The sequence below is a fragment of the Cryptomeria japonica genome, chromosome 10 (assembly GCF_030272615.1).
Source record: "Cryptomeria japonica chromosome 10, Sugi_1.0, whole genome shotgun sequence".
Taxonomy (NCBI): Eukaryota; Viridiplantae; Streptophyta; class Pinopsida; order Cupressales; family Cupressaceae; genus Cryptomeria; species Cryptomeria japonica.
The window spans coordinates 689,088,537-689,376,894 of NC_081414.1; the positions used below are offsets into that span (position 1 = coordinate 689,088,537).

General features: G+C 37.2%; 2 protein-coding genes across 7 annotated transcripts; one reads left to right on the forward strand and one right to left on the reverse strand.

Annotated features, from left to right (window-relative positions):
- Positions 1-3,450: 3,450 nt before the first annotated feature.
- LOC131076576 (uncharacterized) lies at positions 3,451-197,184 on the reverse strand. 6 transcript variants are annotated; one of them, XM_058013813.2, is made up of 27 exons: positions 197,055-197,184; positions 196,869-196,927; positions 194,872-195,645; positions 194,524-194,648; positions 194,320-194,414; positions 193,778-194,020; positions 171,114-171,210; positions 156,889-156,940; positions 138,747-138,812; positions 136,865-137,016; positions 133,155-133,225; positions 132,701-132,895; positions 132,509-132,547; positions 83,341-83,448; positions 76,972-77,061; positions 75,485-75,560; positions 29,136-29,235; positions 28,942-29,011; positions 28,653-28,829; positions 28,187-28,309; positions 21,401-21,484; positions 20,810-20,994; positions 20,530-20,668; positions 20,384-20,443; positions 17,192-17,266; positions 4,212-4,333; positions 3,451-4,041 (listed from the first exon to the last, which is right to left on the reverse strand). In XM_058013813.2, exons 3-26 carry the CDS (start codon positions 195,564-195,566, stop codon positions 4,220-4,222), a joined length of 3,231 nt encoding a protein of 1,076 aa, XP_057869796.1. In that variant the 5' UTR covers positions 195,567-195,645; positions 196,869-196,927; positions 197,055-197,184; the 3' UTR covers positions 3,451-4,041; positions 4,212-4,219. The 6 variants fall into 6 exon arrangements, with proteins under 6 accessions (XP_057869796.1, XP_057869798.1, XP_057869799.1 ...); XM_058013815.2 differs by having other exon boundaries at positions 194,872-195,655; XM_058013816.2 differs by lacking the exon at positions 197,055-197,184 and having other exon boundaries at positions 193,787-194,020; positions 196,869-197,026.
- On the forward strand, positions 196,795-204,060 carry LOC131076551 (uncharacterized). Its single transcript, XM_058013789.2, has 3 exons — positions 196,795-196,860; positions 202,832-203,111; positions 203,243-204,060. Exons 1-3 carry the CDS (start codon positions 196,795-196,797, stop codon positions 204,058-204,060), a joined length of 1,164 nt encoding a protein of 387 aa, XP_057869772.2.
- Positions 204,061-288,358: the final 84,298 nt, after the last annotated feature.

Below are 288,358 nucleotides of genomic sequence, written 5' to 3' on the forward strand. Positions count from 1 at the left end.
CAAGAGGCGGAACTCTATCCCAAACTCCTTCAGGTCGGGCCATGTGCTGACTTTGGCCTTGTCCATATCTGAGTACCAGTCTATGGCCACTCCTCTCAAGGTTGTTGGGAATTGTGTTACCCATTCGTCTTGGTCGGTAACACTGTTCACTGACCATATGGTTTCGCACGTTCGACAATGGCGGACGGGATCTTCCTTCCTGTCGCCATTGAACTTCGGCAGTTTTTGTTTACTCCCCATCGATGGGGGTCGTCTTCCTGGAGGTGGTTGTGGCTATGTCTGTGCCCCTGCGTCGCTCCCTCTGCTCCCTCTGGTGCCGCTAGTGTGTCCTGTGTGGGTGACTGGAGGTACAGTGTTTTGCCTGCCGAGTGTGGCACCTACCGTACGGTTATCCTCCCCTTCGTTGTCACCCGCGCCCACTCTTGGCTCCCTTTGGTGATCCCCACTTTGTGGTGTAAGGGATAAGTTTTTGAACCGATCCCGAGTCTCTTCGACTAGATCTCTCCTTAACCTTGTTTCCTCCAGAAACTCTTCGTGGCTCCGCACCCTACGGTGTTCTAGCGACGCGTAGAAATTTCCGTCGGCTTCTACACCCTCTGTGACACCTCCTTGGTTCCCCTCCAGCCACCCTTCGGCAGATCGTCCTTCGGCAAGTTGCCTCAGCCTCCGTCTACATTCTACTTGTTGCTCTAGAATCAAGGCCCTCTACGCGACCTCCCACTCGTTCGTTTCTGCTTTTTTATTTCTATCTTTATTTAATATATTGGGCATAAATCACTTCCGTACATAGCAAGCACACACCATGTACACAAAAAAAACTTTTAATTATTTTTCCTTTCGGCCACAATTTATCTCAACATTATGTCGGGATTATTACAAGGTTCAATTTCCCCTTCGCATCTTGCCATCACACTCTGCGTCCGACGATGATTGTTCCGTTTGCACGTCGTCGACCTCTAGGTTAATCTCACCGACGAGTAGGCCCATCGTGTCTGTGCGCCATCTGCGTTTTCCGTTCCCGAGTACGTCTAGGCAGCGGCGCCAAATGTTTACCCTCTTGGGTGAATAACTTAAAGCACACAGATAACGCAAATAATAAATGCCATAGATATCAGATGCAATATATGAGATGTTATTTCATTCCTAATTGTTCCCCCTGTCACAAGTTACATTCGAAAGTATATAAAGATACCGAAGGGGTGTGAGCACCAACCGTCGCACCGCAACTGCCACCCCTCGGTTGCCAACTAACCAAGACAATTACAACTTAATTAACTAGTTTTATTTTCATGTACAATATTCCTGCCAACAATATCATTAAAAGATAACTCAAATTTACAAAACTTCCAAACATTCATTTTACTCTTGTTAGACGATGAAACTGTTTAAATCTCAAAATTTAGATGTCCATTGTATAGTACCTTGATGAAACTAAAATTGGTGCATCTTCAAGACCAAAATGCATTAAAAGAATATACTTTAAAAATCAATTTGACCTCCCTCCTTGTATCCTTTAATATAGCTTTCCATTACTAACTCCGTAAGATCAACAACTTTTCTCATAACTAATTATCAATTATAAAGCTAATTATTAGAGTTGATAGTTGGAGCAATAGCCTTTTATCTGAATCAATAGGAATTGAATCTCCTATTTGGATGACTCTTTAGTTAACGTATCAACAAGAGGATCCATTTAATATCAAAATCATGACAAAGAAATTCAAAATACGACCATGCAATTCTCCCTTGCTGTATCTTTATTAGGTCTTTTTTTCTAAAATTTCTCATGACTTGGTTGTTTGTTCTTACAATAAAAATGTGAAACTCTTATTATTCCCTCTCCTTGAATTTTTACGCGGGTTGAATTTCCAATAAGTTCACAAAAAATTTGAATTTTTCAATACGTTTCTTGACAGCAAGACTCGTTTTCATAGATGTAGTATCGAGTTTCAATTCTGTAAAAGTTCCAAATCTTTATGCACGTGTTTCCTTTCATCCGTCCAAGTATTCCTGCATCAAAATAGCTGATCAAATTGTGTTAAAATTATCTATAAATAGCACCATAGGAATTCCTTATTTTAGAATTTGAAGACTACGCAAATTTTAACATTTTTGTTTAATCGGTTACATTGTTGTTGCTCTGTGATCCCACACAGAACCCTTTTTTCTTTTGCCAAATCACAATAGAATGGTGAAACATAATTCAAGCATTGTTGTTGCTTTGCGATCCCACACAGAACCCTTTTTTTCAGTTTTCCCTGAATCTTTTTCTCATCTTTTGCCAAATCACAATAGAATAGTGAAACATAATTCAAGCATCACAAAAACCTTAGAATTTAATATTTCATTATTATTAATATTAATAGATTGAGTCTTGAAGTCATCATACACGTCACTTGATTATAGAGTTATCGTTCTACGCATTTTCAAACAAGGATGTTTTCTCAAGGGGGAGGTGTGCACTAAGGAACAGGATAGGCATTTTCATGCTCAAGTGCCAATAGGCTATACTATCTTGTTCAATATTTTCTTATAGTAAATTGATTATATTTGCATTCCATCACAGAAACTAAAATAATTTAAAAGCCAAAAACGAGAACCAGTATCATAATGAATGGCATTTTAGTTGAAATGGGGTTTGATTTCATGGGCTGGTATTAAAAACTATTAAGTCGATAAATTGAGGCCCCGCACACTATTTTAAGCTATAACTTGCATAATCTTGTTTAATTAAAATAGCTTTGCTGAGCTGTGCAATGGCATTCAAAATCTATCTTAATCTTTGCTAAGAAGTTTGAATTACTTTGCAGAGGTGTGCCATGACATCTAAAAATTATCATAATCTTGTTAGGAAGTTTAAATTGATTTGCAGATATATGCCATGACATTTAAAAATTCTCTTTTCAATCCTCCACCATTTAAAACAAGTATATGAAGAAAAAATTTCTTGGAGGAGGTCAAATATTGGCCAACGTGCAAGCACTCAATAGCTCTGCTAGCACTAGCAGTGACTAAAGCTGAGATATTTATATGAAGCAACACTTAAAGGGGGACTCTATGTAGTTCCATCCACGTTTCGCAGCTTGCATGGGAATGTTTACAATGCAGCATAAGACTTTTTACTTCGTATTTTTTAAGGCAAACCTAAACTCTGTTAACAGGCTAATTTTAAAGTTAACCCAAATTATTAAATGCAAAGCTTTCCTTTCTCGGTAGTAATCAGTACATATCATGTATAAAACGTGTATTTTAAATTACTTGTTATTATGGCCTTCCTGATTCACATTGTTTGCTGACCAATATAACTCGTGACAAGAATCTCCTTTTTGCACTGCCCTTGGAATGCATCATAAAAGGAATACATTACAATTCACTTATAGCGATCCATGCCCTAAAACATACACACCATATTAGGTGACAAACCAAATACCAGTCGCTATGTAAATGATAAAATGCAAAACTCTGTATATGCTTTCCTTATTCAAGTCTCATTTGTTACTTGAAAGTTTGAAACTAAACAAAATTCAGCTAAATATTGGTTCCTTTTTTGCATGGCAAGTCACTGGCTTGAAATAGCATTTACAGCTATTTTCAAGCATAATACATTCAGGAGAAGGATAATTAAATGTATGTAAGAATCAAGATGATGCACTGATTGACAAACCAGATTCTATTAGATAAAATAAAAACTTATTTTCCATTGATTACAACATTACAATGTCATGCAATCACTGTTGAACAAAGGGGCTTGTGAAAAATATTGCTTCGCTTATTTGCATGACCTATCATCATAACCTGGTTAGCATATATAATCATGCTCTCCCGAAATCACAATTCTCACAAAGATGAGAATCATCTAGGTACTCGAAGGATCAATAAACTAATAACTTATAAAACAAGTTCCATTGAATAAAATGAATTCCCAAAAATTTGCAATGCTGCACTGTCATGCACCCAGGCATCGACCAAATAGACTCTGAACTGACTTTCGAGCTCGTGTGATTGAGCTGCCTTTAAATAAAGTTTACGCCTTAATGCATCCTGGTAAAGAAACAACAGCCAATTAGTTTTGATTCACTAGTGAAAATTGCCATCCTCAAATCAACAGACATTAGATTATATTACAATACACTTCAAAAATATTATGTCAATAGCTCCAAATGTTAAAAATGGAACTAAACTTATAGATCCATAGCCTACTTTTAGTTCACCTTATTGTTTAGTTGACAAAACCAAATGGTGACCTCTTCCTGCTACCCCCTTCACCATATTGTTCATTCCATTTTCTAAGTTCATTCATGCTCACAGCATCATAAGAAACAGATGCACCAACCTGGTTAAGAAAATGAACATAAAATCAGAATGAATTTTCTTACAAATTTGTAAAATAAACGCAAACAGACAGATTGTCCACTTGTTCAATTTTGCTTTTACAGTTCATATGCAATAATGACATAAAAATGGACTCTTCTTCTATGCATTAGACAGTTGATACTCATTACAATTATTGGAACAATCCAGAAAATTTTGAGGTAAATATCATCTATAGAGTCTACACAATGAAGCACCAAAAGGAACGCTCAATAAGGCCAATAAAAGGTACTAAAATAAGGGGAAGAAATATGTCATAAAACATAGAACTAGTGAAAAAATTAATCGAATAATTTAAAAAGGGTTTTATCATTTAGACAATATTTAGGACATTATCGTGGGATATTTGCATTTCATAACCAACAAATGTTTGGAAGCAAGCAACAAATCATTCACATCAATCAAAGTCCGAAGCACCAAATCAAATGAAGGACATCCTTGTATTTTACTCGGACACAATGTCTAAATGCTACATGCTCCAGCACAAGTTGGCCCTGTAACTCGCCAACTAAATATGTCAATAAAATCTCTGATGATATTATGACAACCCCTCTCCATTGTCTTCTCCCTTCAACATGATTCAACTGTAACGTCAATATCATGGCTTACAACAGATAAGTAACTTATCAAACCAACTCACCTTGTATTGGCAATGAACAAATTTCAACTGGTCAATTTCAGATTTAAAAATATGAAAGGTCAAAACAATCTCCTAGATCATGGATTTCCTAACCATTACGACATCTAAAGCGATGCAAGTTTTAATTAAGTTAAAACACAGGACGGGCTCAGGCCCATTACATAGCAGCCATAAAGGAAACAGCACAAGTCTCACAAGGAGTGAGGCCAAGGCCGAGACAACATCACTAAACAAAAGAGAAGTGAAACAGCAAGTACCTGCTCAAAACAACAGAAACACCAGAAGACCATGACTGCAAACAGTCACAAAGCAGCAGGCCCCAAGCCAGCAAAGAACAAAACCACCACCTTTGTGGTTTAAAGCCAAAAAGCTTCAAAGAGCTTTGTTTTGATTTAACTTTACAATGCTTTTCAGAATCAAACCCCAAATGGATGGGATTAGAAAAGTCACCTCAACAAAACAAGGATAAATCATTTTCCTTGCCAGAGGGCATGGAGCCAAAAGAAGGAACAAAAAGCGTAGCCTCAATAGCGCCATCACAATTCTCTTTCAAAGAGGTCATTCTTGTCCACAACAGGACAATCTCCAATACCCATCCCCAAACTGGGGGTGGAAGGAACCCACAAATTCTTAGATTGTTTATGTTCACCCAAGAAAAAGCTACACAGCAATAGCATGTCCTGCCATGTGATAATTATGTCACATCATAAGGGACCCCTCATAATCAATCTGCTGAACCTATTCACCAAACTTTGAGGAAAGAGTGATCAAAGAAGGGAGTTGCTTGTCAGTCGCAATGTTGATGCAAAATCTAGCATACAAAAAATACTTTCTAGATCTGGTCACCCCATAAACCATTATGGGATCACCCAAAAAGCAAGCTATGGCTGTCCACACATCTTCATCCCAGTACTCCAATGGTAGGCTTGGAAGTCTGGCCTACATAAGGACTTTTTTAAAGCCAAGTCTATTGAATCAACATTGTTCAACATATCAGTAAGTTTCGCTCCCTATTGAATCAATTAACTAGGATAGATGCTAAAGTAGCCAATGATGATTCAAAGGCTATTTTGTTCAATAGCATGCCTCCGAGTTATGGCAACATTGTTTTCACATTAAACAAAGTAGATGCTACACTGGAAGAAATAATATCCACTCTGATTGGTGAATGAACTAAGAAAATTGAATCAACTATAGAGGAAACTACAATGTATGGAAAAAATAAGCCTAACCATTCCTACAAATCTAGTTCTTCTACATCAAAGGAAAATTGTTTCTTCAAGAACAGAATTTTGTGCTACTATTGCAAAAAGTAGGGACACATTGTTATGAATTACACTCAGCGAACCAAGGATCTCTTTGATGGAATGCTAAATACAGTAAGGAATTGGCTATAGATGATGATGAAGAGTGGCTTCATAGGGTGGCTACTGAAGACCCTCCACACAAAGATAGTGAGGAGGAATATGTTCTCTAAATCAATTCAACTGGAGGTGGGAGGCACAGGAGGCTGGAGGGCATTCAGCGGCCTTTCGTCAGTCACTAACAATGGGGTCGTGAAATTGCATTAGTGACAAAACTATTTGTGCCAAAATGACTAAAGCCAAGATTAGTTTCCAAGTGGCAGCGGAAATTGTCTCATATCATTAATGTTCTATAATGGTGGCTACATATGCAACATTGAGGACTTGGTTCTCAAAGATTGTATTTGTGATTGGATGTGTATGTCCCAAACCACATTTCTTGGTTGTATGTGAATGGATGTGTTTGTCCCCATTCACAAGATGGTGTAAGTGATTAGAAGTGTTTGTCCCCAATCACATAAGTTGGTGATTATGATTGGATGTGTGTGTCCCCAATCGTAATTGTTGTGAGCAGATGTGTGTGTCCCTGTTCATAACCTTGATGTTGGATAGATGTGTCTGTCCCTATCCAAACTTGATGTAAGACCTTGGATAGATGTGTTAGTCCCTATCCTTGGTTCCATGGGTAGATATGTTTGTCCCTATCCTTGGATAAAAGTACATAAGCATGGTGAGGCTAGTTCTACCATTGCTTGTCATGAGTAGGATGTGTATGTCCCTACTCATATCTTATGATGAACTACGTAATGTGGTCATTGAGTATTGTGTTGTACTTTCTCCCCATGTTCACACTAAGGGGTGGGTGTTGGGAATTAGTGTTTGAATAGGTGTTAGAAATTAAAGTTTATGTTTTAAATTAGTGTTATAAATAAGTGTCATAATATTAAGTTGTTGAGAAACAACTGAAGATTACTATTAGTCACATGGTTTGTTAAATAGGTTAGTATAATGGTTATACGAAATTGTTTGTAGGAAGTTAACTTGTTAGAAAAACTCATATATTTAGGAGTTGTTATAGAGTTGTTTCCTATGAAATTGGATTTGAATCCTATAAATATGTAATATGTATTGAATGAAAAAGAGGAAGAAGCTGGTATTTCCTGTTTTTCAATTATTGCAGCTTCTGTATATCTCTGCTATAATTTCTTATAAACACACTTCACACAACACATTCTTATCCACAAAGCAAGGAGAGAGGAGGAAGCCTCTCTTAAGGCCCTGACCAGAGGAGGCAAAAGAGTATAGAAAATCGTCCTCTAGAACCTAAGTCACCAGGTTCGAATTCGAATTCGAAGTTCGACAGCTTTGAAATTCGAATGAAGTTCAATGAGGAAAAAATTCGAAATGTATAAAATTCGAATTAAATTCGCCATATGTAATTTTTTAAATTTTTTAATAAATATATGTAATATATCTATAATATTATATTAAATTTAAAATTAATATAAATATTTTACAATATAAATTAAAATTATTGGAAATAAAAATATATTATGAATTTATAACACATTATCTTTATACATTACTACATTAAAAATACATCTATCATAATTTTAATACATTATCTTTAGGGTGGGGGGCTCACCACAACTATAGCATATCGAGCCTTTAATCATTATCTTTATATATTAATAAATATGTTTAACAAATACGATAAACTCCTCTTTGAAAGCGATTTTTCGCAGTGGGACGGCCAGAGCAATATTTCATCAAATCTATGGTTTTCACCCATTCCTCCCGCCACTGAAGAGTAATCTCCTTTCCACGATTCGTTGCAACTGATCAAGCATGGAAGAATCGAATCGGCACGAGTCTTAGTCTCCCCCCATCCTTCATCTGATCTGCAAAAAAGTCATTCGATCCAAAGAGTCTCCTACACTTGTCAGCTTAGATTAAGAAAGTCGGGCCTGTCTCAATCCCAGTGTGATCCTGCGCAACGCCTTTCACGTTTGTGGGCAAAAAACCCTTGCTCCAGCACAGCATAAGGAGTATACATTTAACCATGTTTGGATTCGCGACAACAGAATATATTTCGATTTTAAAAGCCCTAGTTCTGCTCCGTACGAATTTTGGGCCGAATTTAAACGAATTTTTAATGTTTTATTGAAATTCGCCGAATTTCGAATGCGGTGACTTAGTCTAGAACCACCGATGAATCAAGCCAGCATGCAAATTTTTAAGAGGAAGCAGCAGAATCAATGTTTATGCAAGCGTTCAACAAGAGGTCTGGCAATTTAATGTCCTCAATAGCTGGAGGATTACCCCAGCCATCAAAAACAAAGTCTTCACCATCGCCATCTTCATCACCCCCTCCTAAGCACTCACTCTTGCTCAACACCCATTCAAATGTGTCACTCTTCCAACTTTTCCAGCTCTGCATCATCCCAGTATTGTGCTTTACCAATTCTATAACCACCATGTTTTATGAGGTTTCTTTAAGGATAATCAAAGGTTTGCAAATTTCCAGCCATTCACCACTTTCCACTCCTCAATTTCTCCTTCCCAAAAAAGAGTTGTTCTACATTATAGAGAAAAAATGCATTTTATGCTGTCTTATATTTCTCACATGTTGCATGGGACTGCCTGGAGCAAAAAGGTTGCTGTAGTAGCACACTAAATTGGACCCTTGCTAAGGAGAAGTGAAACAGAACCACTCCCTTTGTGGCCTTAATGTAGAGGGAAATGGTTGCACACGTCCTCATCTAAATTGATGCAAGTTGAACTATATAAATTCTATTGATTGAAAAAGTCCAAGTACCAATCAATTCTAATCATTAAGAATTTGACACACTTGATCTTTAATAAAAAAGATCAACACTACAACCTTTTTTCTTACTATGCTGCTAGTTTACAAACCTCTAAAATCAGTATACACATACAATATCGCTGGTTTCTTAATATGACCAGAGATTCATTATCTACTGGCCATGGCATTTAATTGCAGACACTAATCACACATTATATAACCAGCAAACAAGTTTAATGTCATATTTCTCTCTCTTAACATACAAGTGTACCAATGGTGAAGATGTTTTGAAGTACCTTATAATGGTGAAAGAAAGTAGGCATCATCAACAGTTAACCTGTGGTTAGAGTGATAAAGTTAAGTTCGTCTGTTCACTCGCACATACCCATACTAGTTCACAAACCCAGTTTGGTCTGTATATGAGCATGCCCTAGATATGCCTCAGGCTCTGAAACAAGATGCTGCCTGTGTACATCCTGGGTTAAAGAATATTTGTGCCTTTGCACAAAGAAATGCCACCAAAATATCTGGCAATATCAAAATTGAATGCAAAGTGCATTCCATCAACTGAATTTTAGGAGGACTACTATAGTTAAATAAATTGGTTCTGCAAGCTATTTTAGTTTGTATAGCTTATAAGCCATTTGCTATGGATTCAATCAGGCCTGCACCTCATCAATAGAACTTTTTTGCCTTTTCAATAAGTATCGACAATGAAATATCTGGCAAAATCAAATATGAATACTGGTAAAGGCCATGTTGTGGCAAAGTTCATTCCTTCAACTAAACTTTGGAGGGACTAATACAGTAAAACAAATTCGTTCTGCAAGCTACTCTAGATTGTATAGCTTATAGACCATTCACTACAGCCCCAATCGGGTCTACACCACATCAGTTGTGTCTCAAACTCATTGAAGTACAGATAATCAAGTGTCCTTCCCAGAACCTATAGTGACATCATTTAGGAATGTATAATAAAATAACATAGAGATATTAACATCATACAACCATAAATTTGAAACAAATTTACTGCTTACAGTGGTCAATATGAAGACTTTGTGTATCATATTCCTTAGTCAAAAATTACTTATTAATATACTTGATATTCATTAGTAGAATTTCTTTTATTAATATTCTCTCCTAGCTAAGTCTGTATCCTAGGACATTGACTACTCCCCCATGGTACTCATTTTTGGACTTGTCAGTGGAAACCCAAATTCACTTCTAATTGGTTGTCCCAAAGTTTTAAAACTCAGACTCGCCACGGACTCGGCAAACCAAAAACTCGGACTCGTGAAAGACTCAGCAAGGACTCGACAAAAAAAAAATCGTAGTTTTACCAAAAAAAACATAAAGAAATTAATGCATTTAGAGAACATAAGAGCCATAATTGAAACATAACACATGTCATATGATCTACAAACACGCAATATTTGAAATTTCATCATTCATACTCATAGTTTCAACTCTAAAATGTATAATAGCAGCATAAGTTTATGAATGTTTACAAAATTACATATAATGATATGTCCAACTCCAAATGTGAAAAACAACAATGAACAAACTAAAGAGAAGACTACATCTTCCTCTTTGTATTTCTCCTAATATAGCTCAATTTTTCTGATTTTATCTTCTTTCCTCTCCTCCTTCAAACCCTACAAACCTGTTATAACCAAGCAAAAATGCCAAATGAGGGGAAAAAATTAAAAAAAACTGAGTTTTATTGCTTGAATGGTGTGTTTTCTGGGCTACGCAAGTCCATATGAAAGACTCACAAATCTTGCATATGGACTCGCCTCATGAGTCCTTGGCGAGTCGACTCGTGGCTCCCATGGACTCGCAAGTCTATGGCGAGTCCATGGTGACTCCACGAATCTTAAAACTATGGGTTGTCCAACAAACATTATAATTCCCTCCCCTTGATTTTTTACATGTGGGTTGCATCTCCAATATAAGCCATAGCTTGGCAGCCACGGCTATGTACCCACCCCTATCAATGATACACTAACTCCTCAATGTGTCGTATCATCCATTAGTCTTTTCCCTCCTTTTCACAAGGGTGGGTGGGCTTCTTCAATCCTACACTATAACATGTACCAGAGAAGAAGAGGGGGTAATATGACTATTTTGTAGGCTACCGTAATCAATGAGTGATATTGTCACTGGTTTGCTCTGATATCATTCTTCAAATTCTCTGTCTACTGAAGAAAAAAGCTTGCATTTAATTTTTTGACCCAATAATTCCTTCTCAATTCATAGGTCTGATTTTATTTTTTCATACTCCTTAACTTCCAACAAAAGCAGAATGGATCGTTTCAAACTCACCCATTTGCCAAAGTTGCAGCCCCTTGCCAAGTAACTTCTATCTTCAGGAAAATCATCTAAGTGCATTTCTCCTTGTTGCCATACACTCCAATCCCTCTCCATCTATGGATATTTCTCCTTGTCATGTGCCTTGTTGCCATGCTTCCTTTTCATCTCTATGAAAATTTTCTTCTAGCACACTCACTATATGATCCAAATTGCAAACTCTGGCGTATAACCCCCAATATCAATGGCCGTACCATCTCTTGTATATCATATGACCTAGTGTTTATCCATTACTCTATCATACATCCTTCGTATCATTTGCAAATTTTGTTCTACCTTTTGCCCCATCCACCATACACCTTGTGCTACTTATAAAACCTCTTTGTCATACAGTTGATTCTCAGTTTTAGTTCCTTCATCGTACAATTGATTACCAGTTGCAATTCCTTTGTTGTATGCTTCATTCTCAAACAGTTCACTTCCAACATTGTGCATAGTCGAGCACAAACAAAAGACGCCCCTATTGCATTACTATCTAGGTTCAATGATTGATTGGGTACAACATTCTCAACTCTCTATGTGCAATCAAATGGGGTCCCTTGTTTGGTCTAAAGCATTATTTACCTACTAGCATAAGTTTGTTAAAGAATCCAAAAGCTCTATTTTTGGCTTTACAAGCATTTTTTTTCCTTTTAAAAAATCATGAAATAATGTGTGCCCTAAAGGTTTGAGGTTTTGTACGTCTCTATTTGGGCTTGGTGGTGGGGGCTCCACTTCCACACCCTAGTAAGGGTCATTGGCCCCAAACCACCACCACACACATGATTTGTCAAGTACTCTCCAAGTCTAAGTTTGTGAGCTCTACTTCCAAATTTGCCTAAAAGTCTTAGTCTACAATATCATCATCAAATTGGACAATCTTCCCTAATGTTACCTTGATGCTTACTTGTTTTCCTTGTCATCTAGAAGACAACTTTTTCTTTTGGGGGAGATGATGTAGTTGGTGTATGATGCCTATTACTATGTTTTGATAATATGGTTTATCTATGTATTAATTGGTGTTGACTTTACGTAATTATAAATGTCAGTTGGTCAATAGTTGTGTTCCTCTTGAAAATCGTTGAGTTATTTAAATATATTTTGTATCAAGAAAAGTAGTATGATCTAGTCAAATTGACTCTAATCTTTGGCTAACCATCTTTGGTCTACTTTTGTAAAAACTGTGTAAATTAGGAAATACTTTAACTCCTCTACTTGTTATTGTTATTAATTATATTCATCATTTCAAGTATTCATCTTATCACATAGGAGAGTGAATATCGTTGTGCATGTCTAGGCTCCAATAATTCACTACCACTACCAAAACATCCTTCTAAGAGCAAGTGTTCCATGAGAAAGTTGGAGGTTTCGAAAATGTTGGAATGGACCTACAAAGGAACGCTACATATATCACAACCTTATTTAGCCCATAATCAACTGTGGTAGGAGAAACTAAACACCCCTTGCACGTGACCACATATGAAATGAATCACAAATGATTTGTAAAGAGACATTGGATTTTTTGTCACAAAAGTTTGCACCCTTGCTGAGCTATCAACTCAGCAACCTTGTGAAACATGGAAACAACCCCGAAGTGCGGGACCTTGCGCAAGGGGATTGAATCTCCGAAGAAGGCCGGCTTCCTTCTCAATCCAAGTCCAAGTGTTGAACCAACTCAATGCTCCAAATCCTACTTCTAAACCTATCTTAACAGCTTGTAGAGGAAAAGGGGAGAAGGAAATGCTTAAATGAAAGGAGGTGATGCACCAAGATAAGAGATGTTTCTCTCCCCACCCAGAAATGACACAAAGAATCGATCCAAATACCCCGAAAATGCACAAACTTCAATTGCATGAATGACCCCAAACGCATGTATGGAGATTAGAATTTGTTGATGTCAGAAGGGAAGAAGGTTTCTCACAAATCACACCCAAAAATAGGTTAACACAGCATATACATGAGAGAAAGCCACAAAACATACACTTACAATGAAGGTAAGAAAACGTACACAACATACATAAGTTGAAGGAAGGCAAGAATGATAATTTCAATTCATTCTCAGGCCAATGGCCAAACATATAGTTGCAGAAATGTAAGAAAATATACAAATCTTCAAGAGAAGTGAAAGAGAAAAGACTAGCTCAAGCTTGCAGGGAGAGAACCCTTTACGATAAGGCTTAACAGCCTATATAAAGCAAACTAGTCGCAGAGGAGAGGCCACTAGTCAAGGAGGAGAAGCCTTGACCCTAGCGTGCACAAAGGAATGTCAATCAGGGAAGGCAGGGAGGTGCACAAACCTAACATGGTGTGCATGCAAGCAACCTGGCCATACCCTGACAAGGCAATCCCAAGAAGAAAAGTACTCCTAGAAGGTGGATTGACTGACATTCCAAAGTCAAAGCATGCAAGCCTAACATGAAGGCCATCAAGTAACCATAAATAAGCATGGCCTTGGACTCCACTTGATGGCAACCCTACAAAACATTAAATGCATCCTTGTAGCTCCATGAATGAAAGTAGACAAATCGTAGGAGTTGGTGGAGCATTAAGAGCCTTGAGTATTGATCACGCCATCTAGAAGTGTTGATGTCACTGGAGGTCGGACGTCAAGCCCAACCACAAGGGGAGAGGAAACGAGAACCTCAGAATTTCGGGATTCCGAGGTTTCGGGTTTCAAAAGGCTTAAGAACTTGGAATTTCGGGATTTCAAGTTTCAAAAAGCTCAAGAACTTGGAATTTTGAGATTCCGGGGTTCCAAATTTGAAAAGGTTTGGGAACTTGGAATTTCAGGATTCCAGGGTTCCGAGTTTCAAAAGACTTGGAAACTTGGAATTTCGAGATTCTCGGGTTTCGAGTTTCAAAAGGCTTGGGAACTTGGAATTTCAAGATTCTGTGGTTTTGAGTTTCAAAAGGCTTGGGAAATAGGAATTTCGGGATTCCGGGTTCTAGGTTTGAAACGGCTTGGGAACCTGGAATTTTAGGATTTCGGGGTTCCGGGTTTCAAAAGTTTTGGAAACTTCGAATTTTGGGATTTTGGGGTTTTGGGTTCAAGGAAGGAAAAGGGCTCGAGAACTTTCGCCTCTTGAGAACTTGCGCATCGTGACAAGACAACACTTAACATTTCATGATTCCATTGGTTTTGTCCTTGATCAACTGGGGCAGCGCTGGTCCATGGAGCATATATTTGATCGGTTCTCATTGATGGACCAAGGATGTCATAAAATGACAACAAGATTGTTAGTCCAATTGATGACAAGGTTAAAAGAGCACCAAGAAGGCCCTCAAGAAAAGGTATAGTGGGAGAGATGTTACAATAATTAGAGTCAGTGAATCAATTTCCTTGAACTCAGTCTACAACAGTTTGACTTAGATACAAAACAAATTATGATGCCCAAAATTCCAATTTGCTAGCAGTAGTTATATGGGCCTTTGTCATTGCTATAAACACTTGATATTCAATTCCTTTCACAAGTTTCTTATTCCCTGGCAACTAGAAAATTAAATTAGCCTCTATGAAGGCAGCGAAACTCATTACCATACATAGTGCCATGTGTTCCACAGTCATCCTCTATTAAGGCAGAGAAACCCATAATCATATATTGTAATGTCCCCACCTTTTTAGCATCTCAGTGGAGTTCTTAGCCTTTACATTCTCCGAAGGCTAAGTGGAGAAATAAGGAGAAATTGATTAAATTAATTTCTTATTAAGTCATTAAATAAAATAAAATAAAAAAAGGTGACTTTATATTTAATTAATTTAATTAAAAGTGACTTAAGTGATTTATTTAAATATTTTAATGTTATTATAAAGTTACTTTATAAAGTTATAAAGTAACTTTATAATAATAAAGTCACTTTAATATTATAATGTGTGAATATGTCTTTAATCCCACATTGGCCAAGAAAGTGTTCGAGCTCTCATAAGAAAGAATAAAAAGGGACTTAAGAGCTCATTTTATAGCATCCATCGAGAGAATTGATATTTGTTTGTTATGAACTTGGGAGAAGAAGCCAAAGGTTTCTGATTCAGTCAGCCATTGGAGAGCGACAATTCTTCAGTGTTGCAACCATTTGAGGTGGTGAAATATCCACTGAATTTGGCATTTCAGGAGAGCTTCATTCTGGAGTTCTATTTGGGCTTTAAAAAGAAGGGAAGACATCTAGGGTATGCAGATTTTCGAATATATATCAATTGCAGACCTACAGTTTCATTTGGCAGCCATTAAAAATCAGAATTGAAGCAATCATTTCAAGATACAATTGCTGCTACAGTACCCGCGCTACAGTAGACGCTACAGTACTCGCGCTACAGTAATCCGTGAATAGTGAAACACTACAGTGGCATGAATAGTGACGTGCTACAGTACTAAGAAATCAGGCATTTAATTGGCAAATTATTTGTAGCTACAGCAGGAACGTGTTTAATTGGCAGTCCATTGAAGAGTGGAGACCATCATTTGCAGCAAGCATTTTACATATCAGGTTCTCTAATTTTGCTGTCATAAGTTTTGGAAATTACATGTTATACCTTTGTAACTATTTGGTGTGAGAATAACAAATAAAAACTTCATTATGCTACTGCCACATAATTTCTAGTTTGCATGCCAAGTGTTTGATGATTTGTCAAGCAGCTGTAGTTGTTATTTTTAGTTACTTATATGCATCAAAATCAATTGGCATATCATTTCTATGACTTTGTTAGTCAATCTTTCATGGTTAGAGGCATTCAAAACATTAATTGCAGTGTACAAGACCCAAACAATACAAACAGAAAACTCATAACAGCAAGTACAGACTTTGCAAGACAAGTGTTTGACAAAATTCCCAAAAGTAGAAATCAATGATTTAAAGGCAAAGTTAGTAAGGGTTCTTACATATATAGTGCCATCTGTTTCACTGAACACAAGACATACAAGTCTAAGAAGATTTAGGCAACAAAGTGGGATAAAAATTCATTGTTGGAGTCCCACTTGAGAAGCTAGATGAGTCCCAGCATTTATACGTGAGAAGTAATTTAATAAAAATTTCATCTGATGATGGCTACAATTGTTTTTCTTGCTGCTCAATGCACCTATGCATTTTCATTGTGACGTTTTATTTTATTTTTCAATTAGTGACTTCATATTGTAGATGATCAGATCATTGGATTGCGATTGTAAATTCAGCCATCTCTAGTGAATACAAATCATTTGATGTCAATGATTAAGTGACAGTGTCATTCAACGTTGTTCCATTGATCATAGATCAATGTTATTTAATAAAAATCTATAGCTTAATGATATTTTTAGTTTGTTTACACTGTTCCCTATCACCTTTTATAGTTTAATTTTTAAAAATTAAGTATTAGTTTTGTTGGTGCATAAAATTTATACACATTATTCTAATCATACATTAGATTATTTAATCATACAAATAATTAATTTATAATAGTGATACATAATATCAACCTCATGTTGTAGAATTAGATATTAGTCTAGTTAGCATCATAGTCGGTTCTCTAGTTCATTAGCAAAAAGATTAAACCAAAGAGATGAAAATCCCGTGCAGGATTCCTTTAGAAAGTAATTCTGAATTCTTGTGGCATTACACCACTTCCATCGCTAGTGCTCATTTTTAGCAAAATACAGTTTCAAATTCTGGAATTCTCGAATTTAAAAAGCATATGATACTCAACTTCAGGGTATATTTCATCACAAAGTTCGAAAAGCACTATCATTTTACCTTCTTCTTTGCCTCAATAAAATCATCTACAGTGAGCATCCGTAGAGAAGTTGACGGATTTATTTGCCTTCCAACCTGAAAAGAAACAATAACAGGTTACAAATTGCAAATCCACGAGATAAATTTTCACCTGTGCGACTGCTACCAGGCAGATCCAGAATTCCATGATTATAAGTATATAATTGAACTAAGTTTATGTTACAAAGCTGATGTCAAAGTTCTAGATTATGTTATCTACCTAGAATTTACATGGCAATCACAAATGCATCAAGATGAGACACTTCTTAATTTAGCATCCTGTTCAACTCCCAAAGTATTATCACATCGTATACAAAAAATACTGCCCATACAAAATCAAACCATTTGCAATTCATCCGCAGCATACTTTGCAGTCTTTACAAAAATACTGCTCATAAAAATCATACAATTTTCAATACATCTAAGGCATAATTTGCAGTCTTTTACCAGATGGAATATTCTAAATCATGCATCCCAATAATGAGTTCAGGATAATCATCAAGGAAAAGGCTAGTGCTACTACAGTGTTTAATCTTTCTGGGTCCAAAAGTGAAAGGTCAAATTTGCATTGCAACACATTCTTGCTAACATAAACACCAAAAGGAATGCCTATCATGCATACAAGTAACTATCTGTCACTCTCACCATCATAAGAAAAATGAGTTGATGCCTCATGTTGACAACAAGCTGGCCAATATAAAAGGTTGTAACCAAGATAAGTTATTGTTTACCTTTCAGCAATTTGAGAAATTGTAAAAAAGAGCAATGCAAGAAAAAGGAGGAAGACAAGAGGTTGACAAATTGTCGAGAGATAAATTGCAAGCTAAGTGAGGAAGTGTAGATTGGAAGGATAGATAAATTGATTACTTGTCAAAAGAGGATGAGAATGTTGGAAATATTGTTTGAACCTTTTGATGCCATGGATTTCATATTCCATAATTTTTGTACACATTTGACAATATTTATATATCTAACAGTGTTACTTCCTTTAGCTAGAATTTGCATTTATACTTGTGTGATCAATGTATACTTGTGTATGTGATCAAATTAGCTCCTATTTGATGATGTTATTGTGTCTTTAAGGTTTATTAAAAAAAGGGTGCATGAAATAAGTTTTAAATCCTTTTCACTTTGCCGAGTTTTTGCAATTTTTTTCTGCCGAGTCCAAGTCTGAGTCCAAAATCAGCTTGCCAAGTCTGAGGCGAGTCATGTAGTGCCCCTCCCTGATTCATCTTTTCTTTTATGCATCAATAGACTTGTGAATTATGCTTAGACTCTTTTATGGTGCTTTGATAGATGTACATGGATCTATTTATGATTCGGATGCTAGACATATTATATTGACAGTTGACATTATGGTTTTATATGGATGATTATACATTTGGTACTATTACGATGATGGACTCATTATTTGGTGATTTTTGTGCACTCATTATTCATGTGAGGTATATATTTGCTTATGATGATATGATGGTATTTTGCTAAGCTCAATTTGTGCCTATATCGGATGATGATGATGATGATGATGCTATTTCGTCATGATTGTTCTGCTACTGCGTTGTGAAAGAGACGATGTCATCCACTCATTGAGAGCATGATATCGCATTGCGATTCTCTTTCACCTGTCTGATATATATTGTCAAGGGTCATAATGTTACAAGGTTTCAGATTTCAACATATCAAGGTTTGCAAGTTTGCAAAGAGAACAAAGGATGATAGGGTTTTACAATTCAAGTCACTAAGTTTGTTTGATGGGTTGTAAATTTCAACTTTCTTCAAAGTACTTACCATGCTCAAGGCAAGAAACCAATAATCAAACTAGCTATTTTCATCTTGTGTTACTTTTAGCCACAACTATTTTTAGCTGTTGCTATTTTGGGGAGACAGCTATGCTATTCTATGATGACCTTTTAGAAGATCTATTTGGAGATATTCTATTTTAAGATTTATTATTTTATATGATGTATTTGGAAACAATTTTGTACTTCAAGCTTGCTTTGATTGCAAGAGAAATATCCTCGACATAGGAACTTCAGCATGCTTTTTATTTATTTATCATGCAAAATATTGTAAAATAGTTATCAAAAAGCGTTTTTGGAACATAGATTGAATGGAATAGTAATTTTATGCCGCCTGCTTGCTGCTAAAATTATTATTGAAGCTTTAAGTGATCTTGTGCATGTGTTATTTAGGTTTATTGAATTGTTTTCATTGAATATTGTGGGCTTTGTATTGCTAATTTCAAGTAAATGTGGTTGTTGTCGCTTTGTATGAAATTCCCTTCATTTGATTTACATAATCTTATGTGTAATTGAATTCTAAATCTTTTATTGTATTCCCACTTTTTTGTCTCTCCTTTTAGCTAAAGAGCATGAGAGTTTGTTAGCTATTGAAGATATTAATTGTCAAGAGATGATATAAAAACCTGTCAGAAGATGTGCTGGTTAGCCTTGTGGCCTTGCCCAAAAACTAAAAAGATAAGAATTTTCTTTACATTGTTTGCAACGCATGCCCGAAACCTAGATTTTTAATTTGTAAATATAGTAGAATGCCAAATGTCATTTCCCTAGGTTCAAGGGCTTAATTTTGTCCTAAGTTACAAGAGAGCTTCCCTTCTCATTTACAGAAAGGTTTTATCTTTACAACACTATTCCATCTGTGTTGTCCTAAAAGGGGCAAATTAAAATGCTAACAAATTTGAAGACCATCATTAGGAGGATTATTTCTAATAATGATTCAAAAAAGACCTAGAAAAGCTTTGGTAATGATGTGGCAGTAGCGATTGATAGAGTACAGTGCCTAACTAGAAGCCTTTTAACAGTGTGATTCAACATCTGTAAGGGATGCATTAGAAATAGCAAGAAATAGGACAGTATCAATTCATTGGCTGTACCAATTCTTAGTGTGTGATATTTATATGCATTACAGAGAATACGATATAATTTATCATTAAAGATTATACTAGAATTAAAGAAAAATTGTGATTTTTGAAAGCTTGTATTGATGACATTCATGCTTAACCAGGATTTGAATAGTGTCTTGCCATTATTTTCCTTTGAATTAAATGACAAATATTTATAATTTAATTAAATCAAATAAAAAAAGGTTTTAGAAAGTTCAGTCCATCTATAACGATAAAATGAGCACATAATTAAATTCACTGTGAAATATTACCTTTTTCTCTTCTTCCAGAAGTTCTTGGATAGGCCTGTATGCTGCTGCAATGCATAGGTTCTACAGGCAAACAATCACAAGTTCGTTCCACAAATCATATGCTTAAAAGAATAGTAAATGAGAAAACCAGACAATTTTCTCGCTACCTTCAAATCACTGCCAGAATAACCTTCTGTAGCATGAGCTAAATCATTAAAATCAAAACCACTATCCAATCTCTCTTGAGCAAGAATAACCCGCAAAATTTTCGCTCGATTGTTAGCATCTGGTAAATCGACATATATTCTAAAAATGAAAAGTGAGAAAAGTTATTATGATTACAAGCATTAACCCCCTTGAAAATGATATTACAGAATGTCAGATATCAGAGTACATATTATAGCTAAACAAAGTTATAGAATGCATAATCCAAAAATTCTCTCAAACCTTCTAGGCAACCGTCGGATGACCGCATCGTCAAGATCAAATGGTCGATTGGTAGCAGCAAGTATTAGTATTCTCTGATTTTCTTTAGACCGCAGCCCATCCCAAGCCGCCATAAATTCGTTACGCATTCTTCTTGTTGCTTCATGTTCAGAAGCACCACCACGTGCTCCAAGAAGGCTGTCTACCTTATAAACAAATAATGTAGAATTCACAAATTCAGTACTGGATATTAAGAAAATTATATGTTACCTATAAAGCTGTGCAAATGATGATAAGATGAGATCAACCTATAGAATTTTCATCACACATAATTATAGATAAAGGCATCAAGCTCTTATAGTGGAGATTTATATGCATGCGAAGCTCACGCTATTTTAAGCTTTCTTAAATACAACAAGCTGCAAACCTCACACTATTTTAAGGTAGCTTTCTTGAATACAAGCAATTTTTTTACATGGAAAAATAACAGAGTAGGATATTACAAAATGAACATCCAACAAATGTTACAACCAGTCATTAATTAAGTCAGCTTAAAAGACAAGTATTTAAAAACATCTTCGATGCATGAAGAAGAGAAATAATTAAACCGACTTCATCAACAAATATGATGACCGGCGCAAGTTTGCTTGCAAATGAGAAAAGGGCCTTTGTCAGCTTTTCGGCATCCCCAAACCACTGCGTCAAACAAAATAGCATCAATATCCAAACAATATTATTGTTATAATGATATAAACTGTAATTCATGATGAAGAGAATCAAATCTTGAACAATGAAAGGAATACTATGGCAAAATCTATATTATTGTAGAACAAAATATTTGTTTATAAGAATAAAGCAAGAATAAGGAGTCTAAAAGCAGTATAGTGGCACTTCCTCTCTCCAACAACTAAAAATAAGTATCTAAACTAAAAAGACAAAAGAACTTAAAAATAAAGATTCAACCAAAAAAGTGAACACCAGAAATATCAATTTAGGCAAAAGATATATGTTACAAGTAAATGATGAAAGGAAATTCTTCTACCAAATAGAAATGCAGATCAAAAGCATGACTTTCCATTTTACATTGGGCCAAAAGAAAACCCAGTATCCTCGTCAATCACCACAAAAGGTCTTATACAAAATTTGATAATATCCTTATAGGAATAGTGGATTCATAGGGTCTGACTGGACCATCCTAGGGGGAAGCTGCATACTGCTCCCAAACCCTCTTCTTATGCGGTCTTAATTCTGCAGATCTGGAGAGAAATTTAGTAATGTGTATGTTATCCCTATAGCGGGGACCTATGTAACATAGTTCACTGAATATTCTATTCTTTACTCCTATTCGTAATTAGTAATGGTTTAATTTAGTAATGTGTATCTTATCCCTGTAGCGGGGACCTATGTAACATAGTTCACTGAATATTCTATTCTTTACTCCTATTAGTAATTAGTAATGGTTTACTATACCATTAGTCTCCCTAATGGGAGCCACGGCAGCCACACAGCAAACTTTCCTCAAGCCTAGGGTCCAGGTGGAACTAAGGTGGAGACTAAAGGAGACCCTATATCATCTCATATTGATTAAGAAATTTCCTATTTTGGATCATAATCTTATGTATGTTATAGTTTCCTCTTGGGTGTAGGCCCCTATAGAACCCACACTAATCTATCAAAAACAAAGACTGGAGAGTCATAGCAAGTATTGTATACTGAATGAACTATATGGATCAAATATAACATATGGAATCTCCTAGAAACAATCGAGCACAAATTGATCTAGAATTTATTTAAATTATGTATTGCTTTTCATAAGAAAATAACTATGTTACCACGCATTTTGGGGATAGAATAGAGAGGGGACAGCGTGGCGCATTTCAAGGACAAGGTTCAGGAGGGAGCTATTTTTTGGTGGTGGCAGGGGACGGCTATTACAAAAATAGGGGAAAATTAAAAAATATAGAAAATTCCAGATATTCATATGATAGCATTCATAAAACAATCATCATATACATCATAGAACGTTAACAGATAATCTTTTCCTTGCATTCCATGACGAAAGTCACAATGACAACACAATAAAAATGACATGAGATATATAGAAATTTTAATTATGCAGCTGTCCCTCATCAGCCTCCCCTAATACTGCATTAAAATCGAAGCCTGAATCACTACCACTATGAGAGGTCTCATCCAATGGAATCCCAACCAATGCATCCACACGTGTCTCATACTCATCAAACTATTCACTATCTTCAGGATCAGCATCCCAACATCCAATTGGAGTCTAAAAATACTCAAATGTAAAACCATCGTCTAGAGGTAAGCCTATTCCTCTTGACTGATTGGATAAACCTATAAGTAGACCAGTTCCTCTTTGCAATAGAGGACCTAGCAAACTGTGAAAGAAGACGAGCAAACATCAACTCTAGAATATCCATGCCATGCCATGTACACCATCCAATGGGGTTGGATTAAGCTAATGTAGCTCTGTCCACTCTCACCTCTGCTCTACTGAATGTTGGGCCATGAAGACTCACCAAGTCTAACCACAGTGTTCGAAATTTGCTAGACTCCTCCTTGATATACATTTTCACAAGGACCCTCATCAAGCCTTCTTTCACCTCTTCATCATCAGATGGAGGCACTCTCCCAGGTCTACTTGCCTACAATTTGGGATTTAGAGTGTAGAAAGCCATATGAAGTGGGGTGGTGTTCATAGTGTCCCACCTACGTGTCACAATGGGCCTAATGTGCTCCTCATAAAATTCCAAAGTAGAGTCCATGCTGTGAATTGCTTGTCCCATTTGTCCAAGCATGCTATCCAATGTTTCATAAATCTCTACAAGGCTAAGAGAGTCTGCAGCAGCATATCTTATGACCCACACAACAAGTAAGACAATGCAGCAGACATATCTACAAAGGATGAAAATAATTTAGTAAATTTACAACTTATAAACTAAGAAACAAAATCAGCAATATATTAGTTAACAATAAAATCAAAAAATTAATACAAAAAATCAGCATTGCTTAAAATAATTTTTAAAAAAATATCTTACTCCATTGTGGACCACCAATCATCACTGAGGATTTTTTGTTTGACATCTTTTCCTTCAATTGTGTTTGGCTTTGGCCATCCATCCACCCCACTCTGAATTAACTTACATTGATTGCAGTAGCTCTTGCAGCTTAATCATCATCTCCAACAAAATAAAGTAGTCGGCATATCTGGTATCCACAAGCTTGAAGAATTCCTTCCTCAAAAAATTCCTAAACAAAGAAACTGGTGTATAATGATTGCAAATAAACATATGAATGGCTATAGCTTCTAACACCACCTCCCTCACCCAATTTATTTTTCCAATGTCTTTCAATGCATTGTCCAAACTTCAACTCAACGCATAGTTTGAAGACTCGGCTAGGACTCACGAGACTTGCGAGTCCATTTGGCTCGCCAAGTCGACTCACCATGGACTCACGAGCTGCATCTCGCCGAGTTGCCCAAAAACGCCTCAGTTTTTGCAGAGGACTCGTGCGAGTCCTAGGCTCAGACTCGCAAGTTTCGACCTTGGACTCTTGCGCCTACCTATAAACACCCAACTAGCTAAAAAAGACATTTTTTGGATTTTTTTTTCATTTCATTCTATTGTTTGGTGCCCAAAACAAGTTTGCATGTGTCCGTTTCTTTATATTTTGGTTTTTCTCATATCTAACACCTTGTGCAACTTATCATTGCTGCCCCTCAAACCCGTTAGGGTCTCCATTCCCAAAACCCCACTAGTTATTGAGTATGAATTATGAAATTTCAAATATTAAGTGTTTAAAGATCATATGACATGTGTAATGTTTGAGTTATGACAAATTGATAGTCAAATTAGGCTTTTATATTCTCTAAATGCATTAATTTGTTTTTGTTTTTGTAAAACTATGATTATTTTTTTGCCAAGTCCGTGTTTAGACCCAAGTTCGAGTCCTATTTTGTGTTGTTGAGTCTGCCCCGAGTCTAAGTTTTCAAAAATTGTTTCAACGCATGAACACAACAAGGGGTCCAAAAAAAGTGCTTGTAAGCACCCTCTACCATTAAGCCAGCTAACTTGCATACATGGGTTGAATCTGTCACTACTTGCACAACATTGGAGGGTCCAACCTCTTCAATGTCATCCTTCAAAATCTGAAATTGGAAGGCTACATCCTTCCTTTTCCCCAAACAATCAATGGCTCTAAGAAAATAAGAGCTTGTTGAACATGTGACAATAACACTGATGAATAGCCAATGTCTACTATCGGTCCACCCATCCATAACGATAGAGCATCCATCCCTTAAGCACACTTGTCTTATCTCCTCCATCATCATATTGACCTTAGAATACTCCTTATCAAGGAGGGAGGTGCGTAGCTTATGATCTCTAGAGGGAACATAAGAAGGACCAACTGGAAATGCATCTTTGAACATTTGTTTAAAATATGGAGACCGTGCCACATGAAATGGTATGGCATTAGCATAAAAAAATTTGGCAATAGACGTATCAACTACATCTCATAATTGCATATTAAACATTTCTGCAGAACCACTATACCTTTTTTTTCCTCTAAGACTCTCACACACAATTGTAGATTGAGTTGTACTAGCACTAGCACTAGACAATGCCTGCACTAAATCCTTTGACATTGAAACCTAGTCACCTTGGACTTCTCAACAAATGTGATGGTTTTGCATATTTTTACCCCTTGATGAGTTACTGACTACGAGATGGGAGTAAACACTTGTGTAGTTGCCCCTATATTCCTCCTTGAAAATGTGAAACGGCCAAACTCTAGTCCCCCCTGATTTTTTTTGCTTGGTGTCTATGGCTGTTGCATATTGTAAAAGTGTTTTTATTGGGTTAAAGGGGCCCTGAGCATATTTTTCCAAAGTTTCAAAAGGACATTTAAATGAATTTTGTGCACCTTGTGTTTCTGAAACACCCACAACTCTTGAAGAACTGCAATGAAATTTTTGTTCAATTCCGATCCCTTGACCATCACTACTCGCACTACTGTCAGAGCTCATAGTTCTTTTCTTTTTGGGGGGGTTGAAATGTAAATGACAACTGCAAATGAAATCATAGAATTCAAACAAACCAAAATAAACCATCTAAACCATCCAAGTGTTTGAAATTTTGACAAAAACAAAAAAAAAAATGTTAACGAATTTGTAAAAACAAACAAACAAATGAAATTACCTCAAACGATGCAGATCTAGGCTTGTTTTATCCTTTTCTCACCCCTCTTTCCTCATTTCACTTGGTTTTCCTTCAAATATGCTCTTCTTCTTTCTGCTGTTCAAACTTTACTACGGACACAAATGAGTTTTTTATTTTTTTTTAAATTGTTTTGTTCTTGTTTTTAGGTTTAGAGTTTTGCAAAGGGATGGGTGGGACCCACATTTTAATTTTTTGAGATCTTTAAAAAAGAAAAAATCATGCTTTGCTATTGGGGACGACTAGGCATCCCTGAGATAGTCGGGGGATGCCTAAGCATTCCCTACCTGCTTCGAGGATGCCTAGCCGTCCAAGAACGTTTGTGGGAGTTTCCGAAATGTCCTAGAAATATCCCCCTTCTTTTGAAAAATTGGGGATGGTTGGGGACGTTTCCAAGGTGTCCCCACATCCCACGAACATTTCCACTCCGAGACGATTGGCTTTAAGTTGGGTACATGTCCCCAAGTTTCACAAGAAAATAATCATAGAACTTTTATGGATGCATTCCCCTTGGGTAGCAATTTCTTAATAGTGGAGGTAGGAATCCGAATTTATCTAAACCAAAAATTCTTGGGGTGGTGACCATGAATTTTTCATGCTAAAAGTCTATCATTGACTATAAAAATAAATTAATAAATGGGGAAAACATAACAAGTGAATGGAAAATGCATTTATTCATATAAGTAAAAAGCCAATTGTAATGTCCGCTTTTGGGATATACCAGATTTTTACCCAAAATAATAGATCCAATAATAGCAATTGAATTTAGGATAATAATCAATTAACATCAAACAAAGTGAGAATGAAGAATCATATTAAACATGCACACTATAGCTTATTCTCCAGAACCAACCATATTAGAAACTTAAGGGGAAAGCACAGTAGGACATAAGGAGATTGTTCTCCACAACTAAGCCCAAGAGCACTGAACAACCAACCAAGTCAATCCAACCCCTTGGCCCACAAGGAATCCAACTCAATGGGTGCTCTACTTAATTGAAGGAACCCGTACTCCTGCATCTCCCTATTATGTTTCCTTGCCAATTCCTAATTATAGAAATCAAATTAATAATCACTAATCCTAAGATCCTTGATGGATTGGCAAGTTAATTAAATAAACAACTTAAAGCTTCCTAACTGATTCATAAACAAGTTAATATGACCCGATTGCATAACAATCACTTTTATAAATATTATAGATGGCTGTATTTCCTCTATATTATATTCAGAATCAGACTTGATGATTCCTTATTCCCTAATCTCATATTTCACCAATGAACTTACTAATTCCAGGCTGATGATAATAAATCAGATTTCTGCTATGATTTAATTATTTTCTGCTCTCTACTAAGTTCTGAACTTAATTCATTTCACACTTATCTGCTAGCTCATTTTATCTTGATCCTTCATGGATGTCTTTCTTAAAATAAATTGTTCTTCCTTTTATATCTCCCATTTGAAGGGAGTCACGCCATTGAATGTGGGGAAGTCACATCCTTTCTTTTGCAAGGGATACATCCCTTCACAGATGGGTCGCTGCTTCTTATTCTCTATTTATTTACTGCTAATAATAACTTTTAACTAAACGCAATCAGCCCACTTAAATACTTTTCTATTTTATCCTTCTAATTGTGATCTGCCTTATTAAGTGCTTGTTCTTAATCTTTCATTGAATTGTTATCTTCCTAGATCAGCTCCTTATCTTAAATTTAGTAATTATATTTATGTTTCACTGGTCAGCCTTACTATCATTTCCTTGATGAGGTCAGCCTCCCTTAATTTATAATTCCCTAGTTTTAGTATAAATAGAAACTGTGATTGGTTATATTTGTTATCTCTGTTTTCTTACGATAGCAGGCATGACACCAATATATATAATTCATTTTTTTCCTGAAATAAATGATTTCCTGCCTCCTTGAAGCCCAACATTTAAAACATGAAGTGTCAAATATGTTATCATGTAGAATAACCAGAAAAATGTATAAGTAAAATCACCATTATGAGCAATTCCTGAATAAAATATCAACCTAGAAAGCATAAATACTACCTAAATCTGTATGAATACACAGCTATACTTCATTGTCAAAGCCAAACATTCAAACTTTTCAAAAGAAAAATTCACAACGTGCTATAGATTAATATAACTTTCAGCATTTACCTTTGAAGTAAGCGTTGAACCTGTGATACTTATAAAATTTGCACCAGCTTCAGTAGCAAGTGCTTTTGCTAGCAGGGTCTTCCCAGTTCCAGGAGGACCAAACAACAGCACTCCTTTACATGGCTGCAAAAAGACACAGATATTCCATGTCACCAGCTCTATGTTACACTAACTATTACTTAAAACATCTTAACAGAAACACATATATAAAACATACAAACAGAGAAAAGAGTATCAAAAGGGAACAAAAGCTCGAGGCATAAGCACCCAACAATAGTGTTACAACATCATGTTTCAGATGACAAATGCACCTTTATGAAACAATCAGTATCAGTTTTCCTCACAATGAACACATACAGATAACTATATGCATGGTGAATGATATATCCCAAGTATATCATTACCAAGCATTTCAGCCAATGGTAATTTTTATTTGATGAAATAATTTTCAAGGATTCAAGCCTACCCTCAAAAGGTTTCCATCACGGAAAAGCTCTGGCCTCCGCATGGGAAGTGTAACCAGTTCTTGCAATGTATTTTTCACATCTTCAAGTGCCCCAATATCATCAAATTTTACACCGACTTCATTTGGAGGAACAACAGCGGAGAGAAAATTGCTCTCATACTCATCCCGTGCTAATTTCTGTAAAATTACTTCTTAGACAGAGCTTTGAAATGTTTATATATTTAACTGAAATTATAATCTAAAAAATCTGCTATTAAAAAAGTGCTCAGAGTTACTAACTACTGTTTACCTTAAGATCTTGAGTTGGCTTTTTATTATAACTCTCCTCCTCTTTCAACCTTGAGAGAGCAATTTCTAGACTGAAAAAGACAAACTTTTAGGAACCAAACAATAAAACGCCATGATAGAAGTTTATAAAACCTCCATCATTTCACTAATAAAACCATACTATACACATAAGAAAACATTACTAAAGTAACTTACCTCTCCCGAGGAAGACAAAGACGTTCACCACTTACTGCAGGTGATGTGCCACAAATGGATAGATAATGATTCCGAGCCCAGCCAATCACTTTCTCGGCATCTGGAAGAAATGAGAAGCAAAAATATGTTAGATCCAAGACTTAAAACTGGACGAAGAACAAACAAGATGCTTAGGTCCACGTTTAATTCAAAGTGCCCATCAATTGATTTTTGTCAGAGTCAACACCCCCTAAATGTTCACAAACTTCTAACTAAAAAGTAATAATAACTATAATAACTAAGGATGACCAAACATATATTCAAAAACCCTCATTTTATGTTCATGTATGAGACAAATGAAAGCTTATTTCTAAACTTAATAAATTTATCAGGTTCATAAATTTCTCTCAAGTTATCAGCTGTTTTCTCCAGTCAATAATATTTTAATTCAACCTCTCTATTGGTATAAAGTTCTCTGGATTGTGCCAGTAACTTATTTGTTGTTTTACTAAAAACCCAGCAGAAAGAATAAAGATAACTATATCATCATCTAATAAATAAATAAGTTTTAACCAACTCAACATAAGGTGTTTCTTACTTGTGAACCTCTGCATTTGTCATGTACTCTTCATCCTCCAAATTTCCACTAAGCAATCCAGTATTCACATCCATCTAAAACAATTTTCAGCCAAGTTTGATGCACTACAACCAACCCAATAGCCACCATACTCCTAATTGAGGCAAAGGTATACAGTCTTGTTGGGCAAATCCATCCCTATCAACCCCACCTTGTTCTTCACCAAAGATTTGTTAGCCTGGTAGTCCACCTTCTATACATATTTACACCCAATGGCTTCTTACATGATGTTATTTCACTAAGAACACAGGATTCATTTTTCATGAAAGGTTTCATATTTCATGAGCATTGTCTTACATTATCTCGTTTAACACAGAGTTAAAAGGAAACAAATATGGTACAGTTATAACTTATATATACCGCAGATAAAGACCAACTAATACAGTCATACAATCACACACATAAAGACCTACTAATACATGAGTGTGTAGATATATACGTGTCTGTGCGTATATTTGTGTGTAAAATGTATGTGTGTGTGTATATGTATGTATGTATGTGAATATATATATGCATACATATATATACATACATACATACATATATATATATATATATATATATATATATATATATCTGTGTGTGTGTATGAATGTATACATACATATACACATACAAACATATATATGTATTATATGTGTGTGAGAGAGAGATATATATATGTATTACATGCATATATACACACACACATACGTATATATACATACATAGATACAAACATATATGTGTGTTATATATGTGTGTGTGAGAAAGAAAGTATCTATACATATATATGTGTTTCTAATTATACATATCTGTGTGAGTATATATGCATACATATATGTATAGATGTGTGTATATATATAAACATATTCTTGTGCAAGTATATATACATGTGTGTGAATATACATACATGCATATATATGTTTGTGTGTGTGTGTGTATGAATACCCCACACACACATATATACGTATACGTATACGTATATGTATGCATATACATACATACATATATGTATATGTATGTATACGTATATATAAATGTATGTATACATATATGTATGTATACGTCTATATATGAGGCGATTTGTCATTAGCCCGTTTTGCCATAGTCCCGAGGGCTAACCAGGACTTCACAGGGATCAGTGAAGGATTTGGCCTAGGCAATTTCAGTTTCAGGCCAATCGGAGTTGTTTTGACAGGGTTTCTAGATACTTACTATTTATAGTAAGTCAGTTGCGGCTCAATGTCTGATAATTTTTGATGCAATTTTGGTTGCCAATATTTTGGTGCATTTAATTCCTCCCCTCGATTGCAAATTTTATGGGTCGTTAATTAATTGGGCAATAAATCAAAAGCTCTTGAGTTAAATTTAAATACTTGGCTTAAGTGACTAATTAATGTTGAGTCTAATGTTAAAGAGGAAAAATTAAAAGTACCCTTTCTTTGTGGAGACATAAGGGGATAATAACTTTTTATTATATCATTCATTTATACCAGATTCGCAGTGTTTTGGGAAACGAGCCCAATTAGAGTTATAAATGAAAGCATTTAATGCAGATTGAATTATCTTGGTAATTGTGTAATCTTGGAAATTGTATTTATTGGAGTTTGTGTTTCTGGAGAAATCTGGAAAAATCCATGGCTTTAGGGGGTGTACACCCTCATTGGCAACATTTCCCACGTTTGTTCAAGACCAAATCTGGGAAATCCTTTCAAATTAAACAGCAGAGATTGAGGTTCATTAATTGTAGGTTGAGGCTTTTCTGGAAGAAGTCACAGACCCCTACGAATAGGCTGAAGTCTGTAGTTCGGCATTGTTGAAGATTCATATAGCTGGGCTGAACTGTGTTTTGGTGTTTGGGTTGAAACTGAAGCAAAGGTTTGTACATACTGAACAGGAGTGCCTGAAGTCAGCCTACTCCCATATCCACGACGTACTAGCTGGAAACTTTGTTATTCGTTGTAGCTGCTTACCACAGTTTAATGTCCACGAGCCATTAGTAGATGGGAAGCACGAGTTTGAAGAACTTGGCGGCTGGTACAGTGAGGGAGATTGCATGGTCTAGGCTGACTTAGTCACAGTAAAATACAACTAAGGGGAAGGAACTCAGGCATCGTCTGCATAATAGTAAAGGGGTTGAACTTTCTTTGTTGTTAACCACAACTTAATTCCTAACTTGGGTGTAACTCCAGCATTTGCTGTGTGAAAATCTGCATGTAAGGAGTGTTACGGAGCGGTTGTGTGGGCTGTGTGAAGACGTCCAGCCTGGGCGTGATCAAGGATACCCTTGAACGGGTAGCTTGGTACCAAGTTATTGCACCGGTTGCCAAACATGGAGCTTGTTGTTGGGTCGTCAAACCAATTCCCATTATGAAGCGAACTTCCAGTCAGGTTCTTTAATTACATACTTGGTCATTGTATATGGTTTTGCTCGTCTCAAAGAAGTGAATAATATATTTCTCTGAAAAAATAATATTAGGATTGTGAATTTGTTGGATGTTTTTTGGCTCTATTGTTACTGTCCATTTGGTTACCCAAATCCGAGTTTTAGTTACAGCAGCAATTTAATGTGAATGCAACAATTTTTTGAATATTGGGAATCTATTTGTCACATTGTACATGAATATGTAAATGAATGAATGCATGAAAACAATAAAAAGCAACAGGGACAACTAAACAACAGAATACTATAGAAAGGAAGAAAAAACCAGACCTTCAATGATTGACTGCCAATTGTTTGTATAAATAACAACAATAGGGTTGTCAAGGGAATTAACAGCAAACAGGGCAGTCTATTACAGTGGTATCAGAGCAAAAGCTTCTACGAACCTAAGGGTCTAAAACTCATGCATCATCAGTATTAATTGAGGAGAAACAGATCCAACAGTAGCCTCAACAATCAAGTCAGAGCAAGGCAAGAAGATCCACCTACAATTGAAGAAATAGGTGATCCTTTTCCAACTAGAAATACGGGTGAGAGAAGAAACCCGAGTGAGGAAAGGTTTTTACAGTTATTAGACACGCTGGTACAAGGGCAGCAGTTAGTAGAACAAAGAGCACAGCAACAGAATCAGCGGTTGGACTTGTTGACACAAATGATAGCACGTCAGATGGGTATTTATGTGAATAACTTAGGTGGTGGTAATGCTGGTAACAATCAACAAGGGGGTAATAATAACCAACAAGGGGATAACAATGGACAGAATGGAGGCAACAATGGTGGGCACAACGGAAATGGAGGAGGACAGGTGGCAGATAATTTTGGTCATGCAGCACAACCCACTAGGACAACGAGTTCTAGACCTCTCATACCCACTTTTCCACCTAGAGTTCCAGTTCAGCCAGCTATTGAGCCACAGATCGTGGATTTACAGGATCAGTTTCGGAGAGATTGGGAGAGTGGAGGACAAGATTTTCAGGCTGCTATAACTCTCTGGGACTACATTGACGTGAGGATGCGACACATGCCTTGTGCAGGAGACAAGAATCAAAACTATGAGTTAAGGAAGAACATAAGGAAGTTGTCTCTACCATATTTTGATGCTTCTGGAAAAACTACAGCACGAGCTTGGGTCCAAAAGCTGGATACTTGCCTTCAACTAAATCCTATGCCTGAAGAAGAAGCCATTAAATATGCTGCTATACACCTTGATGTAGTTGCTCATGAGTGGTGGCACCATGGCATGGTGACCACGGGACATGGACAGATTACTTCCTATGTTGAGTTTACAGAACGATTGATTGAGAGGTTTGACACCAAGGATCCTGAGTTGCATTTCAAGGAGCTAGCACAACATAGACAGTGGGGATCAGTAGATGCATATATTGCAGAATTCCAGAGGATTGCAGTGTTAGTGATTGATATCTCAAAGAGGAGGCTGCTTGTTTTATTCATGGATGGTCTTTTAGATCCATTACGTGTATGGGTCAAGGGACATTATCCTTTGACATTACAGGAGGCCATTAAAAAGGCTAAGGACTTGGCACCATCATCCTACAAGAGTAAATTTCAATCTAAGGACTCCCATTCCAGGAAGGACAAAGATAAGAAAACATTCCAAAAGGATTCGCATCAACCACGTGAGGGTACTAAGAAATTGGATAATGACCAGTTGAATGAACTTAGGAGAAAGAAACTGTGTTTTCCCTATAGGGAGCCATGGGACCCATCTCTTAAAATGTCCTCTTAAAGCTAAGGCCAAGCAGATTGAGTACTTTTCAGCTGAGGAGACAACCTCCGAGAGTTCAGAAAATTCATCTACTTCTGGGGACAGCGATGGTAAATCAGCAGTTGGAGGGGACAGTAGTGATGACAAGGTGTTAGCACGATTGACAAGTACCCAGAAATCAATTACCTTTAAGGTGCATGGTGTGATACAAGGGCAGCGAGTGATATCATTGATTGACACTGGCGCTACTCACAATTTCATTGATGCTCAGATAGTGGCAAAACGGGGATTGCAGATAGAGGAGCATGAGGGATTCAGAGTTATGGTGGCTAGTGGTCACAAAATCCTATGTACACAAAAAATTACTAATTTGCATATGAGGATTGGTGATTATGAATTGGTTGATGATTTCTATGTAGTTGATGTAATGTCCCCTTTTTAGCACAACATGATATGGGGTGTCGTTAGCCTATTCTGACATGGTCCCGAAGGCTAACAAGGACATTGGTGGGATCCTGAAGTGTTTTGGCCTAGGTGTTTTCAGTTTCAGGCCAATCGGTGCTGCTCTGACAGGGTTTCTAGACACTTACTATTTATAGTAAGTTAGTCCCCAAACAGTGACTTGAAATTTTTAGTGTTTCCCTAGTTGGCATAATTATCAGTAAAAATGTTTTAAGGCGACAATGATTTAAAGAGATTATCAACAATGTTTTAATATTTAACGATAAAGTGTAAAGTTAAATTAAATATTTAACTTTATCGTTATATTATAAGGTTGGGAATATAAAGTAATGTTTAAAATATTAAAAGTTCCCTTTAATGTGTACATTATGGGAAATAATATTTTATTCTAAAATGTATTATCCCACATTTAGGAAATGAAGTGTTTTGCATCCAGGAAGAAAATATAAATGAAAGTTGAGAGCTCTCTTTTGGGGTATGCTGGGATGAGATTAATGTTATGCTGTTGGATTTCGTAGAGATCTAATTATTGGGCTTGGAGGACGGAATCCCTCTTTGCTAGCATTCTCTTCGCTGTTGAAAGACACAGTCAGGAGGATTAATGGTGTTTTCATTCAGGAAACACATTGGGCTTCATCTGGTGCTCTCGCATGAAGTTTTTACAGGGGTTTGAAAGTGCAGATTTGAAGATAGTGATTTTGCTACAGTACCGCGTGAATAGTGTTTTTGCTACAGTACCACGTGAATAGTGTTTTGCTACAGTGCCACGTGAATAGTAAAAATGCTACAGTGCCGTGAATAGTGCAGCTACAGTGTGTGAACAGTGTTTCAGCAGGTTCTATACTTGTGGAGTTCAAGTTTGAATTTGTTTATTATCATATGGTCTGTAATGTTCTTCAGATCTGATTTGTATGCTTGAAGTTGGAATTAAATAAATACCATCAGCATTAATCTTCTTGTTTTTGGTATTTGATATGTCTGGTTGTTTTTAGATTGAATAAACTTTGAAAGCTTTACAATAATATATCAGTTTATCCAATTTATCCTATTGCAAATCAAGAACCAAAAAAATCCAATAGTCAACTTGCAAGCCAACTGTTTGACAAAATTACACTAAGTAAAAAGGACATAAATTTAGTGCCGAACAGGGGGTGCCCATTACAGTTGACATGGGAGATTATGATGTCATACTAGGCATGACTTGGATGACTTCTCTTGTAGAGCTAACATTTAAGTTGGAGAAGCTGGAAATGAGATTTGAGCATCAGGACAAGAAAGTGGTACTACGTGGTTTATTAGATGGTGGACTTCGGGTGGTATCACTTAGGCAGATGGAAAGGTTGATCCATCATGACCAAGTGCAGTGGGTTGTTGAGATTTTAGTGATGTCAGAGGTGTCAGGACAGCAGAAGCAGGAGTATCCTTCACAGGTTCAGACATTGTTGACCAAACACTCCAAAGTGTTTGGTGATATTCCACCAGGTAGACCTCCTGACAAGGGATTTGAGCATGTGATAGAATTAGAGGAGGGAGCTAAACTTGTCATTACTACACCTTCCAAGCATTTGAAAAGGTATAAGGATGAGATCGAGAAGGCTATCAAAGAGCTTCTTGAGATGGGGCACGTCAGGCCTAGTAAGAGTCTGTTTGCTTCTTCAGTTGTGTTGGTTAAAAAGGACGGGACTTTCAGGATGTGCATTGATTACAGGGAGTTGAACAAGAAAATGATTAAGAACAGATATCCGATACCCCGTATTGATGAGCTCATAGATGAATTACACAATGCTTGTTATTTCTCCAAGATAGACTTGAGATCCGGTTACCATCAGATTCAGGTTAGGGAGGATGATGACGAGAAGGCAGCTTTCAGGTGTCATTATGGACACTTCGAGTTTTTAGTCATGCCCTTTGGCTTGACTAATGCACCAGCTACCTTCCAATCATGTATGAACAAGACATTCAAGGATTAGTTCAGGAGATTTCCGTTGATATTTTTTGATGACATACTGATTTACAATAAGACTTGGGAGGAGCATTTGAAACACATAGACATTTTGTTGAAGTGAATACCTATACGCAAAGATGTCTAAATGTGCTTTTGGGATGACAGAGTTGTTGTATTTGGGTCACATCATCAGTGTTGAGGGTGTTCGTGTGGATTCGGAGAAGATCAAGGCTATTATGGATTGGCTACCTCCGAAGAATATTTCTCAATTGAAGGGATTCCTTGGTTTGTGTGGATTCTACCGCCGCTTTGTGAGGGGTTTTCCTAGACTGTTGCACCCCTTACAGATTTGACTCAGAAAGATGCATTTGAATGGTCAAACGGAGCTCAAAAGTGTTTTGACATATTTCAGTTTTGGCCATTTTCGAGTTGCATTGTGATGCTTCGGGCGAAGGCCTTGGTGCGGTATTGATGCAGGATAGACAACCCATTGCATTTGAGAGCAAGAAGTTGAGGGGTGTTGAGAGGAGCTACAATATATATAACAAGGAGATGTTGACGATAATGCACGCCTTGGCTAAATTCAGACAGTATCTGGTTGGCCGTAAGTTTACAGTAAAGATGGATCATAACAGTTTGAGACATTTCCTTGGGCAGAAGGATCTAAATGATAGGCAGCAGAAGTGTGTCAACAAACTGCAGGCTTATGATTTTGACATAGTTTTTGTCAAGGGCAATAAAAACATAGTTGTTGACACTTTATCCAGGAAACCTCACTTGTGTGCTTTGGGAGTGTTGGAGGTTGACTGGAGGGAGTTGATTTTAGTAGAGTATGTGAAGGACAAGTGGGCTACGGGGATTATTGATGGCACTATCCAAGATAACAGGCACACAGTGGTAAATGACTTGATCATGTAAAAGGAGAGGAGCTTATTAGTGTCAGGATCTGCTATGAAGCAGAAGATCTTGAGAGATTTCCATGACTCACTGTTAGCAAGACATCTAGGGTATTTCAAAACTTACAGGCAAGTGAGAGAGCGCTTTACTTGGAAAGGGCTCAAGTCAGAGGAATTACAATACATGAGGGACTACCCTGGGTGTCAACAGAATAAGCATGAGCACTCTTTCCCAGGTGGATTATTGCAGCCCCTACTCATTCCCGAGAGATAGTGGGACAGTGTGTCGATGGATTTTATTACGGGCCTAAAAAAGGCCCAAGGCAGGGATTGCATATATGTTGTGGTGGATCGGTTGACTAAGTTTGCACATTTCTTCGCTATTTCATCCACCTATACAATGGTTCAAACAGAAGAGTTATTTTTCAGAGAGGTATTCAGGTTGCACGAGTTGCCACGGAGCATTGTCAGTGATAAGGACAGCAAGTTCATGAGCAATTTTTGGCAAGAGTTTTTTAGGTTGTGTAGGACAGAGCTTACACCAAGCACTAGCTATCACCCACAGACGGATGGGCAATCTGAGATTGTGAACAAGCAGGTGGAAAGATACCTCCGTAATTATATTCCAGGGCAGCAGAAGGCATGGGTGAAGTGGTTGCATTTAGGAGAGTACTGTTATAACACCACTTATCATATGTCTATCCAGATGTCACCTTTTATGGCTCTCTATGGCTATGAGGCTCCGAGCTTTTTAGATTTGTTGTTTGGTGATAGTCAGGTACTTAAGGCTAAGGATCTCTTACAGGAGAGTCAAATTATAATGAGATCTTTGAAGGGAAAAGCTCAAAATCAGCAAAAGCAGTATGCAGACCAGCACATAGTGGAAAGATCTTTTGAGATCGGTGACATGGTTTACCTTATGCTGCAGCCTTACCGACATACCACTCTCAAAAGGAGTGGTGCAAAGAAGTTGAAGCCACGCTAATATGGGCCTTTTAGAGTTATCGAAAGGGTTGGTGAGGTGGCTTATGAGCATGAGTTGTCGGCAGACAATAAGGTGCATAATGTGTTTCATGTATCTCCCCTCAAAAAGGCGTTGGGTCATAATGTGGTACCTTCAGCAAATTTACCTCCTTTGGATGATGAGGCAAAACTTACTCTAGTTCCTGAAGCCATTCTTGATACTAGGGAGCGCACTTTACAGAGACGAGTCATTAAGGAATACTTGGTGAAGTGGAAGAACTTGTCGGTAGAGGACGCTACTTGGGAGGGCGAGCATGTTTTGCAGCATCCGGAGTTGAGATTGCTTGAGGACAAATTATTTCAAGGGGGGCGGACTGTAATGTCCCTTTTTTAACAATCATGAGGAGATTTGTCGTTAGCCCGTTTTGCCATGGTCCCGAGGACTAACCAAGACTTTACAGGGATCATTGAAGGATTTGGCCTAGGCAATTTCAATTTCAGGCCAATCGGAGTTGTTTTGACAAGGTTTCTAAATACTTACTATTTATAAAAAGTTAGCTACAGCTCAATCTCTGGTATTTTTTTAAGCAACTTTAGTTGTCAGTTTTTGGTGCATTTAATTCCTCCCCTGGATTGCAAATTTTATGGGTCGTTAATTAATTGTGCAATAAATCAAAAGTTCCTAAGTTAAATTTAAATATTTAACTTAAGTGACTAATTAATGCTCACTCTAATGTTAAAGGGGAAAAATTAAAAGTACCCTTTCTTTGTGGAGACATATGGGGATAATAATTTTTTATTATATCATTCATTTATCCTACATTCGCGGTGTTTCAAGAAACGAGCCCAATTAGAGTTATAAATGAAAGCATTTAATGCAGATTGATTCATCTTGGTAATTGTGTAATCTTGGAAATTGTGTTTATTGGAGTTTATGTTTCTGGAGAAATCTGGAAAAATCCATGGCTTTTGGGGACGTACACCCTCATTGGCAACATTTCCCATGTTTATGAAAGACCAAATCTGTGAAATCCTTTCAAATTAAATAGCAGAGATTGAGGTTGAGGTTCATTAATTTCAGGTTGAGGCTTTTCTGGAAGAAGTCACAGACCCCTGCGAATAAGCTAAAGTCTGTAGTTCGGCATTGTTGAAGATTCATCTAGCTGGGTCGAACTGTGTTTTGGTGTTTGGGTTGAAACTGAAGCAAAGCTTTGTACGTACTGAACAGGAGTGCCTGAAGTCAACCCACTGCCATATTGTAATGTCCCTGCTAGTTAGAGATTTCTGGCCTACAAAACAGATTGTTAGAATACAAAATATAAATATGTAATTCATCTTTAACTTTGCAATTAATTAGCACGATCATAATTTTCATCTAATAAAAAGGATACGAATGCCATACGAAAGTATGTCCTTAGGCGGCCATGAAGCTCGCCTTCTTGGAACCCCTTGGTTCCAAGCCCTTCAGGAAATCGAAGTTGAGTTTGAATCCTGTCTTGGGTGTAACCTCTTACACCAAAGCCCTTCAAGGAAGACCCTTGTCCATTCCTTGCCTTGGGTGATGCCTTCATCATCCAAGTCCTCAGAGGGGACCGGCCAGATGCGTCTCTTCTTGGTTGAGTTTAATCAACCAAGCCATACATATGCATATCAATTTTCAGTACATGTATTGCCCTAGGGATTATCACAATCCCTCCCTTAGACTACGGGAGTTTCCTCCCTATAGCCTCCAATATGTGATTTCCCTTATAATACATTGATAATTTAATACTACTTCATTTTGTACTTCACACATATATTCCTAATGTGTTCCTTATATATATATTCAATATACCTTACCATCATTAACCTATGTATCACATTCTTATTAATTTTCATTTACCACATCTATCTTTACATATTCATACCTTAGGGTGTGGATTAATACATTAATTCCTTGTATTCATTAATATATATAAAATGAACAACATCTACCTATCAATTACCTATGTTCCATTATATACGTATATCCTAGTGAGCATTGACCTATTCATTAATTATATTTATTATAAAATAAATAACATTGTCTTACCTCTTATCACCCGCAGAAGTTTTGCTTCGTTCTTACCTCTGCGCCCTCCTTCCTTTTTCCTCCTTGGACCTCTGCATTTACTGGGTTAAATACCTGTGGAGAGGAGTAGATGTGTCCCTCCACAAGCACCCTCTCGTGGGAAAGGTGGTGACGGCTCGCAGCCTAAGCTGCGGCTAGCGTCACACCATTTCTCTTCTGAAGGAAGGGGTGTGGCGGTAGACGCAGCCTGGGCTGCATTTCCCGTCCCACCGCTTCTCGCAGGGGGGGTGGCTCTTAATAAAATGAACACTTTATTAAAATGTATGATCTCCCTTTTTAATATTTTGATAATCATTTTATTTATTAAGTGAATTAATCCTATTTAATATTAAAAATCACTTATGCGATGAGGTATATGCAAAAATCATAGATGCACAACAATAAACACAAAAGAAAAAAAATGCAAATGAATGCGAACGGCAGAAGCTTTTCTGCAAACCCTTTGAAACTCCCCCGGAGGCAGGGGAGGTTTCACGGGATATGGCAGACTGGTTTTTCTCCTCAGGGGGTCCATAAAAATGCATTAAGCACCTCAAATAGATTCGATGCCTTGAATCCGTCTTGTTCATATGCTACAAGAGCAAATTCAACGATTTTAAAGCTCAATGAGATTAACAAACTGGTTGTGGGGGCTCCAAAGGGCCTACTTCTTGACCTAGGGCAAACAAGAGGTCCCTCTTCTTCTACGACAAAGCCGTCTCAATGATCTACGAGGATACCCTGTAAAAATCAAGCAAATTCTTCTTCTCAAAAAAAAGGGGTTTTCAACAATAATTCACAGGGTTTACCGAAAAATTGGCTTCCGAACAGAGGATGGTCTTCCATGTTTCATCTCTCTCAAGCAGAGACTTTTTCTCAAGAACATGGTGTTGTGGCCTCTGGGGCAAATAGAACAAAACTTGGGGTAAGAAAACCCTTCTCAATTGGTTCAAATTCTCCCACCCGAAGAAGGGAGGGTCTCTACCCTAAACAATGCCCTACATACATCCAAAAGCCATCATACTTCAACACAAATAACATTATGATAATAAGCGGCAAACATACAGATGAATTGTGGGAATGTTACAATGATCGAGGGCTCTTTGGCAAATGGTTTGGTTTTGGAGCATCTACCTCTGAGGTCCTTCAGTGGTTGAAGTCCATCACGGGAAATCAGATAAGTATCACTCGCTTAGATAATGATTTTTTGTTTATCAAATGCAATTCTGGTGCTCTCAAAAATAATTTACTTAGAAACAATCATAGATCCTTTAAAGGTTATTGTTTCAAATTTTTTAACTGGAAACCCAATCTCTCCCCCACAGACTTTGAAAAACTTAAGGTACCAAAATGGTTTCGATTTCCCCATCTGCCGGTAAAATTAATCCATAGCCAAGTCCTTAAAAAATTAGGGGATTTTTTAGGAGGGTTTGAGGGTTTGGAGGATAATTACATGGAATCCTCTGATATCATAATTCTGGCCAACGTTGAGATAGAAAAATTAACATTCGAACCCATCAAAATTATCACAAACTACTCAATATATGAAATTCAACTGGAGATCCTCATGGATGGCTTCTCATCCAGGTCTGTAACCCCCCCTTTTCAGAATACAAAGAAAGAATGCTCGAAGGCTAAGACTGCTATGGATTTAAACATAATATTCAACCCTATGGGTGGTTTTATGTTTAATAAACAAAATCCCTGGGCTAAGAGGTCAGAAAACATTCATGAAAAGGTAGTAGACGAAAAAGAAAAAATTAAAAGTGAAAACCCACTTAAGGAACCAGTGAGGGAACAACGACGGATAGATATAGTGAATAAAGTAAGTGATTTGCAAAATGCTACACCAATAGCAGACATGGTATCCATAGAAATAAGCGATGAAGGTCAAGTTAATAGCCCCCTAAGGTCAGAGGCCAACCCTACTAACCAGGAGGCTTCATCAGATTACAACGAAAATTCGGAGAAGGTTGAAGCACTAAACAACCTTGTTCCGAATGAAGAAGATATGGTTAAAGGTTTTAAAAAAAGAAAAATAATAAGAACAAAAAAGGAAAAGGAAAAAACAAAAAAAAAAAAAAAAAAGAAAAAAAAAAAAAAAAACATAAATAACAGCAATAAGGATATGAATGAGGATGCAAGGAGGGAAATTGAAGATAAATGCATACTTGTATGTGGGCAACTCAGTTACAAATGACCTCATTGAACTATTTATTGATGAAATAGCTGATGAGGAAGAACTAGCATTACAAAAAACACTGCTAGCTCGTGAGTTATGCAAACTTAACATAATTGTGGATATGGCACAAAACCCCATTGATGAGGTCACATTAGATAAGTTGGATAGCCTGGGGATAGCTAAAACCGTGGAGAACTGCTCCCCCCTGGATTATGCCTCTGACCTAAAAAAGCGTGGGAGAAAATCAATTTCTGAATTACTTACCAGAGCTGGAAGCGCTGTGGGTCAGACTAAAATCACAAACCTTTTTGAGGCCGGGAAGGGGAAGAACCTTCCCACAGGGTTATGAAACTCCTTACTTGGAATGTTAGGGGTATGAATGCCCCTAACAAGCAATGTATCTTTAAGCGATGCATTGCTAAATACAATCCAGAATTATTCTTAATATAGGAAACCAAATTAAATAATAGCGAACTAACAAACCTAAACAAAAAATTAGGTATTAGAGAACTTTAAGGACAAACTGCCTCCGGAGCATCTGGTGGATTGGCCATAATATGGGACCCTAGGCAAAAATATCCTTCAAACTTATTTACAAAAACCCTAATTGGATGTGTGGCAGAGTTATAAGCACCAAAAGTAACTTAAACTTTATTATAATTAATGTCAATGGCCCTATCCAAACACATGCAAAAAGACAAGTCTGGGATGAAATTAAGAATTTCATTCTAAGTGACACTGAACAAACATACTTAATTGGTGGGGATTTCAATACAATTTTGGACCCCAAGGAAAAATGGGGAGGTATTAATAAAATGACTCAATCATGTCTGGATTTTAAGGACTGGACCTATAAATGTAATCTGTTGGAATTAAAAACCAGAAATGAAGCTTTCACTTGGAATAATAGAAGACAAGGTTTCTGCAACATTGCAGAAAAACTTGATAGATTTTTCCTTTGTGGAAATCTGACACAGTCTTTTGAATCCTCTGTCCTCCCGTTCTCAGGATCAGATAATTTCCCGGTCCAATTAATTATATCAGAAGAACTAAAGCCAACCAAAACCCCCTTTCGCTTTGAAAAAATGTGGCTCAGGGATGAAAATCTATTACAACTAATTGAAAAGTGGTGGAATGAAATTGAAGTCATAGGCTCTAAGACTTTCAACGTAGTAACCAAACTTAAAAAGATAAAGCAGCAATTAACAATCTGGAATAAAGAACACTTTGGTAATATCTTCACACAGAAAATAGAGATTGAGAAAGAAACGGAGAAAACTAATGCGGAAATAATCAGGGATGGGATGAATAATACTCTATATCAAAAGGAAAAAATCAATCTAACTCGGTATGAACAAGTTTTAACCCGAGAAGAAATATATTGGAAACAGAAATCTAGGGATCATTGGCTAGAGGTTGGGGATAGAAATACAAGCTTCTTTCATAATAGTACAAAACAACACAGAGCTATCAACAGAATCAAAAAGATTAAACTGGTATCAGGGGACTTCAATGAAGATCCTGAGCTGATAGCCAAGGCAACAATTGAGTATTTTGAGAATATCCTTAACAACAGTGAAGGCTCTAAATGGACTAAGGAGAGCGAATTCTTAAAACACATCCCGAAATTAATATCCAAAGAACACAACCTGATGCTCAATAAAAAACTAACTTTGGAAGAAGTAGAATTAGCTTTATTTCAAATGGGTCCGGATAAGGCCCCTGGCCCTGACGGGTTCCCAGCACACTTTTTCCAAAAATGTTGGAGCTTCATGGGTAAGGAAATCACAGAGGCCCTTGAAGGGATGAGAAACTCAAGGAAAATTCTTACAGAATTCAACAACACATTCATAGCTTTAATCCCATAAAAGGAGATAGTGGATTGTTTTGAGGATTTCCGTCCAATTGCATTATGTAATACCCTTTATAAATTACTCACAAAACCAATGGCAAATAGACTACATAACCTTCTCCCCATAATTATCAGTGAGGAACAAACAGGTTTTGTGTCTAACAGATCCATTTATGATGGTATAATCATTGCTCAGGTAGCTATCCATTCAGTACAAAACAATAAGGTACCAAGCATGATGATCAAACTGGATATTAAAAAAGCATATGATAAAGTTGACTGGCACTTTCTCTGCAAATGTCTTGAATCTTTCGGGTTTAATAAGCAGTAGATTAATCTGGTCTTTGAATGCATTGCTACACCTAGGGTTTCAATCCTAGTCAATGGGGCCTCAGAAGGATTCTTTGAAATCTCTAGAGGTCTCAGACAGGGGGATCCCCTCTCCCCCTTTCTTTTCATCATCATGGCAGAATCACTGGGGAGAATGCTCTATTGGGCTAGAGAAATAGAACAGCTAATAGGAATTAAGATTACCTCTGACATGGAACCTATTACCCATCAACAATTTGTCGATGATACCATGTTGTTTGGTTTAAGCAATCCTATAGAAGCAAAAGTAATTAAAAAAATCCTAAACAACTACACCACCATCTCTGGACAAGAAATTAACACTTTAAAGTCCAACATAACCTTTTTTAACACAAATAAAGAACTCCAAAGGAAAATCCTTAATATCCTTAAATACAAAATAGGAAAATTACCGTGTAAATACTTGGGACTCCCCTTAGACAAGGGCATTAGATCATCCAAACTATGGGATCAGGTTGTTGCCAAAATCACAAATAGGATATCCTCATGGAAAGGAAAATGGTTATCCTCTGCCGGTAAGGCCACTATGATCAAGGCGGTTCTCTCAGCTATGCCAATTTACCAACTATCATGCATGGACCTTCCCGCATCTAAGAGAAAGGAAATCACAAAACACATAAGGACCTTTTTTTGGCAAGGCTCTGAAGACAAATTCAGACTTCCATTGATCGCTTGGGATAAGATATGCTTGCCTAAGGAGATGGGGGGTTTGGGCATCAAAGATCTAAAAATCCAAAGCAAAGCTTTGGGTGCTAAGCTAGTTTGGCGAATGTATACTAACCCCAAAGTCAAATGGGCTCATATCCTTTATAATAAATACCTGCATAACCAAGATCCTATAAGCATCTTCAGGACAGCCCACCCTCATAAAGGTTCTAGAATCTGGAACTTTATGCTGGAATGCAGAAATATCATAACAGACAAGCTAACATGGAACATCGGTAATGGGCAGGATGCCCTTATTTGGAGAGATTCCTGGGGGGCTCATCCTCCCTTAAATACTCTTCATAACTTCAATAAGAGCATACCCACCCTTGAAGAACTCTGGGGTGTGCATGTAAAAGATTATGTGGAAGAATTCAGTATTGGGCGCCTTAAAACATGGAGATGGAAATCAATGAATTATCTAAACATTCCGGCTCAGGATAGATCCCACTTATCTCGGATCCTAGCCTCAAGAAGTGTTGCTTTAAACTCTGAAATAGATAAACTGATATGGGCTGGATCCAATAAGGGGAAATACGAAACTAAGGAGGGTTATAAACAACTACTGAATAAAGATAATATCCCTTGTTCCAACCTACCCCAAACTCTTTGTTGGGATAAAAGGTGCCTTCCAAAAGCAGGCCAGTTTGCATAGATGGCTATTCAGAATCGACTCCTCACCAATGAAACCTTTAGGAAACTAGGATATGAAGATCCTAGCAGATGTCCATTATGTGAAAAGGAAGAAGAAAATTTTAACCATCTTCTGGTAACCTGCGCTTATGCTCATAATTGTTGGGGATGGTTAAAAAATAAGTTGATTTGGTATACCCCTATCCCTAATAATATCTCTGATCTATTCCAAGCTTGGCCAATCCGGAACATTGTCTGCATGTTTGAAAATTTATGGATCATTGCCCCCTCCATTATGATTAGGGAAATCTGGAAGCAAAGAAATAGGAGGATTTTCAAAGATAGTAAAATGCAATGGTACCAATTTACCAACAAAATTGAAGCCACCATAGTTGAAATAATAAATAACTAGACCTCCAATTACCAGAGAGATGTCAATATGTCCTATTCGGATGAAAAAATGAAACTAAGATGGAAAGGTCTAAAGATACCCCCCTTCATTGGTAAAGGCCCACCATCCAACTTTATATTACGTAAGGAATGCAAGTGGCTTCCCCATATTGTTGGATGGTTTAAACTTAACTTTGATGGCGCTTCTAGGGGCAACTCGGGGAGTGTTGGTCTTGGCTGTAACCTTCATAATTCAAATGGGGATGAGGTGGCATATATGGCCCTTCCCTCTGGTAAATGCACAAACAATGTAGCAAAAATACAAGCACTGGCTGTAGGAATAAACCTATGCATTATACTCAATCTTAAGAGGATCGTCATTGAAGGGGATTCGGCCATTATCATCAATGCCCTTAGGAAAGGGGCGATGCCTGATTGGAAGCTAAATGCCTCTCTGGCTAAGATAAAGATAAACATCAAAACATTTGATGGGGTCATCTTTAATCATATCTACAGGGAAGGCAACAAAAGAGTTGATTCCCTCGCTAACATGGGGGCTGACGGTAAGACAATAATCTACATAGGTCCTAACATTTATCCTTAAAATAGCATTTAACAACAAATAACAATAACATTATTCATACCATTTGATAGCAGTCACAAAATCAGCCGGAACCTAGACATATAGGAGAAAAAGAGAAAACCTATCCTCCAAATCCCATATTAATTTACTAACATACTCGATAATTTTCTCAAACCTTCTTATACACAGAAATAGACAAATATATAAACCATAACCAGACAAATATACACGCATATATATATATATATATATATATTGGAGGATCTATAAATTATATCAGAGGATATATAGATATATATATTACACATATATATTATATATATATATAGACATATATATATATATATAGTCACATATATATTCATAGATAAATATATATATATATATACCCACACATTTAGAAATTTATTTATATTTATAATCCAAAACTAATAATTAAAATATTTATATAATGAACATATCAGAATTAATATATAGATATCATAATCAGATAAATATACACACACATAAATACACACACACACACACACACACACACACACACACACACATATATATATACATATACATATATATATATAAATAATCCGAAACCAATAATTTTATATTTATATAACGAACATAACAATTAATATATATTATCATATTTATATCTACACATACAAAAATATACCTTTAGAACATTTCATATAGATAAATCTTCAACTTGGATTTATCAATTTACAAACTTTTCAAAGATTTTATGATTATACATTAGGGCTCATTCATAAACACTTGTCAAAAGGTTTAAACTTTTCATCTTTCGAAGCAGAGGTCAATTATTAGCTTAGTAGGTGGGGGCACTCATGTCTAAAAACAAATTATATAATAATAAACCCCCAATTAAGAGCGCCTAATCATCATAGCAAGTATGATCCCCAAGAAATCCTAGCCATTATGACAGGTCAGGGCTGCAGTGTAAGGCATACTTGTTGGCTTTTTGTATCAGCAACTCGTTTGATCTTCTACCAAAATTAAATTTGGCTTCTCAAAATGATTTTCCCACGAGCGGCTCATCATTTGAGGACATGGCATTACTACTAAACCAATAAGAAACACCCAAAGTGGGCTTAAGGCTCGCATGATTTTAGAATGGCTGAAAAAACTCAGACTTTCACATAATTAACCTACATGGCTTTTAAACCAAGCCTTCAGAATAAAATTCAGAAGCTCCCTAATCCAACACGACCTGAGAGTGAAGAATAGCAGGTGATGGATACCCCGATCAAATTATGCAACTCTAAGACGCAAATGGCGTTTGAGGGCGCTATTACCAGGGACCGCCTCAAGCGGATCATACGCCTTCCCCATACCTTAGTTATCAATGCGGTTGAGACTATCCTTGGTCTAGACTTTCTCACAAATTCAAACAGAACCAGAGCTAACTCGGATGTGGCCGCCATGTTTCTTGTTGTGACGGTTACCTCCACCAAAAATCGAGAGGACACAGGTGCTCTATGTAAGGAGGTCTTCATTGCCTCGATGTTAGGTGATATGGAGCGGGTTTTAGTCAACATTGACAACGAAGGGACAATCCCAAGGCCGAAAGACTATGACATCCTCATTCGGAAAAATAGGCCAGTTCCTAGACTTCCTATTATCTCTATGGATGGTGCGACCTTCACCAGGGAGAGGAATGATGCAATTAACAGGAATGTAAACTTCTTGCTGTATTTATTTCATGTGAAACACCCTCCAAACCCTACTTGGTTTGAGGACTTCCTCAAGGCAGAGGGCCTGGTTTTGGACGATGAGGAAGCTACTACCACGTCTTTTGGGTCGGAGTAAGTAGACTTTGGCCCTTGGTGAGTACATGGGACAATTTTTTTGGGATAATTTTGATACTATACGTTTGGCCTATACTGGCGATTAAGCATTCCCTGTAAAACAGTGTTAATTTTGTAACTAACTGAGACCTCAGAGAAGATATTAACATTGTTGTATCCTAAAAACAAACTTAAGCGACCTACAAGACATTAAAATAGTCTGCTTTAACTATTAATTTTAAAGGTACTAAGATAAAATAGGCCTAATGGAATGATTGTTTATATAGACACGCAAATGAAAAATAGGACCATTATATTAGCATTCTGTTTTGGACACTCAGTAATATGAATATATACTATAGATATTTACAAGCATCTGGATGCATTCATTTATTGGTATTTATTCACATTGGTGGTAGTCCTATCAGGATGGGAAATAATGGCTTCAATTTTTTCATGTGTTCGGCCTATTTTAAACAATAAACACTAGCTGCAACGTTAAGTGCCATTTGTTGATGATTTCTCTATTTTGGGGTGACCTTCTGACAAATCTCTGACTGTGGCTTATATGTGGCATACATGCAAAATATTCGGGGTATGGATAGAGGTTATATACAGCCTTGAATAATCATATACCCCGTTACCCTCTCTGGTATTGATTTACAGGGGAGGGAGAGTAAGCAGATTCCTGGCATGACAGAATCTCATCTACCTACTCTTGTTGTTGTAGCCTGGATTTTATCCATTACTAAGGATAGCATCCAGGAGCACAAACAAGAGATGGTAAAATGGTGATTCATTTTAAGAATGGGTCAAAATTCGACCAAGAGAGGGTCATTTTCTTCAAACCTCAACTTATGTCTGAAACACCGTCTACAAATTGGGATAATGAGGAATATCCAACTATGCTTAAAGTTTTGTTTATATCTCTTTGTATAGACCTTATAGGATATTTGGTTGTGGTATTTTTCTAGCTCGATAGTTAAAATTTCATTTGAAATAATAGACTAAAATGCACTAACAATTTTGTCAAGTGTTTGAGAAACTAACCATGCAGGACAAACAGGGATATCTTTGGGCAATTTACGGATACTATAGGCAATCAGAGATCAACTTCAGAGCCATGCCTCATTAAGTCAGGGGATAAATGATAAATGAAATTTGTAATCAAGGGCTTGTAAGGGAGGGGAAAAAACAGAAATACCCTCCCACTTGCTTACCCTAGCCCGGGGTGATGATGTGTTATTAAGATCTGAAACTATTGTATATTGATGTAAGATTATCTGGAGTACGGTCCCGGGCAAGGCCGGAGGTTTTCTTGCCTCCACTCTTTCCTACCGGTGCCCGCATGAGTGGAGTAATATAAATTTTCAAAATGATTAATAAAATTCTTGGCTTCGGCCTCTTATCGATCAAAAAAAAAAAAATTAATAATCACTTAATTTATTAAATGAATTAATCCTATTTAATATATTTAATAAAATTAATTACTTAATTTATTAAATGAATTAATCCTATTTAGTATATTTAATAATCACCTTGATTATCATTAAATATCAGTATACTTTAAACCTATTAATTATATTAAATTAATTGAATATCAATGTTAACAATCAATTCTCTTCTAATGATTTGTTAATATTGTTTCCTCAATGGTGTTTAACATTATTACCTTATTTAATAATTGATTTTGTCTTTTATTTAAGAAAAAAGGCCTTACATTATGTGGTGCGGTGGGGATATCACAGTCCCTCCGTCTCAACTTTGCTTGTCCTCAAGCATCTTTAGGTCCTCCTCTTTTTCCCAAGTGGCGTCCTCGTTTGGAAGATTCCTCCATTTTATCAAATGTTCGGTGATGGTTTGGTTCCTGAGCTCTCTTTTCCGTGTGTCCAGAATGATCTCTGGGTATAGTGTGAGTTTCCCTTCATCATCCAGGGGAGGTAGTTCGCTGCAAGGAACCAAGTGTTGCCCGAGAACCTTCTTAAGTCGGGAAACATGGAACACATTATGTATTTTGCTGCTTTTGGGAAGTTCAATCTCATAAGCTACTTCCCCAATCCTTCGAATGACTTTGTAGGGCCCATAAAATCGAGGTTTCAGTTTTTTCGTTCCATTCTTCTTGAGGGATGATTGCTTATATGGTTGTAACCTTAGGAATACTAGATCTCCGGCCTCATATGTCCGTTCTACACACTTCTTGTCGGCATAGATCTTTTGTTGATTTTGAGCTTGTTGTAAGTTTTCTTTCAAGGTCTTCAGGATGTCTCTACTCTGTTGCACAAAATCTTGTGCTCTAGGCACTTTGCTTTCTTGGTTTGTTAGTTCCCCAAAGCTTGTGGCCTCATAGCCGTATAAGGCTCGGAAAGGACTCATCCCTATTGACATGTGGTGAGTCATGTTGTAACAGTGTTCTCCTAAGTGTAACCACTTAATCCAAGTAGTCTGTTGCCATGTAAAATAAATTCCTTAGATAGCCCTCTATCCATTTGTTCACTATTTATGTTTGCCCATCAGTTTGAGGATGTTAATTGGTAGTAGGGGTTAAATCTGTTCCTGCCATTCTAAAGAGTTCCTGCCAAAACTGGCTAATAAGCTTGCTATCTCTATCACTGACAATATTCAGAGGGAGCCCGTGGAGTCTGAAATTTTCCTTGAAGAATAGATCTGCTATCTGGTGGGCTTTGTATTTGGTGGAGACTGCAAGGAAGTGGGCATACTTTGTGAGTCTGTCTACCACCACGAAAATGCTATCCTTCCCTTGCGTCCTTGGCAACCCCGTTATGAAATCCATAGAAATACTCTCCCACTTTTGATTAGGAATAGGTAATGGTTGAAGCAATCCAACTAGGTGGGTGAGTTCCGTTTTATTGCGTTGACATGTTAAGCATTCTTGAACATATTTTTGGATATCCCCTTTTTCGTTCCTCCATGCATATCGTTCCCTAATATGCTTATAAGTTTTGTAGTACCCTGGGTGTCCTGCAAGGGGGTTATCATGAAATTCTTTGAGAACTTTGCTTTTGAACTTGGTCTGAGGGGTCAAGTATATCCTCCCTTTATACAAAATGAGGTTTCCTTTAATTCTGAAATCTTCGTTGGGTAGATTTCCGCCCAAAATTTCCTTTGCCTGGGGATCTTGGTCAAATTCATTAAGGATCTCTTCCTTCCAGTCTTTTGAGATACTGGTAATGGTATTGAGATGAGCTCTCTGGAATAGTGCATCTGCTGCCCCGTTGTTCACCCCTTTCACATATTCTATATCAAAGTCGTAGGCTTGTATTTTGCTCACCCATTTTTGTTGCCTATCATTTAGATCCTTTTGGCTCAAAAAGAAGCATAGACTGTTATGATCAGTCTTTACACCAAACCTACCACAGACCAGGTATTGGCAAAATTCGGCCAATGCGTGCATTATGGCTAGCATCTCTTTGTCATAGACAGAGTAGTGTCTTTCCGCGTCAGTGAGTTTACAGCTCTCAAAAGCTATGGGATGTTTCTTTTGCATGAGTACGGCCCCAATTCCTTCCCCTGATGCATCACACTGCAGTTCAAAAGGAATAGAGAAATCGGGAATGGCCAACACTGGGCAAGAGCTCATGGTTATCTTAAGTTGTTCAAAGGCCCGTTGGGCTTGGTCATTCCATGCGAAAGCCCCTTTCTTAGTTAGGTCGGTGAGGGGTGCTGCAATCTTGGAGAACCCTTTTACAAAGCGTCTATAGTAGCTGCATAGCCCCACAAATCCACTTAATTGGGTTAAGCTTCTAGGAGTGGGCCATTCCTTGATGGCTTTGATCTTTTCTTCGTCCACACTTACTCCTGCCTCACTAATTTTGTGTCCTAGGTAGATGATTTTTTTCATCCCAAATTCACACTTGGAGGCTTTAGCGTACAATGATTTTGACTCAAGAATATTCAATACCTCTTCGATGTGCAGGAGATGCTCTTCCCATGTTTTGTTGTAAATGAGTATATCATCAAAGAATATTAGAAGAGACTTCTTCAATTGTTGTCTGAATGTATGATTCATGCATGACTGAAAAGTGGCCGGGGCGTTAGTGAGACCAAATGGCATAACCAGGAACTCAAAATGTCCATAGTGACATCTGAATGTTGTTTTGGGAATATCCTCTTCCCTCATTCTGATCTGATGATATCCTGACCTTAGATCGATTTTAGAGAAGTATTTTGCTCCATGGAGTTCATCCATTAGTTCATCGATCCTCGGGATTGGGTATCTGTTTTTTATAGTCTTTTTATTCAAGGCCCGGTAATCTATGCACATTCTCATAGTCCCGTCTTTCTTCTTGACCAATACTACTGATGAAGCAAAAGGGTTGTTGCTAGGTTGGATGTGTCCCATTTCTAATAACTCTTTTATGGTTTTTTCAATCTCCTCTTTGAACTTGTGGGGGTGGCGGTAAGGAGTGGTAATGACAGGTTTTGCTCCTTCCTCTAATTCAATGGAATGCTCAAATCCCCTTTTTGGGGGTAAACCACGGGGAATGTCCTCAAAGACCTTTTTGTGTCTTCTCATGATAGGTTGTATATCATTTTGAATGATTTGGCCTTCAGTTGGAGATTTATCCAAGACCATGCATTGGGCGACCCACTCTCCTTGATCATGTCTAAGGATTTTCTCCATTTTATTGCATGATACTATTTTTGGAGAGCCATCGGGAATTCCCTTTAATATTATTTCTCTCCCTTCATGTTGGAAGCATATCTCCCGATTTGGACTATCCATGGTGAATCGTCACAACGAGTTTATCCATGGCATCCCCAAAATGGCATCATTCTCTAGGTTTACCACAAAGAAGTTTTTTGTAATGGTATGTCCTCCCAGGGTGACTTCCAATTGGGGTATAACTTTAGTGCACCTGTCTATGACTGCATTGCCCATGATCACTTCAAATCCGACAAATTCTTGGCTTTTTAGTCTTCTCTTTGCTGCTAAATGTTTGCTAATGAAATCATGTGAAGCTCCTGTGTCCACTAATGTGATTACTTTCTGTCCCTTGATAATCCCTTTGAGTTTGAAACATCTATTCTCACTTCCTTGAGTGATGACTGCCAAGGCATTGAGTATATTGTTTTCAAACCTGGTTCTTTTATAAGGTCTTTCTTCATCCTGTACTTCCTCGGTGTTATTCAACTGTCCTCTTTTACAATCATGGCCTCTCACCCATGGGGTCTTGCATTTGAAACATAACCCTTTCTCCCCGAGTTCATCTCTTTCCTTGCATTGGTGATTAAAACTCCATGGTTTTTTGCACATGTGACAAGGCTTTTCCCAGTGGTCCCTCTGGGGTCCCTCATTCCTATGCGGAGTTTTGGTTGAGGTATTCTTGGGGGCACTAAATTCGACCATCCTAGTTTTCTTAATGGCTTCTCCTAAGTTTTGTGGTTCCAGGGGTTTAACAAAATTCTTAATGGGGTCCCTCAGGCCTTCTAAGAACATGTAGGTAAGTCTTTCTGCGATAGGTCGGGGATCATTACTGACAAGTTTTGGAATTGATCTATATAATCTTCAATGGTCCTTGCTTGCTTAAGGTGTGTTAGCTCTTAGAAGTAACATTCGGAGTCTTTTTGGTCGAATCGGCTGATGAGCCTTTGGGTAAACTCATTGTAGGTGGAGACATTTTTGTGTCCTAGGGTGATGAGACCATTATGCCACCAATTATGGGCAGTTCCGGTTAAATGTAGTATGGCAAATTTTATAGCATCTCCTTCGGTCATGGGACTGTATGAAAGGTAGGTATCTAGTTTTTGTACCCAAGCTTGGGCAACATTCTTCCCTGACCCATCAAAACAGGGTAGGGACATTTTGTTGACTTTAGCTCTGAGGTCTTTACCCATAGGTTTCCTTTTCCTACTCTCATTAGTCTTGGACTCATAGAAGTCCCTGAAGGACACCACCCTCTGAACTTTTGGTTCCAATCTAGCATAAATTTGGGCGATTTCTTCCACCCCAAGTGTGGCTAGTTCCTCCTCCTCCCTCACATGTTCTTCCCTAGGAAGAAATTCGGGAATTGTTTGCCTAGAACTCTGAGGTGATCGTTCGTTATCCGCGTGATTAGAGTGTGTTTCTCTTCTAGGGTTTGTCATATCTCTATTGTTGTTGTTGGTACTTTGGAGGATTAACTGGCTCATTCTTTCAAATTTCTCATTGGTTTGTTCCATGAAAGTCTAGAACTGTTTGGCCAATTGATCAGCCATTGCTTTTTCTCATTTCTTCCTCTGATAGGTGATCATAAACTAAGAACCTTTCCCACAGGATGGCAGGATTATGCTCTGATACCACTGTAATGTCCCTGCTAGTTAGAGATTTTTGGCCTGCAAAACAGATCGTTAGAATACAAAATATATATATGTAATTCATCTTTAACTTTGCAATTAATTAGCACGATCATAATTTTCATCTAACAAAAAGGATACAAATGCCATACGAAAGTATGTCCTTAGGCAACCATGAAGCTCGCCTTCTTGGAACCCCTTGGTTCCAAGCCCTTCAGGAAATCGAAGTTGAGTTCGAATCCTGTCTTGGGTGTAACCTCTTACACCCAAGCCCTTCAAGGAAGACCCTTGTCTATTCCTTGCCTTGGGTGATGCCTTCATCATCCAAGTCCTCAGAGGGGACCGACCAGATCCGTCTCTTCTTGGTTGAGTTTAATCAACCAAGCCATACATATGCATATCAATTTTCAGTACATGTACTGCCCTAGGGATTATCACAATCCCTCCCTTAGACTACGGAAGTTTCCTCCCTATAGCCTCCAATATGTGATTTCCCTTATAATACATTGATAATTTAATACTTCTTCATTTTGCACTTCACACATATATTCCTAATGTGTTCCTTATATATATATTCAATATACCTTACCATCATTAACCTATGTATCACATTCTTATTAATTTTCATTTACCACATCTATCTTTACATATTCATACCTTAGGGTGTGGATTAATACATTAATTCCTTGTATTTATTAATATATATAAAATGAACAACATCTACCTATCAATTACCTATGTTCCATCATATACGTATATCCTAGTGAGCATTGACCTATTCATTAATTATATTTATTATAAAATAAATAACATTGTCTTACCTCTTATCACCCGCAGAAGTTCTGCTCCGTTCTTACCTCTGCGCCCTCCTTCTTTTTTCCTCCTTGGACCTCTGCATTTACTGGGTTAAATACCCGTGGAGAGGAGTAGACGTGTCCCTCCACGGGCACCCTCCCGTGGGGAAGGTGGTGACCGTCACACCATTTCCCTTCCGAAGGAAGGGGTGTGGCGGTAGACGCAGCCTAGGCTGCGTTTCCCGTCCCACCGCTTCCCTCAGGGGGGGTGGCTCTTAATAAAATAAACACTTTATTAAAATGCATGATCTCCCTTTTTAATATTTTGATAATCATTTTATTTATTAAGTGAATTAATCCTATTTAATATTAATAATCACTTAATTTATTAAATGAATTAATCCTATTTAATATATTTAATAATTACTTAATTTATTAAATGAATTAATCCTATTTAGTATATTTAATAATCACCTTGTGTATTATTAAATATCAGTATACTTTAAACCTATTAATTATATTAAATTAATTGAATATCAATGTTAACAATCAATTCTCTTCTAATGATTTGTTAATATTGTTTCCTCAATGGTGTTTAACATTATTACCTTATTTAATAATTGATTTTGTCTTTTATTTAAGAAAAAAGGCCTTACATCATGTGGTGCGGTGGGGATATCACACATATCCACGACTTACTGGCTGGAAACTTTGTTATTCGCTGTAGCTGCTTAACACAGTTTAATGTTCACGAGCCATCAGTAGACTGGAAACACGAGTTTGAAGAACTTGGCGGCTGGTACAGTCAGGGAGATTTCATGGTCTAGGCGGACTTAGTCACAGTAAAATACGACTAAGTGGAAGGAACTCAGGCATCGTTTAAGTCTGCATAATAGTAAGGGGGTCGAACTTCCTTTGGTGTTAACCACGACTTGCTTCTTAGCTTGGGCATAACTCCAGCATTTGCTGTGTGAAAATCTGGGTGTAAGGAGTGTTAACAAGCGGTTGTGTGGGCTGTGTGAAGACGTCCAGCCTGGGTGTGATCAAGGATACCCTTGAACAGGCAGCTTAGTACCAAATTATTGCAGCGGTTCCCAAAATATGGAGCTTGTTGCTAGGTCGTTAAACCAAATCCCATTATGAAACGAACTTCCAGTCAGGTTCTCTAATTACATACTTGGTTATTGTATATGGTTTTACTTGTCTCGAAGAAGTGAATAATATATTTCTCTGAAAAAATAATATTAGGACTGTGAATTTGTTGGAGGTTTTTTGGCTCTATTGCTACTGTCCATTTGGTTACCCAAATCTGAGTTTTAGTTACAGCAGCAATTTAATGTGAATGCAACAATTTTTTGAATATTGGGAATCTGTTTGTCACATTGTACATGAATATGTGAATGAATCAATGCATGGAAACAATAAAACGCAACAGGGACAACTAAACAACAGAATTCTACAGAAAGGAAGAAAAAACCAGACCTTCAATGATTGACTGCCATATTTTTGTATAAATAACAACAGTAGGGTTCTCAAGGGAATTAACAGCAAACAGGAGAGTCTATTACATTGGATAATGCAAAAAGATCTCAGGAATCAATATCGACTGCACACAATATTGGGGAACACACTGGGTATGAATAAAGAACTGAAAAGGCCAATTAGCAGTAGAATATGGATCTATTTCTGCACAATTTGACACTTCAGGAGCACGCGTTTAAGACATTTCAAACCTATTTCTTGGGTGCAAACTAATGCATTTCAAGAATGGTGAGATCCTTTGCGCCTTCCACTTTGAAGGAAGATGATTTCATTTCCATACCTGAGTGCAAATGTGACTACAATCAGAGAGTGGTGGACGATCAGTTGTAGGAAGTACTCGTGATTAAGGGAGATGTAGAGGACAATGTGATAAACTGGATAATAGCCGAGAAGATTGTGACTCAAACCCACAATGTTGAGCTGCTAGAACGGTTTGTCTACAACATAGCACAGACCTTTGGCAACTTCAACTGGGTCGAACCTTCTATCAACCAACTAATAAACCCTGATATGAGGGATCCAGTGATTGAAGAACTTATATATTTCAAGTAGTCATCAAGGGGATTGATCGGAGATGTGATTGGCATTGTGTCAATGCAGGAACACAAGAAAACGATCGAGATTGTTGCAATGATGCAGGGTGGTCTATCCTGCAACAATATGGAAACATGTGCATATCTGGTTAGATTTCATAAAAATTTATTAACACCCGCAGAAATTGACTGATCCCAGGTTATCATTGAGGCCATTAGTATCCTGGTCTTTACAATTTGTAGCTAAAGCAAAGTATTTTTTTCTGATATTAATGCAAAGGGTGCTACCCCCTCTAGTAGCAATTCGCCCTACATATATATATATATATATATATATATATATATATATATATATATATATATATATATATATATATATATATATATATATATATATATATATATATATATGTATGTATGTATGTATATATACATACATATATATACTTATATATACAATATATATAGATATGTATGTACATACATATATATGTATGTTAAATACATAAATCCATACATATGTATATATAATAGATGTATTCATATGTTGGATATAGTGTTGTCATTGATGTCAAGATAATTACTTCTATCATGACATGTCAAGAGCATTTTAGAACAATGAAGGATAGAGTCAAGTATTGTTGGATAGATCTCTTATTGATATCATCATGCACTGGTATCAGTTGTTCCTAATCGTCTAGCATATTTGTGGAGGTCTGGAAATGTCTGTAGTATGTTCCTAATCTGGAGGGGTGCGATTGAGTAGGAGGTGTGCAATTAACAATCAGTTGTTCCTTCAATCTATTTATCTTGCACACCTCCTACTCAATCGCAATTAACAATCTCTTTTATAGATTCATCAAGAAAGACGACTTGATGGAGAGTCAACCTTTCAAAAGGTTGTCTTTTTAGATAATCAATTTTTTTCTTTATTAAAAACAGATCGCACCCTTTGCAAATTATTCTTCTTATTGCCTTTGCTAATTGCTGCGCTACATAATTCCAACTTTAATATAACCAATGTCTTCTTAATTTACAATCAAATGAATCCTCTTTTGTGATAGCCGCTTAGCATTTATTGTTTATAATTAATATAAACAATTCCAATCGCTGCTTAGTGTTTATGGTTTATAACTAAAACAAACATATATCTATAATATTGCCTCAGTTAATCATATAATCGCTGTCCATATTTGGGTTTGGTTTTCTGTTGATCACTGTCATAGCTGTGTATTACATGGGCAAGCAAGGAAGTCGGCAACCCTGGAGAATCAACCATACAAGGAAGTCGAACAGCATAGTATGCATCAATCTTATTTTCTCCTCAAACAATAATTAATCTTGACAATAATAATGATGCCATCAATCTTATCCATATTCTTTTGACATCAATGACAAATTGTCCAACAACATATATATTGTATCTAAACCTATTATATTTTGGTAATTGAATATCAATTTGTAGGGAAAAACAAAAACAATTATATACTATATTAGTAAATTGTTTATTAAATTATATAGTAAAATTATAAATAAAAATAATATAATTTTAAAAATTATAAATTAAAAACTTCTAAAACTTACACAACATTATTAAATAAAAATATATTTATTTTTTATTTATAAAAAAAAAAATTTTAACTTTTAATATATATATATACCCAAACAGGCCAATCCTATCCATTCCCCCAAAAAATTTGCCATACTAGCATACTGTACCCACATACCTGATTCTGCTTCTAACTAGGACTCACCAACTTCGATATTAGGTAATGTTTTCCAAAACCTTGTCATGCCAATGTAGAGAAAGAAAGGCCTTCAAACTTATGCTTCCCTCATTTAGCTAGAACAACCAAATCATAACCCAAGGATTCCACAATGAAATCTCGATGAAAATCCACAAAATGTCGAGTCTAAGGCACTACCAACTTTAAATCTACATAGGTTTCCTTAGAAGTAAAAATAAAAAGGAAATTTATGAAGTACACACCGATTAACCTTGCATCTAGACGGCAATGTCATACAAAGAATTTACCTATCATTGGCCATACAACTGAATGAATTCCAATGGAGAACCAAACAAACAAACAGCCAAATCTGAATGTTCACATGCCTCCCAAAAGGCTTTGATAAGCAGAATATTGTACCCAAATAGTACTTGTGGCACTTCAGATTTGTCTCCATCATGAAAACCTTGTTCAGTTTTCCCATAGGCCATGGATGTGCCCACTCCCAACCACTAGCTTGTTGGAAAGACAATATAGTGAGATTTCTGGATTCTGATTATGTAACATTTTTTTGCATCAACATTTCAGATCATACTCCATGATCCATCATCAAAATGACTTAGAGCCAGAGGAGAAAGAATGGAAGGATAGTAGCAAACCAAGATAGGTAAATAGATGTGGTGAGGTGGGACACCAATCCAAAAGTTAGAAAGGTAAGGAAAGAGACCGGTTCAACAAATTGGCCCTAAGGGAAGACACACACACAGAGAATCGGAAGGACACACAAACAGACACATACTTATATTAATATATATATTTATTATATGATTAAGTCCATGGCTTAATAGTTTCAGCTTGCCAGCAGAGAATGGTTTGTTTGGCATTCCCAATTCCACAAATTTATTTGCTGATGATTAAGCCCTCTCTGACTGTTTCCTGTAATCACTCTAGTACTATTCTTTTGCATTTGATTATGTCATAGAAAGAGGCATATATTAGGAATTCCTAGGCTCCTCATATTCTAGGAAAGTATCTGCATGACATTGACTGGTGAGATTGTATGTGTAGATAACATCTCCCATTTCCCTCATTGGGTCCTTTTTCTAAGCCCAATGGGCAATTGACTCTTGGCAATTACGGGCTCACTGAGGTCCATCGATGACTTTCTTTCTTTGACAGATGTTTTAACCTACAGAATTAACATATTTGTAGTTGTGCAGCTGTCTGGATAATTCTATTTCACCGGGGTCCCCTGATGTCTTTTTTCTTTTGATCAAGGTTTTTGCTTGCAGAATTAGCTGGTTGCAGCTGGCCTGCTGTATGTTTTTCCCTTGTTGATTTTCCTTCTTACTGCATATTTCAAGATTTCAGGTATGGTTGTAAACTGCAGCTGACCTTTTATCATATTCTAACCTTTGGCATCCTAATTTAGGTTTTCACCAGACAGATTTGAGGCAACAAATACTCAGAGGTAGGCTGCAAGTTGAGGTTTTATCCACCACAAATCCTTCCATGTCCTCCACCTCCTCACATAAAATTCCATTGAAACAACTATTAGTGTTCATTTTATTACTTTACTAACTTCTTGCCATTAAGCTCTTTGAATGTTGTCTTAACTCTTACACCAGTCATATTTGAGAGGTCGAAAGAGCCAAAACAATGTCAAACTGTTGAGAATAGTCTTTGACATTTGTCTCTTTTAAAGCTAGCATCTGTCATTTTGCTTTGTTGTTTGAGTTTCTTAATCGTTAGTCATGGAGTTTTGTTCTTGGGGTTCCCACGAGAGGCAAACTCTGACAAATTGGTCAAGTTCATGGCATATCTGACAGCAAAAGGGAATATTTTCGTAGTCTGCTAGCTGCTACCATTCATTTAAATCAAAAAAATAAATAGAATTATTTTTTATTTTTTTTTGTATAATCTTTGCTCTTAACATTCCACAATGCCAATACCAATAAATGCTGCAGCATATTATAGCCATACATTTCCAATAAAATCAAAAAATAAGGCCAAAAACAAAAAATTGAGAAAGTAAGATGAAAGTGAAAGTTGACAGCACATGCACAACTAGAATTGTACTTCATCCACAAATGCAAACCTGAAGGGAGGTAATTTACTCTTCAACCAAGAATAATGATAACTGCATCTTTTGTGATAATGAAATGGATTGATAACACAAAACTAGGAAGATAAGACATATTTATAACCATTTTATAATGCACTCCACAAGCTACTAATCCAATGAATTTATAACCCTGCGTTGCCGATTCGGGTACAGGTGCAGCACGGGTACAGGATATGAAATCGGATACACACACAATGAAAATTCAAACTACAATCCATATTAAATATCCATATTCATCTTCATCAGAAGCATTAAGGTCAACATTTCAGTCAACTTCATTTTAACCACAATCCATTAGATTGCCACTCCCACTAGCTACATCTGTGTCAAGTGCAAGAGTTGCCTCATCTATAGGGACTTGGGCAAGCTGTGCAACCGTAGCATCTAAAAAAGAACACTCAAGGGCTAGATCCCAATTCCTTATCACACCCTCATTGTATTCAGGTTTCTTATGTGACAAATAGACAAAGGTTGGAGTGTATGTAGACCAAATCCTATGCTTCTTTTGCACCCAAACGATTGTGCTTGACCAAGTGGATGAAGGAGTATGTACTCCAATTCCCCTCGACTGAAGAACTTGCAGCCTGTTGAGTTTGCATACAACATTGTAAGCTAGTTAATTAGTAAATAAGGCTTCTGTAATGCTTTAAAAGAAAACAATAGTATTAAGTTATATCTACGGGTAGTTAGTTGCCTGACGGTTGATGGCCTAACCAACCACGAACTCTTTATATTGTAAACTTGTAGCACATTTGGGACACATTGGATTGGAGAGGAATATGATAGAAATCTGTGTTACATGAATATATCGTGGTATACTGTATTGTGTGTTATTGATTCCATGCTAATGTGTTACTATGCTCTGGTGTTATAAGTTGGATATTGATGTTCTGTATACTACAACCTAACCCACTTAGGCTACTAACATTTTGGCGCCGTTGCCTAAGTCAAATCCGAAGGTCTCTGAAGGGAAGGCTGGCGGGATGGAAGCATAATGGGTCGTCCATTCAACCAAAGCATACGAGTAAGAGACAGTGACATAGAGGATAACACCGAAGTAACTAGGGAGGATCAGTTGACACAAGACTTGATTCACGTGTGGGACATTTCCGTGGACCGGTACGTACTGCGAGAAGCGGAACTAAGCGCGGTCTCGGTTGATACGGTACGGGCGGAACTCAACGTGAACCAGGCCGTACATGATCTACTGGGTAGTCTTCCCCGGTTATTGGCACGTGTACTCGTGGAACGTGAAGAGGAATGAGAGAACATACAGAGGGAGCAGCGTAGGCAGCAAGTGCTTCAACAATACAGAGAAAGGAATAGAAGGGAAAAAGAACAGCGGAGAAACCACCGTAGCCCCAATAGTTAATGCCAAATACACTCAACAAAGATCGAAGCCGACAACCCCTGGAGGAAGAAGAGGGGAGCCACGAAGACATAGTGAGGAGATCCATGCGCATCCAAGAGCAACTCGAGAGGTGCCTCAAACTCTACTGGATAGTTGAAGAGAGAGGAAGCCTAGCGGAAGGTTCTCGGCAACATACACAAGAGTGGGACAGGAGCCACCACAGGCCACAGGCAATAGAAAGTAGCGAGAATTGGGAGCAAACAACCACCCCAACCGAGTCACTCAACAATTCCAAGAGTAAACAGGAGAGCACGAGAAAGATGGCACATAACCCCGAAAAACAGAAACTTCCCAGATTCAATGGACTAGGATCAGAGGATCCCGTGTGCCACTGTAAAACTTGTGTCACCATATGGCAGGCCAATGGCGAGGATGATGAGGATAACTGGTTGAAAGCATTTCCGGCCACCCTCCGTGGGATTGCCATTGACTGGTACACAGACCTACCCACCACTTCAAAGGATACCTAGAAAAACCTGGCTAAAGCATTCGAGGAGGAGTTTCGGCTACTCCGGGACGATGACGAGATTGTTGCAGAAATATACAACACCAAACAGGGCAAGACGGAGACAGTAAGGTCCTACTACCGCAGACTAAAAGAGTTGATTGGAAAAATGGACAATAAGCCAGCCGATGGGTTGAAGAAGCGATGGTTCATTGAGGGATTGCAACCATCCCTGTGGAAGAAGATGACGGTAGTACCTCCATCTACGGTCACGGACGCATACAATAGAGCCATGGACATTGAAAGCGAGAGCAAGACATCGAAGGCCAAGAGGCGTACAAGTGATGAAGATAGTAGCGATCAGGAAAGCGAGGAGTCATGCACGATACAAGCGCTCCGGAAGGATATGAGACGGATGATGCGGGAAATGCAGACGCAGAAGGAAGAAAGTAGGGAGGGTAGGGACCTCTGGTGCACAGAGTGCAAACTAGAGGGTCACACAAAAACCAATTGTGCAAAGAAAACTTTTTGTGACATCTGCCAAGTGTTGGGGCATTCCATTAAGGAATGCCCCTACAACTTGAAGGCAAGGAGTGCCCAAGTACTATATACTCAAGAACAACCAACACCACCAACTACACCCTCCAAGAACACAAACTCAGACGCATCACCAGGTGGCTATAGGAACAGCCGGAGGGGGAGTAACAACAACAGCAATAATAATACCCCACGAGGATGCATCCAATATGATGCAAAAGGCAAACCGATGATACAATGTCGACGATGTAACGAATGGGGCCATTTTGCACGTGACTGCCAGAGTGGTGTTGGACAAGGAGGAGGGCTCCTCTGCAAATGGTGTGGGTCGAGCAACCACGAAGATGTGGAATGTCCAAGACAGAAAGGCGTGAACATGCTAGAGGTAGTATGGTCGGAACCAGAGGTATTGACCATTACCCGATCTCATACAAGGAAACTAACTTACCCTGAACCAGGTATAGAAAAGGAAAGACTAAAGGAGGCACAAAAGGAAGTAGAAAGGGAAATGAGTGAGGGACGGCGGAAGACAATACCCCACAAAACCATCAGCACCATACGAGCCGACTCCGAAGCTACCATAATGAACTAGCTGCTACAAACCACTGTGCCAGTCCGTGTAGCGGATCTGTTGCAGACACTACCACAACTACGGATAGCTATAAACCAAGTGGAGGAGACCACAAAGGAGGAAAAGACGTTGGGCCACAGAGAGGAAATGGAAGGAAGGAACCACTCAAAGGAGACCGCTGACCCTATGCTGATGGCAGTAGGGGTAGGCAGGACACCAGCCATAGTAGAAATGGAGATTCTTGGTTAGAGACTTACTAACACAATTGTAGATGGTGGGTGCGCGGTAAACGTACTACCCGAGGAGACATGGAAAACCTTGGGGAAGCCGACACTCTGGCCACCTGCCTTCCACCTCGTAGGAGCAGATCAACATGGCATAAAACCACTGGGCACACTTATGGGCCAAAAGGTAACCATTGGAACCCAACAATTCTTTCTGGATTTTATGGTTATATCCTTAGCAAGGAAAGGATACGATGCACTCTTGGGAAGAGAATGGCTCATCATGGCCAAAGCGGATCCCAATTGGAAGAAAAACACTCTCTCAATCGAAAGTGAAGGGAAGAAATATATCATGGATCTAGGAAACCAAGTAGTGAGTCAAGAAGTGGCTTTAGATTCCGAGTCTGAGAAAGGCGCACCAGGGGAGGATGCTGAGATGGAACCTGATGAAGAAGGAGTCCTCCGCCTGGGGAATTGCTCAGAGGACGAAACAAGTTCTATCAATGGGTTATTCCACTGGCAGATAGAAGATTATGAAATCTTCCACCCGTGCAACATGTTGGAGATACTGGAGATCGAGGAAGGCAATACTTACCCACCACAATTTGCTGAATACCAGGAAGGGGAGGCTCGGGTAGATGGGACCCCGGCCCACCAATTCGGAGAAAATGAGATCGTACAATATGTGGAACCCAAGGTACAACAAACCAACCTTGGTGAAGAAAAGGACCCAAAAGTAATATAGTAGGGGACGATTGGGACCCCATACTAAAAGCAGCAGCATTTAAAATATTTCTCAAGTACAAAGATGTGTTCACATGGACATATAAGGATTTGAAAGGAGTGCCTCCAGAACTATGCGTACATCGCATACCATTAATACCAGGGGCTAGGCCAGTAAGGAAACGCCCTTACCGCATGAACAAAAATTACGCGGCAAAGGTACAAGAGGAAATAGAAAAAATGTTAGAAGCCGGAATCATATTCCAGGTGCAAACCAATGAATGGGTCTCGCCTACTGTCATTTCGCTCAAAAAAGAGGGGAATCAGATCCGCATCTGTGTAGACTTCAGATGTTTAAATGCTGTGACAGTGAAAGATCCCTTTCCCATACCGTTTACTGATAGTATACTGGAAGAAGTGTCGGGGCACGAAATCTATTCCTTCATGGATGGCTTTTCGGGCTACAACCAGATCAGCATAGCCGAAGAGGATAGGCTGAAAACCACCTTTATTGTGGAGGATGGAGTTTACGCGTATAACCGGATGCCATTCGGATTATGCAACGCCCCAGCCACATTCTAGAGGATCATACTGCATATTTTCGACAAAATGGCAACTGGAAATTTAAAGCATTTATGGACGATTGGTCAGTGTACAACGAGAGGAAAAATCACTTGCAAATACTAGGGGAGTGCATGGAAAGGTGTCGTCGAGCACGATTCGCCCTCAATCCAAAGAAATGTCGGTTGCTCGTCCTCCAAGGAAGATTGCTTGGCCATATAGTCTGCAAAGCAGGGTTGAAGACTGACCCTGATAAGATAAGAGTCATCATGGAAATGGAAAACCCAACGGATGTTACAAGAGTAAAATCCTTCCTAGGCCATGGAGGATACTATCGACGGTTTATCAAAGGATATGCTGAGGTCTCCCTCCCACTAGAAAAACTCACAAGGAATGGGGAGCCATTCGTATGGCACCAAGAGCAAGAAGAGGCCTTTAGGGAACTCAAATCCAGACTTGTAAGTGCACCCATCTGATATACCAAATTGGGATAATAAATTTCATGTCCATGTGGATGCCTCCAACTTTGCCATTGGCGCCACCCTAGCACAGGCAGGAGCCATAGGCTTGGATCACCCTATATGCTTTGCCAGTCGCCTATTGTCGAGAGCAGAAAGAGACTATAGTACCGCAGAACGAGAAGCCTTGGGGATGGTGTACGCAGTGCAAAAATTTCGTCATTACCTCCTGGCTACGCCCTTTACCTGCTTTGTAGATCACCAAGCACTCTTGTATCTGGTCAACAAACCGGTCATCCAAGGGAGAGTAAGTCGATGGCTGATCTTACAACAGGAATTTACTTTCAACATTGTGGTGCGACCAGGAAAGAGCCATGTAATGGTTGATCATCTGTCAAGAATAAAATCAGGGGAACGTGCAGAAGGGGGAGTACACGAGGATTTTCCAGATGGCCACTTGTTGCAAATAGCAGTCTTACCATCTTGGTATGAAAAGCTCAGACAATACCTCGCCAGCGCAACGTTCCCAAAGGAGATGCCCCCAAGTGAAAGAAGGAAGCTGGCACTAAAAAGCACAACGTTCCAACTGATCCACGACCTTTTGTATAAAATGGGCCCTAATGGGGTACTACGAAGGTGTGTCTTAGAGGAAGAAGTTCTAGGGGTTCTTAGGGAATCACATGAAGGGCTAGCCGGAGGGCATATGGGCCCGAATGCGACCGCAAGAAAAATATTACTAGCAGGGTTATGGTGGCCTACACTTTATGCAGATGCGCAGGAATGGGTGTCAAGTTATTTGAGAGATGGGGGTTAGATTTCGTGGGGCCACTCAGGATAAGCAAAGCACACAGCGGCCAATACATAATCGTGGCTACAGAATACCTTACAAAATGGGCCGAGGCTAGAGCCCTCCTAGACAATACGGCACTCAGTACGGCCAAGTTCCTATATGAACAGATCGTAACTCGGTTTGGAATACCCATACAGGTCACCAGTGATAGAGGTGTACATTTTGTGAACCAGGTGATACGCACTATGACAATAGAATTCAGAATTTTTCACACACTATCAAGTCCATACTACCCAAGGGCGAATGGACAAGCAGAGTCAACAAACAAAGTATTGGTGTCCATTCTATACAAGAGTTGTGGAGTAGAACGAGAAGACTGGGAGGAAAGGTTGGGCGCAGTGTTGTGGGCCTATCGTACTTCTTACAAAGCCACTACTGGACATACCCCATTCCAACTCATGTATGGACAGGAAGCGGTGATGCCAGTAGAGTACACTGTACCGAGTTTGAGAATAGAGGTCCAAAACCGGTTGGGGGATGAGGAGAGCTTAAGGGAGCGGTTGAATACATTACTTCAGATGGAGGAATGTAGAACAGTAGCACAATGGGCCACAGAAGTAGCCCAAAGAAGAAGGAAGTTTTGGCATGACAAACACTTGAGACAGATGAAATTCTCACCAGGATAGTTGGTGCTCAAATACGACGGCCGAAATGAACTCCGACCTTGGAAGTTTAGGGTACGATGGTTAGGACCCTATAAAATAGAGGCAGTAGGGGCAAACGGAGCTATAAAATTATCTACCCTAGATGGAATTCCGATCAAAACCCCAATAAATGGCTCAAAACTCAAAATCTACAAGGAGAGAGAAACTGTTGCAACCAATATATTGGGGTATGCCTTGATAGAATGTGGGACCAAGGAAGACGAGAAGGGGTCCAAGTCAGGAAAGTTAAGAACATGGGTCCAGAACAAGGGAAAATTAAATATAGAGAGAACCAGAATAAAAATATTTCACATGAAAAAAAGAGACCATAGAAAAATAAAGACCAACGAAAATATAAGAAGTCTAATATGGGGCCAGCAAAATAAAGGAGGGAGTGGTTCACAAAAAAAATTAAATGGAGGATAAAAAGCACCCAGCATAAAAGGGGGAAAGTGGCACAAAGGCACATAGATTTTTGCGAAGACAACGGAGAAGTGTGGAGGAGCGTCCAGGGCGTACGCACAGAGCAGTTGGCACGAAGGCACAAAAACCCCCGCGAAGGCGCTACGCAGCACGTACGCACTACACAGCCCGTACGCACTACACAGCACGTACGCGCGGCCAAAGGAGGACACGCCACGCGTGGGGAAGGGTGGAGCGTACGCGGAGCCGCGGCGTATGCGAAAGGCACAAGGGGGGAGGTGGTATGAAGAGGGAAGGCGTAGGCACACCCAAGCGCGGTGGCACGAAGGGGACGCAGGGAGGCGAAGGCGGAAGTCATGAAGGGAGCGCAAGGAGTGTACGCAATACCATAGGCACACACAGCACACGCAGCGCCCAAGGCACACGTAGCACACACAGCACCGTAGGCGGACGCAGAGCAAGGCATACACACCAACCGACCGTAGCGTACGCAGTTTCCAACTGTGGCGTACGCCTTAGCCACAGCAAGCGCAGGGACTACAACATACATAGCCACAGTACAAGTAGTGACGAGGTAAATCGACCACATCAGCCCCGCAGTATAAGAACTCAAAGCCACCAAAGGGGCCATCACTACAGTTGCACAGCGAGGGAGAAGCGTACGCCAGCAAGACACAAGATGGTGAAAAGGAGTCACGGCAACCCTAGAACGGGTAGTTATGACATAAATTACAAGGCCAATACCTCTAACAAGCAACCAATGGCCATGCCAGGAACCAACAAGAAAAGCCAGGACAGGGCAGCAAAACAAGTAAACGTGGAGAATATTACGTTTGAAGGAGTTCTTGGAAGTGAGTGCAGGAGGTGGTGGGAAAGCAATGAGGAGGACCACCCTCTAAAGACTTCATTGAAGAAAGCAGAGGTTGATAAAATCATTTTTATGCCCATCTTCAATCTAAAAGAATTTCAGCCTATATTGTGCGCCATGGTCCATGGATATGAGCAGGACAAGCATAGATCAGTAATTGATTATTTGGGGTGGTCATCTCTTATGCACCCAAGGAATTCAGCAAGGTTTTCGGAATTCCAAGTAGCGGCGATTCAGCTATGAAACCCTCAGCAAGAATGTCTACAGAAGAAAAGAAGCAGTTGCTAGAACACATCTGCGGTAATACCCTCACAGAAGAGCAATGGGACAATTTATGGTAGAATAGCAATAGAAGGGGACTAAAAAAATCTTACCTCACCTCACCAGAGTGGAGATGCGTCATGGATATCCTAAAGAGTAAGCTAACAGCAACAAGCCGAGCAAACGATGTTGCAATATGGATGCTACGCCTCATGTACGGACTGAGCAATGGCAAAATATACAACTGGGGTCGAGTCCTTTCCAGCCGGGTAAAGCAAGCCATGCTCCTTAAACATAAAACCCTCTACGTACCCCATCACCTCATCGCCCTCTTCTTGGAAGCATTGAGAACCCAAGTGGCACTGGAAAATAGAGGAGGTTTTGTGGCCTCAAGTCGGGTGGAGCCCTACAAGCCAGCCATGTATTATTGGCTACACCTGGACACTTTTACAGTAGTAGCCACAGAGACGACACCGAGAAGGAAAGGAAGGCAAGAACTGGCAGGGAGCATGGAAGATGGAGGAGAGGAAGAAAACAACTCTGACGAAGAGGTAGAGACGAGGGAAGAGGAAACATATATATCATCTTCATTGGAGGAAGACAAAGGGGAATTCCGTATGGAGCAAAGCCACACTATGCATGGACCAAAAGGTGATAAGGAGGATAGGACAGGGCCATTGGAACCAATGGGCATGGAACAGGAAGAAGGGCACAGAGGAGGTCTGCGGCAGGTAGAGACAGAATGCCGTATGGGGGGCATACCAGTCGTACCAAGGTGGGGAGCAAGGAAAAAGGTATTGTTCAAACCGGCACAGATTCCCACCACGGCACATTTGGTACCTAGGGTCGCAGGGACCCCATCCCAGTTAACAGACTTGAGGAGACATAGTGCAGGGACCCACACTCTCCATATAAACACACCTAGGGGCGTGGAAGCCGCTAGGGTTGTCGCATTAGTAGTAGCACCGATAACCGACCCTCTGGCAAGCGTGGAGGTAGGGAATACAGAAGAAGAAATGAACCTGGAAGAGCCAGCAGGAGACAAAGGGAAGGGGACCGAGGAAACAGACATGGAGACCGAAACAGACAGCCTACTCGCTAGATTCCAAATGGACATAGAGGTTCCACCTCCTTCACCATCGTTGGGCCTTGACCAGCAGGAGGAGAGCCTGAGGATTGAAGAAACTGGGAAGAGGCACAGTACGTCCTCACCAGCAGAGGGGGTCCGAGAGTGGGAACCAGCTGCGCAGCATTTTCTTTCGGAGTTGGAAGTAATGAGGACAGCCACGGAGAGGATGATAGATCATTCTCGAGGATCTGATGTGCCTGCTATAGTAAGAGCAACGGAAGCACTACTGGCGTTTATGACAGAAGGCTACGAGAGGGAGTTCTCAGAGAAAATTACGAACCAAGGTTGGCCCGACATGGAAACTCCAGAGATAGTAGCAGAATGGGGAGTACCACAGATCCTTACTAGGCATACAGGAGGTAATCAGGAAGTAATGGGAGCCCTCACTTCCATGGAACAGATTTTCCGTACTACATTCTTACAGCTCCAGGAGATGACCTGTAAAGCGAGCAAAATGGAAGGAGACCACACCTTAGCCCTACAGCGAGAGAGTGAGCTAAAAGAAAGGATCAAGGCTCTAGAGAAAGAAATGGTTCAAAAGAGAACCACGCGACTGGAAAAGGAACGGGAGTTGGCTGCCTCTGAGAAAGACCAAATGGATGCACTCAGGCTTCTGAAAGCAACTTGAGAGAAACAACTCATTGCTGAAAGGGATCTAAAGATCCTCCAAGAGCGGACTCCTACGGGAACAGGGACGTCCTCTTGTCCCTCTACGTAGATAGTTTTTGTTATTTTGCTCTAGTGTTCGTCTGGAAGACGAACAAGTTTTTGGGGGGGATGATGTAAGCCGGTTAATTAGTAAATAAGGCTTTTGTAATGCTTTAAAAGAAAACAATAGTATTAAGTTATATCTACGGGTAGTTAGTTGCCTGACGGTTGATGGCCTAACCAACCACGAACTCTTTATATTGTAAACTCGTAGCACATTTGGGACACATTGGATTGGAGAGGAATATGATAGAAATCTGTGTTACATGAATATATCATGGTATACTGTATTGTGTGTTATTGATTCCATGCTAATGTGTTACTATGCTCTGGTGTTATAAGTTGGATATATATGTTCTGTATACTACAACCTAACCCACTTAGGCTACTAACAAACATTTTGTATTTAATTTTATAATTCAAGAATAAAAACTTAATAAATTTAAAAGAAAATCTATATAGTATGATAACATCAAATGAAAAATGATAAACATAAAAATAAAAAAAGTACATACTTGGGAGAGAAATTTAATTGCAATAGACTACAACAAAATGGAGCCTTGACCATGTACATACCACCACTCATCGGCACTCATTCTATATTTGGCATGACGAGCGACAATATCATGATTTTTTGAAGGTATGAATTGGCCAAACTCTCTCAAGACAACATTTTGAACTTCATCATCTGAAAATGTCTTTCTACATGCACCCTTATAGCCAAAAGCAGCCCCCCCCATCTCTATATGTTGCCATCCTCCTTGGCAATGCAAGTACCTCTTTGCTATAATGTTTTGGCAACTAAGCAAATGCTAAGAGGTGTAAGGGGGTGGTCATCTTGTTGCAACAATCAACAATAATTTGTTGCAAAATTTTGAAAAATGTTTTTGTTGCATCATGTTCCTTGGCCTCTATTATTGCTCTTATTCTCTCCACCATGGAGTCCATGCCATCATGAATTTCAACCACCAGTGGGCGATCAATCAATATCAACTTACCTAATTATGCTCATTATGGGCTCAATGAAACTCAAAACATATTCCACACAATCCCACCACTCATCGTCAAGGATCCATGCTCTTACTTTATGGGCTCTTTCTGTGTTTGACTACCTCCATACAAACCACAAGGTGTTAATGACCATAGAAATCAAGGCCTCTTGCACCTTCACAAGTCATCTTAAGACGATTGTGTTAGATGCAATTGATGTTTCGACAACCTAACATGGCATTAAAAAATACACATCATATCAACTATAAAAAAAATTAAAAATTAAAAAATTAAAAGATAAAAATTTAAATTACCTTCAACAACTCCAACTTGGAGAAGGTTCTAAATATGGCTTGTGACATGTGATGATTAGTCATGAACATTTGAATCTCCACAGGCCTCCATGTAGACTTGTGTGACCCAGTCAATTTGTGTGCCAATCTTTTACAAGATTAAATTGAGTTGAATACACACGGTGTCCTAAAATTGTGTCTATATGTATCCTCCACTATAGACCCGACTGCCCTACAATTTTTAGCATTGTTCGTTATGACTTGGACAACATTTTCAAGCCCCACCATATCAGTGGATTCTATGAGGATATTGGCAATGAAACTTGCATCTTTTACTTGCCCCTCATAATCCACTGCCTTCAAAGACATCGACCCTTTAGGGGACATAGCTATAACATTGATTAATGGTCTATTTTTGCAATCGTTCCATCCATCAGATATGATGGACGCGCCTATTTCCAGCCATGTATCTTTGATGGCTCTCAATTATGTCTCTACTGAAGCTTTCTCCTTCGCCAATAAGGTGGTGCTCACCTTCTCATACCTGAGACTAACATAATCAGGAGATGTATTTGAAAGGATATTTACCATCTCCCACCAATAAGGTGATCTACCAATATTGAAAGGAAGCCCATTGCCATAAATGCAACAAGAAATGCTCTGATTGGCAACCTCTCTGATTTCATATTTGAAGGCCCTGTTCAATGGGCCTCTTTTTTGTGTAACTGAAACATTTTCTATTTAGAAGGTTGTGGCATTGGCATGAAAGGATGTGGAGCAACTAGCTGTGTCAAGCCACAAGGAGGTCTCTTCAAGCTTTACTTGACAATAGGATGATCATTAGTCTCCGATTTGCTACTTCCCATTTGGCATCCAATTATTCTTTACTAAAATCCATTATTAGATCTTATGGCAGCCCTTTGTCATTTGGCCCCTGACAAGCTTTTATTTTGTGTCCAAGTATGGTGCATAAGTGAGCTTTCACTCGATAATATGAGCTTGTATGCTCTTTGTTGCAATGGTTACACCACCAAAAATTTGTTTTATCATTGTTTATTAAAGCCAAAATGGCGAAGCTGCATCAATTCTAAAAGCAGTCTTCATTTTGACCAGAGCGATTGAACTAGAACATCCAATTCCAGCCATTATATATGAATCATGAACCTAAAATGGAAAACATTATTGAAAAAAAATTAATTAAATTGACATTATAACCCATTATTATGCATAAAAAAAAATTAAAAATATTCAAAACTTCTTTTTAAAATAAATAAATAATTTCAAAAATCTTGAAAAAATTATTGAAAACTCGAAACAAAAATAGATTAACTCACCATTGATGGCTAAATCTTCCTTCTCCAACGATTCCTAAGCCTTTGGTGTGCATCTTAATCCTATGTATTTCACTTTCAAAAAAAATGCAGCGACCTTCAAAACTAGCTTGGAGGGAAAAATGGTGAAAATGGTGTTTTGTGTTGAGAAAATGAGTTGAAATAGCAAAAATAGGGAAAGCTAGGGCGAAATTACATGTGGGGGGGTTGTTTTTTATTTTTAATTGTGGGGCCATTTTTTGGATGCCCGCAGTGGCACGTATGCCTAGTCCGCTGGAGTACAGCCCATGTGCCCGGACGGTACCTTGGGCGAACCCAGGGCCGCCAATACTGGACCTAGACCCAATTCATACCTGGACCCAATTCCGACATGAAACTGCCAAACCCAGTAACATAGCTTAAACCCAGTAACATAGCTTGAACCCAGTATCCACTAAAACAGGCATTCCCATCACATGAAATGATTTAGATAATTACAAAATAAAATTCTAACCACAATACAAATATGAGCTTTAGAAAATTTAGACCTTATAAATAGTCACAACTTTCATTTAAGTACACATCCTAATAAATATTAGTCTCAGGAAAATAAACCCCCAGATGTCATGTTAGACACTTATACCAAACTCGTATATCTTAATATTTAAAAAACTCATGTACCATGTTTGTACCCATCCCTATTTTTCTATTTTCTTCTAACTATGGAAGCAACTCCAAAGTTGGAATATCAACTATAGAAAGCAAATCAAAATGTAAAAAAGGGGAAAAACCTTTGCAAATGAGCGATGACAAAGGAGCTAAAGAACAATCCTCCAATTTGCATAAAACAGACATACAAGGACACATCCTTATAGGTCATGACAAAAGGGCCTATAGATTGTTTACCAATGTCCTTAATAAAAAGAATTTCTTAGTGATGCTATAATAGACAGACAGATAAGTATCTCTTCTTCTTAAATTTAAATTGTGGAAGCATATCATCAGTCTCCACATCCAAAAGAATCAATGATCCCAGTTGTTCCTAAAATTCCAGCCATAAAATCTCCCAATTGTAGAAAGCAAATACCCTGACTTGTTTACTTGTGATGCTTGACTTAGTTTTGTTCTTTCTCTCTAATTTCATTCTTATATATCCTTACTTGTAATCAAGATCAATATAGCATGCCTCTAATCCATTTTGATGATTAATAGAGATAACTAGCAAATTCAATTTCAATTTCTAATAAGCCACAAGAAGAATGATAAAACCATACGTGAGTAACTTACTTTGACTCGTTAGTATCACACCATCAGTGTGGATATGTAATAGATCGTGGCAAAACAGTTTATGCTCCTCAAGAACCTACAACATCAGATTCCCGTGTCAAATCACATAATAAATACATGTGATTTAATAAAGTACCACAAAGTTTTAATCAGCAGGCAACATTAATAATTGTCTTTATTTCACTCAGCAAGAAATAATTACTGTAAATGAAGCAAGTAATGTGTAGTTCATTAACATAATAGAAAGAACAAATAAGAACAAGGGCCATCAATGAGAACCTTTGTTTGTGCTGCGTTCTCACATGTAGAAAGAGAATATTTTAAGGTCTAATACACAATATTCAATATATTAAGCCAACTATTTCTCAACCATGCAATTCCAAGAGAGGAAGCAAACTGCTTCTCACTCCAAAATAGATTTGAAGAAACAAAATTACCTAACAAATATATATCCACAAATACTAAACCAGGTCAATAAAACTCAAAACATAAAATCAGTTTTAAAAGATGAGTACTAGCGTAAAAACATAGTAGGAGAGGAAAAGTTAACAAAAATTGCAACTAATGGTGAATATATCAAGAGTTAGAAATAAACCTCAAGTGGTTAAATCCCTAGCCATAACACAGTAAAAGTATAGAAATCCCACTGAGGGAAGAACCAGTGGACAAACATGCAAAGGACGCAGAAAACTAAGTACAAAGTTGTGAAAGGCGTCAAACTTTGTCACATCTGTACTGCAAATGGGGCATTGAAACAATCAACATCTGCCACAGTGAAAACACCCAAGCCAGTTCTACGGATGCTCATTAAAGAATTTGCTACATTTACAGCACCATGCTGGTAAATCCTACAAGGAGTAAAATAATTCCTCTAGGGTCTCTTCTAACACCCAACACTGAAGAGCCTCTGATGGCTGATAAACAATTGGTAATATGCATCTATCTTCATTACTCAAGTTTCTAAAAAGATAAATTTCTCTATTTGATTGATTTCCTTGCTTATTATCACTACATAGAACAACTTCTTTATCTCAAGCACTTCCAACTCATATTTACAGCCAATTATGAGCATATTACTTGTTTCTAACAACAGACAAAAAACTTTCAATCTAAGAAAATTTAAACAATCAGCATACTAGTCATTCCCCTATTGATCTTATGGAAAAAAAGGAGTATCACGTTTTCAGTAATGCAGGAGTATGAAATATGATACACAATGAATGTGAGCATGACACAAATGCATAATTATAATGGATATACGACATATATGGGAACAACAGAATTGTAGTAACTTCCTTTTGCAACCTTAAATTGTTAAGGGGGCATAGAAGTTTATAACAGCACATAAGCAAAAGTAAATCCATGTTGGTGAATTGTGCATCAGAATATCTTGGCCAGTTATAGTTCAAACACAATTCCAGTAAAAGCATAATCTCATATGTTTTATTCATAAAAAGAACAAAATAAATGGTTCACAAAGTACTGACTTTATGTAGCTCACTTAGATTGCTTCGAGAAATTATAATTCTTCTGTCCTCCTCTAGCTGTTTATTGAATGTCTTAAGTATCTCCTCATCCTGTAAGAAAACATGAGTCTCTTCTTAGCCATTGCTTATGGCATGCACAACAAATTAAATGAGCTACACATATTCAAATATAAAATAAAAATTACAGACAAAAAAGTATCTACAATATAATGCACACAACATTAAACATGGCAAGAATCATTGGATAAGCCGGTATGTATCTCTAACATTCAATTGGGAAAATAACAATACTTTATCAAGACCAGTAGCCTTGGCCCAGAAGTCCAGAAAACAATAGCCAACAATGGTCATCTCTAATGAGAAAATAAAGGGGGAAAGCTATACTTATCAGCAGCTTTCTTAGATAAATAGAGAGATTTACCTACCATAGAAACCTCATAGAATATTAGATTAGACAAATCCGAGGTGGTACAATTTGTCAAAAAAAAAATATAGGTTTATGTAGTTAGAATTTAAAGAACTGTGAAAATCTCCGTTGGCCTCAACTAGGATTTATTAGTTAATAAAAAGCATAAAATATGGAACGTCTCTGTTGGCCTCAACTAGGATTTATTAGTTAATAAAAAGCATGAAATATGGAACGTCTCTGTTGGCATCAACTAGGATTTATTAGTTAAGAAAAACATAAAATATAGACTTCTACTTATCTCAAATCGAAATGCAAGAACAAATACATAATGTTAAAAGTAAAAAACAACAATGCATACCAAATATATGTATAAGGTAATAGCAATAGCCTAAAATAGAAGAACACAAGTCTTTCAGGGTAAACATGGGCTAGATATTGTTAGACAAAACAAATTTGTCATTGATATCAAAAGTAAAGATGTGGAGATTCCTACAGAAAGAGATGCAGAAATTCCTATAGAAAGAGATACAGAAAAAGCAGATTTAAAGATATGGTGATGCAGAGATTCCTATAGAAAGAGATCCAAAAAAAGCAGATTTGAAGATACGGTGGTTGCTTCAAAGAGTGTTGTAGTCACAGTTTAAAGATCGTAACTTGGTAGCATACCTCTCTGGTAAACTCTGGTAAATTGATTGAACCAAACTTTCTTTCTTGGACTTATTGGAACTTTGTTTGACCAAACTTTTCTGATAATACAAGCCTGTGTGTAATACTTGTATCACAATGGGGATACTTATGTTATATCTCAAGACGGAAATACATTATCTGAATGGACATTGTCTTGAAATTTTTGTTAACAATCAGGCTGTTTGAAGATGATGTTTTTGAAGATCGCTGATACAATGATGATGCTTATCGAGGTGTACGAAGTCAATGAAAACTTGTTCGATGATCACTGCGTATGATTTGTTCTTCCAGAAGTTCACTCCGATTATCTTCCAATCGATCTTGGCATATATGTAATACCCCCACTTTGAAATATAATTTAATAATAAATAATGATAATAATATTAAAATATAAAAGAATAAAAATATAATTTAATTAAAATATAAAATAATATAGTTAAATATAATTAAAATTTAATTAAGTTAATGAATGGTCAAAAGACATGAAATGAAAAGTTGTGACTCCCTCAAACATGAGATATAAAAGGGAGAAGATAACCTCATTTGAGGGGGATAATTTGGGAATCAAAAAGTACAGATATGGTTTAAATAAGAAGAGCAGAACGGATTGTGAAAGGTTGTGTCCCTTCCAAAGGACAGAAATAATAAAGAGTCACACTCTTTTAAAGGGTGCTAAGGGTGAAGGGTGTGTCTCTTGCCAAAGGGCATACATGATGAAGAGGTGTGACTCTCCCTCACATTGGAGGATATAAAGTGGAGAAGTTTTCATTTGAGAAGTAGGGATCCATGGAATAGAAAAAAAATATATGAAGCATTAGAAGCAGATTTTATAAGCAAACCTAAGTCAGAATTATAAGAAAATCTGAAAGAATGATATGAACACTTATCAAAGAGATCAGAACACATATACAAATCTGCGAATAGTAATAAAGCAGGCATTGAAGGAAAAGAAGAGGAAATATTAAATCAATAACCAGAGAGTCAGACTTGATGGAATAGAAAGGATTTTCACACACACACACACATATATCTGAGTATAAGCAGCAGATCAGATTGATATAAACAACATACCTGTGCATTTAAAGAGGGAAACAACATCAAACTAAATCTATCCAAATTAGCACAATAGACTGAAAATAGACAACCTGCAATAATTCTCTACAAGTATATTGGGCAAAATTTAGTGTCCTCCCAAAAGGGGACATTACAAGTGGGATCAGAGCATGTTCCTGTCAACCTAGAAAGGGCCCTAGTTAATGCAATTGAGTCAGCGAGCCGTAAGAGCTTTAGAAAGAGAGAAAAAGAAAACCTCTTTAGCCGTGGAACAGGAATTTAGAAACTTTATGGAAAAAACTGCCCAAGCACTCCAAAACATAACATCAACTATAAATGATCTCAAATCAAATCACAAAAATAGAAGGGACAAGTCACCAAGCCCATCAGAAGGAAATGACAGAGCTACCCAAGAATCTACCCGACGAACCAATATGAACTCTTTTTTTGATTGGAGAAGAAACCCCTGGAGATGATGGAGGAACGCATATCCCTAGGTTAAGGGAGCTTGCCGTAGAATATGCAAGATTGGACCCTGAAATCAGGAGGAGCATTCCCTTTTCTGAATATTGTAGAGCAGATTCTAGTAGGGGTCATAAAGAGAGGAAAGCCCAACCTAACCATGAGATACAAAGCAAAGTAGGAAAGCTAACCATTCCCAACTTTGATGGAACCGGGAAAGTTACAGCCCGGTCATGGCTTCAAAAATTGGAGACCTGCCTTTCTCTTTGCCCTATGAAGGAGAAGGATGCCATAACATTTGCTATATTACACTTGGAGGGTACAGCCCATGAATGGTGGCATAATGGTCTCATCACACAAGACCACAAAAATATCAAAACATATGACACTTTTAAAGAGAGGCTCATTGAAATGTTTGACCACACTCATCCCCAAAAGCACTTCAAAAATCTTATGAGGATTAGACAAAAAGGGACCCTTGAGGAGTACATTTCAGAATTCCAGAGGCTAGCTGTTATGGTCCCCAGAATATCCGAAGACATACTTATATACCTATTCATATAAGGATTGAATGATGCAACCCAAGGGCTAGTAAGCGCCTTTGAACCTCCTACTCTCCAAAAGGCAATTCTTAAGGCCACAAGACTCGACTCTGCCCAAAAAAGTCACCACAAGAGAGTACCACCAAAAGATAGTCATTTTGAAGAAGAAGATGAATGCAAGAAACCATATCTTTCTTACAATGACCGTGAAGAAAAAGGACCTTTGCTTTGATTGCAAAGAGAAGTGGAAAGAAGGTCACACCTGCAGCCGAGATCCAAGGAAGGACAATATAAGGAGAAAATGTTATGTATGCCATGAACAATGGAATACCGAGCATCAATGCCAAGCCAGAGATGAATTAAAGAAGAAGAGTCTATGTTTCAAATGCAAAGAACCACGGAACTATAACCATCAATGCAAAAGAGGACACATAAATATGATAGAAGAAGACTGTGATGGAGAAACATCCAGCAAGAAAACAAGGCATTCTTAGTGAATGTCAGGGGCACTCTTAGTGAGTGCTAGGAACATTCTCGAATCTCGATGAATGTTTGGGGCACTCTTACCAAGTGCCAGAAGCATTCTTAGTGAGTGCTAATGACGTTCTTAGTGAATTTAGAGGATACTCTTAGTGAGTGTCAAGAATCTAACAATATGTGTTTTCGTGTGTATGCTCCGTGTTTGCATATGTTTGCTCTATGTTTTGTGTATATTCTTTGTGTGTTTCATATCTGATGTATTTTTAGCATTTTTATTCCACGTGTATTTTCAAAGCCATTTCATATTAAGAATCATTTTGAGCACTACATGGGGGAGACTGTAATGCCCCCACTTTGAAATATAATTTAATAATAAATAATGATAATAATATTAAAATATAAAAGAATAAAAATATAATTTAATTAAAATATAAAATAATATAGTTAAATATAATTAAAATTTAATTAAGTTAATGAATGGTCAAAAGACATGAAATGAAAAGTTGTGACTCCTTCAAACATGAGATATAAAAGGGAGAAGATAACCTCATTTGAGGGGGATAATTTGGGAATCAAAAAGTACAGATATGGTTTAAATAAGAAGAGCAGAACGGATTGTGAAAGGTTGTGTCCCTTCCAAAGGACAGAAATAATAAAGAGTCACACTCTTTTAAAGGGTGCTAAGGGTGAAGGGTGTGTCTCTTGCCAAAGGGCATACATGATGAAGAGGTGTGACTCTCCCTCACATTGGAGGATATAAAGTGGAGAAGTTTTCATTTGAGAAGTAGGGATCCATGGAATAGAAAAAATATATATGAAGCATTAGAAGCAGATTTTATAAGCAAACCTAAGTCAGAATTATAAGAAAATCTGAAAGAATGATATGAACATTTATCAAGGAGATCAGAACACAAATACAAATCTGCGAATAGTAATAAAGCAGGCATTGAAGGAAAAGAAGAGGAAATATTAAATCAATAACTAGAGAATCAGACTTGATGGAATAGAAAGGATTTTCACACACATACACACACATATATCTGAGTATAGGCAGCAGATCAGATTGATATGAACAAAATACCTGTGCATTTAAAGAGGGAAACAACATCAAACTAAATCTGTCCAAATTAGCACAAGAGACTGAAAATAGACAACCTGCAATAATTCTACAAGTATATTGGGCAAAATTTAGTGTCCTCCCAAGAGGGGACATTACAATATATCGTGATTCTTCAGATATTTAATTGTGTAAGGTTTCGGTTTGTATTAACTTCTGTTATAACTGCATAAGCGGTTGAAACTGTCTTCAATTGTACATCTGCTAGTTTTTCTATATAATAAGTATGAGAACATTTTTAAAGCGGTGATGCTGAGACACGGGAAAAAGCCAAATGAAAAACCAGATGGTTCTAAATAATGTTTGATGCATTATATCATTGTTTGTGTGTGAAGACTCGATGAAAAGAATGAGTAGGAATGAGATGTGTTGAGCAAAAATATTTCATACAAGGATTGTTGAAGCAGATCATATGCCAATGAAGGAGGGACATTGCTGAGCAGAGGAATGCTGTTTAGAAAATATAGAATATTCTGAAAAAGACATAGATATTGAAGTCTGAAGTTTGATATATTTCTACAGAAGAAAGATAATTTTTAAAGGTGATTGGCAGGTATAACAGTGTTAGTTTTTTTCTCACAACTGCTTAATAGTGATCTAATTTTGGATATCTATGTTAACAATAAAAGTCTGATGTTATTTTATCAAGTGATCATATTCTGAAATTTCAGACAAGTAATTCATATAACACAGAGAATTTTTGAAGGTTATTTTCAGATTACATTCAGTTTGCTGAGATATTTAATTTGATGTATCAGAATGTAAATGTTTAATCACGTAATTTGTAATCAGTTGTATCTATTGTAATACATCTTAGAGTTGGTGCTCTGAAAAGTCTGAGTTGGTGCTCAGATAATTGAATTGTACTTTTGGTTGGTGTCATAAGGATTCTGAGTTGGTGCTCAGATTGATAAGGTTGTGGCTGTGAGAGTTGGTGCTCTCAAGCAGAGATTTTGGTGGGTTGGTGCCCTTCAAAAAGTTATAAACAAGAATATTTGTGAGGCTGGATTAGGAGAGTACATCCTAGCAGTGATTCTCACCATGGTTTTTTCCCATCTTGGGTTTCCATGTAAAATCTGGTGCATTGTCTTTATTGTGTGATTACATATCTTTCTTGTATAAGTTTCAATTCCTTTCAATCATCAGTTTAAAGTTTCATTTAAATTGTTTAAGTTGTTCACCCCAACTCTCACTAGAAGACTTGTGTTCTACAGATATCAGGATGGATCTAGACTCTATATATATCACCAAGAAGGACGCCATGAAACATTGAATCCTTGTGAATCTAACAGCAACGTGACAGTAGGCTAAGAAAAGAAAAAATAACAAATCATTTTTCATCAAGTGATCAAGAAATCTAAACCATCAAATCATCAAAACAACAAAACAATATGAGTTAAAGATCTTCAAATTCTATAAACATGATTGAATGATAGGTAAAATAAGTCTATCAAGCTAGCAAATCAATAACATGATTAAAAGAAAATACAAAACAACTAATTATACTGAGATCTTGTCTCTGAAATAAATTCATATGCTTTCTGTATTTAACAGTCAAACATGAGTAAGATAGACAATAACAGCATCAAAAAATGTATCTGTCTATGTGTCTGAGTTACCTTTGGAGGATGGATGCTAAGAACATTGGAAAAAAGTTTACTCAAGTTATCAATTTTTGATGCTTTTCCAGCTTTCAATCCTTCAGTGAGATGTTTCAGGGGTATTGGCTGCATAAATAAACAGTCAACTTTAATAAGATAAAATAATCATGAAAGTATTTATAGCAATAATGAAAGAACTTTAAGAATGCATACAATCCCCAGAAGGAACTCCATCAAAAACTTAAAAACATACTTTAGGCTTTGCATAACCTGTTATATAAGTGAATTTATCACCACAGAAAGGAAAAACCAATATATAGATACTAAAAAAATAAGATATACAATAAAGTGACCTAATTGATGGCATTAACAAGATTAAGAAGAGTAAGAAGTCTAAACATTATGGTTCCCACGCTTGTTTCTGTAAAAGTCAAAATGGTAATATAAAAGGGTACAAACTTTACATAGACCCGAAGCTAGAGAATATATAAACCATGGGTCTCATAAATCTGAAAGGTTAATCCCATCCTTGCATGATCATTTGTCATCTGCCGGACTATATCAAAAGAACCATAAAAGGAGCATGAGTATAAATACACTCACTAAAGATAGATGTCAAAATATAAAGCAAAAAGAATGATTAACACTGGAGAGAAATGAACAACAAAAATTTGATGGGTCTTTCAAATCCTCTACCTTCCTTTTGCATTTTCTCAAGCACAAATGCCTTTATGATGAAATTCAAAACCTTATACATACATGCAAGTCCTGGCCAGTTGCTTCTTGAATGTTGTTAGTATACTTCAGAGTCCAGATATTGCTTCAGACTGTATGGGAAGAGAAAAAGAGACTGTCGTCATTGTGATCTATAATGCATGAAAATCAATGAAAGGGATAGACAAAAGAGATCGAAGACCTTTGAGAGGGTTGGTTAGATAGATGCAGCCACATCTCACAGAGCAGGGTTGGAACATGAAGAAAGCGTGTAAAAAGAGGAGGTACAAAAAAAGCAAGAAGCATCGAAAGGTATGAGAAACATGGGTGAAAGGGGGTAAAAAAGAGGTGCTGGTGCTAGGAGGAAAAACATGAAACAGAGAATGAAATAAGAATATGGAAAGAGATAAGTATTTATGAGAGGATAAGAAGATAATTAGTGGGGTGTTGACTACGACAGGGCAATGGAAGATAAAATGAGGAAAGGGGAACCATTTTAAGGCAGTAAAAGGGAATAGTGAGAAGCTTAAGGCACAACATAAGTTGTTAGCAGATCCTCTTGGGACAATTATCCAAAGCATGCAATTTATATCCATACCTGTGACAATTAATGATGACCAATAGATCAAAATCCACCTGATATCCAGCTTTCTCCAAAAGAGAGTATATATTAGTCCAAGTGACAAACACTCTTGATTATCTTCCAAATTGAACAACGTTTTAGCCAGTAAGTCTGCCATCTTATGGTATTTTCCAGTCTTATCCTTTAGTAGTCCCATTGATCTCATTACTCTTACACACAAATTTGACTCTGTTGAGTATGAGAAGAGAGTCATCTTGTAGGTGTGTTACTCAAAGATTCAGGAAAATTTGAAGACCGGTATTCAGAGATATCTCCTTGTCAAAGTTTGTTTTCATTCCAAAGTGCACACAATATCATGGGAGTGCACTACTGGCCCAAGTGATAACCTCGGTTTGATTATCTTCTAAAACGAAAAAATTTATTAATCTATAAATCCACCACCTTCTTGCATTTGTGGAGCTTATGCTAGATATGAACAATAGAGAATTTGTTGACCATTGGAGTGATTTGTCTGTAGATCAGATCCAGATTCTACTTTTTATTAGTCCCATTAATCTTGTTATTCTCAAGCATTTCTTTAACTCTATAAGTTTGACAAGATAATCATCTTGTACAAGGAGCTGTGTGAATAGGAAATTGAAGTAGAATTCAAGATAGTTGTTTGTTTTTATTCCTACATGGTCATACAAGGTCGCAACAAATTTACCTTCATGGTCCTTATTAGTACCTCTAATTCCCACCTTTCCTGAGCTTTTCCCAAAAGTCCCATCAAAGTTAAGTATTAAGTAACACAAAAGAATTGACTTCTGAAAGAAAGATATGTCTACAGCAAAAGGAAACCTTCCAGAATTTTACCCAAGGAATGACAGTCACTTGGACTACTGGAGGGATACAAAATCCTTGGGCATCACTTTGTGCATAAATGAGTCCAGTTCCTCTAATTTTAACTTTTGTTATGTGAGACAATCTGTGACCATCTATCTCAGTGTTCTCAAAGACAATGGTTGCAGTCTTTCCATATTTACCATATAATAAAACCTGGGCCAAGCTGGTACGTTGATTTGACAAAAGCCATATTCAACTCCAGTTTGTTCTATCTAAAGAAAAGACAGGAATTTCTAGCTAATTCAGAAATTTTTACTAATAAAGATTTTATTCTACATGCATAACGACTCAGAACATTTTATGTTTGGTTCAGATTTTTGGTGCCATAGTTGCTCCTAATTTTTGCCTAGAGGTATGAGAACATCTTTCTAGGATGTGGCACACAAAGTTAACACCGGCTTCAGCAGTTTAAGTACAGAGCAAAATTATTTTATTTTCCTCTGTGGGGACAATAAACTTCAAAGAATTCAACTACCAAAGAAGTTTAACTGTTTGCTCAAGCAAATGGCCAACCATATAGAGGGATTCTTAGCATCTCCAGGTCACTACTATATTACAAAATTCAGCCACATAATCATGGACATGGTGCATATCATGAGCATTAAATGTATTTTAAAGTTTTGGTAGCTTACAAGGTTCAGGAGAGAAGCCCATTGTTTCCAGCTATATCTAATAAATTAAATACATTAAGTAATAATAAAGATGACAATGCATACCAGATACAGGAGTAAAATATATCTTTATTCGCACATGAAATTATTACAAAGAAGACCAGAGATGGTCAGCCAAGGATTACAGTTGATCCTCCTACATCACACTATCTTCCTTGACGATACGCAACATATTAAAAGAACCCAACGGTTGCCACGAGGAACACAACTGTCAACCAACCAATGCTTATGACTACCCAAGAGTGACAAACAACTTAATACAAACAATTAATACATTGTCGGATAACCAATATTATCGAACATAACAATAGACATTGTATGCTGACTAAATCATCCCCCCCAAAAGAAGTTGTCTTCTGGACGACAAGTAAAAATCAAGTAACAAGAACGTAGACAACGATGTGTACTGTATAAACTCAAAGTTGTAGTGTATTTGAAAAATCAACTGGGGGTCTAGGGGCAACACCCCTAGCGGGGTAAAGTGGCAGCACCCCTTGTGAAGGTCTGGGGGCAGTGCATCATTTTTATGATTTTTTAAGATGCCAAAAGCGATGTTGATGGCTAGAAAATAGAGATTTTGCAATGTTTAACTAGCATATGATGTCAAAATTTTGATCAAGTTGTACTCTCCACTTCATAATTGATGGCCATACTAGAAGTTGTCATACGGAGCTTATATAAGATTGCCATACCAATCCTACCACCTACTATCGCCATACAAAATAAATGAGAAGCCATACAATGCAAATGAGATTATGTACAAACTACTTTTGAAGACACCATATAGTATGCCACGAACCAAGTACCCATATGTTGCCAAACCACAAAGCAAGAAGATGTATCGTATGTCGTACGACATGCCACGAACCAGGAAAATGTACCCGTACGATGTGGAGGGGCTTTTCTGTCAGACATACCCATATGGTATGGAGGGAATTATGTTGTCTTCTTGCGAGCCATTGTACGGTGCAAGATGTAAGACATAAAGCTTTGCTTGTGCATCAAGCCATACAATGAAGTGTAAAAGTTGTACGAAGGTTTCCAGCTCAGAAACTTAGGTCTTCCGTACAGTATTGCTTGACCATACAGCAACTCTACTCCACTGTACCGATCACTCACACTCCAAGACTGGTACGAATTTCATTTGGCATAGTGGTACGACGTCTGCACTTGATTTTGTACAACTTACTCCCACCTAGGTACGAAAACAAGTACGGTTCTTTGACAAAGTCGTACAATGGTCTTCTTTGGTTTTGGCACGGCCTCACAGCTTCAAAATGCCTCATTCCTTGCTAAGGCAATTTCTGGCATCACCAATACGGTGCCATCTTGGTATTGTTGGTGTACATTTTATCATATAACGAACATTAGAATATAATACCCAAGGATACTCTATCCTCTCTTCAAAAACCACCACTTATGCTAAGGTTGCAAGAAGACTATATGGCGATTCCAAGGTTTCTTTGGTCAGGTCTTGAGGTGTGGCTAAGCTCAATGGGCGTTGTGATATGCTAGTAATACACAAAGGGACTTACGCTTGGCTCGTTCAATTCACAATGGAGGTTTATCGTTTGTGGGCTTTGGATTGTGGACTTCAAGAAAACTGAAAAGGAGATATGGTTTAGAAATTCTAATCTATTCCTAAGAATTCAGGAGACGGTAAAGACTAGGTGAAACTAATAACACTACTTTGTTTCGCCACACTTAGGACAACTACGCAAAGCATGTGCAATCTTCTAAGGCTGTGCTCAAGATTTTCACACTTACGAATAACACCAACAATTGAAGAATATTACCCAAAGTAGAAGATAAGCATCCACATCAAAAGCTCAGGCTAACTTTACATATCGAATGAAAATCATCCATCCAACAAAAGTATGAGCAAAAAGTTTCACCAATCTAAACTATCAAATCCTTCATGAAATAAAATCTAAACTATGATGAGGGATAAGAACCATGCCAACTCCAAATTAAAAGAGGTAATCACCATCAATTCGAACAATGCATTACTTATTACTTTGGCAATTGTATGCAACAATTGCTTATCTCAACATGTTTTGCAACATGCTCCCATGATTTACAAATGAGGGGTGAGTTCAATTTATAGGCTCCCCAATTACAATTAAATGGTCAGGATTGATTTCTAATGAACGGCCGAGATTAAAACAACCTAACCCTAATTAGGGTTTCACAAAATAGATCAAATATCCATCAAATGAGAGACAAGTGGCACAAGATGCTATCTTTTAGGATTGCACCCCCTTCTTCTGCTGAGAGGTAGTGTGTTCAATGAGCCTAGACATGTTGACTTGAATTCCCCAATTTGTGTCGAAAAATTTGCCTAAGTATGGAAATTTGTCTGGAATACTATTCTTGCTACCAATTTATGTTGCACATGGGAGCTTGTCTTTGACTCTTCAAAAATGAAATCCTTCAAGAAATCTGGAATTTCTTTCCATACTTTCGTCGAATCTAAAGACTTTCCTTTCTTGATGGCCGGAGACTCTTTCAGGTGCCTTGAATTTGGAGAAGTATTTGATTCATCTCCTCTTTATTTTCTTCTTTGTTCTTCTTCTTTCTTCCTGTTTCCTCTCCAACATTTAGTCAAATTTTGATTCTTTTGGTTGTGAAAAATTCCACACTTAGCCATTTTTCATGTATCAAACCTTTATCCACCCGTTCGTTTGATTGACCCTTGATTTCATGTGCTTGTCAAATTTATTTTCCTGCTCGATTGTTGGTCTGATTTCATTTGAATTTGTCAAAATTAGTCTTTCCTCTAGCGTGTCGGCTTGATGGTCTTCTCGTCTAATGGATCAAATTTGAGGTCCCTGATCCGACATCTTTACATATTTCCTACAAAACCCGGGGACGCGTCCCCTACCTGATGCTATCTTTTAGGATTGCACCCCCTTCTTCTACTGAAAGGTAGTGTGTTCAATGAGCCTAGACATGTTGACTTGAATTCCCCAATTTATGTCGAAAAATTTGCCTAAGTATGGAAATTTGTCTGGAATACTCTTCTTGCCGCCAATTTATGTTGCACGTGGGAGCTTGTCTTTGACTCTTCAAAAATGAAATCCTTCAAGAAATCTGGAATTTCTTTCCATACTTTCGCCAAGTCTGAAGACTTTTCTTTCTTGATGCCTGGAGACTCTTTCAGGTGCCTTGAATTTGAAGAAGTATTTGATTCATCTCCTCTTTATTTTCTTCTTTGTTCTTCTTCTTTCTTCCTATTTCCTCTCCAATATTTAGTCAAATTTTGATTCTTTTGGTTGTGGAAAATTCCACACTTAGCCATTTTTCATGTATCAAACCTTTATCCCACCCATTCGTTTGATTGACCCTTGATTTCATGTGCTTGTCAAATTTATTTTCCTGCTCGATTGTTGGTCTGATTTCATGTGAATTTGTCAAAATTAGTCTTTCCTCTAGCGCATCGGCTTGATGGTCTTCTCGTCTAATGGATCAAATTTGAGGTCCCTGATCCGACATCTTTACATATTTCCTACGAAACCCGGGGACGCGTCCCCTACCTGAAAACCCCCGTCCCAGTCCCGAGGACGTTTCGGGGACTTGGGGATGGCCAGGGGACGTCCCCAAAATAGGGGGACGTCTGTACGTCCCAGGGACGGCTGGGGACGGATTGTGGACGTCCCAGCCGTCTCGGGGATGGCTAGACGTCCCCCACATCTAGGGCTAGGGAAAAATATTTTTAAAAAAAAGTCGTATTTTCAATTTTTTTTAATTTTTCTAACATGGGCCCTCTATTTGAAAAATTTTAAAAAACGACTATCAATTTTTTTATTATTGAATTTGAATAGTTATGAAATCAAAATACGACTATCTATATTTTATTATTTTTCTAACATGGGCCCTCTATCAAAAATTAAAAGGCAACATTAAATTTATTAATTCATATCAAATATTTATAATTTTAAATTAATTCGTATTATAAATTTTAAAATTTATAAATAGAAAATAAATTAAATAATAAAATATTAAATAATAAATATTATACTTTGCTTTTTAGTATTTACTTAGTACTATTTTGATTTCCATATCGCAATTGACAATGAAGCAATATGGCAGCAGTGTGGCCTTTGGGCATTTTGTATGTTATTTCTTTAATATCTATTATGATATGCATATTGACAAAGTGAATGAATTGAAATTCTGAATTATGAGTGCATATTGAGTATTGAGTCTATTTATAATGTTGTATGTTCGATGTTTGCATTCTAAAATGTTTTAATAGTATCATACACATGCTATATCCATGTTTTCATATGAATATAATGTATAGATGCATGCTTTTTCCATGTTTTCATATGAACATTTAGAATTTTCCTATATATTTTAAATTTTCCCTATATTTTATATAGTCGTCCCCTTTGCCGATTTGTGTCAGTCTTTATGTCTTGGCATGCTTCATGTCAATTGGCTTGTCCTCGGACTTGGAATATTCTTGGACAATCATCCTTCAGTTTTGATGGATCGGAAAAGTTCGGACAGTCACATGTCCTCTTGTCTTTGGTACATTTCAGAAATAAAATCAGACAATTTGTCTTGCTCTTTGTCATGTCATCTTGGCAGGCTTCGGAAGTATGATCGGACAAATTGTCTTCCAATCTGTCAGGCCATCTTGTTCTTGGAAAGAAAAATTTCATGCTTTGGATTGTTTGGCATGCTCGAAGGCTTTCCTCTTGGCAAGGCGAAGTTCACATATCCTTGGACAATTTTTTATTTGCTCAAATTTTGTTCTTAGTTTCTTTGGACAAAATCTTTGGACATGTCTTATTCCTCAACAAATTTTGGATGACTTTCTTCCTTGGATATGAAAGGGCGGACTTTCCACATCTTTGGACAGATTTTGGTTGATGCTTCACTTCAAACTTGGAAGGTTATCACATGTATATCGGATATAAACAATCTTCCTCTTCCAAGGAGGGTTTAGAAATGATTAAAACTTCCTTGCTGACCATGATAGCAGTAGTTTGACAATGTGAATTTAGATTACTCTCTTTTTCTGAAAGGGCAGAATTTATTCTTCCTTGGGCAAGTCCACTTTCAATTTACTGTCTTGGACGATCTTGCATGAATTTTATTTTTTGGCAGATTTGAAAGATTTCTGAGAAATCTATGTGCAGATTTGAATTCTTTTCCCAATGTAGATCCAAGGATGATCAATGGTGAACTCAGAATTTTATCAGCAAAACTTGGTGATGGCGAACTTGAACCTTTTGAATGTCCTTTTCAAACCCTTGGACCTGATTTATTCTTCCTTTTGGAGATGTTAAAGGTAGAATTTTCTCCTTCAAACTGTTATCAATGGCAAATTTAAGGAGAATATTAAACTTATTTTATCCAAACCCTTGATTTTGCTTTATTTCTCATCCAAATTCTTCTGAAAATTTGATAATCTAGTTGGATTTTGGGAGCTGCTTCCCCTGAAGAATTTGAATTTTTTTTTCTTCAAACCCTTGAATTTAACATACTTCTGCAAAGGTAATCTGATAATATGATCAGATTTTGGCATGAATCTAATAATCTTTACGCTTGAGAGCTGTTCACTTTGATTTCCAAACCTGTAGACATGGCAGATTTTGAAGTTGGATAATCTGATCATACATTGAAGCTACTAGCTTCTCTCAACTTTGGCGAATTTTGCCAGAGTTTTGATGCTTCCTTCTTTGCTATACAAACTTCTTCTTGGCAAACAAAGTATTAATGAATGGGCATCATGTCTTTATAGCTTCTTAGCAATTTCTAGAAGCTTTGTGTTTTATTCTATCTTTAAAAAATTGAAACCCTTTGCCTTCTTCTAGAAGGAAGCTTGGAAGATTCTCAAAAATTAGAAAGTTTTATTGTTTTATCCTCCCTCTAAGCAGTTGGAATTTATCTTTAGAAGCTTCCATCATGTTTTAGAAAGTTTTATTTGTTTTAAATCTCCTTCTAGAAATTCGAATTTGAGGAAGGTGTGCCACAATTTTTATTTTTATTTTTATTTTTTTAATATATTAATTGCCAAGTCATCATCTTACTTGCCAACTAGGAATTTTTTTTTTTTTTATTCTATGGCATCTTCAAGTGGGCCCTACTTTCTTTGTCAATCTTTGGCGAATTTTGCACATCTTCCTTATGCCATGTTTTTTAAGTGGACTTGGAAAGAATTTCTAGCTTGTGCCATGTTTTTAAAGTGGACTTGGAAAGAATTTCTAGCTTGGACATGAGGTGCACTTTAAAAATTGTCAGACATTTTTGGTGCATGAATAAGCTTAACCTTAGGCAGAAGTTAAGTAACCCTTGCCATGAGTTAGTTAACCCTCGGTAGGAGTTTAATATTTGTCGAACAATTTTTCTTGGACAATTTTTAAATTGATCCCGCTCAAATTTCTTCCACATTTTAACTGATCATCTGCCATTCTACCCTTGAACCTTGTTGAACTTGTTTGCCATTTTTATTTCTTCAACCTGGACGAAATTTTTGATGTGCCATTCCACTTGCCTTCTTTTGACTTGGTCAACAGTGTTCATGCCATGTTCATACCTTGCTGATTCATCTGGACAAAAACCCTAATCTGGATTTCCATTTTGCCCTTTGCACTTGGAGACCTCATTTTTGAAATCTAAGAACATGGGTAGGAATAATTCGGAATGGGGATCAAAAACCTAATCTCAGAAAAAAGCAAAATTTTCAAACCCTTGCTTTTTACACTTAGAAGCAAAAAATTTCAAATCTGAAGACAAGGGTAGGATCAAAATAACCTAAAGAACAAAACCCTAATCTCAGAAAAAAAACAAATTTTCGAAGCCCTGCTTTTTGTATCTAGAGGCGAGATTTTCAAATTCCAACAAAATGGGTAGTAATAAAATAGCTCAAAGAACAAAACCCAAATGCCAATTTTAAAAAAAGCAGAAAAAGCTAGAAGAAAGCAAAAATTTCTAAAAATAGCAGGTTGTCAGAAATGGCTCAAAGCAATTGCGATTTTCGTCCTTCAAACCTTCTAAACACTTTAGCAACATTCAAATTCAATTCTGAGCATAAATTCTCAATCTAGCCCGGATGACATCAAAACTCTTAACTCATTGTAAAAAGACTGGTGATTAGCAGATGTGATGCCAAAACAAAACCCTAAAAAGCAAAAAAAATAGGGGGTCCCCATTTGCAATGGGGCGATGTGTGAAATAGGTCACAACAGGTATGAAACACATAGCGAAAGTGAGCTTTCGCAATCCAAGACAATTGAGAAGCAGAAGCAGTTATTATAACGACCTGCAAAATTATAAAGAAGTCGCAACCGAAGGTCATTATCCAATATCAACACCAACATCAACTATGGCGACTAGTAATAGCAAAGGTAAGAGGGTTAATGTGATGTCCCCTTTTTGTTGACATCATATATTCAATGGGATTAGCCTATTACTGACCCTCGTAGGCTAATAAGATTGAATAGAGGGTCCTTTGAGGGATGCAGCTTCTTACAGGGGTATCAGAGCGGTTTCCTGCCAACATGTTGGGTAGATTGTTTCAGCTAGTTAATCATGGTTACTTCAAGTACCCAGAATCAGTGGGACCAAAATATGAAGCAAGTGTATTCCTCATTGGAAAAGTTAAAACAATACAAGAAGAAGCTGGGTGAATTGATTTCACACCCTGCAAAACTTGATAGAATTGCTCGGTATATGACATCTACTTTTAAGGGGAAGGAGAAACAAGAGGACTTTACAGGGGAAGTATCTAGAAACCTTTGTAATGAATTTCTAGCAACTTGTGACCAGCATACAGCTGAACCTATGGCGAGCAAAAATCAGACTTACATGGAGGAAGATGTTGGGCACAAGACACTTCATGATGACTCCAAGAGTGAGGAGGCACATGTGCAGGAAGTGAGGGTCAGATTTGAAGTGAATGTTGACACTGATAGCACTTTAGAAGTCGTTATCAGTCATGATAACAATTCTGATTTTTGCAACAGCAGTCATATTTCATTGCCTAATCGTGAGTTAGCAGCCATCTCAGGTGAGATTGACGGTTGTTTGGAGGCACCTAATGCAGACACTCAAGTTACGGGTGATGTTGAGGCCATAGGTATTGTGGTTTCAAACCACAAGTCTGATTTTTCCAATCAGACCATGGAAAACAAATCAGAAAATTTGCCTAATGGTGATGGTTTCAAGGATTGTTTGACCAATGTGCACACATCTATATGGATACGGGACGTGAGCATTGATATTGGCAGTTCAGCAGTCTCTAACATGTTATTCAAGCCATCCCAAGAGGTACATGACAGCGGTACACTTGTTGAGGATGTGTGCGAAGTAGATAGCACACATGATGATGCTTACCACTCAGTGAGCGATGATGACTCCGCCTCTTACCAAAGTGTAGATTTCAAACCAGGAAATTTCAATGGAAGTGAGAAGTTCCAGGGTTCTCACCATTCAGTAGGGCAACTGAAGGTGAACGAAAGTATGATAACTTCAGCCTTAGAACACTTCAATATTGTGCAGCAATTGGTGGCACATTGTTGTTGGACTCCTGGTATATGTGAGCACTTGGATGGTAGGCTTACCCTTGTAGAGTTTCAGTCGCTCAGAGATGCCGTTGGGGTAATGCGGAATCATTACCTATAGATATTATCAGATAGAAATCACCTACTTGAATTGGGTGTTATATATTCTGATGCATTGAGGACAAAGGAAGAAGAAGTAGACTCACTTACTAATGAGCTCAGGAATACTAAGGAAACCCTAGAGGCTACCTTAGTGGCACTTCGGCTAGCTGAAAATCAGATTGTTGAGCTTAATCAAAAATCAAATTTGTCACACTCTACTTCAGGTCAACAATCAAATGTAACAATTGAGGAGGACCAACAAGTAACCGAAGTTGATGAACTCCGGGTGGATGAGATGGTACAGGAAGGTTTCGTGAACAACAAAGAGATAGATGCATATGAGCATGATACTGATTGTAAATCAGCTGTCTCACATTACAATACAAATAGTACCTTTGAAGTTAAGACTTTAACATGGAGTGCAAATCAGTGTCATCGGGTTGAACCTCTTGCTGTAGTCTATGAAAATGTGTATCCAGAGGTGGAGGCGGTAACACAAGCCATGGGCCAAGTTGATAGGATTGCCACACTTGTTGATTATCCCATACAACATTGGTCTCAAGATGGAGTTTCCATGACAAGCTTACAAACCATTAGGCATGCATTAGGAAGGATTAAAGCAGATATCTCGATGTTACTTCCTGATAACGATCATGCCTCTTCATGTGATGAACAAGATGAATCATACTATATTCTAACATGATTCTGAGAGTGCAATATCCAGTGGTGCCAGTAATTCTACTATCACTGAGGTTGCCATTGATGATAGCACGTGGGTTGGTCGGAATGAGTATGATTCATCTACATTCGGTAGGCCAATTGTGTTTAGTGATGAGCCATTAACAGAGGTTGGTGCCTTTTATCGCAACTATACAATGAGGAACACTCATCGTTTTTCTTTTGATCCACACGTGGATGACCTGATGATGCATAGGTGTGGATTGGCTCAGGGATTATATCATCCCTTGTGGGATGGAGGGTCACCATCTACAGAAGATGGGACTAGAGGCTGCAAGTACTTGATTCAAATGGTTGTAGGAAATTATTTGCAGGGACACCAGTCAGTTTTCCATTATACTGATGTGTATCCAACAGGGTTGGTCACTCTTATCTCACCGAGATTTCGTATGGATACATGGTTACAAGGTGATTATGGTGTCAGTAGCTGCAAGCTGGATTACTTGTTGAGTCAGCACATCTGTGGGAGTCTAGCCGAGGTGAGAGATAGTTGTGGAGTTGCAAATACCTTCAGGAATTTATATCTCTTTATCAAAGATGGATGTGAGTCCAGTTTGATTTGGGACCCGAGTGATGACAGAGTTAACATTGTAGTTTGGGTGGGTTCCATTGGTTGGCTTCACCACTTTTGGCATGGTGAAGATGAGATCAAAGTTGAGCTGCAAGAGTTTGAGGATCTACATTGCATGCTTCTATTCGAGGTTTGGGATCTTTTGGGTGCATCGAGATTTCAAACAAAGCTTGCAAAGCAATTTATGGGTGTGCACATGATGTCAAACATGTACATTTTCACATTTGACCCTCATGTACGTGATTTGTTTTAGATGCACAGTTCAATGGCACATGTGATGGACAGTTTGTATGACAGCGTACCTTGTGCCAAGTTTGGTAGCAACCAAGATCAGTGTTATGAGTTGCCTCCACTCGAGACTCTTACTCCAGTTACACCAGATGGCGGGGATGAGTTGATTCAGCAGGTTCAGCTTGATGTGTCAGGGTTATAGGAGTCATTTGTTGATAGCTGGGACATTGTGCAGGTCTTCACTTGGGATCCAGGTGGAGGAGTCTATTTGCCGACGAGATTGCTTGGGGACAAGCAATTTCAGGAGGAGCGGGCTGTTATGTCCCCTTTTTGTTGACATCAGATATTCAATGGGATTAGCCTATTACTGACCCTCGTAGGCTAATAAGATTGAATAGAGGGTCCTTTGAGGTATGCAACTTCTTACAGTTAAGCCTCGAATCCACTCGGGGAACTTAGTCGACGATGACATAATCACTGCAAATACTCTCACATGGGAGAGTTTGAGTGGAAGCAAATGCTACACCTGGAGGCAAGAAGCCGACAAGACGCACCCCATTAAAGATGGCTCTCATTCATATGCAAGTTGACAAAGTTGTGCAAGCACCTATGGCAAGTTTGAACCATATATGAAGGCAATGGTGGTTCGTTATGATAGGCATTCACACAAGTCGATCATTTCTTAAAGGGGGTGTGAGGTCACTATTTCCTTCTTGCTAGTACAGTTCACTACGGTATTTGGTATACCCTCACAAGGAACCGCAATTGCCAAACCTAGTGGCAAGATGTCTTGGCAAAAGGACATTCTCCTCAAGCATGTGTGTCGCACCGACTTAACCAAAGAGTTAAACAACATTTGGAATAATAGCAGCAATCGGGGATTGAGGAAAAACTTTATTGCCACAGCGAAATGGAGGTGTATCTTGGATTTGATCAAAAGTCGTCTCACGAGGGCAAGTTGAGCCTCAAACATTGCAATATGGGTAATTGCTTTGATGATCGGGTTAAGTCTAGGGAAGGTATATAATTGGGCATCTGTACTCTCGGAGCAAATTCAAGAGTTCCTGAGCTTGCAACATAAGGCCTTTTACATGCTGTCCATGCCATTGGCCTATTCATAGATGTCATTCGTACTCAAGTGTTAGTGGACAAGTGGGGTCGCCTTGCCGGCTAGCCATGTTGAGCCTTTGTGGCCAACTATATTTTATTGCACTCACCTAGATGTGCAGACATGAGGAGGTGAGGGCTATCCATCCAGAAGTGTGTTTACCTTTGCTGCCTATTTGCTAGATGAGGTTTTCATTGAGATCCTTGATCCCTTGTGTTGAGACATGGACCAGCTAGGACTCGAACCTAGGACCCTCCATACGCTGCTGGAGTGCTCTACCACTGAGCTACTGGCCCCTCTTGGACCAGTCCATCGTCGATCCGGATGTGGCTTATTTCCAACACCAACACCAACACCCCCCCTTAAGCCACACCTCTCGTGTGCTTCGGGCTCCTAGCCTGGACCTGGCTCTGATACCATGTTGAGACATGGACCAGCTAGGACTCGAACCTAGGACCTTCCATACGCTGCTGGAGTGCTCTACCACTGAGCTACTGGCCCCTCTTAGACTAGTTCATCATCAATCCGGGTGTGGCTTATTTCCAACACCAACACCGACACCTTGGTGGATGAAGTTGGCATTTCCTAAGAGGAATGCATTTATTTTGATGCCCTTTGTTTAGTAAGAGATGTTATGTTTGGTTAGAATCTATGTTTACCAGTTCGACCCTCTAAAACTATAGGTTTTGGTCCAATCCGGCCGTATACGAGTTCAGTTTGCAAGGGGATCCATCCAGGGTACTTCAAAATCACTATGGGTTCATCTAGAATGAACCGATGCGAACTTATCACAAATATTCCAATAATATTTTGATTTTTTTTTCTGTTGCTGAAATGAATTACCTCTGCAAATCATAACAATCGCATAGGAAGACAAAATGAAACAATTTGTATGTTTTTATCACCTCTATATATGGCAATGAGACCATAAAAAAGGCAGATCTAGGTATAGATCGAGACCGAAATTCATGCAACTCTTTAGATTATGGTGAGTGATCCAGTAGTTTACCCAGCAATAGTTCCAAGGCCAATCATGTATCAAGATGCTTAACAAATAGCAGAAGTGGAAACGAGATGTGTGAAAATACGTAGAGTTTATATTCTCTAATTTTAAAGGTTTCAACAACCATTGGTTCTCATTTTTATGTTTTTTGTTTTATGTTTTACGGTAGGATCTTAATTTAGGTTTAATTTTTAAATATGAATAAATAATTATGTTTTAAAATTTAATTTCAATTAGGATTAAAATTACAAGGTTTACATTATAATTATTTTATTATTATAACAATTTTTATTTCAAATAATAATTTAATTGTAAATCTAATTTTTTATTATATTATTTTATTAAAATTATGCTTATAAATTTAAATTTAATATTAATAATATAACTTTAAAATAGTAATAATAATTAATAAAAAAATATGGTCCAAGGGGTTGAGGTTAACTGGTTAAAACACTGAGTTCTCACTGTGGAGACCCAAGTTCAATTCCCAATAGGGACATCTAAAGTGGAATTCTAAGGTGTGACTCTTGGCCTTCCATTATAGGGAAGGTCTTGGGTCAATCTAATCAAACATAATAATAATAATAATTCAAAATATTGCGGCTATGGCCTATTACCTATCAAAAAAAAAAAAAATTAATAAAAAAATATGAAAAAAATTAATTCGGTTACCATTATTACTATTAATAATAAAAAATATATAGTTATATAAATTAATTTCTAAAATTAGTAATACATATTAATATTTATTCATATTAAATATTAATATTAACTTTCTTTATAATTTTATTAGTTATTATTATATTATAATAATATATATGAACTTAATTAATATTGTATAAGATTTATAAATATCATTATATATTAAAAATATGATAAAATTTCTGATTTTATATGTTTTTATATGGACGAACCCAAACCCAATTTTTCTACCAAACCGGCGAACCTGAACCACTACAACGACCAGTAATTTAAGTTACAATAGCATTGCAGGTAAAAGTGTTATAAACATAGAAGTTAGAACCATAACACATTTTCTAGGCAAGTTTAATACTGAAAGCTATTGAGTGATGAAACCAGATTTCATTTCACAAGTAGAAACTTAAAGATTTGATTGGTGCCTCTCCAAAGAAATGTTTTGAATAATGGTAATTTGTACTCCCACATGGATGGGATCCTCAAGAGAGAGGTCTTCCAGACAAATTGCAGAATGGTTTATAAAAGTTGTAGCTATCCTACCAGAGACAACTATCTATTAGTCCAATATCCAGCTTCATTTGAATTTTATAAGAGACCAGATCCCATAACTCCTTTGAATGACTCTCATGAAGAAGGAAGCCAATATGTTGTTGGAAATACTGTTGTCATTGATGTCAAAGGAGAGAAGTGCAAATTGCTACTGTCAAAGATAGAATTCATATGCTTAATTATATATGTAAAGGCCAATGGCCATTAATCTCACCTTCCATTGCAGTCATTATGATCAAAATCTAGATTTGGCCAACCCTCATCTAATCTTGGTGTCCAATGCAATCACTAAATGCTGGAGTTATCATTTTTAGTGGGCTGACCCACGACGCATTTAATTATAATTTAATCTAGGTGCAAAAGCTGGCCAACCCCCTTGGTGAAATCAAATTAAAATTATTATTTTCAAAGCTGGCCAACCCGTCTTGGAGAAGTTGCCCCTCTTGGGTGAAGAGGCATAATAGACATATAAATAGAAGATGAAGTGGGGGCAAAGCAAGCAAGCTATAAACGCAATATCACTGCAATACAAGTAGATTTCTTAAGGAGAGGAATAACTGTTTGATTAGCAGATTTTATGGCGCAAAAAAAAGTAATATCATTCTAATATAAGCAGATTTTTTAAGGCAAGTGTATGTGTAAAAAAGCATCGCATCGTTTACAAGCTGATTTTATTAAGAAGATCTAAATGATCATCATTCAAGAAGGCAAATACTTTGTTAATTTGCAGGTACAGTGTCCCTTCAGGTTTGGTGCCTCCTAATAGAAGAGATTGGTGTCTCTTGCTAAGTTGATGCTTAGTAGCAGGGATTGGTGTCTCCAATGGGTTGGTTCGTACAAAAGATTTGAAAGAGAAATTCATTTTTGTGGCTAGATTTGGACAATAGATACAAGCAGTCCTTTGGGGTTTTCTCCTGAAAGGTTTTCCACATAAATCTTCTGTTTCCTAGTTGTTAAATATTGCGTTGGCTCTATTGTGGTTGTTGAATTTAATAAGTAAAAGATTGTCATATTCACCACCAACACTCCCCACCCCTCTCTCAATATAAGTGTGCAATTACAACAATTAACAAAGATATTTCACCCCTTAATGTAATGTCCCCACTTTGAAATAGAATTTAATAATAAATAATAATAAAATTAAAATATTAAATATTAAATAAAAATATAAAAGACTATAATTAAATATAATTATTTAAAATTTAATTAAGTTAACGAATGGTCAAAAGACACGGAAGGAAAAGTTGTGACTCCCTCAACAATGAGATATAAAAGGGAGAAGAGAACCTCATTTGAGAGGGGGATAATTTGGAATCAGAAGTGCACATCTGATTTAAATAATGAAGAGTTGCAGTCTTTCAAAAGGTGCTAATGGTGAAAAGGTGTGTCTCTTGCCAAAGGGAATGAATGATGAAGAGGTGTGACCTCTCCCTCACATTGAGAGATATAAAGGAAAGGAATCAAAGCATCCAGCAACATCAGCATGGATTCGATCAGATCAGAACTGTTATTAAGTTACAGGCAGTAGCATCTTTGTTCTTGGTGGTATGCATGGGGATGTGCTGAATATGTATGCTTAATATATGAAGCCTGATAATGTTGTTATGCAGAATTTAGTAGTAATATTAATATAGACTGCAATATGCATGACAGTCATACTTAATTTCATATATATTCATAATACATGAGAAGTTAGTATACTTATAGTCTGAATCATGTTATTACTGTCAGTATTTAAGAAGATGGGATTGAGTTGTTTCCAAGAGGGGCAGTCTAAATCCAGCCAATAGGATGATTCCCAAGATAGGGTAGGGATCGGTGTCTCGTAAACCTTGAGGTCATAGTCCCAAAATAGGGTAAGGGCTTGGATCTGTAAACTTTGAGGGAGCCTATTGAGTTTGGTATCTAAGCGCTTGGCAATAGTCATCTCCTCCTTCCTTAAAACTGGAGTAGTAAAAAGGATTGAACTTTGCATTAAGAATTATGGATGATACAATTAATTATCTAATAATAGAATTAATTGCCTAGTATAGTGGATTGACAATTTATTACTGAATAATTGATAAATTATTTAAAACTATGGAATATCACAGATTTGATTTATGTTAAGGAAGGAGTTAAAAATAGAGTTGTCTCTTAATCAATTTAGTTTAAGTCATAAGTATATTGAAATAAATTAATTACTGTTATAACAAACCAAAACTTAGTAGGGGACATTACACTTAAACTGAAAAATTTGTATTGATGCCTCCCTGAAATGTCCCCTACCTGATTAGCATAATTAATCTAGTTCAATACACTTATGACTTAAAACTGAATTGATTAGGAGACAAATCTGTTTGCACATGAATCAAATCTGTGCTATCCATAGTTCAATTAATTGATTATTAATAAGTGAATTGTTCATCAACCATATTAGATAATTAAGTTTGTCTTCCATAACTCTTAATGCAAGTACCAATCCTTGTTACTACTTCAGCTTTAAGGAAGGAGGGGGATATGTATGTTACCAAAGCGCTTAGAGACCAACTGCAAAAGGTTCCCTCAAAGTTTACAGATCCAAGCCCTTACCTCTCTCTTGGGTCTATACCCTCAAGGCTTACGGGTCGCTGATCCCCACCCTATTTTGGGACTTGACCTATTGCTTGGATTTAGATTGCCCCTCTTTGGAACATCTCATCACCATGTCCTTAAATACTAATAATAGCAACAGAGGAATGGTGTATAAATATATTTATATATATTGTTTTGTTTATTCATTTTCCTTAATTCATCATATTTTATTATTATTCTTTCTACTAATAAATTAAGATATGAATTCCTTATTACTATATTTATTTCTGCTGTTAATGTTAATAGATAATTATTTATATTATTTATTTCTATTAGCTTTTTACTGTTTAAGACATTGTATATAGAATATATATATATCATAGTTACAAGACTCGCCTCGGACTCAGACTCGGACTCGGTGCCTAGACTCGGTCGGGACTCGGCGCCTAGACTCGGTCAAGACTCGGCCGAGACTTGGGCAATTGAAAAACCCAAGAAATTCGAAGATTTTTAATGACTTTAACTTCTTTAATGCATTTTTTTAATAAATAAACATTAAAGACACAATAATCTCATCAAATAGAAGCACATACACAAGTTTACATTGATCACATAAGTATAAATGCAAATTTTAGGCTTGCATTGAACGAAATAAGCTAAACTAAATAACACATTAGAAATATAGATAGTGTCAAATGTCTACAATATTCATGGAATATGAAATCCATGTCATCAAAGTTCAAAACATATATCAAGTTCAACATAAAAGCTAAAGCCTAGAAGTCTAAGGCTCAGAGGAGCCAATATTAGTGATCATTGATCACTCGACCCCGCAACCGTCCTACATGTGCGCCTAAGATAGGTCCTGGAACATTTTGCAGCCATGATATCTGCCTGTGTCTCAGGCTCAGCCTCAGTGGCATCAACATCCTTATCCATTGTTGTTATAAGGAGCCTAATCAGACTCGAAGGTTAAATTTTCTCCACTTTTATCGGCGCAATTTCCCCCCAAATTATTTAACAGGGATTTGGGGGCAGCGCCCCCAAGACAGGGTCAAGGGGCAGCACCCCTAGAGCGATTCCTATCACGGTACAAGCCGGGGTCGAGGGGCAGCGCCCCCGCGGGGGTTTTCGAAGCTCAAACGATTTTTATTTCATTCCTCTGTTTAATCTTTATCTACATTTAATTGATATTTTCTACATGCAATTCCTAAAATCCACATCATCCTTGGACAAATTCACCGTTTATTCCACTTAAAACCAAGACTTTTTAAATTTTTTGGCTTTTTTTATGTTGCCTGGGCGGTAGAGTCCAAGCCTTGGGACTAGGCGAGTATGCCAAGACCCGGCCAGACTCGGCCGAGTCCAAGTCCAGAGGCGCCTGGCCTCGGCAAGGGCGACCCACCTCAGGACTCGGCGAGTCTTGCCAAGACTCGCAGAGTCTTGTAACTATGATATATCTATATATATTCTTTAAATTATATTTCAGATATTATACCATTCAGCAGAATGTTACAGAATGAAATAATAATAATGCAACAGTAATTGCCCAACATACCATTGGCAGCCTGATACAATTTGCTGACTCCCCTTGACTCAGCATTTTTGTCTTTTTGTTTTCCTTCGATGCCTCCTCCCCACAAGGATTCCTGTCTTATAAACTTTTCCATTGGTCTTGTGTGCAAGGACGTGGCTTTTGGTCAACACCCCTTCTGTACATCATAATTTTAATAAGCTGTTGCTATGAATAATGTAATCGTGTCCTTAAACAGCACTTCAATACTCGGGATTAATTTATTATATTATTTAATATTAATTATTATTGATTGTAAATTAATATTAAATATTCAACATTATTTAATAAACATTAAATAAAACATTAATTTATTATTAATTGTAAATCAATATTAAATATTAAACACTGTTTATAAATTAATATTTAGATATTGATTATATAAGAATATAAAATAGAAATTGGTTATATAAGAAATTAATAAGATGAGAAATAAGACAGTCAATTATATTTATGTAGGGATATTACACTCCCCCAAGCAAGCAAGTTGACCAACATGACACCAGATTTATAGGGATTTATGATTTGCCTCAAATCTCACTGGTATATATCCTCAATTTTTCTTTTTTCTCTTTCTAAATTCCCTTAAAACAAAGAAGAGAATAAGAGAGTATCATCATCCTTTATCACTCGTAGGAAGGCCATACGTATTCCCTTTTATTTTGCAACCATAATGAAAAACAAATAGGGGCTGAGCAGATTTCCTTGCTTGAGTCTCCCAGTGGAATGGAAGCCTACTCCCTGTCTGAAATTAAAAAGAGACTAAGAAAAAGGTAATAATCCATTCTATCATCTACCCACTAAATAAAAGGTTTTGAAATGTGCTAGATGAGGTTCCAGTGGCACCTATCAAAAACATTTCAAATAGCCAATTTAATCACATATAGCCTATTTTGGGTTTCAGGGTAATCAAGGATTTCTTTGATGCCTGTGATTCTGTTCATCACTTCCCCTCCTAGAACAAAAACATTTTGTTAATTAGTAATATTTTTAGACAGTAGTGATTTAAGTCTGAGCCAAGATTAACCATATTACAGAGGAAGATTGTCCTGTACTAGTCATATTCCTCAGTTTTGCTGAGTTTAGAGACAAGGGTTAAGGTTGTGGTATTTAAGGCGTTGAACTTTTTCATATTATGTTGAGTTTCAATCACCGATTCCAACAAATTCTTTTGGATGTCCCAAAATTCTTTATAGAATAAGTACAGCCCTTTAAAATAGATTTGTGGAAAAATTTTCTGCTAAAGTCACCTTATTTTAGTTTTTAACCATTTCCCAAAATTTTGCTGTCCCCAAAAGCAATAACTACTGAAGAAGAAAACAAAAAATTAGTGTTCAGCATTGGAAACTGGTTTTTGTTAGTAGGCTATTCCTATCAACTTGGAAGTGACCTTGATGAGCTTGGATTGAGCCTTGCACAATGTGTTGTTGAGTGGCTCCTCAATTGGGAGGTCAGAAAAGTACTAGGTGCCATGCTATCATGTATCATTCTGTTTATATTTTGTAACAAATCAGTGTAGTTTCCAACCTGAAACTGAAGTTCTTTCACTGCCTGTTCAATAGATTTGTGGAAAAACATTCTGCTAGTCACCCTATTTTAGTTTTTAACCATTTCCCAAAATTTTGCTGTCCCCAAAAGCAAGCTTCCTTATTTCATGCCATACTAAGTCTGTTTGTTACTTTATTTATTTATTTTTACTTTTGTTCTTCCCCTTGGTGGAGCCTTTCTATGTTTCTCTTCCTAGAACTTTCTATTGTAAACTGCTGTTCTCTTGAGTCCCACTGAACTACTTTTGGTCATCCATGGGCATTAATACAATTTCTTTCTTTCTTTCTTTCTCCAAGTTGCTAATGTATTCTTTTTGTTCCCAAAAATCTGTTTATTTCAATTCTCTCATTTTTGTATGAGGTATTTCATCTTTTAAAGAAATCCAGATGTAGCATAATCTTTGATGCTATCAGTTTCTTTCCACCATTGTTTAATGTTTGAGTGAAACCACGGGTGTAGCAGCCACAAACTTAAATGCTTATGGCTGAATTTCAGATAAAATGGCTACCGATTTGAAAGGGGTTTTCTCACCAACACAGGATTGATAATAGATTTTCCATTAATCCAACCTTGTGATTAATTAACCCAATCTTGTGTTGAATTAATCCAATCTTGCCAGTAATAGAACTAACCCAATAATAGATTTGCAGTATATTTTGTACCTTTCCTCTTTAGTTGCATCAAATAGAAGAGCCTTGGTTGTGGCCCGAATCATCCAGTTGTGAATTTGTGAGGAAGTCCATAAACGCATAATTATTCTTTTGTTTAACATATTTCCTCCTTTTTCTCTATGCCCATTTTAGTTAAGCTGAAGATGCCAATGAGAACCAATTTAATTTGATTTAAGCTTCATTTCCACTAGCTGGTTTGTTGCAAGAACATATTCTATTGTTTCTGTAGGAAGCGATGTATATGTTTGCTATTGTTAATTATTCTTCAAATTCAATGAATGTTTTAGAGTTGTTGCAGCTGCAATCTCTTAAGAGGCTCAAACAACTATGTAATGGATGCTTCTTTTGGGGTTAGTTTCACAAGATATTCTGGAAGAGTATCAAACCAATCATGTTTCATTTAACTATATTTATTACAAAGAGGCATTTATTAGAAGCACCCAAACCCCTTAAAGTTATATTCAAGGTTACCAGGAGACTTTGAAGACTTTGGAGGCCGGTACCGGTACCAATACGTCTATTTTTGAAAAATAGTATACCACTTGAAGACGCCATAATAAAAAAATAAAATAATATAAAACTAACGTTAAAAATATACAAAATAATGTTTACTATATATATAAAACATAATAAAAGTAATATTAAAAATATGTAAAATAATGTTTAGTATATATAAATCATAATAAAAGCGATATTAAAAACATGTAAAATAATGTTATAATATATATAACAACATAATAAAAATAATATTAAAAATATCATATAGTAAATCTAAGTTATCGGGTTCTTCCTTAGGAACCCTTGGATCCCGGTCCAGTGGCTCCCCCTAGGTTCGGACAAGGTCTGCCCCAAACACTGTGGGTTCATCCCTGCCGAACCCAAAAGAACCGAGGAGGAATTTCAGAGTATTTCACGGAAACCGTCGAGAATTTGGCAGAAAAGTTTGTTTTGCTGACTTTTTTTAATTGTTTTTTATGCCAAAAAAGCAAATCCAAGCCCCTAACCCTAATTTGACCTCTTAAAACACTAAAAAAGGTAAAACCTACTTCATTTTTGCACAATAGAATGAAAAACATAACGTCTTTGCTCCATTGTTGAACTTCACTTTTTGTTTACCGTTTCTCAAGGAGAGTTGAAGATTAATTGTTGCTTGTTCCTAGCTGGTTCTTGTGCTACTCCTACGCGGTTGCAAGTGTAGATTCCTTCTCAAAGACATTGAAGGGGAAGATTTCAACAAAAGAGGTAGGGTTTTGTTGTTCTTTGTTTGTTTGTTTTTATTTTTCCTTGCCCTTTTTTTACAAATTCAAATGAACTCTCTAGTTTTGTTTTATTTTTTCAATTTAGTTTGTAGAATGGCAAGTGCTTCTAGTGTTGGGAATGAACCCTATTTTAAAATGGACCCAAACTCTCCCATTTGGAAATATGTGGAAATGGTAGAGCAACTTCCAGGGGGAGGAGGTTATTTTGGATTTGTTCTCATTGCAAAGAACCATATAAGAGCTCATACAGTTGAGTTAAAGCACATTTGTGCTTTATCCCTCAAAAAGGCATCACATTTTGTGCGGGAAAGCCAAAAGGTAAAGGGGTTCTTGCAGAGGCACAAGTATTGGAATATACAGAACAGCAAAAAAAAGAAGATGAAGCAATTGAGAAAGAATCTTCTCATCCTTTGGTCAAGAATTAGAGTAAGAGTAAGAAAGGATCAATAGCCTCTCCATCACATCTCAATCTTGACCATACGAAGGGCCATCCATTCTTGTCTATGCTTCAAGAACAACCTATTATGTCACATAAGAGAGCAAAGGGTCCGCTGGAAACATCATTTCACAATGAGGGTAGACAAATTGCAAGACATAGCTAGATGCACATATGCTAATGGATTGGCATTTAATGTTGTTTGCTCACCTTATTGGCAAAAAATGGTGAGATCAATTAATGAGGCTCCAAAGGGATTCAAGGGCTCAAGTTATGAGAAGGTGTGTACTTCCTTATTGGAGAAAGAGGCAAAACATATAGAGGACTTCTTAAAGCCCATCAAGGATTCATGGATTGAAACAGGGGTGTCCATCGTATCTGATGGATGGAAAGATGCAAGAAATCGCACATTGATCAACATTGTTGCAGTGTCCCCTAAAGGGGCAATGTTTTTTAGAGCAATGGATCGTTAAGTGCAAGTGAAGGATGGTCCATTCAGTGCTAATATTCTTTTCCAAGCCAGTGAGGAAGTTGCCCCTTGAAATGTTGTTCAAGTGGTAAAAGACAATGCCAAAAATTGTAGGGCAGCTGGGTTATTGTTGGCATTATGTGAACCTGTATGAGGACATGATGACATTGTATGTTGTCATTGATGTCAAGATGCTGAAGAAGAGAGAACCGGTATGTTACTCAGGAACCGGTATAACATTGTAAACCGGTATATGTGCCAAAGTGAAGCGGTGTGTTTGTTTAAGGTGAACCGGCATGTGGTTATCGGAACCGGTACATGGAAGCTTTGTATGACTACCGGTTGGTAGTCTCATCTTCAGGGTTTCCAGTTGAAGTGCTTCAAGCCTGTGTGACTCAATCGGTGACTTTGTGTGATGAGTTAGCATTATAACGAAGAACAGATCGTGTTGCCATGTCAACCTTGTGCGCGTGAAGAATCTTGCATGAAGGAGAGTGTTCCTATCTGCCTCGGGAATGTGCGAAGTCTATAAACGGTGAAAACGCATGATAGGCTATCAGCCGCCATGAAAGCGGTGGAAAACGAATGATGGAGAACGTCTTGAGATCGGTTCAAGACTGTTGCATTTAATGCAATATGCTCAACAGTCAGGATTGAACCGTTTGAATTGCTTAACCTAACAGGTTTAGGGTTTAGGGTTTATGCTACCGACCTATCTGTTTTCTATAAGGTCGATGTTGTGTTTCTTTCTGAGGTGGTTGGCAAAAGTTGTGTGTGTGTGTCCAAGTGAAGTGATACCTGTAGAGTGTAAGTGCAGAAGGTGAAGAGGAGCTAAAGCGGATCTGCATTGGCATTGAGTGTTGTTACCAGATCATTGTAATACCTGTTGATCTCTAACCACTTCAACAGTTGGAAAATCCCTTAACAGGGTAGCTTTAACCGGCTTACTCTAAATCCTTTAACAGGGTGACTCAAAACCATTGAGTTCTTGAAATCCTCTAACAAGGTAACCTTTAACAGGGTTTAACCCTTAACCGGGTATTCTAGCCATCCCTTAAACGAGTGATCCCTAACAGGATCGGTTCCTAACAGAACCTATTGTATCAGTCTTTAACCGGACAAGGCTCCTAACAGAGCGGACTTCTAAAGAGTTCAAAAACAGCTTGTGGGTATTCATCCCCACCGTGGTTTTTCCCAGTTGGGTTTCCACGTGAAAAATTTGTGTGTCATGTATGGTGTTATTCATGTGATGGTTTAAGTGATGTGTGTCTGAAGGTAAATCATGTTGATCTAGCTGTTTATATATCTTTGATGATAGATTACATGTTCATGCACTAGGGTGAAATGGAAATGAAGTATTAGATTGTATAAAAAGATAAGTGTTAACCGGTTTATGCCTGTCTCGGTTATTCTGGGTTTTGTCAGTTGTACTCTGTTTAAGACCGGTGTTACTGTTAGTCTGCCAAAGTACAGTGTCTACTGACAAACCGGTTTAGGATTGTGTTTTTGTCTGTACTAATTCACCCCCCCCCCCTCAGTACCGGTTTGGTACCATCCGTTCATCATTGAGTTATTAGTTGCCCCTTGAAATGTTGTTCAAGTGGTAACAGACAATGCCAAAAATTGTAGGGCAGTTGGGTTATTGGTCGAGAAGAGATATCAGCACATTTTTTGGACACCTTGTTCAGTCCACTCACTCAACCTAATGCTGCAAAAATATGCAACAAAGTTGATTGGATCAAAGAGGTGTATGTTGAGGCTGAAGAGATCAAAATGTTTATCACTAACCACCATATGTCGCAAGGCATATTTAGACAATTCTCAAGATTGAAGCTGTAGAAGGTAAGTTAATTTTGAATTTAGTTAAATAATAGAAATGTTTAGTAAACTTTTTAATTTTACTTTTTTTCTTATTTTGTTTTTGGAATAGGTTGCTGAGACCTATTTTGCTTCCAACACACTTGTGTTGAGACGACTTTTGAATGTTCGTCTGCCGCTAGTTAGCATGGTAATCATGTTAATTCTTTTGCAGCGTTCTACAGAAACGCGTTTCCCCCTCCCCAGGCCCAAGTCCCCCCGTCTCCAAAACCCGTCCCTGCAACTTTTTCCCTTTGTCCCCCCGTCCCCAAAGCCCATCCCCGCGTCCCTCTGTCTCCCCGTCCCCAACGGCTGTGGAACACTGTTTTTTTGTCATTGATGTCAAAGGATTGTTGTAAAAAGAATCAGGTTGAAATACTAGTCAAGCTGCTGATTTTTCATCAGCTACTTGGCTACCTGGTTGAGCTACTTGGCTACCTTCTTGAGCTACTTGGTTGTGTGCTTGAGCTACTTGGTTGTCTGCTTGAGCTGCTTGGGTGTCAGCTTGAGGTGGCTACTTGTCCACTTCACCTGCTTGCCTAGTTAGAATTATCTGCCACGTCAGTTTTGAAGGATGACTCTTCATATCAGCTGATAAAAAGAAGAACATTTACCTCTTTAATGTGCTGCATTTGTTTTAAATATGGCGGATATTCTTTCTTATGCGTCAGAATCTATATTTGGTGTTTTTAATCAAAGCGATTCCTCTGTGCGACGGCTCCTGTAGCATGATAGTGGGGGGGCTTAACCCCATTTTTGTGAAAGGTAGTTCAGGTGCTTGTAACCGTTTTGCTTTTATGACTGGGTCAGATATTTCTTTTGGAGACATCATGGGTGACCCTGTTGAATTGTCTTTTTGTTGTTAAGTCAAGATTTTTGACCGTCGCATTTTCCTTTATCGTGGTGATTATCTGTTTTATTCATATCCATCGCCCTTTTGTGTGTTGATTTTATCTGATGCAATACCATTGAATTAAAAAATACCTTAGCCATTTTTTGGTGTGGGAGATGATAAGAAAGTCATGGCTTAATTTCTGAGCCATCACTTCTATGGTAGCAAAACAGCACTTTGACCTGGTGATTTTCTTCTTATTTGGTGTAATATGATATCAAGACTTATATCTGCCTTGTGTGAAGGTGCTTGTATTCACTAGAGTCGTATTGCTGGTAAGTCTTCTCACCTTCTGCTCATGGATTTTTCCTGAAGCAGCTGCATATACTTGATGGTGAAGTGAATGATTACTAGGCATTGTGAGAGCTTAGTGGCTGCAAACAGTGTGTGGATAGAGATCTCTGTTTGTATTTGATGGGATATTGCTAAGTAATAAAGGATCTTCCTTTATAGTGTGAGAACATTCGAGTGGTTGTGGAGATATTTTCAATTAAGAGGCTAAGATATATCAAAAGAGGATGTGTACCAGAATTTCGAGATGAGAGTTTGAGTAAAAAAATGTTTTTAGTGCTTGAACAATGCCTTTGAAAGCATGTGTTTTGAATCAAGAAGTTTATGATACTGAAGTTGGTGCTTCAGCAGTTTGGAGTTGGTGCTCACTTATGTAATCGGGGTTGGTGCCTATTGTTGTGAATGAAAGCACAGTTTTGCCGTGGTTTTTTACTCGAAAGGGTTTTCCATGTGAAATTTGGAGTTTTTAATATTTCATGGTTGCTCTTACCTTTTTTTACTTCTGAAAATCATGTTTTATATTTATAAGTTTAAAATACTTATTCACCCCCCCCCCCCCTCTCAGTATTTTTTGTGTGCACTTCAAATCAGCTCTAATTGGAGCATATGGAGGCAATCTACCATTACAAGGGCAGCAAACATTAAGATAATGATACCATATGACTCTTGGTGGGATCGTGCTCAGTACCTTCTGAAGTTCACTAAGCGTATATTGAGCATGATCTGCTACACTGACATGGATAGGCCTTGTTTGGGTTGAAAATTTGATTGAACCAAAAAATCGGATCAATTAATCAACGATATACACACATACATATAGATTTTACAAGAGGATGTTCTATAAAAAGAACTAATCATTTAAAGTGAACTACTAAAAAGCTAAACGCTACAAAAACCTTAAAAGCTAATTAAATAAAAAGCTAAATAACTATTAAACAAGGAACTAAATATAGGTGACTAAAATATAATTAAATATTCTAATACCCTCCCTTAATGGTCATTCTATCTACTAACTACCCTACAGAAGACACTACGGGTCATTTGATCACAAACGGAAAGAACACTCTGCTACGGCGGAGACCCTCCCTAGATCTGCAACGTGTTAATGACCAAGAATACCAAAATCCATCCAACCTAATGTTGGGTAACCAAACTGAAACCTAAAACCATGATTTTAAGGAAAAATCGGCAAATCCTTCAAAACTAAAGATAGAAATCATCATTTTTGAGGAAAAAATGGTAAACAAAAACCTGAAACGATTTTTGAGGAAAAAATTGAACAAAACCCTGAAACTTTGCATGGCAAGACCCAAAACATCACGTGGTAAGACACCAAACATCACATGGTAAAACATCAGACATCACACAGGAAAACACCAGACAACATCATGAGGTAAAATACTAGACATCACGTGGTAAAACCATAATTATTGAGAAAGAAATCGAGCAAAACCCTCCAATGATTTGTTATGGCGAAAAATTAGAAAACTCATCCGATGACAAAATCAAAAAGCATAGAAATCTGACTCCTTCTCTTCAAAACACTCTGCAACATGAGCCTGCACCTACTCGTCAGACCCTCCTTGGTTGGACTTTTGATCAGCCAACCTCTTTCTGCAAAACTTCTGGATATGCCCAGGTCCACCACAATAGTGACATGTGAAACTCTGCGTGAACCCCTCCTCAAAGTTGCGCTGCCCTTTCTGCTGAGTGTACTCGCCTTTGCCCTTATCCTTGATAGTAAACGCTTGCTCTACACTGACACTGTTACTACCAAATTGCTGCTTCCATCTATGTTGTTGTAGAAGCTTGGTGCAAAGATCAGGAAACTTTAGATCAACACTAGTAGAAGAGATATTAAGCGTGTCAATGAAATGCTTGTAAGAGTGGGGAAGACTTTTCAGCGTGATCACTAACATATCCTCTTCCACCATGGTTCAACCAATAGCTTCCAACTGGTCACAGATTTCCTTGATCTTCGTAAGATGTGCCTGGATAGATGTCTTGTCATCCATCATGATAGAAAACAGCATATTCTTGAGAAAGAAAGCTTGACTCTTGTCAAATGTTTCATGAAGATCCTTCAAGAGATCCCAGATCTCTTTAGCTATTTTACCTTAAGGCACCTGAGGGAGTTGATCATCTATGACAGAGAGTTTGATAAGCATGACAGCCTCTCAATTTTTCCCATCATGTTTGTCCTGGTCTTGACCTATCGCTGCAAGATGAGAGGCCTTGCCTAGAACAATCTGATCGAGGCAACGATACTCAAAAATTGAGAGCATCCTCTGCTTCCAAATATTATCGCTCTGGTCATTGAACTTTTGACTGCTCTCCAACATGATGTTGGTCAAAGATGCCATTTGGGAAACAAAGGTCAACTCTGGTCAAGCCTATGAAGGCATGGAAATAGAGAAAAACTGCAAATTTAAAAAAACAGATTTTTCTATCAAAAATTAGGAAAAAAAAAACTATAGCAACTGCTAGTACAAATTCCGAAAAATCTGGAAAATAGAAGAAAAGCCCTGACACAGAACCCGAGGCATTGAAAGGTTGGCACAAAATCCAAGGCATAAATCAAGGCACGGAACCCAAGACTCAGAATTTTGGAAAACCCAGAAAAGAAATTTCTTGTAGAAAAAAAAATATGATTTTGCTTAAAAAATAATATAAAACGGGAAATAATACATTTTTTTTTTTAAATCATTACTAATGTGCTAGCTGCCAAATTTATTTTTTTATTAGATTCCTGCTGAACAGGTCCTTGACCAAGAAAAAAATCGCAAAATTCATTGCAATTATCCTGCCGAAAATCAGAAAAAAATCGTGTCGAAGCCAGGAAAAATTCGTGGGTCGCCAACCAAACCCACAATTTTTTGAAAATCGCGAAAATTCAGACGTGGGTCAAAGAATAAAACCCTAGGTCGCGGAAAAGAAAATCCTGCTGAAAATAAAACACTTCGAAAGTAGAAAAAACCCGCCAAAAATTGTGTCATCGAAAAAATCCTTGCCAGAAAATTGCCCACAGAAAAACACACGAGGGCACAAATCCGCGAAAAACCTAGATGAAATGGAAAAATCAAGCCGCCTTGGAAAAAAAATTGCGCTCCGAAATACCCTAACCAAGTCGCATCACTACTGGGAATAAAACATGATTTTCTTAGAAACAAAAAACCCGCAGGAAAAAAAAAGGTCGTCGTTGGAAGTCTGCAGGACGGATCGCAAAAAAAAATCGCATGGAAAATCGCGGTTGGCCTTGCAAATAAACCTAGCTGAGAATAAAAAAACTGAACCCTGCTCTGCAAAAATAACCTATTCAAACAAACACAAAAATCCTGCACAAAAATCGTCGCTGAAAATTTCAAACCCTACCCAAAAAAAAACGCCTAGAATCGATGCCAAAAAACTTTCAAATTAGAATTTTTTTCATAAAAAAATCTCTAATAAAAAATTTTGGAAATTAAATCCAGGTAGAAGGGCACAAAAATTTATGATTGCTCGAAACTGTTAATTTTAGATCAGGTTTATAATAGACAAGTATTTTTAAAAAATTTAGTTTTGATCACAATAGAATATAAATAGACTCCAGTTTGATTTATATATATTTGATCTACTGTTGAGCGTGAAGAACTATCTAAATCAATCTACTTTGTATGATGTGTTATTGATCTGCACATGATATGCTAAATCCACTGTATGTTGTGTGATTTCAATTTATCACATTCAGTCTGATATTGTTTCTATTGTCTATATATAGTCAGAAACTATATATATATATACGGACTGCAGTATTTGACTTCCCACGATCTATATGTATATATTCACGTATACAGTATATTATCGACCTGTTGATATCTTATTCTTGTTGCCTTTCAAAGGAGATATATCATACTTATATATGAAACTCAAAGTCTTCCTAAGAGGTCGTGACTCTTTACTAAAAGACCGATGGCTATTGAAGACAAACCAATTCACAAATGTAATCAGGATAATAACCAAACCGATACAGATATAATCGGTTATGTATAATTAATAACAAACAACCATAAAAGATATTAACCAATACACTAATAGATGGAATCAGTTATGTAAAACCAATCGTAACCAAAACAAAAGGTTGATAATGTGATGCAATATGATAATGCATATACACGTGATAGTAATTATGCAATATGATCAATCAGTAATCGCAGGTAGTCTAACTGATCTGAACATAATAATACGAACAGGAACAAGTTGATTACACACAAATGTCCAAGGCCAATAGGCCAATTAGACATTTGGATTAGCTAGGTTGGTCAAAGGAATCCGACCGTAGCTATAACATCTTCAACACTCCCTCTTAGCTAGGGAGGACTCCTTAACCTTTAATAAGTTACATCACTTCTTGTGATGATTGTCCACAATGGTTACATCCATATGTGGAAAGGAAAGATATCACCTCACTATGATATCAAGCATTATGACTTATCCACGGATATCACCTCACGTGATATCCACCATAGATGTCTCCTCGTGTAATATCCACCATTATGGCTTATACATAGATATCACCTCACATGATATCCACCATTAGGGCATATCCATAGATATCACGTCATGAGATATCAATCATTATGGCATATCCATAGATATCACTTCACGTGATATCCACCATAATGATATATACAACCATTATTGTGAGATTGTCACCCTACAATAATGGTGAGATGTACAAGTATTTATCATTGTGAGATCGTCACCTCACAATGATATTCATTATGGCTCATCCAAAGGGTAAACACACAAGTACAAGAAAATCACCAGGGACTTTCTCACGTGGTGTTGTCGTGGCGTCACACACATGACATCCACCATGAACCATATTAGAGGGTGGAGATAAGGGCTTACACCTCAAGTCTCTCTCAAGGAGAAATGCATTAACAAGAGTTTACACTTTAAACATCTTTTGAAGATAACAATACATTAGTATATATATAAACAAATCAATGAAGTTGAGACTCAATCTCAGCTAGGGCTTCATTCTCCACCATACCAAGCTTACCTCGAAAGTACACAAACTTTATTCTAGAGAGGGGCTTGGTGAGAATGTATGTTGTTTGCTCATCAATACTAATGTATCTCAACCGAATAGCATTCCTTTCCACCATGTCTCTAACATAGTGATACTTGATCTCCACATGTCATAGTGATATTGATCACCAGAGAAACCATCTTGACATGGTCCACTCCCTCTGAACCAATATGACCAAGATCCTCGGATATCAATCAAAGCACATCCTCTTAGCTGCTCCTTTTGTCATGGAAGCATCCCTTACTCACATGGTCCCAATCATGGAAGATATCTTGCTTCAGGAGACTCTCATCATCTAGTATGATCCTCATACAGCTGGAAGTGCTAGATCCAAAGCCACCATGGATCTACTGTCATAAGATCGAGCCTTAGGCAAGAATGTGACCAGGCTGAGATTTAGAACAAAATCTCCTTGCAGTACGCTCCCTCTCACTGGAAGAGCCTTCGTGTCTCCACTTGCTTCATAACCCTAGATGCTATCATCACCTGCACAAATGCCTCTATGGATTTTACAAGTGAACTGTTGCACTTTTGTAGGTAAATATTTGTTTTATAAAAAATTTGGAAATGCAAAATCTCAAAATCTCCACTAGAGTCCTCTGCATATTCTTCCTGAATTTCAAGCTCTTCATCACAAATAGAACTTCAAAACTTTGTAACCTGAAAAGCAACAGGCTGTGATTCTAAAGATGTCCTGTATGTAAGGGACAAGTTTCTCATAATAAATTGAAGAAATTTAAAAAACAAGATATCCAAATGCAGCTTGTTGTAAGCGGACATCTGTTGACAATGTTGTTTCACAAATAACACGCATAATGTAATTGCGTGAATTAATAACTACATATGAAATTCATGAACATTATTCAACCATAGAACTTATCTCTTTCAAATCAAGAATATGAATCCATCTGAATCCTTTTGTGGAAGAGTCTCACCAACATCCGCAATGGAAGCTTGAGGCATAGTCCTGGTTGGACATTTCATTGCGTAGTGATCATATTTGTCACATCTAATGCATTGGATTTCTGAAATATCCTTCCTTCTTTTAAAGTGTCCTTTCTTACCTTTCTTCTTTGAGGAGTGAGAGGCAAGAACATGAATATCTTCATTTGTAGAACTTTGACCAATGCCTCTTGTGACCAATCTTGACTCTTCTTGAATGCAGTCTATCTTCAATCGATCAAACTTAGGAAGTTTTGATCATGTGCCTATCCTTTGAATAAATGACTCCCAAGATGAAGGGAGACCATTAAGTGACAACATGGTTAACATTTTGCCCTCTATAGTGTGTCCAATGGTAGAGAGTTGATCTCTCAATTCAGTAATCCTCATGAAGTATGAGGTGATGGATTCTTCTTTCGTTATTTTGATGTGGTGAAGTTGTTGCTTTAATGCAAGAGCTCGGCTTGTGTTGTTTATCTCATACATCTCTAGTGCTTTGAACATGCCATATGTTGTCTCCAACTTGGAGATAATTGGCACAATGTGATCTTTAACCAAGTCAACCAACATCTTCATTGCCTTATGGTTCTTTCTCTTCCATTGAAGCTTCTCATCCTCTTCGGTTGGTTCCGGTATAGCTTTCTTCACGAATTCGTCTAATTCGTTTTCCCCCAAGGCAAGCATAATTCTAAACTTCAAAGATACCAAGTTTGATGCTCCCTAAAGTCTGTCTTCAACTCTAATTCCGTTCACCATCTTGACGTTGGGTAGAAGTAGTCGAACTTGAAGACAATAATGGAGGGTAACCTTGCTCTTATAAATCTGATCTGATCTTTCCTTAAGCCTGCTCTGATACCATGTTAACTTTAGATCAGGTTTATAATAGACAGATATTTTTAAAAAATTTAGTTTTGATCACAACAGAATATGAATACACTCCAGTCTGATTTATATATATTTGATGTACTGCTGAGTATGAAGAACTATCTGAATCAATGTACTTTGTATCAGATTGAATAGACTCCAGACTGATTTATATATATTTTGATCTGCAGATGATATGCTAAATCCACCGTATGCTGTGCGATTCCAATTTATCACATTCAATCTGATATTGTTTCTGCTGTCTCTATATAGTCACGAACTATATATATATATGGACTGCAGTATTTGACTTCCCACGATCTATATGTATATATTCACGTATACAGTATATTATCGACCTGTTGATATCTTATTCTTGTTGCCTTTCAAAGGAGATATATCATACTTATATATGAAACTCGAAGTCTTCCTAAGCGGAAGTGACTCTTTACTAAAAGACCGATGGCTATTGAAGACAAACTGATTCACAAATGTAATCGGGATAATAACCCAACCGATACAGATATAATCGGTTATGTATAATTAATAACAAACAACCATAAACGATATTAACCAATACACTAATAGATGGAGTCGGTTATGTAAAACCGATCATAACCAAAAAAAAGGTTGATAATGTGATGCAATACGATAATGGATATACACATGATAGCAATTATGTAATATGATCAATCAGTAATCACGGGTAGTCTAACTCATCTGAACATAATAATACGAACAGGAACAAGTAAGTTGATTACACACAAATGTCTAAGGCGGATAGGCCAATTAGACATTTGGATTAGCTAGGTTGGTCTGAGGAATCCGACCATAGCTATAACATCTTCAACAGTTACCTGCTCTGATATCATGAAAAATTGATTGAACAAAATAATCGGATCAATTAATCAATGATATACACACATATATAGAGAGTTTACAAGACGACGTTCTATAAAAAGAACTAATCATTTAAAGTGAACTACTAAAAAGCTAAACACTAAAAAAAGCTTAAAAGCTAATTAAATAAAAAGCTAAATGACCATTCAACAAGGAACTAAATATAGGTGACTAAAATATAATTAAATATTGTAATATGGGTGAGGCATATGATGGCATCGACTCAATGATTGAGCAATGATTGAAAAGATTAAAGTTTTCATAAATGCTAAAGAGAAAGATCCAGAAGAAAAATTCTTCAAACAAATACAACAAATCAATGTGGAGAGATGGATCAAAATGACCACTCCATTGCGTCCGAAGTATTATAGTCAAGATGTCCTTACTAAGAGTGAAATAAGAGTTGCCCCATATAGAGATCCCGAAGTTGCTCAAGGGTACAAGGCAGCCATTCATAGACTCTTTCCCCAAGACCTTTTGGCCCAAGGTGACGGCTGAATTAATAAGTTTTTCAAGCACAAATGATTATGGTCTTGAAGCTCCTGGGGACAAGGATAAGGTTCCTGCTCATAGTTGGTGGTACTTCCATGGAGAAGCATACCAATGCCTACAACCTCTTGCCATCAAAGTTTCATCGCAAGTAAGTTCTAAGTTATTAAACAAACTCTTCTATCTTGCTTATATTTTAAATTTTAATTTTATTTATAACTCTTAAACTCTCTAATTTCAAAATCTTGATAGGTTGCTAGTTCATCTTCATCCTAGAGGAATTGAAGCACATATTCCTTCATCCATTCAATAAAGTGCAATAGACTATACTCCAAAAGGCAAAAGACTTGGTCTTTCTACATTTAAACTTGCGGCTCATCACACACAAAGAAAATGCCTACAACGAAGAGGAGACAAAGCAATGGGATATTGATCCAGAGAATGCTGAGTTGGATAATTCAATTGCCCGCTTTGCTACACTTGGAGTTGATGATAACCATGAGCTACCTAGTGATCATGACAATGACTATGCTAGTACCGCTGCCAATGCTAGTGCCAGTGCCACTCCATATGGCACCGCCTGTGGTTGTTCTAATTTACCACGGCATATGGAGGATTATGATGATATTTTTGATCACCCATAAGCTATTTGATCAGTGATGGCTGATTTTTGTAGCTTGACATTATTATTTTTGAACTAAAACATTAATATGGTGGTGTATTTACTATTTTGCTATGTTATTCGAACTAAAACTTTCATATATGATGGTGTATTTTGCTATGTTATTTGACTATTAGCATAGTGGTGTATTTTCGACTTATCTATTGCTGCATATATGTATATATTTTTTATTTTTATATGCTTTTGTACTAACAAACCCAAAACCCCAAAACAAATTTTAGCCGAACCCGCAAACCCAAACCCGACACCAAACCGGAACCAGCAACTTAGTAGTAAATGAATATTTATTTCGATCAGCTCCAAACTAAGTATTATAATTTATTTTATTTTCCTTCTTTTCACATCTGCAAGAAACCGGGTAAATCTTTCTGAGTCATACTTGAGGAAGAGCTTTTCGTAGTTCTTCATTGCCGCGAAGGCCACTCCGTTGTATGGTAATTGGCTCCACAAATTCACACTCATATACACCCCCAGTAACTACATGGCTTCTCGCAGCAGAACTAACATTTGTTTCCTGGGACTGTCGCGAACCTTGTAGGCGTAATGTCACTCATCTACCTCGTCAAGGTACTTTTCACACAGGAAAACCCTTTTCACACTGTTCTCACTGACCTTGCACAGCTGTTAAATGCATCAGCTCCAAACACACCTCTTTTCCTGACCTCGTTTTTGCACATTTTTTACAGTTTATTCTTTAAGGTTTTCATTTTTTCACATTTTTTCAGTTTATGTTTTACGGAGACTAAAGGAGATGGAGGCATAACGTCTCCTGCAACCAGGGACATCTCCAATGCAAGAGACGCATTCCGGCCCCCAAGACATTCCTAGGGGGTTAGAGACACATCTCCCTGCAACCTAGGTTATACTCCATAAGAATATCCATATTATTTCAGTGGGGTGTCATACAAATCTCTTCATTATATTGTTCCTTGTGGATAGTCCTGCTTGGTCAAGATTTTGATAACATTCAGATTTCTCCAAATTTGATATTGTGCAAAGTTACAATCTGATATGCCTACATTGATCTACTGATGGTTGCCTTTTTCTTATTGTTAATTTTATAATTAAAACGTGAAGATATTTGATATTAGAGTAGCATTCAATATGAACACACCTTTGTTTTGTCTATTTTTCCTGCCTGTTTTTTTCCACTCACTGTTTTTAAGTATCTGCAAGGGGCATCAATCAGGACTGTGATGCTGACCTTTTGCATTATTTGCCTGTGTTTTTTTATCTAGGCTGTCATTTTTCATCTTTTTTGCCCATAGCTTCATCCTCTACATTGGCTCATTTTGGATAGCAACGGTAACACAATATTTGCTCATTTTGAATAGCAATGGTATCACAATATTTTAAGTGTGAAGCATTCATGGGGGGGTTTACCTTTCCTTTGATAAGCACTTTGGTATCTCAAATTGTTTTTCTCTAATATTTTGGTCGTCATATGTGTGCAACAAATCATAGTGAAAGTTAATACCTCTTTGTCCATTGCATCTCTTTGTTTCATGTTTTCATAGAAGGCTTTCAGGGACTTAAACTGGTCCAGAGGAAGAGGGAGATTAGGACAAAACCTAGTAAAGTGACCATATGCACGGGAGGATTTGCATCTGATCATAATCATTTCTCAATCTGCAGGTTGTTCCCATTCAACCACTCCTACTTCAGCAAGTTACTGTTGACATGTAGCTAGGTCGGATCCCTAGCGAGGGCCAACCCAGTCTTGGAATTGCTAATTGGCCTTTCGGCCTTAGCAATTCTCCATAAAATGTGCAGCTTATATGTTTAACACAAAGGTATTGGTCTGGCCCTAAATAAGTAACTTGTAATTAAATAGGACTGACCCTATTCTTGGCGTCAAATCAGTAAAGCCGACTTGAGGTCTTTTAGGTAGCCTTACCTCATATATATTCAATTGTCTTGTAGTCTTTCATACACAATGAACATATGCAATTCTCAGTAAGCGAACTTGTGCTTGGGGGTGACGATAAGACCTTATCGTCTATGGTTGGGAAGGCAACAATCTGATGTTTGCCTACGGTGAACAAGCACAGCCCGGAAAGTAAACATGGTATCAGAGCTACGGCTTTCCTAAATTACAGATTTAGTCGGATGCGGCCTGAGCGAGTTGCAGTCGCAGTGTGACAATCTCAATGTCCGCTTGGCAATCACCATATAGTCAAGGGTAAATCGCATTTCGAGTTTAGTGATCACAGTCGCAAGGTACTCACAGTCGTTGTGGATTGCATTTGCATTATCCGCATGGTGGTCGTGGCTTCGCAGCCCCGTGTTCGTTGCAAAGTATTCACGGAGTATTCACAATGGACATTGGGGTATATCCAAATCATCACGGGATCATCGCAGTGACCATGTTAGTGATGTTCGCGGTGTATTCACATTTGCATCCGCAGTGTGTTCATATTATCGCATAATCATGATCGCATTTCAAGTTTTGTATTCGTCGTGTTCGAAATGAATCACAAAAGTGTATCCATTGTTTGCGACCATTGGCAACCACATTCGCAGGGTGACTGCCAGACATTGCAGTCGCCCTATTCACCTGGAGGCGTAAATGCAGGGAGGAAGCCGCTATTCCTCACCGCTTGGTATATTCGCCTTGTGTTGCACGATCATGGTGCTCAAGATATTCGCAGGCAGCCGTGTTCACAATGTGAGCCATGGAAGGTTATAGTCGCGCAGCAGGGAGGTGTCCACGGACATGTTTAGAATCCGCACCGTGATCACCATGAGAATATTCGCATTTTTATCACCGAGCTGATCATTTAATCGCGGCAAGGTGGAAGCTCGAACCAGATTTGGGTCGTGATGGAGTTATCGTGTTTGCTAGGAGTCGTGGAGGCATCAAGGTCGCAGTGGTGATCGTAGCAGGCATATTCACACATGGAGGCTGCATCTACCATAAGGTGATATCAATAATCACAGTGCATCAAGGGGGCGTATGGAGACTCATCTCGATATACGGAGATCGCAGAAGGTGGTGATCGCAGGTTACGGTGATCTCATTGATCGTATGGTGTATCCTTGTATGATCACAGGGGTATGTCCGCAATATTTGCCTCGTCATAGTCATTCAAAATTGGAAGGATGGTTGCTGCAGCAGTGCTCGCCGAGAGCCATATTCACAGTGTTTGTATGCGCAATAGCCCCGAAAGGAGTTCGTTGTATTCGCATTTGAATGGGTAGCAATATAAGAAATTGGCAATCGCAAAATACGATCACAATGCGTGGTCGACATTCTTGATCGTTTGTCGATTACAGTGAAAGCGTTTGGTGGCTTGGCATGTTGACGCCACCAAGATGGAGATAGACGATGAGCAATGGTGAGGGCTGAAGGCCACGCAGCCATCTTCGCTAGATACTTCAGTATGGCTGGAAGGTCCAATACTGAGCCAGAACGTTGGTAGAAGACCAACCTAGAAAGAGATAAGTATTCATATGGTTGAATAAATTTTGTTAAATCATGTATGATTTCAGTTTGACATTTCAGCTTCATGTTTTGAGGTAATTCTCAGGGTCAAGGGGTGTAGGCTATTCAAAAAGTTCACCGTCATGCACATTGTTTGACCATCAACAACTTTGGTTGTTATGCCAACATTCTGAGCATCGTCACTAAGCTGAAGGTAGATGGCAAGAGTCAAAGGCCACTCAGCCACCAGAGATCCATGAAACAACTTAAGGACGCGGGTAAAAGAGATAAGTTTTATATATGCTTGTATCATGTTCATGCTATTATTAATCATGTTTGATTCTAATAGTGATGTCAATAAGTCTTAAACTATTATGCTTCAGAGGGAGCTTGGAATAGGCATGAGAGCCTATACAAGTTTTCAGCTCATTTCCTTACTTAAAGAGATGACTGACGATATGTCATTATGCTATGGATCCCTTCGTAGAAAGTAAAAGTAAAGGAAAAGGAAATTTAGCATTCTTCTGATTTATGAAAATCCTATGATTGTTTTCCCTAATAGGATTCTTATATTATGTATCTCATTTCAAGGATTAAGAGGGAGTCCTATGTTCCCTACAATCCTCAGTAAATTCTAGATGGAAGAATTGACAATATTCGGTAAGCTTGGGATTTTGTAAGAATTAGCATTAGAATTTGAAATGAAGGAACTAGGTCTAATGCATTTCCTTCTAGGATTAGAAGTATGACAAAAATCTAACTAAATCAATTAATGTTTTGAAAAGATTTAGAATGATGGATTGCAAACCTATGTCTACTCCTATGGAAACTAACTTGAAAGGTTGAGTATGTTTGCGGCTAACTCTGATTTTGCAGATCCATTTGAGTACAGACAGTTGATTGGATCCTTGATGTATCTAGTTAACACCAAACCTGACACCTGTTATCCAGTGAGTGCTCTCAGCCAATGTCCATTCTTCGCTTGTGTGCAAGAATGGAAGGTTCCATTCTATGCTTGTGTGCTAAATGGAAAATTGTAATTATGTAAAGACCCACTTGTGTATTACACTTTCTATGCTTGTGTGCTAGAACCATCCTATGCTTGTGTGCTAGGTGGAAGATGTAATTCTATGCTTTTGTGCTAGATGGAACTCTAAAGGTTCTAATTATGTATTCACTTTCTTCCCTAGTTAAGAGGGAGTGTTGTTTGTAACTAGGCTAAGAAAAAGGGGGATTTGGATTGCCTAAGGCAACATCCGAATCCCTAAAGGGCTAGGCCCTTTTGCCAAAGGGTAACGTGTAGAGCTGGACCCTTCACGCCAAAGAAGATAGCGTGTTCCTAAATAGGGCCAGCCCTATAATGAACACGCCACACTCAAATCAAATTGGCGCCAAAATATATATTTAAATAAGCCGACTTAAAAGGGTATATGAACCATATAAATAAAGGCTATTTGGCAAATTTAAACACAATCATTCATTCATGCTCTTAGCGAAATTTATCTGCCTCTTGGTGTGTGAAAATAATCAGGTAACTTGGCAAATTCATCCAAGGAAGATATTGCTAATTTTGGTGCTCCTTATTGCTATTAGATGGTGCATTAAAGTGCAGACCTGAGAGACTCATTCTTGCAGACCTGAAGCAAACTTGAAAGTGCAGATTCAGTTGTAATGAAAGAGCAGACCTGGTGAATATAGAAGTGCAGACCTGGTGTATTAAAAGGGGCAGATCTGATTCATTCGAGTGTGCAGTTTTGCAGGTTTTCCCAGGGTAATTGAGTTGGTCTCTTGTGCACTTGTTTTCTTTCCTTCGTTTACTTGCTTATCATTTACTTAATGTTAATATGAAATTAAATACTGAAAGTCTGATTGCTGGTCTGAGACACAAAAATTTATTCCAACCTGAGAGACATTTGCAAGGCACAGTTGGTTATGGGCTGAAGTATTCACTCAATACTGTCATCACCTTGGAAGGTTACTCTAATTTGGATTGGGTAGGAAGTGTCACAGTCAGGAAGAGCACTTCAGGCATTTTGTTTCAGTTTGGGATCCACAGTGATCTCTTGGGCCTGCAGAAAACAATCCCCAGTTGCACTGAGTACTGCTGAAGCTGAGTATATTGCAGCAAGTGTTGCCACTAGAGAAGCAGTGTGGCTTCATAAACTTCTTGCTGATTTGTTTGGACAACCTTGGGAACCCACAGCCATTCATTGTGACAATCAGAGTTGTATGAAGATGTCTGTCAATCCAATGTTTCATGACAGGTCAAAGCATGTAGAGACTCATTCAAGATATGGTACAAAGAGGTGCCATACAGTTGAAATACATCAGCACAGATGAACAGGCCTCTTGCTAGAGTGAAGTTTGAATATTTCAAAGATACTCTTGGTGTTGTGGAAAACACAGCTTTGGTTGACAGGGTGTATCAACCCCAGTGATACCTTTAGTTGTATCTTCCATCCTTTGCGAGCAATGCAAGGTGGTGTTGTATTCTTCTCTAAAGAGAAGATTGAGATGAAAATCCTCTTCCACCCTCTGTGGGCAATGCAAGAGGGAGCCATCCTCTGCGGGCAATGCAAGATGGTAGGTATCCTTCTCAGGGAGAAGGTTGAAAGATCTCTTCCACCCTCTGCGGGCAATGCAAGGTGGATCCATCCTCTGCGGGCAATGCAAGATGGATATCATGGAAGAAGTCCATGATGTGTATTTATATATTTGTATGTATACTCACTTTTTGCAGGTGTGCATAGTAAGATTTTCAATCCATCCTCTGCGGGCAGTGCAAGATGGATAGCATGGAAGAAGTCCATGACGTATTTTTCTGATTCAGGTATGCTTGATGAATATCATAGATGTGGATTACATGATGCATATCATTTCATGATGTAGAATGTCATTTGGTTTTCATGGGAGCAGCCATGATGTGACTTGCTTATTTGGAAGTATCCTCCCTAGTTGAGAGGGAGTGTTGACATGTAGCTAGGTCAAATCCCTAGCGAGGGCCGACCCAGTCTTGGAATTGCTTATTGGCCTTTCGGCCTTAGCAATTCTCCATAAAATGCACAGCTTATATGTTTAATACAAAGGTATTGGTCTGGCCCTAAATAAGTAACTTGTAATTAAATAGGACTGACCCTATTCTTGGCGTCAAATCAGTAAGGCCGACTTGAGGTCTTTTAGGTAGCCTTACCTCATATATATTCAATTGTCTTATAGTCTTTCATACACAATGAACATATGTAATTCTCAGTAAGTGAACTTGTGCTTGGGGGTGACGATAAGACCTTATCGTCTATGGTTGGGAAGGCAACAATCTGATGTTTGCCTCCGATGAACAAGCACAGCCCGGAAAGTCAACAGTTACAAGATGCTATCTCGGAGAGATTTTTCCAAATCTATATGCATATAAACTTTGGTATACTTAAGGACTCATCACCTTGTTCTAAACTCTGAAGTAGTTATATATTCTCCACTGGCAACCAGTCTACCACAATAATGTTCAACAATTATTCATGCCAGCTAAGTCACCGCATTCGCCGAATGTCAGCCATGAAGCTTGAAATTTGGCTGATTTCAAAACATTAAAAAAAATCGGTGAAATTTGCCATAGATTCGTACAGTAAAGGACAAAACTTGTTCTGATAAAACATGTTTTAAAAAACATCGGGACTATGGAAAGCTTCGCCAGTCATCGTCGAGAGTTTAGCGGCATCCATTCTACAACGGAGTGAGCTTCCACAAGTCTTCTCACGCAGAGTATGTCCATCGGTTCCAAATGCCTCTGTCGTTTCCCCCACCCGACTGATAATATGTAAAAGAGGCACTGATATTATTAAGATTCATAGTATTGAAATGTTTGGATATGAGTCTTTATATATTTACATAGTTCGTAGATTGATATGTTTGGATATGAGTCTATATATAATTTTTTTTTATATGTTTGGATATATATGAGTCTATTTATGTATATATATGTTGGTTTTATTAAGATCATAGTATTGAAGTTATATGTTATTAAGATCGTAGTATTGAAGTTTGTTTTTTTTTATGTTTGAAGTATCACTTTATGTTATTTTTACTTTTAATGTTTGTTATTTATACTTTATGGTTTACATCACGTCCATTTGTTATTATTATTATATAATTTTGTTTATTTTTCAATATATAAAAACTTAATATTTTAAAATATTTAAATTAAACTTATTATTATAATTATCATTTAATATATAAATTTAATATATTTTTATATATTAATAATATTTTAAATTAAATTTTTAAACATTATTTATTATTATTTATTTTCTTTTATGTTTAACTTTATTAGTATATTTAAATATATTAGCATACTATATTATTTTATTACTCATTTTCAATTTATTACTTATATTTTATTTTTTTTAAATTATATAAGGCGAATTTAATGTCGAATTTTTCGCCCTTGCCAAACTTCATCCGAATTTTATGGTTGCCCAATTCGAATTCAAATTCAAACGCGGTGACTTAGCATGCCAGTATTCACTTAGTAGGAGAGGGAATCTAACCCAAACAGGGTGAGTGCATGGAAGGTCCTCTGTGGGGTTGAAAGCAGCAAACCATGATTCATGAAAAAACCAACCTTCTTTGAAACCTAAAGCCCTCCCTGGAAAACCAGGTATTTTCCAGTTAGGAGGAGAAGATAGCTATAAAGTAAACTTTGGTTGTAGTGAGAAGTTCCACAAGTCTCATTGGTTTCAAATTTTCCTATACCAAAGCCTCAAAGTTTTTGGTCCAACAAAGGCACCAATAAATCTGCAGATTTGTGCTTTCTCTTTGAGTAATCAGAGTCAGCTATCCATTTCTTCCATGGAAAACTTGATTCTTGATAGATCTAACATGGATAAATAGTCAGCAGTTTCTTATCTTGATGGGAAGAAGGATTTAGTAATGCTTCTCTATGCATGATGCTGAAAAGAGCTTCAAATCGTCCCTAAAAAGGTGACTAGAATCAAGGGAGATTGCAGCTCAAAAAGATGCCAAATAAGAATGTGTATGAATGTGAGAGAAGGCTATGCCTTCTTCACTAAAGAGCTTGTAGAGATTCTCAGTCTGTGGTGGACAAGGAGAAAAAATGCAGATTTGGTTAGTGCAAAGGAGGAAGCATAGGAGCCACCTAATGCACAGCAATAAGTGATAGAAAAGGTCCTAATTCTATATATGAAATTCTAATTTAAAGATGCAGTATCATACAGCGTACATTGAAAATAATTCTAAAGACCATTGTCAGAATCCATTTTTCATGCACAATTGACGCAAAAGGTGTCATTATCAGCACTGCCATGATTTAAGTACAATTATAATTTACAACCTACAATATAATGTTTTGCATATATGCTTGGACATAGTTTCATGAGAAGATTCTTACATAAGCTTGTCAAATTAACCTTTTCTTCAATAAGCTTGTCAGGATACGATTCTTACACAACATAGTTTCATGAGAAGAGCTTTTTTGATCCCCAGAAAACATGTTCTTTCTGAAAGGGACTATGAATCAATCTTTCATCTTTTGATGAATTGTCCCTTTGCCTAGAATATCTTCATGGGAATCCTAAGAAAATTTGAGATTTTCTGGTCTCAACCCAGATCATTTTTAGATCAAGTAGTTCAATTGTCCCCTCCCTTCCTCAACCCCCATTCGAAAATTCTTTGGAAACTAGCTCTTCTCACATTTGTTAGAATCTTTGGTTTAACATAAATCAAAGAAATAACAAAGCAAGCCTTTGAAGTATGGGATCTAAAAAGTTTCATTGAAATTCAAAAACATTTCTTGGTGACAAAAAAGTAAGAGAAGAGAAAACAAGAAGAAATTTTGGGATTTGTCCAAGATTGCCGAAAATTGGGGACTGGTATACAACTCAGAAATAAGGAAAGCAAGAAAGTTGATAGAAATCTCATCAAAAGGGCTAATCCAGCTCTTCATGGCTCAAGCTATACTTGACAGGGCCTCTAAAGGAAATCCAGTTAAGGTTGGTGGAGGAGGGATAATAAGGGACAGTAAAGAGTGTTAGTCACTGCTTACATGCGTAATATCAGAAATCAAACTAACCACTACAGGGAAGCCAAAGCCACCTTCTGGAGAATACAGCTAGCAAAACAATTGAAGATTTATCATCCATCCATTGACGGGTAACCTATTAACATAATCAAATGTGTTAAAAATAAGTGTCCCGCAATTGAACCATCAAACATATTATGGATGATGTTGTTGATTCTATGAAAGCCTTTAGTGAAGTTACTGTTTGCAACATATGTAGGAGAAAACAAGGCAGTTGATAGGCTTGCAAATAAAGGTGTTTCAAGACAAAGTTTCAAAAAATGGTTCAAGGAAAACTCTTTGCCTAGTGACATTGTTTGATGTTTAAAAAATGAGGCTGCAAGGCTTTAGATTGGAGCTAGGGGAGGTTCTTTCATGGTTATATACAGGGTTTCAAAACATCAGGTGGTTCCTATTGTAGGGTGTATTAGATTCCAGTGATCTAGTGCATTCAAAGGTGTCATGGAGGAGGAGACAAACTGAGGATTGAACCTCCTCCATGTAAAAGAACTAGACAGGAATCCACATTGTGGCATATCCTTTGAAGAGGGGGCTTAACCCAGTTCTTGGAAAGAATTAAGAGACATGATCCCATTCTCTTGGTGGAGTTTGCCAGGTCTTGGAAGGCAAGAAAGGTCACTGTGAAAGGGCTAAATTTTGAAGTGTCTTAGGAGAATACTCTTGAGGCTAAAAGAATGACAATAGATGGCTTGAAAGTTATAAGCCTAAGAGCACTAATAAGGAAGAAACCAATGCTTTCCTAAGGGGGAGGGACAAATTAACCAAATTTCAGGCATGGAAACTAAAGGATTCCCTTCCAGACCTGTGGAACAACGTGAGCACTCAAATCATCAAATATATTACTCTAGAGGACAGATATAAATGCATCTTCTCATAGTACTCTTCTCTACTGAATCATTTCAGCAATAAAAAACTAAGTGAGTCTTCCTTTTTACTTATTAATGCCCTTGGAAAGCTCTGTTGTAGATGTTTAGATGAACAAGACGGAGATACCAGTCGACCAAGCCCTGATTATTTGTTGTATCAAGTGACAAAGCCAAAGTTGTTTCTTTGCCTACCTCAATGGTGTATGTGGTTGACTAAGAACAGCCCATTGTCGGCCAGACTGACCCTTCCAAGGATAGCCTAGGTAAGGGAATCCATTTTCCTAATTCTGTTACCATCAAATGGTTTTGGATACCAATGTGGACAAGGAGAGAGTGACCCTTATGGGGTATGATAAAGCCAAGCATGCTTCTATTGGGGCTAAGGAAAAGGGGCCTAAAGTTGATAGTGTTGATATGCTTCCAAGTGGAAAATAAAGTACTCAGAAGGGAGAAGAGTTTAAGCAGCAAAAGAAGACCAAAGAGATTAAGGAGATTAATTTTCAAAATGATGTAAAGACAACATGGTTTTGGATACCAATGTGGACAAAAGGGGTGCAACTCTGATGGAATATGATAAAGCTAACCATGCTGCTATTGGGGCTACGGAAAAGGAGGCTAAAGTTGATAGTGTTAAGAAGCTTCAAAGTGGAGAAAAGAGTATTCAGAAGGGAGAACAGGTTAGGCAGCAAAAGAAGACCAAAAAGATTAAGACTGATTTTCAAAATAATGTAATTTAGAAATCTAAGGAGAACAAAGTGGAAGTGCATGCAACATACAAGGAGAAAGAAAACTTAATTGGATTGGTACTCTTAAAAAAGACTATTACCTCCAACAAAGTATCTTGAAATGGTTCATGACAGATAATGGTAGAATTAAAATAAAAATGGACCCTTTGCAATAGCAAGTCATTGAAGAACAGCCCCAAGCCAAAGTAGTGTCTGTTCAATGAGGACCAATAGAACCTTTTAGGAAATGTATGTGAAATCAGAGAGGAATTAAATGACTTGAAAAGCAAAATCCTTCAGATGGAAAGAAACCAAGAAGCCCTAAAATATTGATCTGACAAAGGTTATTCATCGCAGTAGGATCACCATTAAGAACTTTACTGCAAGCATTGCCATGCTCTAAGAAAGTCTGCTGAAAAAGAAAGAGTCTTCATGCAGCAGGGCCTAGCAAAAGAACTAGACGCCAAATGAGAAAGAAAGAGAAACTGTTAGTAGACCTGGACAAGCATTTGGTTGATGACCACTTAGATTTCCTTAGAGAGGAATGAAAAGCTGCTGACACTTTGAATGAGCTCTCTTCATCTCAGCAATGAGCTTTCCAGTGATCCACTCACTGTCTTTATACTGTTAGTTTAGTGTCTCTTACTCTTGGTTGAAAGCCTCGTTTCAAGCACTTTTGTGTGTTCTTGGATTTTTTTCTTTGTAGTTTGGTGAGCTTCACTGCTACATCTGAAATGTTTTTCTTGTACATGGGTTTGGGCCCTTTCAACAACCCACCATTAAAATCCAATCAAAAAAAGAATATTTGCATCAAAGCCATAGTAGTGAAATTCTTCAACTGAAATAGGCTTTCTGAAATATAAACTATTGGTTGTACATGTGAGACGAAAAGAGGCAGTACAATTTATCTGCATTGAAATTCCTGACATGTATTGTAAAACCTTAATCTAAAATCTTGCATATGTCAAGTAATACATCACCTTCCCTAACCAGTCTATAAATTCTCTTCATCCATCAATGGCTCATTCTCTACCATTTAACACTTAACAAACCACTATAATGCCTTGTTGAATATAGCTTCATATATTGTGTAATCATTTTCCATAAAACTGAACACTGAACACCTGAATATAAACACTCATCTAATAACTATTATACATATTAACATGATCATATTAAAGTTGAAAGTATATGGCAATGGGTACAATACCAGCCGGGTAAGTCGTCCAATATGGGGCAATACCATTGTCTGCCAACAAAATAATAAATATTACTAATCAGAACAAGACAGACAAACTGAATAAACCAAGATTTTATGCATGATCCCAAAGAAACAAATGTAGTTTTCATTACTCCGTAAGCTAATTATACATTATGCTTTAAAAAATTGAAAAATACTTACAAATTTATCTCTATCTTTTGTCTCTGCTTCTGCCTTATTTTGTCCACAGATCATAACCACTGGTCCAGATATTTGATCAAGCATTTCCCCTACCTTTTTTATTAACTCTTTTCGTCTCGACTTTGGAACAGCCCTCGCTAACCATTGTGAAAAATCGGGAAAATATACAATAACTGGTCCCAGTGACATGATTGTCTGCCACATATGTAACTTATCTCAATAGAAAGCCTTCCAGACCATAGCAGATCACAAAGAACAATCAATCATAACATTATTAAAAAACATGTGATCAGCTACTTATTTCATGCAACTGAAATCATTTCACAAAGAATTGAGTGATGAACATAGAACAAATGACAATGAGCATTGCCAAAGGAAATCCACGTCGTTAAAGTACTTCATTCCAATAGGAATAATAACTAAAATACACTACATGCACTTATTCAACTTTTACCTCATGAAGGGCTTCCACAGCAATAAAGCACTCTTCTGTCTCTGCGTCTGAATCATGCTCAATGTCTTGAACTATCAAATCCAGACAACAACAATATATTTCAGGAATCTACTTGTTAAGTATGAAAAAAAAAGTTTGCAAATGGTTATACAAAGTTGATTAAATATCAATCCTCAAAATATCAGAATGCATATGTACATAGAAGCATTCCATATACATGCCATTGACATGGCATGGCAAAAGTGTAAATAGAATTCAATTACTAGGGCTCTGACAGGCCAATCTCACCAAAAACTCAGGAAATATAAAAACAAATATTATATTTGTAACAATAGAGAAAAAAATTATTTTGTTATTTCATTACAAATATAGTGCACATAGAGATTAGAAATAAACATGATACTTTAGAGAATTCCAAGTATTAAAAAATAAAGAGAAGAATTTTAAAAGCAATTATTTTACATATATCTAAGAGGGTTTGCGTAAAAAATTCCTAATAATCAGTGAACCGTGAGGACACGTTCCCCCCCCCCAAACCCCTGCATCTCCAAGACGGGGACATCTTCGAGACTAGGGGACAGGGACGGGGCGTCCTCCACCGCCCCACCACTGCCACCGGGACATCCGGAGACACGGGGACATCCAGATGTCTCTAGGATGTCTTGGGGACTCCTAGGAGTCTCCTGGACGTCTTGGGGACGCCTAGGAATCTCCCAAAGCCTCAACTTAGAAATTTGAACCTAAGCTAAAATGGTGGAAAATTTGTGAAAATGGCGGTCGTTGTCTTCAAGCCAGTCTCATTCTCTTCATCAGATATACATATGAAATATAACATTTAAGTATAAGTTTCTTATACTTTAAGTTATATTTCATGTATATATATTGGCAGGATGTTTGAGAGTGGTTTCAGATCTCTAGCAGTTATAATGCAGATTCTAGGTTTTAACAGATTTAAAAATTTTAAGACATAGTCAAATTTCAATAATCAGCAACCTCCTATCAATATTCTTTCACTCTCTCTATCTCACTCTCTTTGTCTCCCTTCAACTCTAGGCCTATCTCTTTACCTCTCTCTATCTCACTCTCTTCTCTTTCCCCCAAGATCTGGACCTATCTCTACATCTCTCTCTCTTACCCAGACCCCTGCCAGGGGTGCTACCCTCAACCTCGTTTTGGTGTTGTCCCCAAACCCCCATCAACCAATAATTCTAAGCAAGTAATAACTGATAAGCCAATGATAAATCATGATCACAAATCATATTTTAGATATAATAGAAATCTCCAATTTGACAATTTCATTTGTCAAATTTTATTTAGTATTCAAGAAATCTTAGCATCTAGTATTTGTAATTTTGCTATTTTACTAATTTACCATAGTTTCATTTGAAATATAATTCTTATACATCTTTTCATTACTAATTTTTCAAGTCCTATATGTATATCAGCAACGCCCCCTGCAACCCCCCCACCATCGTCTCCAAACTTAGGCCCTTTGTACCCCCTTCCCTGAAACCCGTCCTCACGTCCCCTGGTCCCCAAGGGCCATGGAACACTGCTAATAATGGAATCGTGTATGAGGTTTATACTCTCAACAAGGTTTATACATGTCAAAAGATTTATACTAACTCTACAATTCAAAACAATCAACTACTTCATGGTTCACAAACCAAACAACAAAAACCAGCACACTAGCTAGGAGAAATAACATATTACCAACTTCTATTATGCTAACCAACCAAATCCAAGCCTTGCTGAATGAAGGCAAGGTAATGTCAATCAAGAGCTGTCCCAAGAGATGGTGGCCTATCTAAAGCTAGGCCCCTGACCACCTTTCTTAACATGGGCACAGTACTTTAACCTTAATAGAGGTAATTTTTTCATTTCTTGGACTATGTATCATTTGAACCAAATCTGTGGGGATCACAATTACATTCTCCAAATCCATCATCAAAACCTTCAAAGCTAGTCTACTACCTTGGAGCTGGAGAAACAAAGAGCAAACTCAAATTATTGCTTGCTGCTAATGCCATCCTTTTAAATAGATGTGCAAGCTTCTCATATGATTGTTTTCTGCAAAGACCTCTGCTTTTGGTTCAAGAGAGCATTTCATTGGAGAAGAGGGGGCAGCAAAGTTATCTAAACAATGGTCTAGAGTAAACTGGAGGCTAGAATCTAACGATTCTGACCCTTTCCACAAAGTAGCATGTTTCATGGACTTGATCCTTTTAGCCTCTGAGAAGTATTTTGATCAATGTTTTGCCAAATGCCCTGCCATAAAACACAATATACACCGAAAGACAAATCCTTCATAATCCTATTGTTGTTTCTGAGAATGATTACCCACCATAGGATTGATATGAGAATTACTTGAATATGTGCTCAGCCATATTATAAATAGGGTGTATCCCAGGAAGGTATGTGAGTTGAAAAACAGCTCCCAACCACCACTAGTAACAGACACAACTACTAAATCCAAACTTCCAACCAACCAACCAAAAGTTAACATACATTGTCATACAAGCTCATAGTCAAAACACATATAATAATCATTCTTTATTCTAAATGGCGTATACAAAACATTTGCACTATCAAGTATGTCAAGTACATAACATATAGAACTATACACTAAAAAACACCAGAAACTGTCCCCAAAGAATCCAGCCTCAGTTCATTCTCTTTAGTCTTCACCATCGGAAGCCACATGAGTATTTGCATAAACCAGTACCACTTCCCTGGAGGATGCCACATACCGAGATGTTGAGGACGGCAAATGCATACTAGAGAGAATGGTAGGGACATCTTTAGGCATCCATTAGGAGTCGTATCCAGATGATCCTCGCAATGGCAAAGCTTTGTAGTACATACAAAGCAGAAGACAGAAAAGGCTAAATATGTCTTGTGTAGATATGACAGTGTACCAACCCTAAGGATGTTACCAAAGTAGATGAAGTGAACAGTGGTGACATTCAACAAAGATTGGTAACAGTGCCTTTGAGCATCTTTTAGGAGCCAAATCTCAAGCATTGTGAAAGTTATGATGCACATATCTACCCCATTCATGATGCTAGAGCACTCTTGAAGTGCACGGAAGCAAAAGAATCAAGCACGAGCTAAATAAATATTGGACAGTCTTTAGATTGTGCATTAAAATTTTGTGTCCTTTGAATTTTTAATATGAAACTCATATCCGAACAAACCAAGCCTGAAGAAGCAAGAACTCATATATTGAACATGCAATTTGGAAAGAAGCACTAAGATTCTGCAACAGAAATCCATACGTATTCACTAAAGGGCAACATCAAAACATAATCTTCCTTAGCTAATGATTAAAATGCATGGTTGAAACATATAAATAAGAGCAAATTCACAGCAAAATGTCCCTTTGACTACCTAAAGAGAACATAGGAAAATAATGCAGTAAACCCACCCGAAAGGCAATTCAAAGAACACCTTGTATAAGAAATCAATAATAAATGTGAAACATAACTCACATACAAAGAGTGAATTTGAAGGACAATTGAGATCATGTAATCTTTAATTCACGGAGAAAAATTTAACAATATGAAATATTCAATAATTGAGAAACATAAGAAATACAAAACTATTAGAATCCTGACCATCTTAAGCCTAGAAAGAGAAGATTAAACCATCCCAGCCCACAAACCAGAATGTTAAGGATAGATGGATAGTTCACACTATTAACTACTTACTGTCAACTAAGTACAAGGAAGGTCTTTCAGCTTGCCCAGAACTCTTCTCTTCCTTTGAAGCATCCCATTTTGGGATTTCACTGTCAACTAGAATGGCAACTTTATTGCCATTTACTTCATAAACCTCCCCACGTTGGCCTGTACCCAAAGGCCTGTAATAACAGTACAAAAAGAGTATATAAACAACTGAGTACCATTTTCAGTATCTACAAACTATTCAATTATTTAACCATAACAAAGAATATATAATAGTTGGAACCCTTTCATATGCTGCTCTGGAATTGTCAAATGATCGTATACTGAATTGACCTTTAAACTTGACCCATTAGAAGTTTATATAAGCAGCTCAACATAAATAATATAAAGGCAAGTCTAGGCATCACATTTAAATTCCACCACCTTCACTCACCAAAGAATTTCTCATGCCATTCAATAAATTAAACTAAATACAAATACATACATAATAATATGAGCCATAATAAACATTGTCGTCATAAAGTCAATTAGTCTATGCAGTTTCTGCTCATTCTTATGGACAATGTTTATTGATTTGTCAGTGTTGTTTACCCATGTGTGTTAATATTATGACTGACTGAGTAGATGCATTATAATTATTGTGCAATGACGGAATAGTTCCCTGTTTCACCTAATACAACCTCTGCATATTATGCCGAGCAAAGCAATAGAGATGCTTCACTACAGTGTTTCTAAGACATCGTTGACCTGAGTACTTCTGTTTATAACTTTATATATGTTAAAAAAATCAGTGATACAAATCCTTCATTTCATGTTGTATTTCTATGTTGCTTATTAGTAAGATAAACGCAGGCTGGAGTACTGAACTTTCTTGTTATTTCACATTCAAAAACCTTGGTGTAGTAATTTTAAAATGAAGTCTAATAAGGTGCTCATATTAGACAGCTAAAAGTTGTGAGTTTCTTCCTCGTTGACAATGAAACATAGTGCAGGTCAGTAATGCATATATGTACACATTGCCACTGCCTATTTATTTATTTCATTACAAGTTCTATCTCTGGAGCATTCCATCTAGATCAAGTAAACTTTAGTTCTACAGAGCAGCAATGAAATGTGCCTATCCACAGAAGAAACTATCCCAGCAGGTAGGAATCATAACATAAGACATTCCAGCACATTTGGCTGAGAGGCTAGAATCACACTGCACAAACTAAAATCAATTCTTTGGCTTCTACTCTGCCAACTTGTATGTCTCCACACAGATAAGTAGGCAGAAAACCATACTTAGGAACTATCATTCGGAACAATATTATTACAAACATATCATTCAGTGAAATCTTTTATTATTAGCTTAGTAAATACCTTTATCAACTTCATACAGAACTTACCAAACAATCATTTACTAGCAAAGCACACATGCTACACTGCATTCTACTATTTTAGACAAACTTTTCATTTGGACAGTGTGAAATTTATGATCACCAGCATACAAATCTGGTTTTATGCATCATTAATAGCACACAAATCTTCTGTTAACCTCTTTTCCACACGCCACTGCATCCGGAAAGAATGCCTACTAGTTCTTTCATGGAAAAGCATCAGGTGCATACCCATTATTAGTCTGAATCTGCATAAGGATTCCTACAGAATTTCTAATCTTTCGTTAATAAATCAGAACTTTGGCCAGATAAGATAACATTACTTTGTAATTGTACATTTTGTATTTATGTCCTATAAAAGGTCATGTATAGCCTTAAGCAGCCATTTTGAAACTAGAGCAATAAAAATCAAAAATAAAATAAGCAATTATTAGATTATGAGTTTAAAAAATGAAGATAAAATAGCATATAATATCTAGCCCCCAAGACTTGTCCTCCATCCATATGGGAGAAACTTACCAACCCACCTTCCATTGATGTATGTGTAAGCATTGATTGGGCCAAGGCATGTAGTTATCTTCCCCAAAGCAACCCTGCCATGAAAGCGGGATTCTAAACATCAGGTGCATATTCTGAAGTATTAATAGTTGATGTTGAGCTTGTCAGTCAAATTTGTAATTGACTGACTGGTGATTACAATTCAAATGTCAATTGTCAACATCAACAGTAACCTTCCAGTTTAAATTTGGTTTGTTACATGCTCTGAAAATTCAGTAGTCTTAGCTAAACCGTATCCAGAAGTTGATTAACAGCAATCCATTGTACAAAAGCCACAAAAGTTCAGAAACAAATCCCTTTTCCTTGCCTCGGAAAACATAATGAACTGTTTATTCCTTCTGTACTCCATGAAATGGTAACAAAAGCAGTTGTCAATCCTATTCACGGATAGAGAATTTACAGGGATTAAGGCGGCAATAATGATTGAAAGTTGCCTTCATCCTTTCAGAATTCAATGCATAATTTGTTGACAAGAAATTCGAAATCCCATTTGAAGAAGAATCAGATGTTCACCAAATATCTTATGTCAAAAATAAATGAAAACTCGAAAATTTATGCATAATTCAATATAATACCTACCAGTATGTTTTTCATAGTGCAATCAAGTATAAAAATAGAGTACAGCATCTCATTAAGCAGCTAGAATATCTGATATTACAGGACAATGTGATAACTATAAAAGATAGATATCTGTACAAATTCTTTTGAAAGCATCAAATGGGGAATTGTGCATGCTGCAAAAGATATTATGCTTCCAAAAATATCCACTAACCTATTGGATCTCACCTGGAAAGAAAAAATGTTTTAAAAATTCATTGAAACAAGATTTGCATACTGCATTTGATCGATATTCATAAAATTTGAATTGTGTGGGAATTCAAGCTAGGCAAAAGCTAAAACAGATAAAAAAAATAACCTTATCAGAATAAGATTTATATTGTCTAAGAAAAACCACTGCAACGTACTAGCAAGAAGTTCAAATCCAAAGAGAAAAGAGTATTTGTTAGAAATACCATTCAGTGGTCAATGTGACAAGGAGCATCAACAAATGCATTATGAAAGTAAATATTCTAAAATGATACAGAGAACAAAACATTAACAGCAAAACCTTAGTTCTATCTCAAGTTTAAAACACCTATCTAAATAAACTCATAAAATCAGAAGATATGTTAGATTACAGAAGTAGAAAATACTTTTAAGTTCAAATACAAATTCAACTAATCTATTTACAGAGACTAGTTAGAATATGAATATATACTAAAACACAAGATTGAAGAGGATATACTGATAAGAGAGGATGTGAGGATTCCTAAAAGAGGCCGCATGATGCCCTTCAAAGAGCTTCTTTACATATTGGGATATTGTCTCAAAACTTCTGATGAAGTCTTCTATCCATCTTTAACAGGATGCATTATTCATGTATGCAGGCACACATGTACATACATTTCTATGGATATTATACGTGAGCACACGCAGCAGCATGTCCATATACATATCTATGGATATTATACGTGAGCACACACAGCAGCATTTCCATATCTATAGGTATTATATGAGTGTTATATGTTTGCTCATATATACATTCTGAATTATCAAACGAGAGATGGATTAATTGATCAACTAATGCATTATGAAAATAAATATCTTAAAAAGCTAGATAGGACAAAAGATTAATGCCAAAACGCTATTTCTAACTTAAGTTTAAAACATTAACAAAATCTAATCCTAAAAGAAAATTTAAAAAAAAAACTAAAAAAAAGAAAATATTTTAGATTACAGATGTACAAGACACTTTTGAATTGGAATACAAATTCCACAAAAATGTTGGCATAGCCTAGTCAGAATATGAATATATACCAAAGCAAACGTGTAAATGTGTGCCTAGAAGCATGTACCCATGCACATGCATGTATGCACACAAGAGGGAGTATACGTGTGTCTTGTTAGAAGATAAAGTTATTAGGGGTCATAACCTTATAACATTTATATATTGTTCTAATATAAGATTATAGAACCTTATGTTATAAAGCATATACCACTTAATAATTAATAATCTAATAGATGTTAGATTATTAATTAATAATGAATGGTTACTTTGAATAGGTGTGACTAATACCGCTTAAGGTATTTTGCCACCCTTTCTCTTCTATTTAAGAAGATTCTCTCTCATTTGAAAAAGAATGAATTTGGAGATTTATAGTAAATAAATTACCATGCACAGCAAGTACTATTGGCCATGTGGAAGTATGTAGAGGAGTGTCCCCAAGTTCAGTCTATTTTTAATAGAATACTATTTGTAACTTGTAAGTGATTAAACTAAAATGATGCTTTATGGGTATTTTCACCCAAAAGGGTTTTCCCATGTATATCTTGAGTAATGTGTAAAATCTATACTTGTATGATTTTCATTTTATTTATTTATAATTCTTGTATAATAATTAGTATCCTAAGATCCTAATTTCTAACATGGTATCACATTCGGGCCAGGCTAGCAGCCCCAAGCACCTAATGTGGTTTAAAAAAGAGTGTTGGTAATAAGCCAAACCCGGACCAACGATGGGCTGGTCCTATAGGGGCCAGTAATGTTGTGATGTTTTCACACATCACCCCATTGCAAATAGGGACCCCCTTTTTTGGCTGAATAAACCAAGTCTTTTGTAGTCCGTGTCGTCTCCCGACACTAAGGAATGAGTTATAAGGTCTTGTTGGTTTGTATTTTGATCTCTAAAAGTAATGAAATGACTAAGTATGGATGGATTCTTTAGGAATATACAGCCTACACAGGATGCAGTCTTAATATTGTCATCAAGTCGAGAATTAGGATTTTGATGTATTGAGAAATGCATTGTGCTTATTGCTTTATCCTTCGAACTTTGCATTTTGCTAACTATGAACTTGATTGATACTTGTACTTCACAACGTTTCCTTGTCTTTTTCAAGTACATTGTGGGGAGTAGGACTTTGCATGCTGAGAGGAGGACATTGTTGAGTGGATGATATCATCATCCAAGGAAGAGATTGCAGTGATAGAACAAAGAATGCACGCACAAAGGAATGGAATGATGGATATTTGGCTAAGTGTCGGGATAACCCTAAGAATTGATATGAAGAAATGAAAGAGAAACAGCCAAATTTTGGCCAAGTCTACAAGTGTTTTGGAGAAATTTGGCCAAGTCCGAAAGGATGTATTTTCTATTTTAGGATTTTTATCCTTCAAATTTAGAAATGAGGTTTGTAGCTTAGGGCATTGTGAAATCTGCGTGAAGCATTAAAAAGACAACCCTTCAAGGAAGCTACCAGTGAAATTTGAGCGAATTCTCAGAACTTTCTATTTTTAGTAAGTTTCACTATGGCCCGGATTGGCCTGATTTTGCGTTTAAACAAACTTACTATTTTTAGCAATGACTATTTTTTAGTAAGTGTCACTGTGTCCTGGTTCACCCTAATTTGATGTTTGGAAGAACTTACTAATTACTATTTTTAGTAAGTCTATTTTTGGAAAGTCTATCTCTGGCAACTGGCAAGACACTGACAACAAAACATTCCTAAATATCCAAGTTCCAAATCCAGAAAAGTTGAAAAGAAGGCAGATGATCAAAATTTTGGCTAAGTTTGGAATCTTTTCCCAAAATGACAAAGGCATGGAAGAATTCATCCTTCACTAAAATTCCTCCACTACCCCTAAAGTGCGCCCAACCCAGACATTAGAGCACAAAAGTCATGTGATGGAGGAATTTTCCAAAGCCTCCATATTCCTCCACTACACCTCGGAAGCGCTCAAGGACAAGAGGAGAGTGCATTTCCTTGGTCAAGGAGGATTTTTCCTCCCCACCAAAATTCCTCCTCCACCTCAAATTTGCGCCCTAGACAAGGAAGGGAGCGCATTTCACTAGAAGTGAAGGATTTTTCAAAAAATGCCAAAATTCTTCCTTCCATGCAAAAATGCGCCCAAGTATGCAAAATTCCAAGAAAGTGAAAGATTGACTAAGTATCGAAAATCCTCCTCCTCCTCCGAACTCTAGGCTTGAGGAAGATCCTGAAATCAGAATCTTTGAACATGGCTATGGAGAAGCAACTTGAGATGGCTCTTGAGAATTATGATGCTGAAAGAATGAAGAACTTGAAATTGCAAGAAGAATTGAATTTTGCAAATGAATTCATTCTTATCCTGCAAGAAAGGTTATCATCTGCTCAAGCCAAGAGAAAAGAACTTTTGCAAAAACCAGATGATGAGGAGAAGAATGCTCTTAAGGAACAATGTCAGAAACTAAGTCAAGCAAACATGCTCATGAAGAATGAAATGCAAGATCTAACTATGAGGTTATCAAAAGATATTGAGGATAGAAAGAAGAAGGAAGATAATCTTGTCATATCTCTAAAGAACAAATTTGATGAATGTGGCAGATTGACTCATGAGAATAATTTGTTGAGAACTGATTTGGCGCACTCCCGGAACAATGAACAAGAACTTGAAAGACAAATAACTACTCTGAGAGATGACCTGACTACTGCAAGTGAGTATAAAGAAAAGTTTAGGATCAGTGTTGCACAGTTAGATGACTTATTGAAAAGACAAAGACAGCTTGATGATTCTAGAGGACTTGGATTTGTACAAGGTGAAAGCTCTGGTACTGCAAATGAAGATCAGACAACCGATATGCAGAACTCATCATAACAGAGGAAACCGGTAAGGCAATCTAATGCTTATAAATTCAATGGTAGATGTTTTGTTTGCAATAAATTTGGGCATATGGCTAAACAATGCAAAAATAAGGCAAATCAAAACTGCAATTCTATTCCTGGTCAATGCACAAATTGCAAGAAATATGGTCATAGATATGATGATTGCAGAATGAATGTTAAATGTCATGCATGTGGAAAGTTTGGACATTTTGCCAATCATTGTAGGTCAAGAAATGGTACCGGATATGTCAAAGCAATTCAAAAGAACAATGCTACATGTTATGCATGCAACAAAATAGGTCATATTGCTAAGTATTGCAGAAGCAAGACTCAACCGGTCAATAATGATAAAGATAATGAGAAAGGAAAGCAAAAGGTAGATGAAATACAACAAGATCACACCAAGAGATGGGTTAGAAAATCCGAAGAACCAAGTGGAGATGGATCTACACCGGTAACTCCACAGGTAGAACAGGGTATTCCTCCACCGGTAGGAAATTCCACCGGTAACTGAGGCATAAGCCTTAGGGGTTGGCAAAGTCATTGCTAAATTTTGCATATTACCCCGGAAGAGATCTAAGGAGATCTGGAAGAGATCTGAAGGGTTGTGTTCATCATCGATGAAGGTTCACCCGACACATGACTGTGAAATCGGCATCCGTAGGGTTGTTGGCGAAGCATTTATTACAAAGAAAGATTAGGGTTTTATTTGCTGATAAAAGTGGGTAAGTGAAATCATTTTCACTCACCAAGCATTCAAGCATTCAAAGCGAAGAAAAGGTGAGTTAAGGGCGAGCAAAAGCATTGTGAAAGGATTTCGAGCAGTTATCTGAAGCACTCAATCTTCCACCGACATTCACTTTCAGGTATTTTTCGAAATGGCATCTGGATCTTCAGCTCCTACATTCATTGCAAATCCCACCATTGTCGAAGTCAAGGATAGGTTAAGGCCACTATTTAAGGAGGTTCCCAAAATTGCTAAAACGGAAGACTCTGCGGGAGCATTTTCTAGGGTTCCTAACGGTGTAATGTATGTTGAAGATGTGAGGGCATACATTCACTACACCCTAGAGGATTTGGGCACAGAGGACATCAAAAGCATGTATCGATCCGTGATACTAGGAGACTCCGAAACCATCAAACTGGAATACAAAGCTATTGAGGATCTAGGGTTAACCGGAATTCAAAGATGAGGTTATCAGATGCGTTCTGAGCAGGGTTCACAATGAATTTATTTGGCTAGATAGGCCTTACATGATCACGAAGGAGGTTATTCAAGCAGTCACTGACTTACCCAAAGTCGGACAAGAACCAGGAAAGAAAATTTCCAACACAGAGGTCGAGAAACTCACCGGTGCAACGTATGATAGCAGATCAATCAGGATCAGCACAATAACCGACACTAATGTAACGTTTGCAAACATGATAATAGGTTACAAGGTAACTCAATCCAACCAATTGAATTTTGTTGCTAGTTCATGCATTCATGTTGCATATCAAATGCTAAGGAACAATGTTAAGTATAATTTATGTGAATGGATGAGGAGTGAATTGATGTTGAACCTTGGTGAGATCAAAGGAATCAAGAAAGGCACTTTTAGATATGGAAATTTGATTGTTTGTTTAAAGCTTTACTTCCTGAATGAGCTACCCGGTCTAGGGAAGAAACATTGGGCTCATGACATACCCGCAGGTATGCAAACCAAGGAAGCAATCACCGGTCTTGGTACCGGCAGAGATGAGAAGCTTTGGGGGTATTTCAAGACATTCCAAGAAAACATGAGGCAAAGGGAGAGAATATCAAAGAACATTGTGGAGAAGTATTCCACTGATATCTGTTTCATGGTAAAAACTGATGAAACTCTTATCGAAGCAATTGAACCTAGGAAAATCTGGATTATTGAGCTTGGATATGAAGTGGATGATAGCATTTTTGAGCTCTATGCAAAAATGTTATTAGATGCCCCATTAGATGATAAAACAGAGCATTTTGGTACAACTGGAGAGAAGGCTCTTGCAGTGAAAACCAGTTTTAATAGAAAGAGAAGAGAGAAGAAAATAGAAAAGATGTCTGCATATGTACATGATGTAATTTATAAAATAGACACTCAACTGGGTTCAGGATCCAAACAGGCAACTAAACCAACAAAGGTTGGTACTACATAAGTGAAGAAGCCACAAGTTTGCATTTCCCCTATCACTTCTGATTCTGATTTTGAGGATAATGAGCCTTTGGCTTTCAGAAGGGTACAAAGGAAGAATGTGGTAAAACCACCAGTAGAGCAGAAGAAGGCAGAGTCTAGGAGGAGACTTGTTAGAAAGGCAACTAAGCCTACTGCACCTCCACCACCGGCAAGGAAGCCTATGCAAAAGAGGAAACCAGTCACACCGGCAACCACAAGCAAAAAGAAGAAGGGTGATTTTACTGAAACCGGTAAGACCACAATGAGCTGTGCTGAGCTTATTGATGAAATTACAAAAGATGGAATATTGAAAAATATATCAAAGTATTAAGAAGATTAAGAAGATTTAGAAGAGAATGAGCAAAATGAATTAGAAGAGGCTATTTTATTATATATAGACATTTATAAGCAAGCCTAGTTGAAATTTTGAAGGAGATACCTTTATCCTTGTATAATAAACTTGAGGCTAGAAGACTTGACGCTGTCAAGAGAGATAGGGAGATCAAGGAAGTAGCACTTTTGGAATTATGTGGTGCTGTAAATAATGAAGAAATGAAAAGATGCATAGATACTGCAAATAGGACAGTTTTCAGTAGTAAACTGGCAAATGAGCCTTATGATGGGGAGAGTGAATGAGGTGATAAATGAGACTAGTAAGGGATGGACCAAATTCTTTCAAAAAAACCCGGACTTTCTCACATCTCAAGAAGAATTTGCAAGGGCAACATCCTCCACCATTCCTAACAAATCAAAAGGGAAAGGTATTTTGGGCAATTCAACTCCAATTTTGACACAACCGACAATAACTATAGATACTCAAACTCAACCGGTAGTGAAGGAGAGTGTACAGTCTGTAGCGACACAAACAATTTTTTAGCAAGGAAATGTACAAGACACTATAAATACTGTGGATAATACTCCACCGATAGTAACTGACACTGCACCAAGTGGCGAAGCCACCGGTGCAAAAGAGGTTGAGATGGGCAAGGTAAAAGCAATTGAGTCCATACCGGCAAGTAAAATCGATTCCCCGGCAAAGGTATTGGCAATTGACACTTCTCGGGTTGAAAAGAAATCAGTCTCTGAGTTGAGTCCAACTGAATTAATGATGATGGCTACTCTAAAGGAAGGAACTACAGATAAAGGAATAATTGATCAGTCGGTCACAGTGTTGCACATACTGATACCTGACTATCAGATTGAAGATGGAGCAAGCCCTTCCGGCAAGCTCAAGACTCTAAAAGAGCATATCTCTAACAATTTTCAATCTCTGGGGCAGATTGCAGACCGACAGGCTTTGGATAAATTCACAGCAGCTAAAAGAATAGCTTTTGATCAGATTATAGAAACAGAGAAGAAAATTGAGGACAAACTTATTTCTATTGAGGTTGTTTAAAACAATGTACAAATATCTACAAAGTGTGTTGTAACATAGAAATTCTTATGGCTAATGTAGATAGAAGATTAAAGGAGTTATATGATAAGATAGCTAAAATTGTTAACTCTTTTAATGGACTAACTGCACTAACCACATCTGTTGATGGACAAATTTTGACCTTGGAGAACCAAATTTTTGCTTTTGAGAAGGAGAGAGATAAAATCATGCTAAGAGCGAGAAGTCTAAGAGAACTGGTAAGTCCTAGATTAGATTCATTGTGTGTTCATAAGAGAGAGTGCAAGGATATGATAGCTAAACCCACACCGGCAGATGTCCAAAAGAAGGAAACACATGCCCACTTACTAAGTGGACTAGCATCCATTTCAGATACTTTCAGAACCGGTTGGGATACATATCTTAAGTTATTGCAAAAGGCATACCCAGAAATCTTGAAGATGATTAAACTCCAGTGAAACTAACAATATTCATTTATTCTTTTGTTATGGAATTCTTTCGATTCTTCCATCGGTCTTTGGCATTAATGTCAAAGGGGGAGTATGCATATATGTGAAAAACATCAAAGAATACCAGATAAAAACACATGCGAAGGATATCAGGTTATCAACTGGAATGTATTGCTCAGGGGGAGCATACAAGCAGGGAATCCATTTTTCACATGAGTGTTGCCATCAATGCCAAAGGGGGAGATTGTTGGCAATTGACACTCATTGGATTCTTTTTGTTGTCATTGATGGCAACAAGATCAGATGAAGTCATATACCGGCACTAGGAGGCATATACCGGCAGATACCGCCTTTAGAGCATTCAGGGCTACACCGGCACCGTCATCAATACTTCATTGGAAGCCGACATCAAGGAGGATTTACTTAATAAATCATTTTGTAATTATTGTCAAGGCCGACATTGAATATCTTTTGTAAATGTATCGTAAGCATCGTAAGCCGACATAAGGCATATTATTTGTAATAGGTATATAGGTCAGTTTGCTAAGTTATTTTGATATTGATGAAGTGTCTGGATATAGGAAAATATAGCAGAATTGTATAATGCGAAATATGTATAAAGATCATTTTGTATGCGAATATCCTACAATGATCTGTAGATAGCTTGGAAAGCATCCTTGGAGGAGAAGAGATACCGGTAGAAGTTCAAGGTTTATGAACCAGTACAGAGTAGAGACAGAACTTGGAACTCTATTTGGCATAGCAGATGCATTCTTGAGTTCATTTTCAGTAATTACCTTTAGCAGAAAGCTTGTAGTCAGTGAGGCTCTTTAGTGATGAGCAGTATGCTCTAGGCAGTGTGCCTTCTTGCATGTGCAGGCCCCTATTATATTTAATATCTTTTCATATGGCCAGTGAATTGATATTGTGGGTCACAAATCCCACCGTGGTTTTTCCTCTTTGAGGTTTTCCACATATAAATTATGTGTTATAGTGTTCATTTATGTGGATGGTTTATTTGCTTCTTGTTATATGTTTATTTGTTTACCGGTTTATGTGTATGGTATAAAAGGATAATAACTGTTCATACCGGCAGAACACTGAGTCACCACCCCCTCTCAGTGTTCTTGGATCCCAACAGTTATCGGGTCCACATGGCGTCCAACATGTTGCGGTGGCACCCTGTCATCTTCTCTAGCCAATCACGTGTTTCCAAACCGTCATGATCAAATTCAATGCATTTGCCATCAAGGAGAGGGATAATGGGCGTGCTATTTTGGGTGAGAATCTATTAAATGCTTGATGGAGTGGTTGTTCATTTAATGCATAGTGGTCGCCTTACTTGGAATGATGGGTCATTTAATCCAAAGTAGGCGTGATGCCTTATTTATTACCAAACCCACTACTTGGTGCCACAAAGGGTTCATTTTTGGTCAAACCCTAATTAGGGTTTTGCATCTTGCAATCTTGGTCGTTCATTTGTAGGAGTATCTCTATAAAAGGCCCTACCTTCTCAATTGTAATTCATTAGATAATTAGCTCATTAGAAGCAGAGAGCTCTTCCTTCTTAGAGTACAAGTAGAGTAGGAGAAGAGAAGGCATTAATGTAAAACTTAGAGAAATAAAATTTGATTTCATCGAAGACATGGTGGATTCATGTTTATTTCAACTTGTTGCATGGTATTTTGTTCTTCCAATTTCTTAATCGTTAGATGAAGTACTTTGGTTTTAATGGAGAATGTGACAATGTTTGATGAATTTCAATGGTTCATACTTTTTGCACTTAGATGATTTCTATTTGCAGTGTAAAGTTAGCCTGAGCCTTTTTTTATATGGATGCTTAACTTCGATCATTAAATGTACATTGTTCATTATGATGGTGTTCATTACGATATGAAAATTCTTTGCATAACCCTTGGAAGATTGCACCGGCCCTGTGGAATTGTTGTTGAGCTTGGCGAAGCAAAACTTGGTTAATGTGGAATTCGTCCATTGGAGCAATATCCATTGATATCATTGTCCTTAGGAATAGAGTAGATTCTCTAACCCTTTCCCCTTTTTACTTTCAGTATATTTCCGGTTCGTTCAAAAAAGTATCACAAGATTGCAATATCCGATGAAGAAGTTCCAACCACAGCAAAGAAGTGAAAGAATGACCCAAACGTAAGTCCCTTTGTGGTACCAGCATATCACATCGGGCCAAACAAGTTCATATCCAACATAAAGTCGCATGTTCACAGTAGGACCCTTGGAGTCACCTCTATGATCTTCGCAATCTTAGCATACAAGGGATCTTTGCTCAAGAGAGGATAGAGTGTCCTTTGGAAACTTTATTCTGCGTTGGTGTGGTCACAAAACACCCATCAACAAGTAGCTCAATAGTTAGAGCACTCTAGCAGCAACTAGAAGCTCCTATGTTTGAGTCATGGCTGGTCCATTAAAGTACAACATTGTATCAAAGTAGATGAGACTACACTAATCATTTTTACAGGTTATACTAGAAGATATGTAGAGGTTGATGGGAAACCTTTCTATGTTCAATCAACATGTGTGATACACACAGTATTTTCATAACAATCATTTTCATAAACATACTCATGAAGTTACCTCCGTTGGCTTCATTCTCTTGTTACAAGATTTTGCTAAAAGAGAATCCTTATATTTAACTACCAGTAAACTATAGTGACTTTGAAGATAGATAAATACAAAAATAAAAGGAATTAACTAAACATAGAAACTAGGTTCACTTTGTGATTTAGGTTGCAATGTAAGGCTTACATTCATTTGGCCTTTATTTTTCGCTCAATTGAGATAATAATATTTTTACTAAATTAAATTATTTATATTTATTTTTCTTCTCGATGATTTGATATCTAAATTACCAGATCCTCATCCTTTTACGCTATAATTCACTCAAATGCTAATAATCTTGATATTCGCTTAACTTTTGAACTCACTTACATTGAGATGAAAGATGACTACATTAAATTCATTGTTAATGACACCATATTTAACTCTTTTTTTCATGTGGTGAAGGTTGCACCTCTTCAAAACACACACCCACAATGCATCTCTTAGTTGCACTGCCATTTACAAAGGATAACTTTAGTTAACTAGTTAATTCATCCTATCTTTGCCACACCTGTTCAAGTTAGTTCCTTCCATGACAAGACTAATTGATGTAAAATAACATTTTGTCTCCCGAAGAGCAAAAATTGATTTCAAACATGGTGTTAACAATACTGGGGCCATCTATGGGTGAATCATTAGGTCAAAACATCTTAATTTACTCTTCCTTTGCAATGACGGCCATTGATGCAAGTGGGATCAGGCGATGCTCTATAGTTTTTCAGAGCAAATCAATTCAGCTACACATGCAAAAAAGGAAAGAGAAGCATCCGGAGCTTCTTCAACTTGTACTATTTTTCCTATACCATAGTGGAGATGATATCTATCACTATCATTGTGTATGTTCAGGAAGTATACACTGGACTTGGGGGATGGGTATTCTCTTTGCTCTAATGTTTTTTTCTGTGACCAATGCTCTTCTAGTGATGTATTCTAAAAGTGTATGAATGGAGTTGCATGCCCAATATTTGACATTATGCTACAAGCCAGACCTCCATGATTGCAGGCTATAGATAAATACAAAGTTTGAGAGAGTAAGGGACTTACTTTGAGGAATATTGAAAGTGGATGTCATGGATACACCAAATTGTGACCCTGGCAAACAAATACCCATGGTTCATTGTATCCATCATGGTGAATGCTCATAAGATAACTTCCCCATTGTGCTAAATATGTGTGTAATTTTTAACAAACAACCTCATCGTGCTTTAGCTGTATGTGAATAATGAGAATATTGATTGTGCAGTGTATAAGTGCAATTGAAAAGAGTAGAGAAAATCAAAAGATGGATAGGGGGACATATTTGAAGGTGGAATATGGATAGAAGTGTGTCACCATTTTTGTAATGGCTGTAGGGAGAATAGTTAAGGCCCTATGAAACCACTGCTCACTGTCCACTAAGGCCAGCATATTTGTTGGTGGTGTTCTAATGCCCATGCTCATGATAAATGAACTCTCATCACTGCACACAAGAAAAACTATACCTACCATAGGTTTTTTTCTTGATTGTATAGCTTTAATCAAGATTTTCATTCTTTATTCCTAGAAAAAGTATATTTACCTCTGAATGGTGGTGTCCATCTATCAAATCTGACCCCAAGAGATTTGCACAAAACCTATAAAGGCAAGAGATAATCACATTCACAACCAATAGAGAAACCACATTATTATGTCGTTTCGCACCATCAAAATCTCAACTTAGTATATTAGTTAGTGGAGACCATTATTTGTAATTGTAATTTACTTGGGGGGTGAGCCTTTCCCTTTATTATTTGATCATTGTTATGTTTGGTAAATAATGTTTGGATAGAGGTACTGCCATTTGGCACAAGCATTTTGACGTAAGAAAGTCTACATGTTTGGGTAGCTACTAGTAACAATAGATCTAGGTATTTTGTGATCATGATTCCTACAAATTCATTGATAGAACATCTAATGCAAAAGTATGCTTGCAATCTTGCTCAAAAACCAGAGAAGGAATAGAAGGCATAGAAATGTCTAACTCTTCCTTCTTAACAAATATTCCTTTTCCAAGTCTTCTGGATGGGTGTAATCTTAACTAATCTTATTTTTAACCCATGGCATCGGTTCCATCAAACCCGACAAAATGACATTAATCCTTTTTATTGGTAACTCATGTGCACAATTTTTTTTTTTGACACATTAGAAGTGTAAGTATTTCTTGAACAGAAAACGATGTGTTTAGTGAAGCTATTAAAGCACATTTACTAAAGAGTATCAATGAATAAATAATTCAATTTAGTCTAAATATCAATTGGCTTAGAATTGCATTCACCCTAAACTATGTTGCCGGGAATAATCATTATGTTATGTTGTCATATTATGTTTATGTTGTTGTTGGTAATAATGAGTTACAGTGGTCAGTTAGTTAGCCGACGGGTAGGTAGTTGGAGTCGCGACTGTTGTGTCGTACCCCTTCGGGTATTATATATTGTGTACCTTTTCTTCGAAGTAGGATCATGATAGCCGTGTCAAATGTAATGTTATAAGCACTTGATGTACATGGACTGTTGAATTAACATAGAGACTGGTTATTTAATGTATTTCCATTATGTTCTATGCATTTACTTTCTGCATTTAACCGTTTACCCGAGAGGGCAAACAAACTAGGTCTAGTCATACAATCATTATATCCTTCTAGAGAATATCCTTCTAGAGAAATCTAATTTAGGCTATAGCATATTGTAGCCTAGTGTTGACCTAAAGGGTTGCTTTAGATATGGCATTTGTCTAAAATTTGGATGTTTCCAATTCTTGCACATTTTGCTCTATCACTTTTTTAGACTGCAGGAATCAGGTAGCCCCCCCTATAAACTACAGTGCATCGGGTAAACTTTTTAACATGACCGGTGACGTTGACGCAACACGCCCTCCATACACATGGACTGAGGGGAGACTAGGCCTTGTGCTTACCACAGGAAGCTCTTGCCAATCGAGCTAGGCCCCCAGCCCCATTTTGCCCTAGCTTTTATTTATATTGGATAAAATCAAAAATCTAAATGGTTTTTTGTAGTGGTTCGATGCTCTATGTTACCAACCTCCTGTTTAGGTTCACATTGCAGAATCACATTTTGATGTGGTATTCACTCTGTTGATATGTAACTAGGTTAGGAAAACAAAAAGATTCAGATTGCCTTAAGGCAACATCCGAATCCCTATAGGGTTGGGCCCAAATGCATTTAAGCTCACCAAACGTAGGGACACACCCCCTCATGTAACGTGTGGCCCTAAATAGGTGCGCTTCCCCTTGCAATATAACTTAATCATTATTAAGACGCCAAAATAGGGCAAGACTTAAGGTAACATGTAAGCCTTATAATTGCAATTAAATCTTGGCACAAAACTTAAGGTAAAGCCGACTTGAATGGTCTCCATGCCGACTTGAATGGTCTCCATGCCACATACAAATAGAGATTCATTTGTATGCATTCATCATTCAGTTTTTCATCATCATCAATGTGAAGTTAGCCCTGCAAGATCTAGAGGTTAGCGAATATTCATTGAAGGCAAGCGAACCACCTCTGAAGGTCAGCGAATTACTTCTGCCATCAGCATTTGCCATACATGCGATCTTGGACAGTGAATACATTGAAGACGATAGTGAGTTCCTCTTGAAGGTCCACAAACATTATTAGGTCTGCAATCTTCAGTGAAGAACTACGAAGAGCTGGAAGTTGTATGCTGATGATATTCTTATATAAGAAAGAGATAAGTCTGCTATCTTCTGCTGTTACATTGTGCCCTAGCTGGGTTACGATTGTAACTCTAATTCTGCCCTAGGTTGACAGTTATATCAATTAAGTAATCTGATCCTTATTGCCATTGTATTCTACAATTAATAAAAGGATCTAGATCTGATTTGTTGCCGGGTTTTTCCTCCAAGAGGGAGGTTTTCCCAGGGTATGTGTTGTGTCTTGTTTCTTGTTTTGTGCATCATTACTTTTTTGTTCATTTTGTTAATTTGATCGCAAAAACTAACACACTCTATTTGATATTGCTTCAGCATTTCAAGAAATATACGAAGGTTTGTTGTAGAAAAGTCTTGACTAGGTTTCTACTTTCGAAGAATCACCTTACGAGTCACAATTCTCAATTAAATTTAACTAGCGATCCCACTAATATTTACTAGCTTTGTTTACTCTCAACCTTGCCTGACTTGAGAGATGTTTGACAGATACTAATTATACAATTAACTAGATAATGTCTATATAGTAATAAGATAAGATGAGTACAAAACGATTTAATCCCATGTACACCATCATTCAAAAAACCTCTGGCATTATTATACACTTGCATTCAAAATGTCAACCTAGTAACAAGAATTCCAATAGTATGAAGACTCTATTAGAATATTTAATTATATTTTAGTCACCTATATTTAGTTCCTTGTTTAATGGTCATTTAGCTTTTTAGTTAATTAGCTTTTAAGCTTTATTTAACTTTTTCTTTTTAGTTAATTAGCTGTTAAGCTTTATTTAGCATTTAGCTTTTTCTTTTTAGTTAATTAGCTTTTAAGCTTAATTTAGCTTTTAGCTCTTTAGTCTTTTACTTTAACGTTATGTTCTAATTATAGAACATCGTCTTGTAACCTCTATATATACGTGTGTATATCATTCAATGTAATTATCCGATTATTGAATCATTCATTCAATTTATTTTTCATGGTATCAGAGCATGGAAATTAAAAATTTCGAAAATTTTTATTATTAAAATTTTTCGAAGTTTTTTTTTGAAGAGATTTTTATAAAACTGTTTTTTTTTTTAAAAAGAAGATTTTTTTCTCTTCCTGGGCAGTTTTTTTTTGTAGGTTGAAAATTTTCCTAGGGTTTCTGCAATTTTCAACTAGGGTTTTGACCCTTCTGTTCAAGTAGAAATTTTATTTTAGTTGCAGATTCTTGGTGGGTTTTTTGAGACCTCAACTGGGTTGTCGTCATATTTTTTTGGGTGCATCATTTTCCGTGCCTCGATTTTTGAGCCATCGAATCTACATTTTGATTTCAGATTCTTGGTGGGTTTTTCGAGAGCTTTTCTAGGTTGGTCCCATATTTTTTGAGGCGCCTCGTTTTCCGTGCCTCGATTTTTGTGCCAACGAATTTGCCTTTGGAATTTAAAAACAATCCATGATTTCTGCTAATTTTGTGGACGTCGAAAATTTGGGTGTCTTCTGGGCACCGTTTATGTTGTACATCCGACCTAGGGTTTCTGCCCCTATTTTTTTTGCGTTTTTTTTGGAAAAAAAATTGTCACAATTTTTCTGATTTTTTTTAACAAAAAAGTCGGAGGTATTTTTTTATTAACTGCAAATTATTATATTTTTCTGATTATTTTCAAGAAAAATTTCAGGTTTTAAGATTGCAGAAAATTTTAATTTCTAGGTTCCAAACCTCAAAATTTGCACCTTGGAATTCGTGCCAGAATTCTCCTCCAAAGGTTTCAGATTTTTTGTGCAGCTACTTCTATTCTGATTTTTTGAATCAGATTCTTCTGTCTCATGCTTTCACTAGGTTGACCTCGTTCGACCTCCATTTTCGTGATCGCATCTTTGACCAGCATCATGTTGGAACACAGACAAAAGTTCAACAACTGCCACAACACTTGGAAACAGTGCATGTTCACGATATCTGAATATCGTTGCCTTGATCAGATTGATTTAGGCCAGACCTCGCCCTACAGGTCTCAAGGTTTTCAAGTTTTTTTCCTGAAAAATTGTCTATCAGTTTTCTGATTTTTTCCACAAAAAATCATGGGAGGGTTTTCACGATTTTTTTCTCAAAAATTGTTTGCAGGGTTTTTAATTTTCCCTTAAAAATTATCTCATCTGTAATCCATGATATTCGCGTAAGATTTTAATCATCTAGGTTTTACCCTTTTTTTCCACAAAAACGATGATTTGTAACCCTCAAATTTCTTGGTTTTTCGATTTTCTCCTCAAAATCGTAAATTCTCTTTTCGAGGGTTCCTATTTCAGGGTTTTACGGTTTTTTCCTCAAAATCGTGCTTTGTTGCAGTTAGTTTGGGTCACACCTGCCAGGGCGAACATATGCAACCATGGTAACTTGCAATCAATTTTGGAGTTGATACTCTTCTGCAAAAAGGTTTGCCGATTTTCCTCAAAATCATGGTTTCAAGTTTCAATTTGGTTACCCAACGTCAGGTTGGATGGATTTTGGTATTTCTTGCCCATTAACACTTTTCAGATCCAGGGAGGGTCTCCACCGCAGCAGAGTGTTCTTTTCATTTGTGATCAAAAGACCTGCAATGTCTTCAATAGGGTAGTTAGTAGATAGAATGACCATTAAGGGAGGGTATTAGAATATTTAATTATATTTTAGTCACCTATATTTAGTTCCTTGTTTAATGGTCATTTAGCTTCTTAGTTAATTAGCTTTTAAGCTTTATTTAGCTTTTTCTTTTAGTTAATTAGCTGTTAAGCTTTATTTAGCATTTAGCTTTTTCTTTTTAGTTAATTAGCTTTTAAGCTTAATTTAGCTTTTAGCTCTTTAATCTTTTACTTTAACGTTATGTTCTAATTATAGAACATCGTCTGTAACCTCTATATATACGTGTGTATATTGTTCAATGTAATTATCCGATTATTGAATCATTCATTCAATTTATTTTTCAGACTCAAGGGGAATACAAATATTATTACCATCCACTGTACTGCTGCATGGTAATAGACCCCAGCATTACAGACAATGTAAAGTTACTAGTCTGCAAAATGAGCAATAACATAAGCAATGATGCAATATACCTGTTTTTTCCTGCACCGCCTTCATGCACTCCAATATATTTTATACGATCTCCTGTATAAAAAAATAAAGTTAGAAGCATCCCCCAAGAATTTTGTAAATAGAACATAAGGCAGATGCAATACCTAAATCCAAAGTGTTTTTGCTATCAACTGACACTATCATCTGTTTTCAACGATAGAAATAACTTTATGACAGAAGTGGCTTAACTATTTTCATGGTTTATTGGGCAGAGACATTTGTTGACTGTGACATTTTGATAGCAGGGATGCACTCAACATCTCATGTTAAGATCTTCAATTACAAAGACAATTGTAGCCCACTGCTAGCAGCAGAATCAACATTGTATCTTTCTATTAAGACATATACAGAGACAGAAAGTAACAAGAAATTTAGAAAATTCTGATTTTGGGGATTAAACAAGATTTGGAAGGTTTCTTAGACTATGCTTTCTGACCCAAACATGGCACGTTGCATTTCAAGTCTAGGCAATACCATCAAGGCCATGCTAATGCCTACAAATACAGCCTGCCCACATGTCACAGTATACAAAGGTGACCTAACTTGGCTTCACAAGTCACCAAAGCATTTCAAAAATACAAGATCATTCACACACCAAATGTCTTTGACACATCAAAGCTGTTACATGTTCCACACACTATGCATAAATTATGGCCACCTAATAAGCAAAAAGTTGCCTTTGAACCCTATGGACCAAAAAAACATCAAAATATGTCTACCGCATACTCTGAAATGCAGTAATCTTTCAATTAAACCATTAAAAGAGCTTATTGGAAATGAAATCTTGCATTGAAAAATTTGTATTTTATATTCTGCGAAGGGAACATCTTAATAAACTATTGGTTGAAATCCACGTTCAGCCTGATGATTTTAAAATAATGACAGATCAACATTTTGATCAAATCAGGAAAAAGATGCAGAGTCTGCATCCCCAATTTGTAGACATGTTTAGATGGTTAACCTGAAAGCAGAAGGAAAACTTTGCAAGATAAATTTTGGCATAACCCCTTATTGAAACTGGTGCAAATTCGTTCACAAAAATCAACATTGAGATTTTCCTTGCTTGTGAAAGTGATTCAAACCAAAGCTAATAGGTGCCCTACGAAACATGGGCTTCTTGCCATTTGTGTCCTAAACAAAAGGATTTGCTCTACCCAATTCAATTCAATGTATATGATATACAACAATCTACCTAGTGATAATTTCATATTATAAGCTTTTCAAATGGCAGAATTTTGGAACAAACAGTTTTTCCAAAATTGTGGCAAACATTTGGTTGAAGTGTCTTAAAGATTAAATTTAATAACAGAATATAACATTTAGCCTTGAAACTTCTTCATTTAAATGTACCAGTCTTGAAACCTCTCATGCTTAAAAGTTGAAACCTGTGGAATGATCCAGTTCCAATATTTATAGCCCGATTTAGTTGTTTTATGAGATTGCAAACATCAAACTCAAGAAAGCATAATAACATTGACCAAAAAAAGGGATGACTACATGTTTGGTTACGGGTAGATTGAACTGCCTCCAAAATTTGGCTTTAAGATTTGCTTAATATCTTTATTTCATAGCCAAAAAACAAATTATTGTAGCAAGTGCCACTGTACTTGGCATTTAGGTAGAAATTTCATTAGAGCTGTGGTATTTCTCAACGATGCAAGACTCACAATAAACTCACTATTTATTTGCCAAAAAACTCACCAAGTTTTTGGCCATTTTTTCCCAAAAACTCTGTGAGTCCATGAAAAAAAACTCACTGATGTGAAAACATAGAGCCCAGGGATGTCAAAAAAGAAATTCCATTTCATGATTTTTCATTTTGTGCACTCCTCCAGATAGGGAAAATCCTTGGGATGTGTTTGCAGCCAATTTGCAACGATTTTTCACCAAAGATTGAAGATTTGAAGAGGTTTTTGGGTGAATTTTAACAAAAATTTGGATTTCCAGGTAGGTTTTCTGATTTTCTTTTTCTTTTTTTATTTGAAACATTATGCATTGATTTGCTGCTTCTAGGTTTTAAAAAAAAAAAAAACCATCAATGCCACTAGCTAAGTAGTCTAAATCAGATTTAGATTGAAAAGAACAAGATTTTTCACCATTTTTTGACAATTTTTTTTCTGATATTTTTATTGTTTTCACAGTTTTTTCAAACCCTACCAATTTTTTTTAATTTCAGTCCTTTTTTTTTTTGAAGAAAATGTTTAGAATCTTAAGATTAAATGAAATTTTTACAGATTTCAACTAATCTATAATCCTTTATATTAATTTAGTTTGTTTGTTAACTTTTTTATTAAAATATTAACAACTTGTGCTTTCACTTTGTATGTGTAGGTGAACATATAATGGCAAATAGAGAAGGTTTTGCATCTAGTTCAGCTTCAGGGTCTACCCATCAAGGTCGGTACCTCCATTATTTGTAGGTACTCGTCTTAAAGGAGCTAGAGACCTTGCTTGGAAGTATGCTTGGCAAGAACCGAAACCAAGTTCAGTTATTTGCATTAAATGTGAAAAATTATTTCATGGAGGCATAAACCGCCTCAAATACCACCTTGCAAACATCAGTAAGCATGATAACATGGGTTGTCCTCGAACCAAGGAGAAAACAAAAAGATAAATGAACGTCATACTCACAACCACGGAAGAGAAAAAATTGCTAAGGGATAGGTCCAAGCTAGCCATGCAAGCATCCATAGCTGGTTCTCGAGGTGCTCCAATCAACCTTGAAGCAGATGAAGAAGCACCTCAGAGCATAGTGGGCTCTCTGTGGCCCACGTATCTACAAATCCACTACCACCATGAGCACCACTTCAGCTTATTCTGGTAGAGCATCAGCACTAGTACCACCATCAGTGCCCTCTCCTATACATTATTATTTTGTGCCCAAACACACCTAGAGCACAACCATCACTGAAGGCAACTAGGTGGAACATGGAGGCACATGAGCATGCAAACAATGCATGTGCTGTTTTTTGGTACTTTATTAACATCCCTTTCAATGTGGCAGATAATCCTTATTGGCATAATTTGGTTACCGCTTTGACAATTGCAAAAAAAGGCTAGAAGGCGCCTTCTCGCACAAACTTGAGTGGGACGTTAGTTCAGTTGATTTAACTTTTTTCATAACTTATGTTGAGTTTTAAAATTTAGACTAAATTTATGTTAGTTTATTTATAGTAATTTATGTTGAATTTAAGTTATTTTTTCATTAAAAATTAGAACTGTGTACTTAAAAGTTAATTTCACTTCGTACTTGTAGGTTGCTCATGAGTGCAATTGAAAGGGAAAGAGAAGTGGTCGAAAAGAAAAGAAATAATTGGAAAAAATATGACTGCACTGTTCTTTCTAGTGGGCGGACACATGGCTAGACTCAACTTATTCAAAGAAGCCTAAAGGAGAAAGTGTTGCATGCATAGTCTTCGACAACCTTTTTGCAAAAAGAGATACAGCGATTGTATATTTAAAAAGTTCGAAAGTTCAAATTTCAATTCAAATTGAATATTTAATTTTTTTAATCCAAGTCTTCCAATATAAATGTTTAACTTTAATCTTTTTGTATTTTTAAATTCTACGTGTCAGCACCCTTGGTTAGAGTTCTCTACTTGGTAGATGGGGAAAAAACACGAATGGGGTATCTTTATGAAGCCATGGATAGGGCCAAAGGGTCTATCAAAAATTATTACAATGGGGAATGTTGTGACCATTTCACAACATCACCCCATCAAAATGGGGACCCCCTCCTTTCTCCAAGTCCTAGAATCTTTTAGCATGATATCTCTCTTGTAAGTTTGAGTGAGTGGGGTAAGAGTTGTCATCAACCAGACTGATCAAAGCCTATGGTGGCAAAACGTTGCATAGGAGAGGTCAAGTTGAGCATGGATAGAGGAGAGTATGATGGAGGAGTCTCTTAGATCAGGCCTAGTCGACTATGTAAGGTCTCCTTCGTCATCCAAGTGATCTGATCGTACTTCATCGAGAGGCAAGTTGCAGGAGCAAAATTTGACTAAGTGTGCAAAAATTTCCTTTGCTCCTCTTTAGGAGAGAAATCCTCTTCCTTTGCTCCATTCTTGGAGCGGATTTTGCTTCCTTTGCTCCTTCTCAAGAGCTAGATTCCTCTCCAAGCCTTCTCAGACATATGAAACTCCGTATAGTCATCATATGATGTCTTGGTTTGAGCAATGAAGTCAATCCTCAATCAGAAACCTAAAATTTGGCTAAGTACAAGGTCAATTCCACTGCTCCCCTTCAAGAGCGAAATTGACTTCCATTGCTACTTCTCAGGAGCAAAATCCTCTTCCATTGCCCTCATCTTGGAGTGATGTGGACTTCCTTTGCATATTTGAGGGCAATGAACAAGTCTAGTGCCTTTAACATCATTGAAAGAGGTAAATGCATCATGATTTCGACAAAGGAAAGAATGGAGATGGCAAATTTGGAGTGAATTCCTTTGCTCCCCTCCACGAGCGAAATTGACTTCCATTGCTCCCCTTTAGGAGCGAATTGCTCTTCCTTTGCTCATTCATAGGAGCGAAGTCATCTCCAAGGCATTCATTGAGGGTAATTTGATGACTTTTGGGCATGAAAACTAAAAACCTAAGACATGAGTTGATGAAACCAAGCTGGAAGGGCTAATTTGAGGTCACTTCCATTGCCCAAGTCTTGGAGCGAAAAACACTTCCATTGCTCCTCATCTAGAGCGAATCACTCTTCCTTTACTCTTTCATGAGAGGGAATTTGCTTCTAAGACCTCACATGAAGGTAATTTGATGCATATGAGTTGATGAATGGAGAGTAAGTGGATGAAAACTGAGCTAAGTGTCTAAATTGCAATGACTTCCTTTGCTCCCCTTTCGGAGCGAAATGTGCTTCCATTGCTCCTTCTCAGGAGTGAAATCTCCTTCCTTTGCTCTTTCATGAGAGCGAAATTCTTTCCTAAGCATTTTTAATGATGATTTGATGACTTTTGCACAAGGAGGATAAAAAATTAAGGTATGAATGGGTGATAGGAGATAAGATGCTTAGAAAGTGAGCTAAATTTAATATGATTTCCATTGCTCATGATTTGAAGCGATTTTCACTTCCTTTGCCTATGTCTAGGAGCGAATTTCCTTTGCTCTTAGTTAAGAGCGAATTTCTCTTCCATTGCTCCCCTCTTGGAGCGAAATCCACTTCCTATGCCCAAACCTTGGAACGAATTTCCTTTTGCCCATTGAAAATGCATAAAATTGAATTCAAAAAGAAAATGTTTAAGTGACAAGTCGGCCACCTTGAGGAGACCATTTAAATTTTATTTGCTTAAAGACAAGTCGGCCTTCACCCCTAAGAGACACGTCTTTTTCTTAAGCACTTATATAAGGGGATTCAAAATGTTCATTAGATCATCATTTCAAAGAAAATTTCTTCTCTACAAGAGCAGAGCAGCGAATCAGATCAGCATCAGCAGCAAACTTCAATCAACAAGGACAGCGAATTCAAGCAGCAAGGAGCAAATTTAATCACAAAAGGAGTGAATTTCATCATAAGAACAGCGAATTTGCTCAGAGGTGCAGCGAATTTAATCATAAGGGGGGCAAATTTGTTCATATACCTTCAGCATCATCGAGCTTCATAAACATTATCAGTCACATCCTTTGATTAGGGGCATCAATTCAAAGTTAGAAATCGTTAAAAATCAGAGGTATGTGTAAAATGTATTAGGTGCAGGTGATTTAGGTTAAATCTTGATCATTTTGATAAATTAGACCTCTTTCATGCTGCAAATTCATTAGAAAGTTTAGATGAGCATACTGAAAATAGGTAATTAGTGATGTTCAATCTTTCATTTTCAGATTTGCTTAGGTCTAAGTTAATGTTCAAGGCGTTAATCATCATTTCTAGGCTTTGAATCAATAATTTGAATGCCCTTCACCATAACCCTAACTTAGACAACTTTCTTAGGTGAAGAATGGCAGCACCAAAGAAAAGTAGGGCCGGCACACGTCAAGCACTTATCAAGGAAGATCAAAAGAGCGAAGTGTTGGAGACTAAGATCACCTCTCATTGGGGCAACACAGGAGATACCAACCTTGGAAAGTTTGATCTCAAGAAATTCCGAAGCTCGTTATACACGAGCCCACTGCGACAGCAAAGAAGATGATGGATAGTGGAATCGTCAAGGCAGTTGGCTTCCCTCCGCCGTTCAATGCTATGAATTGATGGTCAAGTGTGCCAAACACAATGATTCCCACACGAGGACAATAGTGGTGAAAGATGGGAGAGTGTTTGCCTACCTTTCAGAGGCTATTATCAATTAAGCCTTCCACCTACCTAAGCTGAGAGACATGACCTATAAAAGTGTAGAAGGAGCGAAGGCAGTTTATGAAGATGATTCGGAAGCATGTTTGGAAATTATCAACAAGTATTGGCTATTGAAGAGTAGACCTGGCAAGAGCAAGATACCTAGCAAGCCACATAGAATTGATTTCAAGGATAAGTTAAGGGATTTCATCACTCTACTCAATCGATTTGTAGGTGCATCTCAAGCATTCTACTTTGAGAATTGTATGTTCTTCTTCATAGAGACAGTCACTCATGGCAAGGATACAATCAATTGGGCAAGACTTATTAGCAATAGCCTAGATGTTCAATTGAGGAGACTCGTCTGCACTAGGACATTCTATATGAGCTTCTATGTCATATAATCTCTTGCTAGGAATTATGAGTATGCTGGATTGATGTATAGAGGCGTAGTTGGAAGAGGACCAAGAGAAATAAGAGCTTGTGAGTCATATACATAGCTACACCATCCAACTAGGCAACATTATAGAAGAGTCAATGATGCCTTCACCATGCATATCACAAGGATTCTACAAGGTGGGATTCATCAACGGTTGTCTTCGGGAGCACAAGCATTGATCAAACAATTTGGTGCATGGTTCATTCAATTCCCAAAGTCCACCTACATAAGGATTCAAGGATGCCCTTCTCCTTACATGTCGCCACGCCATCTGACAGATAGGGTAGTGTTACTTGAGGTGGTAAGACAGTTGGCGGCATATGCCAAGGCACTACGGCATAAACATGGGTCTAGCATTCCTTTTCCCATTTCACTTGGAGATTCTATAGAAGTTTGCCCCTCCCTTCAAGCAGCTGAAAACGTCGAAGATTTATCTCTATATTCACTTACACCATTTACTCCTAGAGATAAGTTTGATCCTTATGATAACGTCAGGGGAGTTGCCGGAAAGAAGTATAAGCATATATGGCAGTTAGAAGACTTTTGGATGAATGCTCAAAATGATTTTGAAGTGAAAAGAAAGATGCACTCCAGACTACCTCTTGACTTCATTCAGAAGTGCAAAGTCTTTAGTGTTGCCGAACAAGCACAAGATAGCGGCAAGTGTCTTCAACCAACCTATGAGAAAGAAGACAAGGAGATAAAGATCAATTGGGTTGAGATGGAAGTCACAAATTGGAAAGAATTAATGAAACAAGTCTTAGCCTACACACGACAATGCGTAGAGGTCCAGCATCAGAAATTGAAGGAACAAAACATGACTACAAAATTTAACTTAGAAACAAGAGAGGCTGATGAAGAAGATAAAAGTGCAAGTGGAAGCGCTTCTGAATCAACTCATTCTAGAGGTTCGAAGAGAAAGGACGATCATGGAGAAAAAAAATAATCAAGAAAGAAACATAAGTCAAATTTCGGTCATCCTTATAGCACATCCTCCAGGCATGAAGAGAAGATGAATCAAAACGAAGGCTATGAGAACCAAAGACTTGATAAGGAGTTGAGTCATGGGGTGAACGAATCGATGGAATCAACAGTTCAAAATGATAGAGGTAAAGAAAAGTTATTACAAGATCAAGAAGACCTCGCTCCTCATATTCAAGTTAATGATTAAGATAAAGGAGAAGATGGTGATGAGACAACTTCCCCTCCTAGAGATGAGCAGTTGCCCGAAGAGACACAAGTGGGAGAAGGAAGATCGTCTATCCCTGCATGGCTTAAAGAGTGGCTTGCCAGAGAAGTGATATCAGTTGATGAAGAACTAGCAGGTGACTTGGATAGCCTCCTAAGTCGCACTCAAGGAATCAGCGAAAAGAAGAAAGCCACAAAGATGTCCAAGGTAATAATAGATGATACAGGTTCTCGAAAGATGCAAATCGCTACTCCAATGGTTGACAAATTTGAAGATAAGATCACAGCGAAGGAGTATGACATGGAAACTATTGATTTGGGTCCACTTACTACCGAGCAAGCCTTGGGTGATATGAATGATTCAGTGAAAACAATTCATGACATGCTTAGGATGGAAGTAGAAAAGAACAAGAAGTTGGAGAGAGAAATAAATGCATGGAGAAACTACTTCCAACAATTCAAAGAACCGCTGAGGCAACATGATCCATCAATTACACCACCACCATTGCTTCCTTCAGAATCAATGGATCATATGGAGAAGATGAGAAATTCGGCACAGCTAATGGATGCATGGATAGATAAATCCTTCACGATGGCTAGCAAGTTCATAAGAGATTTGATGAAGACACTTGATAGAGTTATAAAGGTTCTTGGGAGAACTCATGCTCTCATGGAAGCCTTTGATACGTTTGTCTACACTAGAGATATCACTATCCTTGTCTTGCAAGAAATGAGGAAGACATCTAGAGAAGTTTTGGTGAGAGAAAGGATAATGAAGGATGGACCAGCACTGAGCTTTCTACATTGGAGAAGTTTGCTTCGCATGAAGAAGATCATCTTTGAAGATATCAGTAACAGGTGCAATCAAGTTGAAGAAACCATTCACCTCATTCATGATAAGATTGTAGAAGTAGCACAAATCGTTCTTGAGAGGAAGATAGATCCTGCAACGCACATAGACACCAACGAGTTAGAAGAAAGAATAAAGGTCATATTCCATGGAACAGATGGCTTGATCACGGAGAAGCAATTAGATGATGTGCATACACTGATGGTACTAGTTAGCAAGACGAGAGATCTTGAGCCTGGATGGGATATTGCCATCATCACAGTCTTGAAGAAGGCATTCACCTAGAAGAGCAATTGAAGAACCTGTCAGCAGTTCCAACAACTGAATTAAATGTAAGACAACCAGGTTCACTGAATACGCCAAAAAGGAAAAGGAAAAAGGGAACCAAATTCTAGATGACAGCTTGATATGATCCTACGTGGCAACTCATTTTCTTATTGGAGGATACTTCCTCATTATTCGTGCCAATTGATGTCATTTTCTTATTGGAGGATACTTCCTTGTTATTCGTGCCAATTGATGTCATTTTCTCATTGGTTGATATTTTGATGATCTTTATCTAGATCGGTTTTTTACTGTATCAAACCCTAATTAGGGTTTAGGTGGCAAAATCTTAGCCCTTGATCTTCATTCGATCTCGGCCATTCATTGTATTTGGGAGTGTTATATAAACCCCACTCATTTCATTTGCATCTATTAGATATACGAGAGATAATAGAAATATAGAGAACAAGAGAGATAAGAGAAGGACTTCAAGAATTATTGCTATTTTGCTATTGGATTAATAAAGACATTGAATTTGCGATGTTTCTATTCAATCCTTGAAGCTTCTCGCATGGTTATTCATCTTCTCAAATCAATCTTTGGAATTAGTTTAAGTGTTTAAATTGAATGATGGCATGTTGTGTTGATTCATGGTGAAACTACTAATCCATACCACTAGCAATTTGTTGATTGCAAATTAGCCTTGTGTGGTCAACTAGAATTCTTGAAAACGCTTTAGTTCAATTGTTACTCAATCATTGATAAGCATTTGATTGATGGTATCTATGTTTGGTAATGATTTGAAAATCATCTAATACCCTTGGAAGATCGCATTAGCCTTGGTGGAGTTGTTCTTGTAAGGCAATACTAAGACTAGTTGACTTTCACTTAAGTCATCCTTCATTCTTGCATTCTTAGGCATAGCTTAGTTTCTCTCAACCCTCAGCTTTTGCACTTTTTTATCAAACCATTAGAAGTAGAAGTAGTAAATAGGAAAGAGCTTCATTGTATATCATTTGTAAGACATTCCTCTAAGTCAAGCATCCATCCCTTAAGAAGTACATAAGGCCCCTTGGAGTAACAGCCATCACAACGACCAACAAAGCTTATCCACACATCGTGACCCGAAATATTAGGAACCTTGGAGCTGTCTCAAGTGATCCTTATGCGAATCTTCTGCATTTGAGAGACTTTGATCAAGAGAAGATAAGATACTTTTGGGTATTTTATTCTGTGTTAGATTGTGTCTAAAAAACACATCAACAGGGACCACATCAAATTTGATCCCATATGGGAAATTATTGATAGGAGGTGGAACAATCAACTCCACCAACCCATCCATGCAGCAGGATACTTCCTCAACCCTCGTTTTTCCTACTCAGATTCCTTCTCAAATCCTAGAGGAGAGGTTATAGAGGGCCTCAATGCATGCATTCAGAGGCTGACACCCGATGTTGAGGTGAGAGACCTCATTGTGGCTGAATTGGATGATTATATGTTAAAAAAGGGTAAGCTCTTCTCTTAAGATCTAGCTAATAGAGTAAGAACCATGCAAACACCAGGTATTGAGAAGCACACAGGAAATACTGAGAGAGGAGGCGGGTGAATCAGTATTTCAGTATTTTAAACAATTTTTAGAATGAAACCAAATGCAACATAAAGAATGACCAATAAGACAAGAAAACGAGATTTCTCGTGGAAAACCCTTTCGAGTAAAAAACTACGGCATTAAAAATCTCTTATTAATCTCAAACAAATGGGCACCAACCCAATGATACAAAAAGTGAGCTTCAACTCAAAAAGGGCACCAACCCTTTCAAAGCACCAACTTCATACACAACATGCACGAACTTCATATGCCAGAAGCACCAATCTCAATCTTTCAAAAAAACACTCTTAATTCTAGTTGATTGATACTGCTCACTCTACTGCAACCTGAAAAAAATTTCTTTAATGACCAATCTGAAACAATTTGAACCAGTCCTCTTGATGCAACAGAACACTCCACCCAGGCATATCAATAAGACATTGGTATTTGAAAAACAAATCATTTACAGCCTGGCTTGGATTTCTTTTTAACCCACTCTGCAACATAGGCATATTTTTCATATCCTCCAACTGTCCCCGTGTATGTCAGTAATTTTTGAATTTTATGTAATTCACCTGTGTGATATCAGTCAATCCTCCACACACTCTTTTCGCATTGAAGAATTTTTCAAAAAAAGGTTTTTGGCAACGCCCTTAGCCACACTAAAAATCGATGTATCATACCCATACCTTAAACAGCGCACGATAAATCTTAGCGTTACTAATGATTGCTCTCCATATCTCACACCATGTTCATATCAACGAACTCTTTATTTTTTCTTCGATGTCCATTAGCTCACCATATATACTTTTTGGCACTTCCATACTCTTTTTTTGTGATTCCTTCCTACCCCATACAGTACCCACGCTCTGTATACTATTTTTATTATTGGCAACTTAAAAACTTTCTAGGGTGAGTGACAAAAAAATTTTGCAAGGCACAACCTTCAGATTTCTTTTCAGAAGTTAAAAAAAAAAGAATCATGCTTCTCTAGTGCAGGAAATAGCATACACAACCTATTCAGGTTCCCAAAAAAAAACTTTGTTCTATGTAAACGTAATGACGATGCCAAAGGTCTGGACATGGTGTGAAGGATACAGCACAGAGGGTAGTGCGATATTATTGCTTTACACATGGCATCGGCATAACACTAAAACTTGATTAAGCATGACCATCACTCCACTCCATTTCAAATACAAAGTAACTTCTAAACAATGGTATTACTTATGCTGGCCCAGCAATAACATACACGCAACACATCCTCACTCCTATGTGCGTTACAAGATTAATTTCTCTTTGCACAGAGCCAAATATAGAAGAGATGCAATGGCACAAATTGAAGGCGTGTTACTAGGAAATATTCCTAGATAACCACAAAACATAAAAAATCATTGTAAGCAATGAAAATCACTTCTAACGCAATATATCTCCACTTCTCGGCAATGGAAAGAATTAAAGAATACAAGATATTATTTCATATTAAAACTATCATTGCCAGAAATACACATCATACACCAATTGATTGCTTGATGTGGCACTCAAACTGACTTAGCGACTGATAGCTGACAAGTAGACACTCAAGATGCTGATGCAGACACTCACCCTGCTCAAACAAACAGCCAAGCAGCTCCAACAAGCATACAAGCACCTCAAGTAGGTAACCAAGCAGCTCAAACTGCTCAACCAGGTAGGCAAGTAGCACAACCAACCAAACAAGTAGTGGAAGCAGGCAAGTAAGAAGCTCAAGCAGCTCAACCAAGTAAGTAGACAGCACAACCAAGAAGGCAAACAACTCAATTAGACAGTAATGAATAATCGGCAACTTGACAAGCTCAATTAAACCTTTGACATCAATGACAAAAATTCCAACAGGTATAATATTTGGACTTTGGAGTCTTTCACATGCATCTTACAAGCTACAAATTTCAAATTTACAAGTTTACAACTATTGATAATTTGATAAAATATGTTTTGACTTTGCTTTCTAACTCTTCAATATTCTATTTTGTAGAGTCTTTTTTTGAGAAAGTGGAGTACAAATACCCCAAATCTGCAAAGATTTGCCCTTTGTGTCTTATGCGAACCTTGTAATGCATCCAGCTGTGAGCGCAATTGTAGCTTGTTCAAGGCCATCCACAAGAAAATGAGGAATAAATTAGCTCAGTAATGCCTCAATGACCTTGTCTTTGTGCAATATAATCTTTTGTTGCGCATAAAGAAGGTAGAGGAAACATCAGCCTCAAGTGGTCCAATTGATTCGGATGATATATATCCTTACAATGATTGGACACCACAAGAGCAGCCTCCATTGTTTACCGATGATGAGATCTATGATTCGGAGAGGCAAGCAATGGAGGAGGGGGGTGGATTTGGATTCACATTGGATGACATTGAGGAGGATGAGGAAGTTGACAATGATGAGGAGTCATTGCCAGTGCCAGCAACATCTACATCTAGGACGGAGATCGAGCCACAGCCTGTCATGCCAAGCAAGGCAGCATAGCCATAGCGGACTCCTAGGACTAGAGCAACCTCTCCCCTAGTTTTTACTAGAGCTGGGAAGAGGAAGATGTAAAATGTTTTTATGTAGTGTTTACTTTTAGTTTTACAAAGACAAGTTGCTATTTTCATTTTGTTTCAGACTATCAGACATCAACATTCCACATGAGGATGCCATTTTGTACCCAATATGTATTTAAATCAATCAAAAATAACTAGACTCGGCTTGTTTCTTTTATTTACTCATTTATTGACTCATTGGATGCATCTTCTCATTGAATTAAAGGAAAAAAAAATGCGTTTCTAGTGAAATTTAAGCAGTTTTTTAAGTTGTCAAGTTTTTGACGAGTTTTTGCCAAGTCCAATTTTTTCAGCTATGGTATTTCTAACAGTAGTTCACATCATTTATGTAAATGGTAAAAAGAATAGATGATCCCACCACTATTGAGTTCTTTAATGTGTGCATGTGGCATTTATGCATTTGTGCATGCACACATATATAACAAGATCCCAAAAAATTGTAGTTTTGTCAACATCGAGAGAAAGATTTTCATAACTATAATGCATTGAAAGAAATTTCACATGACAAAGCTCACATGCAGGAGTTCTCATTTTCATCTACCTTCCATGAAATATTTATCTTGTAATCAACATTTAAACCTATGTAAACATTAGCAGTCTAGCTTGATTAAAAATTGCCCAAATTTGTTATGCCTGTTTCATAAAATGCTGAAAGGAAACAAAAGCAACATGAAAAAAATATAATCATGTCACAAAAAGAAAAATGAAAAGGACCCCATGTTGAGTTAGGGAGGATTCTCTTCTCCCCCCATACACCATGATGCATGACATTCACTAAAATTATTTCACCCAGGGTAAAGCCTTCATGGAAGCAACCAAAATTTCTAGTAGCATTTGGGATGAAGCTCCATTGGTGTATTGGTATTTCTAGCAGTAATCAAAATCATAGGCTGAACAAAACCTTTACCCAGTGCAGTAGATGTAGTTCAAAATTTGCAGAAACGTGAAAAATTTAAATTTCCACCAGTTATTTAAAATATAATCTGGTAATGAAAATGACAAGAAATTAGGTTCACATATATACCTTTCTTGTAAACATTTTCTGATTTCTGTGATGATTCGGAGTCATCAGATTCTTTTGAAGAATGTTTTGTATCTTCACAGTCTTCCCCAGAAACTCTCTGCAATGAAAAAAAAAAACATTACAACTCCAGACAACTATGAGCAAAGACCTTCCACCAAATCCCTGAATTCTAGCAGGAATAGAGCATAGCAAAAATGGTTAAAATTTATTGATACAAATGTTAAATTAGAAAATTATAATGCCATAGTATTTATAGCCTATAGAAAATTTGATAAATTTGCAAAAATGATTATATGCTAAGAAGAGCCAGATCTAAAAAAATTTGAATCTGGAATCCAAAATAATAGCATTCCTTGGTGAACAGTTCATCATTATAGCAAATAAAATAAAAATGTCAGACAATACCAGAATGTGGAGGGAAGGATAAAAAATAAGGCATTAAAGATTGACAAAAGAATATACCAAGTAATTGTAAGTAGTAAAGCTTCCAAGTTTTTGCAAATATGCCATGACCATAAAAATAACAACACGTGAAAAAACACAACATATTTCAAATTTAGGATAGAATGTGCATATTAAGGAGCCAAAATCAAAATGTTATCAATCTAGGGCAAACTTTGGACCATACACAAATTAATAAAAAATTGGGGATATAGTAATAACCAAACCTACTCAAATAATAAATGATAGCTGTTACAGAAGCCTGCTCTGATACTAATGTATAAAAGCATTGCATCTTAAACAATGATTTGCCAATTGACTGCTTATAGAGTAAATATCTGTAGATTTCCACAATCCATATGTATGTCAATGTGAGCTTCCGGATTAGATTGTGTGAGCTTTTTTGTATCAACGTTTCGGATCACACTCTGTAATCCATCATCGGGATGAAAGCATAGAGAGAGCACAAGGAGAAAATGGATCCTCTATACTTTCATCCCGATGATGGATCACAGAGTGTGATCCGAAACGTTGATACAAAAAAGCTCACACAATCTAATCCAGAAGGATCCATTTTCTCCTTGTGCTCTCTCTGTGCTTTCATCCTGATGATGGATCACAGAGTGTGATCCGAAACGTTGATACAAAAAAGCTCACACAATCTAATCCAGAAGCTCACATTGACATGCTTATAGAGTGTTATTGCTGCAATGTTTAGATGAATATTCCAAATGGTATCTGATTAATTATTGCTCCAGAAATGATGTTTGCTCGAATTTGAAGCCTTCGTATAACCATGTTTTAACATTACTTAGTCACGCACATTGAATCAAATTGTATAAACAATCATGAAATTATTAAGATCTAGGCCAGATAAAAACAAGTATTTATACTATTTACCTCAGAAAACTCAATGTGGGAAAATCACACAAGTGAATCTATAATTACTCATATCCACTATTGCTTCCAATTTCCAAGAAGCCAATGCTTAATTTGAACCTTCACATGCATTGTTGATTTTGCTAGCATCTCTACAATACACTTCTTGCTTGCATTTCTGTAGATTACTTTCTTATGCAGCATGCTATGACTGGTATCCTCATTTATTCTTAGTTGTGCAGTCATCTTCTAGCCCAAGAACTCCCTTAACAACTGAATGCTCTTTGATGCATTTCAATTTTCTCCAATGATTTTTCTTGAACCACATAGGCTATGTTTATGCCTCAGGATGAGTAAATGAGTCACACATTGGATTCTAAAGCCTCCCATATGAAGAGACAGAAAAACATGCAGTTTTTCTAATTAGTCCCTTATGGAAACTGTCTCATACCCACCCACACCTGCCTTGGTAACCCTATCCAGAATGTGTTGCTTTATCCCCATTCAAAACTGTTGCAATGTTTTCTCCCTAGGCAAAATTGTTAATTTAGACCTTAGTTTAATTAGTGTGGTCCCAAGAAGCACAATTTTTCCCTGCTCTACACATCTACCTTTCAATTTTAACATACTAAGTTAAAAGCATGTCCTAAGATATTCTTTAGTCTCATGAGCTATGAAGTTCAACTCATTAAATCATCAACTAGATTAAGAAGATTTTCAGCATCCATTTCAAATGATGCCTCCCCATCCTTAAGGCTTTTGGTCCGAACAAAGATCGATGAATGAAAACATAAGGATTTTACTTTCTACCTTTTCAAATGGCGTCCCTATCTTCAAAACATATCACGCAGTCCAAATATTTGCTCTTTGGAGTCTACAACTTGCTGCTTAGCAAACTCAGATGTGTTTCAGTAATGTAAAAGGAAATATGAACTAAATCTTACTTAATCCTATGAGAAGAGTATTACAAGTTATTCCAATCTAAGTAAGGTTCAGCAGAGTTTCAATATGGTACCAATACTTGGAAATACAATCAGAATAGAATCAAAACACAAGGTGACATCACATATACCCTGGATAAACCTTCATAAGCACAAAAAACCCATCCTCCAAGGCAACCAAGAGTTAAAATACCAGAGCAGTTTTTGTGCTTTGCAGGAGATCTACACATTTAACTCAGTGGAATCCTGACAACATAAAACTGAACATTCAATCTCCATCTTAAGCCCTTAATAGATAAGCCAAATAGACCTCAAAACCATTAATGGTTCACCAAGACCATGAGCCAAAATCGAGTCCATGTGGTCCATATTGTAATGTCTCCTATTTGTGAATACCCTAATTTTGCCCTAAATCACAATTTCCAAGTGAAACAAGAGTAGGGTTAGAGATATCATTCACCTAATTGAGACCCTGCAAACAGGTTAGAAACCATTTATACCAATAATCCATAAAATAGTTCTTAATTAGGAATCATTAAAAACATACTTCAAATATAAATTTACATAAGATATCTTTAATCTATTTGGGGGAAACTCAACCATAGGGAAGCTAGGGTAAGGTGACTTGATAGGGTGCCCTAGAGATCCTCTACCCTAGGCCCAAGAGCGGATATACCATCCCTCTTGGCCTCATGTGGCCTGTGCAATCCACATGAGGTGGTGTACCTAGTGAGGTGTCCTATAATCGTTCCCCTTCATCATGCCATCCATCTCCCACTTCCTATGAATGGGCTCCTTAGTGTATTGATCCACCATGATAGAGGCTTGAGGTGTATTCACGATAGGGTGCCCCGGAAGTCAATCCCTTCTAAGCCCAAAGGCAGTACCCCTTGTACCCCCTTGGCCTCATGGGACTTCCCGGTCTACTACCATGAGGTGGTGTACCTAGAAGAGGACCCCAATGCCATTTCCCCTCCTTGTTATCCCTCATTGCCCCTATCATGGCTGATTATAATAATCAAGCAGAACATATAATGAATCCTATGTTATGACATGTGTTCTGTACATGTATATTTTAAATAGTCATAAACAACAACATATTAGATATAAACAATATTCATCATGCTATGTATAAAGAACTGATACCAAAACCACGAGTATGTTCAAACTGCTGTATATTTAATTATTAATATTCAATCTGATCTGTCTTCCTTTGATGGCATGTTCTGGAATGCTGGAATGGTCCTTTATATCCTTCAATTGATACTGAATGGTCATGATCTTTCCAACGGTTGCACTGTTTGCAGGAGAGGTGTCTCTTCCTTGTTCAACCACTAACTTTCCCATAGTTAATTACTGGCTTTTAATTACTTTGATTAGTCTTAATGAATTGTTCTTTAATAATATTCCTTATGTTAACCAAACTACCTCTTAAAGATATTTCTTATGCTTAACAAGTCACTCGTCACTAAGTGTGAAATCGCTGGCATTTGGAGAGTGGAAATGATTCATTATTCACATAACATCTTCCATTCTCCACAGCCTGTTGCAGTTGTGCGGATTGTTTGTATGATTACGATTTCTTGAAGTTGTTGAGTCTTACAATTTGTAAGACAATTTCATATGATTGATTTATCATTTATTTAATGTCAGATTGGGGGGCATGACACATATTCAACCCATGCACCCAACTCCAAATGTAACTCCCAATTGACCAGATTGGCCACTATGATCAAGGGGTCCAAGTGTAACTCCTACAGGCTCCAACATGAGGCAATAATTACACTTACACACCTTTTACACATGGCTATAAATAGTCAGTCAAATATGCTAATAGTGGTTGTATGTAATGTCCCCCTCTTAGTAGGAGGTAATCAGTGGTCCATTAGCCTATTCTGGAAACCCGTAGGCTGACTGGAATGAGGAATTAGGGTTTCCTATTTTCTAGGAGGATTCCTCGCAGTTTTCAAGGATGTTTTGGTTGGAGTTTGGTAGAAAGAGTAGAGGTTTCCTTCTGGGTTTTCTGTAAGCCTCGCAGTGGTATGATATGCAATCAGTTCAGGGGAGTTTGCAGAACTTACTATTTTTAGTAAGTTGATGTCGGGTGACTGGATTTTAGGGTTTTTCCGGGTTTTCCGAGCTCTCTCACAAGGTTCAACGAGCATGTCTTTCGAAGATGTTTTCATGACTTACTATTTTTAGTAAGTATCAATTCAGGCAGAGCTATTTGGGGCAGTCTTGAGCAAAATTCCAATCCAGTCCAGAATTAGTATTTTCTACGCTCCAATTCATATGGTTGATTTGGCAGTGATCAGTGGGCGATTTATGATTGATTAATTAAATATTATCACTTTATTCTAAAGTTTAATATTTAATTATTTCACTGATTGTTTTTGGAGGAACGACTTAGGAAGGAAATATAATATCATTTATCCTAAGTTATGTTTTATTTCCCAAGTCAGAAAAGGGTGTCCAAATTGAATATATTTCATGTATCTAATATTCTAATGTTGCAAGTGTAGACCTTGGGAAATAGGCGACTAGGCTTACCTGGGGAAGTGGATGCCATGTTTGAAAGGGACATGAAAATGAAATGAAGTGAATTTCAAATGAGTTTGGGTACCATTTGCATTTGAATTTCAGATGGAGAAATCTATAAATACAAGGGATGGGCTCCTCATTTGATCATCTTGAAGAAATCATATCATCATGCTGCCAGAATGGTGAGTGAACTTGAGCTTCGGAGTTGTGGCTCCCTAGTTTTAGCAGTTTCGTACTTGAGACATAGTACCTAGCTGAGTGGAGGAATGTTGGTGAAGTTTTCAGTGTGCATTTTTCCGATTTTCAGTGTGTGGGGTGGTTTTTCAGTGTTGATGGTTTGGTGTGGCTGAAGCGAAGATTTGATCATATCTTCCTGCCTGTGCGACCCATCATTCAGGGTATTGGCTCATTGGAAGCGTATCAGGAAGACAATCATTCTCCTATTTTGGCATGTGTTTTGGTGTTCAATCTGATTTTTGGTTGCAAGTCGATTTTTAGCATTGGGTATATCTCTTGTCTTGGCCGTCTTGGTATCCTCTCTCATTCGCCTATGTCTGTGGGTCATTCGGAGCTGTTTCGTGGTGTTTATGAGCTTTTCAATGTTGCTGGTCTTCTGTTGGAGTGCTGGTATTTTCATATCAGAATTGTTTATTTTGTGCTAGCTTGTTTTTCTTTGAGTTTTCAGTGTTATGTTCATAAGTACTGCCCTATATTCTCATTGTAATCATTGGTTAGTAGTACTAACCTCTTTTGTGCCTGAAGTACTTTGTAATTTCCCACTGCACAAGTGGAAGAGGCTGGCTAGGCCACCTTCAGTGTTGTAATTCAGTTTGCAGTTCAAGTCCTCCCGCTGCATAAGCGGTCGAGTGATCCTTGTTTGTATTTGTCCTCCCACTGCATAAGCGGTCAAGTGATCCTTGTTTGTATTTGTCCTCCCGCTGCATAAGCGGTTGAGTGATTTCTGTTTGTAATTGTCCTCCCGCTGCATAAGCGATCGAGTTGAGTTCGTTTAGTGATAAGTCCTCCCGCTGAAATATCGCGGTACAGTGATTTGTGCTTGATTGTGTTCTTGTTTCCTTGGCTGGTTTACCGCCAAGTTTCTTATTTCCATCTCGCTGAAAAGTGGAAGGGGTTGGCTTGCTGCCCAATATTGTAATAAGCATTTTCAGAAGTTTGCAGCTAACGATCCCCTGCCCTCATATGCTCTCACCTTCCTAGCTTGGGCTCTCGGTGATCAAAAGGTGTAGGGTTCGTTTCAGCTGGTTTAGATTTCATTATTCTAAACCTAACGGGTGTTGGTGTGCTTGTAAAACTGTTAAAAATCAAAAAAAAAAAAAAAATGTTGGGGATATTACATTGTAATGTCCCCTATTTGAAATTAAACCTAGACCAAAAACCTCCAAATCGATGATTCCTATTTGAGGATTACAATTGTGCTTCATCAAATTTCCAGTATTGCTCAAGCATCGTGATCTCCATAATTATTAATAATTGACCTGTTGTTGTTGATGGATATGATTTCAAGGCCCCGTCATATGAGTTTTTTGAGTTGATATGCTAGAAGGTGTGGAGCACGAAGTTAGTGACGCATTTGTTGAGTATCATAAGGAGTGGCTAAAGCCAAGTTGCACTATAATGTCAAACACATGGATTGAAAAATGGAATCGTACACCAACCAACTTTCTTGTGGCATTTGAGAGTGGCATAGTTTTCCTTGAATGATAAATCCATAGATGCATTTGATAAAGTGAAATCAACCCACTTTCCTTTTTACCTATTTGATGAGCTAGTAATGGAGGTTAAGCCACAATATGTGGTGCAATTTATCCCGAGTAGTGTAGCAATTTGTGTGTCAATGGTCAAACTTCTAAAGTAAAAGCTGTTAGAATAATATTATTCTATTATTATTTAATGGTCAATAATGTATTTTAGGTGTAAATTAGCTTAATTAGATTGTTTCTAATTTTGCGCTCTGTGAACGATTGTTACATTAAGAAACATCATCTTTGTAATTGCTTATATATGTGCATTCAATTCTTTCAATAAATTATGCAAATACCATATTTTCATGGTACCAAAGCGGGTTAATTTTTTATTTTTTTTTTAAATCTTTAAAAAAAAATTCTAAGAAATCTTTTTGTGAAAATTTTTGTAGGCTTTTGAATCGCTATAATTTGAAATTTTTTAAGATTTTTGTGAGTTTTTGTTATCAAAAAAATCGAGAAGATTTCTTTTCTGAAAATCGCGAGCCTCTTCCACGTGATCGCGTTCATTTTTCCGTCAGTGACGGCACGCGTTCATTCTATGTCCCACATTCTGCCTACATGAAGATCATGTGTATCAAATTTCACTTAACAGCACATGCAGATCTCTGTGTTTTGCGCCTTGGGCGAGCTTATTCCCGCGTTTTCATTTCGCATGAATCTTATTTTCACGATTTTGTCTCTCCTTGCGACATATCTTATCCTAATGAGATTTGACCTTGTTTTGGTTCGCAGACTCTGCAACCTCCTCATGGCCTCGGTCTTTTCCCGCGCGCGAGGGCTTTTGCTAAACATTTTTTGCTCAGATTTTAGACGTTTTTCACAGTTCGATAATTCTCTGTCAAATATCTACAACTCAGCTAGGGTTTCGATGATTAATATTTGTGGCAAATTTGTTATTTGCTACTAAATTTTTCTAGGTCCTCATAAATCTATACATTCAGATTTGTGCTTGTATTTTGCCTTTGTTTTCAAAGCATTGAGTTTCGTGCCTCGAGTTTGTGGAATCAATTTTTTGCCTCTTCAATTTACCTTGTTTTCCATGCCTCAAAAAGCATGAAAGATGGAGTCTTTGACCAACATTATGTTGGAAGGTAGTCAGAAGTTCAATGGTAAGAATTACACCTCCTGGAAGCAGCGGATGTTGACAATCTTCAAATATCGCTACCTTGATCAAATGGTTCTAGGTAAATTCTCACGTCCTCCGGCAACCGGTCTCGATCAAGATAAATTTGATGAGTAGAATCGTGAAGCTATCATGCTCATCAAACTATTGGTCACCGATGAACAGCTCCTACAGGTTTCGTCTAACAAGGCAGCTGCCAAGATTTGGGAGCATCTAAAGTCGTTGCATGAGACTTTTGATAAAAGTCAAGCGTTCTTTCTCAAGAACATGCTTTTCACTATCGTCATGGATGAACAGAAATCTCTTCAGAAGCATCTAACCAAAATCAAGGACATCTCTAATTAGTTGGAAGCAATCGAGCGAAAGATGGAGGAAGAGGACATGGTTAATTAATTTTTGATTCTTCAAGACTGTTAATTATTTTTGGCTTTACTTGCCCCTTGAATTCATAATTCTTGTCTGAATTTTTTCTTAAGTTTCTCAATCTCTCTATAGGAACAATGGAGTTCTTCCTCAAGATTCACTTCCTCTTCATCTTCACCATGCACTTCCTTTGAATCTTTTTTTTTTCTTTTTGTCTCTATCATCCTATGTTTCCAATGCCATGAAGAGGATTTCTTCTCTGTCACTGTTTGAAATTTCTTTGTCACTTTCCTCCAATGAGCTATTATCTTTTCTTGAAAAAAGAATCTTTTTATACTTACGAAAAATTCTCCTTTTGATATTGACCTTGTTTGTAACCCTTCTTTTGTTGATGTTTTCTTCCTTTCTTTATGTAGTGAACTCTTTCATCCTTGTTGCTTTCACTCTTACCTTGTGGGTAGTTATAAGCAAAATGACATATTCTACCAAAACTAAAATATTGGAGTTTCTCAATCTCTCTATAGGAACAATGGAGTTCTTCCTCAAGGTCCACTTCCTCTTCGTCTTCACTATGCACTTCCTTTAAATCTTTTTCTTTCTTTTTGTCTCTATCATCCTATGTTTCCAAATCCATGAAGAGTATTTCTTCTCTATCCCTGTTTGAAATTTCTTTGTCTCTTTCCTCCGATGAGCTATTATCTTTTCTTCAAAAAAAGACTCTTTTTGTACTTACGAAAAATTCTTCTTCTTCTTTTGATGTTAACCATGTTTGTAACCCTTCTTTTGTTGATGTTTTCTTCCTTTCTTTATGTAGTGATCTCTTTCATCCTTGTTGCTTTCACTCTTACATTGTGGGCAATTATAAGCAAAATGACATATTCTACCAAAACTAAAACATTTGAATGGTGATTTACCTTGATACTTCTCAAATCCTTTCTTTAGCTTTAACTTGAAGTGATCTTCTTCTTCATCTGTTTCATTGCTTGAGCTATCACTTGGTTCATATACTTTATTCTTTTCCTTCCTCGATGCTTTGAAGCCCGCCTCCCTTTTTGATGGCTTGTCTTCAATCCTCATTTCATAGCCAATAAGAATGCCATGCAACTCGTTTTTTGTCAATTTGTCTAGATTTCTCATTTCTTCGATCGCCGAAACTTTGGAATCAAATCTTAAAGGCAAGGACTTTAATACCTTTCGTACAATCACAGCTTCAAACTCTTCACCAAGACCTCTTATTGTGTTCACTATCTTATCAACATGAAGCAAATAGGAGGCTATTTGTTAAATTATTATTTACTCTTTGCTTAAGTTAATTAGGTATCATTATTTCCTAGGTTACATTAATATTTGTGTTGGGTAGTTGGATATTATCTACTCCCTACCTACCCTTGCATCTCATTGAGCCACATATCATTATTGTGTGCTCTCATCTCTCTCGCTCTTGATTTTATAAGCAAAGCTCATTATACATTTTATTCATCTCAATACAATCATCTATTCCTAGGGAAATATTTTTCTCTTCTCGTGATAGTTATATTGTTGTTTGTGGTCTTGGCAGTGGAGTCTTCTCTCCAACATGGTATCAAAGACGGCATCCAATGTCTCCTTCTGCAGCTGAGAAGCATTCATCAGTCAATTTTGAGGTCATATATTATTTTTCCAGCTAGGTCATATGTTTGGCGATTGTTGTGCCATTTCCATTTGTCACAAATCGGAATCACTTTATTACTGGTGTCAAGTCATTACAGGTGCTAGAGCGGCAATTTCATTATATTGGATAATTGTTTTCATCATTTGGCAATCTGTGGTATAGTGATTGGCATTTCCAAGGGTTTCTCAATTGGTTTGGTTTATCCACTTTGCAAACCATGTATTTGATCAACCTATCGCTGCACATTGGATAGTTGTGTCTGTTTTGCAAGTTTGTCGTGTCTTGTCTAGCACAAATTGGTGTTCCCATATCCGTCAGTTAATGCATTCAAAGGCATGTGGGTTCATTCTTTGTTGTAGGCGGTTTGAAGTGCTTCTCGTAGGCACAGTGGTATCATTGCAGGTTATGCCAACCAGATGTACTATACTTCAAATAATCGAGTTTTGTTTCTACCAATCAGCTCGTTCATTGTGTGATCCATGTATTTGTATTTTGCAAGCATTATTTTTGTGAAAGGTTACATATGGCAGCAGGTGATTTCTTTGAAATAGTCGCTTATTTGCATTCATATTGAGGCGGCTCTTTCCAAGGCCGAACTCTATTTGATTTTTGTGTAGACTTTATTATATTATAAAGTCTCTACCAATTATTATCGTATTAGGGTTTAATTTATGCACAAACATTGCAGACTAGTGGGCTCGGTATGTGAAAAACATTCATACCTTCATCATTTTGTTTATCTCACATTGCTTGCATTTTTGGCTTGCTTAGCACTTTATGATCTGCGTGGTGTGGAACTACATCAAACTGGTGTGGAGCATGTATCTTGTGGCTTGAAATCATACTATGTGAATATAGATGGTGTGGTGAATACTAGGTGGCACGGCTAGCTCGCCACTACATCATACATGGCCCCTTCGTGCACAGAGGTTCTATTTCACTCCCATAGTCCGAAACAATCACATGGGCAACCTTCATTGAACCCCCGATACCTAGTCTTGCTCCGAAGTCCCTATTTATAGGCCTTTTTTACAAACTTGCACAACTTTTGCAACTGGAATCCATTTTTGCCAAGCCATATATCATTGGAAAGCTCTTTTTGCCAACTTTGCCATGGTTGAGATATTTTTCCAATATTTTGCAATTTGCTAGTCCATTTAGTCTATTGAAGTTGCATGTTGGTTTTGCTCTCTTTCTTGTGAACAAAGGAGTTATTTTGTGAGGGAAATTTGCTACCTTCTCTTGGTTGATCATGGATTTATCCAAAGGCGTATCTCTAACTCCATATAATTATCATGAGTGGAAATCACAAATGGGGCTATTGTTGCGAAAATTGAAGTTGCATTAGAATCACATTTGGTGAAGATCTTGAATCCATAGCTGCTACAGAAAATAGGAGATTGTTTGATCGAAGAGATAAAGTTCTCAATACTCTCATCTTTTGTCCATTTCTCCTCATCTTTGATCTCATGTTGCATCTTGTCCACATCCCAATGACATTTGGACTACCTTGGGGAATCTCTTTGGTAAGCAAGATAAAATGAGGAAATTTCATTTGGGGAACGAACTAATGAGCCTTGATCCTAGACATTTTGATCATATCCATGACTTCTTCACCAAGCTCAATTCTCTTTGAAAGTAGTTGTCTGGATGTGGGGTCACAAAAGATAAGCAAATGATACTTTCTATTCTCTCTAAGCTAGGTCCTCATTATTCTATATTTGTTTCTGCATTTTTTGCTACTATGGACGCTCTAAGTAGTGCACACAAAATGCCTTCTCTTGATACTTTAGTTGCACAGCTCACAAGGGAACAAGCAAAGTTGGCACAAAATGGGCACATTGATGCCTCCAAGGTCTCAAGCACTTCTTGCAAAGGACCCAAATCCAAAGGCTTCTAGTGACAGTGACAAGAAACAGAATAAGGATTCTAAGTCCAATGAGAGAGCTAAGGATCATCCTTCATAGCCTACTCCTGCATCCAAGACCTCTTCTCAAAAAGAAACATCCAAAAAGAAGAAGATTAAAAGTGCTTATTGCAAGAAACAAGGACATGATGAGCATAAGTGTTATACTAAGAAGACTGATGAGCTTTCACGACTTCTTCAGAAGCACCATATCCCACTACTCTCATCAATGTCTTCATCTTCTTCTTCGGATTCTCAATCAGTAGCTTCTCCATCTTCATACACAGTCAGGAACTTCATATTTTGAGAAAGGTAAAGCAATCTTGGCTTCCACTATTCCTGAGAATGGTAGATGGATTCTTGATTCAGATGCATCACATCATATGTCATCTTCTATGGATATGTTTTCTTCTTTTGATCCTTGTAGTTCACCTAACATTTTGATGGGTAACGATCCATACATGAAGGATTGTGGGAAAGGTTCTATTGATATGGGTGAGGAATCATTTAATGATGATCTTTGTGTACCCTCCTTTACCACTAATCTCCTTTTAGTTTATCAAATTACCCATGGTGCACAAGGTAAGATAGTGGTGTTCACTCCTAATCATGTATACATTAGAGATATGGAGACTAAAGAGCTCATTGCTACAAGTGTGGTGGATCATGCATCTCGATTGTATTCCTTTTCTCATTTTGTTCCTAATGATGATGTTCCTTTGGATGATGGTCATACCCTTCCACCAAGGGCAAGTCATGTTTGTGAGGGGCAATTTGGTCATTTGAACCTTGTTGTTCTTGAGACTAGTGTTGAGCTTTCTCCTGTTGGAGTATTGACTCCACCCAAGACCACAAACAACTATAAACCTTCACAATAGAGAATATGATATTTCACCAATAGATGAATGATATTTAGATGTCAAACAATGTACATGAGCTCTCCTTATAAAGACAAGAGTGAGGATGCGAGCGAGAGTAGGTAGGGTAAGTATAACTACCCAACAACTAATATGCCCAAATATTTATGCAACCTACGAAATGATAAATGCCGACTAGCCTAAGGCACGACTTAAGCATAATGAGTAAATAATTAATTTACTCCAACATCCCCCCTTAAATGCAACTTAGGGAAAAGATTATTATGCAATATGAATCCCTGCTACAAAACCATTTTAGGTATCCATGTACAATGCAAATGCAATGCAATAAAAATCTCTCGCAAAGCAGAGAAAAGGAGAAAACTCCTCTCCAAAAGAGAGAAAAAAAACAAGATGCATGGATGGAGGAAAATCACACCCCCCAAGAACTACATACATCATGTATATACAAGCAAATATCCCCCCATAGGAAGGAATGAAGGAGACTATGTAGTCCCCCCATAATGGATAATGTCCTACAAAAATGGTGAGTGCTTAGAGACAAAACATGGTCCAATGCCTAGAAACAATGTTTCTCCCATTGGGAAGAAGATAAACCAAGTACAAAGACGAAGATGAAGTGACGATAGTTTTACCACAACTATCATCAAATAGGAGAGATGCCTCTGAAAACTAAATAGAAGTCTCCAAGCACAAATATGCCTCCACATACTCATGATCAAACTCAACCAAGGAATGTGACAAAGCAAATGAATGAGGAAACTCATCAATATCAATCTACAAAGATGAATCATCAAAGAGGAGATAAATCCCCTCAAGTATCTCTCCCAAATCTGAAATGTGAGACTCTACAAACAATGCGCCAATGTCTCGCATATAGGAATCCCAATCAAGAAGACACATAGATACTTGTTGCAACAACTCACTAGAATCACCAACAAAAGATGAATGTGTGATCTCAACTAGAGAAGTAGGAGCTACAGGTGGAGTCACTCAATCATCATAACTCTCAAATGCTGCATCATATTCCATCTCCTCTAAGGTATCATCATCAAAGGAGATATTGTCAACATCATCAAGTGGAATCATTTGGGAATGAAGGAACATGTTGATCTCCATATATCTCCCAAATAATGGTCCAAATTGTGTGTGGGCACTAAATACCTTTGAACTTGGTGGGGTAGATATCAAGAAAGAAGCTTTGACTGATGCTAAAACCAATCAAACCTATGATATGATCATTCTTATTACCCCAAAATGATTGGTTCCATTGTGCCTTTGGCTCAGGAATGTGTCCATAAAGATGAGGCAAGAGATTAAGCCATCAACAATGTGTGATGATTCCTTTTGCACATGACTCATAATTGTCCTTAGTCAAAGTGCTAATAGAAGGATGTATTGCATAACCCATCACGACATCAATGATACACTTCTCACACCATATAGAGATCAACAAAAAAAAAAATTGAGCAAAACCAAGATTCAAACTTCAACGAACAAAATTCAGCAGCAAACAGCAAAATATCTGAAAAACACCTTGTCCACTACAAAATTGACAAAAAAAGCTTTTTGTCTATATCTTGTTTGCCAAATTTTGCCTCTGTTTGCCCAAATTATGAGCAAAACAACACCCCCCCCCCTTAGAGGCATAAAGGGGGTCAACTAGAACCCAATTGCACGAAATTGAAAAAAAAAATAACATGAGGCACTTTGGGCACTATGGGCCACTTCCAAAGTGCCAACTCACACAAAAATATAACACCTCCAAATATGGAACACCCCACATGCAATCCACAAAGTGCAAGCTAGAAATGGGTCCCACACGTCACTAGTGCCAACTTCAAACTCCAAACCCACAAACTGACATTATATAAAGAGTAAGATAGCAAATAGCACAAACAATGTGGGATTTATGTCAACAGGAGAAAACGCTCGTAAGACTTGCCAAAAATTTGACCGCACACATTTAGCACAGTATGGATCGAGCCTTTAAGCCACAATGAGTACCCGAATGGCTTTTGTTTGTTGATGAGCTCAAATCTGTCAATAGACAGTTATCTCTTCTCTATTTCCATACATGTGGATTAAATAGCAAGAAAAAGAGAGCTAACGCAAACAGAGAGCCCAAATTCATGAGAATGAAACACTTACCAAGGAGTAAGCCCTCCGCAACACAAAGGATGCGCACTGAAAGATGAGGTGAGCTGAGCATTACACAACCCAAATAAATGATGCGCCACCTGCAATTATAGTACTCGTCGATGAATACACACTCCACAAACACTGACTGCATGTCTACAGAAAAGATATGTGATCAGGAAATGACTCACAGCTAAAATGCAAATCGGATTCTCCACAGTCAATACAAATGCCAATGACTATGGATTGGAGCAATAACCATGGAAAACAAATAGAACCCCTGCCAATAAGCAATAACACTTGCGCAAAGTTGATGATGGGCCGCCACAAAGGGAAAATGTGCTTGCAAACAGTGATCACAACCATAAGAAATGAAACAGCCTCATAATTAAACCACCAATGTTGGAAGCGCTTACAACACATAAGCTGCCTAGAAAATAAGGGAGACAACCAATCTAAACAAAAGAACAAATTTGCAATATGCCACAACCTACCAAAGGGAAGATTACAGCAAGCAAATAGCAGTCTGTTGATAGAAGCTGCACAGAAAACTTACAAAAAACGTAGTCCAGAAACAAATAAATCAGGCTACAAGCCCCTCAGCAAGCCGATCAAAAAATAAGATCCGCTAATACTAGAATCGGACCTATGAATCGCCAATAATAACATAATGCAAATCAAGCCAAAGTAGTTATGCCAACCACAAACGAATACCATTGATCTGCAAACAATAATTTGGCTCCAACAAGATATCGAAATCCACTATACCTAGCTGAAATATAAAAATTTCTAAAAAAAATTCAAACACTGGTAAACGAAAAAATTGTCAAAATAAAGTATTAGATATATAATTAATTCGGGGCGTACATGCCTCAACTACAGATCCACTTTCCTAAGATCTGACCTCGAAACCTCATGATGAAAATTGTCAAAAGCGAAAGGAGTTGTTGGAAGACAGCTCTAATACCATGTTAGAGTATTGACTCCACCCAAGACCACAAACAGCTATAAACCTTCACAATAGAGAATATGATATTTCACCAATAGATGAACGATATTGAGATGTCAAACAATGTACATGAGCTCTCCTTATATAATCAAGAGTGAGGATGTGAGCACCAATGAGGTGCGAGAGTAGGTAGGGTAAGTATAACTACCCGACAACTAATATGCACAAATATTTATGCAACCTAGGAAATGATAAATGCTGACTAACCTAAGGTTGGACTTAAGCATAATGAGTAAATAATTAAATTACTCCAACACCTCCTCCACCACTACCTACTTCTTCAGATTTGGAGATTGCTTCTATTCAACAGGTTGATCATAATGTCCTAGATCTTGCTATGTGGGATGAGTATTTGGCACATATTTTAGATTTGTTTGTGGAATCTCATCTTGCACATTTGAGGGGACTTCTCTCCTCTTTGATGACAGTTTGAGCAATATTGTTGATTCATCAACATTGTCTTTGGAGATTGGCATTGATGAGTTTCCTCCTTCACTTGTTTTGTCACATTTCTTGGTTGAGTTTGATCATGAGTATGTGGTGGCTTATTTGAGTTTAAAGACTCTTCACATTTCCAACTTCTATTTGGAGACTGACTTCCTCCATTTTTCAGTTGGACATGGCATGGCTTCTACATCATTTGATGGACATGTTTCTTCCTAAGGGGAGATGTGTTGGTTGTAGGCATTGGGTCATCTTTTGTTTCCAAGCATACTTCATCGACATTGGAGCTTCTTCATTATAGGGGGCGCTATGTAGTCTCCTTTCTTCCTTCCGATGGGGGGGATCATTGATATACACGATGTATGTATTCCTTGAGGGGTGTAATTGAGTCCTCCATCCATGAATCTTGTTTCTTTTCTCTCTTTTGGAGAGTTTTGTCCCATGTGGTTTTCTACTTTTCTCCATTTGTGAGAGATTTTATTTTCATTTTTCATTGCATTGCATTTGCATTGTACATGGGTACCTAAAATCATTTTGTAGTCAAGACCCATCTTGCATCTTGCTCATATTGCAATATAATCTTCTTCCTAAGTTGCACTTAAGGGGATGTGTTCGAAAAAATTATTATTTAATCTATGCTTAAGTTAACTTAGGTATCATTATTTCCTAGGTTACATTAATATTTGTGTTGGATAGTTGGATATTATCTACTCCCTACCTACCCTTTCATCTCATTAAGCCACATGTCATTGTGTGCTCTCATCTATCTCACTCTTTCCTTTATAAGCAGAGCTCATTGTACATTTTATTCATCTCAATACAATCATCTATTCCTGGTAAAATACGTTTCTCTTTCCATGAAGGTTATATTGTTGTTTGTGAACCTAGCAGTGGAGTCTTCTCTCCATCACTATGTTCTCTTCTTTCATCTTAAGGCTTTCAAATTGTCTTTGGTGGGTTTGATGCTATGCCTTCTTCACTTTATCATCTCCTTGATAAAAAATCTTCAACTTATCCCACATGTCCTTAGCTGATTTGCAATGCATAACTTTTACAAACTCCAATTGGAATAATCCACACAATATTGCATCTTGGCTTTCGCATTGATTTCACTTTCCTTCTTTCCTACCTAGTATGTTGGGGATGTTGCAGGGGCTATGTAGCCATTTAAAACCAATTGCCAAATATCATACCCTAAGCATTCAAATAGGTTTCCATCCTTATGTTCCAAAAGATATAATTTGTTCCATCAAAAACTGGTGTCTTGTTTGATGAGAACCCATATCCTTCTTGCTTGGCCATATGTACTCTTTTAGATCTTCCTTCAAGCAACTAGGCTATATCTAAAGGAACCCACTTAATACCACTTATTGGGAGTTCAACTGGTCGTTTTTCCCAAAAGGTGCACCAGTTCAAGAAACTGCTACCATCCCCATTAAAGATCTCACAGGAGGTTGTTAAACCATATCACAAATCTTGAGGGGGGTGTTGGATGCGTTCCAGCCAAAGTTGGAAAACTAAGACTCGCCACGGACTCGGCAGCCCAAAAATTGGGCTCGTACTCGGACTCGAACTCGCGAAAGGACTCGGCAAATTAAAAAACCCATAGTTTTACAAAAAAAACAAAAAATAAATTAATGCATTTAGAGAACATAAGAGCCATAATTGAAACATTACACATGTCATATGATCTCCAAACACTCAATATTTGAAATTTCATCATTCATACTCATAGTTTCAAACTTTAAAATGTATAACAGCAGCATAAGTTTATAAATGTTTACAAAATTACATATAATGATATGTCCAAATGTGAAAAACAACAATGAACCAAACTAAAGAGGACTACATCTTTCTGTTCCCAGCTCTAGTGAAAACCAAGGGAGAGATAGAACTAGAGGGTCTATAACTAGGAGTCTAATGTGGCTTCTCCAACTCGCCAAAATTAGGTTGAGGGTAGCACCACTTGCTGGGGTTTGAGGGTGAGAGAGAGAGGGTTAGAAAGATAGGTCTAGATCTTGGGGGCGAGAAGAGAGTGGTAGAGAGAGGGGATACAGGAAGAGTGATAGGGATATAGATAGGTCTCAAATTCGAGGTAGATAAAGTGAGTGAGATAGAGAGAGAGAGAGAGAGAGAGAGAGAGAGAGAGAGAGAGAATGCTAATAGGAGCCTACTGATTACTGAAATTTGACTGTGTCTGAAAATTTAAAAGATCTTCTAAAACCTAGAATTTGCATTATAACTCCTGGAGATCTGAAACCACTCTCAAACATCTTGCCAATATATACATGAAATATAACTTAAAGTAAATGTTATATTTCATGTATATAGTCAGATCAATAGCCAGATTCAAAGTTTAGAGATCGAGATTGGCAAAAAAACAAGAGAGAGTTCTGATGAAAAGAATGATACTGACTTGAAAAAAAAATAGATAATTTTTTGACATGTTCTTACCTCTTTTGCTGGGCGTGTTTCTGTGCGTCATGAGTCTTTAAGTCGGACTCGCACAAGTCCCGACTTAGGAATCATGTGAGTCCTTGTGAAAAACTCATGTGTCTTTTGTTAAGACTTGCTAGGACTCGGCTCGCAAGTCCTTAGCGAATCGACTTGGCCCACTAAGAGTCCATGGCGAGTCCCACAAATCTTCCATTTATGGTTCCAACAAAGACAAGTACATCAGATTGACCATAAGGAATACTGTAAAGTGCTGGAAAAGTTGCAGCAGAGCAGAGTACTCCACTGCTGTTAAACAAAGACAAAGAATAGGACATTTCTAGAAGGAATTTTTGGGAGTATATATGGAAGAATGGATTTACATGCAGGAACATTCATCTAGGGTGAACATACGCTCCCAAAATTGGCTGACAGGGAGGATATCATTCACAATTGAATGTTTTGAGTTAACCTGATAATAAATCAACAAAGCATTTGATAAAGGATGGTCTTTCATTGTTGAAAAGTTCCTTCTTAAAGTTGAAGACAACATTATGCAACAAAGGAGGTTGTGTCACAGAGAGCAAGAGGGCAGAGGATGTGAGTGCATTGAGCCACAGTGATCTATTGATCCACTGGAAAGACATATTTCTGTTATTTGAATTCTACATGAGGAATCACTGAAGGAAACAATAGCAAAAAGCCTTTTTCATGCTGGAGGATTCCCAGATTGGGCATTTGAGGTCATTTGCATTTCTGTGGTTGGCATAGCTGATTTCCTTTCATATGCTAGAGCTCTAGTTAATTAAAGCGATGATTATAGTAATTTACACTACATTATGCATAGTTTATTAGCATAAAACCATTAGACACCAGAACTAACATTGAATATTGAAATGTCTGTGTTGGAAAATTTAACCTTTAACAAGAATGTTGTTATGCCCCCAATCTGATATACAATAATCAGCGAACCTAAGTGTGAAATTGTCTTACAAAGTAAGACTTCACAATTTCACAAGATCAGACACTATGCCCCAATCACTGATCTTATGTACGGAGGCTTGCTAGATATTAAACAACATCAGTCTTAAGGATCGATCCTTCCTCCCCTATGGTGCAACGATCATTATGGAGAGGCACTGACAGCAAAGCATAAACATTAATATAAATATTAACTTAGTTCACTGCCATCAGGGAAAAAGAACAAACCATAAATAGAAGCAATCTCATTAATTACTTATAGTGTTTACTAATGATATTGACAAGTAGTCCGGTTCTTCACAAGGTTCCAATGGTTATGAAAAGTCAACATATGAAGGGACATCTTTTAAGGCTGTGACTTTATGAAAGGACACAACTTCTCATCCCAATGGAGAGATATTTGTACAATAAACTGTCCACTCCCAGAAGGCATCGAAGGGATTGAGACTGATGATATATGAGATATTAATACTCAGCACAATCGATCAGATCAGATCAGATCAGAACTGCTATTAAGTTACAGGCAGTAACATCTTTGTCCTTGGTTGTATGCATGGGATGTGCTTAATATGTATGCTTAATATATGAAGCCTGATAATGTTCCTATGCAGAATTTAGTAATAATATTAATAGAGACTGCAATATGTATGACAGTCATACTTAATTTCATAAATATTCATAATAATTGAAAGACAAATATATTAACAGTCTCAGTACTTAATCAGTTCTAATTCTATTCCCCAAGGGAGACAGGTGCTATTAGGGAGAGGCAGAGTAAACCCACTCCAAGATGAAACAGCCCCAAGGATGAAAGGACTGATATTCCTAACGTCTGGGCTGAATTAGGGAGGTGGTGTCATAGCACCCTAAACAAGCCAATGCCCTCTTCTGGGATTAAGAATGAGAAGGGATTAGGAATTAGGACTGGAGTAATGACAATATTAGGTTGAATTATGGACAACTTTAATTATCTACTCTGAATTAATGTAATATACTAGGTAGTAATATATGTTGCTATTTGGGAATTGACAGCCTCCTAATAGAGGACATTACAATTGGTATCAAAGACTTGATCGTGCCATCCTGCAGGGTGTAAGGCTAAAATAATGAATGCATTCTAGCCAATAAGAAGGGTCTAACAATGCGTATATTCATGTGTATACTCCATGTATGCTCTGTGTCTTCATATATCCATGTGTATGCTTCGTGTTTTCAAGTGTATGCTCCGTGTTTGGCTCTATATTTTTAGTTAACCTAGAATATGAGAATAACAAGAGTGAACCAAAGGGGATATGAAGGTCATAGATGTCTGTCATGCTTCTTGCCTTTGTTTGTCTCAAGGAAGCAACTAAACACAGTTCTTAAAATTACAATTGATGAGAGAAAACTTGTCTTAAGATTACAAATCAGATAGGGTTAGTTAGGAACCCTTGAATTAAGAAAATTTAGTGAACGATAATTGCTTGAATACAAGCAATTTTGGAAAGGGCGGACTGCCATGCCCCTGATCTGATATCCAATAATCAACGAACCTAAGTGAAATTGTCTTACAAAGTAAGACTTCACAATTTCACAACATCAGACACTATGCCTCAATCGCTTATCTTATGTACGGAGGCTTGCTAGATATTAAACAACATCAGTCTTAAGGACCGATCCTTCCTCCCCTATGGTGCAGCGATCATTATGGAGAGGCACTGACAGTGAGCCATAGACATTAATATAAATATTAACTTAGTTCACTGCAATCAGGGGAAAAGAACAAAACATGAATGGAAGCAATCTCATTAATTATTTATAGTGTTTACTAATGATATTGACAAGTGTTGTTATTAATCCCTGAAGGGGTGCGGTTCCTCACAAGGTTCCAATGGTTATGAAAAGTCAACATACAAAGGGGACGTATTTAAAGGCTGACTTTATGAAAGGACACGACTTCTCATCCCAATGGAGAGACATTAATACAATAAACTGACTACTCCCAGAAGGCATTGAGGGGATTGAGACTGATAATACATGAGATATTAATACTCAGCAAGATCGATCAGATCAGATCAGAACTGTTATTAAGTTGCAGGCAGTAACATCTTTGTTCTTGGTGATATGCATGGGATGTGCTTAATATGTATGCTTAATATATGAAGCCTCATAATGTTCCTATGCAGAATCTAGTAGTAATATTAATAATATTAATACAGACTGCAATATGTATGAAAGTCATACTTAATTTCATATATATTCATAATAATTGAAAGACAAATATATTCACAGTCTAAGTACTTAATCAATACTAATTCTATTCCCCAAGGGAGACTTGCAGAATCTAGTAGTAATATTAATAATATTAATATAGACTGCAATATGTATGAGAGTCATACTTAATTTCATATATATTCATAATAATTGAAAGACAAATATATTCACAGTCTAAGTACTTAATCAATACTAATTCTATTCCCCAAGGGAGACGGGTGCTGTTAGGGAGAGGCAGAGTAAATCCACTCCAAGATGAAAGAGCCCCAAGGATGAAAGAACTGATGTTCCTGACGTCTGGGCTGAATTAGGGAGGTGGTGTCATAGCGCCATAGACAAGCCAATGCCCTCTTCTTCAATTAAGAATGAGAAGGGATTAGGAATTAGGACTGGAGTAATAACAATATTAAGTTGAATTACGGACAACTTAATTATCTACTCTGAATTAATGTAATATACTAGGTAGTAATATATGTTGCTCTTTGGGAATTGACAGCCTCCTAATAGGGGACATTACAAATGTCTTGTGCAAATAAAGGTCACCACTTCCGGAGAAAAACAACCAGCTGAGGAAGAAATGTATACCAGTCACAAACATTTAGAATTACAAGGATTCTTCACATTGATATTGCAAATATTTGCTGACACATAGCATGATTATGACCCTATATCGAACAGATTTATTATCCTATAAACAGTAAAGTAGTGTCACGGGATAGTCCCAGGATGGCTATTCCTTTCCAAGTGTCCTTTGGAAGCATAAAAATCACTTCCTTATGCTACAAGTCCTATTAGACTGTATAATATATGAGAAAATTGTTTACGAAAAAGAAACCATCAATGGCAATTCAATGGGAAAAAACACTTAGAATCTTTTAGTTCTCAGAAAGACAGTACATGTATCCAAATTTCATACCGTTATCACCTTTTCTAAGTCCTCAAGCCCATTGGAAAGATTTTTAAGAGTTGTTGCCAAAGCGGATTGGCGTTCCTCTTCATCACTAGCATCATATTTTCCTTCACTACTTGTCCACTCTTCTTCATGACTTCCATCATTCTCATCATCTACATCCGACCCTGACGAACATTCTTCCCCAGTTTCTCCGTGTTCAGTTTCATCATCAGTCTCTACTTCTGATGCACTTTCTTCACTAAAATCCTGCATATAATAAAAGAAAAATTAAAATAAAATTCAGAAGCAAATTTCAAATATTTATAAACTATATAAACAAAAAGAGAAACAAGACCCCTTGCCAAACACATAAGAATTTCACGCATAAAAAAATAAACAGTGTTAGTTACAATCCATAAAATTGTCTATCACTATACATACAATATCCACATTGTCACAAATGACATAAGGGCATAGAATTGAAAGAAAAAAGCTGTTAGCAATTATCTTGATGAAAGCAAAGACAATGCAACAGACAAAACATTTATAGGTTGCAACATACATACATGAGGAGCAAGAACACTACTGTCAAGAGTTAACAGTGGCACTTGTAAATGATGAGCGAGGGATTTCACTAATCGCTCTCTATATAGCTCTGTTCCTGGAAGCAAAGGAATTTCCATTTCTTAGCAATCTTATGCACATTACTCATAAAAGCCAGAGAAAAACATATAGGTATGCACTATGCAGTCCAAATACAAGAAAAAAACCTGGCATGCTCTGTAATAAAATCCTGCAACTTGAGGAACTCAAATTTTTGCCATATATTGATGCAAATTTGTGACATTTCAAGTGAGCAGTTGCACATTCCAATAAAATATCTTTAGTATGTAGCCTGGGCAATGGGGGAAATTGAAAACCACATTAATATTTAATATAATTACCATAAAACCCATCTAAAAATTATAGTTTTATTCATTTAATTCAGGCTCACATTTCATGGTTTTCTCAATAATAACATATAACAAGCTACAAATTAGAGAATAATTGCTTGCATCTTGAAACTAGTACCAATTAAAACAAGAATACAAAATCATAAAGTTAAGAGAGAAGATTACTCCACAAAGTATGGAAATGTTTCCCAGGACACACTGTTCGCCTCCCAAGGCACCAATCTTCGCATATAATCATACCGAAACTTTGTTTTTGTAGATACTAATACTGTTTCTAGCTTCCTGTTTTCAGAAATTATCCTTTGAAATTCAAGCCACTCTTTCTGTTCTTGTTCACCCAAACGAGCATGATCCTTAGACTCTGAAATTGGAGGTTTGTATTCCTTAATTTCTGGTTTTCCAAGAGATTCATCAGCAACCTCCTTGGTTTTATCATGATCCCCACCATCCTTTACCGGGACATGTTTCTCCTCACTACTACTTGGTCCATCACCTTTTGAACTAGAAAACCTCACTGAAAAACTTGACTGAAAAGGCTTTCCAATCTCCTGGGGTGAAACAAACCCAATCCTTGATCCACTGATTTGAGCATGACCACTAGAAATCAGATTCCTTCTATAGCTTAAACTTGGATTGCAGAGACTTGGAACACTGGATGGGTCACTTTTCTGTAATCCCCTTAAAGGTAATAAATATTTTAGAGGGAGACCTTTTTGAGTTCCCCACCTATTAGTATGATAATCAAATGCATAGAATTGTCTGCATCCACTTCTATAGAAGACATCCTTACAGCAATTTTGGACTCCATGAAATCTTTGCCATGCATTCTGTCGTTTACATCTGAATCTTCTGGCATACATTGCAGAATCCCTAGATACTTATATTGATGTGCTAGTATTTAACATCCACTGATTTTGTCCACAGACATACAGTTAAGACCTGCAAGTCACTAAAAAAGGGTATATAAATGGAGATAAATGATTATTAGGGTCTGTACTTTGTATGCATCGCATACACCTGCAAATTCATTAAGTTCAACTTGATTCACATCATATCTTGCACTATGAAAACTGAAGAAAAAAATACAATCGACCGATATACTCGAAAAAAGCACAAATATTAGTGTGTTCAAAATAGAAAAAAGCAATGTCATTGACATTCGATGGATTATACTTCGCAAAGTAACCATGGACATTCAGCACAATGTTACAGTTGTTGAAATCCCCTGTTTACGACCTCTAACCCGAGTGGACAATTGGCAAGGTTGTAACTAAGTGTTTATGTGATACATTCAAGCGTAACCCAGCTTTAATGAGGTGCATTCTAACATGAGCACAGCTTAAATTGTAAGAATATAACCCAAGCTTACCCTACACGAGAAGACTAAGTTTTAAGTTACCTCACACTGCCTGCAAGGAAACCCATATCCTTCAACAAGATTTTCCAAGAAAAAAGTCTAAAAAGCATATGACCCGCATGACACATGATAGATTCAGCTCTTTAACTGGTCACAAACTTGGGCTTCTGTTGACTAGTTAGTAACTTAGCCATATGCTAATTGTGCCCTAGTTATAACAATTTCTTTGCAAATGCTGTGGTTGCTAAGAAATTCGTTCCTAAAGCCGTAAACAACTAAACACAAAAGTAAAGGCCATGCAGATTAGGCGTATGCTAATTTTGACCCCGTAATAACAATTTCTCTGCAAATGCTGTGTTTGCTAAGAAATTAATTCCTAAAGACGTAAACAACTAATGAAAAAAGTCGTTAAGGGTCGTGCAGACATCAAGCTAGAAGTTTATAAGGAGAGTTCTAAAGGTATCTAATACAGTACTTCCACGGATTTATGAACAATACATTTAGTGAAAATACTTGTAATTTTTTCCGTTTCCTGGTTAAATTGGGGAGCCATAAAACCCTATCAGCAGGTAGCAAAAAGTTACATACATGTCAAGTAAAATGACGTGAAGATAAAACTTATCTAAGATAGTTTGCCTGTAAGACGTATCCATGTTTTTTCTTTTCCAAAATGAGTATCAGGGGAAGCAGCCACAGAGCTGGCTAATGGTCTATTATAAAACTGAGAAGAAATGCCATGGCCCAAAGAGAAGATGCAAAACAGTAACATCAAAACTGGAAGAGAAAAGGAAAACATGGTAGGTACCTTAGAGAGATCCGTTTGTGTTGAAGAGGACTCCTCGAATCTTCCTGGCCATTTGGCCCCTTGGATGAATTAAGAGAAAAAACTATAAGTTGCCAATCAGTATAGAATAGATTAATAAGAAATCTCGCGAAACCAAAATTTGAATGTTAAACTAGATTTTTTCTCTACAAAATTTACCCCTCAAACCTGTAGGGCTTGTTGAACCTTTTGGTTTTACCCTCGAAGATTATTCTAGGAGGTCTTCTTGTCTTTGAAGGGCTTGTCTTGGACTAATTTTGATTGTTTCACTAGGTCTTCATCAAATCGCATGAGGTTGAGATTAAAACTTATAGTTAAATATTTTATATTGTTTGAAAATATCTTGTATACATATATATATATGAAGAGATAAAACACTCTAAAAATATAATTATGGTTAATATGTGTAATAAATAAATTATAAAATTAATTTAGATAAATGAGTTAAGTTTAGATGTAAAATTAAATTCTGACTTAAGATAGAAATACATTTATGAAATTTAGAATTGTGTTAAGATTCAAATCAAATTTGTAGGGATGTTCTTCGTCTTTATGATACTAGTCTTGTATCTAAATAGGCAACCTAAATTTTTTGTGTATCCCTAGCCTCTTGAAAAGTGGGGCTTTGATGTTTGCAAAAGTTGTTTGCCAACGTCTACACTTGCAAATGGAAAACTTCGTAGTTTTAAGAAGCAAATATTATAACATGTTATCGCAATGAAGAATCTTTGAGACTTATTCAATTGTAGTTAAGTCGCATTGATCAATTCAATGATTTTATAGTAAATTAGAAGACACGTTAAGCAACATATCTAATAAATGCATAAGTAGTTGGCAACGATGTTGTCAAACGATAATGAGTGTTTAAGATCTAATTAGTTCATGAATTGTAATGAATGTTGGAGTAATAAATTGAGTGTAAGAATTGAGGTTTTGACATTTGTTAATGTAAAAGTTAATGTAAGTGAGATTATTAATGAAAACAAAAGGGTGTGATTGAGTTATAATGAATGAGTGTCCATTTTCTTGGGTGACAATGGTTAGTGATGGATTTTATGGATCAAAATAAATTATCTAAATAGCCTAGGAGTGATTTCATTTTATACAAGTATTAGGAATACAATTTCAACTTCCTGGCACATGAGTTGACAAGTAACAATAACATTACGATGAATTAATTTGAAGCTATAATTAAATTTGGACTTTGTTTGAGAAGGTTAAGGTCACACATACAACCTTAACTTGGGTCAAGCTCACTTGTGTGGTCTTACTTGGGCAAACGAAATATTGATCTAAAATTGTCTAATCAAAGATAAATGGTATTTATGATTGTGAGACTAAGTCTATTGTTAGTGAATGTGTCAAGTAAAATAAAATCATGTATTATGGTTATGTACATGGGACATCCATGCAAAGGGGCAAATTGAGAATGAAAAGTATAAGGGATGCAGTTCTCACCTCTACACTAATATTGTCAAAGAATTGTAGTGTCATAAAATTGTGCCTCCTACAATTTTAACCACATTTGAGGTCCTCACCTTGGCGACGACATCCTCCTTCTAAACCAAGACCTCTTTCTGCATTTTCATCCCTTGGCCCCTTCCTATTTGAGCCCTGAGGTAGCCTCAGGACCCTGTTTGGGCCCCAAGATAGGGCAGGACAGTGGCGAGGCACCCCTGTCCCACCCTCTTAGGGTGGCCCCAAGATAGGTTCCCCCGACCTTATTTGCACTTCGGGATCCTAAATCTCCCAGATGTCAACCTTTTATGAGATGAATTAATCTTCAAGAGGCATGTATAAAAGGGAGTTGGTTTTCTCATTTGCATAAGGAGGAATGGGAGGTGAATTTCAAACAAACGGATGATAAGCAAGCATAGGCGAAGATATACGTCATCAAGCATTCAAGCATTCAAGTCTTCTTCATTAATCCATTCGAGCAATATTTCAACATTCATTTGCAAGCATGTAAGTGTGTTAGGGTTTTGTCATACTACATGACATTCCATGCAACACTTGTGATTACATTCAAGAAGCAAAGCGATCATCATCAACAAGTTGCAAATCTACAAGGTATACATTTCTATTTTTTACATTCAAGCATTTGCAATTACTTTCTTTCAAGGTTGATTCCTCAATTGGGGTTTGACTGAGGCAAACCCCTATCCACAATCCCTTTTCCTCTCTTTTATGTGTGTAGGTTGCAGGTGCGTAGCTATAATTGCAGGTTTGGGCTTCATTTGCAGAGACGAAAGAACCCTTTTCATTTTGCGGATTTTGTGGAGGACCATGCACACTCCCACCATGGTCATGATGAATTTTCTCCAAATTTGCAGGGCAGATCCGTATCAGTCTAATTAGCTCAAATCCGAAGTTACAGCGCGATCTCGAACTGGTAACTCCTCATTTCACTCAATTTCTCTCTCTTTTCCACATAGTCAACTTGCTCATTTACAAAAGAGGGTAAATCACACTTCAACCCTTGCAATCCACTTGGAATTCATATCCTTGTTTCCCTTGGATTTGGATCTAGTGGATTCAAGCCCCTCTTTTGAATGTAAAGTTCCTCCAAGTGTCACTAGGATCCAATTTTTCACTTTACAAGAATAATAAGAGTGGTTGTGTGTTTGGTTTATTGTTTTTATTTTTAAATAAGAATAGCTATGTAGATAATGCATTAATAATTTGTAGGAATTTTGAGTCGATGATTCATGTAGGATATTATTGTTGCTTCTATTATATATTTCAAGTGGTCCCACATAACTCGTTTTATTAAAAATTATACATTATAGAATCATTTCTTAATTTTTTGGAGCAACAACTCATTAAGAAAAGCATATTTTAACCATAACTATTGAGGCTAAAAGTTGGAAACATAAGCTATAAAATTATAGGATTTTGTTTTGCCAAGTAGAAACTACACATTAGTTAAGCTTATTTGTTAAGTTTTCTATAAAAGTAAAACCATCGCCATTTAAAAACCTTTTAAAATATTACACAAAATAAATGTTATACACCACCTCAATTTAATTAGAATTTTCTCCTAGAAAATAGGTGTTATTGTTTAAGATGGATTGTTTTGTATAGTGCGGAAAGTGAACCACTCTAACAGCCGAATATCAACCTCTTGAGGACTCATTAATCAACCACTCCACTCAAGATGGCACAAAACATAGAGTTGTTAGGTGCCCCAATGGACAACACGGGATAGGTCGCAAAGATCTTCTAAGGACATCTATTATCTCTCTACCCAAAGACGCACGCGCAAGTCGTGGACGACAACATGACACACCAACGTCCTATACAAATAGAGTATAGAGTTTCGTACAGAAAATACAATGTGATATATGTGTATTCTAGATGAGGTAAAACTAAATAAACATACGATAGAAAGTAGAAAATGACTATAGATATTAATGAGAAGAAATAAAACAAGGAAAGGAAGTAATCTCACAACCGGTCCACAAATGAAGCTTCCAGCAAAGAAACTCTTCTCCAGTCAAAACCTGCACACAAACCAAAAGGAAAAATGTTGGGGTTGTGTTTAGAGATCTGCCACAATCAAACCCCCATTTCGATGTTTCCACCTGGACATGGACATCCAGATAAATAGATATAGAAAGTAGATGCAATAAGAAATATGTTAATGGAGATAAAAAAGAAAAGATAAGAACTCCCCTTCTACACCCAAAGTGAAGAGCTTGCTAGATGAAGAAGATGAAGCATAGTACTTCTCAAAGCATGACAATGGTGGTGAGAGTCTCAAGCATGAAGAAGAGTCAAGGGTGTTGGAAAGTGTGACTAGAGAGCTTCAATGGAGTCCATAGAGAACATTTAGAGTGATCTTGGGTTTAGAGATGCTTGAATGAGTTTCTAGACAACCTAAATGAAGCAAGAAAGGGAATATAAACATGTTGGGGATGAAACCAATGTTGGTGGTCACGGAAAGAGGCGTTATGAGCTCTCCCAATCATAGGAATAACACTCAAGCAACCAATTTATGGATTATAGATTTGTGCAAATTTAGCGCAATGCATAGAGGTCCCTGCAGCGTGCAAGTGTCCACAAGTCATATAATCAATGAGGTTGAAGAAAGGACAAGATAGTGGGTGACGAAGCAAACCATGCGATCAAAAGGACAAAAAGGCGAAAGAGTTCTCCAATTAGCTTAAAGTGAAGGCGCTTACATAGCATGGAATTACACAAGGTGCAATTTATGACACTACATTTTGCCCCCACTTTAGCAAGCATATCATTGTTACGATATGCGAACCTAAAGTAGAGATAAAAATTTAAAATAATTTTATCGAGATGTGAAGGGGAATCAAAATCCTCTAATTATGTGGAGTTCCCCCAAGGAAGAGACCTAAGCCTTTTCAAGATTCTGCTAAGTTGTTTCATCACAAACATGTTAACTGCAGACAAACACGTTAGATGAAAAAGTGAAAATTTTGATAAAACAATAATTGATACGAGCAGACACTGAAATAACAAGATAGTGATCATCGAGATAAAAATATTTCACTCATAAGGGTAGCAAGTTGTGTTATGTTGGATATTCATGCAATAAGGTGGTCGTAGATTGATCTAATAGATAGTGGTTTGGCCCCCACAAAAGGCAAAAGATAATAAGATCAAGTGGATTAGCCCCCATAAAGGCAAAAGATCGAGTGATTTGGCTCCCACAAAGGAAAAAGATCATGAGGTCATTAGATAAATAAATGTTGAGATATACAAGATGCAAATGCAGTTATGCAGAAATGCAAAGATATGATAGCCCCCCACTCCCCTCATAATGGTATGCGTGAAATGCAATTCATTCTAAGGATAAGAGATGTTGTATTACTTCAACATAACGAGAGGTCTCTCTGGAATGCCACCTTGCAACAAATGACACATAATAACCATAACATCAACAAAAATACAAAGAGACAAGGGGGATCTAATAATTTAGCGTCAGAAGAACCGACAACAGTAAAAGTAAATAATGGGTATGGTTACATATGATTTACTCATCATAGTCTCGAAGTGTACAAATATGAAGAAGACGCATGAAAACAAAAGTAAAATAAAAATTCAAGTCAACATGGAAGAAAGCCTAAATTCCCCCAACGCGTTGCATCGTCCCTAGATTTTAAAATCAAGATACAACAAATAGAAGAAGAGCGATTAAAAAATAGAAGAAAGTCAAAACAGATAATTCCTTATTTCCAAGCACATATAGAGTAACTCGGGTCCTTTAGGGGAGCATAAAACACATAAAGACAGACATCACCCCCTTGTTTTCAAGTATTGATGAAGTAACTTGGGTCCTTCAAAGGGGCACAAAACACATAAAACAAGCACGGGAAAATATAAACAGGCACATTGTTTGGTCCTAAATGTATGGTTGGTGAATGAACAAATAACACAGTATTTTCCACACGTACCAATTATTCATGTAACAGAACAATCTTACATCACAACATAAATGACAATGATACTAGTTAGACCAGAAGAGTTGTATCTTTATTCCAGTGTCCAGAATGTCCATGCATAATCTCCCTGTTGAGGTTCCAACCAAACAATATAAAGACCCGACGGTTGGTCAAGTTGCCAACCGTCACCAACTCCCAACTACCCGATGGGAACCTCTCGGCGACAAACATAAACATAACATAACACACTTATAAATATTATTCTTACTAACATGCGTTATTTTACCCCTAACATTAGCCCCCCAAAAAACGTAGTCATCTTCCAGATGACTCAGACAAGAGAAACTGAATTATATAAAACATAGCTAAGACTGAGAAGAGGGAGCAGGCATCCCTGTAGTGGTCGTAGGAGGAGGTTGTTGTCCAGCCTAAAGTTTCAGGTTCTTTTCGGCCAGTAGCTATCGTTCCCGTGCTTTCTTTACCATGTGAGTAGCTTCCAGTAGCTTTTTATCTTTCTGTTCCAACTGTAAGGTGAGCTTTGCCACTTGGGCTGCTAATGCCTCCAAGTCAGCTATACCAGTTTCTGCTGGTACTGTACCAGTTTCTGCCTCCAAGTCATCTGTACTAGTTTATGTCGTTATCGTACCAGTTTGTGTTGGTACTATACCAATTTTTGCTGGTACCGTACTTGTTTCTACTGGTACCGTACCAATTTCTGCCTCCAAGTCATCCGTACTAGTTTTTGCTAGTACCATACCGGTTTGTGCTACTACCATACCAGTTTATGCTGGCATCGTACTAGTTTATGTTGGTATCGTACCGGTTTCTACTGGCACAACACTAGTTCCTGTTGGCACCATACCAGTTCTTGTTGGCACCATACCAATTTCTGTCGTACAAGTACATGTTGGCACTGTACCAGTACCAGTTGGATCGTATCAGTTCTTGTTGGCACTGTACCAGTTTCTGTTGTATCAGTACCTGTTGGCACTGTACCAATTCTTATTGGCATCATACCAGTTCTTGTTGGCACTGTATCAGTTCTTGTTGGCATCGTACCAATTTATGTCGTACCAGTACATGTTGGCACAATACCAGTACCTGTTGGCACCGTACCAGTTCTTGCTGGCACCATACCAGTTCATGTTGGCACAGTACCAATTCCTATTGGAATCATACCAGTTCTTGTTGTACCAGTTCTTGTTGGTCCTGTACCAGTACTTGCTGGAGCCATACCAGTACCTATTGGAGTCACACCAGTACTTGCTAGTACCTTACCAATTCTTGTTGTACTTGTTCATACAAGCACCGTACAAGTACCAGTTAGAGTCGTACTAGTACTTGTTGGAATAGTACCAATACCTATTGACACTGTACAAGTACATGTTGATGTTGTACAAGTACCTACTGGTATCACACCAATGTCTTCCGTACAAGAACTTGGATATGTCGTACCAATTCCTTGCTCGACCATTCTATCTTTTCCTGGTATGGCCTCCCCTGCCACTGTCTGGTCTATCGTACTAGTACCCTTCGTGGTTTCTGATGCTAGTACTGGTTTTTGTGGTAATGATACCCGTCGTTGCGCTGGTGGTTCCCCTTCATTGATTTTTTGGAACAACACCCCTACTGGTCGTACGTCCCTCACAGGGTTGGCCACTGTAAGTGCTTCTTGTGGTACCAAGTGTGTCGAAGGTAATTTGGAAGGTGTGAACTTTACCCTTGTACTCTTCCATTATGTTTGTAACCTTCTGTGTTGATCCTCCTCTTCATCCTCTTCTTATTGTTGCGACTCTACTTCCCCTTCATCCTTCGCAACTGTGTGAGGTGCCATATGAAACCCCTCATCACCAATTTCATGCTCTTCAGTCTCTTCTTCCTCCTCAAAACCCTCTGCGCTGTTGGCATCTTCGACCTCTACGGACGTGTACAACTTTCTTCTCCTTTTGGCTGGTTGTGCGGTGTCACCTAATGTGTTCAGGTGAGTATAGTAGTACATGGTAGGTTTATTCGGTTCCACCCATCTGCGCAGTTTGAGGGTTCCTCACATTTCTGGTGGTACTTGTAGGCGTATGGCATCCAGGAATAGGCTAATAACATGATGGCACATGTATAATGTCTTGTGTTCCAACTTGAAAAAAACATGAATTCGTTCTGCCAAAAGTTGTCCTTCCGACCTAGTACCAGTGACCGTCATACCATAACCTGTCGTACTAGCACCTGGCGTACCAGTACATGCTAGTATCGTACCAGTTCTTGCTGGAAACATACCAATTCCTATTGGAACCGTACCAATACCTGCTGGTACTATATTAGTGCTCGTCGTACCAATACCTAAACATGTCGTACTAGTACCAATTACCTGTACGACGACCTCGTTTTTCCCTAGTGTGACCTCCTCTACCATTGTCTAGTTTGCCATACTGGTACGGACCATTGGACCAACTGCCGCCTCTACACCGTACGGGTTAACTTGTGCACTTCTACTCCCTGGTCATACAACCTCTTCAACCTGTGCCAACTCTTCACTCAACTCCACATGGATGGCACAAATCTCTGCACAGATACCCTCAACCTTTTCATACAATTGCTCCCTGCGTGTACGAACGCCGCGAAGGAGGGGATTGTACAGATCTTGCACGTACGCTATGTCTATTTTCTGACCATACAGTCTTTCTCCTTTATCCATTGCTAATCGTACAAGATCGTATGACTTAGTTTCTTGTGGGTGCAATTTTCCGTCGTACGGTATTCTTCCCCTTGCAGGTCGTACACCGTGCGGGCTATGCTAGTCTCCCCTCTTTGTCGACCGTACACCGTACAGATAACTCAAACACTACCAGTCTCCCTTCTTTGTTGATCATACGCTGTACAAATAACTCAAACACTCCCTCGACTGGCGTATGTTGTACGAGTGATCTAGTACGGGGTTCTAGTCATCCCCTACGAGTATCACCTATGGGTCCTCGTCCTTGCTTAGATTGATTTTTTTCACATCCCTTTCCTCGTACTTGATGGGTTTATCCTATTCAAACTGGTGGGTTGGCGTGTCGTCCATCTATGCCATTCCCTCTTGGTATCTACCTCACTCTAGGGGAAAGGGTTGTTCTTCCATCCCGCCGCTTGATTCTCCTATCTCACATATTTTAAGCATGTGACACTCTGAGTGGAAGACCTCATAGTCCTCCATTTGCCAATGAAAATGTCCCGCCAGTGAATTGGTTCCATCCTCGGAACATCCATCCAATTCCAACACTCCTTCCTTGTCAAGTTCTTTCCCTCCTCTGTCTCCTTCAAAACCCCACTCCCATCTATTTGAATCTTCTGAGTCGGAGTCCGATGACGCGATCTCTTCACTAACAAACTAGTTCATTAGATCAATTACATACTTATGACCATCACTCTCGATTGAGAGCGTATTCCTTTTCCAGTTATGATTAGCTTTGCTCGTGATCAACCACCCCCTTCCTAGAAGAGCATCGTACACTTTCCTTTCCAGCAGAATGACTACGAAATCTAAAAGGAATTGTTGCATCCCAATTACCACATTTTGTGCCATGAGGGTACCGAGGGGTTTGATACCGTGTTGATCCGCACTGACCAGGTGGAAGGTTGGTGGCCAGAGTGTAGGCTTGCCGAGGCTTCGCCAAGTTTCCTCTGGTAGTACATTGACTCTGGACCCACCATCAACAATGGTGTTTGTAAGCTTTTGTTCCATTATATCCATCTCCACTACTGTCGGTTTCTGTCTGATGCCCACTGCGAGTAGCATAGGTTTCATGGCATCCATACCAAATTCCTTCACCGGGTCTGTACTACATGGTTCTGCCACCGTTTGGTGTTCTTGACCGAGGGTAGTGTCCCCGGTTACATTTGTCAGAGCCATCCTTAACTATGGCATGGTCTGCAGAAGGTCAGACACCCATACGGGTATTGTGGTTTGTAACATCTGCTTAATGATAGTTTTCTTTGGTTCTGATCGGGCTAGTGTACCGGCAGCCTGGTGCGAAGCCCTTTCGCTCTCTAGCCATCGCCTGCTCGATATCCCCCCTTACCTCCTCGAGCCTTTCTTTTCTGTGCGGGGGTCAGGATACATGGTTTTCTTGTTTTGCAACCTTGTGATTGCTAGTACTTCTTCTCTTGATCCTTCTACGTCCAACATGTTCACCCCTTTTTGCTTTAGACAATCTATGTCCTCGTGATTTCCTGGACCGCACCATCTGCACAACAAACTTCCTGCATCACCTCTGTTTTGGCATTTTGGGGCAAAGTGACACCATTCGTTGCACTTCCTACATTGAATCATGGGTCACCCCTTCCCCTAGTATTGAATTTTTCTCCTTGGTGTGTTATTATTGGATCTATTGTTACCCTGCCGATTGTACCCTCCAGGGGTGGCGTCAAAGTTTGTTGTTAGCTTTGGAGGTGTCACCGGCGATGTGGCTTGGTCGGGTTGGGCGTAGAGCACTTGTGTGCTCCGTGTTGTCAAGTTGTCTGAACATTACTTAGTGGAATTCCCCATTACTTGGCAGATGTCACATAAAACTGTGCGGGGACAACTTCCTTTAGTGTGTCCTTCAGTCTTGCAGTCAATACACCGTAGTTCTTTTCCTTCCCTACCACTTTCCTTGTCACCTTTTAACTCCATCATCCTCATCATATCCTTCTGGAGTGCTTGCATGGTTTTGGATCCCCCATCGCTATCTTCGTCCGTGTTGTCACCATCGCTCGCTCGTCATTTCCCCCAAGATGTCTTGTTTTCACTTTCAATATCCATGGCGTAGTTGTATGCTTCATCGTACAATGGCGGAGGGACCAATTTCATTGTCCTTCTCAGGGATGGTACCAATCCTTCCACGAACCACTACTTCTTGAGGCCATCTACCGGTTGGTTCTCCATTTTGTTAAGTAGTTCCCTCATCCTTCTGTTATATGCGTGCACACTTTCATTTTTTCCTTGTTTGGTGTTGTAAATTTATGCCACAATTTTGTTGTCATCCCGTAGGAGTTTGAATTCTTCCTTGAAGGCCTTCTTCAGATTGCTCTAGGACGTTTTATGTTGAACATCAAGGTCTATATACCAGTCAATAGCTATTCCTCATAGAGTGGCCGAGAATGCCTTCACCCAGCAGTCCCAGTTGTCCTGGTCATTTCCTTCCCAGATGGTGATGCATGTCTTGCAATGTCATACAGGGTCCTTTGACCTGTCGCTCATGAATTTTGGGAGATTTTGCTTCTCTAGAGTGTGTGCCATTTTCTATATGGTTTTATCCAGTGCCTAGAAATGGCTATATGTCGGGAAGGTACTATGTGTTCGGGAGGTACCGTACGCTCTTGGTTTGGTCGAGCCCCTATCAACCGGGCTTTGGTCACCTTCGCTTCTATAGTCCCTCCTTCCCGGGGTTTCCAGATCTAACCTTCCTATTTTGATGCCTTCTGACAAGGACAAATTTTTAATGCCACAACGTTGCTTCAAAAATAGTGGCGATTTCCTTATGCAGGTCTCGTGCCGCCTCCTCTCCTTGTTCGGAAAATTCCGATTGGGTGCTTTGTGATTCGGCTCTAGAGTCTTCTTCACTTGACGTTGAGTGTGGGGCCTGGTCAGTGAGATCTTCCTCCGCTATGTCTGGAAGTGGCAGGTTCCTGGCGACTTCGGCCAACTCCTTCCACGTACACGATTTTTGCCTCTCCTGACTATGACTTCGACTTCTGTTGTGTTTCTTCAGACTCCTCGAGTCGGCAACCTCCCTTAGTCGTTGTCTCCTGTTGGCCTGTTCTTTTATGTGGAGAGATCTCCATACAATTCCCTCATTTACTCCTTCAGTAGTAGTGATATGTCTGTCTTTGTTTGGTCGTAGGGGCATCAAGTGCCAGAGGTATGACATCGACTAGCCTCCCTCTCCTCTTCCTCCCTATGACTTCGTTCCTCGTACCGTCGGAGAACTTGTTGTCACTGAAGTTCCTTTGTCGTTTCCTCCCTTTGGTATTGGAGTGCAATCAAATTTCTAGCTAGTAACCTTGGAATACTCCCGAGTAGGTCAAAGACGGGGGTGTTGACGGTGAATTCACCACGTACCGTGTCTTCTAAAATGACTCTCTCCTGAGCCTCTCACTACATGTACTACATGACCGACACATCCCACAACTCCACCAAGTTTGTCATCAATAGATCCTCTCGTTCCTCTTCCACGGTACTCTCTTCGTGCGTGTCGCTCGTTGTCCACGATAATTAATTGTTGGTTAAACGGTCGGCCCATTAATTGCTTCCGCCTGCCACCATAGTTATCTCCAGGTTCGTTCAGGCAACAATGCCAAAATGTTTGGTCCTAAATGTATGGTTGGTGAATGAACAGACAACACAGTGTTTTCCACACGTACCAATTATTCATGTAACAAAACAATCATACATCACAGCATAAATGACAATGATACTAGTTAGACTAGAAGAGTTATATCTTTGTTCCAGTGTCCAGAATGTCCATGCATAATCTCCCTATCGAGGTTCCAACCAAACAATATAAAGACCCGATGGTTGGTCAAGTTGCCAACTGTCACCAACTCCCAACTACCCGATGAGAACCCCTCAGCGACAAACATAAACATAACATAACACACTTATAAATATTATTCTTACTAACATACGTTATTTTACCCCTAACACACACCCTAATTTATAAGATAAAGAAAAGAGGTGTTGTCCTATAGGTTTTTCACCATCAAGTTTTGGTCCTCCCAATCTTGATCATATAGGAAGGTAGGTCGAGATTGAAGAGGGATGACCGCAAAGGTATCACTAGGTGTTTCACCAGCAGTAAGGGCTAGGGATGATCCAACTTCCACATCTACATCCTAGAGCTCTTGAGAAATGAAATGCAATGATTGTGTGAACATTGTAGACAATGTCAAGATATCCTCTAAATAGTCAAACAAATGCCACTTAATGGAAGAGGTGGGTAACTCAACTTGAGGTGGTGAAATAAGAGTCTAGTCGCCAACCTTTGGAAGAGGAGAAGAGACAAATTCTAGAGAAGGTGGACCCTTCTCAATAAGATAGACAAATGTAGATAACAAAACAAGCATCAAAATAGACAAAGAAATAAAAATAGAGGTTGTTGAAGTTGACTTCAGATGACGAAATCAGGTATGGGGCCTTGCTTAAACTTCTGCCTAGATTTCTATGAAGGTGAAGGCCTTTGATCAACTATAGCAGGTTTAAGGGCCCCAGGAAAATTCTTATACAGAAGAGGTTGCAAAGCAAGTAAGGTAGACAATATTGCACTGGACACAACCTGTGTATGCAACATATCAATGAGTTGGGAGAACGAAGGAACGTCAAGCAAGGTGGTGATAATGGGTGGCTCTAAGGAGGAAGTGATAAAGACTTGCACCCTTACGGGGTGTGGCTCATCAGTAGTCCTTGGAGTTGTTGGTAGCAGGATAGAAGATAGAGCAGGTGTAGAGGTAGTAGGAGCAACGAGAGTGGGAGAAGGCATGGAAACAATAGGAGCAGTGACTGACACCAATTACTCACCTGAAGCATTAAAGGTGGTCTCACACTCTCGGGCTATCATTAGTTGACAATTCTTACACTCACACACAAGTCGATTCCAACATAAATAGGGACTAGGTACAAAATTTGAGAAGTCTTAGTGACATCGTGATCCATGGGAGCAGCCTCCAAAGCCATTGCTAGCAAAGGAGAAGGCCCAACTGATGGAGCAAGAGGTGTTACTGAAATAAATCACCTAGACACGATCATGAGCACCCTTCCTCATTTTTCTCTAGGAGTAATAAGAGGAACATGAAGTACCCTTGGAGATTGTGATGTAGGAGACAAAGGTGGTGATCGATCTTGAGGTGAACGCCTACCCTTATTGTATTGAAAAGGATGACGGATATTAGTCATGATCAAAAGCTCAAAGGGAGAGCAAATTATGGACTTGGACAATGTGGATGTCTTTCCTTTGCCTGCACTAGGTATAGTCATAGGAATAGAAGACACCATCGAAGGTTGCATAGTCCTAAGTAGGAAAGGAGGTCTACCATGAGGAATAGGTCTATCCTTAGCACCCAACAAAGAAGGGGCAAAAGATACAACCTGCTTGAACATAGTAGTAGAGAAGGAATCAGGAGCATAAACTAATGCATAAAGAGATAATGAAATCATAGGTTGAACTGATGTAGAGGCCAACTCCCCCATTTTATACTTATAATAAGATTTGTATAATAAATCCCCATAGGGAAGTATAGGCCCAATTGGAGCATGCTAGAAGTGATTAAATGTAAAGACCCCATGGGAAATCAATGACTAAAATATAGTATCCTAGGCAACTTGCACTATGCCCTCATGAGGGAACTTCAAACACTCGTGCATAATCGAAGGAACTGCTTCTATGGCAACCAGTTTGGGGATACCCAACTTGACCTAAAACAAGTCTGATTCAGGAATAACAACAAAGGTATTTGACACTGCCTTGTGTCCCATGAGGACCGTCAAAGTGATGTTACCTAAAGAAAGATCGAAGAACCCATCATGTGTGCAAACAAAGGCATGAAACTCATCACATCTTGCCCAATGCAAACAATTGATGAATAAGGCCTCCACCGTGATAACATCCACTTGGCACGTGGGATCTACCATCACATTTATAACAGTGTGACTATTTATCTTAGTCAGGATGTACAATAGGGCAAGCTCTATGCTATAAGGAGCATCTAGAGGTGTGAAAGATATATCATTGTTTTTTGGCCACTAGCTAGGGGGTGAGATCTGAGTGGTGGTGATCATATTAACAAACAAGCCACCACTCAGCTCAAGGTTTGATGAGATAAAGATGAAATTTGATGAGTGAGCTAAGAAAGGATCGGTGTAGATTTGAAGCTCGTTGTTGGTTTTATCAACAAACTTGTTATATTTCTATTTACGCTCACAAACTCAGATGACATTGTTGTCTATGTGATCTTGGATTAAATGTCTAAGACAAATACAAGACTCAAAATCATGTCTAGGCACACAGTGATACTGATAGAATTTGGAACCATCATACCATCAAGGGTATGGTATGTTGTCAGGTAGTGATATGATCTCGGGAAGGGTTATGATATTGTTGAATCAGATAACTTTATAAAAACCCAATTTCATTGTATTAGATAACTTTGTAAAGACCTGATTTTGTTATGGATCCTACAATAACCTCTCAGTAACCCGATAGATAGTAATAACATTTGCCTCGACATTTTTCTTTTTAGACCCTCCCATGGAGGATGCACGTCCAAATGCATCAACGCAAGAGATTGAAGAAGATTCCCCAAACTAAGTCACAATGTGTTGATAGTTAGTGAGTGTTGAACATAGATTGGTGAATTTTGAGTAACAATTAAGAGCCAATTTCTTCCTTGGTGTTGGTTGCAGATTTTCAATGAACATTCTTTGTAAATCACTATCTAGTAGGGCAAAAGGAATCTTCGTGGAGATCAATTGGTGATGAAATATGTACTATGTAATCCTCTCATTGGGTTTTTTCTTGCAATGAATAAGGTCTTCTATAGCGACCTTGCTTCCAATGTTTGGCTAATACCATACACAAAAGGCATCCATAAGTTGATCAAATAACTTCATAGAGTAATCAAGCAATGAGCTATACCATTCTAGTGTGGTTCCTTTAAGGCACTGAGAGAATATCTTTAGCAACACAAAGTCCAAGTTATGATAGTCACTACAAATAATAGTGAAATAATTGATATGAATGTTAGGATCTCCTTCTCCATTATATTGGTCAAACTTTAACAAATTTTCCCCTTATGGGGTGATCATGTTCAAGATGGTTAGATCAACAAGATTGTGATGATAATAAGCAAGTAATGAGGACTGATTAGCAACAGATGCAAGGGTAATAAGTTATTTTTGTAACTATCCCAAATTCTACAGAATTTGTATTCAACATTGGATTGTTAGGCGAGGGCAATGGAGGCAGAGCGATAGAGCCGTGAGGGTCGATACCACCTCTAGCACAGATACCAACATTGAGAGAGGCAATAGAGGTCGTGGAAGTAGTAGCCATACCAGTATGCCCTAAGGATATATATGAAACATTAACACCAAGTATAACACTACTAGCATACAAATCAACAATAGGCTCAATATTGATCATGTGGACTGATGCCCCAAGAAAATCGATACTAATCTATGGGCCAGTAGTGCTAGATCGATTAACCTAGGCAAGGATCTCAATAAGCAGTACATGACTCATAACGATCATAGATATAGATCTTAACACCTCTAGGCCTTTCTTGTTTGAGATAAGCATATCTCTTAAATTATGAATAATAAAACCAACCTAAGGGAGAACATTTTCTTGGTCGAGAAAACCCTCGAGTTCTTTCAGGTTATCCTCTAAGGATTAAATATGATCTAATGGAACCTCAAGAATAGATTCATGATCGACGATAGGAGGAGACCCCAGGGGACTATTCATCAGAGTATGATTTTGAGAATCATTTTGCGAATTGTATGTAGAAGAGCCCCCGATAGTAATACCTTTAAGGGGACCAGAGGCAAAGGGATCACTTGGATTTGACATACCTATAAACATTAGGCCCAGTCGAGTAGGACTATAGCAATTTAGAGAAATACTCGATTTAGAAGTTCTCCTTGGAATAATTCTAGAGGTAGTATGTGTCATGAAGCTAATAAACAAGCCTTCTAACACTTCGATAATCCCAAAAGAAGGTGTGAAGAAGGAACCCAACACAAATAATTAGAATAATTGTTTAAGAAAAAGTACATAAAGGGTGTTTACAACAAACAAAACAAACATGAGATAAAAGCATTTCACTTTGGGTTCACCAAAATGTAAATTGGAAAAAGTGAACCATTATAATAGGTAGATATCAACCTATCGAATACTCACTAATCGGCCTCTCCACTCAAGATTTGCAAAAAGCATGTATTTGTCAAGTGCCCATAGATAACATGAGATATGTCATAGAGATCTTTTGAGAATCTCTATTAGCTATATGCCTAAAGATGCACACACAAGTTGTGGATGATAGTGCGACGAGATGGCATCTTATATGAACAGAGTAGGAAGTTTCGTACATAAAATACAACATGACATATGTATGTTCTAGATGAGGTAAAATGAAATAAATGTATGATATAAAGTAGAAAATGACTATATACATTAAAGAGAATAAATAAAACAATGGAAGTAATCTCTCAGTTGGTCCACAAATGAAGCTTCCAGCAAAGCAACTCTTCTCCAATAAAAACTTACACACAAACCAAAAAGGAAAAATGTCGGGTCTATATTTTGAGGTCTACCATAGTCAATCCCATGTTTTAGTGTTTCCACCTCCATGGACAGCTAGATAGATAGAAAGATTAAACTAATAACAAGATAGAAAGTAGATGCAATAAGAAATATGCTAATGGAGACAACAAAGAGAAGAGAATAACTTCCCCTCCATACCCAAAGTGAATAGCTTATCGGATGAAGAAGACGAAGCACAATTATTCTCAAAGTGTAACAACAGTGGTGAGAGTCTCAACCATGAAGAAGAGCCAAGAGTGTTGTAAAGTGTGACTAGAGAGCTTCAATGTAGTCCATAGAGAGCATCAAGAGTGATCTTGATGTTAGGGATGTTTGAATGAGTTGCTAGACAACCAAAATGAAGCAAGAAAGGTAAAATAAGAATGATAGGGATGAAATTGGCGTCAATAGCCACGAGAAGAGGAGTTAACGAGCATTGTTAGTCATAGGCATAATGCAGATAAAATGATGAAAATGGTAGGAGGGTTCTCCAATCTATTAAAGTGAAGGTGCTTACATGGTGTGGAATTACACGAGGTGAAGTTTACGACACTACAAATTTTACCCATTGAAAGTGTTAGTGTAAATAGTAACTCCATCAAACTATTTTGGTATTAGCCCACTTAGAGAGATTCCTATTTACATTTCTTAAGTATCCACTTAGGGACTTTTAGTCTGTTGTGTCACTTCATCTAGTTGAGAAATGTGTCAGACACTTATTGTACGTACATTAGATACTTGCACACACACTTGTCAAGTGTCCTCACAAGTGTCCCATATTTGGAGGGTTAGTCGGTTGTTGTATCCAACTTGTCTACCTCATATAGCTTGTCTATATATGCGAGTCTCTATGTACTTGAAAAACCCAACATGGTATCAAAGAAATGTTTTCAAAACCCTTCCCAAAATCCCACTCCTAACATAATCAATAGTTCCTTATAGAGGCATTCAACAATCATTTTCTAGTTTGTTATTTTTGTATGAGTTATCCCTACCCATTTCACAAAATTTGATAAATTTGGGTGTAATTTTTAGTTTGTGGCATATTTGTTGTTCAAAAATATTATTTGCAAGGTTTTCTGTATTTGAGAAAAACCCATCGTCCTTACCCATTTGAAGAGGTATTCTAATTTATGTGTAGTATTTGTTCATTGGCAAACATCATCTTTATTATGATCGAGCTATTTGCATGTTATCTGGCATTTTTGGAGGATATTTCTATAATCATTGTAGGTTTTCATGGCTTCTTGTGTCACCATTCTCACTACCTTCTATGTGTGACCTGCAATATACTTGGAAGTGGCAACTTGCATTGTACAAAAGACATAAAAGAGACAAGACGAGTTTGGTTGTTTGTTGTAGAAAAGGTCAAACAACATATTTTCCATCATTGGTACATGTTGAGATTAAGGTGTTTCAACCTTTGCAAGTCAGAACATTGGTATTTGGTTTTATTTATTTGATATTTGGTTAAGTTTTTAGCCTACAAGGACATTTTTGTTTGCACATGCTATTTAGTAATCTAGTGGGAGTTGGCATGTTGACTTGTCATGTTACTAGGAAGGTGACATGGCTTATTTTGTCTTGACATGGAGGTAGGCATCTTATATAGAGGATATTGGACTTTTGTGGTGGTGGGTGACAAGTGTCATATAATGACAAATTTATGACACACCTACCTATGACAACTTATGATAGCTTTATGACATAGCAACTGTATACGGTGAAAATGGAAACAACAATATTGAAAGACTAAATGAATTCAACCACAAAACCCTAGCCTAACAACAACAAAGATCCACCGTAACATATGAAGATTACCTAAGACAATGCAAATCAAATGAAATCACAAAGATTATACCATCACATGTCCAATAGGGTTTGAATCTCCATTCTTCCTATCTCCATTGATCTTGCTTGATATATTTGCTCTCAGATTTTATATGTGCACAAGAGCTCAACAAAGAACGGAAATGTGGTTGCAAGTAGGATCGCATATGAAAGTTCAAAAGTGTAGTGTAGTCAATTGATCAATTCGGGGTGCATTGGGTTGATAATGAAGGAAGCATCTCCTTATATAGAAGACACCATAAGAAATGGAGGGATAAGATTAAGAGTTGTAAAAGATAAATGGTCGGCTATGATTTGAGGGTAGGTAGAGGAAATAAGAAAATAATGAAAGAGTAGGTAGTGTAGGAATTAAGAGATGAATGACATGCGTCATAGGTAGAAAAGGTTAATGAATTAATTAAATAAATAAAGATATATTTAATTAATAGAAGAAGTGGGATCAATTAAATAAATAAGACATTTATTTAATTAATAGAAAAAGTGGGATCAATTAAATAAATAAGACATTTATTTAATTTAGGAAAAGGATAATTTAAATAAATAAAAGAATTTATTTAAATGAGAAATAAGGCTAGAAGAGGATAAATTAATTAATTAAATAAATAAAGATTTATTTAATTAATAGGAGAATTAGGCTAAAGTAATTAAATAAATAAAGATATTTATTTAATTAGACATGACAATTTTAGGTGTCTACAACAACCTATGGTAATTTATGACAGAATGGACAAGTGTTAGAGGTACCTTTGCATGGAGGAGGTGGACTCTAGAATTCAATTACGACAAGTTGAATATGTTTTGCTATTGCTAGACTATTATCATTTATTATTTTACAACTATAATTGTTGTCAGTGGTGATTATTGTTATGAGGGTTATCAGATGTGTAAGATCATCTATCATACCTCAAGATAGTAAATTTTGAGTGCTCGACGTAGGAGGATTGAATGGGTAGTCATTTGGAGATGTACATGTGTCATTTGCATGCTTTTAGGTAGTCGGAATATCCTGCCAAGTGTTTTTCGTGACCCCGTATTCTTGCTCCATCTAGAAGCTTCCTTCTTTGTTGTATTTCTCAATATAACATAGCCTTGGAGAGTAATAGTCATGTTATGTTTTGCAGGTGAACTGTTATCCTATAGAAATCAATCAAAGTGTTGTTGGATTTATTATTGAAGACTCCTATTAAAGAAGCAATGTACTACTATTCAATTGTAACTAACGTTTTAGTAATACAAATTACTATACTTTTGGAGTGTCGAGTTTTTATCCCAAAAGGGTTTTCCCCATGATATATCTTGTGCTTATTGTGTTTATCTATTTTCATGTTTATATCTCCTTTTGTATGTGTTTCTTATTCTGTAACTATTCAAGTTTTGCAAGAAAAATTGCATTATCTCCCCCAGATGAAGTCTAGGTAATAGCAAATTTTAGAACCCTTCTCCTCAAGAAAAGCATGAAGCGTTAGAGCATTGTTATTATATTGAAATATTGCATGGATACTTAGAGATTTCTTATAGCATCACTCTTTGCATTTTCATAGCATATATGTTCATTTTCAACCATCTTAAATCCCCATTTGGCATCCATGGTTAGTGCTAAAAGATGAGAGCTCTATTCATTTGGAACTTAGAGAGGAGGGGAACAAGGGAGAGATCAAAGACATCATCAAAGCATTTTAGGGAGGCTCTTCTCCTTTCTTGTTATTTGATTAAGGTTCTTTCATGCTTTTTGAATCTCTTTTAATATATTTTTGGAATGGTTTTTAGTCCTTTGTTTTGGTTTTATGGTTGAAACTAACATATTAACATTAAACTTTGTTTTTGGAACTTGTCCACATTTCCATGCATCAGTAGTAAATGGCAAATTATTTCCCATAATCACTATGTTGAGCAAGGAGTGCTCCTATTGCAACTGGAGTAACTAAGATATATAGAAGGACCGATCTTCATAGATTTGGTGGCATTAACACTGGGAAATGAGCCATATATTGTTTTATTTTGTCAAATACTTGTTGGTATTGAACATCCCACTTAAACTCTATACCTTTTCTTAAGGAGATGTGTAAATGGCTGGCATTTATCTGCAAGTTGAGCAATAAAGCGCTTGATAGATTGTAACTTTCCTTGGAGGCTACACAAATTCTTCAATGTTTTAGGAGGAGGCATTTCTAAGATCGCTTTGACTTTCTTGGGGTCAACCTATACACCATGCATGTAAACTATGAAGCCTAGGAACTTACCTGATGTTACTCCAAACATACTTTTTGGAATTATATGCAGATTTAAATACAAAAGATAAAGAAATAAAACAGGACATAGATAACACAGAGATTTAATGTGGTTCACCCAGAATGGGTTACGTCCACCATACACAGCCATCCAATCTTTCTTATTATCCAGCAAAAATAGTACATCAACCCCTTACCATGCCTTAAGCATCCCAGCCGCTTATGACATGCGTTTTTAGGGCAACAAACAAAGTCGGCCTTTTTAGGGTTTTATTACAATGTCAGTTTTCATCAACAAAAACGGCAAAAAAAAAAAATTTCTCGAGGGCTGCCGCCCCCAAACCATACGTGCTGAGTGTACAGTACTTTGCTGATCAGTCGCCACATTTCAACAAGTGTACCATTCTAAAATATAAAAAATCCAAAAAAAGTTGAAAAATAAAATCCAATTTTTTTTTGAAAATTCAAAAAATCTATAAAAAGTTGCAAAAAATAAATGAAAAAAGAAAAATAAACAAAAAAAGAAGATAGTAAAGAAAAATAAATTGTCCTATGGTGAAAACCACTTATGGTGCTGCCTTGGGCATGTATATATGGTGAAAACCTAGAAACAAGCACTGTATATAAAGGCAGAGTCATTATCTTTTGGCTTCTCCCATTCATCTCATCTTGGCATGGCATCTTCCGTTACTCACCTCCATCATCATCCCTTCTACTATTAATTGTCTCTATGCTTTGCTATTGGTATTTTCTCTTCCACGATTTGCATTCATCCACCTCACCTTGTGCTTCTCCTCCTAGGTTTCTGTGCAATTGTCTCTTGTTCATAGATTCTTGTATATAGAGTTGGCCTTGGTTATTTACATATAATGTAGGTTATGTCTTGTATATTCCTTCTACCCTTCTTCAGGGTTGTATATAGGTGTGCCTAGTAGATAGGTTGTCAGTTGTACATTTGCACATCGGTTGCGTTGTCAATATTATATCATGTCTGTTGGTTCATCAACAACTATCCTCAAGCATCTTTTTCATCATGATCATATAAAGTTCCCTTTTGTCGATCAGTCTCATTGATTCCTCATCTAGTCATCAGCCTGCGTGGAATGTGTCCTTCCTATAGTCAGACAATATCAAACCCTTATCTGTTAATACTCTTTTAGAGAAACGATATTTGAGGCACTTGTGTTGGTTTTGATTCTTTTTTTATCTTTGTTCATCTTTTGAGAACCTTTGTTTTGTGTTCTCTTAGTCTCCATGATTCTCAATATCATGGTGTGGTAGGAATGGCAAAACTAGGGGTTTGATCTTTGATGGTTTTGGTTTTTTGTCTGGTGTGTTTTTTATGTGTCCTTGATTGTACCCTCATGAAACCTCAATTATCTCATGTTATATTGGGTCACGTCTCTTTGCTTGTGGCTTTTCTAGCATCGTTTCTTGCAGAGTTCTTTGTAACTTTTTGTGGTGCTAGACTAACCTTTTGTGTCTATTTATCAAGTTAGTCCATCTATTGGTTGTGAAATTCACCTTGGTTATTTGTACCCTGGTGCATCACATACAAAGCTAAAGCAAATAAGTGCTCTCTGGCAATTCGTGCCAAATATGCTCACTCTATGTGATTCTTTCATCAACATTTTCCATTTGCATTGAATTTTCTTGTTTCTTTTCCTTCATTGGCCTCATTCAAGAATGTGCACATGTCCTTTGATTTTATTTCCACCATATTGTCCTCACCGAATATCCCCAGAGCATTATGCATTCGTCATCATGTTAGTCCTACATTTGCTACACGTGCATCTCATCACATTTCATATGCATCGCATCCTGCATCATAGATAAGTTAGTACATAATCCATATATATCATGTATCTAATAACATATTTCATATCCATAGGGTATTCCATAATGCATATTTGTCTATCATAGTCATATTGTCACATGCATTTATATAGTCATATTATGAATCACATCATGTAATGTAAATGTCATGCATAATACATATTCCATCTTGCATAGTAATAGTAATAAATTATCTGTATCATGTCTATGTACATATCTCGTTGCTAGGTAACACATGTCCATCAATAATCACTATGCATGTACATCCACATCATATCATATAAGCATAAATCACATAGGTAATCACATCAACATATCATATCCTACATCGAAAATTCGTTAGTACATGTAATCCATTTGTAGACACTTGAAATTTGCATTGCCCGCGTCTTTCATTTTTAACATGTCAATTTGTCCTTAACCTTACCGAATTTTCTAAATTCTTCCCAATTTCCCCAAAATTGACTTAATTTGACCTTAATTGGGTCTCTGGATGTCAGTTTGACTAATTTGCCCTTTTAGGTTTAATTAATTCTTTAATTAATCAAGCCTTCCCTTTTTACTAATTATTCTTCTTTTAATCTTTCATCAATTAATCATTCCCTTTTAACATTATCTAATTAATTTCAAATTTCACACTTTAATTAAATAATCTTAATTATTTAATTAAAATGTTCAATTTCTATTTCCCATTATTGAATAATTTATTTAAATTATTCAATTAGCTAGAATTGTGTCATAATTAAATAAATATCTTTATTTATTTAATCTTTTGTCCTATTTATCCTCTTAATTTTCGAAAATGGGAGAGTAATATCCTCTTTGATTTTAAAAAATCCATCTTTTTTGAAATATCTCTTTAATCTTAATTTTAAATTCAAAAATAAGGTATGCATCTTCATAAATTTGATTTTTGCTTCTTTGTTGCTTTTTCCTTCTTCTCCTTCATCCTTCCTCGAATGGCAGCTCTACCGTGCATTCAATCTTGTTCGTCCACCTAATCAAAAATCTTTTTGATCTTGCCTGTCCGTGGAGTCTCCAGTTTCTCTATAAATTGAGGACTCCCCTTCAATCATTTCAAGTAACTTTCATGTAATTCCATTCTGTCCAACTTTCTAATAATCTAACTTTAACGTTGTTATTTTGTTAGTTTTTCTAGACATCTAGTTTTCGAATAGCTTAACTCTATCATTTTTGTCCAGTTCATCATCAATATTTAGTAATTAGCAATCATCTTTAATCACACATTTCGAGTAAGGTTTTCATATCAATCCCCTTCGCTTTTGTCCTTTCGTGCACCTGGCTTCTCGAGAACGACATATCCATATTAGAACCAAAAGGAAGAACGATGAGGTCTAATTGAAGGAGCACGATGAATGGTTTGCATTTGTTTATATTGTGTTCAATTTCAGTTACTTTTTTGGTAGGATTAGGAAAGGTAATATGCAATTTGAGTTTCTATAATTACCTTATGTAGATTGCATGCAATGTTTCGTTTTTCGAACTAATGTCAAAATCAGACCAATCTTGCATCTTGACAACAAAATTAAACCTCCCTTCACCCTCACTTTGTCAATTTATGCTTAAATTAGGATTCTATTGATCAAAAGGTGAAAAATTGAAGCTCTGTCACTCTTTTGCACAGATGGTTCAATCTCCTATGTAGTTGGTTCAATTTGTTGCATAGTTGGTCAAGATTAGTGCGCAGTTGGTCATTTCTTGGGCAGTTGGCAGGTATACTTGGATTCTTGAGTCATCTTGGTCAATCATTTAGATAAAAGTTCCATTTCATTTTCCTAGGTTACTGATCGATTTGTTGCAGCATTGTGGCATCCGTGGGACAATGATTGAATTCATAAACTACTAATTTGTTTGATGTAAAATGATTGTCAAAGAATGAATATCAAACAAACTTTTTAGTAGTGTAAATCACCACTGATATCTTTTCAATTTAGTTTAAAATGAACATTGGATTACCTTCTGTTTAGAGTAGCTCACATGCTGCTATCTTTAAGGGAAATGAACTTTTGTCTCTTATAGCTGGGGTGTTTTCTCAATCTATAGGGTGGGCCCACTGTTGCATTGAGTACCTTTCCACCCATCTTAGGAGAGAGGAAAAAGTAATAACAACACTTGCATTTTTATTTTTTAGTAGAGGGATATCTTTGATGGGGATTTGATCACCTGATAAGGGTATTTTGAATTGGGACACATTGGAAAAATCATCTCTCCCAGCATGATCTTGAGCGATGAGTTTTCGAGCCACTATATAAAAAACCTGGTCAAATGATCATAGTGTTGAGTGAATTCAACATATGTAGAGGCTTCTCTACACTGATAAACTCAATTAGAGCCTTAAGTGGATTGCTTCACGAATTAATTGTTGTATTGGACTCGTCAAAAAATTACTACGAACAAATTGTTTTAGATTGCCAAAAACCTTCTACTTGTTGGCTCAGGCATTGTGATATGCACATGTCCAAGATACCTCTCATGTACCCTTCAACTTGAGATAGTAAATTTCTTAGGATCTTTCGGTCTTTAGAAATTCGAAGTGTCTGTCGTGAAGTGGGGACAGTGCTACCAAGCTTTTATCTATCCAACTGAATGTGGTATTCTAGGCAAGAGGATTCAACAAGTATTGTCTTTGCCTAACCTAGGGTTGTACTTGAATGTGTTCATTTCATAGTCAAAATCAAGCGGTCGTTGTGTTTTTTGATTGCTTCAAAACAAAGACAAATCTTTTCCAAAAGTCAAGCACTTGTCCAAAACACTTCAAATGTTCCAAACAAATCAAACAAGAAACTTGTCCAAACAATCAAACTCAAACATTGCAAACATCTCAAAACTGTCTCCAAAATCAGAAAATTGTTTCAACCAAACATAGGTTTCACCTTAGATTTGTCTACATCATTGTCATTATCCCTTAGTTTAGGATTCATTTCCATATTATTATCATTATCCTTGGTTTAGGATTCAGTCACATATCATTCACTATCCATTACCCTAAGTCTTAGAGTTCTTTGCATTAATCCATTTCATTTTAGTATAATCTTTTAGTGATCATTATCCTCCCTAGTCTCTAGGTCAATCCTAGCATTGTTAAAAAATAATTGTTTATATCAATCCCATATCATTTTAGGATGAGCTTTTACATAGTCTTCATCCTCATAAGTCATAGGGTCAAATCATTATCTCTGTTTTGCATTATCTTCAAAATTAGGGTGTTCCCTAGTCCAAATCCAAAGTTGTCACACTAGTCCATTTACATTTCCCCTTAGCTCATATCATTGCTATCCTCATTTTAAATAATATCCTTTCGTTAGTATCAATCTTCATATTTTCACATTTTATTCTCCAAAATTAGATTTGTCAAACTCGAAGAATCTAATACTTAGATCATATCCAAAGTCATTATTAGGGAGTCTTGATCTTGATCAACCCTTGTCCTTGACTAACCTTCTTAATGGTTCAACAATTAGACCTTAAAATCATACCTCAAGGATTGGACATCCAACTAAGTAATTATCTTTCATCATGAAGGTGCATTTAGTTGTTAACCCGGAGCGTATACTTGAAATGGGTTTGCAAAGTATATGCACTAGAAAGACCAAAACATCCACCTTTCCTATTGCTGAAAATGAAATTTTGTTGAAGAAAAATGTTGAAAACAATTATCTGAAATGCTTTAAAGGAAAACTAACTAACTTCTAAGAAACAACTAACAAAGACATGACTTTATCTATGATCAACAAAAGGGGTTTTACTCAATTTGCAGTGGTTGCAGGAACAGTCACAGGAAGTATTCTAGTGGCTACGGGAACAGTCCGGGATCAAGATAATGCTAAGTACAGAATGAAAAATAACTGATAAAAGAAATCAAAGGAATAATCACTAAGTGGCCCCCCCTTAGTATGCATCCAAACAACTGAATCAAATGCTTGGAACTTAAAGTGTCATCGTATTGATTCAAAAGTACTTGATAACATAACAAGAGATTGCTGGAAGTTTGTTTCTTCAACTTAGAACTGTATTACAACTGCTGAAACTATCTTATTATCAACCACCATACAAGAGAAGGCGAGAGATTATTTAAATCATGAAATTCTTAACTAACTAGCATACCACTCCCAAAGTTCAAGGAGGGTGCTTTTATTGAACAAGGAGAAAAAGAAGGTGAAGTTACAAGTGTTGAGAATCATTCAAAATTTGTTGGAACAATGGAGAGAATCTAGCATAACCTCAGTCCTAAATATACTCCTTCAGCAAAGGAAATCATTCAAGTCTTCAGATAAGTCATAATGAACTATTTTCAACTGCCAGTTGACTCTTTCAATGACAATCCTCGTTGTCTCTTTTACCAACCAGCAACTCTGTAATCTTTATTGCTGAGCCTCTTGGACCAGTTCAACATTCTTCTTTAACCCTGCATGAAATTGTTAATGTACAAAAATATAGGCCTAATTATCCCTACTAGAGTAATGTTCAAAATCTACATGCAACTTTACGATGGATATTCCTCATAGCATAATTACTTATTATATGGCATAAAAAAAGGAACAAATATCAAATGAGTTCATGTCATATGACCATACCATCAAAACATATAAAATCTTATCACTTAGCGAAGTTTCTGAAATCAAAAGGCATATATAGACTCCTAATGTCCTAGTAATGATACATAAACATAGATAAAATAGAGCCATTATTTTGACTCATCGATCCTTTTTATCAACAATATCTCGTCAAACCTAGCTTAGTATCTAAGCGATAGGTGAGAATTTGTCAATTTGTCCTTTTATCAATTTGTCCTTTTTTCCTTTAAAGGTCTTGATTCCATCTCAATCTCCTACGGTATCTCTTTAGACTTGCACTCCTAAGGTTTTTCATAATTATCAAGAATCCTAAAAAAAATATTGCATTGTCATTCTTTAGGATTTCATCTTGTCATTCCTTAATCTAATTTTTCAAAAATCTAAAAAAGCATAGGTTGCATTTTTCATCCTTAGTTGCATTTGTCCATTTTCAAAATTAAAAAAAAAACATTGCATTTTATCCATAAACTTAAAAAATCCAAAAAAATGGCATATAGTGCAATGGTTGAAACGAGATCTCAAGCTTCTAGGAGACAACATTCCCCATATCAATCCTCCTACTCTCATGAGACTATGTCATTGCAACCAAGTAATCAATCATTTCAATATAACATATACAATATGTGCATCAAACTTATCAAGAACAAACAAGTGTCATGCCTATTTCTCCATCACTTGAAGAAAAACTAGCTTGAGAAATAGAGATTTTGAAACAAAAAGTGAAGAGATTAGATCCTAGATGTCCAAACTATTTTGTAAATTCAGATGTCCCAATACAATCTTAGAGCTAGTTGACATACAAGTTCTCATCACAAAATCAATCAGACCAACTCTCTTCTCGCAAATAAACTTGAAGAACCAATATCAACAACAAACACATCAAACTATGCAAGCTAACATCCAATATCAGCCTTAGAAACCCCAAGCTTATCAAAATGTTGGTCCAACACACCAAATGATACAACAACAACACACTATCCAATAATATCAACTAGACCCACAATTTCAATAACTACAATGACAATATGCACCACAATATCAACAACAGATGCCACAATTTCCTAGATTTCGACAAACAATGTTTGAACTGGGGGCACAAAAATAAATATCGATAGCACAATTGCAACAATATGGGTGACAACAAAATCATCATTTACCAACAATACAACTCCAGGAACTAATCCAACAAACAACACAACTCCCAACACCACAAATTGTACAAACAAGTCAACCCCTTTCAAGGTCACATACAATTACACAATCAATTTTGTTGTCAATCACATCACATGCTAGCGAACATCCTTCTATGTCTTCAATTACACCACCAAGTTTGTCCCAAACAAATACAAGTGTGGCTACAAAAACACCACCCTTTGGATATCAATCAAATCTAGTCAACATGTCACTTGTCACGCAACAAGGTCAATCCACAAATACCTTGCAACACGTAAACATTGGAAGACTATCACAAACACGATTGCCCAAACATAAAAAATTGCAACTTGAAACTTTTGATGATTTGCTTCAAATACTAGTTCATGCGCAATAGACTATTTCAAAACATGATTATCATCACATGTCTAGCAATGGCTCTTCCCATCAAGAATTTGCACAAGTAGCCTCAATAGCTCCCACCATTTCCACATCCCCTGAATTCACACAAGAGTTGTTCACACCATCTTTATCTAATGATGCAACCTCCCAAGGGCTATCCATAGTAGGTTTACAAGCTAATCCAATTCATGATGCTAGTCCCTTCCATGATTAAAAAATTCAAAACCCAATCAGACCATATACTCCTATTCGTGAGAGTCCCCTTCAAAATCCATCACGCTCATGTCAAAACATTGATTCCTTCCCAAAATTCCTTAGATATTTGCAAATTCCAACCCCATGTCAAGAGGATGATCCAGAGAACAAATAAATAAGTCCTGAAATAGACCAAGATCAAGATCCTAAAGCTTTCCCATTGCATCCAACATTTGACCAAGATATCATTTCTTTTGATGATCCCATTGTCTTCGACTACCCTATGCAAAGTAACCCCTTTTTACTTCAAGAACCCATTGTCCTTCTGAGTTTTATTGACACTCTGATTCCTAAGCAAGATCATTACATCCCTTCCATCCTTCCTAACGATTCCATTCAAAATAAAGAGAAAAATACCCTTACAATGGAGTCCAATGATCCTTGTCCAAGTCAAGATCAAATTAGCCCTTCACATTCATATCTACTACAAGATCCCATCATCCCTTTATATCCCTATCAAGATCCCTCCATCCATTCATCTCCATGCCATAATCCTCCATGCCCCTCACTAGATGAACCTACCAGTTCTCCTAATCCTCTTCATGATCCTAATGCCTCTACACAAATTGTTCACGAATCCTTTACATATCAAATGGGTTCCTTCACCTTCATCAAATCTAGTTTACTCCATGGGCCTATTATTTATTCCATACCATATCCCTCTCAGAATGGATTTGCATCTTGTTTCAAAAATAAAAAAGTACCCCGTTGGTAAAAATATTTATCAAAGCATACATTATCAAGGCAAAGGGTTAGGCCTACATGAACAAGGCATTTTAGAACCCCTCGATATCAAAGAAAATCTTAATGGTCATGGCCTTGGATACATAGCTCACTCTCAAGACATTGATACCCTTACTAAATCCCACATCCGTCCATCTAAGACCAAACATACATATTGTTGACATGATGATGATTTTTGTATTAGATGACTTTATGTGTTGCCATTGATGACATGCATATGTTTTTATTGTCTTAGTTAAGTCAAACCGGTACTACTCCTAAGTCTTCATATTGCAAACCAGTATCATATGTATAGAGTAAGTCTAACCAGTATGAAGGTGTCAAAACTGGTATGTGTAGACAACCAAAATATGCAGTTAAGACAATTGGTTTTGGTCAATTCCGCTATCACCAATTTTGAGATACAGTGGAGAGAGGCAAGGAGGCAAATAGAGATAATTGGTCTATGAGTTGGAAGTGGTTAACACTCAACCGGTATTGGTGTTCCAACCAGTTTCATAGATTGTGTGATGAGTTATCATTGGTCATGATGTGTTATCTCTAACCAACATTTTTGGCAGTGATTTGTGATGTGTTATGGAAGATTGTCCAGGTTCACTGAACCTAGGAAATTGTGGTTAGGTTCTTGAGCCAACATGAAATCTAATGTCTATTAAAAGACATTGTGATGAGTTATTTTGATATGTAAGATACAAGTGACGTTATGAGTTAGAGCTGATGTGATTTATTGAAGGAGTTACGGATTATGTTGGTGATGCAGTATTGAGTGAGCAGAAAAGGATCTATACAAGCAATATGTGTTATTCCTAGATCATACCACCTGTTGTTTTCTAATCACTACAACAGTTAAATCCCCTAACCGAGTAAGCTCTAACAAGATTCATTGTAGAAATCCTCTAACAAGGTGATTCATTAACTTGGATCTAAATCCTCCACTGAGGTTACCTTTAACCAGGTATAGCTCCTAACAGGACTTTGGGATCTTTAACAAGATTCACTCCTAACATAGCACTTTGTAGACCTTAACCGGTTAGTTACCTATTTCTGCAAATAGTTAACTTGTGAGTTCCATCTCACCATGGTTTTTCCTAGTTGGGTTTTCCATGTATAAACACTTGTGTTATGGTGAATTTTTTACTTGTTGTGAATGCTTTTATAACACTTTGGATTGCATGCAAAGTCTTAAGTAAACTGGTTAATTGTTTTTACCAGCCTGGGATTAAAGTGTTATTGTTTTTGCTATCACTGATTCACCCCCCTCTCTCAGTGCTTTATAAGTCTATCGATTGGTATCAAAGCCTAACTTCCTCAAGGCTTAATTGCTTGGAAGGAAACCCTAAAGCCATTATTGGGGATATGAGTTATAGAGAGATGGCTAGAGTACTTGATGAAACTAGGGATGAGTTTGAAACCCTGAGAGGTAGATTCAAATCTTCACAAGTAAAGAGGAGAGAACTGGCTGAGAAATTATTGGAGATCTCTGACAACAACTCTTCGGATGAGGCCAACATTGATGCACTGGCTGAAGAAGTGGAGAAACTAAATGGTGAAAAAATTAACTTAAGGAGAGAACTTGAAGCCCTTAAAATTCGTATGAGTCAAGAACTTGAAGCAAGGAGGGCAGCTGAAGACCTGATCAAAGAGAAATATCGTGAGATTTCTAAGATCAAGCGAGAATGCAACTTTGCATGAACACCAGCATGAGGAGAAGGAAGAAAAAGAAGCATTACAATTAGATCTTTAAATGGCAATGTCTCTTAGAGAGACTCTTACAAAGCATAATGAAGATCTTACCAAAGAGCTTACTGAGGCTAATGGGAAACTTGACAAATTCAACAAGAGCTCCTCTATGCTGGATGAACAGATCCAATCTCAGAGAATGAAAGGTGACACATCTGGATTAGGATTCAACACATTTGAGCAAGGTGAGTCTTTCAAAACAAAGGTTACTTCATCAAAAGACAAACTGGTATCTAAAGGCATGAAATCAAGTAAGAATAAGTTTAAACTAGTTTGTTTTAACTATCTTAAACCTGGACATATTGCTAATGTGTGTAGAAGCAGATCTAATGAGAACATAGACTATAATGCTAATACTAGATATGTGTTTAGAACATTATAAGGTCACTGTTACACATGCAACATGTATGGACATAGACCACTTGAATGCAAATATGGATCAAACAATCTGACACCTCACATGAATCCAAGACCTATCAGTGATTGGAGAAGGACTTTTAACAATCGGAGAAACATGAACTGGTAAAAACCTTATGTCAACCAGTTTAGTCCCTATGAGATGGAGAAGGTAACAAATCTGATTTGCACAATTTGCAAAATTTTTGGATATGTGGCTATGAAATGCAAAAGAAGAACTAGAAGAGGTAATGCAGGACCTTGGAGAGCATTTGGGATGGCCTGCTATCATTCTCATAAATCAGGACACATTGCCAAGTTTTGCAGAACTACGAAGAACCAATCGGTAAATCACTCTAAAGATTAGAAAGAAAAGCAGAAGGTTGATGTTGAAGAAACTAGAGCGAAGATGAACATAATTTGGAAGAAGAAAAGTGAGGACAAGCCATTAGAAGAATCAAATCCTTCACCGAGTGTGGAGAATGCTACACCGCTAAACTAAGCTTTTCAACAAGCGTAAGGGGAGCATATCGGTAAATCTACTTCCGGACCCCTTGAAGAGTGTATGGTAAGAGAGTTTTGTATTTGGAGTTGTAATGTAAGAATTTTGATATTTCTGTCAATCGATTTTCTAAGGATTACCAACCAGTTATATGCCTACCGGTATAGACGAGTCTGATAAGTGGTAATTAGGGTTTGTTACCCTATCAGTAATGTAATAAATATAGTGGGTAAGTTAATAAAAGGAAGTTATACTAAGTTATTTTTACCCTAGTTGCATTCGAAGAAGCATTTTGAGTACTTGCATAGCAAAACAAAGCATTGCTAGCAGATTGAGAATGGATTTTTGCTACAGATAAAAAATTTGAATTGGATTTGAAGATAAGGAAAGGCAAATCGAGTGTGCATACGAGAGAGAAACCAAAAACCCTACCAACGCGAAGGGAACAAGGTATTTTTGTTAATCTCTCTTGAATCAAGATTATCTAAAATGGCATCGTCGTCTACACGAGCAAAGAGTCTTTTTATTACTGTTGAAGCTATGGAGTCTATGGTAATGGATAAGATAGAGTCTTATAATGCATTATCTCAAGTTCCCCAAGGTATTTTGATTAAAGGTAACTTGTCTACTTACATAGATTACAAAATCGAGGATCTAGGGTCATTGACAATCTACTTTCTTGAAGATTTTGAGGAAGAACATGTCAGGATTATCCTCAGTTGTGTACATGGTGGAAACATGTATCTTGATAGGTCTCACACCATCACAAAGGAGGTTATGCATGCAGTAGCTGGTTTATGCCAAATTAGTGAAGTACCTAAGTTAAGGAAAATCTCAAAGGAAACCATTATTGAGTTGACAAAGACCACTGCTAACGGTCATGCTATATCGTTCAATAACATTGCAGATCAAGGAGTCAGGTTTGCAACAATGGTTATTGGCTACCGGATATTCCATTCTAGAAGAATGAACAATATACCATCTGCTGCTGTGTATGCCACCTACAGGATGATGAAAGAAGATGTTGATTATAATCTGTGCGAGGTGATGAGAAGTCAATTGATGTTGAATATAGAATCAATAAAGAGAGACAACAATCAAAAGTTTAAATATGGACAACTATTGATTGGTCTATTTTTCTACTTTCGGAATTTCATTCCAGGAATTGGTGATATACAATGGTCTAAGGATACACCGGTTACAACCCAAATTAAGAATAGCATAAAGGTTGAGAAGAACACATTTCCAGTTGCAATGAACAAGTATTCCAATGAGTTTCAAAAGAAAATGAGCATGAGATTAAGGTTATCTGATGTAGTGGTGAAACACTTTGAAAAAGGCATCTGTTTCACTGTGACCATTGACTTTTGCCTTATGGAGGCTGTTGAACCGAGAGAAGATGAAATGGAGGAAATGAGCTATGAAGTCAGTCATGACTTGCTGATTGGTTATGCCAACAACCTTTTGGCATCTCCTAAGGATACTGAGAAGAAAATATTGGGAACTTATAAGGAAAGGATTGCATCGACAGAACCCAATAGTGTGAAAGGGAAAAAGAAGAAAGATGAGCAAGCAACTTCTGTGTCCATCGGTATGAGGGTAAGTAGAAGTATTCAAATAAAAAAGGAACTGATACCTAAGGTATATGCAAAGAAGAAGACTGTCATGAGGAAAAGAGGCAGACATCTCATCCTTCAAGAGGAATTTGAGAAAACTGAAACCGAAGAAGAATCAAAGAAAATGAAGGTAATTGTTAAGAAGTCTAAACTAGTAGGAGAAATTTCCAAGCAAAAAACTCCTATTAATGTTACATCTTTCAAACCAATGAGTGATTTTGAAAGGAATCCGAAAACACTAAGGAGAAAGCGGTTTGATAGTGTAAAAGAATATTTTGATTCTTTTGATGAAGGTTAGAAACAAGAAATTGTTCAAGAGGTAGTCAATCACCTATGTCAAAATAATCGGTTACCACAAGATATTCAAAAGGACATTTCAGATTCTTTATATTTAATTCTTGAAAATAAATTGAAGTTGATTTTAGATCACGACCAAGAGATTATTGATAGAGTTTTTCTTCAATATTTTCCTGAGTTCTCTCATGAGGAACTATTAGCATTGCTTGCTAAGTATAAAGGACAATTTCATTCTAAAACAAGGAGATTGAAATTATTGGATGAAAAGATTCAACCTATTGAAGATGATACCCATCAAATTGCACAAGATATTCAAAGGATGAATGCACTATTGAAAGGCTATGATAATAAACCTAATCAGACTGAGACTAGAGCACCACCGGAGCTAGATGCTGAAGAGTTTATTACACCAGATGTGGTCTACCCTGTCAAGAATAAGGATGACACAAGTTCTCCACCAGTCATATTCTTTGTGGATGAAATCGAAGAAATTCAGGATAGTATTGATACAACCAGTAACAACATTGAACCGGTTAAGGAAACTGAACAACAACCAGATATTGTTGAGAAACAAATAGCAAAGGAAGCATCAGTTACTAAACCAAGTGTAGATATTCAACCACCAGTAGAAAAAGAACACAAAGTTGAAATCTACTGATGGGTTGAGACATTGTCATATTTCTATCTTCAGAACTCTTAAGTTTTTGTCATCTTTTGGATTGCATAGTAGTAGTGATGTGTTGGAAGTTGACTATATGTATTCCATATGTTAAGCCTGAACTTATTAAATCATGTTTTATCTTTGCCAATTTATTCTTGCACCCATATCATTTATTCCTACACCCATGTCATTTATTCCAGTTTCTATGCGGATTATTTAGGGTAAGATCATATGTGGAATCAATATATGTGTTGATTAAATAAAATGCGTATGTATGTTCTTGTATGTTATTTCTTTTGTAGTGTAGAGAATAAATGATGTTGCAGTGGATGTTCGCCTATCGCGTCTATTGAAGGGAAGGATACTCAAGTGACGACTGAAGATCAAACTGTAGAAAAGATGAGCAAGTGTAAGTAACGACATAAGAGAAGAAATCAAGTGATACTACTAATGTCTAACTTAAAGTAGACATTGAAGTTGTAAATACTGCCATAGTATGTTATAACTGGTTCGGTCTAGATCCGCGTTTCCTGCAGCATAACTCCAGCTATCTCCTTTCTCGGTCACTCATCCACTTCTTCTTTTTGATGTGATTTGTGTTGTCTATTGTAGATGATTTATTTTTAATAAGAATCTCTTCTTCTTTTGAGAGGCTAGACAAAAGAGAGAGAAGAATAGAGCAGAGGATTTTCATAAGTATTTTTGAGTTTATTTTCATATCGGATCATGTAATGAGTTTCAAGAACAATGAATAAAATTATGTTATTTTGATCTGTTAGAGTTGTTTCTAGGAAGCTTGGTATCACTCATCCAAGGGGGCCCACTTGGTGAGTATTCTTGTGCATTCATTAAAATTAGTTTTCTTTCCTTAGCCGCAGTAGACATTCTTGCATTGACTGTTCCTACAACCACTGGAAACAGATCCGCTGATTATTCCTGCAGCCAAGACAGAATAGAGTAATTTATGTTTATTAGCATTGAATTTATCCAGTATTGCTTTTATGAGTTTATGCAGAAGTCTTCATGTAGCCTTTCCATAGTTTCCATTCTTGATTATCTTTTCCACATAATGTTAGTTGCTACAGTAATGTAGAATAGCTGTCGTAGGAACTTAGTGCATATATAGTGCATACCCATTTCAAGTATTACGTCCCTGCGTTGACAATCAAATGAAAACTAGCTATGAAAATAGTGACTTTACCAAATGAATGTCCAAACTTCGGGTTGAGACTTCAACTAGAGTTATTATTCTTATTGTTGAGTTGAACATTTTTGGTGCCCCTGTCGGGGATGGTGTCAAACTAAGAACTTGTTATGGTTATTGTCTTTTCAGTTTTCAGTTAATTTATTTTTTGGCATACCTGATTGTTCAAAAAATTTCATGAATCTGCATGCATAGGTGAAGAAGAAATGTTCTAGGTAGATTTCTGCCCAGTCATCCTAATCATGCAGAAAATAATTCCTCAAATATAAATCCTTTTGCTGAACTTTATCAAACCCCAGAGAGTTTGAACCACCCCAAATCTGAATTCCCAGAAGGTAGTCTTCAGTTCCTCTTTGGACCTCAAAAAGAAGAATTTCATATAGTTCCTCTTTGGACCTCAAGAAGGAATCATCTTTAAGATGGTTCATGAGCTTGGGTAGTAGCACAATCAATACATGGGATGAGATGAAACAATTGTTTCTTGCAAAATATAAAGATTATTGTAGAGGCACTGATCGTCATGGGGATGATATCTTTAGAATGACACAGAAAGAGGATGAGAGTCTTGAAGATTATTTGGAGAGGTTTTTGTTTGGTGTCAAGAAGTCCAAACATAGTAATCTAAATGAATATTCTCTCGAGTTGATATTTTTGAGGGGAACCAATGATGAATGCATTGATTCTTTAGATCTTATGGGAGGAGGTGATATTACACAGTCCACTTAGGCAGAAATAGGAAAAATTTGTAAGAAGTATTCCAGATCTTCTTCTAAGAAGAATAGGCATTTCAAGATAGGAACACCTTCATCAACATCTGGTACTAGAGTTTCTAGAATGGAACTTAGTCATTTATTGAAAAAATTTAAGGAGGACATCATAAATAATATGGCTACTTAGTTGGATACATTTTCAGCTAAGAAGAAGCATGAAGAAGCTGATGCATTTTTTGCAGAATTTTGCCCTCATTGTAGATAACGAAAGAAGGATTACATATGTAAAATGTTGCAAATGTGGAGGTTCCTAACTTCAAGCCAATACAAGGTGAGGATGAGCAAGTCTTCTATGTTGCTCAAAGAAGGACAAATTTTCAAAGACAAGGTATGCCTCCAGATCCACTTTCTTTTTCTAGTTATAGTGGAAATTCTTATATACCAAATAACCAATGGCAACCACCATATGCTCAAAATCTTGGTAATTATCAAAACTGGTACGGTTCTCAAGGCCAAGGGCAACATTTTGCTAATCAAATGCCACAATGGTAACAACCACAAGGGAATTGGTATCCACCTCAGTACAAAAGGAAGTAAGTTTCAAGGGAATTGGCAACCTACTCCTCAATGGAGGGGGAGTCAGCCATGGACTGCCCAATCTTCTAGTTATCAACAACCTATTTAGCAGCCACAACCTCCTGCAATAATGCCTCCTCCTACAACCACTGCTGTCCCACCTAAACCAACATAGTTGCCCACTCAACCAATGCCAAATCCTAATATCAAATCTCAGCAACAACAACAATCTTATTTAGCTGATCTTAATCAATACCTAGCCTATTCTCTATCTCTAAGTGATTTTCACCTCCGATCTGGGACAAAACTGCCCAATCCATCTCCTCCAGTTATCACTGAGGAACAAGAAGAACAAGAAATCTCTGATCCAACAGATACAATACCTCAAAAGCAGATATTACCACCTATTTATGGTGAAAGTGGATAAACAATAATATTGAAAGACTAAATAGATTCAACCACAAAACCCTAGCCTAACAACAACAAAGATCCACCATAACATTTGAAGATTACCTAAGACAATGCAAATCAAATGAAATCACAAAGATTATACCATCACATGTCCAATAGGGTTTGAATCTCCATTCTTCCTATCTCCATTGATCTTGCTTGATATATTTGCTCTCAGATTTTATGTGCACAAGAGCTCAATAAAGAACGGAAATGTGGTTGCAAGTAGGCTTGATTGCATATGCAAGTTCGAAAGCATAGTCGAGGTGCATAGATTGATTAGGGTTGATAATGAAGGAAGAATCTCCTTATATAGAAGACACTATAAGAAATGGAGGGATAAGATTGAGAGGTGTCAAAGATAAATGGTCGGCTATGATTAAAGGGTAGGTAGAAGAAATAATAAAATAATGAGAGGGTAGGTAGTGTAGGAATTAAGAGATGAATGACATGTGTCATGGGTAGAAAAGGCTAATGAATTAATTAAATAAATAAAGATTTCTTTAATTAATAGAGGAAGCGGAATCAATTAAATAAAGTATTTATTTAATATAGGAAAAGGGGAATTTAAATAAATAAATGTATTTATTTAAATGAGAAATAAGGCTAGAAGAGGATAAATGAATTAATTAAATAAATAAGGATTTATTTAATTAATAGAAAAATTAGGCTAAAGTAATTAAATAAATAAAAATATTTATTTAATTAGACTGGACAATTTTAGGTGTCTACACTACCATTTCTCCAGAGATTGAAAGAAAAGGAAGTTCTCATAGAACAAGAGAAAGGCTTTGATATTATAGATCAACTGAAACATGTTTGTGTTAAAATTCCATTATTGCAAGCAATAAAAGATGTTCCTATGTATAGTAAGACACTGAGAGAAGCATGTCTAAAAAAACTTGGTAGGAAGAAGAAGGATCCGCAAACAGTGCATGTTATGGGTCAACTGGTAGATATTATGTTAGGCAAGGTTGCAATTCCAAAATATTCTGATGCAGGTAGTCCTGTTGTAAGTATAGTCATTAATGGCAGCTAGATAAGAAATGATTTAATTGATTTAGGGGCAACCATTAATGTGATGACAAGAGAATTAATGAAACAACTTGAAATCAATAGTCTAAGGCCTATACCAACAGTTCTATAGCTTGTTGATAGCTCTACAGTGAGCCCTGATGATATGATTGAAGATGTAGTGGTTATTTTGGATTCCTGGGAATACCCTACAGACTTTATGATTCTATCTCCAAAGGCAACATTGGGAGGATATCCGGTAATTTTGGGAAGACCTTAGCTTGCCACAATTGATGAATATATTGGGTGTAGATCAGGGGATATGACTATTTCAAATGGGAACTCTACAAAAACATTAGCCTTGTATACTCCTGCACAACCCCAGTATGATCAACAGCAAGCCGTTTGGCCTATTTTGGGAGAATAATCTGAGGAAGTTGACTCTATTAATCACCTTATGATGATTAATCGAGGGCCATCCATGCAATTACATGATGAAGACTCAATTCTTTATAAAATTTTGATAAATGAGTTGATACAAGAACAACAATTGAAGGAGTTGGTTCCGAATATTGCAGGTTTGAACTTTCCTGCAGCCACTGATATATTGCATACTCTGTTGCTGCAGGAAGTATCTTCTTCTCATTTTTCTGATATGAACCAGATTGATCTTACTATCAAGATAAAAGTTGATTTGGATAAATGTTTGAATATCAATAAAGATCTTTCAGATACTCAAAAGGGGACCCTCGTGGACTTGTTGAAATGTCACAAAAATGCTTTTCCATGGGATTAAAAAGATATGCATGGGATAGATCCAACAGTTTGCACCCATCGTATCTATATAAAAGGAGAATGTTGCCCACTCAGACAACCACAAAGAAGAATCAATCTTGCATTAAAAGAAATAGTTAAAGAAGAAATGCAAAAGTTGTTAAAGGCCGGATTTATCTATCCTATCTCTGATAGCCAATGGGTATCACCTTTGGTAATAGTCCCTAAGAAAGGAGGAAAATGGAGGGTATGTGTTGATTATACAGCCTTGAACTTAGCAACAAGAAAAGATCATTTTCCATTACCATTTATGGATCAGGTATTGGATTCTTTGGCTGGTAAAAGATATTTTTCATTTCTTGATGGATTCAGTAGTTACAATCAGATTCAGATAGCCCCGGAGGATCAAGAAAAGACAACATTTACTTGTCCTTGGGGCACATATGCATATTGTGTTCTTCCTTTTGGGTTGTGTAATGCTCCAACCACTTTTCAAAGAGCAGTGATCAATATCTTTTCTAATATTTCTCAAGACATCATGGAAATCTATATGGATGACTTTACAACTTATGGTTCTGAATTTGAACAAGTATTAGGGAACCTGAATTTTTTTTTGTAGTGATGTGAGGACTATAGTTTGTCATTAAATAGTGAGAAATGCTTCATCATGATGCAGGAAGGAATAGTCCTTGGTCATCATATCTTTGTAAAAGGAATACAGGTGGATCCAACAAAGATTGAAGTCATTCAGCATATCAATGCCCCTGTGAAGCAAAAAGATGTAAGAAGTTTCCTTGGTCATGCTGGATACTACAGAAGGTTTATCAAAGATTTCAGCAAAATTGTAAGTCCCTTATATTCACTTCTTACCAAAGATATGGAATTTAAATGGACCTCTGCATGCAATGAAGCTTTCTTAAAGCTTAAGTATGCCTTGACTCAAGCACCAGTTCTTAAAGGTCCAAATTGGTCTTTACCATTTCAAATTCATACAGATGCATCTGATTATGCAATAGGAGTAGTATTGGGACATAAGATTGACAAATTGGAAAGTGCAATATATTATATTAGCAAGAACTTACAGGGACCCGAGTTGAATTACACAGTCACTGAAAAGGAAATGTTAGCTGGTATATATGCACTCAACAAATTCAGGCACTATATAATAAGATATCCCATATTTGTGCATAAAGATTGTAGTCACATAAATATGTCCAGTTTAATTAAATGAATATTTGTTATTTATTTGATTAAAAATCCACTAGCCATTAGTTAAATTAATATTTAATTAATCATCTTCAAACATTCTCCTATTAATTAAATAAATTATTCAATTTATTTTAATTAATTCATTATACCAAATTCACAATCAATTAAATGAATAAATTCTATTTATTCAATTAAATCCCCCTTTTCCTCTTTTAAATAAATTAAATAAAACATTTATTTAAATAATTTATACCCCCACTTGCATTTTCCTACAAATGCAACTTGCACACATTTATTGAAATAAATTAATTTTATTTTAAATAAAATTCTATTTTCTCTCACCCACCATCTCCCACTTGCCCTTCCTAAATTCTTCTAGAACCTATCTAATCCTAATCAATTAACCTAATCCATCCCCTAATTATTGTCACATTCCTAAGCAACTTGGAGTCACTTCTCAAAGACTTCAAAGTCATTCAAAAGCATTTAATGTTTTGTGTGTTCAACAATTTAACCTCTACAGTCTTCCAAAACCACTAATGGCTCTTACATGACCATTAATGGCTCTTAGATAACCATTTATGGTTAATTCAACTTGCACTCATGTGTCTCCTCAAGCATTTATTGCTTTGACCATGGTTATCCCTTTTGCCTTTGCATGAGAGTTTATCCATTGGATAAAAGCTTTATTCTTTGAATAAAGAATTTATCCATTCAACCTAACCTTGACCTTAACTCCCAAGTTAACTCTCAGGTCATGTCAAGCATTTAATGCTTATTCCCTCTCCTCTCAATCTATCTCACATTGACACTTGTCATCCTAGGATTGGGTTGAAATCATTCACAAGGATTGAATATCATTCAATCCTGACCCTTGTTGAGATTACTCGATCTCAACCATCCATTGCTCCATTTTACCTATAAATAGAGCTCACATTCCTCATTTTCAAATCCTCAAGCATTCTCAAGCATTTAGCATTCATAGTCATAATCTTGAAAACTTGTATGCATCTAAGTTATAGAGAATTTTAGAGAGCATTTAGCATAAACCACTGATATCTTGTTATTTTGGCCTAAAATAAATCATTTTAGCATCATATCATCTAATATTAGCTTTTATTCACATTTGCATAGCATTTTAGGGTAAACATTTCAATCTTGAACTTCCATAAGCATCCATAGTGCAAAAAGCTGCTGAGAGCTACACTAGTTTGGAACTTAGAGAGGAGAGGAACAAGGAAGGAGAAACTACCAGCATGGTAGAGAGCATATGTAGAAGTTTAGTTACTTTTTGTAGATTCCTTAAGCTTTCTTTTTGTTTAGTAGTATCTTTCTTGATATGCTTGCTTAGGATAGTTTTTAATTGGTGATTTCTAAACACTGACATCTAACAATTGATTTCTTTTGTTTCTTGTGTTGTGTTTATCCTAACTAACATTGTCCATTTTGCAGAGCATCATTTGGTGAACCTAACGTGAATCCAAATACCCCAAAATAATTTTTTTTTAACACAACTAACTTGTTTGAATGTTGAGATTGACACACAGGTCGCGCTTTAGCGCTTTTGATCGCGTTGTAGCGCTATTGCAATTTGATATTCTAGCGCTATTGTATTTACAATAGCGCTATTATCTCAAATTTGGCACCATTGACCATTATTTAGCGCTTTTGTGGCTTAAATAGCGCATTTGTGTTTGTTTTGGCGCTTTTGTATTTGCTATCAACATTTTACTTTTAGCGCCTTTGTCTTCGTATTAGCGCGTTTGTGTTAAATAGCGCCTCTGTTTGCACATAGAGTAGCGCTATTGTAACAAAACATTGTAAAAAAGACCATGTAACTGAAAATATAATTTTTCTTAGGCTTGTGGAAGCCCTCCATGGGTTTGGATTTTCCTAACCATTCGTTCTTGTGCAGGTTTTAAACTAACTCCTTTTTGTTGTTTAAAGTTAAAATTTCCATTTGGTGCTCTAAAATTGAACAACACAAACTTCATTTCTTGCAAGTTAGGATCAATCTTGTTTTGGTGCTCTAAAATTTGAACAAAAACAAATTCATTTCTTGCAAGTTAGGATACACTCTCTTTTTGGTGCTTAAAACAAGACAAAAACAAATTTCCTTTTATTTGCATCAAACTTAAGCAAAACTCACAATCAACACTTCAAATTTTTGTGCAAGTAAAAAGAACAATCGACTTGTCTTAGTTTGCAAAACCTATTTATTTCATGCATGCGTGCTCTTATTTCAGTTGACCAGGATTTCAAATTCTAGTTTACTCAAACACATTGCTTTTGAAGTTGAAAAGAACCTCATGATTGTTGGAGCAACGTCTCCAAATAGATAAAAAATCATTGCAATGACAAGTTAAAAAGGAACAAGTGTATTTTGTGTTTGGCACACTTGTGCAAAAGAGTTGGTCGAGTGGTTCTACTTCTAACACACACTATCCTCTCCCTTGGCTTTCATGGTCCTAGGTGCAAGAGAAAAGTGTTAGTAACACTCAAGTTTTATCTTTTTAAGAGAGGCCTGCCAAGAGACACATCACTCTTGGGAACGACCTCGTGCGGTAAATCCTTCGAGCCGCTATAGAAATTAGGTGTGAGCGAAAGTTGTAGCCTTGGGTATAGGCGTTCCTATAGTGTAACTTGCTGAAAGGACAAATGGGCCCCACCACAAGTTACAAGGCTCTTCAGTGAGTCACTGTAGAATGAACTTATGTCCAAAAACATCGAACATTACTAAACACCTTTAAGTAGTAGCCCACCCGTTCTATTGATTGAGGATATTTGTGATACAATTCAGTGCAAGAGCATAGATGGTTTTGCTCCCAAGATACTCACCATACATGTTTCCTTGAGTAGAAACATAGCTTTTTGAAAAGTCACTTGTGGCTTGATGAAAGTGATGACTCCCCCATCATAGGGATCATCTATTTGTTATGCTCATGCAAGACTCAGTATATCACATCCTTACCTACCACGAAGGGATTCATAAGGTATGTAGTACCAAAGTCAAAGAAATATCAAGATGTGGGTTGAATTTATCGCAACTGGCCATTTGACCTTAGGGATAAAGAGTGTTTGAAGTGTTTTCATTTTTGAATCAAGACCAGTGCAAATTGAGCCGACTTCAGGATTTGGAAAACACCTAAAAATAAACTTAAAGGAAAGGGTCATAAAAAGTCCAAGGATTGGGTTGACCTAGACCCATACTTATTTGTGCCTTTTGAGGCAACATTCTTGTGTTTGTGTGCTTGCTTTGTTTTCTTGTCAAAGAAAGAATAAAAAACCAAATTCCAAAGAACAAGTATTCATCCAACATAAACATTTCCAAACACCAACAAAAGATCAAAAACAAAGAGCAAGAGTATCAAACTATATGACCATTCTTCACATCTTGAGAAAGAAGAATCTTCATCAACACATCAACTTGAAGAAAAGACCATTGAGCTCAAAGGTTCTTATCAAAAGGAGGAAATTCTTCTATCTTAATAGACAAATCTTTGTCTCTCATAGAGCCTTCTTATGTCACATGCATCTTTATCTTCAAGGGAAATCAAACGAATTTGATCAAGAGTCATTAAACCGTAGAGATTTCACACAATATCGAGCTTTGAGTTATCACAAAAACAAAGGTGACAAGATCAATCCTGAATTCTTTCCAGACATTTGCATCACATATAACGTAGCTCAGGAAGAACCACCAACTCCCGAAAGAGAAGAGGAAGAATTTGTCCCATATGTGACACAAAGCTTTTATTGAGGTTAAACATTTCATCCATTATCATATCCATATCTCATCAACTCCATTCCAACTCTCAACACACCCAAGAGGTTTTTGTCCTAAGTTCTATTTTCAAAATTGCTTGAATCAAACACAAAACATCACTTTTTAGAGTGTCTCTACATCTAGGATAAACTTATCCTAACATACATTTCTACACAGGTTAAAACTAGTCTATGAGTGAACCTCTCATTACTAGGTAGTTGAGTCTGTAACACATCTCAGATTCCTCTAAACCTTATCACATCAAACCTTATAAAAAACAACAAGCAAATTCAAGAAGAAAACTTTGGCCACATCTACCTCTAAAGTGCTAGAGATCCATATGCAACACACCACACCAACCATAAATCTATCATTCCATCAACAACTCATCATCATTTTCACCCAACTTCAACAAAAAACTTGTAAACAAAATAGCTCATACCAGGTCCAGGTCTAGACAACAAGAAATTGAAGAGGAAGAGGAGGAAAATATCAATGAATTCCAAGAAGCCCTTGGAGGAAATGCAAATTATGACAATCCAGGCACTCCTACTCCCGCGGAAATAGAAAGGGCGCAACACAACCCTCTCTTCAATAGACTTTTTGTTGAGATACTCAAGAGTAATGTTGATGCTCACTTTTTAAAACTTGCTCAAGAAGGAGCCAAACTCCCCTCTGACTTTGATCTTGCACGGCTAAGACAAGCATCAGAACGTCAAAGTCGTAATGAGGATGAAAGAGGTCGAGAGCACATTAGATACAACTTTCATCAAGGTAATCCTCCTCCTCCTCCTCCTCCAAGTGAAATAGACATGTTGCAACAAGAAGTCAAAAATCTCGCCCAACAACTTCATAGTGGTGTAAAAACAAATCAATTCTCACTCAATGACATTTGGCCCTATCCCTTTGATAGGAATCTTCACATGCCACCTTTTCCACGAGGGTTCGAAACACCCAAGTTTGAAAAATATAGAGGAAAAGGAGATCCTCGCGATCATGTCAGAGAATTCCATTCAGCTTGCCTCGAAGTGGCATATGAGGATACATACCTAATGCAACTTTTTCCTCAAAGCTTGGGAGGAATAACCACATCATGGTTTTCTCGATTACCAGGTGGCATTAGGACATTTGAAGAACTCATCCAAAAATTCTTGGCACATTACTCACACAAAATTGAACATGATATCACCATGGCTGATCTATGTAACACTAAACAAAAACCAGGTGAACTATTCTCAGTCTTTCTACAATGATGGCGTCAAATGTCTAGTAGACGTTCTCTTCAGTTACCTGAATAAGAACTAGTGGAAATATTTATTTCCAACTTAAACGAAGAAATGAAATTTCACCTGGACGTAAAAGACACACTCTTTCAATGACATGATCACCAAAGGCTTAAAATATGAATGAACTCTCATTAAAAAGGGCTTATCAAGATATATAATGAGCCAAATGACGACCCTTGCCCACTCTTCAATAGTGACAAACCAAGCTTCTAGAACAAAAACAAAAATATCGTCAACGATGGGGTTGTGGATGCAAGAACTATCAAAAGTGCACAACCTGTAGTTTGATTTGCAGGACAGAATCCCCCACCTCAGACTAACATAGTTGCTCCTCCAAATCAAGGCCGCATAACATCTCAAGATGAACCCAGACCGCGTCAACAAAACCCAAAGCGAACATATACTCCCTTAGGGGAACCCATCAAAATAGTATTACGACAACTAGTTTCTCAAAATCTGGTAACCTTACCCAAAACATCAAATTATGAACCTCAAGTCAAACCTTCCTGGTGGAGGGATACTCAGCATTGCGATTTCCATCAAGGGAAAGGACATAAGACAAGCAATTATCACAGATTGAAAGATCTTATTTAGGATCTTATTGACCGAGGTGAAATCAAAATCGAAGGACATGACCCAAAAACAACAAACAATGATCATCTCATGTTTACAAATCCACTTCCATCACAAGATCAAAGGGGTCCTTCCACTTCAGGGAGAAACACATATACCACCAATTATATGCAAGCCGCATATAATTATACTGTGAATCACCTATACGATGCCAGTGAACAGATTGCAACTATAACCATCAAAAATCCCAGCTCCACTTGCAATGTTGTTACATGTCGCAACAAGATTACCATAAAAGAAACTCAACAAGGCACCCCATCTATCCCAAAATAGTATAACCTTATGGAACAGTTAGACAAAATGCCTGCACTGATATCTATCTTAGAGCTATTGCGCCTATCTCCATCCCATAAAACAATCTTGGATCAAGCTCTCCAAGAGGCGTCAGTCCCTGCAAACCTAAATACAGATCAATTCCAAGCCATGGTCGGAAATCTAAGATCATCACCTTGTCTCACTTTCTCAGAAAGTGACAACTCCTCCTTCCAGCAACCTCATAACGCTTCACTCCATATTGAAGGGTTTATCAAACAGCATAGGATCAAGCGAGTATTGATCAACAATGGAGCAGGCTTGAATATCTGTACTCTACAATTAGTCATAGCTTTGGGATATGCAATAGAATCAGTGGATCCCTGTAAGAAGATAACAATCAAAGCCTGTGATGATGCATAGCGATCATCCAAAGGAGATGTGGTGCTACCAATTCGAGTGGGCCCTGTGGTGAAACACATTATCTGTCAAGTTCTGGACCTTCTTCTGCCATACAATCTATTGTTAGGAAGACCTTGGATACACGCCATGCAAGCCGTTCCATCCACCTACCATCAGTGTATCAAGTTCCCGCATAATGGTGTAGAGATCATAATCCTAGGCGATGCAAACCCCTTTGCATATTGTCATAATATAAGTCATCAACTAGAGATTACCGTTCCTAACAATAGAGAAGCCATCTCCTCCACATCATATGTAAGTCCAGCCTCTCTTTCTAGTTCAAACACCACTATACCCAAGCAAGAAAAGCTTAAGATGAAAATAGCAAAGGAAGGTCTTGGGGAATACAATTTGAGCCAACTCTTTTGTGTGGGACAAATGCCTACTTCTCCTAGGACACATGGTAAACCTCAACAATTACTTCAACAACCACTAATCAAACCAACATGTACTTTGACGCCTTTCATCCTTGGAAAGAGTCAAGAAGAAGAAACGAAAGATGAGGACTTAACAAAATGGATCTATAAAGATCCCATCACCACCAATACTCCACAACCTAAGCTTCAGATAGATCAGTATGGCAAAGGCCTCCTCATTATGCAAAGAATGGGTTATGATGGTCAGAGTGATTTGGGACCTTGCAAACAAGGAAGACATGAACCGTTGCAACCGGAATTAAAGCCCAAGGATAATACAGGCCTAGGCTTTCAAAAGGAGATTCTTCCCAAAATCAAATTCAAAGGAAAACCCAACAAACCACTATATCAACCTATTACAAAGAGGTCACCTTTGATTATAAAAGCAACATCAAACACCATGGCAACTACCCCATCAAGGCTAAGAATCCCAACACAGCCATTTACGATACCCATCATCCCACCAATCAAACCAGCGATCCCATCGGCAGCAGCAATAACATCAATAGCACCATTAGCAGCAATAACTGTATTAGAACCCACAATAGTATCTACGACACCAACAGTTCCAGCAGAGTCAACACTACCGATACTCCCCGTATCGGATTCCTTGATCCCCATAATCCTTCCTGCAGCACCGATTATTTCATCTACACAAGTACATCAACCGATCACACCTGCAATGTTTAACTCAAAAGACATCCCAGTATGGTATAGTAATTAGATACTGGAAAGCAACTCAAAGACCAACTCACATGAATGGGAATTTGATTCCATCCAGCTTAATACTTTAGATGAGGAAGACACATCACTACCTCCACCCCACAAAGACATCCCTATTTACGGAGAAGCACAAATAAAGACCTCTTGGGTTCTTGAGCTAGAAACATCTTCCATAGACCCTACGTCCCATCCTATGCCTAATTTTGACAGGGAGAGTACCATCAATGACCTTCACCACAATGTCTTAACCCTCACTGACACATCTAACTAACTTAACCTTATTGATGAGGTAATGCCCATTATCCATCTAGAACTCATCGAATGGAACCAACCTAATCCCCCATGTCTTGACCATTTCCAAAACGATGAGGCGATCATTGACTTTTTGGAACTACGGGATAACATACCAAGCGGGGATCACAAAGCTGGGTTCGCCATTGAACTTAATAGTGCAACATACTTTGGGGCGGATGCCAAACCTTTCAGCTGCAAAAATATGACAATAAAACATGGATCTTCCAGTGAAAATCACACTGTGGCACTGTTTGATCCAACAAAAGTAAAAAGAAAGAGCATATCCAATGGTGAAAACCTCTCTGAGGCACCGGAGGATGAAAGGTTTGACATCCTCCCTGCTAGTACACAACAAGAATGATCAACAATTCTCATCGAAGAAACAAAAGAATACAATGTGGGGACTCCTGAAACACCTCACCACATACATTCGGTATCTCTTTTAACTCCAGAGGAACAACTTAAGTTTGTAGAGTTCTTCCAGAAGCGTCAAGTCAACTTTGCATGGTCATATGTAGACATGCCTGGGCTTGATCCTGATTTAGTCATTCATCACCTCACCATAGCAGAAGGAGCCAAACCTGTCAAGTAGAAACTTCGCAAGATGCATCCTCAAATTGCAATACTAGTCAAAGAAGAACTTAAGAAGCTCCTAGATGTTGGTTTCATTAGACCAATTGATTATGCAGATTGGTTATCCAATATCGTGCCTGTCGGAAAACCAAATGGGGGCATCCATATCTGTACTGACTTTAGAGATCTGAACAAAGTATGTCCTAAAGATGACTTCCCCCTACCCAACATTGACATCATAGTGGACATAAAAACAGTACATGCCATGCTTTCACTCATGAATGGTTTTTCAGGATACAATCAGATAAAGATCACACCAGAGGATCAACATAAGACGACCTTCACATGTCCATGGGGAACATAGTGCTGGAATGTAATGCCTTTCGGTCTCAAGAATGCAGGAGCGACCTGTCAATGAGCAATGACCACCATCTTCCATGACATGATGCATACTATAATGGAAGATTATGTTGATGACTTATTGGCAAAATCACTCACAAGAGAAGGTCATCTGGAAATATTAGATAAAATCTTTGATAGACTGGAACAATATCATGTTCGACTCAACCCAAAGAAATGTGTCTTTGGAGTAACCTTAGGGAAGCTTCTAGGATACATCGTCTCAAGCAAAGGTATTGAGGTCGATCCAGGAAAGGTCTTCCGCAAGCAATACTTTGGTCAACTTGACCCATTATATCAAGTTGTTTGTATTAACTTGCTATATCGAAATCCATGTAAGGAATACTTAGGTCATCTTGAATCATTATGTCAAGTTGCTTGTATTTTCTTACAACATTTTAAAGCTCGATGATGAAACATAAAGCACTATGGATCGTCATTTCATCTCACTTGTATATATTGCATTTCGTTGCATACCATCCATCCATTTACTCATTTATTTACATGATTTTTGCATGCAAATGTGAACAAAGTTAATATGAGCAGTTATGTGAAAATTAAGTTTGTTTTAGATACAATCGTGATAGAGTACTCTAATACATCATCACGTGCATCATGCAAAGTCTAAGCAACCTTGCATTCATCCCATCATCATTTCATTACATTTTAGTCGCATTTGCATTATTCTTTAGCCATTTATTAGCATGCATTTATTATCATTTAGTTGCACTTAACCCATATAGTTCATTCTCATTTTACTTGCATTAGTATCATTATATCATTTCATTATTACACTCATGACATTTAGATTCACTTACATAAATAATTGTCCTTATTTGCATTTCCTACCATGATTACTCATTACTATACATTCATTTAAAACATCTGTTAGTGATCATCTTTTATCATCATTTTCACACTTATCTATCATACATTTGTTTAGGTTTCCATAATTGCATACATTCATTTATCTATTCATTAGTTAAAGTGCATTCATTCATCCATTTTGTCTCACTTAGGATTCATTAGATTGCATTCATTATCCCCTTTTAATTACATTAAGGTGCGGTTATTAAGCATGAGTTACATTATCATCACATTATCATTTTACTTCATCATATTTGGGCATTTAGAATCATAAAACCATTTGTCTCAAACATTGGTTCATACATTATAGCATATGCATTCATTTAGAAATCATCATTTAAACATTTGTACTTTACATTTGTTTATCCATGTTACATTTATTTTTAACCATCTAGATGCATATACATAAATAAATCATTCATTCAAAAGCATTTGCATTAACATCATTGCATATCATTATCCCATCATTGTGTTAATATAAAGTACAAAATACTATCTATACCATCATAAATTATCATTTTATTACGCATATATGACCATCATGACATTACATACATCAGGCATTTTATCCCAAAAAATCAATACACACATATATCAACCTGCATCCACATGTTAGCATCCATCATCATATAACATGCATATAGACATCATGTAAAAATAAATCATCATAAAACATGCATATAGGAATCATCTCATAAACACATACATATAGCAAAGTACAAATATCCATCCTGCATAAAATCCATACATATCAACATGCATATCATAAAATGGGATCTCCTCATATATATCATCTCATGTATCATAGTACAATGAAGTCTACAAAATCAGCTACCAAGAGCCATCCAAGACATAGTCCAAGATAACAATATAAATACATGCATGCAAAAATGCTATCTCAGATGCCACTCTGATCAAATGCTACACCACCATCACCACCTAATCCCCCACTAGTCCCTGCACCATCTGATCTATCTCTCCATGGAGGCCCCATCAAACCCCCACTAGCTCCTACGCCACCTGACCTATCTCTCTGTAGAGGACCCATCACACCCCACTGCTCTGCATCCTCTGAGACCGCTCTGATCTGGCCTGCCACATCTATGAATAGCTCAGTGCTCGCTGACTAGCTGGCACCACCTGCTCATATAAACCCCACCAATACTCTATCTCAGCATGTGCTCGCTAGACTTCCCTCACCAAAGCCTCCACAGTCGACACCTGTCTCGGTACTCCCTCCAAGGCCCGCACTCTCTCCTGCAACTAAGTCACTCTCTCCATTGCATCATCCCTCTCCCGTAGCACTACAGTCAACTCTAACTCTCGTGCAAATAGCTGCACATCTCTAGCTGCAACCTCCATCTCTAGATCCTCCACCTGTGTCTCGGTTGCTGTAAGTCGAGTCTGCAAATGTAATATCATATGATCCCGAAGATCACCACCCCTTGTCACTCCCTCCCCTGTATCCATAGGTGCCTGACCTGTAACTACCTCTCCGGTGGCTCCCTCCCCTCTATCCATTGGTACCTCCCTCTCTCCCATACCTCTCCCACCCAATCTAACTCCTTCCTACATCAGAGGTCCCTGAGATATTCGCAATGGCAAACCGCCTCTCCCTCTCTGCTGCACTCGCCCACCACCGACACCTCCACTTCTGAATCCACCACCTCCACCATTCCCCCCTCCTCCTCCTCCATCACCACCATCCCCTCTACCTCCTCCATCTACTATAGGTCCTCGACCTCCTCTCCTCCTCAAAATCTGGAATCGGCTCTACCGGATCTGATATCCAAGGAATCGGATGAGCCGCCATATACTACGTATACTCCTCCGACACCCCTGCATCTACCACCCTCGACCGTATATCCCATGGCCTCACTTGTAGCATTTGAAACTCTACCAAAGCTTGGTCATAGGGTAGTACTAGTCCCCACGCATACCTCTCTCATACCACTCTGACATACTCCCCTGATCCCCTAGGCAATCCCTGCTGCCGTCCAAACTATCTCATAACTCTGCCCGACAACTATCTCTCCACATGGTAGGCTATCCTCCCAATGAGGAATCAGGTTATGAAAACATACGACAATGCCTCTGTATCATCCTCCAAGGGCTCACACTCAATATAGGGTCTCCAGATAACTGCATCCAAACCATCCAACGCTCGCCGCCACCACTCTAACTTCCCTAGGTGGGGCTAACTCATCATACCACTATACATATACATATACATATATGGCTGGTTGATTGCCCGAAATCTCAGACTAACTGGTTAGGTAGGTGCTCCCACACCTAAATATGCAGCAGCATCACTCCCATTGCTAATGAGCCCCTCCCGTGGTATACTACCTCATGAAGCTCCTGATATAGGTGCACTAACACGCACGATCCCCATGCAAACTAGGTCCCCTCTGTAATCATCTGCTTAATAACCTGCCCCCAACCAACGGCCAAACCATGTGATCGCCTATCCGGACACAGTATCCCCCCAATGATCCCTGACAACACTACTGGTAATGGCTCGTACAATGCAACAATATCCTCCCAAGCTATAGAGCCATCATCAATATACATGTCCTCATCAAAGAATCTCTGCACCACTAGGGTACCCCACGCTCTGTCATATGTAACCAACTCACCTCGAATAGGTATATGCAGGATGGGCCATACATCCTCGAGTGTCACAGTCATCTCCCCCTGCGCCAAGTGAAACGTACATGTCTCACTATGCCAGCGCTCTGCCAATGCTGTCATCAAACCGCGATTCATCTGAATCATGGGCATATGCATCACATCGTACAACCAAGTTGCTGCAATGAAATCCACCTCGGCCTCTATCAGCCGATGACGCAGCCCCTATGTGGCGGGATGTCTCTCGCACAACTATAAGACGCGTAGATCCTCCTACACAAGTACATCAACCATTATCATCAGTTGTTTTGTTTTAAATTTTCTTAAGTTTAAACCTAGACCATCAATAGATACTTTGATCAAGTGTCTTCAGGTCTCAATAGGTAAGCAATCATGGCACACCTAGACTTCAACAGACATTTATCCTAATGACCTAAGTCTCATCAGGGCTGCTATGGTTCAAAACAACTCTCACTTCACATCTCCATCCATCCATCATTAGCATCCGGAGATTATTTGTTCAAACACTGGGGCATCTATTTTTCTGCACAAAAGCGTTATTTTGCTCACAAAAGCGCTATCTGCTAACAATAGTGTCACTTCCCTAACAAAATCGCTTAAATAACTATTCAAAAGTGCTCAAACCACAAAAGCGCTACATTAGCTATACAATAGTGCTGCTTCACATCATTGGCGCTCAATCAACTACTCAATAGTGTTGAACAACCAATAGCACTCAAACATCTATACAATAGCGTTAATATTTGCAAAAGCACCCAAACAATTGCACAATAGTGCCATTACGACACAATAGCGTTAATTAATTTAACAAAAGTGCCAAAACACAGTTTCAACACTATTGTCTTGATTCAACTTGGACCTAGCTAAAAATACATAAAAAATGCGAAAAACTCAAAAACTCCAATTCACATACTGCTAGTCCGTAGTCATCTGGCCGCTGGAATTGTCGGATTTGCTCAAGTTGATGCTTTGTTACTGGTGCCGACATCCTGACTGCTCCTTGCTTTTCCAAAAAATCACTATCAGAGCTAAAGTTTCACTATGGACGCGAATGCAAATGAGTCTGTTTTCACCCCCTTCTCCCCATATAAACCCTTCGCCGTAATCGTAATTTTTCCCCGCTCACCACCATGGTCCCCGTAAACTTCCCAAGCCTCCCATTTCCCCATTTAATCTCCGATTTCTTCTATTTTTCACCAGCATTGCTAATTTCTTCTCTTCTATCACCCTGCCAATTTTCATTCTTTTTCGAGAGATCGCCCGATTTTTTGAAATTTTTTTGGCCCCTCTCGAGGGGGCATACCACCCATTAAGTTAACATTTTATGGGGCATTTCTTCACACCTGTTTTTCTTTCTTTGAAACGACGCGATAAACCGCACCGTCTCAAAGAGGGGCAAATGTAGTCACATAAATTTGTCCAGTTTAATTAAATGAATATTTGTTATTTATTTGATTAAAAACCCACTAGCCATTAGTTAAATTAATATTTAATTAATTCATCTTCAAACATTCTCCTATTAATTAAATAAATTATTCAATTTATTTTAATTAATTCATTATACCAAATTCATAATCAATTAAATGAATAAATTCTATTTATTCAATTAAATCCCCCTTTTCCTCTTTTAAATAAATTAAATAAAATATTTATTTAAATCATTTATACCCCCACTTGCATTTTCCTACAAATGCAACTTGCACACATTTATTGAAATAAATTAATTTTATTTTAAATAAAATCCTATTTTCTCTCACCCACCATCTCCCACTTGCCCTTCCTAAATTCTTCTAGAACCTATCTAATCCTAATCAATTAACCTAATCCATCCCCCTAATTATTGTCACATTCCTAAGCAACTTGGAGTCACTTCTCAAAGAGTTCAAAGTCTTTGAAAAATATTTAATGCTTTGTGTGTTCAACAATCTAACCTCTAAAGTCTTCCGAAACCACTAATGGCTCTTACATGACCATTAATGGCTCTTACATAACCATTTATGGTTAATTCAACTTGCACTCATGTGTCTCCTCAAGCATTTATTGCTTTGACCATGGTTATCCCTTTTGCCTTTGCACAAGAGTTTATCCATTGGATAAAAGCTTTATTCTTTGAATAAAGAATTTATCCATTCAACCTAACCTTGACCTTAACTCCCAAGTTAACTCTCAGGTCATGTCAGGCATTTAATGCTTATTCCCTCTCCTCTCAACCTATCTCACATTGACACTTGTCATCCTAGGACTGGGTTGAAATCATTCACAAGGATTGAATATCATTCAATCCTGACCCTTGTTGAGATTACTCAATCTCAACCATCCATTGCTCCATTTTACCTATAAATAGAGCTCACATTCCTCATTTTCAAACCCTCAAGCATTCTCAAGCATTTAGCATTCATAGTCATAATCGTGAAAACTTGTATGCATCTAAGTTATAGAGAATTTTAGAGAGCATTTAGCATAAACCACTAATATCTTGTTATTTTGGCCTAAAATAAATCATTTTAGCACCATATCATCTAATATTAGCTTTTATTCACATTTGCATAGCATTTTAGAGTAAACATTTCAATCTTGAACTTCCATAAGCATCCATAGTGCAAAAAGCTGCTGAGAGCCACACTAGTTTGGAACTTGGAGAGGAGAGGAACAAGGAAGGAGAAACTACCAGCATGGTAGAGATCATATGGAGAAGTTTAGTTACTTTTTGTAGATTCCTTAAGCTTTTTTTTTGTTTAGTAGTATCTTTCTTGATATGCTTGCTTAGGATAGTTTTTAATTGGTGATTTCTAAACACTGACATCTAACGATTGATTTCTTTTGTTTCTTGTGTTGCGTTTATCCTAACTAACATTGTCCATTTTGCAGAGCATCAAAGATCATACTGCAATTAGATACTTCATGAATAAGCTTTCAATTACTGACAGATTGGCTCACTGGTTATTGTTGATGCAGGAATTTGATATCATAGTTGTTGATAAACCAAGGAAGTCTGATGTGGTTGCAGACTATCTTTCAAGACTTCAGTTGCAAGAGGATTCTACAGTAATAGATGATGCTTTTTCATATGAACATTTATTCCTTATACAATCCCACACTCCCTTGTATGCTGATATTGCCAACTATATAGCTGCTGCTAAAATGCCAATTCATTTCTTTCCTAAAGAAAAAAGGTTGTTAGTAGAAAAAAGTTTTAACTTCTCATGGATTGTTAATTGTTTGTTTTATACTGGGCTTGACAAAGTCATGAGAAGATGTGTAAGGGAAGATGAAACATATGATATCCTGCATGCATATCATGATGAGCCATGTGGAGGACATTTTTCTGCCAAAAGATCAACACTCAAAGTACTAAATACAGGATACTATTGGCCCACATTACACAAGGATGCAACACAGTATACAAGAAAATGTGATAGATGCCAACGTATGGGAAGACCTACTAAATATGATGAGATGCCATTATATCCATAAATATCAGTAGCACCATTTGATAAATGGGGTTTAGATTTTGTTGGCCCAATCGATCCACCTTCTAATGGAAAATCCTACATTTTAGTATGTATAGATTATGTAACAAAATGGGTGGAAGTTCGTGCTATGACACATGCAAGAGATAATAAGGTGGCTGAGTTTCTTTATGAGGAGATATTTATAAGATATGGAGTACCAAGAGAAATTGTCTCAGACCAGGGCCCACAATTTACTTCAACATTGATTACAACTTTGGTCAATGAATACAATATAAGGCACAGGAAATCCACTCCATTTCATCCACAAGCTAATGGATAGGTAGAGGTTACAAATAGGGAGCTTGAGGCTATTCTTACTAAAATAGTATCTGTTCATAAAAAAGATTGGTCTCATAGGCTTTCAGAAGCAATTTGGGCATACATAACAACTTGGAAAACACCAATTGGTTTTACACCTTTTGAGATGGTTTATGGAAAAGAAGAAATGATACCTATTGAATTTGAGCATAAAACTCTAAGGACAACTTTGCAATTAAATATGACATTATCTGAAGCACAAAAAGAACGTATTCAGCAATTGAATACTCTGGATGAATGGAAGAAAATAGTTGTCCAACATATAGAACTGATCCAAAATTAGAGAACAAAGTGGCATGATAAATATATCAAAGAAAAGAAGTTAAAAGCCAGTGACTGGGAACTATTGTATGACTCTAGATATAAAGATACTATGGAGAAGCTGCAAACCAGATGGTTAGGTCCATATGAGATAGAAGGAGTTTTCAATAATGGAGTTGTACGTTTGACCACAATTGACCTTGTTCGGTTTAAGCTTTTGGTGAATGGTCACCAATTGTGTCTGTATCATAAGCCGACCATTTAAGAGGAGTTCTTGCAGTAATTTGATCAAAATGATGAAACAAAGGTTCCTGCAGCAACTGATAAGGTTCCTACAACAATTGAGCAGGCTCCTGCTGCAATTGAGCAAACTAATAAAGGTAAGGTTCCTGCATCCATTGCAGTGAACATGCTTGTCGCTTCATCATAAATATTTCCATGTCTTATGGGAATATTCTTCTTCATAAACAAAATTCCATCCACGTCATTCCATCCCATCTTCTTATCTATCATTTCACTTCATTTCGCCATCATTTTTGTACGAGTGCAGGTATGTACATATTGTATTTTATTTTAATTACACATTTATTATTTCATTATGATTATGCTTTTCTAAATCTGCATACACTCCCCGAAATCTTGTCAGCTTGTGTGGACACGTGCCAGGTTAAGTTGGGGGGGGGGGGGGGTGCTTTATGGTTCGGTTTCCAAAGTTAGTGATTGTTCATCATTTTCAGTACTTAGAATTGATTGCTTGCCATCATTGTTTTAACAAGATATTCTTTTCACGCAAGGAAGTAATAAATTTTGCTGCCAAATGGAGATATGTATAGAATTTTCAATTTTGCAAGTTTGTTGGATATTTTATTCCTCCGTTTCTTAGCTACAGAGTGTTCTATACTAACATAGTAAGAATGGGTGGTGATCCAATCCGCCATGAGCCAACAGTCTATGAAGTGTTGTTGTAGGATGCTCTTTGTGAGCATTATTTTAGACACCATGGTTGGATTGATTACTTTTTGAAAATCAGAGACTTTAATGAAAAAATTGCTGCAGAGCTTATGCATTCCTTTAACGAAGGAGAAGCTATAGTTAAAGGTTTAAGGGTTATTGCTATGAAGCAGTGAATAACTGAAGTAACAGGGTTGCCGTAGGAAGGAGAATTGTTTCTAGAATCAAAAGACGCAAGGAGCGCCAGGGCAGAGTTTACAATTCCCACAGATGGACCTCTAACGATGGACAAGCAAGGAACTAGAAGAGTGTCCTTACTAGCAGAGTGGCCTCAAGTAGCTTTATATGTCATGAAATACATTACTTGCGAAGGGAGATATTAAAATCTACATTCACCATATTTTAAATTACTTAGTCATTTACGGCATGGTCGGAGGGTGAATGTCCCTAATTTTCTATACCATCTCATTTCTACAAGTGCTAAGGAAACGTGAAAGAATGGAAATCGTTCCATCAGCCATCATGGTTTGGTTAAATTGCTTGTAGAACGTTCTCTTAGATACATTTCATAGATGGAATGGGGGGTATTTGAGGATATATTACATTTTAGGGTTGAGGATGCTCTTGTTGAAGATGCTCCTGTTACAGAGGATCCACTAGTTGAAGAAGAAAATATTGTAGAACCCTCTTCTCCCATAGTTGCTGCAGAGGATGATTTGCTTGTTGCCAAAGGGGCTGAGGTTATTGTGGAAGAAGAGATGGTTGAAGCAAATGTAGAGGAACCCTCCACTTCTCTTCAAAGAGAGTCACCAATTGCTAAGAGAAAAGCGAAGGAACCTATGGCTCAGGCGCATGCAACTCAAATTTCTCCTATAGCCAAAAGGCATAGAACAAAAAGAAAAACTCCTGCAACAACTGAAACCATTCCTGCAACCATTCCAAAAGTTTATGTGAGAAGAACATGGAGTAGGACCTAGAAGGCTCATCCAGCAGGTGATCTGGCAGAGGTTATTGCAGTGGAAACATCAGAAGAAGGAAGCCTTGCAGATGTTGAAATCCATGAAGAAGGTGATGAAGATAGACTATCAAATCTTGCTTTTATGGTACAACAACTTGACAAAACTGTTGGAAAAATTCTACAACAGCTTGAGGAAACTATTGGAGAAATTCCACATTAGCTTGAGGAAACTATTGGAGAGATTCCATGGCAGATTGAGAAATTTATTTAAAAGATCCCACGGCCTAAGGTAACACCTATTAGACCTCCATCATCCCTAAGAAGTTTATCTATTGCTTTAACATTTTATAGACAATGGGAAATAGAGAGGGCTAGATTGCAAGGGATTATTGACAAACAACAAAGAGAAATTGAAAAGAGGGATAACAAAATTGAGGAATTAGAGGCTAAGGTTGAAACAATCACTGGTATGATCCTCAAATTGATGCAATGTAGGGCACCTCCAAGGGTTTATGCTGTGCATTTGAAGGAGTGGTATTTAAATTTCAAATTGAACCGCATTGTTAGGGACCTTAGCCCCTCTTTAGAAACTCATGAAGAATTTTATTATGCTTACCTGACTTCTCTAGCAACTGTGAAGAATTTGCTATGTGAATTTTATCTACATAACTATGTTGTACCCTCAGATAATGAGTGGAACCCTTTATTATTTATTGGGGATATCCATATAAAAGCTTTAATGTCATGGATCCAAAATGAGATCAGCATGGGGGCACAAACCAGGGCATATACAGATTTTGAATTTGACTGCCCATTGCTATTGAGGAAAGAAGCAAAGGAGCCAAGAATTCTTTATTATGAATGGCAGAAATTACTAGTAAGAGATGATGTTAGGAAACTAGTGCTTCCAATGAGAGAAGAAATATACCAGGCATATGAGCATTTAGTTCAAACTGACAGTGGAGTTGCAATAGATGGGTTAACTAGGCGCTGGAATAACTTACCAGACAAATTGAAGCAGGGAGAATCTTATTCACTACAAAATTTTCAGGAAGCCATGCAGAGAGCCCCCAAATATATACAACTGGGCAGAGAAAAGGCCAATAACTGGTTACCATTGATTTTTCAACCTCCTATTCTTATGTGGCCACTATTGGGATTTCAGACTCCGGATAAGCCTTATGATGAAGTAACAAAAGAATCAGCCAGATGGTCAAGGTTGGAAAAGATGAAGGGATTTTATTGGAATTTAGCTTCAGGAGGAATAAGTCAAGGAACCATTGGTGATCTGAGAGTTAGTGTAAGAGTCATAAATTTTTCTTTTGCTGTAGGATCAACAAGCTCTTAAAGTTGGGGGGGATGATGGGTTGAGACATTGTCATAATTCTATATTAATAACTCTTGAGTTTTTGTAATCTTTTGGTTTGCATAGTAGTAGTGATGTATTGAAAGTTGACTATATGTATTCCATATGTTAAGCCTGAACTTATTAATCATGTTTTATCTTTGCCAGTTTATTCCTGCATCCATGTCATTTATTCCTGCAGCCATGTGATTTATTCCAGTTGCTATGCGGATTATTTAGGGCAAGATCATATGTGAAATTAATATATGCGTATGTATGTTCTTGTATGTTATTTTTTTTGTAGTGTAGAGAATAAATGATGCTGCGGTGGATGTTTGCCTATCACACCTGTTGAAGGGAAGGATACTCAAGTGATGACTGAAGATCAAACTGTAGAAAAGTTGAGCAAGCGTAAGGGACGACATAAGAGAAGCAATCAAGCGATACTACCAATGTCTAACTTAAAGTGGACATTGAAGTTGTAAATATCACCATAGTATGTTATAACTGTGGTTCGGTCTAGATCCGCGTTTCCTGCAACATAACTCCAGCTATCTCCTTTCTCGATCAATCATCTGCCTCTTCTTTTTGACGTGATTTGTGTTGTCTATTGTAGATGATTTATTTTTAATAAGAAACTCTTCTTCTTCTGAGAGGTTAGACAAAAAAGAGAGAAGAATAGAGCGAAGGATTTTCATAAGTATTTTCAAGTTTATTTTCATATTGGATCATGTAAAGACTTTCAAGAATAATGAATAAAATTATGTTATTCTGATATGTTAGAGTTGTTTATGGGAAGCCTGGTATCACTCATCCAAGGGGGCCCACTTGGTGAGTGTTTCTATGCATTTGGTAAAATTATTTTTCTTTCCTTAGCCACAGTAGACATTCTTGCATTGATTGTTCCTGCAGTCACTGGAAACAGATCCACTAACTGTTCCTGCAGCCAAGCCAGAACAGAGTAATTTTTGTTTATCAGCATTGAATTTATCTAGTATTGCTTTTGTTGGCATTATGTGAACCGGTATGAGGACATAATGATATTGTATGTTGTCATTGATGTCAATATGTGATATGATGTGAATCGGCATATGTGATATGTGAGAAGAGAGAACCGACATATGTGTGAACTGGTATATATGCCAAAGTGAAGCGGTATATTTGTTCAAGATGAACCGACATGTCAAGGTGAACCGACATGTAGTTATGGGAACCGACACATGGAAGCATTGTATGACTACCGGTTGGTAGGTAGTTTCCACTTCAGGATTTTCGGTTGAAGTACCTCAAGCCTGTGTGACTCAATCGGTGATCTTTGTGTGATGAGTTAGCAGTATAATGGAGAACCGATCGTATTGCCACGTAAGCCCTGTGTGCGTGAAGGATCTTGCATGAAGAAGACTATCCCTATCCACCTTGGGAATGTGTGAAGTTTGTCAAACAGTGATAACGCGTGATGGGTTATCAGCCGCCATGAAATCGGTGGATAATGAACGATGGAGAATGTCTTGAGATTGATTCAAGATTGTTGCATTTAATGCAGTATGATTCAACGGTCAAGATTGAATTGTTTGAATTACTTAACCTAATAGGTTTAGGGTTTAGGGTTTTTGCTACTGACCTGTCTGTTTCTTATAAGGTCAATGTTGTGTTTCTTTCTAAAGTTGTTGGCAAAAGTTGTATGTGTGTATTCAAGGGAAGTGATATGTGATTCTTGCCTGACCAAAGGAGAGAAGAGATACCTGCAAAGTGAATGTGCAGAAGGTGAAGAGGAGCCAAAACGGATCTGTATTAGCATTGAGTGCTATTACTAGATCATTGTAATTCCTGTTGATCTTTAACCACTTCAATAGTTGTGAAATCCCTTAACAGGGTAGCCTTAACTGGCTTGATACAAATCCTTTAACAGGATAACTCGAAGTTATTGAGTTCTGGGAAGCTATAGAGCTCTGGAGATCCTTTAGCTATTGAGTTCTTGAAATCCTCTAACAAGGTAACCCTAACCGGTTTTAACCCTTAACCGGGTATTATAGCTATCCCTTAACCAGGTGATCCCTAACAGGATCGGTTCCTAGCAGAACCTATTGTAATGTCTTTAACCGGACAAGGCTCCTAACAGAGCGGACTTCTAAAGAGTTCAAAAAGCAGTTTGTGGGTATTCATCCCCATCGTGGTTTTTCCCAGTTGGGTTTCCACATGAAAAATGTGTGTCATGTGTGATGCTTTGTTATTACCTATTAAGCATACGATGGTTCTGTGTTTTATGCCTGTCTATAAAACATATTGAACTAACTATTGTGAAGATCTAATGATAGTTTACCTGTTCATGCATGAGGGTGTAATGGTACTATAGTATTGAGCTAAGAGGAAAGCTAAGTAAGTAAACGGTTTATGATTATTTTAGTTGTTCTGGGTCTTATCGGTTGCACTCCGTTTCAACCAGTGTCACTGCTTGCCAGTCATTTGGAGTATTTGCTGTCAAACTAGTTTTGGACTATATTTTGTTTGTACTAATTCACCCCCCCTCTCAGTACCGGTTTGGTACTATTCGTTCATCATTGAGTTATCAATTGGTATCAGAGTGCTCTAGGTCCTCTGTGTTGTAAGCTTAACCGCTTGAGGTAAAGATCCCAGTCAAATGATGAAGAGGGAAGGTCCAAAGTTTAACAGGGAAAATTTTGGTATATGGAAAGATAGGATGAAGATATTCATCAAAAGCATGGGTGCTCAACACTGGAGTTATGTTGAGAATGTCTATGTTGTCCCTACCAGTGCTCTCACCGATGACCAAAAGAGAGAGATACAAGAAAATGGGCAAGTCATGGAAGTGCTTATTAGCAGTCTATCTGACATTGAGTTTATTGATGTTCAGGACAAGGTAAATCCCAAAGAGGTATGAGATGATCTTGAAAATAACTATGGTGGTGATGAACATGTAAAACAGGCTAAGGAAGAAAGCCTGAGAGGGAAGTTTGAAGATATGCAGATGGTTGAAGGTGAGACCATCTAGCAGTATGGAATAAGAATCAAAATAGTTGTTGGAGAAATCAAGAGTGCAGGTGGTAAAATAGAAGATTCCACTGTCATAAGCAAAGTTCTGAGATCCCTATTGCCGGTCTATGCAATAAGGGTTGTTGTTATTCAGGAGCTGAGATCAATAGACAAGACTAAGGTATCCTTGGACTCCATCATAGCCAAGTTGACAGCCTATGAGCTAAATAGTTTTGATGGCAGTCTTCAAAAGACTGAATCAACTTTTAAAGCCTCTGCTATACCATCCAGAAAAGGAAAAGAAGCTAGCACTAGTGGTGAACATAGACAGAGCAGAGAAATGGATGATGAGGAGATTCTGATGGCATTTGAAGCTCTCCTTGCCAGGAAGCTTCCTAAAGGAACTGGTAAATACAAAGGTAAGCTACCTTTGAAATGCTTTACTTGTAATCAGATAGGACATATTACTATAAACTGTCCTAATGGCGATAACAAGGACAAACCAGAAAGGTTTAGGAAATTCAAAGGAGGAAACCCGAGAAACTGTTTTGTGGCAGTTGATGAAGGTGTCACAGATGAAGAATCAGAGGATGAAGAAAATGAAGATATTGTGTTTGTTGCTGTTAAAGAAGATGTGTTAGACAAGAAGGCTCTTGTCTCCCGGTTTGATAATTCCAATGAGTGGATCATTGACAGTGGCTATTCTCACCATATGATTGGTGACCAGAGTAAGTTTCTATCCTTGGAGGAGTATGATGGAGGTGTGGTTTGCTTTGGCAATGATGCACCATGCATGGTCAAAGGCAGAGGGTCCATCTCTCTGAATGGAAAGAGCAATGTTGACAATGTGTACTGGGTTGATGGTCTCAGACACAACCTTCTAAGTGTTGCCTAGCTGAATGATAGTGGCCTCACTCTGGAATTCAAGAATGGAGTTTGCAGAATCGAAGGAAAAGATGGTGAATTGGGGGCCACCGGCATGCAGACCAAAGGTAACCTATTTCATCTAAATGCAAATATAAGTACATGTCTTATGACTAAGTTTGATGATAGCTGGATATGGCATAAGAGACTCTGCCATGTAAACTTTGATAACATTGTGAAGGCTAGTAAGATCAAGGCAGTTAGAGGGTTGTTGGTGCTAAGCAAACCGGATAATACCTTGTGTAGAGAGTGTCAATTGGGGAAAATGTCTTCCTCAACCTTTAAAGGTAAATCTTTCACTGCTGACAACTTGCTTGATCTTGTGCATACTGATTTGTGTGGTCCTATGAAAACTAGAAGTGTGCAGGGTGATAGGTACTTCATGATTCTCACTGATGACTGCTCAAGAATGATGTGGGTCACATTCTTGAAAGACAAGTCTGAAGCCTTTGTGAATTTCAAATTTTTTAGAGCATTAGTGGAGAAGAAAAGCGGTAAAAGGACCAAGTGTCTCGGAATTGATCAAGGAGGGGAATTCACTTCCGGTGAATTCAACGAGTATTGTGAAGAATTTGGCATCAAGAGGCAACTGTCTGCCCCTCAGACTCCACAACAGCATGGCCTAGTAGAGAGGAAAAACCAGACTGTGGTTGAAGCAACTAGAACCATGTTGATTCAAGGAAAGGTAGCTCACACCTTTTGGAGAGAAGCGGTGAGCACTACAGTCTACACAATGAACCGGGTACTCATCAAGAAAGGTAAGGACAAAACTCCTTATGAGTATTGGACTAGTAAGACACCTATGGTTAGCTACTTTAGGGTATTTAGTAGCAAATGTTACATCAAGAGGAGTGAACATCAGGGCAAATTTGAAGCTAAATGCGATGAGAGAATATTCCTAGGATATTCCACCAAGAGTAAAGCTTTCAAGTGTTACAACAATAGGACTCAGAGAATTATGGAAAGTATCAATGTAAGAGTTGATGAATCCTCTGAGAAAACTGAGGAAACCGGCAATGAGCAAGCTGTAAATGAACCGGTTGCAACCTTCTCGGAGCCGATTGTCAGTCAACCAAGTACCAGTAATAGTATTCCTGAACCAGTGAATGCTGATACTGATGAAGATGAGGATGAAGAGGAAAAGAAAGAAGAACCAGTCAAGACCATTCCTTGGTATGTCAAGTTGAATCATGATCCTAAGCAGATCATAGGAGATAAGGATGCAAGAATCCTTACAAGAAGAAAGATCAAAGAAAACTCATGTATGATCTTTGAATTTGAGCCTAAATCATTCAAAGAGGTTCATAAAGATGAAGACTTGATCAAGACAATAGAAGAGGAACTTGACCAGATAGAGAAAAATGGTACATGGTCCTTGGTACCTAGACCAGAGCATAAAAATGTCATTGGCACCAAATGGGTTTCAGAAACAAGCTGAATGAGGATGACATAGTGATTAGGAATAAAGCCAGATTGGTGTGCAAAGGATATGCTCAAGAAGAAGGAGAAGACTATGGAGAAACCTTTTCTCCTATAGCCAGATTGGAAGGAGTTCGTATGCTTCTTGCATATGCAGCTTTTAAAGGCTTCATAGTATATCAAATGGTTGTAAAATATGCATTCCTAAATGGTGTACTTGAAGAGGAGGTGTATATTGAGCAACCAGATGGGTTTGCCCTATCTGAAGACAGTGACATGGTATGTAGGCTACATAAAGCCTTATATGGTCTAAAGCAAGCACTTAGGGCATGGTATGAGCGCCTACATTCCCATCTTGTGAAGATTGGATTTGAGAGAACAAGTGAAGATAGCAATATCTACTTGAAGTCTAAAGGATACCAGATCCCGATCTGTGAGGTTTTTGTTGATGACATTATCTTTGGTGGAGATGACAAGATGAGTCATGAGTTTGCTGATGAGATGAAGAAAGAGTTTGAGATGTCACTCATAGGGGAGATTAAGTTCTTCATTGGATTATAGATCTAGCAGATGAAAGATGGAATCTTTATCACTTAGTCCAAATATGTCAAAGAGGTGTCGAAGACCTTTGGAATGGAAGATAGCAAACCGGTTGGTACATCGATGGTGACCGGTTGCAAATTGTCAAAAGAGGATGATTCCGCACTGGTTGATGAGAAGGAATACTGATCAATGATTGGTAAGTTGCATTATGTAGTGCATAGCAGACCAGATATTGCACATGTAGTTGGCATTACTGCAAGGTTCCAGAAAATTCCAAGAGAATCCCACTTGGTTGCAGTCAAGTGGATTCTTAGGTATCTGAAGGGAATAATTAACTATGGATTGTGGTACCCATACAACAATGATTTCATTCTGAAAGTATTCACAGACACTGATTGGGCAGGTAATGTGGATGATCGGAAAAGCACAACCGGTGGTGCATTCTTTCTCGGTGGTAGACTGGTCTCATGGATGAGTAAAAAGAAGAGTTGTATCTCTTAGTCTACAGTGGAAGCGGAGTATGTGAAAGCTTTCATGAACCGCACTCAGACAATCTAGATGAAGCATGTTTTAAATGGCTTCAAAATCCCTATATCTAAACCGGTAAGTATATTATGTGATAACACAAGTGCTATCAATATTTCAAAGAATCCAGTTTTACATTCTAGAACCAAACATTTTGAGCTTAAGTATCAATTCTTGAGGGAAAAGGTTCAGAATAAAGAGATTGCACTGGAACATGTTTCCAGTAAGGAGCAATTAGCAGACATATTCACCAAGCCTCTCCCAAAGACTATATTTGTGCATTTAAGAGGTGAACTGGGGGTACTGCCCCTTCAGGAGGTGAACTAAAAGTATTTGTTCCACATCAGTTAGGTATTGCATAGTCAAATTTTTGTTGATTGATATGTTGAAGGATGCTACTCCTCAGGGGGAGCAACATAATGGAACAGGGATGCTTGTGCCTCCACTTTGGCATTGTTGTCAAAGGGGGAGAAGGAGTAAAGCGGAAAAGATATCTGCAGAAAATGGGGGAGAAAATGTGAAGCGGAGAGATATCTTTGTATATTGCCATCAATGTCAAAGGGGGAGATTGTTGGCATTATGTGAACTGGTATGAGGACATAATGGTATTGTATGTTGTCATTGATGTCAATATGTGATATGATGTGAACTGGCATATGTGATATGTGAGAAGAGAGAACTGGCATATGTGTGAACCATTATATATGCCAAAGTGAAGCAGTATATTTGTTCAAGATGAACCAACATGTCAAGGTGAACTGGCATGTAGTTATGGGAACCAACACATGGAAGCATTGTATGACTACCGGTTGGTAGGTAGTTTCCACTTCAGGATTTCTAGTTGAAGTACCTCAAGCCTATGTGACTCAATCAATGATCTTTGTGTGATGAGTTAGCAGTATAATGGAGAACACATCGTATTGCCACATAAGCCCTGTGCGCATGAAGGATCTTGCATGAAGAAGACTATCCCTATCCACCTTGGGAATGTGCAAAGTTTGTCAAATGGTGATAACGCGTGATGGGTTATCAGCCGCCATGAAATCGGTGGATAATGAACAATGGAGAATGTCTTGAGATTGATTCAAGATTGTTGCATTTAATGCAGTATGATTCAACGGTCAGGATTGAACTATTTGAATTGCTTAACCTAACAGGTTTAGGGTTTAGGGTTTTTTCTACTGACCTGTCTGTTTCCTATAAGGTCAATGTTGTGTTTCTTTCTAAAGTTGTTGGCAAAAGTTGTATGTGTGTATCCAAGGGAAGTGATACGTGATTCTTGCCAGACCAAAGGAGAGAAGAGATACCTACAAAGTGAATGTGCAGAAGGTGAAGAGGAGCCAAAACGGATCTGCATTAGCATTGAGTGCTATTACCAGATCATTGTAATTCCTGTTGATCTTTAACTACTTCAACAGTTCTTAAATCCCTTAATAGGGTAGCCTTAACCGGCTTGATACAAATCCTTTAACAGGGTAACTCGAAGTTATTGAGTTCTGGGAAGCTATAGAGCTCTGGAGATCCTTTAGCTATTGAGTTCTTGAAATCCTCTAACAAGGTAACCCTAACCGGTTTTAACCCTTAACCGGGTATTATAGCCATCCCTTAACCAGGTGATCCCTAACAGGATCAGTTCCTAGCAGAACCTATTGTAATGTTTTTAACCGGACAAGGCTCCTAACAAAGTGGACTTCTAAAGAGTTCAAAAAGCAGCTTGTGGGTATTCATCCCCACCGTGGTTTTTCCCAATTGGGTTTCCATGTGAAAAATATGTGTGTCATGTGTGATGCTTTGTTGTTACCTGTTAAGCCTATGATGGTTCTGTGTTTTATGCTTGTCTATAAAACATATTGAACTAACTATTGTGAAGATTTGATGATAGTTTACCTGTTCATGCATGAGGGTGTAATGGTACTATAGTATTGAGCTAAGAGGAAAGCTAAGTGAGTAACTGGTTTATGATTATTTTAGTTGTTCTGGGTCTTACCGGTTGCACTCTGTTTCAACCAGTGTCACTGCATGCCAGTCATTTGGAGTATTTGCTGTCAAACCGGTTTTGGACTGTATTTTGTCTGTACTGATTCACCCCCCCCCTCTCAGTACCAGTTTGGTACTATTCGTTCATCATTGAGTTATCAGTTTTTATGAGTTTATGTAGAAGTCTTCCTGTAGCCTTTCCATGGTTTCCATTCTTGATTATCTTTTCTGCATAATGTTAGTTGCTGTAGTAATGTAGAATAGTTGTTGTAGGAACTTAGTGCATATATAGTGCATACCCATTTCAAGTATTACGTCCCTGAGTTGACAATCAAATGAACATTAGGTATGAAAATAGTGACTTTACCAAATGAATGTCCAAACTTTGGGTTGAGACTTCAACTAGAGTTATTATTCTTATTGTTGGGTTGAACATCTACTACCACGAGTCTCTACAACCACTCATGAAGAACAAACATAGATAAGAAAAGAGGAACCAAAGAAGAAGGTAGAAGAGAAAAAGGATGAAGAGAAGAAAGAAAAGGAGAAGAAGAAAATCGATGATAATGATAACTCAATCAGTATAAAAGGTCCTATAGATGTGGACAATTTGAGTGCATCTGAACTGATGGAGATTGCTACTGTTATGCAATCTAGGGATCAAAAGAAAAGGTTGAAAGAGCAGAGAAAAGAAGCAGAAACTATTTAGACTGTTGTTGACATTTTGTCAGGGCTCCTACCAGAGATTGCCACTGGTAATTTGTCTACCCCTATTGCCAAGCTTGGATAGTTGGTTGTTGATGCTATTGACCAACTAAAATCACTTGAAGATGCAACACATGCCTTAGCTGAAAAAGATTACATGAAGAAGAGGGGAGAGCAATTAATTTCTCAAATTGATAAAGGCAAGATTGCTTTATCAGTAAATAAAGATATTTTGAGAACTGGTATTGAAACTTGAGGTAAACTTTTAGCTAATATATCTAAAGTTTCATGTTTCTATTCTGACTTGAAGAAAAAGTGAGAAGATACAAAAAAGGAATTGGAGAGAATAAGTGATGCTTATATTCCGATATAGGATTCCGCTTTAAATTTTGGCAAATTAGTTGATGCTTTGCAACATCTGTTAGATGTTTATGATTTTGAACAAGTTGAGCAAATTAGATCCTTGAAAGAACTGAAGAACCAGTTGATTCCAAAAGTTGAAATCCTACAAAGGGCATACAAGGATTCTGAAGTGGTTTTGGCTACCCCGGAGATGAGCACAATGGATGCAATGGAAGAATTTGTTGCACAAATTATGACAAATATTGAGACCACTAAAACATTGTTAGAAACATGGAATAATGATCTTGCATAGTTGAAGATTCATTTCAGTGACATTTTCTTAAGAATTGCATTGTACACACCTTAAAAACTATTATATTTATATATATGTAGTGTTTGATGAATTTTTTTGATGTAATATATGTATTTTACTTTTCAATTTGGCATTGTTGTCAAAGGGGGAGTAGAAATATGTATGTAATATATGTGATTGTAAAATTTTATATGTACTGTTAAGGGGGAGTCTGTACATTTTTGTAAGCACACTTAGTTGACAAATTTTTTGTAAGTGTTGCCATCAATGCTAAACGGGGAGATTGTTGGCATGATGATGATTTTTGTATTAGATGAATTTATGTATTGCCATTGATTTCACACATATTTTTTGATTGTCTTAGTTAAGTCAAACCGATACTACTTCTAAGTCTTCATATTGCAAACCAGTATCATATGTATAGAGTAAGTCTAACCAGTATGAAGGTGTCTAACTGGTATGCGTAGACAATCAGTATATGCAGTTAAGACAATTGGTTTTGGTCAATTCCACTATCACCAATTTTGAGATACAGCGGAGAGAGGCAAGGAGGTGAATGGAGACAATCGATCTATGAGTTGGAAGCGGTTAACACTCAACTGGTATCGGTGTTCCAACTGGTTTCACAAATTGTGTGATGAGTTATCACCGGTCGTGATTTGTTATCTCTAACCAACATTTTTGGCAGTGATTTGTGATGTGTTATGGAATATTGTCCAGATTCATTGAACCTAGGAAATTGCTTTGAGGTTCTTGAGCTGACATGAAATCTAATGTCTATAAAAAGACATTGTGATGAGTTATTTTGATATGTAAGATACAAGTAATGTTATGAGTTAGAGTTGATGTGATTTATTAAAGGTGTTGCAGAGTATGTCGGTGATGCAGTATTAAATGAGCAGAAAAGGATCTATACAAGCAAGATGTGCTATTCCTAGATCATACCACTTGTTGTTTTCTAATCACTACAACAATTAAATCCCCTACCGGGTAAGCTCTAATAAGCTTCATTGTAGAGATACTCTAACAAGGTAATTCATTAACTTGGATCTAAATCCTCCACTAAGGTTACCTTTAACCAGGTATAGCTCCTAACAAGGCTTTGGGATATTTAACAGGATTCACTCCTAACATAGCACTTTGTAGACCTTAACCGATTAGTTACCTATTTCTACAAATAGTTAACTTGTGAGTCCTATCTCATAGTGGTTTTTCCTAGTTGGGTTTTGCATGTATAAACAATTGTGTTATGGTGAATTTTTTACTTGTTGTGAATGTTTTTATAACACTTTGGATTGCATGCAAAGTCTTAAGTAAATTGGTTAATTGTTTTTACCGGCCTGGGATTAAAGTGTTATTGTTTTTGCTATCACTGATTCACCCCCCCTCTCAGTGCTTTATAAGTCTATCACATATTCCTCGTCCTCCAAATCCATTTTGCATCCTCATATCCCAAAACCAAAGCCTTCATCCCTTCCATCCATCTTAGGTCCATAGATTCCTCCATCCTCTAGCTCTTCATACACATATCCTATCAAAGATCAAGATTAGCAAAGGCACACATCTCTAATAATCTTACCACCATCTACTTACATCAACCCATCCATAACACCTTCATATCATCCCTATCTATCCATAAATTCTTTTCCCTTTCGAAGCAATTTGGATGCCAAGCATAATATTCATAAGTCTAGCAATCCACATGCATTTAAGGATCAACATATCTCATATAATCAACATGTAAAAATAACAAAGCATAATATGATCCAAAAAGAAAAAGAAAAAGAAGTATTCAAAAGGCCACAAAGGCCCATTTCAAAAAATAAATTCAAAAGCCATATGGGTTCCTAATCCCATTGTACAAGCAATGTGTTCCAAGGAGCTACAAAATAAATAAAATTCAAAAACCATGTGGATTCTCAAAGCATAACATCCTAAAGAAAAATCAAAGTTGGCATCCAAAATTTCTATCCCTCTTTCTAAATGCATTCCACCTTTCAAATCTATTTTGGGTGCTTATGTCCCCAAATCCATAGTCATTCCTCCATCCAAATCTCAAAATCCAAAATTCACTTTTCTTTTATTACTCCAACACCCCTCAAGGTGTGTCCTAATGATGATCTTGCTAGCATTTTCCTCCACTCATGTGCACAAGTCTTCCGAAACCCGATCCATTATTTAACACCTCTTTTCCACCCTTCAATTCCTCTTATCCAATCCTTTGCATAAATCCTTACCCCATTTCATCCAATCATCCGATTTATTATCCCATCAACATCTTTGAGATACCTTCATAGTCATGGTCTATTGCAACACAAGTTTTAATGGTACTATCCAAACAAAAAGATGAACGAGTCCTTCCTCCATGTCCTATCATGCATCCATTGTCTTCTATGAAAAGAAAAAAATAAAATTTAAAAAATGATCTTGAAAAACGTACAAAAGAAATAAAATTGAAAAAGGGATTTAAAAAAAATAGTAAAGAGAAATAATTCGTCCACTGGTGAAAACCTAGCGAATAGGTGCCTTTGACAAGTACCATGATGAAAACTTGACAAACAAGCGTCATGTGTAATCCTTCATCTTCTTGCGTTCCATACTTGGGGGCAAGTTCCATTCAATCTATCCTATCCCATCCTATCCCATCGTCCTTCATTGTACTTCATCCCTCGTGTCCTTCATCCTTATTTGCATCCATATTCCCTTTTCCCTCTTTGATATTGACAAGGCTAAGGATATTCCTAAGCACTACATTTCCTATCTGCTTCACCTTTTCCACATGCCTTTTATCTATATTAGTTCCCTTATCATACCCTGATCCTATTCATATCCCTTATCCATTTTTTATCTTTCTTATCACATCCATGTCCAATTGTTATCCCCCTAATCCACCCTTGTTCTTGATCAAAACTAAGGACAAATAGAAAAATGCAAATTTTTCTTCTATCAAAAAATCTCTTAACATGTCCAATCCTGTGGACCACATGCAATATAGTGGGCCATGTTATCATCTTAACTTGTCATGTCCAATCCATTCACTTGACAAAAATATATTATCCCATCATAGGATAGTCAGTGGAAGCCAACTCATCTTTTATGCCATCATAAGCTCCCATTACCTTTTCTTTATCCATTTCCAATTCATCTGTCCATTTGGCCATCCATAATGTACGTACCTTGCTAGACACTAGGGGCATCTATTTTATCATGATCAATTGATGGAGTCCTTCTTGTTGTGTAAATAAACAACGACATATTTACATAGCTTAAATGTCCTGGAAAAATTCTAAAAATTGCAAAATGATTATGAAAAATCTTGAAAATTGTAAAATGATCTTGAAAAAATCATAAAAATTGAAAAATTTCTTGAAAAACTCAACCCAAAAACATTCATAAAGATGATCCTAAAGAAATATCCAAAAGCATTCGAATAAACTCAAATTCTAATTTTTTTTTTAAAACAATTAAAAATCCAAGTAATAAACTTGTCCTTTTGCAAATAGACAGATATTTCAGCAAACACAGATGGAAAACTCATAACGCTGCACTTATCAAATCATGTCTCAATAGACAAACTATCAATCTAGTCATTAATCAATCAGATCAAATTTTCACATCAATCAATCAATCCAAATTATTAGTCCTTTATCAACTTTCATTTGTCTTATACAGGTTGCTGTATACTCAAAACCAGACTATGTTCGTCTTAAACGAGTTACTTCATTCCTGAAACTAGACATCACAATCATCCTATCACACAAACTATCAACTTTGACAACAAGATCAAACTAGTTATTGTCTCGCTTGGTCTAGTGAGTTATTTTTATTGATTTATCTTTGGTCATGTTCCTACGCTACTCGAGGATATCATCGAGTGATGAGAGTGGCTAGGATGGTTCATGACCTCTTTTGTTATTATTTTTTGTTTGTGGGATGTTGTTCATGATGTTCTCCCAAATATCCATCTTGGGTGTCTGTGTTGCTTTCGTTATTATATGACTATTGCACATACCTTGACCCTTGACATACACCCAATTTTTTAGAACATATCATGGGCATATTCCTTGCCTGCAATGTATCTGTTTCTTTTGCAAAAAGGATTGCATTATTGCTCTGACCATATATATGTCACAATGTGATGTATCCATCTTTCTATATTAAATAAAGCTCTTTATCACCCAAGGTGCACGAATGAAAGCAAGGATTCATCTTTCCTAATTGGTCCTCATCTCGTCTTTTTGTTCCTTACTAAATTTTTGATCTTTCATCTTTTTTTTTTCTATTTCATCTAACATTATTCTATTCTTTCGAGAGATCATTCATTTCTTTCATACACAAACAATCTCTTGAGGGAGCATCCTAGCTCTATCCCTCTATTTGTCGGGGCATGATTTTTTTTTTCAATTTTCTTTGAAACAATGCTCAAAATCGCATTGTCTCAAAGAGGTGCAAAATCTGCATCGCCTGCGTCTTTCATTTTTAACATGTCAATTTGTCCTTAACCTTACCTAATTTTCTTAATTCTTCTTAATTTTCCCAAATTTGACTTAATTTGACCTTAATTAGGTCTCTAGATGTCTATTAGACTAATTTGCCATTTTAGGTTTAATTAATTTCTTAATTAATTAAGCCTTCCCTTTTTACTAATTATTCTTCTTTTAATCTTTCATCAATTAATCATTCCCTTTTAATATTAATTAAATAATTATATTATTTAATTAATTTCAAAATTTACACTTTAATTAAATAATCTTAATTATTTAATTAAAACGTTCAATTTATATTTCCCATAGTTGAATAATTTATTTAAATTATTCAATTAGCTAATTGTGTCATAATTAAATAAATATCTTTATTTATTTAATTATTTGTCCTATTCATCCTTGAAAATGGGAAACTAAAATCCTCTTTGATTTTCAAAAATCCATCTTTTTGGAAATATCTCATTAATCTTAAATTTAAATTAAAAAATGAGGTATGCATCTTCAGAAATTTGTTTTTTTTGTCACTTTTTCCTTCTTCTCCTTCATCCTTCCTCAAATGGCAGCTCTACTGTGTGTTCGATCTTGTCTATCCACCTGATCAAAAATCATTTTGATCTTGCCCGTCCGCGGAGTCTCCAATTTCTCTATAAATTGAGGACTCTCCTTCAATTGTTTCAACTAACTTTCATGTAATTCCATTTTGTCCAATTGTCTAATAATCTAACTTTAGCATTGTTATTCGGTTAGTTTTTCTAGGCATCTAGTTTTCGAATAGCTTAACTCTATCATTTATGTTCAGTTCATCATCAACAGTTAGCAACTAGTAATCATCTTTAATCACACATTCCGAGTAAGGTTCACATATCAAGCCCCTTCGCTTTCGTTGTTTCATGCACTTGGCTTCTCAAGAGTGACATATCCACATTAGAATCAAAAGGAAGAACAACAAGGTCTAATTGAAGGAGCACGATGAATGGTTTGCATTTGTTTATATTGTGTTCTATTTTAGTTACTTTGTTGGTAGGATTAGGAAAGGTAGTATGCAATTTGAGTTTTTGTGATTAGCTTAGGTCGATTGCATACAATGTTTCATTTTTTGAAATAACCCCTTTTCCTCATCTACACCATCTAACATGATCATATCATATAGTATAAGTCTAGTACATACACATCAAAAATATGTTAGAACATCATATCATATGCATCCATACATACATACATAATCATCCATACATACATGTATCAAAACATAAAAGTGCCATATATTGGGGTTGAATCAATCTTCATCATATTTATATCAAAATGTTTGTCAAAGAATATATGTACAACTCTATCAATAATATACACCATATGGTACATCATGAATGAAGGAATAAGGTACATCTCTGAGTAATCATGAATGAAAGAATGGAGATAACCTCACATGCTTAAAAAATTGCATGGGATGCAAAGAATCAATACAATCAATACATCATGTATATGGTACATCAAAAATAATCATCTCATCTGCATCAAGCTATGTCAAAATGCCCCGGGAAGATTAGGCTGGTCCCTGTCTTATGGGTCCCTATCCCTAATCCTGCCCCTAGGATCCCTGTACGTATCTTGATGATGAGGCTATGCTCTGCCCACTCCCCTATGTGCGGGTCCTCCTACCTAATTCACCAGTACTTTGATTGGATCTCCATGTCCCCTCGCTGGATCCTCCACTATGGGATGAACTAGACCCTCTAGCTCTAGGTGGCGCTTTATAGGTCTCCCTCTAATTTGGAGGGATGAATCACTCATACTGTGCTCAGTACCAACCTGCCTGATCAGATAGAGCCTATCTCCCTCAGCTGCGTCTCCTCCATCACTGCTCCCAACCCTATGCCACGCCTCATCTCTCTCCCCCTGGTAATAAGAGGTTGTATCCTCTATCCTCTATCGTGCATGCTCCACGATGTACCTTGCAACTATCGATGCATCCCTCTCTTGGACGAGTTTGTCTTTCTCTGCTTGGGGCTATACTCAGGCCTGCTATATTGTGTCCCTCTCCTGCCGGAGGGTATCTCTCTTGATGGTGACTATCCAGACTTTCTCCTCTGCCTTGGCCATGACCTCCTGGAGAGACTGTATCCTTACGACTGGATTTGGTGGTGCTGCCGACCTCTCTCCTCTCTCCTTTGCTATCGAGGTCACACTTGTCTCAGTTAAATGATTGAAGCACCATGTAAACATCATGAATCAAAGTAAATTGTTTCATTATTCTTTAAAAAATAAAGGTCGCAACATGATGATCCAATTTTTCACAACTAATGATGTCTCTATCTTAAATCCACAATGCACTCCCTCCAATATATCAAAGTGAGTTAAGTACTCAACAATCAATACATTAGTGTAAAGTATAATGCACTATAATTATTATCATCCAAAAAAGTGTTGCTCATGATCCTCCATATAAATATCATCAACACGTACAAATACATTGAGTTAGTTATAAAAAAATTTAAATTAAAGACTTGGAACTGATTGAAGTTCAATTCATAATTTCCTTACCATCTCCACTTTGCATTGTGTCAATTACTGTCATTGTTTGGTTAAGATCAAGAAAAAAGGGTAACATATGTTCTTAAGTGTTATGTTTATGATTTAAAGCTGCAACAACATTCACATTTAATATATCAACATATATACAACTAATTTATGAATTAAAGACTCAAAATTTAAGAAAATTTGTATCATAATTTTATTACCATTTGTAACTTGCATTACATCCATTGTTGTTGTTGTCTGATTAGGATCAACAGAAACAGGTAACATATGTTCTTGATTTTTTTGTTGATAATCTAACATTGCAATAAAATGCATTTTTAACACATCAACTTAGGTAAAATGTTCAGGTGTAAAATTGCATTACGTAATTCATCAAAACAATATTCAAATTCTTAATTACTTGCAACACTTTGTTGAAGGGTTTGATCAAGGATAGCATTGAGCATTGATGGTTGATCTCCACAACTTGTATCTTGTTTATTCGATTGAATATAAAAGAAAATGGTCAGAAATATGAACTAAGTATTTTTCTTAAAAAGTAATAAAAATATTTAATAGCTAACACATTACCATCTATAACTTGTATTTCATCTGTCATCACTTGGTTTAGATCAATAGAGAAAGGCAATCAACGTTGTCAAGTACTATCTTGATCACTAAAACCTACAAAATGACATATGTTTAACATAAGAAATAAAAACAAGAAATATTATTATGTAAATTACTAAAATACTTTTGAATAAACGTACTCACCTTGATGCGTGATACTAGCTCTTTCTTCTTGTATTGCTATGCTTGAGCAATTAATGACCTTTTTTCCTTTTTCTTTCTATGTCTTAGAGAGGGGAATTGAAAATTTTCATTCTCCTCAACTCTTTCATTTAAATTTTGAGAAATGGCATTATGTTTGTGATGAGTAAAATGTCGTTTACGCATTTTGCTTGGACTAAACCATGGTGATATTCGTCTCACATGCATGTTCTCTGAGCCAAGGATTGATTTAAATTTGGAAGATGAAGCAAAAGATGCATGGATATCTTTTCTGAATCTTTCAACACACTGACTAAAAATGGTTTTTTCATCTTCTCTAGTTGGTAAATTTTGAAGTAATGAAGTCAAATAATCAATGGAATTTTGAAAGTTATCATTGGAAGTATTAGATGACTTCCCACCATCTATAATAGAAATAATAATGATTAAGTCAAAAAATATTTAAAATCTTTTAATATTTCATTATAAAATGGTGATTTCAAAATTTACCAATTCTTTGAGCTTCACCAATGACAACCCCACCCACATTTTGATCTTTTGAAGGTATAAAGCCATCTATAATTGAAACAAACATTAATTAATTTTGAAAACCATAAAATAATCAATATTTACTTATAAAGATCATATCAATATTACCAATGGTATTGTTTTCATAACTAAAAATCCCTCGAACTTCGTCATTATTATCAACCAATGGAGTGAGATCTATAATTTAATAAGATTAATTTATTTAGTTTTGAAAAAATATAACAATCATTAAAAATATAAATTTTAAAATTAAATCTCAAATGACACTTACCAATAACTTGATCTTGCTCATTTGTCTTGTTTCTCTTTAGAATATTTAAAACCTTCAGCACATATTTTCATGTATTTCCTCTTTTTGCCCATTGACAATCACACACATGCAAATCTGGTCCAAATTTCTTGACAAGATACCATTTTATTGGAATGGTTTGACTTCTTATCTTATATGTGTTAGCAAGGAGATCATAGGGATAGTAGTCATCATCTGGTATTGTTTTTTTATCTTTCTAATGTTGTTATGTAATATATTTATTTTTTGAAATTAGTTAGGAACCCAGATAGCTGTAAATATCTTTTATTTTTATAGAATGACTCTACCCTATGGAGAAGTGTATGGATAAGCCAATCCATTCTCCTTGTGCATTTATTAGAACGATCACTTAAATAGTGACTCTTGATATGGAAGTGGTATGACTCTATGGATGCATTAGTTTCTTGATTTGCTTGAGAGGAGCTTCAACTTTTTTTTGCCCACATGTCTAAACAAAAAATAATAATGTCTTACTATACAAAATACACAACTTAATTAATGCAAATTCATATAAACCATAATGAATATATTGGTGATCTTACCAATACGACTCTCATCAGGACACCAAGTTTTTTAAAGTACTCAATAATTTTTTTCTCGTCTTTGAATTCCTCCATGAAATTTTTAATCAAATGAGCTATGATGTCTTCACTGTCACTCATTGTATACATTATCTCACCCAATCTATTGAACATTTTTGTTCCAACATCCTTATTACTGACATGCCTAGATTATAAAATACAATATTAAATTATAATGTGTAAGGATGTTTTTATATATTTTAATTAAATATTAATTACCTATACACATTCTTCAGCCATGCCCTACGCACATGCCAAATACATAAAAGTACTCGGCAACCAAAGGATAATATGCAAGTCACATTATAAAGGTTCATAAATTACATTCTAATCAAATTGATTGTTAAGCTAAAATTTATTTTAATATTAGGAAAAAATTATTTCTATAAACTAAATATTGAGCAATTACAATCTCATAAATAGAAACTAAGGCCAGTAAAACTTGATTGCTTCAATCTCAGCACTAGCATTACCTGTCATGAATGCATTGACATGCCATTCTTCCTTACACTGTTTCCCTATTATGTAAACTTTTGTTAACCATTCATTTATGTCCTCAACTTTATTTCTTGAGGATATGGCCCATTGAACAGGGATACTAGCCTTTGTTCATCAAATATAAGCACGGTATACAACTGGTACTACACATAAATATACCATTGATAAATTAATTGTTTAGATAAAATAAATGAATAACTAAATAAAGATCCATAAATACAAAGGATATGGATCTACTTACACCATATTTATTTGTTGAGAATGTGGAATCCATTACAATAATTGAATTATGCGAATGTTTCACCATCATTTCTTGCATCCATGGTGTTTGAATGCCTATGATAAGTGGAACATTTTCCACATTGTTTGGTGTTTTATAGTTGAAAAAGTTATCTTTATCCTCTACATGCCACAAACTTACACTTTTTGCATCATTCTCATTTTTTTTGTGATCGAAGGGAGCAAACTCTTTTGCATGCATTCAATACATCTTTTCTCAATAAATATGTGTCTTTCTTATCCATCAACTCTGTCAAACCATGATCTAAATAGCACTTGTTCATATATTATGTTAATCTCCACACCCATAAGTAATAAGGATTCAATATATACGATCTATACTCTTTTGACAACCTTGGTGCAACACTACTACTTGGATCACTAGAAGGGTGATTCACTCCATGACAAAATTCACCATTATCATCCTGATGGATAAACTCATTATATGTTATAATTGCAACATTTGGTCTGCCATACATGACCTTAACAAGAAAGTGGGTTTGACAACCTCTTTTTTGGGTAAACCTTCATATCCTTTCTGTGTTTTCAGGTTTATTTTTGTTATCCTTAGGCCCATAAGTACAATATAAAAAATTGATACAATAAACATAAATGAAAAAAATAAAAGGTGACATGCCTAATGATTATACTAAGTATAGGCAAACCTCAAATATGTCTTGGCAGTGTGGTCAGTAGGGCTTGTAGAGTTGGATTCTTTATGCAATTTGCGTATAAATGATAGTTTTGTGCCATCCAATAAGTCTTCTCCTTTAAGAAAGTGTGGGAGTCTCTTGATATGGATAATAACACATAAGTCCATCTCTTTAGTAGTATTATTTCTAATGGGTGTCCATTCCAGGTGAATAATTAAAAAAAAAATTCCTTCATTAGGAATGTCTTGGACCTCTAGTTTGATGAGTGATTTCCATTTATTCTTTTTACCCATTCTGAATAATATTACAATGGTTAGTGGCTCTCTATTTTGTTTAAAAATATAGGAACAACTATATCCAATTTTTTTCTACTACTATCAAAAATTATAGTGGACCATATCCCATTGTTGAAAGGTTTTTTCAATATTTGGTTGCAAGTGGATCTTAAATTTTTTTGTTCCATGTTTTTATTTTCTTGTGATCTAGTAATGAGTAGCATGATAGTGTAAGCCTGTGATAGTGATGTATGTGGTATGATAGGAAGTTATATTATAGATAAAATATGCAATTTTAAAATACTTTGAGCACAATTTAAAAAAACATGATACTACCATTGCATCAACATATAACAATACAGAATGTAAGAGATAATGAATGATGGTTTTTTAAGAGCTATGGAGCGACATGGACTGTAACGGTCATCATTTTAGGGTCATGGAAGGGGATTACAAAAGGGAGGATTGCTCCCATGGAGACCATCGCCAAGGGTTTGGGAGGATCAGTTTGTTCGCTTAGGTTTTGCTGAGAGAAGTCTAAAGCGCCAAAAAAATACCAATAGAAGGAGGTCACGGGGAAGTCGATGGGACAATTTCGAGAAAATGTCGATTAGGAAAGACGTGGCAAGTCATGTAATGAATATATAGTGGAGACCGAAGGAGGATAAGTCAACAATTGCTAAGAAAATGAAAAATATTCAGACTAAAGTTAGAAGATGGGTATCTTTACACATAGAAGATGAGGAATGGAAGCTTGCAGTAAATACCCTTAAAGAAAAAGGAATGTTCATTAAATGGGCTGGGAAATGGCTGACACTGTCCAAGCTGAAAAAATGGCTGACACTGTCCAAGCTGAAAAAATGGTGTGAGGAAACATGGGGAAATGGATGTATTGTTAAATCCCTCCCAAATGTCTTCTTTCTCATCATCTACAGAGATGGCAAGTGTAAGGAAGACATTCTAAATGGAGGCCCATATATGATGGGTGGGATGGGGGTGTATATTAAAGACTGGGAACTAAATTTTGACCCCCTCAAAGAAAAGGTTAAAGAGGTACCTACTTGGATTAGGCTTTACAACCTCCCGCGCGAATACTAGGAGAAGGATACGCTACAACAAATTAGAAATAAGTTAGGAAGGTATATAAAGTCAGATGAAGTTGGGGACTCGATTGACTCAAGTGTATACACAAGAATTTTTATCTTTTGGAGACCTATCCTCCCTACTACAAGAGCTATAACTAATCATGAGTGAAGGAATATCGGTGCAAAAGATTGAAATCAAGTCAAATATGGAGTTCTGTAAGATTTGTAAGAAAGGAGGGCATAAATAAGATTAATATCTAAGAGACGAGAAAGGAAAATAAAAGTTGGATGTTGGGGGCCTTATTTCTAACATGTGTCCCTTAGAGCCAGGTCAGGAAACCCTAATGGGAAATAATGTCATCTTTACACAGGCAAAGACAACTCCCTAGGGAAATGAAGGTGCTTTGGAAGATAATGGGGTTGTAGGAAACTCACATAATAGGCACCAAGAGACTGCTAACAGTGGTCAAGAAACTGCAATTTTGACTTCCCAACCAATGGCAGTAAATTAGATACTTCCCATCTCTCATGTTTTAAATATGGAGGAAAATGGGAACTCAAACAATGATATGAGCAATTTGGAAAGAACAAACAACATGTGAATGATTATTGATGCTTTGACTATTGGGAAAACTTTGATGGTGGAAGTCAAAAGGAGTCTTGGCAACGCGAGTGAGCACCTCATGGTGACTCCAAACAAGGTGTACCAAAGGAAGTCTTCCCTGAAAAGGAGTAGATCTGAGATGGCTGATAGAAGGGTAGAAAATAAAAAATAGCTGAATTCCTAGGAGATGAGAAATTCAAGACAACAATGAAAGGTAAATCTCCTAGAAGACTTAGCTTTGAAATCCTTGGCCATTCCGAACAAGACAAGGAGGATTTTTTTGAAGAAGAGGAGGAGGATGATATAATTGAAAAAAGAACAATAGAGCAATCAAATATGCTATTAGCAAAGCCTTTGAATTGAGAAAAGAAGCGTAGAGGGAAAAAAAACTAAGAGAGAACTCCTTATCATGGCTGGCAGCGCCATAGGAAAAAGAAAGTTGAGATCCGGGAAGGGTGGCCCCCCTTTCTGGAGCACAATAAAGATCCTTTCATGGAATGTCAAGGGTTGTAATGCTCCTGACAAAAGATGTCTGCTCAGAAGAGGTGTTGATCAGGCAAGATCAGAAGTTGTCATTTCGCAAGAAACTAAACTGAATGGGAATGAAACCAAAGTTTTTCAATCATCATGGCCAAGTTGGGATGACGTTTTTATTGAAGCAGATGGAGCTTTAGGTGGTCTTAGCATTATATGGAGATTCCAGTTGATCAAATGTGAAATGATTGTCCAAAACAAATTCTCGATAACAACCAAAATCAGTGTGGTTATAGAGAAGGTATTATTTTTGATAAATGTCTATGACCCTACAACAAGTAGGGAGAAAGTGGAGGTATGGTCACATATTTTAACCTTTCTTAGTTCTTTAAATAATGAACTGGTAATCTTATGTGGATATTTTAATGCAATTAGGAATCCATTGGAGAGAATGGGGGGTGTAGGAGGTTTCAATAGAGTCCACTTGGCCTTTGAGAATTTCATAATAGTCAACAACCTTATTGATCCAAAATTTAGGAATGGATGTTTCACTTGGTCAAATAGACAAAGTGGAATTAAGTGAATCTCTTAGAACCTATATTGGTTCTTGCTATCTGAAAATTGGAATAGCTTGCAAATTTTGTGGGAAGTTGCAATAATCTCCTCTACAGGATCGGATCACTTTCCCATCTCTCTTAATTTTTAGCATGATTTTGTCCCCTTAAGACGTCCCTTCAAGTTTTAGAAAATGTGTTGAGGGATGGAGATATGTACAGTCTAATAGAACAATGGTGGAATGAGGTCCCTATGGCATGGGTCTCGAAGTCACTTGAAAGTGACTCATAAATTGCAATATGTTATGGAAAAGCCAAAAGAGTGGAATATGATCCAATTTGGAAACATTTTTGCAGAAAGGAGAAGGATTGAATCTGAGTTGGAGGACTTAAACAATTTTGTGATGGAAAAAGGTATGTCATTAATAGAGTTTCAGAGAGAAAAGGAGCTTCATAAAAAAATATCAGAGATTAAAGCAAGGGAAGAAACATACTGGAGGTAAAAATCAAGAGAATGTTGGCTCAGGGAAAGAGATAGGAACACAAGGTTTTTCCATAAGTTGGCAAAGGATAGAAGTCCAGTATTAATAGAATTAACAAGATCAAGAACAAAGATGGAGTTTTGTTAACAAAAGGTGAGGACATCAACAAAGAAGCATTATCCTATTTTACTGAACTGCTAAATGCTAAGAATGATAATGAATTGGTGAATGGAGAGGTGTAGCGTCCTAAAATTGCGACACTTGCAATTTCGACTGCATTTGGGTCTTCACGATGGCGGCGCAACACTGAACCTGAATAAAGACCCCGAAACTTGTTCATGACATCAAAAACTGCATTTTTCAGCACCGTGGCCTGATCCTCCTTGCACCCTGCTGTCCCTGGAGGTGGGACCATGGCGCCCAGCGCCCTGGTCCCTGGCCCTATTTTGGGCCCGGTCTCTTATGGGGCTTCGGGTCTTTAAGTTTGCAAATTGGAAAATAATATTTCCTGGTCGGCCTAAGGTCGAGAAAATCAGTCTATCAGCCCTAATTGACAAGTATATAAACTACATTTCCTCTCCCATTTTGGGAGAGATGAAAAAAAAGGCAGAAACGATATTCAAGCATTCAAGCATTCCTTCAAGCAATTGATCATTCTAAGTCTCCATTCAAGGCTAAGTGTTGCATTCAAGACAAGGATTCAACCATTGAAGAGGAGATCACATATGACATACAACATACTACATACATTACACCTTCGCATGTAAGAATACAAACATTCTTACAACAAGGTATCAGTACTTGTTTACATTACAAACATTTACATTTACAACATTCTCATTTCTTGGTTAATTCCAAAACCGGGGTTTGACCTAAAGGCAAACCCCTCATCCCTAACCCCCCAATCGTCCTCTCTTTTCTGTGTGTAGGTTGCAGGTACGTGGCTGTAATTGAAGATCTGAAATCCTTGTGCAGAGACGAACAGATCCCCCTTCGTTTCGCGGATTTTTCGGAGGACCGTGTGCACGCCGGGCGCCATCGTCCCGTCAAATTTCGCTCAAATTTGCAAAACAGCACCGTCTCGACATTTTACTGCTAATTCCAGGTCCGCAGCTTCATCCCATATCCCTATCTTTGTTTATAAGCGAATCTTTCCTACTTTACATGCATTCCTAGTTCAATCTTTCTATCTACATTCTTTACAAAAGAGGGTGTCCTTGATGTCTTAACCCTTGAAACTCATATAGAATCCAATCTTGCATTGTGTGGGATTGGATCTTGTGGGTTTCAACCCCTCTTTTGAATGTAAAGTCTCTCCTAAGTGAAAACCATCAACCCTAGTGACTCTCCCTTCTCTCTCCTTGGAGTTGGGGAGGGGAGAACGACTAGGGTTCGATTTTTCCGCTTTACAAGAGGAAGGATTATATTTTATCCCAAGACTCATTAATGACAATCAAAATGAGTCATTGATGCAAAAGGTAACATTAGAGGAAGTAAAGAAATCCGTTTTCTCAATGGATGGTGACAAGGCACCAAGTCCTGATGACTTTCTTCCAATTTTTTTTCAACATTTTTGGAATACCATGAAGGTAGACCTATGGGAAATGGTGGATAAATCAAGAGAAGCAATATATATGTCAAAGCAATTAAATAACACTCTAATTGCACTTATTCCAAAGAAATAAGTTCTTCAATCTTTTGATGATATGTGGTTGATCTTTCTATGCAATACAACATATAAAATCATTGTCAAACTCATGGCCAATAGGCTAAAAGCTATACTCCCCCTAATCATCTTATGAGAACAAAGTGGCTTCACACCTAATAGAGCTATTGCTGAAGGGATTATTTTACAACATGAGGCAATCCATCCATTTAGACGAGCCTAAACAAGTAGGATGTTGGTCAAAATTGATGTCAAGAAAGTGTATGATGATGTTAATCAATCTTTTCTTCTTAAAGTGATGGAAAGGTTTGGTTTTCACCCAAATTGGATAAATTGGGTATGTAGTTGTATGTCTACCCCCCGCTATTTAGTTTTGGTGAATGGGTCCCCGCAGGGCTTCTTTTCTTCCTTGAGTGGTATTAGGCAGGGCGACCCCTTATGGCCTTTTTTTTTCTTTTTCTTTTTCTTTTCATCATCACGATGGAAGCTCTAGGGCGTATGATTAACAGGTGTATAATGTTAGGCAGATGGAAAGACATTAGCATTTCAAGAGGGGTGGAAGTAGTTACATATACACAACTTGCAGATGATACACTTCTAATGGGTGAAGCTTTGGTTAAAGAAGCCAAAGTTATCAGATCAATATTTGATAAGTATTGTCTAATGTCAGTACAAGCAGTTAATTGGCATAAACATGATTTGTATTGTTTCAATACTACAAGGGAGATTCAAAGAGATATAACTAGAGTGTAGGGAATAAAATTAAGCAGATTAATGGGTAAACTCCTTGGTATTCCTCTATTTGGGGGAGCCAACAAATCCACATTTTGGAACAAGCTGGTAGATAGTTGCACAAGTAGAATGGAGAGCTGGAAAGGCAAATGGTTATCCTCAGCTAGGATAAATATTATGTTAAAATTAGTCATTTTGGCCATCCCACTATATTCTATGTCATGCCTGAAAATCCTGGCGAAAATTTTAAGAATTATTGAAAGGGGTATGTGAAAGTTCTTTTGGAATGGAACTCAAGAGAAAGATATAATTCCTCTGTTGGCATGGGAAAATGTTTGCAAACCAAAACAAGTAGGAGGAGAGGGCATCATAAATTGGAACTTAATGAATATAGCCGTGGGTGAAAAGCTAGTATGGAGCATGTATGCTAATCCAAATAAAAAATGGGTTAAAATCCTCTCACATAAATACTTAGACAATCATAATGCATAAATAATTCTAACAATTGGAAACCCATGTAAGGGATCAACTATATGGAATTTCCTTCTAGAATGCAAAATGATCATTATTAACCATCCTTCTTGGAGGATCAGTAATGGCCAACAGGCAAATTTTTGGACAAACTCTTAGGTTATCCTAACTTAAGTGAAGACGGGTCTTGGTAGGAAATAAGAAATACAATGGAAATAATTTGAGGAAGTAGGTTGGTGGATTATGCTGTGAAAAGTGAATCTCAGGACATTTTCAATTGGTCTTGGTGTGAGATGTGGGAACTAAATCTTTCTTCGCACCTCGAAAACAAGTTCAAAGAATTGCTGAGTTGTAAATCCATAAAGTTAACAAATAATGATGACAAGGTGATATGGTGTGGAGCAAAAAGTGGGAAATATTTTGTGAAAATTGGTTACAGTCTCTTGGATGCCGCACTAGCTGATGAAAATTGGCCGACTCATTTGTGTTGGAATGCCCATTTCCTTCCCAAGGTGGGGTCTTTCACTTGGCTAGCTTTGAGAGGCTGAATTTTAACAGGAGAGCACTTAAATAGATTAGGATTCAAAGGACCTTTTAGGTGTATGTTATGTAAAAAGGATGAAGAAAAGCTTGACCACCTTTTGACTACCCCATGGTTTGCAATTGCTAGATGAAACTTCTCAGGAGGTTGGGTTGCACCTCTCAGTTGAATGCAGATTTAACATCATGGATACAAAGCTAAGGAGTTAGGGAGCATAAATCAATATATTCTAGTATAGGGTGTATTTCTCCATCTGCACTTCTCTAGGAGGTGTGGAAAGAACCTAATCGTCATATCTTTTAGGATGTGGAAGAGAATGAAGATTGCCTTTGGAGTATAATAGAAAGATCAATTTCAGAACTTGTTAGCTTAGCCTCAAGGAATATCAATGAAAGAAAATACCCCTACATCAGTTGGGATAGCAAGAATAAAACTTATTAGCCTCTTATAAAATATAGACCCGTTAATGGGTCTCAAAGGGTTGATCCTTGTAATCCATTAGAAATGTCTTCTCAATGGAATATTCTAGAGTTGGGTTGGATAAAAGTAAACTTCAATGGTGCAGCTCATGGAAACCTGGGATCTTCTATTGCTAGATTTGTGGCTAAGGATAGTAGTTGAAGCATCATTGCTAGGTGTAAGTAGGGACTTGCCATGAGGATTAATAATGAAGCTAAGGCAAAGGTGGCTCTTTTGGTGGTGTAAATGGCTAAAACGATATTTGTGGTTAGACTGCATCTAGAAGGAGAATCTCAAATTATTATACAGTCCATTATTAGGGGTGAAGCTCACAATTAGAAAATTGATAGAGAGACCAAATGTATCAAAAAGTATCTCAACTCATTTCACAGCTTCAAAGTGTCTCATGGGCTGCACAAAGGAAACAAGAACATTGATTTGTGTGCCAACCAAGATTTTGAATTATAGGTTGGAAAGCTAACACTTGATGCCTATCCTCCCAATGGTAATACCTAAGTGTAATTTGAATTTGGCTTCGGTCATCGCAATGGGTGACATAGTCCAATAGAAAAGCGAAGATGATCTAGATGCGAGCACACAAATACAATTTTTTAATGCTTGTCAGTACGTCACCAGTCTACAAAGGGCACAAGAAAGAATGCAAATCTCCCCCAAATCTCTTGGGTGAGCTGGTATTAATAACCAAGGAGGAACGATTGAATAAGAAAATGATACCATTTTGTACCTTTTGCGAGTGAATTGAAACAATGTCAAATCCACCATGCACTACCAATTTGAAAGGTCACTTACATTAATGTCTCCACAACCAAGTTGATGATTTTGGGAAGGGTGTTTGACTCGCAATACAAGTTAAGGTTTTAAGGAGCATAGTCGTGAGATGAGAAGGCAACATTTCATCAAAGTATACCTACTTCCCAAACATCGTTACTCACGACCGAAATCGAACCAAATTTTTCTTTGCAAGCTGGAAGACCAATGGTGGTGTTTTGGGGACAAATCTCATATGAGAGGTTGACGAACATATTCCATTTTGAAGAGAAGGATTTCATCACCCGAGTCTAGATCGTTCTTGGGGAGGAATATCTTCGAGATCAATTCAAATACTGCACCAATGTTGACATTGCATCTATGTTTGCAGCTTGGTGTTTCGAGCTCAAAGACAAGCAAAAGGTGGAATGGATTGCCCGCAAGTGTATAACGAGGAATGGTGTGAAGGAATGGATAGCTTCCTGAGGATGACACATGATGGAGTGAAATTTGTATGTCCAAATGGGTCTTGGCTCCATGCTAGTGAATTTCAACCTCCTTCGTGCCCATACCTTTTATGGAGTGCAAGTTGCAATTAGGAGGTCTATCATGCCTCTGCACAAATTGGAATGCATGGGGTTAAGGAATATTTGGCGGCATGGGAACTATGTGAGGTAAAAAATGATGATGACAAACTATTGCAAAACCAAAAAGATCCAACCACAACAAACCTTAGTTCTATAATAAAATATTCACCATACACCAATGAAGAAGCCTAAGAACATGCAAATTAACAATTTGAAACAATAATACCATTCACATGCCAAGTAGGGTTTGATCTCCATTGTCTCCTATCTCCATTGATTTTTCTTGATATATTTTCTCTCAAATTTTGCATGTGCACAAGAGCTCAACAATGAATGGATTGTGGTTGTGAAGTTGCTTGATCGCAAGAAGGCTTGATAGATGCATTAGGTAGATGATTGATTACACGAATTAGGATTACAAGGATAAAAGAATCCTCTTATATAGAAGACACTTTATAAAATGGAGGGATAGGATTAAGAGGTGAAAAGATAAATGGTCGGCTAGGATTAAAGGGTAGTTAAAAGAAATAATAAAATAATGAAGGGGGTAGGTAGAGGAAAATTAAAAGATAAATGGCATGTGTCATAGAAGGGAAAAAGCTAATGAATGAATTAATTAAATACATATTTATTTAATTAATAGAAGAAGTGGGACTAATTAAATAAATAAAATATTTATTTAATTGAGGTAAAAGATAATTAAAATAAATAAAAATATTTCTTTAAATGAGGAAAGGCTTAGAAGACGATAAATGAATTAATTAAATAAATAAGAATTTATTTAATTAATAGAAGATTTAGGACAAAGTAATTAAATAAATAAAATATTGACAATTTTAGGTGTCTACATTTTGCTCCTCTTTGAGACAATGTAGCTTGTCTCGTTGTTTCAAAGAACATAAACTAATACAAAGTTGTCCCAAGATGGGAATGATATGCCCCCTCGAGGGATTGGATGATTTTTTTTTGACAAAGATTATAGACAATCTCTTGATAAGAAAGAAAGGCTAGAAATGATTGATAAGATAGGGTGACAAGGTCATGCAGGAAAAAGATTGACTCGAGAGGAATCAACAAAATCGTGTCTATGTCTTAAAAGACCAAAATTGACAGTTCTGTGATAAACATATGCTATCAATTGGATAAGCTGCTGAGAGGATTCACTCAAACAGGTGCCCTAGGGAAGACAAAATGAAGCCAAGGCTAGAATTGGTAATCATGTGATAGACATGCATCACCAATTGGATAAGCCGTTAAGAGGATTCACTTAGCAGGTGCCCTACAATAGGTAGGTTTGCTAAGCTAGTTATAGGATAAGTCATCGAATCGATAAAATCCGATGAGTGCTCTAGCAAGATAGGATATAGTACAATGTGATAAACATATACAATAGGATGCAACACCATGTGATAAACATAAGCAATATGATAGAGCCTGATGAGTAGCACCATGTGATAGACATAGGTACCACTAGGATAGGATAGGATACAATAAGCAACACTATGTGATGAACATGAGTACTACTTGGATTGACACAATTAGTTTCATTGGATGTAGGAGTACTTGCCCCAAATTGAGTCTAGAGAGCAATTCCCGATGACACAAAGGTTACAGACAAATTTGACTATTGAGGACCACACCGTGATCAAGGTGATGGGATTGAGACACATCATGTATATGCCTGATATTTTGGCAAACATAGGTCTGTTGACTGCTTTGGCAGAGAGATGGTCCCACAAGTTCTACAGGAGGAGGGAAACAAGATGATCTAGGAGTAGGTCCTTGAAGAG

Coding starts and splice junctions, on each gene's coding strand:
- LOC131076576 (XM_058013813.2), bottom strand. CDS start 195,566: ATGTATGCCAGAAGATTCAGATGTAAACGACAGAATGCATGGCAAAGA. Junction 29,012..29,135: donor CTTTGTCTTCCTCGGGAGAG/GTAAGTTACTTT, acceptor TGTCTTTTTCAG/TCTAGAAATTGCTCTCTCAA. Junction 20,995..21,400: donor TCATCATATTTGTTGATGAA/GTCGGTTTAATT, acceptor TTTGTTTATAAG/GTAGACAGCCTTCTTGGAGC.
- LOC131076551 (XM_058013789.2), top strand. CDS start 196,795: ATGCCATGGCCCAAAGAGAAGATGCAAAACAGTAACATCAAAACTGGA. Junction 196,861..202,831: donor GAAGAGAAAAGGAAAACATG/GTAGGTACCTTA, acceptor TCCAACTGTAAG/GTGAGCTTTGCCACTTGGGC. Junction 203,112..203,242: donor CATCGTACTAGTTTATGTTG/GTATCGTACCGG, acceptor GGATCGTATCAG/TTCTTGTTGGCACTGTACCA.